The sequence below is a fragment of the Notamacropus eugenii genome, chromosome 1 (assembly GCF_028372415.1).
Source record: "Notamacropus eugenii isolate mMacEug1 chromosome 1, mMacEug1.pri_v2, whole genome shotgun sequence".
NCBI lineage: Eukaryota > Metazoa > Chordata > Mammalia > Diprotodontia > Macropodidae > Notamacropus > Notamacropus eugenii.
Genome location: NC_092872.1, coordinates 479,486,498 through 479,772,899, shown reverse-complemented (window position 1 = coordinate 479,772,899; position 286,402 = coordinate 479,486,498). Strand labels below are relative to the sequence as shown.

General features: G+C 44.0%; 7 protein-coding genes and 1 non-coding gene across 29 annotated transcripts; 3 read left to right on the top strand and 5 right to left on the bottom strand.

Annotated features, from left to right (window-relative positions):
- Positions 1–38,134: 38,134 nt before the first annotated feature.
- CERCAM (cerebral endothelial cell adhesion molecule) lies at positions 38,135–51,364 on the bottom strand. Of its 3 annotated transcripts, none has more exons than XM_072632580.1 (13): positions 50,862–51,364; positions 47,322–47,432; positions 46,432–46,549; positions 46,067–46,201; positions 45,616–45,820; positions 44,993–45,112; positions 43,982–44,058; positions 43,611–43,717; positions 43,298–43,430; positions 40,121–40,248; positions 39,674–39,877; positions 39,252–39,510; positions 38,135–38,996 (listed from the first exon to the last, which is right to left on the bottom strand). In XM_072632580.1, exons 1-12 carry the CDS (start codon positions 51,053–51,055, stop codon positions 39,261–39,263), a joined length of 1,782 nt encoding a protein of 593 aa, XP_072488681.1. In that variant the 5' UTR covers positions 51,056–51,364; the 3' UTR covers positions 38,135–38,996; positions 39,252–39,260. The 3 variants fall into 3 exon arrangements, with proteins under 3 accessions (XP_072488681.1, XP_072488683.1, XP_072488682.1); XM_072632582.1 differs by having other exon boundaries at positions 47,332–47,432; positions 50,862–51,126; XM_072632581.1 differs by lacking the exon at positions 39,674–39,877.
- A 30,683-nt stretch (positions 51,365–82,047) lies between these two features.
- URM1 (ubiquitin related modifier 1) lies at positions 82,048–103,634 on the bottom strand. 2 transcript variants are annotated; one of them, XM_072632551.1, is made up of 5 exons: positions 103,527–103,634; positions 95,212–95,282; positions 86,908–86,989; positions 84,853–84,901; positions 82,048–84,233 (listed from the first exon to the last, which is right to left on the bottom strand). In XM_072632551.1, the coding sequence occupies exons 1-5, from the start codon at positions 103,559–103,561 to the stop codon at positions 84,165–84,167; spliced, it is 306 nt and encodes a 101-aa protein (XP_072488652.1). In that variant the 5' UTR covers positions 103,562–103,634; the 3' UTR covers positions 82,048–84,164. The 2 variants fall into 2 exon arrangements, with proteins under 2 accessions (XP_072488652.1, XP_072488653.1); XM_072632552.1 differs by lacking the exons at positions 82,048–84,233; positions 84,853–84,901 and adding an exon at positions 84,911–85,208 and having other exon boundaries at positions 103,527–103,627.
- A 4,299-nt stretch (positions 103,635–107,933) lies between these two features.
- SLC27A4 (solute carrier family 27 member 4) lies at positions 107,934–124,597 on the bottom strand. 5 transcript variants are annotated; one of them, XM_072632578.1, is made up of 14 exons: positions 124,208–124,414; positions 123,248–123,469; positions 121,934–122,100; positions 119,680–120,074; positions 118,817–118,975; positions 117,423–117,492; positions 117,234–117,325; positions 116,885–116,994; positions 115,608–115,817; positions 115,176–115,302; positions 113,009–113,146; positions 111,704–111,868; positions 109,528–109,674; positions 107,934–109,100 (listed from the first exon to the last, which is right to left on the bottom strand). In XM_072632578.1, exons 3-14 carry the CDS (start codon positions 122,092–122,094, stop codon positions 108,943–108,945), a joined length of 1,932 nt encoding a protein of 643 aa, XP_072488679.1. In that variant the 5' UTR covers positions 122,095–122,100; positions 123,248–123,469; positions 124,208–124,414; the 3' UTR covers positions 107,934–108,942. The 5 variants fall into 5 exon arrangements, with proteins under 5 accessions (XP_072488679.1, XP_072488678.1, XP_072488676.1 ...); XM_072632577.1 differs by lacking the exons at positions 123,248–123,469; positions 124,208–124,414 and adding an exon at positions 124,574–124,597; XM_072632575.1 differs by lacking the exons at positions 123,248–123,469; positions 124,208–124,414 and adding an exon at positions 124,456–124,595.
- Positions 124,598–125,028: 431 nt separating this feature from the next.
- TRNAR-UCU (transfer RNA arginine (anticodon UCU)) lies at positions 125,029–125,121 on the top strand. The gene is made up of 2 exons: positions 125,029–125,065; positions 125,086–125,121. It is a non-coding gene; the product is annotated as a tRNA-Arg (tRNA).
- Positions 125,122–139,444: 14,323 nt separating this feature from the next.
- On the bottom strand, positions 139,445–149,424 carry COQ4 (coenzyme Q4). 2 transcript variants are annotated; one of them, XM_072632569.1, is made up of 6 exons: positions 148,924–149,424; positions 144,652–144,748; positions 142,408–142,510; positions 141,212–141,341; positions 140,368–140,461; positions 139,445–140,164 (listed from the first exon to the last, which is right to left on the bottom strand). In XM_072632569.1, exons 1-6 carry the CDS (start codon positions 149,123–149,125, stop codon positions 139,978–139,980), a joined length of 813 nt encoding a protein of 270 aa, XP_072488670.1. In that variant the 5' UTR covers positions 149,126–149,424; the 3' UTR covers positions 139,445–139,977. The 2 variants fall into 2 exon arrangements, with proteins under 2 accessions (XP_072488670.1, XP_072488669.1); XM_072632568.1 differs by lacking the exon at positions 144,652–144,748 and having other exon boundaries at positions 148,924–149,414.
- Positions 149,418–164,625, top strand: TRUB2 (TruB pseudouridine synthase family member 2). Of its 2 annotated transcripts, none has more exons than XM_072632567.1 (8): positions 149,418–149,600; positions 150,990–151,121; positions 155,067–155,141; positions 156,063–156,124; positions 157,427–157,508; positions 158,924–158,996; positions 162,135–162,271; positions 162,865–163,270. In XM_072632567.1, exons 1-8 carry the CDS (start codon positions 149,492–149,494, stop codon positions 163,098–163,100), a joined length of 906 nt encoding a protein of 301 aa, XP_072488668.1. In that variant the 5' UTR covers positions 149,418–149,491; the 3' UTR covers positions 163,101–163,270. The 2 variants fall into 2 exon arrangements, with proteins under 2 accessions (XP_072488668.1, XP_072488667.1); XM_072632566.1 differs by having other exon boundaries at positions 149,421–149,600; positions 162,773–164,625.
- A 22,001-nt stretch (positions 164,626–186,626) lies between these two features.
- Positions 186,627–205,302, top strand: GOLGA2 (golgin A2). Of its 10 annotated transcripts, none has more exons than XM_072632554.1 (27): positions 186,627–186,852; positions 188,502–188,624; positions 189,239–189,319; positions 192,782–192,898; positions 193,218–193,261; positions 193,384–193,447; positions 194,511–194,570; positions 194,758–194,838; positions 195,717–195,755; positions 195,897–195,959; positions 197,011–197,104; positions 197,291–197,397; positions 197,792–197,850; positions 198,204–198,345; positions 199,354–199,443; positions 199,541–199,648; positions 199,787–199,874; positions 200,722–201,056; positions 201,502–201,615; positions 202,231–202,455; positions 202,536–202,611; positions 202,888–202,970; positions 203,162–203,374; positions 203,468–203,570; positions 203,791–203,897; positions 203,990–204,158; positions 204,274–205,302. In XM_072632554.1, exons 1-27 carry the CDS (start codon positions 186,805–186,807, stop codon positions 204,498–204,500), a joined length of 3,060 nt encoding a protein of 1,019 aa, XP_072488655.1. In that variant the 5' UTR covers positions 186,627–186,804; the 3' UTR covers positions 204,501–205,302. The 10 variants fall into 10 exon arrangements, with proteins under 10 accessions (XP_072488655.1, XP_072488654.1, XP_072488658.1 ...); XM_072632553.1 differs by having other exon boundaries at positions 200,719–201,056; XM_072632557.1 differs by lacking the exon at positions 189,239–189,319.
- Positions 205,303–206,383: 1,081 nt separating this feature from the next.
- On the bottom strand, positions 206,384–269,962 carry DNM1 (dynamin 1). Of its 4 annotated transcripts, XM_072632572.1 has the most exons (23): positions 269,512–269,962; positions 251,807–251,880; positions 251,309–251,458; positions 250,824–251,027; positions 250,626–250,724; positions 250,379–250,539; positions 239,732–239,874; positions 239,379–239,514; positions 238,073–238,140; positions 235,027–235,165; positions 230,495–230,581; positions 230,054–230,124; positions 226,899–226,950; positions 226,444–226,455; positions 223,105–223,218; positions 217,587–217,696; positions 217,084–217,195; positions 216,046–216,057; positions 215,437–215,607; positions 212,910–213,151; positions 212,475–212,690; positions 209,154–209,189; positions 206,391–206,987 (listed from the first exon to the last, which is right to left on the bottom strand). In XM_072632572.1, the coding sequence occupies exons 1-22, from the start codon at positions 269,670–269,672 to the stop codon at positions 209,168–209,170; spliced, it is 2,556 nt and encodes an 851-aa protein (XP_072488673.1). In that variant the 5' UTR covers positions 269,673–269,962; the 3' UTR covers positions 206,391–206,987; positions 209,154–209,167. The 4 variants fall into 4 exon arrangements, with proteins under 4 accessions (XP_072488672.1, XP_072488675.1, XP_072488673.1 ...); XM_072632571.1 differs by lacking the exon at positions 209,154–209,189 and having other exon boundaries at positions 206,384–206,987; XM_072632574.1 differs by lacking the exons at positions 209,154–209,189; positions 235,027–235,165 and adding an exon at positions 233,403–233,541 and having other exon boundaries at positions 206,384–206,987; positions 269,512–269,774.
- Between the last annotated feature and the right edge of the window lie 16,440 nt (positions 269,963–286,402).

Sequence of the window (286,402 nt, the reverse complement as noted above, 5' to 3'; positions counted from 1 at the left end):
TTTTACAATTAGTATCTCATTTGATCCTCATAACAACCCAGCAAGGTAAGTGCTATTATCTACATTTTACAGTTGAGGAAATTGAGGCAAACAAGTGAATTGACTTGCCCAGGAACTCTCAGCTGGTAAGTATCTAAGGCTGGATTTGAACTCCCATCTTCTTGACTCCAGGCCCAGTTGTACCACCATTCAGTACATGTGTACTGAATTCTGGAATATATGCCCTTTCCCTAGTTGTGTATGGGAAGCATGCCCTGACCAGTCCCAGAGCCAGGCTACTTACATCATTTCCTTAGGGTTCTAGAGGTGCTGTGAGGGGTAGTGAAGAGGAATATCTTCTCTAATGCTCTCAAAATGAGCCATCACAGGTTGTGTTTCCTTCTACTGTCAGGTGCCAGTGACTCATGCCCCAATTCCATTCGACCAGTTAACATCGATTAGCCTTTTTTTAAAAAAAACAAATACAGTAATAACAGAACAAATTCTGCACCCACCTACCCAGCCAGTACCTGGGTGACACACTGTCCCCTATACCACCTCCCTCGCTGGGGAGAGTGGGCTCAGGTTTAGCAGTTTTTGCATGGCATTGGTCCTGCTATGTTGACATCTAAATTCAGTACTAAATACAGCTGAGTCCTCGAATCTCTACTATAAATAGGCTGAGTCCTGTATTCTTGCCACTCCATGCTCTTTGGACATAGATGCTGTGTTGGCTGCAAAACCAGATGTGGAATTTAAGTCCCAGATTCCAATTCCCGGAAGCTCTTCTGACCTTTCAAAACTCACAAGGTTGGAGCCTCCAGATTAATTGCCTTCACCTAAAATTGAAAAGCACAGATGACAAAGCAAAAGACCTGTACTTCTTTTTATAGGGCCCCATGCCAACTCCAGTAGGAGAAAATCCAAAGCCTCTCCTCATACAGTATATTCTCTCCTCAGATGCCATTAACAAAGGAGTTAAATGAAGAGCCCCTGAAGGAAATGAGTGTCCTTCCAAGGACTGCTCACTAGTGGCTTTTGAAGGCATCCCCATTTCTATTTTCACAACCACAGAACCTACTATTCACCACATAGTTTGCAGACTTTTGCATCTACAAATGCACCAAGGCATTTCCATTACACATCATGACTCTCCTTGGAGTAGGCTATCCAGTCTCTCTCCTTGGGGAGACACTATCAGAGGCCCTCTGTGCATGGGTCAGATTCTGTAATACATGGAACTGAGGAAGATAAAATTATCTGGCTGAAGGAATTTGTGCAATGATAAAGTAAGACAGATCCTACCATGGAAAAATTACCCAAAAGGAGGGTAGAAGAGTCAGGGAAGGTCTGTAAACAAAAGAATATGTCTCTCATTTGTCTCCACAAAAGGGCCCTCATTTCCCTTTCAAGGACTTGTGCTAACAAGAGTTAAAGATAGAAAGTCTTTTATTTAAACAATAAAAACAGAAAAGGAGACTCTCCCTAAGGTTATAGACTGTAAAGATAAACTTTCCCCATCCTTCCCACTTTTTTCTGACATATTACCCTTTTGCTTTCTCGTTTTTAAATTTTCCTTTCTTGTTAGAGCACTTTTTCTTGTTGTTCAGTTGGATTTGACTCTCCATGGACAAAGAAAAATCAGTCTTCCTAACTCCAGGGCCAGGACTCTATCCACTGAACCACCCAACTAGCCCCAAGAGGTCACTGCAGAGTCAATTTTCTGCACTCATCCCATCCCTTCCGCCCCAGCTCCCCTCCTTCAAAACCCCGGGACTACATAGTCCCAAATGACTCGCATTACTAGTAAAGGGCAGGGTCATGTTAACTCGTCTATGCCCCACCTCTGGGACTTTGGGCCCTTCCTCTGGTCCTCAGTTCCATGGTTCCTTGTCTGACTGATCTTTCTTTCCTATTTCAACATTCAAATGCCTCAAAGGAGGGAAATGATAGGGGAGAACCACCACATATATGCAGCAGCCTTCAGCATAGACCTTTCTCCAGATCTCCATGTGACAGTATCCCACTCTGGCATTAGCTCCTTCCCTCTAGGAATCTTACAAATGTGGTATTCTGTGTTTTCCTTTCTCTCTCTCTCTCTCTCTCTCTCTCTCTCTCTCTCTCTCTCTCTCTCTCTCACTGGAACCTCCAGATCTAAATGATGTAATGCACTTTAAATATCCCCTATGGCCTTGTGGAGTCTCTCATGTAGAAAAAGGTCCTCTCTTGTAATACAACCTGGGAGTCTTTTGTATATGGGGTAGGAGATGCTTACCTACTCTCTTGTTGTATACTTGCCAATTAAAAATTTGCAGTCCCTGGAAATTATGTGTGTATATATATATATGTATACATATATGCAATTCTGTATAATCTAAAAGTATATATTACACAGTATCTGTGTTGTAGGAAAGGTCTCAATAAACATTAAATTCCTGTTAATGTGCCAAGCACTGTGCTAAGAATACAATTACCAATAATGAAACAGTTCCTATCCTCAAAGAGCTTACATGTTTATCAGGGGAAACACTACTTGTATAAATAGTACAAAATATATACAAAGTAAATAAAAGGCAATTTCAGGATTAGAGGCAAGAGTGGCTATGGGATAGGGAAGACCTTATGATGGAGGGGCATTCGAACCTTGCTTTGAAGGAAACTTTGAAGGAGTTTTAAGAGGTGGCAGTGAGGAGGCATGGACCAGGGAAGACAACCTGCCCAAAGTCCCAGAGATTGGAGATGGAATGTTGTGTGTGAGCAACAAGGCAGCCAGTTTAGTTGGACCATGGTGTGGAGTAATATATACTAAGCTTATAAAGGTAAGTTGGAGCCCGATTGTGAGGGCTGTCCTACCACATTCCCCATTTCCCATTATAATATCCAAACTCAAGGTCTTGCTCATTCAGATTTTGAGCCAGATCCTTGCTTGTAGAGGTCATTTTATGATGCCAACTATCAAGTTGCAGCTATTGGGGTGGGACTTTCATGGTATCTAATGTCTTGACTCTCCCATGCTCCTGTCTCTTCTATTGCCAAGATATCCAACAAACTCCCTACCTGTCAAGTCACTGCAATACATCTTCTTTAGAAGATCAGCCATTCTATGGAGTTATTGGGCAGGCAGTTAGACTGCCTAATTTCTCAGCTATTGGTAATGGAGTGGCTTGCCACTATTTTAAAATCTTGCATTTTCCTAGGCTACCAAGCATCATGGCAGGACTTTTTGTTAAGGACGGAGTTCACTTATTCAACAAATACGTATAAGGGTCAGGGGGCATCATTATTGAGGGAGTGCATTCTCACCATGGTGGATAGTCTGTGTAAAGGGTCATAAGAAGGAGATGAAATGTTAAGTATAGAGAGTAGCCAGTAGACCAGTTTGGCTGGAACACAGAGTATACAAAAAGATATAATGTATAAGCCTGGAAAGGCAGGAAGTAGCTTTAAAGAGTATGAGAGGGCTTTAAGAGACAGAGAAAGTGGCATTTTATCCTAGAGTTAATAGGGAGCTATCAGCGTTTTGAGTAAGAATGACAGATTCAGACCTGTGTGCTTTTCAGAATATCATCTTGGTAGCTATATGAAGGATGAATTTATAAAGGCAAGACACTTGAAATCACTGAGGTGATGAGGTCCTGAAATTTAGTGGTGGCAGACTTGTGTAGAGAAAGGGGAAAAATAGGAGAGATGCTAGGAAGGTAGAATCAACAAGAGTTTATTGGATATGGTGGATAAAGGGGAGTGAGATATTATTATCTCTGACTTCAAAGTTGCAAACCCAGGTGACTGGAAAGAATATGGTACTCTGGACAAAAGTTAAGAAAATTTAGAAAGAAAGACAATGACATCTGTTCTAGACATGTTAAATATGAGATGCTATGGTATATCCTGTTGGAAATACCCTAGAGGACTGAAGTTCAGAATACAGAAAAAAGCTGGATATAAATATAGATGCATAAAAGAGAGAGAGAGAGAGAGAGACAGAGACAGAGAGACAGAGACAGAGAGACAGAGAGAGAGACAGAGACAGAGAGACAGAGACAGAGAGAGAGACAGAGAGAGAGACAGAGAGGTATGTGAGGTTCATTTGCAAGATGATAAGCAGACCCATGGCAACTGATGAAGTTATTTTCTTGAGCGAGGAGATGTGGAGAGAAGAGGGCCCAGGATAAAACTTTAGAAGATGCAAATGATGATCCATCAACACTAATGCATTGCTAGTGGAGTTGTGAACTGATCCAACCGTTCTGGAGAGTAATATGAAACTATGCCCAAATAGCAACCAAACTATGCATACCCTCTGATCCAACAATTCCATTACTAGGTACATATCCCAAAGGGATCATAAAAAGGGAAAGGGGACCACATGTACAAAAACACAGCAGCTTTTTTTGAGGTGGCAAAGGATTGGAAATTGAAGAGATGCCCGTCAGCTGGGGAATAGCTGAACAAGTTGTGGTACATCAATGTAATGGAATGCTATTGTGCTATAAGAAATGATAAGCAGGTAGACTTCAGAAAAACCTAGACTTACATGAACTGATGCTGAGTGAAGTGAGAACCAGGAGAACATTGTACACAGCAACAACATGGTGCAATGTTTAACTATGTGCGATGATTAACTATGATAAACTTAGCTCTCCTCAGCAATACAATGGACCAAGACAATTCCAAAAGACTTGTGATGGAAAATGCCAACCACATCCAGACAAAGAACTATAGAGTCTGAATGCAGATTAAAGCATGCTATTTTCATTTTTTTTCTTTCTCATGATTTTCCCCTTTTGTTCTGATTCTTCTTTCACAACATGACTAATGTGGGAATATGTTTAACATGATTGAATCAGGAGTTTAACCTCACCAAAACTTAGGGAGGAGAAACTAGCAGAAGAGGATGGTCAACAGAGGGTAGTCAACAAATGTCACAGAGAGATCAAGACAGATGAGGATTGAGAAAAGGTCATTGATTTTAGTAAAGAGATCATTGGTAACCTGGGAGAGAGTAGTTTCAGCTTATATAATGACAATTCATATAATGACAATAATATTATAAAGACAACTTTGAAAGACGTAGGAACTCTGATCAGCCACTGAACTAATGACCAACCACAATTCCAGAGGACTTGTACTGAAGCATGCTGCCCATCTCCTGATAGAAAAGTGATTAAATAGGAAGCCAGGTTAAAGAAACTGAGAAATGAGTGAGATGAGAGGAAGCAGAGGTGACAAATTGAGACAGATTTTTCTAGAAGATTGACTGTGAAAGGGAAGAAAGATATAGGATGACACTTTGAGAGGATGGTAGGATCAAAAATTCTTTTTTAGGAAAGAGAGATTTGGGCCTGTTTGTAGGCAACAGGGAAGGAGGTAGTAAATAGAAGTTAGATGGAGTGGGGGTAGGGAGGGAGGGAGATGGAACCAATACTAGGCAAAAAAAAGTGACTTCTTTATAAAAAACTGGAGAAAAAGAGGAGAAAATAGAGGATGAGGTCAAAGATCTTTGAATAGCAAAGGAATACCACACAGAATACCATAGCCTTAGAAATCTCAAAATCACGGGATCTCAGAATTTAGAGGTGCAAGGAATCTCAGCAGTCATCTATTCCAACATGTATCAAAAAAGGAATCTCCCCTATAACATATCCTACAGGTGGATGTTCACCTGAACACCTCCAATGGAAAGAAGCCCCTGTCTCCCAAGTCAGTCCATTCCACCTTTGTTAGGAGTCTTTTTCCCACCTTGAGGCTAAATTTGCTCCTTTTTAGTATATACTCTGTTGCTCCTGGTTCTCTTCTGTGGGACCAAACAGAGCAAGTCTTAAGCCTCTTTTTTAAAATTAAAATTTATTTCCTTTCCAGATGAAGATAAACCTTCTCTCTCCTTCACCTTCCATTTCCTTTCCCCACTCCTGTGAGAAAGCAAGAAAAACAAAACCAGTTGCAAACACATAGTTAAGCAAACAAATTCCGGCATTGGCTATGTAAAAAAAAATGTCTAAAACGCACCCTGAGTTCATCAGTTCTCTTTACGGATATGGGCAGCATGCTTCATCATGAGTCCTCTGGAGTTGTAATTAGTCTTTGCGTTGTCTTTCAAAATTGTTTGTCTTTACAATATTGTTGTTGTATGAGTTGTTCTGCTGGTTCTGCTCCCTTCACTCTGAATTAGTTCATACCATTCTTTGAAGATTTTTTCGGAAAGCATCATTATTTCTTACAATAGTATTCCATCACATTCACATACATTACTTATTCAGCCATTCTCCAGTTGATGGGAATCCCCTTGCTTTCCAATTCTTTGACACCACAAAAAGAGCTACAGTAAATATTTTGTACATGTGGTTCCTTCTCTTTCTTTTTCCTCTTTGAATTAGAACTACAATTCTTTCTCCATATGACAATCCTACAAACACTTAAAACAATTATAATGTGCCTGTAGTTTCTTTTCTTCCTTCAAACTCCACTCCAGTTCTTTCAACTATAACTTATATAACATGACCTCAAGGTCCCTAATCATCCTGGTTACTTTTCTCTGGATACTTTCCTGCTTATCAATGTTCTTATACTGTGGTACACAAGACTAAATATAGTACATGAGATGCAGTTTGACTAGAGTGGATTACAGAGAGACTGTCATTGCCTTATTCCTAGAAGCTGTGCCTCTCAATGTAGCCCAAGACAGACTTATTAAAACCACAAGATCACAAATTCACAAATAGTAATTATAACTTTGAATGTAAATGGGATGAACTCACCAATAAAATGGAAACAGATTGCAGAATGAATTAAAAATCACAGTCCAACAATACATTGTTTACAAGAAGCACGTTTAAGAATGAAAGATATACAGAAATAAAATGGAGGGTTGGAGTAGAATTTATTATGCTTCAACTGATACAATTATGATCTCAGACAAAGCTATGGATAAAATAGATTTAATTAAAAGAGATAAACAGTAATTACATTTTGATAAAAGGTACCATAGACAATGAAGCAATATTAATACTGAAACTATATGCACCAAAAACCATAACTTCTAAATTTTTAAAAGGAAAGTTAGCCAAGAGAAATATAAGGTACATACTAAAGATTGATTATAAGGGATTCATACAGATACACTATTTACTTTTTATATATGTAAAATGTAAAATCTACATCTAAGATTTTTATTAATAATTGGGTAGCTCATAAGAAAGATTGAGGTAAACCTGAGTACAATATGAATTTAAAAAGTAAAACCATTTAGGAATAGCTAGGAAGAGTATTTTATATAAATGAAGTGCAAGAGGAAAAATCTATACAGAAGAATTAGATGGTGGAGGAGGACTGGTAGTTCTGGTAATCTACTTTCATTGGGAATGGGTTTAAGAGAGAACAATACATATATATTTAGAAGAGTATAAAAGTCTTCTAAATTCAGAAGAAATAAAATGGTAGGGGCATAGTAATGAGGGAGAAGACAAGGCGGGGATTTTTGGAGGGGAGGGTGAGGGAATAGGTAAAAGGGGAGTATAGAAGGATGTTTAGATTTATGGGAATGGGAGGATAGGGGAGGGATCCTTGGAGGGGGTAGGCAAGTAATAGGAGGGCAAGGTAGTATGTAGAAGTAAAGTAGAGAAGACAGGAAGGACAGGAAACAAGAGATATGTATAAAAACAAAGATCAGGAGTAGAATATATTTGTTATATGTCTATTTATATATGTATATGTGTATGCATATATCTATAGCTATAGAGAAATATATCCAAACTTTATTGTAGCCTTCTGGGGAAGTGGGGGAGAGGAAAAAAGAACAAAGTAAAAAATGCACAGCAGAGAACAAAAAAAAACTCACAAAGAAGCAAAGAAAAGATGGACAATTCTCACGTGTATGATTTATCACACAGGTTTTCTTGAAATGAAAATTTATTGTTACATAATTTGAATCCTTTTATGCTTTGCTATGCACATGACATGTTTTTTTCTTTCTTACTTTGTATTTAAGTTTATGATACGTTTTTCTTTCTTTCTTCTATTCTGTATTTGTGTTCTGGCCTTTGAATCTCAAAATAGTAAAAAAAAAGGAAAGTTAAATGAATTACAGGTGGAGATAGATAGTAGTACTAAAATAGTGGGGGATGTTAATCTTCCCGTCTCAGAACTAGATAAATTTAGCCAAAAAATAAATAAGAAAGAAATGAAGGAAGTGAACAGAATTTTAGATAAGTTAGATATGCTAGATATCTGGAGAGAACTGAATGGAAATAGAAAGGAATACACCCTTTTCTCAGTAGTTTATGGTGCCTTTACAAAGACTGGCCACATATTAGGACGTAAAAATTTTATTATCAAAAACAGAAATATTAAAAGTATCCTTTTCAGATCATAATGCAATATATATTTAATAAGGGACCATGGAAACATAGTTTAAAAACCAATTGATGATTAAACAATCTAATCTTAATGAGTGGATTAAATAACAAATAATAGAAATAATAATTTCACTAAAGAGAATTACAATGAGACAACATATCAACACCAGCAAAAACTGCAATTAGAGAAAAATTTATATCTCTAAATGCTTACATCAATAAAATAGAGAAATTGGAAATCCTAAAAATTAAAGGTGAGATAAATAAAATTGAGTGCAAAAAATCATTGAATTAAATAAATAAAACTAAGAATTTTTTTTTGAGAGGAGAAGGCAAGGCAATGGGAGGTAAGTGACTTGCCCAAGGTCACACAGTAGCAAGTGTGTTAAGTGTCTGAGGCCAGATTTGAGCTTAGGTCCTCCTGATTCCACGGCCAGTACTCTCCTCACTGCACCACCTAGCTACCCCTTTCGAAATTGGTTTTGTGAAAAAAAATCAATAAAATCAATAAACCATTTGTTAATTTGATTTAAAAAGAGAGAAGAAAACCAAATCACTACTATTAAAAATGAAAAGGGAGAATACGCAACTAATGAATATGAAATTAAAGCAATTATAAGGAGTTATTTCACCTAATTATATGACAATAAATTTAGCAATTTAAGTGAAATGGAAAAATATTTACAAAAATACAAATTTCCTAGATCAGCAGAAGAGAAAAATGAATATCTAAATAGACTTATTTTAGAAAAAGAAATTTATCAGGCCATAAATGAACTTCCTAAGAAAAAATCACCAGGACCAGATGGGTTTACAAGTGAATTCTATTAAACATTTAAAGATCAACTAACTCCAATATTAATAAATTATTTGGAATAATATCCAAAGCAGAGATGCTACCAAACTCCTTTTATGAAACAAATATGATGCTGATACTTAAGCCAGTAAGAGTAAAAACAGAGAAAGAAAATTATAGACTAATTTCATTAATGAATATAGATGCAAAAATCCTAAAATACTAGATAAAAGATTACAATATATTACAAAGATTATATGTTATCACCAACTGAGAGTTATATATAATAATGCAAGGATGGTTTAACATAAAGAAAATATCAACAGTATTGATTATATCAATAAAAGTTTTAAAAAATCATATGATTATATCAATAGATGCAGAAAAAGCTTTAGATAAGATACAACACTCATTTCTACTAAAAACACTTGAAAGTATAGATATAAATGGATTTTTCTTTAAATTGATAAAAAGAATTCACCTGAAACCATCAGCAAATATTATTTGTAATGAAGATAAGCTAGAAGCCTTTCCAGGCCACTATCATCAATATTATTCAATTTTGTATTGGAAATTCCAGCAACAGCAATAAGAGAAGAAAAAGAAATAGAATCAGAATAGGGAATGAGGTAATCAAACTATTTCTTTTTGCAGGTGATAAAGATGATATTCTTGGAAAAATCTCAAACACTCAACTAAAAAGTTAGCTAAAACAATTAATAATTTTAGCAAAGTAACAGAAATATAAAGTAAATTCACCTAAATCATCAACATTCTTATATATCACAAACAAAACTTTGCAAGAAGTTAGTAAGAGATACCTCCTTTAAAATACCTCTAGACAGTACAAAATACCTGGGAGTACACTCACCAAAATTGAGGAACTCTATAAGCAAAATTAGCTTAAAAAAACTTTTTATGCAAATAAAATCAAATTTAGATAATAGGAGAAATATTAATTATTTATGGGAAGCCAGGGCCAACATAATAAAAATAGTAATTTTACCTAAAGTAATATATCTTCAATGCCATCCCAACTAAATTACCAAAAATTTATTTTACTGAGGTAGAAAAAAATAACAAAATTCATTTGGAAAAACAAAAGTCAAGAATATCAAAGGAACTAATGAAAAAAATGTAAAGGGAGTAGGTTTATCAGTCCCAGATCTTAAACTGTATAATAAGGCAGTAATCATCAAAACTATCTGATACTGGCTAAGAAATAAAGATGTATATCAATAGAACAGAGGAAACATACAATTTACAGATGCAAATAAATATAGTAACTTTGTATTTGACAAGTGTGAAGCCTTAAGATTTGAGGATAAAAATTTACTATTTGGTAAAAATTGTTGGGAAAACTGAAAAGCAGTATTGTAGAAATTGGGCATAGATCAATATCTTATACGATTTGCCAAGATAAGGTCAAAATGGTTACCTGACCTAGGTGCAAAGAGAGCCATTACAAGAAAAGTTGAAGAATATGGAACATATTGCTTGTCAGATTTATGGATAAGTGAACAATTTATGAATAAACTAGAGATACAGAGTAGTGTGAGGTATGAAATGGATGAGTTCAACTACACTAAATTTTAAAAGTTTCTGTAGAAATAAAACAAATGTAGCCAAGATCAGGAAGAAAGCAGAAAATTTGGGGGAAAACTTTATACAGTTTTTCAGATAAAGGTCTCATATCTCAAATATATAAAGAATTTTGTAAAATCTATTACAATATGAGTCATTCCCTAATTGATAAATGGTCAAAAGATATAAACAATTTTAAGATAAAGAAATCAAAACAATTTACATCATAAGAAAACATTCTCCAAATCATTATTGATTAGAGAAATGTAAATTAAAACAACCTTGAGACAGCATTTTACACCTATCAGATTGGCTAAAATGATTGAAGGGGAAAGTGACAAATGACAAGGAAAAATTGGGATACTAATTCATTGTTGGTGGAATTGTGAACTGATCCAATCATTTTGGAGAGCAATCTGGAATTATGCCCAAAGAGTTATTAAACTGCCTATGTCCTTTGATACAGCAATGCCACTACTAGGTCTATTTCCAAAAATGATTAGGGAAAAAGGGAAAGGACTAATATTTCCTAAAATGTTTATAGCAGCTCTCTTTGTGGTTGCAAAGAACTAGAAGTTATGAGGATGCCCGTCAATTGAGGAATAGCTAAACAAGTTGTAGTACATGATTATGATAGAATACTACTGTGCTATAAGAAATGATGAGCTCAATGATCTTAGAAAAACATGGATAGACTTGCATAAAATAATGAAGAGTGAAATGAGCATAACCAAGTGAGTCTTGTATGCAGTGACAACAATGTTGTTTTAAGAACCATTTTGAGTGAATAAAGTCATTTTGACTATTGTAAATATCCAAATTAACTACAAAAGACAATTGAAGGAAGATATTATCTGCATCCAGAGAAATATCTGATAAATAGAAGTATGAATAGAATGATTTTACACACAGAGAGACATACAGACATATACACACACATACATATACATATTTGTGTCTAATAGTAACCATCTCTAGGGTGGCGAGGGAAGGAAAAAAAGAAATTTATATGATATCTTTATTATATACTTAAGAGGAATAGCAAAAATAATAGATTTGCAATTTTTGTGATATCATCTTTCTAAAAAATCATATTATATTACAGAAATGCTTATTTTATTCCGTAAATTAAAAATAAAATAAATAAATATTTCTTTAAAAATCACCAAAAAAAACCCAAGATCTTTTTCAGACAAACTGCAATCTAACCATCCCTCCTCTATCTTGTATTGGTGTGGTTGGTTTACTTGAACCAGTGTAAGACTTTACATTTGCCCTCACTGAATTTCATCTTATTAGATTCAGCCCCTTTCTCTAGGCTGTCAACATCTTTTTAGGTCATGCCTTTGTCATCTAATATGTTAGAAATTCCTCCAAGTTTTATGTCATCTGCAAAGCTTGTTGAGCATATCATCTATACCTTAATCCAAGTCATTAATAAAAATGTTAAATAGCACAGGGTCAACCAAATCCCTGAGGCACTCCACTGGAGACATCTTGGCAAGGTAACATTGATCCATCAGTAAATGACTGCCTTAAGAATCCAGCTATTCAACCTGTCCTAAATTCAACTAATTATATTGTCATCTAGTTCACACTTGTCCAAAAGATGAACTCCCCTAGATAACTGGATAATTGAAATCCCATTTCATGCCTTATTCTCTTTCTTTTGAATACAGGATAAACTGGAGGTAGTCATGGAGAGAATGTACTAGGATTAAAGAAGAACAGGAAAGGCTTCTTACAGAAAGTAGAATTTCACCTTTCTGTGCCACTTCAGTTTACTCATCTGTAAAACAGAGATAATACTACCTCAATGCAAATGATGCCACTGATGGCAGAAAGTGAAAAAGGATAAAGAAGCCTCTTGATGAGGGTGAAAGAGGAGAGCATAAAACCTGGTTTGAAGCTGACCATTAAAAAAAAAAAAACAACTAAGATCTCAGCAAATGGTCCCTTTACTTCCCGGCACATAGAGGGAGAAGAAACAGAAGTAGTATCAGATTTTATATTCTTTGGGCTAAGTGATCACCACAGAGGGCTACTGCAACCAGGAGATAAAGAAATGCTGACTCCTTAGAAGGAAAGCTATGGAAAATCTGAACAGCTACTAAAAAGCAGGGACATCACCTTGCTGACAAAGCTCCATATAGTCAAAACTATGGTTTTTCCAATAGCAACGAATGCTGTGAGAGTTAGACTATGATGAAAGCTGAGTGCCATGGAATCAGTGCTTTCAAATTGTGGCTCTGGGAAAGACTTTTGAGAGTCCCTTGGATAGCAAGGAAGTCAAATCAGTCAATACTTAGAGAAATTAATTCGGGCTATTCACTGGACGGTCAAATAGTGCAGCTGAAGCTTAAATACTTTGACCACATAATGAGAAGACAAGACTCCTTGGAAAGGTCCTGGTGTTGGGAAGGATTGAAGGCAAAATGAAAAGGAGACAGCAGAAGATGAGATGGATTGATAGTGACATGGGAACAATGAATGTGAACTTGGAGAAATTTCTAGAGACAGTGGGGGATGGAAGGGCCTGGCATGCTGTGGTCCATGAGATCGTGAAGAGTCAACACAATTGAATCTGACACTGCTTCCATTTCTTTTCTCTGTTGGCTAGGAAGCAATGGGACCATTTGCCAAGATCTTAATTTTTTTGGTTAAGCTTCAAGCTCCTCTTTCACCTTCATCAATTCTTAATTTCTTTCCATTTTCAGCCATCAGAGTGGTATCATCTGCCTATGTGAGACTGCTGATATTTCTCCCTTCAACAACAAAACAAAAGTTATTGTGAGAATAAAATGATTTAGTGTTTGTAAAAGTGCTTTGTAAACTTTAAAGGGATACATATATGTGTGCGAACTATTGTTATTATTATATAGACAAATATTGATATTTACAATCATTGCTTTTCAGAGAGAGATCCAGATGGTAGCGTAATCTCTCTCCACCTAGGAAAGGTCTTTATACATTTTATGATACTTAGAAACTAAAATAAAGTTCAACAGTCAAGAGTAAGTATAACCCAGGGGTATCTAAGCATCCTCGATTCATTCAACAAGAGAGCATCCTTCAGGGCCCTTTGGAGCATGTTCAGATTGCCTAACATGGAGGTCTCTGCATCCCCTATCACATGAGTGGGGGTATTTATATTACAGATATTTTGTATGTGGTAAGTAGAAATAATTCTAGCCCAATAACCCTTTTGGAGACAGAAGATGGAAAGAAAAGATGACCCAAACACAAGTCCTAGATCCTCCCTGACTCTCCCCTATCTAAGAGCTGCTGGTGCAGTTAGAATGGCCCTCCCCCTTAATTTACAAAAAGGTAGATAGTGCATTCTCTCTTACAGACAGTGGGTCAGATTCCAGATCAAATGTCTATCTTTATCACAAGCAGGTCAGCTGCATGTTGTATTTGACAGCTACCAACAAAAATTAAAAGCCAAAATAAACTAGTTCAGAAAACCAACCAAGACATCACCAGCTTCAGAAATGACATGCAACATTCCATGCCCATAATTCACCACTTCTCTAGTAAAAGGAGGAAGGTATATATATACATACATACATACATACATATATATATATGCAACTACATAACAAAGTGGATGAAGCCCTGAACCTGGAGTCAGGGAGGCCTTGTGATCTTCATCTTTGGAGGGAGCATCCTCCTCAGGAATATCACAAATCTATTGAAGTGCTTAAGCTTTAAGGTGCTGAATTCATAGAATTTTGTTATTATGTCTGCAGAAGAAAAGCTTTAGTGGTTTGTCAAAGCCATTTTATACACACACACATACACATGTACGTATATATATATATATATATATGTGTGTATGTGTGCATAAATACACACACACAGACACACACAGGGGTGGTGCTGTGGACAGAATGTAGAGCTTGGAGTCAGGAAGACCTGAGTTCAAATCTGACCTCAGATACTTACTAATTATGTGATCCTGGGCAAGTCACTTGACTCTTGTTTGTCTCAGTTTCCTCATCTGTAAAAAGAGCTGGAAAAGGAAATGCAAACCACTCAGTATCTTTGCCTAGAAAACTCCAAATGGGGTCATGGAGAGCTGGACCTGACTGAAACAATAACAAACAACCATTCCTAGCTGGCTGAGTTATTGTGAGGATTAAATGACATAACTGATTAATAAATGCTAATTGACTGACTGACTGTTTACCTGAAACCATTCAGAGTTTTATTTTTGTTGTTTTTAAACTATGATGAGAATGTTCCTGTTGGGTCAGCATTGTACCCTGGAGAGAACACTAGCTCTGAAATCAGAAGACCTAGACTCCAATATCGTTTTTGTGTGATTCTGAGCAAGTGGTTTAAATTTTCTAGGCCTCAGTTTTTCCCATCTGCAAAATGAGGTTGGAGGTCCATGTCTCCCCATCTGTAAAATGAAGGTCTTGAACTCAATGGCTGCTGAGATCTCTCAGGCTTCAATCCCATGATCCCAAATGGGGAAAGCAACACTAATGTTATGAATATGAATATATTAAATGAGAAGAACTCAATCCAGAGGTTTTTCTGGTAATAATGGGGGTGAGGGGAAATGTAAAACTACAAGGCAGCTTGTGGTCCACTTTGAGTATGTTGCATGTAAATGATTTTTTTACATTTTTAAACCCTAGACCAAGGAAAGGGCTGGGGGGGAAATAGTTGCTCCCATATTTAGGAATGCTTTCTAAACTGTCTAGCTACAGCATCAGTCCCATATACATGGACAGTATCAATAAGTGACCAATAACCAATCCCCTAAAACCTTAACCTCCACATATGAAGATTGGGCTACCTTTTGGGGCACTCCGATTTTACATATAGTGTATATACTCTGCCCTACAATACCAGTATACCTAGAATTTCTTTATCTGGGTACATGTTATTTTCACGATTAAAACAGAAAGAGTTCCTGGAGAAAAGAGACTATTGTCTTTACATCACTAACATCTAGCACAGTGCTTCTACATCCTCTATAGGAAGCTTCTCCCCACCCTCCTTAATTATAGTGCCTTCCTTCTATTAACGGCTCCCTAGTTTTCCATTATATGGCTTCTCCACACATATTTCTTTACTTGTGAGCTCACTAGAGTGGGTAGGGATTGTGCTTTGCCTCTTTTTGGATTTCCAGGACTTAACACAGTGCCTGGGTTATAGCAATAAATGTCTACTGACTGCCTGACTGACATTGTCTGGATACTTAATAATGCTTTTGATGAACTGAACTGAATACTTTTAAGTGTGTTTCTGTGAAACAGAAGAGATCTGGGGCAAGCAGAGCAAAGAGCCAGGAGCCTAGAAACCGCATCAAGAGCTAGAAGGTTTGGAATTATCCATTCCCCCCCCCGCCCGTCCTTTCGGAGAAGACGGAGGAGGAGGGTAAAGGGACCTCCCTTTGTGCTGGGCCAAGGGACAGGATCTGGAGCCCAGCTGCCAGCTTTGCCCCTCCCCCTCCAGGGTTTCTAGGCCCTTCTCAAGGCTTATTTGTGCCTCTAAGTAATTTGCATTCAGGAGTATGGGAACTAAGAATGGGAGACCGGAGGCAGAGCACTAAGGCATAGATAGAACCAGTATGGATCGATCCCTGTTCTGTGAGTCATACAGAGCATGTAGGTTCCAAAGGGAGGTGTAACCTACCAGAAAGGAAGATTGATTGACTCCCTAGAAACCCCCAAGGGAAGCCTCAGCCCTTGGGGGCAAAATCAGTCTGGAGGGATTGAGAAGGTTAAGGTGGAGGTTGACGGTTGGGGATGGGGGCCTTGCCAGAAAGGAAAGTTCTTTTAACTGTGCAGGGTCTATGGACCTCATAAGGCACACAAGTCCCTTATGTATTAGTATAGCCTAGAATAAAGTGGTTCTGGGTCCCATGCCTTCTCTCTGTTCCTCCCTCATGATCTTCCTTCCCCCATCTCACTAACTTTGCACTGGCCTTCCCCCATGCCTGGAATGTATTTCCTACTTACCTCTGACTCAGTTTCCCTTTAAGATGCAGTTCAAGTGTAACCTTCTGTATGAAGTCTTTCTTGATCTCCCCCCTCCCTGAAATTTGCTAGTGTCCTTCTTTTCTAACTACTTGATATTTAACAACTTTGGAATATATCTTACTGTTGTTCAGTTGTTTTGCAGTTGTGTCTGTCTCTTCATGACCCCATTTGAGGTTTTCTTGACAAAAATACTGGAGTGGCTTGCCATTTCCTTCTCCAGTTCATTTGATAGATGAGGAAACTGAGGCAAACAGGATTAAGTGATTTGCCCCGGGTCACACAGCTAGTAAGTGTCTGAAGTCAAATTTGAACTCAGGTCTTCCTGACTCCAAGCTCAGCACTCTATCCAGTGCACCACCCAGCTGTCCTCTGAAATATACACTCTCTCTCTCTCTTTCTCTCTCTCTCTACATACATATATACATATATATAAACTGTACATTTATATTGTGTATTTACGTGTATTTATTTTTATGTATATTTTATGTGTATTTATATATTTTTATGTGTATTTATAAATGTATTTATATTTTATGTGTATATTTTATACGTATCATCTCCCTCTTTAGTATATAAACTCCTTAAAGAATGATGTTTATACTTCTTTTCCCAGTGTCTAGCACAGTAAGAGGCACTTAATAAATAATTATTGGTTAATGGATTGGTTGAAAGAAACCCAGCCTACATCAATAGGAGCTAGAAATAAATATATGTTCCCAAAAAAGCACGTTATTGATAAGTATCTTATATTAATCACAGGTTCCATGTATATAATGCTGGATTAAATTTAGGAGGTTGAGCAGGAAAGAGCCCTGAGGTTAGGCCAGGCAGGATCCCTATTCCTGCCCCCAGTAAGAAATGAGAAGAGTTGAAGAAGGGGCAGTTGAAGGGCAAGTTGAGAGAACAGGGGCCCAGGCCTTGTGGGAATGGGTAGTCATCTCCCACATTCTACTGGACTCTCCCTCTACTAAAATGTTCTATTGTTTCCCTTTGTTCTGGGGAAACATTGCTAAATAGCTATTGCTTTGGCTCCCATAAGGAGGTGATCAGCTAAAATTTGAATCCATGATCTGCTCCATGCAAAGTAGCTTTAGGTCTTGAGGCAACTGTGTGGCCTTCCCCCTACTCAGATACACAGTAAGAGAATCATTGCAAATATATAAAAGAGATCTATTCTCAATTTAGAAGTCATCAAAGGACATAGTTTTCAAAAGAGAAAAAAAGCATGATATTGACAACCATTTGAAGGACTGCTCCAAATAACAAGTAATAAGAGAAATATAGACAGCTCCACCCATCAGATTGGCAAATATGGAAGATGAATGTGGCTAATGTTAAAAGGACTGAGGAAAGACAAATGCATTGATATACTGTTGGTGGAGCTATGCATCAAACCTACTATTTTGGTAACCAAATTGGAAATACAGTTCAAAAGTCACTAAACTGTAATATATACCCTTTAATCTAGCAAAACCATTATTATTCACAAATCCTTAAAGAGGCTAAAGACAAAAGGAAAGTTTCAAGGATGTTGGAGACAGCTTGTAGAGGCTCTCAAAAGCTGACTGTTAAATTTTCATAGTGAATATATTCGCCTTAGAGGTTGGCAAACACTACAAATCAGGCTTTGGTTTATCTTTTTTATTGTTTTCTTGATTTCTAGGCGTAAGAAAGTGATACAGAAAATGTTAATAATTCATATTAAACTGAAAGTTGTGCTATGTATAGTTTTTTCCCAAAGAGCCAGTTGTTAAACATTTTCCACTGTGCTACTAGAAAGATTCCACCCATAAAAAAATATTAGCATTAACACTTTTTGTAGTAGCAAATAAGAGGAAACTGAACTGGTGAAAGATGAAATGACTGAATAAACAAAAGTTTGATCTTTCAAGCATATCAGTTTATTAAGCAATACATGCCAATTTCCCAACAAACCCGGACCAGATCTCTTTAGCTTAGGCTAGACCCTGAATACAAGAAAAGACAGACTTTTATACATTACAAATAATCAAATAAGGCCAATTAATTAAAAAGAAACAATACAACATTAAGTAATCTGATTTCTAATTGGAGGAAAGATTAGGGACTTTCCAAGTTGAGAGAGACAATGAACGGGTACAATTCTCTGAAATCAGGAGGTGCTCCCCTCCCCAAAGTGTCTGTTAACAGTCAAAGGAACATGGAAACACCAACTGACTGACCAGTATGGGGCCAGTTTTCAGATAAGACATATGGGTTGCTTGAGATATACAACTGTGAGAAAACTCCTTGCATCAGTCTTTGGATCTGAGTTTCTGGTCAGCACAACCTAGGTCTTTGGTTAAGAGGTGATTCAGCTTCCCAGCCACACAGGGCCAGGTTCAAACAATGCAACAAAGCTTATTCCCAATTCCCACAATTGAATAAACTTTCTCATAAGATAGAAATTTTATTAGGCCCATAATTGAATAGAAAGGGAACTGAACTAGCTTCAGAATTGAGTAACCCGAGGGAGTCAGTGTGGTTCACTCAGTTCCCACAATTAACCACTTGCTGATCTAATCCCCTCAATTCCCTCAATTTCCTCAGAACAAAGTAGGTGCCCATCAGTTGGGGAATAGGTAAACAAATTATGGTAGAGAAATGTAACTTAATACTACTATGACATAGAAATAATGATATAAAGAATTCAGATAACCTTGGGAGACTTGTATGAATGGAAGCCAGACAAAATAAGCAGAACCAGGAGAACAATTTACAAAGTAAACACCATAGGTAAAACACAAACAACAATGACAAAAAACATTTAAAGACTTCAGAATTCTGATCGATGCAGTGACTTCAGAGGGTAAAGCCTGCCTCTTGCCTCTTGGCAGAGGATTAGTAGATGACAGGAGAAATGACGCATCTATTTTTAGGCATTGCCAGTGCGTTGATTTGTTTTGCTAGACTATATTTATTTGTTGTAAGAGAAAGTAATATGGAGGTGGAGGAGTTAGTCATTGGGAAGGGACAATGATGTAAGAAAAAGCATTAGTAAACCTTTTTAAATGTTTTGAAGTACTGATCTGCTGGATATTGTGGACTTGGCTCCTTAACCACAGAGTTCCAAAGAAGAAAATCAATATATAGCCAACAAAGTTTCTTCTATATTCTCAATCTGCATAAGCAGAAAACCTACAAAGGAGAAAGGAAGAAGGAATAGTGAGGAGATAAGTTTCAGTCATGTCTCCCTGACCTGCAGCCTATACCTTGATCTTAACCAATTCAAGAACCCAAAGTCCCTTAATTTTTTTGTCATTTTTTTGCAGTCATGCAAAACATATTTTCATTTTAGCCATGTTCTAAAAGGAACATAGAAAATAAAGAAAGTGAAAAACAGTACTCTGTGATCTGCCTTCAGACTCCATCAGTTCTTTCTCTGGAGATGGATAGGACTTTTTATTATGAATCCTTTGGTATTGTCTTGTATTCTATTGCTGAGAGTAGCTAAGTCATTCACAGTTAATCGTCATACAGTATTGCTGTTATTATAGGCAATGATCTGGCTCTGCTCATTTCACTTGTTTTTTGGTTTTTTTTTTTTTAGGTGATCAGGGTTAAGTAACTTGCCTAGGGTCACACAGTTAGTAAGTGTCTGAGGCCAGATTTGAAGCCAGGTCCTCCTGACTTCAGGCCTTGTGCTCTATCTGATGGGGTGCTTGGGTGCTTGTGCTTGGACCCCATTTCCAAGATCATATTTCTCCCTAGCTTCAAAACACTATCCCTGACAGTTTTTTCCCCAGCCCAACTGCCTAGCAATAACTCATGAGTGGGTCCCAGTGAGGCAAACTATCTCTCCCTGTTACAAGAACAAGCTGACCTCTGTAGAATTTCCCTTGTGAAAACAAGACTATCTTGTACCACCAGAATTATCATGTAATGATTCTCTGTTACTATATACAGTCCAGAGGTCAAGTTATAGACATTGCCTCTCAAAGCTATCTTGCTACAGATATAACAGACCAAAAATACTTCCCTTAGGAACTCTCACCCCCACCCTGATACCCTACCCCCGTTTCTAGTAGTGGATGACTCCTGTGACCAAGGTTTTATGTTATCACTCAATTAGCATATCTACCAGATGATTACTTTTTCTACATAAGCATATAGAATTACTATATAATCTATATAAACACTACTTTTCCTATATAAGCTTTAGGGTCATTCCTGTTAAGTTGAAAAGTTCCTTAAGGAGCTCTGCCCACCATATTAACATTACAATAAACTTTTACCAACTTGACTTAAAGAATGCTTGAGTCTGTGAATTCATTCCCGACAATTCTCTTGTACGTCAGTCCTTGTGGGGTCCCTGAACCTCTCAAACTGCATCATGTCCACTTAGCTGCCCCATACTCACTTTACTTTGCATAAGTTCATATAAGTCTTCCTAGGTTTCCCTGAAACACTCTGCTTGTTATTTTATAAAATTAAATTGATTTTTTTTGTTTTCAACATTCACTTTTATAAGATTTTTAGATCTAAGTTCTCCCCCTCCTTCCTCACTAAGATAGCATGCATTCTGATATAGGGTATACATGTACAATCACATTAAACATATTTCCACATTAGTCATGTTGTGAAAGAAGAATCAGAACAAAAGGAGAAAAACAAGAAAGAAAAGAGAAAATAATATGCTTTGATCTGCATTCAGACTCCATAGTTCTTTCTCTGGATGTTTATAGCATTTTCCAGGAATTGAGCCCTTGAGGCCACATGTGGTCCTCTACATCTTCAAGTGCAGTCCTTTGACTGAATCCAAACTTCACAGAACAAACATAAAGGGATCTGTCCTGTGAAGTTTGGATTTAGTCAAAGGGCTGCACTTGAGGACCTAGCAGGCCACATGTGGCTTAAGGCTACAGGTTCCCAACCCCTGTCTTAGATCATTGCATTGTAAGTTAAATCTGCCAAAATTGGTTATGGTACAATGTTGCTGTTACTGTCTACAATGCTCTGGTTCTGCTCACTTCACTCAGCATCAGTTTATGTAAATCTCTCTGAAATCCACCTGCTCATCATTTCTTACGGACAATTGCATTCCATCACAGTCATAAACCACAACTTATTTAGTCATTCCCCAATTGATGGGCATCTCCTCAATTTCCAGTTCTTTGCCATCATAAAAAGAACTGCTATAACTAGCTTTCACGTATTAAATCTTTTCCTTTTTCTTTAATCTCTTTGGGATACAGACCTAGTAGTGGTATTGCTGGATCAAAGGGTATACACAGTTTTACAGCCCCCAAAATCCCTTAATTGAGATCTTAATAAAGGCCTGGTGAAGGCCAAGAGTTCCCCTTGCTAGATTATACCTATCATTCACCCTCCTCAAAACCCTGAAACAATTTGCCTATGGTATAATGCATTGGATCAAGGGAAATGACCAGGTATTTGGGGTCTTCTAGACACTGATTCAGAAATGACACTGACTTTTCAAAACATTTATTTATTTACATTTAATTTTTTTCCTAATTACATGTAAAAAACAATTATAACATTCTTATTTTTTTTATTTCAAGTTCCAAATTGTCTCCCTCTTTCCTTTACCTCTCCCCTCCCTGAGATAATAAACAATTTGATATGGGTTATACCTATGCAATCATGCAAAACATATTTCCTTATCAATCATGTTGCAAAAGAAAACACAGACCACACCAAAAAAATCCACCATGAAAAAATCAAGAAAGTGAAAAATCTTATGTTTGCATTCAGACTCCATCGGTTCTTTCTCTGGAGGCTGATAACATTTTTCATCATTAGTCCTTTGGAACTGTTTTGGATCATTGTATTCCTGAGAGTACTGAAGTCATTCCCAATTGTTCGTCCTACAATATTGCTGTTACTGTGTACAATGTTCTCTTGGATCTGTTCACTTCACTTTACATCAGTTCATGTATGTCTTTCTAGGTATTTTTCTGAAATCATCCTGCTCATCTTGTCTTAAAGCACAATAGTATTCCATTACAATCATATTCCACAACTTGTTTAGCCATTCCCCAAATGATGGGAATCCCCTCAATTTCCTATTCTTTGCCACCACAAAACATTTCTGTATAAATAAGTCCTTTTTTTTTAATCTCTGGGATATATAGATCTATCAATGGTATTGCTGGATCAAACAGTATGCACAGTTCTATAACCCTTTGGGCATAGTTCTAAGTTGCTTTCCAGAATGGTTGGATCAGAAGTGACCCTGATGGAACTCAGGAACCACATGGGTCCTGAGTTCTCTTGTTAGACTGGAAGTACATGGAAGACAGGAAACTGAAGGAGTAACGGTGAGGATTTACATCACCATAGGACCGATGGACTCCATATTGAATCCTATAGGGGTCTTGTACATCCCTGATTTATTACAAGAATAGATATTTTGAATCACAGGTAAAATACTTACATTGGTTCCCCAGTCTAGTGGTAGGGACTTCATCCTGATTGGTCGGGTGACATAAAAGCTGATGGAGGTCCCGCTGTCCTCTAAAATTGTCAAACCAACACAGTATTTCCTTACTGGAACAGTAAGAGAAATTGCAGTAATCAATAAAGACTGTCAAGGGGAAGAGGGGTTAACAACACCCATCACTTTGCTATTCGTATATTGTTTGGCTGATGTAGAAAGCAAGGAACACTTCATGGAAAACTGTTGACGACTGACACTTCAAACAAGTGGTATCCATGGTTACCACTAAGGTTCTTGAGATTAATAATTGTTTTAGACTGCTTGAGTACTTTCTCTGGGCGATGGGCAGAGTACGGCCGCATTTCAGAACTGTGTTAGACTTGGATTCAGAGATACCAGTAATTTTTCATGGAGTTGTCAGGCATGTCTGCAAAATACCTGCCTCCAACTCCACTCTGGTCAATTCAATTCAATAAGCATTTATGAAGTGTCTGCTATGTGCCAGGCACTGTTCTAGGTCCTGAAAACACAAATAAGAAAGACAGCACCTGCCCTCAAGGAACTTATGATCTAATGTGAGAAGACAACACACAGAAGGGAGGAGAAACAGCAAGGGGTACCTGGCAGGGGCATCTTGTTCCTTCAAGCTGAAACGAAGCAGAGGTTCAGATGGAAAATAAAGTGAACTGGAAAGTCTAAATGCTGCCTTCAACAAAAGAAAGTTTTGGGATTTTAGGCTTCCATCCTCTATCCCTTCAAACAGAGGAGAGAAGAGGCTGAAGTAGGTGGGGAGCCTGAGTTGGCAGGATGGTAATGAGATTTGAAGTGATAAGGTGGAGCAGTAATCATCTTTTGTGGAGTTGATACCAAGCAAAACTCCAGATAGAAAGCAGAATGGCCATTCACACATAGATCCTATAGGGTCATGAAGGAACCACCCTCCAGTCACATATAGTGAAATAAGATGAAGAGGAGATGTCATCCTAATGGTATGAGCTAAGAATGGTTTTAAAGTATAACAAAAGATATTAAAAATGAGACCCAAGGAAGAGTACACATTTATACCCCAATTCATGGATGATAGGATCATAGATTGAAAGGTAAGAAAGGTCCCTTAAGGCCAACTAGTCCAACATTTTACAGTTGAGGAAATTGAGGCTCAGAGACATTAAATGACTTGCCCAAGGTCACACATATGAGAAGTATCTTAGGTAAGCTTTGAACCTGGGTCTTCTGCCTTCTGAGTCACAGCCATAAGCAAAATAGATATGGAGTAAGAAATGGAGAATATCTCGTCATTCTGCTCAATTCACTCAGCATCAGTTTATGTGTCTTTCCAGATTTTTCTGAAATTTGCCTGTTCATCATTTCTTATAGCACAGTGGTATTCCATTCCATTCATGTACCACAATTTGTGTAGCTATTCCCCAATTGATGGGCATCCTCAAAAGCTGGTTGCTAAACATTTGCAGCGCACTTCTGCATCCAACATACAGGAGGGCTTCCTCATTTTCTCTTGACATCTTAGGGATTGTAGTGGGGCACTGTGGCTGTCCACTTGCCATCCCTCCCTCAGCATATAAGCAGCCCATTTTTTTCTTTCTGTCATCCAATTCATTAATGACTTTATTCCCGTTTTTCCAAGTTCCCTGTTAGATGTTGCAGCCTGTTTATATCTACCATGTACTTCTTTATCTATTGTCTTCTGTGTGACACTCATTTGTAACTCTTCAAGTACTATGTGTTCTGTGTCATCCTACCATACAAAAACATTGAGTGAATGTTGATATTAAAAATATAGATCATTAAAAGACCTTCACAATTTCGTGAAGGTAATCTAACCAGCTGTCCTCCTCCTCCTCCTGTTCAACTTTGGACCCAACGCATTCCTCTTCAACTTGGATTTTGTGCTGGTGTTCTCCATCTGGGTGGTGAACACCTTTGGAAAGCACAAATATTCTTTTTTCAAATGCCTTACCTGATGTTTATGAACAGAGGGTCATTGAACAAGGTTCTTTCTGTTATCATATCTTTCAAGGAATCTTGAATGATTTTGATGCATGAATGAGAGACTCGTTTTTGTAAAAGGACCATTGTGGTAGGTTTTGGTTTTTTTTTTAAACTAGGTCTATGGAGAGATTTAAGAGGGTCTATGAATTTGGACAGGGAAAAAGAAAACCAAACCACATCTCTATTTTCATTAGTTTTGTTTCGTTTGTAATTCTATATGTATTTTATTTTATTGATTTAAGAACATTATTCCGAGAAGGGATCATAGGCAGATTACCAAAGGGGTCCATGACCCAAAAAAGATTAAGAATTCTTATCTTTGGCATTTCTTTTAATTGAATCAAATGCTTTTTTAGAATCAACAAGTAATGAGTGAAATTTTAAATTCCCTACATATTTGAGTTAATTAATGGTAAAGATGTGGTCATTGTTGAGTACCGCTTATAAAAGCCTATACTTGTTCCTTACTAATACTCTTATAAAGAATCCATGATTCACATACATATGACAAGCATAAAGATTTTGTATAGAAAGGAGAGTGAATATACAAGTCAGAAGTTTTTGGTATTCTCTCAGTCCCCTTTTCTAAAAAATGATATTCTATTTTTTCCTCAATTACATGTAAAGGCAATTTTAAATATTCATATTTTAAAAATTGAGTTCCAAATTTTCCCGCTCACCTCCCCCTTCCCTGAGATGGTAAGCAATTTGATATAGGTTATACATGTGTAATTACACAAAACATATTTCCATGTTAGTCTTGTTGTAAAAGAAGTCAGCCCCCCTTTTTGTCAATAAGGCTTGAGATTCCCCCGCAATGTCTTTGATTTTTGCCCCTTCCTTCAGATACTTTGTATCTTTCAATACTGTCACAATTAAGTTGTATCAGCAGATTTCCTTTATATATACTCAATCTAATGTGGCTGTTTTTCCTATCTGTGATCTCTTCAGTACCCTTTTCTACCTCCCCTATAAACACATCTGGGACTGATATTAGGGTATAAGCATGGTGGTTCCACTGTCCTTGTTAGAGAAAATAGTTGGTTATAATAATTTTTTACAAATTTTTTGCATCTTTCGTTTGTTGACCTCTTTCCATTTTCATCCTTGGGATGACTTTGCTTAGTTGAATATCTTGCCAAGCTCCATTTAAACTAGTTTAAAGACCTTTGCTCTACTGTTGTTTCTTCCATAAGAAAAGGTCCTGCTTGAAATTGTCCATTATGTTGCATGACAACATTCCCTAAGAAGAGAAACCTACCATTCTGTGGCAGATTGCTGAGATGGGGAGAGGGAGAGATTGGCTCTGACACGTGTTGACATATGCTCTGCATTTGGATTTGCATTCCCAGGTTGCTGAGCAACAGCAGAAACAACCTTTAAGGGGCTGACGGCATTTGCTGTGCTGACATGGTCTTCTATTCTCTATAGCTTCTGATGAGAAATCCTGCTTGACCATTAAGGAAGTCCCAAGAGCAAATCCATTAACACAGATTAGCATCGCCTTTCCCTGTACCATATCACCCTTCGGTGGCTGGCATTATAGAATGCTAGAATGGGCTATTAAAGACCCAAATAAAAGGGCTTTTAGGAGGCCAACCCCTCCAAGCCTAGGGAAATGTATTATAGGCAGCAGGCAGAAAATTCCCTGAATCACCAGTCATCACATGACTTAGTCTCTCTTTTGGTTAAGACATGGGGTTGGACAATCAAGGAATGGAGAATAGAGGAAAAATAACTAGTTAGTTTGAATATTAAAGTTTCACAAACTTCAAATTTTTTCCATTCCCCCATCCATGCCCACTGGCTCACCCATTCTAGCCTATCTTGTACCTTGCAATGGCTTCATGGTTGTGGGACTCTCCTGTGCCATCCATCTGCCATAGGTGGTAGCCAGCTGGCAATATAAGGGAATTTATTACCTAAGGGATCCCCTTACCTGCTGTGACAGCTGCATGATTCTCATTCTACTTTGCATTACATATATTATACTGGGAGTACTCCAATGGCAGCTATAGCAGCTCACATAAGCTCATGCACTGACAAGCAGGTAAATGCTACAATGGGTAGAGCACTGGACTTGGAGTTGGAAAGACCTGAGTTTAGCCGCAGATGCCGTGTGGGATACTTGGGGAAATCACTTCACCTCTGTCTTCCTCAATTTTCACATCTGTAAAATGGAGATAATAATAGCACTTACCTCCTAGGGTTGTTGTGAGGATCAAAAGAGATAATATTTGTAAAGTACTTTGCCTTTACACAGCACTTTGTAAAGTGCTTTGCCTTAACATAGAACCTTAAAGTGCTACGTAAGTGCTGGCCATCACCACCACCACCACCACCACCACCACCATCATCATCATCATTCCTTATGTCTCCAGAGAGAGGGCATCTTAACACTGTACTATTTTACTACCCAAGATAGTCCAGTATTTGAATTGTCCACCAGGTGGTGCTATACTCAAACCACAAGTTACAGGGTCTCATCAGAGTCTGCTTGGAATCTGTGTTAAAGTCTTTCACATGGCCAAGTCACGTTGTTCTGGGCAAATAAAAAGACGCTAATTTTGTTTTGGATTTAGACCAGGGGATGATGAAATATTGCTCAGAATTATTTTTTAAAATATGAAATCAAATGAGGTAATTGTAAGGTGCTTAGCCCAGTGCGTGGCACACAATCAGTCCTACACAAATATTAGCTTTTATTTTATAATAGCTATTATTAGCTATTCTGTATTAGCTATCTAGCTACATAATTTTATATGACAATAACAGCTATTATTAACTCTTTTAAAATAACAAAATTTATGGCTCTGTTCCCATCCTGAAACTGTATTTTGTTCTTTCAGCAAAATAGCTCTTTACACTAGCAAAACAGTCAATCAACCAACTATGCTCACAAATTTTGTTAGGCAAAGTGAAAATAAAAAGAAAATGATTAAGAATGCCCCCACATGGAGCCCTTTGCCATTCTTTGGAGTGAATAGAAAAGGATTCAAAGTACCCACAGACCACAGAAAGGAAGTAAGGGGGATATTTGTCCAGGGCATTAGAGCTGGACCTCATAGCTTAAACCAGAAAGGCATAGGCAATGTGGGGAGAGAAGCCAACATCCCTGCCTCTGGGGAAGCACTGTCAGGTTTTAAGATAGCTAAGAGGCCAACACCTGAAGCCTCCTCTCCCTACAAGCCCTATATTTGTTCCCAGCCTGATTGTTTCCAGACTGAAAACAGCACTGTTTTCAGCTGTACAAGTCAAGACTTGGTCATTGCTGCCACCCACAGTCTCATCTCAGCCCTACCAGTGCTGGTCCCAGGCACTCCTAATGGAAGTGTGGGCCAAGGTAGTTGGCAGATTAAGAGTCTGACTTCCAAAATCAGCTCCTCTCTCTTATATGGTGGGCGGACAGCCTCAGTTTAACCATGGCAGATGTCTCCAGTCCCACAACTCAGAATGGCCCCTGGGAAGTCTCTCTCAAGAGCAAAGGATGAAGAAATAGGGAACTCTAGGCCTGTATGCCCTTGAACAAATCTTGCCAGTAACTCACAAATCAGTTTCCCCTGTCAGAACTTCTATAGGCCCCTCGGTTCTCAAAAGAGATAAGACTTGCTATCCTGGTAAAGGTAAGGGGGAGATATTAACAGCGTTGGCATTGTGTGTTGTATAATTGAAATGCTTTGTAGGCACTCTTGTAAAAGTTGCAGGCAAAGGAGAGGGAAGACTGTCCAAGAGTTATGACAGATACCTATGATGTCCAAGAACAATGATGTCAAAGAAAAAGAAGAAAATGAAGAATATCCATACTTACAGTATTTCAAACTGTTGTTTGAAAGTCAAATGTATGATGTGCACAATATCAAAGGTTGATTGGAATTGCTACATGATACCTGTAATTTCTCATTATTTTCTTTTAAGATGTATTGTGCTTGATGTGATAAGCAAGGAATGGATTGCATTGAGTAAAGGTGTTTGTAATATTCAATTTCTCATAAACACTCTACTTTGTTTGTAACTATAATACTACCTCTGAGACATTGCATCAACCTGTGCTCTAACTCATAGTTTGGTTTCCTAGAGAATGGTTGCTACCTTGGGTCCCAAGGGTAATTCTGTGGGTTACTCCTCCTACTCTAACTCATGAGCCCACACTCAATCACTTCCCATTAACAATCAACTAGTAGACTTAATTGGCTTTTAGCAAGGGCATTTAATAAGATAGTATAATATGAACATTCCCCTCAAAACCTGAATCCCAATCTTCTACAAATATATAGTGGCCCTGGAAAGAGTGAGTTGATATTTAAAGTATGATGATAATGAGACAGATAATGAGGAAACTTTTCTCTATAGTGATTACTTTCTAGGACTTCTGTAATTATATTAATAGCAAAGGTGGAACTGGAAATTAATTTTGGCTAATAAAGGAATTTCCCTCTCTCCCACCCCACCATGAATTTTATTTTCCCTCAATACTCTGGGGCATAGAACTAGGCACTGGTTCAGCTGATTGACCAGAATTGCCATAATAAAACCTTCTATAAGAAGTGTATAAACTTTGTCAATGAGTTGATAAAGTGCAACTTTGGAAAGTGTTAATTGGATGCTGCCATGGCCTAAAGGAGGAATATAAGAACTTAGCTCTATAATAATTCTGACAAAGCACTGAGCCAGATGTTGCTGGGAGGTGTTACCACAGGCTTTGAGAACCAACTAAAATTGCCCCTTACCTCTAGAGACAGGCAGACTGGACTCTGGACTTGCACAGGACTCCTAGTTAAGGAATCTGCGTAATCAGTTGGGACCTGAGATAACCAACCCTGGCCCAGGTGCAGAATTTGTGGCTTTGGTTATGTCAGTATGAGCTAGGGTCACAAAAAAGCAGCACTAGGTTAGACTGCTCAAGTGTTAGCTTCCCAGACAAGGAACAAGATGAGTTGTGGCCACCAAATTGTAGCATGAAGTCAATGCTTTCTTTCTGGTTCAAATCAACCTTCAACCAATGGAATACAATAACTGGAGTTGGCCACAAAGCCACGGCTAAGCACCAGCTTTTGCTCTGATGCATTCTGGGAACAGGAAGGCAGAAATCACAAAAGGACAATCTGTTATTTGTTTAGCTTTCTCTTGGTCCATTGAAAGGAAATATTATTGAGAGAATTTAGGGCAGAATTTCCTAGGAATTCAAATGATCCTTATGATGTTTACCCTAGTGCTCCAATTAAATTCAATTAACAATCTTGGAGGGAGACATCTCCAGTCATCCTGATTTGTATCTTTCTCCTGGACCCAGATGTTGCTGGAAGAGAAAGTGAGGCTAGTGGTTTTGCACAGCCTTTCCTCACTTAAATCCAATTTACTTTCAAGTCATGGCATCACCTACCTGATGTCATTCTCTTTGAGAACAACAGACAAAAAAAACAACAAACAACAATTTCACACTCCTAACAAATAATTTCTGTGTACATTTCCAAGAGAAAACACTATACTGTGAAAATGTCAGTTACAAATATCCCCAAGTTATCCTTTCATAATCCTTTCATAACTGATCATCTGTTGTCTTTGTCTATAACATGGGTATGCATATATGTCTTCATGCAATCTTATCTAGTTAAATATTGAATTAAAACAAAAAAAAAAAGAGAGAATATGTGACTTCTAGCTGGCCAACATGGCTGTGTGAATGAACTTAGACTACTTAGTTCCCATATATCTACTCCAGGAAAAACCTGAAATTCATTAATAGACTAAACAATTGTCCAGTAATCTAATGAGAAATTACATTAAATTTCTCCCATACCAGAACTGTCCAGAAAGTCAAGCAGAAGCCTACATGGAAAAGGAAAGCATGCCGTCAGCAAAGCGGGAGCTAACGTAGTCAAACAAGCCCAGCTTCTATTGTCAAGGGACAGAGAAAAGTGTGCTCAGACACCCTAGGAAACCAGAGGCTCTGAGGTCCCTAGCACCTTCCCTTGAAATGTCATGGAGGGCCCTAAAGATCTCGAGCAATGAATCTAAGATACGAGGAGGAGGTCAGTATAGTATCTCAGAGGACTCAAGACAGGACCAAACAGAGCAGATAACACTATTCAAAGGTGCAACAAAGAATAGAGTCTGGCCCCGGTGCAAAGCCTAAACTAAGAAATTATAACAGGAGAGAGAAGCAAATTGAAAAACACCAACTAGTATAAAGGATTATTGTAGATCTAGAGGGGGGAATCACTGCATAACAACTCCAAGAAGTTGCAAGGACTTTCCCTAAGAATTACATAAATACCTAAAAACAAATAAAGCAAGAGATTACAAATAAAATAAAAGCTCTGAAGGAAATAATTGGAAGGAGAATAAATAACTTAGAAAATGTTAGCTAAGGAATAAACTGTGAACATTTAAAAATACTCAACAAATCAATGACTCCTGAGAAAAGCAAAAAATATTAGAACAAATTCAAAAGACTGAAAAAATAGAAGAAAATTTCAGATATCTGATTTTTTTTAAAAACTAACTTGGAAAACGGGTCAAAGAAAGATAATTAAAGCTTCACTGGACTCCTTAAAATCAATGCCCACCCCCAAAAAAGCCTGAAAACTATGCTTCAAGAAATCACATATAAAAATTCCCTAGATCTTTTAGAACCAGAGGGAAAAGTGAAGATAGAAGTTCAGCAAAACTAAACAACACATTAACTGAATCCCATAGGATAAAGTGTACTAAAAGTCTTAGTGCTTAAGGTAGTGAAACTTTAAACTGCACTAAGATTTTTTGGGACACTTACATATTTCACATTCATAGTCCCCCTACTTCTGCAAAGAAGAGAAGAAGGTACATTCTAAAATTTCTTCCTCCAGGCCAAGATTAATAATTAATCTACAGATCACTCTTAAAAGAAACCACAAAAGGAAAAGTCCTAAGAATGTCAGAAACAAAATCCAGACCTCTGATATCAAAGAAAAAAAATATTGTTAAGTATCCAGAAAAAAAAAAAAAAAAGCTGTTCAAATACCAAGGGATCAACACACAAAATTACAGAAGATCCAACAGCTTCTACCATATGACCTTGGGTTATAATATTCTAAAAGGCAAAGAGATAAAGGCATCTCCACCTGCCTAGTGGACATCTTGAACTAAATGCCTTGTAAATGTCTTAATGTGTTTACAACCAAAATCATTATTCCCTCCCACTCCCAATCCTCCTCTCTGAGTATATCACCATCTACCCAACCTCAAAACACAATTGTCATCCTCAACTCCTCATTCTCCTGTCCTCCTACATCTAATCTGTTGTTGAGTCCTGTCAATTCCACCTTTGTAATATCTCACATCAAAAGCATCTCTTCTATCCTCTGACACTGCCACCATTGTATTGTAAGCCCTTATCACCTCATTCCTGATCTATTTCAATAACTTTCTGGTCGGTCTCCCTACCGAAAATCTCTACTACTCAGTTGTCAAATTGTTCTTCCTAAAGCACAGAGTTGACCATGTTCACAACCCTATTCAATAAATGCCATTCAGTTCAATAAAGTGGCTTCCTATTACCTCCAGGATCAAATTTTAAACTTTCTGTTTGACTTTTAAGGTCCTTCACAACCCAGCCCTTTCTTATCCTACTTTCTATATATCCTATAATCCAATGATACTGGATTCTGCTGCTGTTTGTCCATACCACTCCATTTCCCAACTCTGGGCATTTTCACTGGGTGTGTCCTATGCCTGAAATCCTCTCCCTCGTCATGTCTGGCTTCTGGCTTTTTTCAAGTCTCAAGTGAAAACCTGCCTTCTGTAAGAACCTTTCCTGATCCCCCTTAATACTATGCTTTCCCTTTGAAACTGTCTTCAATTTATCCTGTATATCTCTTTATACTTAATTGTTTAACTGTTGTCTCCCTATTGGGTTGTGAGCTCCTGTAGAGCAGGGACAATTTTTGCCTGTCTTTGTACCACTAGTGATTAATACTGTGCTTGGTACTTGGTATAGCCTTAATAAATTTGTTGGCTCGAATTGAATGTAGGACTTTCAAACATTTTTGATGGAAAAAAAAAAACAAGAGCTTGGGGTAGGAACTTTAAAATACAAACACAAGTGAAGAGAAACCTAAATAAACGAATTTATTTGAGCTATTGCATAGGTCTATGATGACATCATGCTAATATTCTAATGGAGGAAAAGGAACGAGTATCCCTTTAGAACTGTAATGTCTTTGAAAGATATTGAGGGAGTTAAAGGAGAAAAATTAACGACCTGGGGAGTATTGGTTTATTCCGAATTCTCAAGAGAAGGGAGGAGAAAAAGAATACACTAGTGTGAAAAGGAGAAAAAAAGGGGGTGGAACTTGCTATTTCTCATAATTGAGGTATGTGAGAAGACTATACAAACATGAAAGAAGGGGCAGGGCAGGGGAAGCAGGAATCGGATGGAGCTCACTCTTATGAGATGGACAAAAAAGTGTTGAACATACACACACATACAGCTTGGTATAGGGATACATCAAAATCAACAGGCAAACAAGGAGAAGTGGTTAAGCAAGAGAATAATAACCAAGAGGAAATAGCTTCAAGCAACACAGTAAGACTCCCTGGTCTTGAACAGGGATTCAAGGGCCAAAAAAGAAAAGCAAAGAACCAGAAGAGGGTGCCCATTAATTGGAGAATGGCTAAACAAACCGTAGTATGTGAATGGAATAGGATACCATCGCACCATAAGAAATGATGAAAGCCAATTTCAGACCTGGGCAATCTTATAAGAACTGATGCAAAATGAAGTTAGCAGAACCAAGAGAACATTACACATGATGAAAAATGCTATCCACCTCTAGAGACAGAGAACTGGTGAACTCTGAATGCAAATTGAAACATACTTTTAAAATTTTCTTTATTTTTCTTGTGTGTGTGTATGTGTTTCATTTTGCAACATGGCTAATATGGAAATTTTTTTGCTTGATTTCACATGTATAATCTATATCATATTTCTTGCCTTCTTAAGGGCTGGGGAAGAGGCAAAAGGGAAGAAGAAAATTTGGACTCAAAATTTTTTTTAAATGTTAAAAATTTTCTAAATGTAATTTATTTGTATTTTTGAAATGCAATATTTAATAAACATTTAACAAAATAAATAAAATACATTAAAAAATTTAAAGATAAAAAAGAAAGGCAATTTCAGATGATCCAGGGTTGTATGAATTGATGTAGTAAATTTATATATTGAGTAAAGTGAGTAGAACCAGAAAAACAATTTATATAACAATATTATTTGTAATAAATTTTATCGATTTTTTGTTATCACGTATCCCTGTATTCCTCTTTTCTCTTCCTTGACAGCCACTCCTTATAAAAAGATTTTTTCCTCTCTTTTAAATTCAATTTTATTTTCTGTTCCAAATTCTTTCCCTCCCCCCTCCCTTTCTACTACCCCTTGAGAGAATAAGAAAAACCCATTTCTAAATGTGTATAGTCATGCAAAACAAATTTCCACATTAGCCATATCCATAAAGGAAGAGAAAGAAAAGGAAATATCTTCTAATCTGCACTGGGGCCACCAGTTCCCTATCTGGAGGTAGACAGCATGTTTCATTATGAGTCCCTCGGAATCACATTTGGACAACGTGTTGATTAGAGTTCCTAAGTCTCTCAAAGTTGATTTATCTTTATAATTTTATTATTTGTATAAATTGTTCTCCTGGTTCTGTTTACTTTACTTTGCATCAGTTAATATGAATATTCCCATGTTTTTCTGAAACCATCCCCTTCATCATTTCTTACAGCACAATGGTATATTAACACATTCATATCCCACAACTTGTTCAGCCATTCCCCAAATGATGTGCTTCCTCTCGATTTTCAATTCTTTATTATCACAAAAAGAGCTGCTATATTTTTATACATATGAGTCCTTCTCTTCAGGTCTTTTTGGGGTGGGTAGGTGGGAGGAATTAACCTTAGGAGCAGTAATCCTGCCTCAAAAGGTATGCACAGTTTAAAAGCTTTTTGGGCATGGTTCCAAATTGTTTTCTAGAATGGTTAGACTAGTTCATAGCTCCATTAAAGTACAGGTTTTCCATATCTCCTCCAGGATGTATCATTTTCCTTTTTTGTCTCCTTAGCTAATATTAATGTGAAGTGATATCTCAGAATTTTTTTAATTTGTGCCCCTCTACTTATTAATGGTTTAGAGCATTTTTTCCACATGGCTGTTAATAGCCTTTATTTCTTCCTCGGAAAACTGCCTATTCACATCCCTTGACCATCAGTTGGGGGCTGGTTCTTATTCTTATAAATTTGACCATTCCCTATAAATCTTAGACTTTTATCAGAAAAATTTGCTGCAAATATTTTTCCCCCAGTTTCCGGTTCTCTTCTCATTTTAGCTGCATTGGTTTTGTTTGTTAAACAAAAATATTGTTAAATTACAATTGTTAAATTAACAATTGTTAAAGCTTTTTAATTTTTTGTAATCAAAATTGGTTTTTTTTACCTCTTGCAAAACTCTTTATCTCTTGCTTGATCTTGAATTCTTTCCCTACTTGTACTTCTCACAGGTAATTTCTCCTTTCCCCTCTGATTCACTTGAGAGAAATAACTTTGAAAGAGTACCAAAAAAAAAAAAAGAAGCCCAAACTCCAAGCAACGCAATTACCAACCATCATGATTGCCAAGAACCGACGACAGAGCATATTACCTGCTCGACAGAGAGGTAATGGACTCGTGACACAGAACGTGACATATATTTTTGGCCATTGTTAACATGGGCGTTTGTGTTGCTTAATTATGCTTGTTTGCTGCAAGTGCTTTTTTCCCTCTCTGTTTAATTTGAGGGGGGTGAGTTAATAATAATGATGTAAAAAAAAAAGAGAGTACCATTGAAACATTTTTTAAATGCATAGAAGGAAGTTCAAGAGGAAGTGCAGGACTGTTTTGAAAGTAACATGTGGAATTATATACTTTTTTTTAAAAAATAAAGTGGTACCAAGTAGAGATTTACAGTTTTATTACAATCTACTTTTTGCCTTCTGCCAGGCCTAGAGGCCTGAGGGCTACCCGAGTATTACCTTACCTCTATCGCAGGTCTTCGGCTGGCCAAACCGGATAAATGTATGAGAGAAGAGACTTTCCGGAGTCGAACAAGGGTTAGGCTTTATTCAGGGTCTCGGTTACATGTGCAGGGGAAGCTCTTCCTTAGGAGGGAGAGAGAAAATCTCCCAAGGAGGCAAAGATCTTATAATAAGAGATTAGAAGCAGAAGTGTAAGTGGGGAGAGAGGGGGAGGGGAGAGCGAAGAGAGGGAAAACGGAGCCTTCTGTCCTGTCAGGGCCCCTTCCGAGCTAAGAGAGCCTTCAGGCTTTCCTGATCCTAATTAAGCTCTCCGGCCGTGTAGTTTGCACCTGAATACCGTGCCTGTTAGATAACAATAGGTGTGCCCAGATCCGGGACAGTCTCGAGGGGGATGCTCCTCCCATCACGTTTCTCACGGGAAGAGGCGGAAATACACGAGATTGCTCAGTCTCGCTCCTCGATTCCCTGCTGTTTTCTGGGGGGCCTCATGAGAACTCTAAGATTTAGAAGTTCCCACCTTTACCCGCCCGAGACTGTCCACATGGAATTGAGCTTCCACCCCCAACAGCCTTCTTTTTTGGTATTTGCGTTTTTTGTATACATATATATATACATACCTATGCATGTATACATTTGTGTGTATATATGTATATGTGTGTATATATCTATATCTATATCTAGATATATAGATAGATATAAATTTTTAAAGGGAATATGACTCTGACCTAACTCCAGGCTGCAATATTGAACATTGTCGCAGGGTGGTAGCAGGTTTTGTTCCCTCTACTGTGGCAGTGTGACCTTAGCTGCCCATTCAGAAGGCAGAATTGCATCCCAGAGCTTTCGACCCTAGGAGTGATGCAATAGGTAGAGTAGAGAGCAAGGAGCTTGAGAGGTTGGTGATAGAGGCAGCTACTATGCAGAGTCCACTGAGTATCAGATACTGGTCCTGGGATAAGGGAGTATCTCTCACTCAGGCCCTGGACTGTCACTAACTCAGCCCGCCCTCTCCCAGGTCCCTCAATCGAAGAGAACACCTGACTACAGGACCAGAGGTCTCTTGCACCCCATGTGACTGAGTTTGAGTTTCAGTCTCTCAGGTGACAGGAAAAGTCACATACCACAGCCTTCCCTCTGTACTCAACTCTGAGGGAGCTCTTTTTGACAGATAACCATGGTCTCAATGCTGGATATCCTCTTTTTCTCCAGATGTTTGAGTCTCTTCTCCACACAGCTGGATGAATCAGTACAGGAGAGCCCTCCCCCCTTAATTAGTCACACAACCAATATTCAGAGAGGACCTAGATCTCAGGTCATGCTGCCTATTTCTAGATTAGCAAAAAAAAAAAAAAAAAAGTTACCATGTTCTACATCAGGCAAATGTTTTGCCTTCTCCGGACCTCAGTTTCCTTCCTCTGTAAAACAAGGTCTTTGGACTGGTGGCCTCCAAGTTGCCTTCATGTTTCAGCAGTGTCCCAAGATTCTCTCTTGCCTTTCAGAGGACAAAGGTGTTGTATATGTCCAACACCATCAGATGGTGCCAGAGACCAACCCTTGCCTGCTCTCCCTCTTTGGCCAAATGAGTAAATGATGGTTCCCCAACTTTTAAAAAGCAACTGTTTGCTGGAAGGGTTGCTGGCCAGAGAGTTTCTGGGCCAGTGCAATGAAACCCATACACAGCCTTTAGTTTATAACTTCCCCAAGGCCAAGGTCCACATCTTAGGCCATATGGAATCTAGGCTTGTCTGCACAAGTTGCTATAGCTTGATATATGGAAAGGGCAAAGGACAAAGGATTAGGATACCTGGGGTCTAATTCTAGCTTTGCTACTAACTCTCTGGGTACCATGACTTCACTGGTTCTCAATTTCCCCATCTATTAAATGGAGTTAATCACCATTTCTCTTCCTTTGGAATCAAAGATCAGACACACGTGATGAGGCAGGGACAAAGTTGAAGTGCAAACCAAACATTTATTTATTGCAAGACACCAGATCTGGGCTGGATCCTTCTCTGTCTTCCTGGGACTGGTCCTCTAAGCACCTAACTCATCCTATATCAGCAACAGCCTACAGAAGGTGCCAAAGAAAGGGGATGGAGAGGGTTTCCCAGGCTGCAGGTACAGTCAGGTAGCTGCAAAGAGGTCATTCAGCCTAGCTACTGCTTATAACCTCCTGATGGGGGCTGATGGCATCAGTGAGTGTTTCATCCTGCTTCCCAGTGGTAGTGGGGAGCTCAGGTGCCAACCTCGGATTTCTAGTTCTTGTTCTTTCTGTCTCCTCTTCCTCAGCCTGGGAGATTTCCAAATCCTATTCCTTTTTTTAGCCCTGACTTCAGAGGAAGAGGGATACAGGATGGAGATAGGGTGAGAGCAATAAAGGGGACAGCTTTAGGCAGATCAGCCAAGAAATCTAGGGTTTCCCCCCTCCTTCCATATACACTATTGAGAAGATCTTAATCATTGAGACCTTCGCAAGGTCTGTGACCTTGAGAGAGAGAGAGAGAGATTCTCAGGGCCTCAGTTCCCACCTACCCTTTGGGAAAAATGAGTCAGCAGCTGAGTAGTTGCCCCCTTGCCTTAGCACCTTTGTGGAGAAGGGGAGTGGTTTGCTGTTGTTTGGGGAAGAGGAGTGGGGAATCATAGTGGTAATGGCCCTGGTTTTGACTCAATAAGGAAACACCAAAAGGAACAGCAGTGATCTCTCCCTGGACCTAGGGAAGCTAGAAGGATTTCTTCCAGCTAGTCCTGCTCCTGGCTGGAGATCCTTGTGTCTCTTCTGCTTGTCGAGGCTCATTCATTGATCCACAGACAAACCTTAAGAAATTGGAAGGGGGGGAGGGAGGAAAAAACCAAAAGAAAAAAAAAGAGAAATACAGAACCAGAGAGAGACAGATATAGAAAAAGAGAGGCAGAGGAAGGTAAAACAAAGACAAGTAAAAAGTCACATATAAAACATTGATACCCTAGAAGGTAGGATAAACTTGGGTATATGAGCAGAGGATGAATGCCCCCGGGGCCTCCTCCATCCCTCCATACTTCCCTTTCTCCCTCTTCCCAGTGCTTGCTTACCCCTCAGCACTAGAGCTCATCATGAGAAGTGGAATGGAGGCTATGTCCACTGCTGCCCACCCTGTCCAGCCTCGGGTCCCTCATGGTCTTTTGAGAGCCACTCCAACCAGTGGCCTGAGTATCGTCATCCCAGATGGTGGATGTCTCTGTGTCGCTCAGCCACTGAGCGTCCCCTGCATAGTGGGTGGGGAAAGCGAGCAGGGGCCTCACAGCAAAGGCTCTCAGGTCCCGGGGGGAGAAGTGTCTCTTGTAGTCCTCACTGAAGGGAAGAGGGCAGGGAAGCCCAAGGTGAGGCATCCCCTCCTGTGTCAGGAGGCCCCTGGTCTGAACCCAGGAGGGAAAAGCCAACAGACTAGAGCTTGTAGAGCCTGAAGGCAAAGGATTGACTCCATCTCCACCCCAGCCCCTGATCCTGAGCTCACTTTGGATGCCGGTCATACATGATGGGTAGGAATTCATCCACAGGCAGCATCCTGCCCAGGGGTTGCGCTTCTAGTAGCTTTCGAGCCCCCCTCAGGGACAGGGTGTAGGCCAGAGTCCAGTAGGAGTAGTTGGCCACCACAAGGTGGCGCACCCCTTCTACAGCTGGCTCCTCCTCCCAGGTCACTTGCTTGCGCCCCAGGTAACTAGATGGGTGGGAGAGAGAAACCCAGAGCATCACAGAAAGCTCCCGGCCCTGGCATCAGCTCTCCACACTGGCTAGATCTTCCCAGTCTACCTAGTGCAACCTCAGAGGGCTGCCTGGGAAGGAAGGGGCCTGGATACTTAGAGAGACTTACTCCAACTCAGCCCCAGCAGTCTTCTGCCAGCAGAGGTCCTAAGGGTGCTGCCCCTGCCCACCTTACCTCGCCCCCAGCCCCATAATTTACATGAGGTCCCACTGCAGCTGCTCCTGAGACACCTCTTCCATCAACCGCTCCAGCCGCATCCTGAAGCTGGCCTCAAAGCGCACATCGTCCTCAAACACCAAGACCTGTTCCAGGCCCCGGGTAACCATCTGTGTGCACAGAGAAGGGAGGCTCCACCTTCAGAGCCTAAGGATCCCCCTCAGTTTATCCTGTAGACTCATCACCCCTAGCTTCACTTCCATAAAAGCAGTGCCTTTGTGGTATCACGGCTCCCCTACTCAAGGACTAATAACGGAATTCAAATGCCACCTCCTATAAGAAGAGTTCCCTCATTCTCCCAGATAGGACACAATCTCTTCCTTCCCTGAAATCTTAAAGACCTTTATTTCTACTTCTCATAAATTTAGCACGTTCTACCTAATTTATTCTATCTCCCCTAACTTGTTTTAATCTTTTTTTGTACCATCCTCCACCCCTGGCCAAGCAGTTTTCTATTAGTGTCGGTCCCAAGGGTGCTTCTCCCCACACTGTCAAGCATTTCTTAACCATCTATTGTATGCAGAGCACTGTGCCAGGAGAGCAAAGTTTAGGTAAGACAGCTTCCTACTCTCATGAAACTGTAGAGAAACTAAGTGTCCCAAAAACCTTAGTGTGCTTTTAAGACCTCTGGGACACCCAATATTCCTCCAATAAAATATTAGCTCATCAAGGGCAGGGATTGTTCTCTCTCTTTTTTTAAATCTTTGTACCCACAATGACCAGCACAGTGCCCAGCACACAGAAAACACCTAAGAAATGCTTGTTGATTGAAAACAGAGGACCATGAAATGTACACAGGTTCCGATAATACACATTTCAGAGAGGTCAGGGAAGGAAGTTCATTACTGATCTGCCCTGGAGGGTTCAGGGAAAACTTTGTGAAGGAGGCACCCTCTGAATTGAACTGTAAAGACTGACAAAGAAGGAAGGCGTCCATAGGCCCATACAATGATGCGCTTTAGAGCTAGAAGAGACTTTGTGCCTGAGCAAAGAAAATGGAAGGGAGCTGGTCTAGGATGTCTGGGAGGCTGAGATCGGTCCAGCTTGGCTGGAATGTCTCTGTGCTTAAAGAAGGTGGGGAGAAAAAGGAGGAAAAGTGGGGAAGGTAGGATGACTAGTGCTAGATTGTGGAGGGCTTGGAATGTCTGACAAGTGAACATTGCCTAGTGAGCAAAAGAGAAACACTGAAGATTCTTGAGCAGAAGGGGATACAACCAGAGCAGTTTATTAGGATGATTTATTTTGGAAGTGGTATGAAGGCTGGGTGGAAGGGTGGAAGTAGGGAGGGCCTGGGAGAGTGGAGGCAGGAAGAGCTGTTAGGACATTATTATAATAGCATGGTTAGGTGTACTATGATGGCATCAGCGGGAATAGAGAGGAAGGGACAGATTTAGCGATGTTATAGAGACAGTCTTTGGCACAAATGGAGGCATGTCATTAACCTGTCCTTTAGGTGGAATGACCTATTAATAAATATTATACTTAGAAAATGGCCGCATTTTATTTATTGGTTAAATAAGAAGTTGGTGGCAGTGGTGGGATAGGAAATAGGAGCTCCACACCCCAGACATTTATTAGAAACCTCACTCCTATTTTATGGAGCATAAGTGGAAAAATTTGTTCACAAGGAGTGAGCTTCCTGTTGGGTGAATCTGGGGTTGTGGATTGACTCTCTCCCTGTTCATGATAGTCAGATCTTCTCCAGAAAAGAAGGTGAGTGAATATCTTGTGTGTTTTGTTTTGTAAGTTGTTTTGTGTCCTTGTTTATGCTAGAAATTTTGTTATAAAATTTGGAAACATTTGGCAATATTTAAAACCTGGGTAAATTTCCTAGACCATCTGTTGCAGGGAATTAATTCATCCCTCAAAGAGGATCAGTGGTAGAGTGCCAGACCTGAAGTCAGTTCAAATCTAACCTTAGATACTTTCTAGCTATGTCCCTGGGCAAGTCACTTGACCCCGTTTGCCTCAACTCCCCATCTGCAAAATGAGCCAGAGAAGAAAATGGCAAACCACCCTAGTATCTTTGCAAAGAAAACCCCAAATGGGGTCACCAAGAGTTGGGCATGACGGAAATGACTGGACAAGAGAGATGAGGGAAAGGAGAACACCTAGGATAATTGTAAATGGGGCGTGGGGGGTCACAAGTCAGAAGGAGGAGCAGTTAGAGGGAAAGGCAGTGAGCAGGTTTCAGTCAGGTTGGCTTGGAGCTGCTTATAGGACATCCAAGTCGGAATATTCAGTGGGCGTGTGGAGATGTAGGGCTGAAACTCAGAAGGGAGGTCAGTCCTGGCAATGAAGGTCTGAAAGTCCTCTGTGCAGCTGAAACTAGGAACAAATTGGACTGGCAAAGGAGAAGCCTTCAGCAGAGCAAAGAGGAAGAAGGATAGAATGTTGAGTGGAGGAAACATGCTGAGGGGAGGCTTTCTAAAGGAGACAGAAAAACCAATTGGAGGATAACCAAGACCGTGTGGTGACTCTGAAGGTGGCTGAGGAGAAAGAATCCAAAGGGTGGAGTAAACTATATGAAATACTAAAAAGAGGCTAAGGAACTTGAGGCTGGAAAATAGGCTTTTCAGTTTGGGGATTGGTAGGTTGTTGGTGACCTCAGAGAGAGCAGTTTCAGTAAAGAAATGGGGACAGAAGCTAGACTGCAAGGGATGGGGCTAGATCAGTTAGGGAGGGCACAGAAACATTCAGTGTAGACTACTTCTCTGAAAAGTGGCAGAGCTGTCTGGGGAGGAGGGGAGGAGGCAAATTTTAGAATTCATAATCTTATAAAAGCGAGTGTTGAAAACTAAAACTAACTAAATAATTTTTTTTTTTTAAGAAAGGGGAGAAGGGGAGGAGGAAATGGAATGTAACTGGATAGGGAAGAAAAATCAAGGGCTAGCTTTGGGGAAATTGAAGAAACCTGGGCTTATCTGTAGACAGATAGGGAGACAGAAAGAATGAAGATGTAAGAGAGGAGAGCGTATGTGGCTGCTAGGACAAGGTCCTAGAGAAGGTCAGGGGTGGTAAAAGATCCAAGGCAGTGGTGGAGAAACAACCCTTAGGGATGTTCTCCCTATGACTAGAGAAAAAGACATTGCACGTTCAGTCAGCACCTGTAGAGCTGAAATGAACACTCCCCCCTGCCCTGGCTTCCTATATCCTCACCTCCTCCCAGATGGAGTAGTGGCTGAGGAAGCAGCCCACCTCTCCTTTGGTCAGCGTGCGGCCAGAGTAGGGGTCATAGTAGCCGGGGAGAAGATCCACACCCAGGCTTTTGATGGTGCTGCTGTTGAGTGCACTGTAGGGAGATATGGAGGGGACCGGCTTGGGTTTCAAGTCAATATCCTCCCCACACACCAATCTAGGTCCTCACATCTGAAACAGATTTTCTGCTTCCCCTTTCCTCAGTGATTCAGAGGTAAGCTATAGTCCTTTTTCTGGATACTGGTCAGGCCAGCTCAGGTCCCAGGGTCCTCACCTGCCATCCACAGCTTCCAGTATCCGTCCAGCAATCTCCATCTCCCACAGGGAGCTTAGCATCCGCTCTCTGCGTTCAGGCCGACGGGCTAGGCTGATGACAAAAACCTTAGGAAACAGAACTAGCGAGCATCATCTCTCCTGTATCTTCAATCCCTCTTTCTCCACATCAATCAATCAATAAACATTTATTAATTGCCTACTATGTGCTAAATTCAGGGATACAAAGAGGGGCAAAAGGTAGTCCCTTAAGAAGCTTACAATTTAATCTAATCTACTTCTGCCTATAAATGGACTCAGGAATACAGAGGATCAAGGGAGGAATTCATCAAAGCCATCCCCTCCCTGACCTGGAATCCCTAGGATACATACCTCATCAAACCCCATCTTATTGGGATTTTTGGGGGGCAGGAACACATGGGCTGAAGGCTGCATAGGTGGGCCATCCGCTGTGATGGAAAGATATACCCCCAGAATCTGGTCATGAATTTAGCTTAGTTTCTTTTGGCTCTCAGTCCCTTTAATCCCTTCTCTCCCAACCCCCATACCATATTATATTAAAATGAGAAGGGATCTTAAAGATCATCTAATCCAACTCTATTATTTCATAGCTGGGGAAGTGACTCGATTCATGTTACACAGCAAGTTAGCTGCAAAGTAAGGGTCTCAAACTGGGGGCCTCTTCAGGGACCCAGGAAAACTTAGGCACTGGGAGGAAAGAATTCAAGGGAAAGCTAGGGACCCATTATCTTATCTTCCATCGCAGAAAGAATTCAGGATTGGACAACAGTTAAGTCTGGGCTTTGGTTCTGGCTCTGCCATTAAGTTAACTATGTGGCCTTCAGAGCATCACTTCCTCTGTCTGGGTCTCACTTTACCCAACTATAAAATGAGGGGGTGGCATGGAGGACTTCTAAGGCTCTTCCAGTTCTGACAGCCTGAGGAGCTTGCTAAGCCACCGAGTAGCACTGGCTGCTTGGCTAAGGGCTTTGGAGCTACAGGAGTGAAAGGAGAGTAGTGTTTTGAAACACTGTATTACAAGGTGTGACGTAGTATGGTACAGCTACATGTGGAGGGCCAGCTACCACGGACAAGTAATTGAACCTCTCTGAGCCTCGGTTTCTTGATCTATAAAATGGGGGGCTTAGACAAGGCGACCCCTGGGATCCCTTCTATTTTTGGAACTACTACCCTATAGTCCTGGGTCCTATAACAAGGGCAAGAGTATATGGAGACTAAGGAAGGGCTAGAACTGAAATCCAGGGAAGGGGGAGGGGAAGCAGAGAGGAAAGACAAAGCGTAGCTATACATGGAGAAGAAAGGCATTGTCACTGAAGCTTCCTAAGGAAAAGAAGGTGCTGCCATAGCCCAACGCTTACTTACCCAGGGCCTCCAAGATCAGATGGACAAAGTTGACTTTCTCATCCTCTAGCCCCTGATGTGATTTGACCGGAACATTCATGTACCCAAAACGATGCTGGTTGCAGACATGGACCGAGACACCTGGAGGAATGAGGCAAAGTAGAGATGGAAGGATCTCAAAGCACCTGAGCCCTGTCCACCCTTTAGCTGAGTCTCTTCCCTAGTGGCACACTCTCTAGCAAAAATGAAGAAAGCTCCCCTCCCCATATTGAATTCTGGGCTGGTTTACCTGCCTTCCTCCTAGGGAAGAACTCTACCTCCTTTATGGCCCCACCATTCTATGAATCTATGTTCTAATATTTTATAATCTAAAGTCCCTTCCAGCTCTCACATTCTTACATACATGTTTTAAGGCCCCTTCCAAATCTAACATTCTGTGTTCTAAGATCCCTCCCAGATCTAATATTCTGTGTTTTAGGGTCTCTCCCTGTTCTAATACTTTGTGTTCTAACACTCTGGATTCTAAGGTTTCCCATTTATAATACTCTGTGTTCTAGGCTCCTTCCAGGTTTGACACTTTGTGTTCTAGGTTCTTTTCTAGATCTAACATTCCATGATTCCCAGCCCAACTTGAGACCACTCACCTGCAGCCTGGCAAGAATAGGCAAAGACGATAATGTCATCAAAGGGCCATGTATAGTTGAGATGGGGAGGATAGAAAGCCAGTTGGTCAACTCCCTTGCCTTGAAGAGCCAGCAGAAAGGTAGAATGTACCATGGGCACTTGGAAACAACCCTGACGCTGTCGATTCTTGGTAGGGAAGTAATCTGATGTACGCCGGTAATAGCCCTGACGTGGAGCAAAGGACCAGGACTGTTGGAGAGTCACTAAGCCCTTCTCTTCCTGCACCCTGTCCCCACACTCCCAATCAGGTACCATACCTTCACACCTTCCACCCTTGCCATTAGGGTTAGATACTTTCTAGGAAGAAGTTATTCTACTCTCAATACCCCAACTCCATTCAAATCAGGTTAGAAGGTTTGCTTGTTCCTGAGTTTCAAAAACATATTAGGTTCTACCCATCTAGGACCTCACCTGGGGTGTGATCCCACACCAGAAGTTGGAGTAATAAGTCTGGGAGTCCAACATAGGGGCCACCACTGGCAGACCCTCCCCAATCAGGAACTTCAAGGTTTGGTTGTTGGTTAGGATGTTGTCAGTGTCTGCAAACTGGGGGTGAACAAGACAGGTTAGTCTTAGGCAGTGGTCAAGCAAGGAGTATTCCTACAAGTTCCTCTGGAGTTCAGAGCAGATACAAGCTCTGTCTTGGGGTTTTTGATATGATCTGGGGAAGTGATATAGTGATTGGATCCAGGGATATGCCCGGTGGAACTGAGTAGCCTCCATGAGATTTTACAAGCCAAATGGTCAGGATAAATGATGGTGTGAAGTTCTCTTACTAGGATATAGTCAGCTCCCCAAGCTCGTGCAAAGTCCAAGGCTTCTTGTTTCAGCTCCATGAGGAACTGGTGGCGTTCCTTGGTCCACTGTTTGGGACTCTCTTCATCTGGGTACAACCTATACCAGAGATCAGATCAGGCAAAAGATCGGAAACCAGGACAGTGCCTTGAGGGATGAGGCCTTACCCAAGGCTTAGGGTGACTGGTCTGGAAGTCCAGGCACCCGGGTTCTAGTGTTCTAACCTTACCACTGATCAACTGTCTGACTTTGGGCAAGAGAGTTGTCTCCCATTCCTTTAGTCTAAGACTTGGGGTTCTGTTAAAATGCCAGTTCCCTTGTAAGATGCTACTTTACCCAACAGCAAACATTGGTAGTTTAATATAAATAAATTCAGTGGACCCAGTCATGTCCTTCCATATGCCGATTCAGGGTTTGGAGGAAAGATCATTCATTCATCAAACAGTGCCTGACATATGAAAAAGCCTTGTGCTAAAGGCCTGGTAAGATAAAAAGTTAGGTAAAACACATGGTCCCTAGATGCTTAAATCCAGTCCCCTACCACCCTAAACCATCTGCCTTCTGGGATAAATAGATTATACTCAACACTACCTCTCCTTAACAACTGGTGGTTGTTGTTAACACCATTTGGGGTTTTCTTAGCAGAAATACTAGAGTCATTTGCCATTTCTTTCTCCAGCTTATTTTACAGATGAGGAACTGAGGCCAACAGGGTAAAGTGTAAGCTACTTGAGGACAGGTACAGCAGTTTCAATTTTGTGTTTGTATTCCTGGCCTATCATAGTGCTTACATATACATAGTAGGCGCTTAATGAGTGTTTGTTGAATTCAATTCATTTGAACTGAATCCTCGATCCCCAACCCTGCGCACCTTGGCTCACCTTCTGGTCTCCATACCACTTCTGCATAGTCCTTGCCCACAGCAGCCAGCCACTCCTGAAGAATCTCAGTTGTATTGTCCACATTATGGTCTGTGGCACACCTGTGGTCAGAGCAACCATGAGGAAGGGGCAAGACTAAGTCATCTGTGACATGGGCACAGGTTTAGAGTTGGCTTAGTGGAAGAGTCTAGACAGCAACCCAAACTCCTCCATTGAGGACTGAATCCCCCAACCCATACCAGACCTGTCCAGTTACATCCCACCTGAGTGCTAACCATCCTTAAGGTGAGGGTAGCTCAGAAGAGCCCTAACAAAGGTGGGGCTAGATTCACTTTGTCCAAAGGCACTGACGAAACTTTCATTCCTTCAGCAGCATTGAAAAAATTTAGCTTATCACATAGTTAGTAAAATAATTGTTGTTTTTCAGTCAAGTCCAACTCTCTGTGACTCCACTTTGGGTTTTCTTAGCAAAGATACTGCAGTGGTTCATCATTTTCTTCTCCAGCTCATTTTACAGATGAGGAAACTGAGGTAAATTGAGGTAGTGATTTGCCCCAGAACACACAGTGAGGAAGTGTCTGAGGCTGGATTTGAACTCAGATCCTCCTGACTCCAGGCCTGGTCTTCTATCCATTGGGCCACCTAGCTGCAGTAAAATAATTAGTGAACATGAAAAGCTATGCATAAAGTAAAGTAAGCTGAAACAGGAAAACAATGTATGTAGAAAGAATAACACAGCGATCAGAACTGAAAGCTGTAAATTTATAACAACCAAGTTTTGTCATGAAGAGGAGCTAGAAACAGGTACATCCTCCCCTGGCTTGTAGAGGTGGGGGGTTACAGATGTGGAACACTGCATATAAGATCAAGCTTTTGTAAAATTTTGGTTCATTTTGGTAAACTTTTCTTTTTTATTATATGGTTTAGCTTTCTGGAAGGAAGTATGTAGAGGGTTTTCCAAAATTCTTAGTGCAGGTTTAAGCTTTCATAACTTAATCCCTAATAGCTTAAATCTGAACTAAGACTTTCAGGAAACCCTATATGGGGAAATGTGATATAAAATTAAAAATAAAATAGGAAGCCAGAAGATGAGGACTTGCCTCACTAGAGGTGCCCTTAAGCTAGCTGGCTTGGCCCTAACTCCATCCCCAGAGTGGCCTCCTCAGCAGCTGTTTCATGATGCCTTCAGAGCCTCTATGTCATTCCTCTCTTCAACTCTCCTCACTTGAAAGTCAGTTTCATGTTATCTGTCCTGGGCACAAAAATTACAAGTTATGGCTCTGAGGTTAGGCCTTCTGAGGAAACTAAATTGTGTATATAGAGGAAAGAGTAAACACATATATAGAATCCTTATTTTGCAGATGAGGAAACTGAGCTCAGAGAGGATTATTGACTTGCCCCAATTATACAGATGTTAAATGGCAAAGCCTAGATCTGACCCCACTCATCTAAGTCCAAATCCTTAACTCTCTCCCATGTAAAATACTGCCTCCATCCAGAGATATTGTGAAAAGAAACCAGAGTGTGGACCTGAGTGTCAGCTCCTTCACAAACTTAATAAGTAATCATGGTAGCTAAGTAGTGCAGTGGATAAAGCACCAGTGCAGGAGTCAGGAGGACCTGAGTTCAAATATCACCTCAGACACTTGACACTCACTAGCTGTGTGACCTTGGGCAAGTCATTTAACCTCAATTGCCTCATCCTGGGTCATCTCCAGTCATCCTGATGAATATCTAGTCACTGGATTCAGATGGCTCTGGAGGAGAAGTGAGGCTGGTGGCCTGCACAGCCCTCCCTCACTCAAAACAAAGTCAAGTGCAATAAATGTCATTATTTCTTGGATGGCATGGTCTTCTTTGGCAATGAAGGACAAAAATACATGCACACACACACAAGTAATCATGGGAAAATCACTTTCCCTTTCTGGGACTCAGTTTCCCTATCTACTACAAAAGGGACAGTATTGCTTTCCTTGGTTAATGAGAAAAGAATTTAAGTTGACCTCATGCTTAGTGAAAGATTTCCAAAAATTCAAGGAGTGGGAGTTGGGAGGAAAGTGAGAGATTCTTGGGCTGTGAAACAGAGGCTGGGCTCTGATCAGGACTCTATCCCTGTTTAGTGGTAACCTTCAACAAATGACTTCACTTGTCCAGGCCGTCTGGGCCGCAGTCTCCAGATCTATAATGTAGGGGAGAGTGACCACTTCCATTGACCTTGGGTCACAAACTCACTGTGATGAAGGACAAAGTAGTTTGGAGCAATGAACAAGAGAAGCCCTGTATGAAGTCAAAGGTACCATCAGAGTTAGGGGAGGCTTTAGCTTCCCTCAATTGGGGATGATGGGAGCAAATTTAAACAAAACTCCCAGTTTCAAATGTTCCTGTCCCTTTAAAGAGCTGAGAGATGAGAGCAAACGTGTCATTCCCAGCTAGGGGTGGGGACCAATCCTCTGCGCCCAAAATTGTGGGAATTGTGGGAGACCTCACTTGGTCACCAGCCCACACCACCCCTCACCAGCCAAGGGCTGAAGGGGGGAGTCAGTCATTCCACCCTGTCTAATCCAACCAACTCTCCCTACCAGGTCTGGTCCCTTCACCGGTTTCCATAGAAGGGGGTGGGGGACCTCTGGGCTCCGGGGTGTGTCCTCTGCTGCCCCCCCCCCAGCCTGCTTCAGGGTCCAGGACAGAAAATATCCTATAGGGGAGGCTGAGAAACTGACCAAACCCAACTGGGATACCATTAATCCTTTGATTCCCTTCCCTTTTACCCAGGTCTTTGAGAGGAGGGCTAGAATATCCTGCCATTCCCAAAAGGGAAAGGTGTATGAGAATTGAAGGTATAGTGGACTGGCATCTGACTTGATTAGATTCCAGATTCTAAGAGACCTTGTGAAAAAGGGGTGAAATTCTCCACCAAAGTTGTCTGGACCTCAGAGGGAAAGGGGATAGGATCTTTTTAGGGCTGAAGATGCCAGCAGCTTGAGCATATCCCCCTGCTTCTCCTCCACAAGTCTAACCGAGTTCAGCTGGGAAAGGACAGACACTGAGCAAGCAGTCAGCTATACACCCTCCATCTGCCAGATCAAACCACAGGTTCTGAGAGAACAAATAAGGTTGCAATGAGAAAGAGAATGGAGATGCTTGTTAGGGAAAAGAGAAGAAGGACTGGAGAAAGGAGTGGGTATGGGTGGGCATAAAAGAAAAGGGTAATGGAGAGGTAGGGAAAGCCAGGAAAGTGAGGGAGAAAGGAAAGGGATGAAGCTGAAGGAGAAAAATTCCCAGAAAGCGGGAGAGAGGCCAAGAAGAGGGTGGAGAGGCCAACCTTCAGCTGAGGTCCAGGGTTCAAGGGAACAATTCCAACTGGGGGGATGGCAGGGAGCCCTGAATCTGAGGAACGTCCGCGACTGGGGTTGGGGGGCAGAGAGATGGTCCCCCCACATGGGCAGTATCCTGGGAAAACAGGTTATGGGGGAGAGCGAAAGGAGGGCCACTGTGAGCTGGGGGCAGGGAGGCACCCTGGGGTCTCTCACCAGAGGGCAAGACGGGCCCGGGGATAGTCCAGCCGCTCCAGAGCCCCGAGATAGTGCGGCAGGGAGTATCCGGCGTTGCGGGCCAGCACAGCGATGACCACGGCGGGAAGCGGGGGCTCAGAGGACCCCCAGGAGGGCCTGCCCCCCAGCAGCAGGAGCAGCAGGAGTAGGAGAGCAGAGGGCGGCGGGCGCATGGCAAAACAGGCAGAGGAGCGGCGTCGGCCCCCAGGGCTCGCGGAGCCGAGCCAGGCAGGGGGCTGACCAGAGGGAGGAGAGAGGGGGGATCGCTGCTGGAAGCCAGGGGGAGGCCAGGGGCGGGACCAGGGGAGGAGCGTCTGGAGGGGAGGGGCTAGCCCTGGGGCTGAGGAGACTGGTCTAGAGGGAATGCATTTCCCAGCCACTCCCACCTCCAAATCTGTGGACCTCAAAGCATCACCTGCCTGTCTTGGGACCTAAACGTCCCAGAGAACCTGAACCTCCGAGGAGGCCGGGTTCCGGCCGGTAAAGGAGCTCAGGAGGCCCCGCCCCCCGGCCTTGACCTTGGGGCGTGGCAGAGCTGGTCTAGGGGATGTGGCTCCCGGGGCGGTCCCTCCAGACCCCCCCCCCCCCCCCCCCGCTCCCTCGGCTCCCCCAGCCTCCAGCCTGCAGACGCTGGCTCTGGCGGGGACCCAGGACATGATCTGATGGGGAGGTGCGGAGCGGGTGTGGAAGGGGGATTCTCAGGCATTGGTCCCAGAGCCGTTGGACCAGAGAACATCCGAACTGGGGACAGGGCGTGAGGGAGAACTTTAGAGCACAGCTAGCTCAACCCCTCTCGTTTTACGGAGGGAGACGCTGAGATCAACTTAATTCTGATCCCATGGAAAAGGAAAGTGTCAGCTGCTGGTTCTTCTGGGGCTCGGCGAGGCAGCGCGGGGATCCTCCAGCCAACTTTGCCAGGATTCCCCAGAACCCCTCTTACTCAGCCCTCCCTCCGCGCCATCTCCTGGTTACAGACTAAAAAGGCAGGAAATGAGAGAGTGGAATTTGGCAACTCCAGGGTTCCCACATTCTCCTTCCTCCCATAATGAGGTGGAAGGAGGCCAGGAAATGGGGCTTGCCCCTGGAGGAGACGGAGGAGCCCCCACCATTCTGAGGATTCACATTAGCAGGAGGGTCTGGGAAAGAGTGGGACATGGGGGAAGTGGCCGCGGAGGGAGGCTGGAGGAGTGGGGAAGGGGCTTGAGCGTTAGCAAGTGTTAATCTGACCTTTTATCGCTCCAGGGCTTCTTCACCAGAGTCGGTAGTGCTCAGACGGACAGCCACGTCCACGGGACTAGCTGCCCTCTGCCTGCCCTGGTGGCTCTTCTGAGCTGCAGGCCAGCATCTCCGCCGAGGAGAAGTACCAGTAGGCAAACTGCAAGAGTGCAAAACCAAACTTTGTCTTTCCCCCAAACCTACTCTTCCTTACTCCTGATCTTCCGTATTTATAACTTTGGAGTCACCTTCGGTTCTTCCTTCTTGCTTCCCTTTCACACATTCACCAGGTCCCCTGTTAATTCTTCTTCCTCCTCACTCCTGCCCCTCCTCGCTCCATGGGTCCTGGATGGATGGGCCCAGCCTGGGTTGTTGCATTAGTTTTGTGAGGCACCGTAGGGCAGGGGGCTGACTGCTGGAGGAGGGAATCCGGGGAGTTTTAGGTTTAAATCCCACCTCAGATACTTGCCAGTAGGTGTAAGTACACCTTTAGGCACCACCTGAGCTCTCTTGTCCTCAGCTGGAAAATGAGGAGCTTGGACTCAATGAGCTCTAAGTTCTCTTCCAAATCTATTGTTCTAACAGGTCATCCTGCTTCTATTTGTCAACCCCTCCCCTCTCCATGACAGAAGGATCTTTCTTATGCATGGATCTGGTTATGGCATTTTTCTACTAAATAGTCTTCAGTGTCTACCAAGGAAAATTCAAAGCCTGCGGGTCTTTTTGGTCTTATATTCCAAACCCTCCTGGTTACCTTTACAATAATAATAGTATTAACAATATTATAATATATTATTGATAATTATATGTTAAAGATATATTGTATGTTAGTGTATATAATTACATAATTATACTATACATAATATATAAATTATAATAATATTATTAATCATAATAGCTAAACTGTCCATCTATTCTCTTACTCCCCATAATAACTCTGCGAGGTAGGTATTACTATTCTGCCCAGTTTACAGATAAGGAAATTGAGGCTCAGAGAAATAAAGTAGATTTAAAGAATCCTACAGTTAGTAGGAGACCCAGGCAGTATTTGAATTCCAGGCCTTTCTACTCCAAATCCAGCACTCTGTTCACCATGCCTAACTGTATCGAGCAGCCTCTAGACAGATATGGCTCATGCAAGTCTTGTATACTCATTCTTCACTCCGATCAAACTGAACTGAATGGTGATCTATGTCTGCTTCTCATGCCTCCATGGAATAGCCTTCCATTCTTTAAATCTCGAACACCTCCTCCAGGAAGCCTTCTTTGATGGATAGACTCAGTTGGTAGCGACCTTCCTTCACAGACCTTTATTATTTAGCACTTTATTTTGTAACCCTACACCTATAAAATCACAAGTCTTGTCCCTATCACTATCTAATATATTGATCTTGTAGTATTGTGTGTTCTGGTTATCTGTGTTTTATCACCCTACTTGGATTAAACCTACTGGGGGCAAAGACTGAGTCTATTAAGCTGTGGATCTTCCCCCAAAACCTTACAAAGTGCTTTATATATTGTAGACATTTAGTGAACATTTGTTGATGGATTGATGTCACTCTTATCATCATCATCACCACAAGCTTCCTAGACAATGGGTCTGGTATCCAGGCTTCTGCTTCCTCTGGCTGGGCCTGAATATACTCCAAGCATATCTGTGGCCATCACTGCCGTCCTCATACCCATTCTCTTTATGAGGCCACCACTCTAGTTCAGGATATCCTAACTTCACCCTGAACTAGTGTAGCAACTTGCTGATTGAATTCCTGCCCTCCAGTCTCTCTTCTCTACAATACATCCTCTGTGTGGACAGAAAATAATCTTCCTAGGGCACAAGTTTAACAATATAATTCTCCTGTTCAATAACCTGCAATGGCTCCCTATTTACCTCTAGAAGCCCCTCAGTTAGCATTTAAAGTCCTTTATAGTCTGGCTCCAGCTTACACCTTTCTTGACTTATTTCACATTTACTCCCCTTTACACTCTGAATTGCAGCCAAACTGAGTAATTTGCTGATCCCCAGACTTGGCGTTCTCTTCTACCTTCTACTTTATTCCATTGCACAAAACTGTCCCTCATTCCTGGAATGCCCTCCTTCCTCACTGCCAACTATTATTAGAATTCCTGGCTTCCTTGAATGCATAGCTGTTGCCAACATCAACAGGTCCCTTAAGTTGTCAGTTTTTTTCTCTCCTTGAATAATAATTAAATATGCTTATTTTTATTTGTTGTATTTCCTTGTAGAATGTAAGCAACCTGAGGGCAAAGATTGTTCATCACTTTGTTTTGATATTTCCAGTGCCTAGCACATAGTAGGTGTTTAATGAATACTTTGGATTGAATTGGATTGGTGCCTTAGCAGTAGCTTTGGTGTGGCACATTGAAAAGTTAGAAAGTCTTGATTCTTCTAGCCCTGGCTCTGTCCTAGACTCACTGTATATGACTTTGGGCACTAACACTGACACCTCACACTGATATAGGATGCTTTTTAAATATGCAAATGGATTTTAATCACAAGCCTGTGAGCTAGGTAGTACAAGTCTTATCCTCATTTCTCAGATGGGGAAACTCACCCAAGTTGACATCAAGTGGAAGAGCTAGAATTTGAACTCAGATCTTCTGTACCCAAGACCAGGGCTCTTTGTACTACAACAGTCCAGCCCCCTTCTATCAGCCTCAGCTTTCTTATCTGGAAAAAAAAAAAGATTGGATTAAATTGTCTCCAAGTTTATCTTCCCCTTCAAACTTCTTAATTTCCCTACTTCTGTTTCAACCACAGCTGTCCTAATCAAACTATTTGGAAACCTTGGAGTCATCCTGGATCATTCCTTCTTCCCTCTCCCTCCCTAAACAATCCACTGTCAACTGTTGTCAATTCTATCTCCTCAATATGTCTTGAATATGTCTCCTTTTGACTCACCAGCCACCTCCCCACTTCAGCCCTCATTAACTCTCACCTAGTCTACTGTAATAGTTTCCTAATTAGCCTCTCTGCCTCCAGTCTCTCCCCATTTCAATGCATTATACACACAGTTGCCAAAAGGATAAAGTACATTTCTAACCATAGGAGAACAGTATACATAGCAACATGAATATTATATAATGACCAACTATGAATGACTTAGCTCTTCTCAGCAATACAATGATCCAAGACAATTCCAAAGGATTTATGATGAAAAATTCTATTCACCTTCAAAGAAAGAACTGATGGAGTCTGAAGGTAGATCAAAGCATACTTTTCTCCCAAATTTATTAATTTATTTGTTTTCAGTTTTCAACAATCACTTCAATAAGTTCCAAATTTTCTCCTCCTTCCTCCCTTCTCCCTCCCCAAGATGGCAAACAATCTTATATGGGTTCTACACATGCATTCCTATTAAACACATTTTCACATTAGTCATGTTGCATAGAAGGATTAAAATGAATGGGAGAAACCATGAGAAAAACAAAACATAACAAAGGAAAAAATAGTCTGCTTCATTTTGTGTTCTGATTCCATAGTTCTTTCTCTGGATGTGGATGGCATTTTGCCTTGACAGTCCTTTGTAAATGTTTTAGGTCCTTGTATTGCTGTGAAGGGCTAAGTCTATCAAAAACAGTCCTCTCACACTGTGGCTGTTACCATGTATAACGTTCTCCTGGCTCTGCTCACTTCAGTCAGCATCAGTTCATATAAGTCTTCCCAGGTTTTTCTGAAGTCCACCTGTTCATCATTTCTTATGGCACAATAGTATTCCATTACATTCATATACCACAACTTGTTCAGCCATTCCCCAGCTGATGGGCATCCCCTCAATTTCCAGTTCTTGGCCACCACAAAGACAGCTGCTATAAATATTTCTGTACATGCGGGTCCTTTTCCCATTGTTATGATCTCTTTGGGATAAAGCTGTAGCAGTGATATTTCTGGATCAAACGGTATGCACATTTTTATAGCCCTTTGGACATAGGTCCAAATTGTTCTCCAGAATGGTTGGATCAGAGAGCATACTTTTTTAAAGCTTTTACTTTTCTTTCTTTCTTTTTTTGGTTCGTTTTCTTTCACAACATGATTAATATAGAAATATGTTTTGAAAAAAAAGAAATATATTTTGCACAACCACACATGTATAATCTATATCAAATTGATTGATTGTTGTCATTTGTGTTTATCGGACCAAAATGACATCACTATGTTAGGGACAAGGTGCAGTGTCTCTGAATGTGGCTGATCAGACCAATATGAGTTGGGGAGGCTCTACCACAGATTGGGCACAAATAGTCCATATGAACATTTGAAGGGTAGATGTCTCTAAATTTGCACATCTCACCTTTTTTTTTCAGCTACTGTAATTCTGCTTTGCTCATAAAGCAAATCACCTTCTTTAATAGGGGCCATGCTGGGCAGTCCTTGTTACAGTGCCTCCCATACCTCACAGTGGATTCCAGAGTTCTTCAGAGAGACCTTGAGAGTTTCCTTATACTAATTCTTCTGACCTCCATGTGAGCACTTGCCTGGTGTGAGTTCTCTGTAAAAGTCTTTTACGCAAACAAAAATTTGGCATTCGAATGACATGGTCAGTCCTTCAGGGTTGCACTTTTTGTAGTAGAGTTTGAATGCTTGGCAGTTCAGCTTGACAAAGGACCTCAGGGTCTGGCACCTTATCCTACCGGATGATTTTCAGAATCTTCCTGAGGCAATTCCTATGGAAGTCATTCAGTTTCCTGACATGGCGCTGGCATACTGTCCAGGTTCACAGGCATACAACAATGAGGTCAGCACAATGGGTTCTGTAGACCTTCAGTTTGATAGGCAGTTTAATACTTTTTCTTTCCTACATTTTCCTGAAGAACCTCCCAAACACTAAGCTAGCTCTAGCAATGTGTGTGTCAGCCTCATCATCTATGTGTACATTCCTGGAAAGTATGCTGCCAAGGTGAGTGAATTTATCCATAGCATTCAGAACTTCTTCATTTGCTGTAACTGATGGTTCCACATATGGATAGTGCGGTGCTGGCTGGTAGAGAACCTGTTTTCTTCTTGTTAACTATCAGGTCAAGATTAGCACAAGCATCAGAGAATCTATCCATACTCTGTTGCATCTCAGTCTCAGAGGCTGCACTGAGCACACAATCACCTTTGAACAAAAAGTTGCATACCAACTCTCCCTCCACTTTAGTCATGGCTTGTAGCCTTTTCAAGTTAAATAATATACTGTTAGTGTGGTAGCTGACTTTGATGCTGTTTTTGTCCTTCTTGAAGGTATCTGACAACATTGCTGAAAACATCTACTAAAAAGCATTAGAGTAAGCACACAACTATGCTTCATTCCTGTGTTCAGAGTTGTGGATCTCTATCAACTGCTTCTTCACTTGCCCATCACCACAGAACTTTGAAGTAGGGAAAATGGTAAAAAATGTACAGGTGATGTCTTTTGACATGAACATAAATGGGATTTAAGTAAGGTAGAGTTGTACAAAGTGATAGGAGTCCAGTGGCAGGACCACTGGCAATGATTACAGATGTAGTGGATGACCTTGACATCTTGGATGGCTAACCAAGCTTTAAGAGCTTGGCCCATTGGAACAAATTGTTCACTTTTGCCCAGGGAAGTCTTCCCATGCTTGGGGTAGACACCACCCTAACTCACCAACAGGTTTGTAGCCTGTCTGTTAACCCTCAACCTGATCTAGCCTGGCTGCTGAAAAGGTTTACTAGGGTGTGGCCACTGAGTAAGTAACAGCTTCTTGGAGCCACAGGTGAGAATTGGGTGGCAAATAGACACCAAAGGTGGAAAGCAGCCCTGAACAATCCATATATAGCTATATCAGATTGCTAGCCTTCTCCATAAAGGAGGAGGGGAGGGAAGGAGAGAATTTTGAACTCAAAATTTTTTTTAAAATGTTTAAAATTGTTTTTACATGAAATTGGAAAAAATAAAATATTTAAAATTTTAAAAAGTACAGTTTTAATCATGTTGCTCCCCTGCTCAAGATGGTTCCATTAACCATGTTATTCCTTTATTTTGCATCTAAAGCCCCTCATAATAATCTTCTTTTTTTTTTTTTTTAACATTACTCCTCTTCCTACACACTTAGTTCCATCCAAACTGCCCTGCTTGTTGTCTGCTATGTGTAAGATTCCTATCTCCTACCACCAGGCCTTTGGATGTGCTGATTCACCTTCCTGGAAGGCTGACTCTCCTCATTTTCTGCCTCATGGCATCCTTAGCTTCCTTAAAGCCTCAGCTCAAGTACTTCCTTCTACTAAAGCCCTTTCTGCTTTTCCCAAATGTTGAATCCCTCCCTTCAAATCATTTTGTATTTACTCTGTATATGTTTTATATTTATCCATGTACCCATTTCCCCTACTAGAATATAAATTCCTTGAGGACAGGGTCTCTTTTCACTTTTTATGGATCCCCCAGCTCCCAGTGAAGTACCTGACACACACAGTAGTAAGGTCTTTATTAAGTGCTTGTTAGATTTAATTGAACTGAGTTTTCTTCTGTAATAGTCAATAATTTTTATAGATTTTATGATCAATACTATTGCCCTTTTAAAGAAAAACAGCAGCCCAGATGCTACTGCAGGCAAAAGATCACAGTATTTAGAGCTAGAAGGGAATATTAGGCATTATCTAGTCCAACTCCTTATTTTACAGATGAGGAAATTGAAGCCCAGTGAGGTCAGGTGACTTAATTAAGGTCACACTGGCAACAAATATCAGAGGTCCCATTTGAACTCAAATCACAGGCTCCAAATCCAGTGCTTTTTTTTCACTACCCTATGCTAAATTTAAAATTCAAGGAAGAATGTCTAACATCCTTATATTTTAAGGATACCTTGTTCTAAATTCTTCACATTAGGAGAGAGCCAGGATGTGGAAATATCTCCCACAGTTGAGGACCCATTCCCTAGAAGGCTTGGCTTCTGAGCAGTGTGGGAAGGTTCAGGCCACAGCTACTCTCTGCCCTCCAAAAAGAGTCTCCCCCTTGTTTTCTGCAAGTCTTTTTTCTACTTCAAGGAATACTATAACCAGATTCTCCTTCATGGGATTTGTGGGACATGGTGCAGGAAGTAGGGTTGGAGGGGAAGTTAAATCCAGGCCACTGGCTAGTAGAGAGTGGAGAGGAATGGGAACAGAGTAGGTTCGGTAGAAGCCCCATACTTCAAGTCACTCTTTCTCTGTAGCATCTGGCTCCAAGTACCGTTAAACTTTGACTTTCTTGCCCAGCTCTGGGAGGTGGGAAAGAAGAAAATTAGAGAGGCATGTGGATTTCTGGAAAGGGACTTACCCAGTCCCAAGGTCTGAGGCTTGGGGAGGTGGTGGCAGACCCAGAAATCTGTTTTTCAGTTGCTTCTTCCATTGATCCTGTTTCCATGGCCTCATGTTGATCCCTTGTTGACTTTTGATGGGTTGGCAGGGGCTACGTGAGGTGATTTTGTTTGACTGAAGCCCTGAAATGAAAAGAATTATGAAAAGGATGAGAGAGGGAAAATGAGAACAAGGAAGGGGTAGGGAAAAGAGTCAGGCCAGCAACACAAAGTTTATCTTGTAGGTCCCTTGTTATTTTCATGTTGTCACTCCCATTAGCATAGAAGTTCCTTAATGTCAAGGATAGTGTTTTTGTCTTTATTTGTATCCCTAGTCCTTAGCACAGTGACTGACATGTTGTTGTTGAGTCTTATGCTACTCTTTGTGACCCTGTTGGGGGTTTTCTTGGCAAAGATACTGCAGTGGTTTGTCATTTCCTTCTCCAGATTATTTTACAGATAAGGAAATAGGGTTAAGTGACCTGCCCGAGGTCACACCTTGTAAGTAAGTATCTGAGGCCAGATTTGAACTCAAGTCTTCCTGACCCTGGCACTGTATCCACGGTGCCACTTAATTACCTTAAGCACATAGTAAGTGTTTAATAAATGCTGCTAATAGCATACCAAAAGGGTATAAGACAGTTACATAGGTAGGCTGGAGCCAGATTATGGTTGACCTTGAAGGACCTGAATGAAATTCAGGCGCTTACACTTTCTTTGGTAGGTCAAAAGGTCCTTCATTTTTGAAGAGGGCCAATGACATCATGAAGAATGTCTTGACTTGCCCATGAATTGGATTTAAGTGAGGCAGAGTTGCACAAAGTTGTCAGCCTCATTCTTTTTTCTAGAGTCATTGAATTCCAGTGCAAAGTCAAGATGATGGAGGATGGCCCAGGATGTAGTAGATGACTTTGGCATCTTCTCTGTCTGACCAAGCTCTAAGAACTCCATAGCACCAACTTCAACTGCCTCCATGGCTGTTGGAACAAATTGTTCTTATCTGCCCTTTCCACTGAGGAAGTCTTCACATGCTCGGGATAGCCATCCCCCTAACTTACTGATGAGATTGAGGCCAGTGGGTTACCCCCTACCTTCTCTAGACTGTCTGCCAAGACAGTTTACTGAGGTGTGGCTGCTGCACATGCTAAAGCTTCTAGTAGCCATAGATGAAAATTGAATAACAGGGGGACCCTAAAGGTGGATGAGAAACCCTCACACCAGAGGTGCTAGTCCTCCCTGAACACCACATACACCCCAGAGGGAGCTGTTTGGGATAACATAATTGTAAGAGTGCATTAGGAAAATTACTTGGGCAGGCTAAAGGAAGAATTGGAGAAAAGACTGGAGGAAGGGAGACCAGTTGAGTGCCTATTACAACAAGTTGGGTAAGAAAAAATGATCCTAAGTAGAATGGCTTTAGTAGAAGTGGAGAAGAAGGGCTGGATGTAAGATATATTTTAGGGTAAAGGACTTGGCAAGTCTTTATATGTGTGAGATGATGGGGAGGGAAGACTGAAATATGGCTTCAAGGTTATGAGCCTGAGATGCTAAGAATATATAGTACTATTAACAGAAATAGAGAAGGTAGGGGGAGGGACAGGTTCGAGGAAATGAGGTAGGGTTGGGGCGGGGAGAAGATCATAAACTCAATTTTAGATGTGTTGAGGTAGAGGTTCCACATCAACATCCAAGTAAGGAGAGTTAGCAAACAATTGGAAATAGAAGACTGGAGTTCTTGAGAGGCCTTAGGATAGAGATATAGATTTGGGAGCCAGTTTCACAGAGGTAATAATAAAGCCATAAAATAGGAGAGATCACCATGGTAGAGTGAAGAGAAAGAAAAAAAAAAGGGTCCTAGGACAGGCTTGGGGAACACCTATGTTTAAGAGATGAGAGGAGCAAAAGAGACAGAAGGAGGGTCAGAGGAAAACTATGGAAAGGAGGGGAATAAGCATTTATACAGCACCTCCACTCTATGTAGGAAGAGCCATATAAATGATAGCTGCTATTATTATTATTATCATAGGCCAGGTGCTGTGCTACGTACTTCTTAGAAAGATTATCTAATTTGATCCTTACAGCAGCACTAACTCATAAGGCAACGCTCTCATTGTCACCATGTTGCAGCTGAGAAAATGAAGGCAAACAGATGAAGTGACTTGCTCAAGGTCACATGGCTACTAAGTATCTGAGGTTAGATTTAGACTCAGGTCTTTATGACTCCAGGCTCAGGGCTCTAGCTGTCTTTAGAACATAGTGACAGAGTCAAAGGGAAGAAAATGTATCCAGGATGGGGTGGTTCGCAGTGTCTGATGCTGCGGCAAGGTCAAGATGAATCAGAAAGAGGATGAGGGAATGTGGCAATGAGAAGATCATTAATGACCTTAGAGAAAACTGCTTCAGTAGAATGGTTGGGGCACAAGCTAGATTAGAAATCATAAAATAACTCACCCATAGTCTCAAAACTTTCTGATTAGGAGATCCAGCTGTCTGCTGATTTTCCATCCTAAATCTACTTCTCTGGTTTTCTCTTCTCTTCTCCCTCTAGTCTAATAAGGGACATCAAGTCACCTATGCTTTGTTTTATCACTCACTGGCAAAAGCTCTTTTTCTCCCCTTCTCTCAAAAAGTTACAATTAAGTCCATACACACACACATACACACACACACACACACACATATACATACATATACTTACAAGCATATACATTTACTTAGACATCTATTATCATACTGGCAAAAGGTCTTGATCACTCTTCTAAACTCATTTTATCAATCAAAGGTTGAGGCAGATATCCTGTTTTTCAATCAATCATTGTTGATTAAATACCTACTCTGTGCCAGGCTCGGTGTAAACATTGGTTTTCCAGGAAGAAATTTATCTGCATCTAATATTTAACAAACACAACAACCACCCATAACTGAACAGCCTCTTTTTTCACTTACCATTAGAGTCATTCATCCAGTGAGTCCATTCAAAATGCACAGACTGAAAAGCCATTTGGAACTATGCCCAGAAAATCACTAAAGTGGGCATACTCTTTGACCTAGCAGTACTATTACTAGCGCCTTATCCTCAAAGAAATCAAAGGAAAATATGTACAAAAATAATGACAGCAGCTCTTTGGTGGTCGTAAAGATTTGGAAATCAAAGGGGCATCCTCCTATTGGGGAATAAGAAAACCAATTGTGGTATACAGATGTAATGGGATATTATCATATCATAAGAAATTATGAAATGGACAATTTTAGAGAAAACTGGGACTTACTCTATGAACTGATGCAGCAGGAAGTGAGGAGAACTATGAAAGCAATTTATACGATTATAACAACACTATTTAAAAAAAACACTTTGAAAGATTTTATTACCTGATCAGCACAATGATAAACCAGGAAATCAAAAACATGAAGCATGCCACTCACCTCCTGATGATACACTTAAAATGCAGAAAGAGATGTACATTTTTGGATATGGCCAATATGGGAATTAGTTTTGCCAGACTATGCAGGTATGTATTGAGGACTTTATTTTTCAGAATTTTAAATGTTTATTTACTTATTTGGGATGGGGTAAAGGTGGATAGTGGGAGGAAGAGATTAATTTTTAAATGCTTCTTAATTAAAAAAATTTTTTAAAACTCTTTAAAATAAATAAGGCTATAGATGAGAGAAAAAATAATTTATCCAGGATGTAAAATTGTAGAACTGAAAAGAATCTTGGAGACCAACCAGAAAGTCTAGTCTCTTTTTTTTACAAATGGGGAAATTGAAGTCCAGAGAAGAAATGACTTGCTCAAGGTAACACACAACAGCCATTCACAATTAATGTCAAAGAGAAGACTAAAACTCGGATCTCCCAGCTCCTCCATCCAATAAACTATGATTATGTAGGAATTTATCCATACGTTAGCTGGAGAAACCCTGTGAATCTCTACCACCATGAACATCAGCAGAATTTAGTCTTATCTGATTATCAATTCATCACCTCTGACCTGGAGTGTGGAATAGAGAGAAGGTAGGTGTCGTCTTGGATAGGGTGGAGGAGAGATAACATGGGCCACCTGGGACTAGAAATGCAAGGAGAACAAAGGATCACAAAGGAACACAAAGGGGCTGGAGGCACCAAAGGTGAGAGAGCCTAGAACTAAAAGGGACAGTCATGCATTCTCTATCCTTATGTGTCTTGTGTACTGCGTAAGAGTTGAGCCACTGGTACCAGGATAAAGTACTAGAGGAGACTGAGTCTTCATTCCTTCTCTTCCAAGAACGCTACTCCTAAATGCAGCTCCCCAGCTGTCAAACACTCTTATTAAAGTTTTTCTCCTCCTCCTCCAAGGCATCATCCTCTACGTTTATCAAATATTTACTGAGCATCCACTATGTATATAACCCTGGACTATGTGCCATCTAGGGACACAATGATGAATCACTTAGTCCTCAAAACCTGGATTACATTCTTCAGATTACAAGCCCCTTGAGGACAGGGACTCTTGCATGTCATCTTTGTGTCCACAATGCATATATTTGTTGAACCAAAGTGAAAGCGACAAAAACACAAAGCACTATAATATGAGGCAATCTGTGATAAGTATGATCAACGGGACACACCAGGGCAAAGGGAACTCCAAGAATGAGGGAAGACTAGAAAGAGGTAAGAAGTAAATGGGCAGAGATGGGAAGAGGGCCTGCCAAGTAGAGGGAACATGAGCAAGGTGGGGAAAGAGAGGGGTATGATTGAGGAAACATGAGGAGACCAATCCACAGAATCACAGAATTGGAGAGTTGGAAGGGACCTCAGCCACCACATAATCCAACCCATACAACAAAGGAATTCCTGCTTATAAAATACCCAGCAAATATTCTCCCAGCTTCTGCCAGAACCCCTCCAAGGAGAGGAAAACCACTTCCTTGAGAGGCTGCCCATTTCCTTTTTGAATGACTGATTGTTACAGAGTTCATCCTGGCAGAGCCTGAAGTTACCTCTTTGAAGTTTCTACTTGCTGCTTCCTGTTCTACCTTTTGGGGACAATCAGAATGTTTGACAAGGTGCTAGGCTTATAGTGAGGAAGATCTGAGTTCACATCCTTCCTCAGATACATACTAGCTATATGACCCTGGATGAATCACTTTAATCTCTGTCTGCCTCAGTTTCCTCACTTGTAAAATGAAGAGATTGGTCTCAATGGTTCCTTTCTACTTCTAAATCTATGATTCTATGAGGTCTAATTCATTCTTCACATAACTGCCCCTCAAATACTTAAAGGCAACTATTATGTACCCTCTGAATTTTCTCCAAGTTAAACATGTCCAGTCCCTGCAAATGATGTGGACTCAAGAACCCTCACAGTCCCAGTTACCCTTCTTAAACCCCAGGATTTAACACAATGCTTCAGATGAGATCTGAAGAGGGCAGAGTACAGTGAGACTATCACTCTCTAATCCTGGAAGGCATACATCTCAACGCAGCCCAAGATCTCTTTAACTCTTTTGAAACATACATCACCCTGATGATTCATATAGGGTCCACTAAAACCTCAAGATCTTTTTTTTCCAAAACAACTGCTATCTATCCATGCCTCCCCCCATTGCTCTATATTTGTGCTGTTGCTTCTTGGACCCATGTACAAGACTTTTACATTGATCTTTATTGGATTTCATGTTACTAGATTCAGAGAATCATTTATTTAAAATAGGAAGGAACCTTAGATATCATTCAATTCAACCCTTTTATTTTATAAATGAAGAAAGTGAGATCAGAAAGCTAAGTTTTCTTGCCTAAGATCACACAGGTAATGAACAATTCACACTTTGATCGTCTTATGATAATTCAGTTTAGTTTTCACTGGACCATGATTTTTAATTCAGTAAACATTTGTTAAGTATTGACTATGTGTAAGGGATTGTATTGGTACTAGGAATACAAAGACAAACAAAATAGATAGTCTCTTTCCCTAAGAAGCTTATATTTTTCCAATTTGGCTTCTTTCTTTGGTTCAACAAACATGAACCCCAAACCTATTGATCTGTGGAGCAATGTACTAATTACTTACAAGCAAGATTTTGATATGATTTCATTTTGTATCATGTGTAAGTGCTTTCACTGACCCCGTGCCTGATATCAACCCAGATTAAACTAGTTTGAACTGGTTTCACCACTTTTATTTAATTGTACATCAGTTAAGTGTTGTATTTCATGTCATGCACTGGTGTTTCATTGCTCTCTTTACATATTACTTAACAGAAACATCCAAAAGCTGTTGTTCTTAAAGAGAACACTTTAGTGGCCGTTAGAGCTATTAAATAATAGCTCCCTTTTTATATAGCACCTACTATATGCCAGGCACTGCACTACACTTTACATATATTATTATCTTATTTGGTCTTCGAAACAACCACTGGAAAATAGTGCTATTTTTATCCCTATTTTACAGTTGTGGAGACTGAGGCAAATAGAAGGTAAGTAACTTGTCCAGAATCACTCAGCCTATAAATGTCTGAGTCAAGATTTGAATTCAGGTCTTCCTGAATCCAGATCTAGCACATTATTCACTGCAGCATCTTGTTACCTCTAGCCTAAAGAAGTCATTTCCAGGATCTTTCCAACACATCAGGAAACAGGTTCAGTCACACCAAAGTGCATAAGAGAGGGCTGCTGAAAATGAAAAACAATGCCAAGAACAAACTATAGCTACAAAACAGCCTAATTAATCTCTAGACAATAACCAGACTTTCAGAAGGAGCTGGCAGCTTGAGGGGTTGTTATTGATATTTCTACAGAGATAATAGTTTTCCTGTAGTTTCCGACACAGCAGCTAATTGTTGCTGTAAAGCAAAACATACTAGTTGTGGGCAACACAATATGAAGACTGGAGCACTGAAGATTAGAAAAAGACAATTTTTAGTGCTGAAACTGTTTTATTCAAGACTGTACCAGAACTCTTGTCAGAAGAAGTCCAGATGAGACATTGAGACCAGGACATTTTCATTACACTGTGAGTCAACTACCCCTCAAAAATGTTTGGAGGATTTTTTTTTTTTACTTTCAGTCAGCCTATAAATCTTGTCCCTTGGGGGAATGATGAACTCTGATGAATGTATGTTTTGTGTTCCAGTATCTCGTTTCCATTTGAGAATTTTTGTAATTTTGGAACATTTTTGGTTTTGCATATATATATATATATATATATATATATATATATATATATATATATATATACACACACACACACACACACATATACATATATATTTGTGTATGTGTATATGTGTACATATCTGTGTATATATGTATATGTATTTATATGTATCTATGTATATCTCTGTATATATGTGTGTGTGTGTGTGTGTGTGTGTGTGTGTGTGTGTGTGTGTATATATATATATATATATATATATACTGGAACACAGTATACCATGCAACCCCAAGATTTAACACAATGCTTCAGATGAGATCTGAAGAGGGCAGAGTACAGTGAGACTAACACTCTCTAATCCTGGAATTTATGGTTGTAAGGGAAGTCTAGCTGAATGAGGAGGAAGGGGGAATATATTCATAAATATAAAAAGAAGTAAAACCAAAATATATCAATAAAATTATTTTACATATAAGAAGAAAGAAATGTTCGTTGGCATCATTAGCAACAAAAAAAGTGTTGGGATTTAATCCTCCTACTCTTGATGGTGAGATCAATTTTCTTTTTTCAATATCCAAGCCACTTCTCTTAAAAAAAAAAAATGCTCCTTGCCTTCAGGAAGCTCACTGTTTAGTTTAGAGAAATAATCCCTCAACAATTAGGGAATCGTTTGGTGTTAATCCTATAAGATGCAGTCTGAAGGTTCAAAGAATCCTCATCCCTTGTCAACATTAGCCTCTATCATTTTCCACTCTACTTCAAGAGCTGGATGAGATCTTAAGAATCATTACCATCCAATCCACTTATGGCATCAATTTTTAGGTGTACTGTAATAGGGCATCATGGGTCAGTAGAAAAAGTATAGGATTGGAAGTTAGAGGAATTAGGTTAAAATCCCAACTCAGCCACTTACTTCCTGTGTGATCTTCCTGAACCGAAAAATGGTAGTAAACTAGTTGAGTCTAAAGTCTCACTATCTCTAAATCTGCCACCCTATGATTTCTTTGAGAGACATAACCTCATTGCCTTAATAGTTAGTTGATTCCTTGAGGCAGTAACATAGACCTGGAGTCACCCCATCTTTCTCATTCCTTACCTCTTCATTCTTAGCCTCAAAAACAACTGGTTAGCCTCCTGGAGATGTATCCAACTTCCCCCATCTGCCCAGTCCTTTCAAGGGTGTTGACCAGGGCTATAGGGTGACCCTTGGGCAAAATAGTTAGACTAGTGGCTTACACAGCTAGAACCTTAGAACCCCAAAGGAAAGGCAGAACTAAGTTGAAATTGGAGAACATTTTCTAGAAACACATCAGTATTCACACAAATCCAGGAAACTATTTAGTAAGATGTTTCTAGTCTCAGAGATTTAAGGAAGAAAGCAGACTCATCTGTGATCAGTGGCACAGTTTGTACAGAAGTCATTTTAAAACCAATGCATTTTCTTAAGTAGGTGAAAGAAGCCCAGGTAATACTGCTTAGAATCTGAGCTGACTCGGCAAACCAAACCTTCAGCCCAAGGTTGCAAAGATAAACATAGTTCTATTGAGATCCAATTCAGATACGTTTCAAAGCAGTGGAATTTTAAGTCAGTCAGGTTTTACCCAGATGACAAAAGGCTTATGTTGTGTCAAAGGATCACAGATTTAGGACTGGAAAGGACCACAGAAGCTATTTAGTTTGACCTCCTTAATTTACACACAAGGAAACTGAAGTCCAGAGAGGCTGACATATATAGATCTGACCAAATCACTCCCCTGCTCAAGAAACAAAACTGCTGCGTCTCCCTATTACCTCCAGGATAAATTTCAAACTCCTGTTTGGCATTTAAAGCTCTTCACCATCTGGTTCCAACCTACATTTCTAGGCTTATTACCCATTGCTACCCATCACTAGGTATACCACGCCACCAAATCAGCCTACTCGTTGAACCATATACACTAATTCAATTTCCAGTCTCTGTACATTTGCACTAACTGGATCCCATCCCTGGAATGCTCTCTCTCCTCACTTCCATAATATATATAATCATCCTATAATCCTAGTACTCTTATAATCCCTATGTTTTTCCAGGCTCACCCCAAGCCCCATCCTCATCAGACCTTCCCTGATCCCCTCAGCTTAGAGTGCTTCCTCTTTCCACAATTATATTGTACATGTTTTGTCTCATCCGCTTCTATACATTGTTTCCTCAGATATGTCATGAACTCCTTAATGTCAAGAACTGTTTCATTTTTGTCCGTCTCTGGAGTTTAGCACATTGTCTAGCACATAGTAGGTACTTCATAAAAACATGTTAGTGGGTTAATTGCCCAATATCATACAGGTAATTAATAACCAATATTTCCCAGTCCAGACATATTTCCCTTAGGAATCTCCCAAGCTCAATCGGGCCATATTGGACAGATCCAGCCTTGGAAATTAGCTCCCCCAACCCGATTTGGGTTTATCTCCACCATCCCTAGAAAACAAGTCCAATCCAGGCGGTGCTATTTCCACAGAGACCAGGAGGTGGCGGTAGTGTCCACAATTTGGCCAGGACACTGCTCCTTCCATTTCTCCCATTCCCACTGCCACCCCAGGAGCCCAGAAGCAGAAGCCACTGGGAAAAATAAAGTCGTTAATCTAGACTTCAGATCTCAGGTCCAGGGCCCTGCCCCAAGCCCTGGGCTCACTTTCCACAGCTACCAGTCAGGGATATGGGTCAGCTCTTCTATGTGACCCAGGCTGATGCTGCCTTTTTTCAGGATGTAGAGGTGGGGAAGAGGGTTTGGGTATGGGATGCTAGCCTAAGCGTTGTTTGTTTCATTTTGTTCTCTTGGTGTTCGCTTTTTGTGGAAACCTAGAAGGAAGAGGTAGAGCACGAGGCAGATGGGAGGGGGGCGGTCAGAGAGGCCAGAAGTGGGGTGATCAAGTTGTGGAGGTATGGGGGCACCTGATGAAAAGATCATTTTAAAAAGAGCCACCAACAAGCACATGCAAAGGACCTTGAATTTAGGATCCCTGGTTTAGGAAGCTGGGGTGGCTGGTTCTTGCCCCAGGTCTGGAGTACTTGCTACCTCCAGTCAAATATAGCCTCATTTTACCCTGGAACTGAATCTCTGGATGGGGGGAGGGTTGGTACCACTCTTATCTCCCCTTCGCCATGTATTGAACACTGGTATTTTGCCAAGGGATAAGAACGCTACCATCTAGGGGTGCCAGGTGGGCCGGGGGGGTGCTCCTGCCTCCTTAGTGATTCCAGAAAAGAGGAAGTCCAGGCTAAGGGTCTCTCTGGAGAGAGGGACAGAGATGAAGAAAATCCATTCTTACCAGGCAGTGGTCTCTTTCTCCCTCCTTCTGTTATCCTCTTCTTCCCTCCCCAGGGCCTTTCTGATCTCCTCAATCTCCTCCAATTTCCTCTCAGACAAGGGGACCCAGGATCTGCCCAAGGATCAATAGTAGATTCCCTCTCATCCCCAGGAGCTTCAGCCCATGTATCCCAGCCAGTTCTGAGTGAGTTGGATTTGATCAAAGGATGGCAGCTAGAATTCTGTTCTGTTCTGCCCTGGGAGGACCCAAGGCAGGGTGGAGGCAAAACCCACCAACTCCCATCTCCTCCCTTGCCTGAAGGGAGACCAACACCCTGGAATCCCAGCCAGCTTTATTCTACCATCAGGGCCTGGAACCTCTGGGCACCTGTTCCAGAAATCTCCCCCTGTCCCTGCACCCATATCTCCTGGGTTTCCCCACTTTTCTCCTACTCCCGTACCTCATTTCCCTTCATCTTTTAGGGACCCTAGCAACAGAGAACTCTGAGGAGAAGAAGGCTATGCCTCTGTCCTCTGGAGGCTGGGACTCAGCCAGTTGTTTTCCCTGAGAAGCCAGCTGTTTTGCCCATTAGGAAGGGGCTCTAGCCAGCCCTGCTGTGTCCAACTCTGCTAAAGTCATTTTCTCGCTACTGCAGCGTGGCAGCCCCATTCAGTGCCCGGCCCAGTAGCAGCATTAACTCCTCCAACTCCAGGGTTCCCCTATACACTCTTCCTCTGTCCTCAAGGTCTGTACACACACCCCTAGGGTCTGTCCTAGCCCCTCTAAGGAGAGATGCTCCTTGCCTCTACCCACCCAAATGGTAAGAGCACCAAGAATCATGGGGGCACCATCCCAGGTTGCCACCCAAGTGTTCTCTCCTCCATCAGAGGGATTGTCCTCAGGTGACCCTAGACACCACCACAGCTCAAGCAGTGGGCAGTGCTGAGAGTGAGCGCGTAGGGGCAAAATACATTTCTTCTCAGCAAAAGCGCCTGGCAAAGCAAAAAGACTATCTCAGGTGGTATGACTGGGTTCTTTTTTTGGGGGGGGGTGAGGCGGGAAGGAGAGGTGGAGAAACTACTCAGTGTACTTAAAGAGACAGAAGATGTTGGATTACCAAACACCACACCACCCTGAGCTAGAATTGGAGAAATGCCCAGGCTGCCGATAGGGGCTTAGAAGATCATTCAGGTCCAGGGAGCAGAGCCAACAGTTGGAAGGGATCCAGAGTTAGAGAGGACAGCCCTCTCCTCTGGGTCAAGCCAGGCCAGCCCCAAGAGAAGAGGCTGTTAGGCAGTGTCCTGGGGCAAAGTGACTCTCTTCCCCAATAAAGGGAAGGTCCCCCAGGCCACAGTCTTCCACCTAACTTCCAGGGGACATGCCCCACAGTGGCTGGGGAAAAGGCAGGTCAGGACCTGGGGAAACTCCAAGGGAAGTAGATAGGACTAAAGCCTGAAGGCCCCCAAGAACTAGGACACTGGAGTGGAGCAAATGGTCCCCCAAGGAAAGAAAGAGACAAGGAAGTCTAAGCTCTGGGCCCCTATTCACCACCACCACATGACTAGAGCACCTTGTTTGTTTCAGAGCTATACTCAGAACTACCCCCCAGACCTGTGGCACCCCCACCACCCACAGGGCCAGGCCTGTGATCCCAGTGCTGGGTGGGATCACAGGGCCTAGGAACGACCCCACAGGATGCAGTGATCCATGTTCTTCCCCCAGTTAGTTGCCCTCCCCTCCCCCTCCCATGGGTCAGTCTCCCAGTCCCAACCTAGACAGCTGGAACTGGGCAACACAAAGGGCCCGAGGGCAGGACAATAACCTTCTGTCCATTCCCAGATGCTGGCCTGCAGGCCTGGTCCAAGCTGGGGGCCGGAGCCCCGGAGGGGCCGTGCCAGGCCCCCCGCGGGCAGCAGACAATGTTGGCAGTGATGGAGGGGAGGCATTTCAAAGGGTTTTGTTTCCCAGCTGACCCCCGCCCCCCACCTCAGCCAGGGGTGAGGCCCTAGCCCCACCTCCAGCCACCCAGAGCCTCTCAGGAACGGCCGGGAACCGGGAACTGGCCACATTCTTGACCCCGGGGGAAAAGTTTAGAAACTCAGTGCCTAGCGGAACAATAACTGTGTCATGGAGCAGATTTAGGAGTAACTCTTACCATCACAAAGCAGGAGACAAAGGGGAAGGGGGTGGGGTGGGGAGAGGGAGGGAGGGACAAGGGGAGGCCAGGAGGACTCTGGAGCTGCCGGGGGCCCTGCTCGCCACTCCAGGCCAGCTCCCAGGGCCCTGTTGCAATGCCCCAGACCACTGGTTAAGTAGGAGATGAAGGCAAAGACTAAACTGAGACTGGGGCGGGGGGGACCTCTACAGCAAAAAGGATTCAGATACTCAGATGACAAGATATGAGGCTTTATGCCTTAGTGACATGAAAGGCAGATTAGACACCTGGGAAGGAAATCTGGGACAGGAGCTCCCTACCCCAACTAGTCCCTAGGGGGTCTGGCCATGAGAAGGGACCTCAGGGCTCGAGCCAGGGCTACTTCCTCCCTGACTCTGAAAAGAGCAGGTTCTCTCAGGTCCTGAAACAAATGCTTTATTGCCCTATGAGAATAGGCTCATTCCCTTGCACTTAAAAAAAAAAATTAATTCTTATTCATCTGAGAGTAGAGGCAGAGAGATGGACAGGATGACCTCTCAAAGCCCTTTCTATCCAGAGACTTCTCTGATCCTACAAATGAACCCAGTTTTCCCAGCATTTGCTTCTACCCCAACACTATTGGATGGGGACTGTTCCCTAAAGCTGGCAGATGAGGTTGGCACTTGGATAGGGAGACCCTGAGCACAGCAAGGATCTAGACCCAAGACTCTGATGCCCTAGAAAAATTCATCCAAGACTGAAGAACTAAATTCCCAAAGCTACCTACCTAGATAGTCCTATTCAGGGCTAAATTGGGGATATTGTGTAGGGTGAGGAGAAATGGGCTCAGTTACCATGAAGGGACTGAGCTTTAACTACAGCAAGAATTAAGGTTGGAAGTTACTGGGAGGTACCCAGTTGGGATGTTTGGAAAATTCCCTTTTCTAGAGATTTGTAAGGAAAGAGAATAATGGAAAGTCTAATTTAAGAAAAGAGGTATGGAATCTGGTACTATGCCCCAAAGGTTACTAAAGTGACCCAGTGATACCATCACTAGACCTATACCCCCAAAGAGATAGAAGAAAGAAGAAAAAAGATCCATATGTAAGAAAACATTTATAATAACTCTATGGTGGCAAAGAACTGGAAACCCAGGGGGCGTTCACCTACTGGGGAAAGGCTGAATGATATATTCAACCTTTATGGCATTAAGATAAAATGGAATACTATTTTAAGAAATGATGAAAGAGATGGTGTCAAAGAAACCTGGGAAGATTTGTATGAATTGATGCGGAGTGAAGGAGAACCAGAACAATTTATCGAAAAACATAAAGACAAAAAGACTTTGAAAGACTTAAGAACTCAGATAGGCACAATGACCAGTCACAGTTCCATGATGAAACTCATGCTCCCCATGTCCTGACAGAGAAGTGATGGACTGGGGTGCAGATTAAGACATTTTTGGTACATAGCCAATGTGGGAATTTGTTTTGCTTGATTATGCATGTTTGTTACAAAGGTTTTCTGTTTCTTTTTTCTTTTTCTCAATAAGAAGAGAAGGGGGTGAGAGGGAGAGATTTTTATTCACTGAATAAAATTGATTTTTAAACATAGCAATGCCATATTAAGAGCAAATTCAATGAAAATAATATGACTACATTGACATATGCAGAATAAGCTTTTGACAAATACAACACATTTCTGCTTGAAAAAAAAAACAAAACAACAGAAAACAGAAATAAGTAGACTTTTCCTTGGGGAAAAAAGGCACAAGTGCGAAATGACTTCTCATTGTCCCTTCTACCCAGGCGTATTTGATTCCATAGATTTCACCTCTGTGCTCTACCTCATACGCAGTCTTCCCTCCCTCCCCACTACCTACATGGTTGTGGCCTTGACTAAAGCCTCTTCCTTCCTGCTGACATAGGCCATGCAGACAGAGAGATAAAGGGATGCAAAGACCCCGACTTATTGGAAGAAGGAGGGATGAATGACAAATGACATAAGACGCTGAGAAATGGAAAGATGGGAGACTAAGAAACAGGAGAGGGAAAGAGCAGTCCTTCCAAAATCAGGGAACTCCAACATCTCCGATACCTGGGATAATAATTCCTTTAGATGCAATGGAGATCATTGTCAAGTCCAGAGCCATCTTCCCAAGGACAATAATGCCTTTATTTTTCCCTCCTTAACTTTCCTGGGGACAAAAGGACCTAGGAGCCCTTTTACCTGCCCCTTGAATTCAGAAGTCACCCACACAAACACATTTCCTTTCCACCACTGAACCTTGACCATGGCGTTCTCCAACCCTGCCCTCCCACTTCCCCTGGGAGAACAGCCACTCACCCCAGGACCGAAATGCTCTGGGGGCTGGCTCCAGGGCCTCTTCAGTTAGGGGTTGGTAGGGGAAGAAGGGGATCTTCACTGCCACAGACTGATTTCCCTGTCTGATTCCTGTCAGCTTGGGCTGCCACCTGGCCCCAGACGATATTTGTTCTTCCTGAGGTTTTTTTCCTGGCAGCTGCTGGACAGGAAAGAGGCTAGAAGGGGGGAGAAGGGGGCAGATCTAGGGGGAGCTGGTTTCTGGAGAGGAAAACCTGGCTCCAGCCCTCCCCTGAGGAGGGGATGAGATTGGAGGGGTACCCACCTGGTCACCCTCCACTCCAGCTGTCTCTCGAGAGGGGAAGGAGGGAGACCGGAAAGAAGGGAGAGAGAAAGAGAAAGGGAGAAAGGGAGGAAGGGAGGGAACACCAGAGCTGAATCCAGTCCTCTTCCCCAGACCAAGGTGTTTGCCTTTCCTTGCTACACACTGACTCCATTCAAAGCCTTCGGATCCCTGGTGAGGTTGAGTGCCAAGGCACCAGGGAGAGGGATCACTGCCCTTCTTTCTCCCTTGTCTCTTACCACTCCCCTTCAACATTCTGAGGTGTTGGGACTTCTTATAGAGGGGAGAGAGACAGAGAGAGATGGAGGGAGGGAGACAGAGAGAGATAGGGGAGGGAGAGAGAAATGAGAGAGAGAGATGGAGGGAGAGAGAACAGGGACAGAAAAAGGGAAAGGAGAAAGAGAAGGAAGGAAAGAGACAGGATAGTAGGAAAGAGGTTGGGGGAGAGGGGGAGACAAAGTAGTTTTAGCATAAAGAGAACAGAAAAAGCAAAAGAGGAATATGGCTGCAGACAGAATCAGTAGAAGGCAACAGAGATACGGAAATTGAAAAACAGGGAACTAGACAAATGTGTAGAGGCTAAGAACCGAAGAAATCTAAGTTGAGGATTGAGAGTTGACAAAGAGATCAAGGCCAAGAACCTAAACTGAGAGTGTAAGAGGATCAGGGAGATGGGAAACTGGAGTCTGAAAGGGGAACCTTAGCAGCTGCAGTGAGCCAGAGAACACCCCCAGTCCCTGACTTCCTGAAACCCAGCCTTAGGGTCTGACCTGTCCCTCATACCCAGACACCAAGACTGGGGACCTGGACCAGCCATCGAGAGGAGGAGGTCAGGGGAAGAAAAAAGGGCAGTGGGACTGGGTTAGGTGAAAAGTTCCCTGAAGCCAAAGAGGCACCGATTGGGGCCAGGGGTTCCCATCTCTGGGGGTCCTGCCCTCTCCTCGGCCTGGCTGTCAGGTTGGTGTATAAAGGGGGTGGAAAGGTCAGCCACGGCCTTTCAGGCCTGTGGGAAAAACCCGGCCAATCTCCCTAATCCATATTTATTGGTGTGAGACACGAGGGGGATGCCCCCCCTTCAGGCTGGTTCAGGTTAGCCCTAAGACAGGCCCCATGTCACCCAAATCCTCTTGTTTGCTTCTGGATTGGCTACTTGGGGTCCTCCCCCTTCCCTCCTCCCTACTCCCTCTTCCCCCCATACCCACCCCCCCCTCCAATTGGGGTTGCCAGGCAACCATGGAAGGGTAGCTGAGAGATTTTCTTTATTACAAGCGGCAGCAAGAAAGCAGCATGGCCCCGGGGAACTGGGATGGGGATGGGGGGAAGGGCTAGGGGGGCAAGTATTCCCTTCTCTGGGGGGAGACCCAGTGGCTTCATCAGCTCTGGTTCCTGCAGACGGAGAAGTAGGGGGTGGGTATGGACTGAGCAAGGAGAAGAGATGTGAAATCAAGTATAATATCTGGGGTGACTCTATGTTCACTAGTCAGATCTGGCCAGGAAGCCTGTCACTTCAAAATGAATTTGGATGGCAAAACACCTAGACACTCCATCATATCACCAGGCAATTTCTAAGCCCAAAATACTGAAATGGACTCGTAGACTGGACTTTAGGGGTTATTTAACCCATTGCATTCACTTTATTGTTGAGGACCCTGAGAGCTAGATAAGGAAAGTGACTTGTCCAGATTTACCTACTAGTTAATGGAAGACCTAAGGATCAGAGCAAAAGTGTGTTTTAATTCCTCTTAACCCAGGGCTCCTTCCCTCATGCCAGGTTCCTTGGTCAATAGGCTCCTACATACATGCCCATTAATACCAGGTCCATCTGAATATTGATATTCAAAGGATAAAAAAAGGGTTTGTATTTGTATTTATATTTGTATTATCCAAGAAATGTAAAGAATTTTATGAGCAGGATTAAGTCCAAAGTTCTTTTGGCTTCCTTCCAAAACGCCAGAGCCTTCTTCCCTTCCTTAGTAAGCACAGTTAAGTGATATGATTAGATCTTGGTCTTCAGAGTAAGAAATTTTAGGTTATCTTCCTAATATCAGTTTACACTGTGGAAAATTGGAGGCCATATTTATTTGGTGCCAAAGGGAGCAGGTTATGTATATGATTTCAGAGGCCATTGGAAGATTCTCCTAGCCCCCAAATTATCCCTCCTAGTTCTCTTATTCCTCAGATTCCTCACCTCTTTGGTTTAAAGCTTCTATCCCTTAAAAATGCAAATTTCTTTTGGGAAAGATAACTTAAGTGGGAAAGGAACATGCATTTATTAAGCTCCTACTGTATGTTTTACAAATATTCCCTTATTGGAGCCTCACAATATGATGTAGGTAACATTGTGATCCCCATTTTAAGTACTTACCAGTCATTTATTCTCCAGTTTAGAAGAATTTATTTAAGACTTTTTAGAGATCAGCTTTTGGGAGGGAGAGAACAGAGAAGGCTCTGGATGGATGTGTGAGTGGGGTATGAGTTTCAGAAGGGAGAAAAGGACACCAAAGGGGAGGGGGTAGGACATCTGAAATGAACTTCAAAAACTTTTCTGTCCTTAAATATAGACAGTACAGGCCCCAGGGCATCTCCTAAGTGTTGTTTTTTTGAGAAAATTGCAGACTTCAGCTCATTTCCTTATCATTTACCTTTTCTACACCTCCCCAGCCCAGCTCCCCTTCAAGGGGAAGCTGGGGAAAGAATTCTTCCTCTGACTTAGTGTCAGGAGTCAGTCAGTATTTTTAATCCTGAGCCTGCTATTGTTAAGTCATAAGTGTAATATTTTACTTCTCTAGGGGAAACAAGCTTTAATTAAGTGTGCCAGGCATTGTGCGCCATGCTTTTTTGAATATGATCTCATTTGATGAGGCTAATAAAGGTTAAGTGACTTGCTCAGGGTCACACAGCTAGTAACTAGTCTGATTTGAATTCAGGTCTTCCTGACAACAGGCTTGGTGATCAAACCACAGTGTCACTTAGCTGCCTTAATTTTCCTTATCTGCAAAACTAGGGAGATGACCCTTTAAGCTCTATACTTGAATTCTGGAATCCTATGTTCTAAGGTAGTTTTGGCATTCTCCATTTCCATGAACATTCTAGGCAGCGGAGATTTGCTTAAGAGAGGTTTTCTTGTAATTACTATCAGGCTAGAACCTTGAGTCTCCTCACCAATAATTTCACTTATCTCTGGGATAGGAACTACAGTCCAGAGAGCTGTGCCTTCCTTCACATAGCAACACAGCCTTGGAACTGCTTTGAGGAAGATTCAGAAATTTAGACTTCTCCAGTTAGGGCTCTAAGAGTCAGATTCTAGATTCTTAGTAGGACTTGAGGAAATTATCTCCCCAAATTATCCCCTTAAGACAGTGAATCTGAGGAAACTGCCCATAGAGGAAGGCAGTGGCAAGGGGAATCAGAAATGAGAAAGGACAGGCAGTGTGTAAGCTAATAGCAGGCAGGGATCCTAGCTCTCCAGGCAGTACAGGTACACTACTAGCAGAAGGACAATGCCTACAGATTCCATTAACTTAGGCTCCCTCTCTTTGCATCCCCACTTCCACCCCTTTCACACCCTCCTCTCTGTTGGGAAAGGGAATGCTAAGAGTTGGACTCAGAGAGTTTACTGACTCCATATTCAAGGCCCTGGTGGTCTCATCTCTGTGGTTCCCTTACCACCCAGCTCATATTCCACACTATCTGCCCAGGCCCCCTCAGATATTCTTGGAGCCCACCTAGATCTCTGCCTGTTTTTCTAGCAGGACACAGGCAGACCCCCCAAGACAGATAGCAGTGGAAGAGAAAGGGCTTTAGCCCTTTCTCTGCCTGGCCCTTTCTCTGCCTGGGCCCCATGTAATTTCTGTCAGGAGCCGCTAGCTGAGGGCCATCAGTCTGGAGTACTCTGTGACTGGCCCTGGGATTGCTAGTAGTCTGGTTGTAGGGGGTAGGTGGGTGTACAGCTCTACATCCCCCCCACCCCAAAAACCCCTTTTATCTCTTCTGCTCAGCTAGGGGAACACTAGCATTACCTAGGCTCTACATAAAACCGAGGGAATTTCTCTTTTTAAGAGATTTTTCCCTGTATGAGACCTCTCTCCAACAATCCGAGGTAGCATCTAAAGAGGCTTGTCGTGGGGGACCACGGGACCCCAAAGTAGGGCGGAAAAAATGGGAAGGGTGCTTAAAAGCTACATAGAGTTAGACTAGGGCTGAGGGAATCTGTGCTCTCAGATTGCTGGGGGTAGAGGTGGGGGAGAAGAGACAAGAACCTTATGAGAAGATTCACGGGGCTGGGGGTGGACAAAACTTCCTAGTTGCCTCCTTTGGGCTCCTAGGGTGGCTAAGGGGGACATTAGGGAGATTGCTCTGGGAAGAAATGGGGGGGGTTTCCCAGGGCCCCTCGGTGGCACCCTTAGGGAGGGGGCAGGGCAGTTCTAGCAATGGTAGGAGCCAAAGGGAGGGAGCCATGAGGCTGGGGGTGGGTGGGATGATGGGGTCCAGGCTCAAGGGACTGGGGTGCGAGCTATTGGGGGGGAGACCCGCGGGGAGGGGCGCGCTATGTCTTTAAGAGCTGCCTGACTGCAGGTTGCAGCTGTCGTGGTGGGGCTCTGGAGACAGCGGAGATTCATTACTCCACCGACACAATGACCATTGATCTCCCCGTGGTGTTATTCAAATCCAGTACCAATTGCAGCCCATCCCCATTCTTCGGCGGCCGCCGCAGCAAGGCCCGTATTGTTGGAGGGGACGACTAAAAGCCCGCCCCGAGGCCCCCGAGCCGCCAGAGGCGCCTGCTCCGGCTCAGCCCTGCGCCTCGCCCTGCGCGTCCGGGGGGACGATAGGCGCCCCCCCTCCCAGCCTGGCCCGGCCCGGCCCGGCCCGGCCCAGCCCCGGCCACCCACCTACCCACCCAACACCCCCCGCACCCCCCCGCTCCCAGCCTGGATTTCCAGGGGAAGGAGTGACTCCTGCTGCAGGTGGCCCGGGGGGCCCCCAGTTCTGCTCTCCGGGTTCCCTTGCATTCCTCCACTCCAGGTCTCTCTGGGGGCAGGGAGAGAGGGAGAGGGACCCCTATCCCCAGCGAGGCCGGAGGCAGATAGTACCCGGGAAGCGGAAAGCTCAGGAGTCGGTGCGTGCCGGGGGCCGCGGGGCCGGAGGAGGGGGGAGCTGCGGGCCGGGGAACCTAGTAGTCGGGCAACACACCCCCCTCCCCGCCAGCGGGCAGACTAGAAGGTCCCGGCCGGCTGTCGGGGGGCCCCGATGCTGGGGAAGGGGCAGCCAGAGATGCGCCTTCGATTCTTTCTGTTTGATGCTTTCCAATGACTCGGACGCGGGCGCCTGGCCCCTGAGCCCAGAGTGCGGGGCCGGGCCGGTCTGGAGCTCCGACATCTCTAGCCGAGGGCAACCCGAGTCCCCGCTCCAACCCCGCCCAGTCCCGCGTACTGGGGGCGCTCGGAGAACCAAAGCCGAGGTTTCCCAGCAAACTGGACCTTCCATCTGGATCCGGGTTGGAGCTCGGCCGCAATCGATTTGGATCTGTCCGGGAGGACTAGGGAAATCCACCGCGATTGATCGAGATCCCGTCCCGGGAATAGGGGGCGGTGGGCAGCTGCATCTGCTGACCACCTACGGAGGTCTGCGAAGGAAAGCCGCCGTGGGGAGATCGGTCAGGCGCGGAGCTCCGAGACCCAGGTGTCCGAGGTGGCGCTTTCCAGGAGCTGGGCGGCGACTGGAGGTGGGGAGGGTGAGGGGGGTTCGGGGAGGACGGGGAGCAGGGGTTCCGCCGCTGATTGTCCAAACGCAATTCTTGTGCGAGTCTGCAGCCAACCGAGAATTGTGGCTGGACATCTGTGGCTGAGCTCCCGGCGCAACCGGGGAGATCAAGAGGTTGGTGGGGGGCGGGTATCCAGCAGTGAGTAGGGGGGATCAAGGCGGGACGAGCCCCCCTCTGAGGGCAGAGTCCCTACCCCGGGTTCCCGGCTCGCTCGCTAGGGCTCGGGAGTGATATGCGCCAGACGGATCCCTCATCCCCTCGAGGAGGGGGAATCGCTGGAATTCCCTGCTCCGATGGGGCGCGCGAAAGACAATCATTTATCCTCACCACCTTCATCAGCACCATCATCCTCGACACCGCTCGCGTTCTCACGGTCACCACCACTGTGATCACTATCGCGATCGTTACAGTTGCTTTTGTTATGATCTTCCACCCCTAAATCCCGGGTCCGGAGAGGAAGGCACGGCTTGGCTGGGAGCGGAGTCAGGATGCCGAGGATGGGTCCGGGGACTAGTCTAAGGCCAGGAAGGAGGGAGGAGGGAGGGGACGACGGAATCAGGGAAGCCGGCTCGCAAACTCGTTTAGAATTTGGTGCGCATTAGAAAGCGAACATACAACCCAAACGAAATTGGAGTCTCCCCTGGTACTTTCCGAAACAGACCGATCCTAAAAGCTTAGGCTACCACTCCCGGGGCTGGAAGCCAAGCCCAGTCGGGCAGAGCCTAGCCCTAGACCAAGCCGGAGCCGGAGCCGGAGGAGCGAACGTAGTAAATTGCCTGCACTTTCGTAGCAGATCTTGGGAAAGAAATTTTATCAATTAAAAAACAAACAAACAAGCTGGAGAGATTGACATTCATTATTCATATATTTAAAGAAAATAAGCGCGTCCTCCCCAACACCACCCCCGGAGTTTTGGTTTTCACCTTTGGAGCCGAGCTTGGGGTCCTCGTAGGCGGGGAACCAGTTCGAATGGGCCTGTAGTTGGCCGGGGCACTGGGGACTACACTCAGCAGGACTGTCTTCAGCTCAAGGAGTTTCGGCCAGGGTGACCGGGGCGCGGGGAAACTCGTCTTTCTAAGCGCCTGCTTCTCGCCTAGACTCGTGGGCGTTTGTTTGGATTCGGGTAGGGGTTCTTTCGCTAGGAGAGAGCGTGGGGGACCCAGGTGCCTCCCGCCTCCGCTGCCAAGTCTACTCCAAGAGAGATGAGAAACGCCAGGTCTTTCCCTCCCTGGGAACAGACAGGCAGCAGGGGCGGGGGAATCCCGCGTGGGGCGACCGGCCAAGGGGAGCTCCCTGCCGCAGCCGCGTGGGTGGCTGGGGGAGGTGGAGGGAGTCGGGCTGCCCAGCTAGGACAAGGTGATGGCAGGTCTTATTACTTAGAAACGGGGGTACTGTTCAAAGTGGGGCTAAATTGAAAGGGAATTTAATTAACTTGAAAGCATCAATAACACGCAGTTCTATATACGCAGGCAGAAGCACATAGTTGCGACTGTACCCAAAAAGATAAATACACCTCAATAGTTTCACAGACACTGTTTCCTCATATAGACCCAGAAGGGCACTTGCTTAAAGAAATATAGACTCCCACCAAAAGATCCCTAAGTTTTGTATGAACTATTCAAAGGCCCAAACCACACACCACTTAAATCAGAAAGCAGTAGACAAATGCATCCAAACATATTGCCAATTTTAATTGATTCTAAGATAAGGCTAGCACTACCCACTCCAGGGATTTTTACAACGAACACACCCATCTTCGACTCTTGATATCCCCAGGCCAAAAAGATCTACGTCCATTAGATGGACCAGTGAGGGAGATGAACTTGGCATTAGTCTCATTTAGAGGATGGAGGTAGGTGGGAGGAATTCTTATCCTTTCCCCCTTTCAACTTTTCTGGAAAAACTAAGTATCTGGGGAAAATATTTTCTCTTTCCAAGGCACCCCCCACCCCTTCCCCTTATGCCTCCTCTCTAGTTTTAGGACTGAAACGATCACATTCTCCTTGGGGATATACAAAGGATCTTTGGGGCCTAGCTATGCCGCTAGTCGTAGACTATCAGTTTGAGGAATGAATGAGCAAAATAACCCTCCTTTCTACATTTATGAAGAGAAAAGGTAAACAAAAACCCAGGATTGGATACAGGGGTACCTAGAATATACTGAAAATTCTCAGTCTCTTCTGATGGATAGGGGGCTTCTCTGGAGATTGAGTGAATTGGAGATAGGAGGTTCGGGTTCCTGAAAATTCAATTTGACAGGCTAAGTGATAGACTAAAAATGGCTCCTACGGTAGATGGTATAATACTCAGCATTATGTATACAAGAGAGAGGGAGATGAGTAGACATCCAGTTCCCAGCTTTATTTAGAATTTGGCTCTGCTGAGAGGTCCAGCTCAAACTGGACTCAACCTGTCCTCGTCCCCACAAATTTCCCCAGCATCATCCTCCTCCCAGATCTTGTTCATACAATTTTGGTTGGGCCCTTAAACCTGCTCCAAGGAGGTAAGAGAATGATTCTCAGAATCCCTGGGACATTTGCATCATGCCAGGAGCTGTGCCATGAGGTCACTGGGATACCAACAACTGACCTAGCCCAGCTGTATCTAGGATGAGGCTCCAGGCAATAAAGAAAAAAAAGACAAGCATGAAGGCCTTTATTTGCCCAATGCCGGCTGTTACAGGCACCGCCATGTTGACTTCCAGATGAGTCTGCATGCTTTGTGGAGAGGAGCTGGAAGGTCCCAAATATATCACAAAGCAGTTTCTTGTGCTCTGGTTTTCTGGCAACCCTTAAGTTCACAATGGTAAAATCCTTGGCATTAGAGAGGAAACTGAGGCACAAGGAAGAGACTGTAGCCCTCCCCAGCGAGGCACAGAGCCCAGGTGTCTTCAGACAGTCTATGACGGACGAGTTTTTTGTCTCTGGGGGAGGGGGCCTGGGAGCCCATCTGGTGGCCTGTATACTGTGGGGCAGGCCTAGGTCAAGGGCTAGGGAAGTCAGAGGAGCAAGGCTGGAGCAGCTGGGGGCATCCAGGCAGAAGAAGGAGGAAGAGGCAGCACTGAATAGGGGCCCCCGGCTGAGGCTCAGTAATGACATTGGAAGAAGCATGTGGAGCCCTTGATTTCTAAGATGAGGAAACTGAGGCAAGAAATCTCAGTCACAGAATCCTAGAGCTTGAAAGGGTCTTTAAATTGTCAAAAGACAATTTCACAGATAAGGAAACTGAAACCAAGGGTGATGAATGACTTGCCCAAGGTGACACAGTTTAGAGTACTGGAACAGCTCCACAAGAAGCAGGCTGATAGGGATTCAGAGCTCACAAAGATGCCTGCAGAGTAGTGGGGGCAGAAAGACCACTATCTCCTTTCGAGGCACTGATTATGGATGGAGGCAGTCTGTGGCAGGTTTCTTGGCAAAGCTGCCCCCCCCTGCCCCGTTATGAGGAAAGAGGTGGTAGTAGCTTCTTCCACTATCACATAAGCTGTAAGCAGCACATTTTTAGTAGCTGGCCTCATTTCCCTTCCCAGAGGGAAAGCTGCTAAGGCTGGAGAGGGAGTGGGGAGGATGAAGCACAGGGAAGAGGCGAGAGCAGGACTGCCTGGTTCTTTTGCTCCTGGTCCTTCCCCATGAAGACAGTCAGGGGAGGCTTGGTGTCCCACATGCTCCGGCTGTGGGGGAAGGGGGAGGGGGAGGATTTCTCTCTTTTGTTCCCCCATTTTGGATGTTTTCTGCCCTGAAGGTCCCTGGGAGCTAGAGGAACTGAAGGACAGAGGAGGACAGATGCTCTAACCACCATGTAGTGTGGAGATGAAGAGGATGTTGTCCTGGTCCTGTAATTGGTAGTCCAATTCACCCTGAGAGAAAAAAAAAGATGAGAGAGAAAAAGGAAGGAGACAGAGAGAGAGAAAGGGAGGGGAGAGGAGAGAAAGAGAAGAGAAAAGGAGGGAAGAGAAAGAAACAGAAAAATGGGAGGGGAAAGAGACACACACAGAGAAAGGAAGAGGAAAGAGGGACAGAGAAAGGTAGGGAAGAAAAAGAGACAGAAAGAAAGGAGAGAAAGGGAGAGAGACACAGAGAACGAGAGGGGAGAGAGAGAGAAAGGGAGGAAGGAGAGGCGAGGGGGGCGGAGGGGAGGAGGGAAGGGAAGGCGAGAGAAAATATATCAGCAACATATTGACACTCAGTCTGAGCATGCACAGAGCTATGAACCCTGAAGGTAACATGAGGTAGGGAAAGATGTGATTGCTTCTGAGAGAGATGAAATGGGTTTCCTTCACTGGCTCTAACACTATCTCTGTTTGGGCTCAGCTTTTTGTAGTTTTCACCTATTTCAGTACAGGTTCTTGTACAGACTCCTTCCAAGGGCAAAGAAGAGGATAGAGGAAGAGGGGTGCTCATAGTTCTAACAATGAGAAGCAAGAGGAAACTGGGGTAGGGCCAGGTAAGGGAAAAGCTGCCCACTCCTACACTGACCTGCAGCTCCCAGTCAGCATCATTGATTAGGACCAGAATCCCTGGCCGTCTGTAGGAAAAAGAAAAATAGAATTTGAAAGCTGGAAGGGACTTTAAAGATCATCAATGCAATCCTTTCATTTTATAAAGAAGGAAACCGAAACCTAAAGAAATATACAACTTATCAAATGAGATCTTGTTTATACAGCACTTAGCACAGTGCTGAGTACATGAGAAGGTGCTTGTCATCAGTCGTCCCCAGCCCCACCCCTTTCATTACTTAAGCTGTGTTTAGAACACATCTCTAAGGATGCTCGTTTCACCAGACCATCCTTGCCGAAGAACACCATGGGCTGGCACATGGACTCGAGAAGCTTCTGGAGAGGAGAGAAACTGTGAAAATCTAGAACCCTTCCTGAGGCACTAGTTGGAAGTGAGGTTCTGGGGGACCTCTCTAACATCAGCTCAGGAATTTATATCTTAAAAGACCTCCCAGGAAGAGGAGTCTACAATCTTCCAGGGCAACAACCTGGATCCGAAAGGAAATTCTTCGTGATATCTACTGACTAATCTTGACTCATTTTGTTATGTCCTTGTAGGAGGAGATGAGAGTCCCTGGTCCCACCCTCCTTGTAAAAATCCAGTGCAGAAGTGAAGATATCAATGGCTGAGTCCCTAGAAGTTTGAGTCAGATAGGATTTCAATTCTCTGAAACCTGTCTGGAACAAGTCTGAAAGGTGTAAATCGGCTTCCAGGGAAGCCCAGTGGGGATCACTCTCACTTCGTTAATGGCTGGAATCTATAGTCTTATAGTTCAGGGAGTCCTCAATCTCTACAATTCCTTTGATAGATAAATTAGCCCCAGAATTAACCCCTGAAGCATCCCATTTCTATGGCCAGGTTAGGTTAGTGAAACTCAAAGGTCCTAATTCAGATTTCAATCTCAGTCTGGCTCTTGGCTGAAAAGCACTGGGGACATGTAAGAGATATATTCTTATCTGTCAGAAACCAAGGATGGCTTTGGGATTTCCTGGCCCACTCCCCAGGGTGACCTGTGCCACAGGGATGCTGTAGATAGGTATGCCCCACACTTCACCATGACCCCAGGCAGAATGCAATCACTGTCCCTTTTTTCACCAGGTTGGCCTCATTTTAAAAATAAAGTGATTTCCCAGTGGAATGATTTTGGCTGCTTCTCAGAGAGGATGGACCCAGGCCTGTGATGGGTTCAGAAGAGGCAGATGCTGAGGCAAAGGACAGGGGTAGTATGGATCTGATTGCTTCAATCTCACTTCCCACTGATAGGACAGGGGAAGGTCATAACCACAGGGCAGAGCCCTATGTTAGCTGGTGGATGAGGGAAAAAACCTGGCTTATGATATAAAAAGAGCATCAACTTTGTCTATACCCAGTTCAGTAGAGGGTGGCTATGTTCATACTCAGGTCCAACAATGCATTCATACATGGAGCAAAATAATTCATTAGAAGCACAGAAAACCAGAGCTGGAACCCCTACCCTCTCCTTTTATAGACGGAGAAACTGAGGCAAGGAGACAGAAGCAGCCTGCCCAAGGTCACACAGAGCTGATCACCCGAATTATACCTACCACGCCCCCTCCTATCTGGGAATAAAAATTTAAGATCTCAAATTCAGTCCCAAGGACAGATCCTTTGGGGGAACAATGAGACACAGCAAGTATCGGTTTCTGTTGGAACTCTGAAAGGGTTCCATCACTCAAGATTTCTATACCTTCTTTTGGTTTCACTTACTTCCTCTATCTATGGGAAAAACAAGCACTTCAGGAAAAGGCTGAAGATTAGAACCCTGGCTTATCCTCAACCAGGATGGCACCAAAGCTCATATACTCAAATGTCTTGTTCCCCAAACCACTGAGGCATCCATCAATTAATCAATCAACAAGCATTAAGTAGGTAATGATTTATCAGGGGGCTGTGCTAAGAACTGGGGGCACAAGTACAAAGAACAGAGCCATCTTCTTCTGTGTGACACATCCCTTGTAGGGCATCCCTCCCTCAACTCTACACTGGTAGAGGGGAAAGGAAAGAGAGCCTTACACGCTATCTCCCTGGATGAATAATTCTGGTCGCTCCTTCAGTAGGTTCTTCCTTATCCAGATGAGAAGGTTTCGGATATCCCCTAAAAAAAAAGGAGGGAGACCCATCAGTTATGATCCCAGAGAACCCAGCCCAGCTGCTCGGTAATATGACCAGAAGTTCTTTGATCTAAAAGACAGTACCAAGAAAGTCTTTGCAGAGACCTCATTCCCTGAGCCATGGAAGGTGCTAGATGGTTATGCTAAAATGGGGAGGAAGGAAATATACATTTATTAATCACCTACTAAGTGTCAGGCACTTGGCCTGAACCTTAGGAGCTTTTCAAGCTTTAAGACATCTGCTTATCACAGTCCGTGAGGTGAGTGCTGTTATGATTCCCTTTTTGCAAGTGAGGAAACTGAATGAAACTGAGTCAGGACACTTTAGAAAGGGTCAATTAATTAGGAAAAGGGGACTTGGGTTGAATAAGAGAGAATAAATTTAACCTGAAGATAAAATAAACAAGAGAAAATGTCTTGACTAAAAAAGTGTGAAGACTCCAGAACAGGTCACCAAAATAAGCCCTAGAAAAGGGTTTGCTATGGGTTATCATGGCTGGAAGAAAAGTCTCAGCCAATCCTTGGTATAACCAGGCTTTAAATGGGCCTGTCGGGATGGGTAATCTCTTGTTCTCAGTACCCTTCCCACCCAGAATATCTCTCTTCCACCTTTATCTCTCCTTCTCAGCCCCAGACTGGGAGGATCCATCTTTGCTCCTGGCTGGCATACATTTCTCTTTGCAAGGGAAGAAAAACAATTGTAGGAGAGATAGTATCAGTTAATTTCCTCTGGAGGAGGGAGGCTGAGGGGAGAGAAGAATCCATCAGTAGGCTGGGAGACACTGACAAATAGCTCTCTGGTTCCCTCCCTCTGGCCTTGCACACCTCAAACTGCCATGCCCCAGATGGGTTACTCTTGTTGTGCAGAGAGGAAAAAGATTGGTAAGAAAGCTGGGGGGAGGTGAGTGGCACTGAGCAGAAATAAGTCTCTATGACTTAAGGATCTCAGTCTCTATGTTCCTTCTCCACAGGCTCTGAAACACAGTGTAATGGTAAGAATGCTGGGCTTGAAGTGAGAAGGCTTGGGTTCCCATCTCAGCTCCAGTATTTATTAGATGGTTGATCTCGGGCAAATTTATGTCTTCATTTGTAAAATCATGGTGTCAGCACTCGCACAACTTACCTCACAGGGCTATCATGAGAAAAACGCTATATAAGCCATAAAACAACCATGCCAATTATCACTACCCTTCCCTACACCACACTCAGGCGTGCAGGAAAACATCCCCAAAGTTCGGCTGTGCTGGGTCTTCAAGTCCCCCCCTTGGGAGCAACAAGGTCACTTAGTGGGAATGGAATTGATGGGCGTGCTGACCCAGATGCCATGACATGGACCAAGGGAAACTCATTACCTCTATCCTTTAAACGCATTATAATTTTATCGGCTAAACTATGGTGTGGGGCTACTCCTCTTAGCCTGGGGCTCAGTTTCCCTACCTGTGATCATGAGCTCTGAAGGTTGGGAGTAAAAGGAATGCTTGGAAGAGATAAAAAAGTTAAAAAATATCTGGACAGTACAGCTGGACACTCAAACCAAACATGTCTTTCATGAAAGTAGTTTCTCTGAATGGCTGAGAGAGGGAATTGCTATATCCAAACACTCAGTTCTGCACTAACCAGCCCATTCCTCTGTCTGCAGACTTTGGTATGTCCTTGGAGCACCAGACCACTGATAGGGTATTCATAGCATGGGGTTGCTCTTTTAAAAACAGAAACTGTATCTAGGATATATGGAAGTGATTGTAGAAAACTGAAAACAAATTAACAAAAAAATAAAAATAAAAACAGAAACTATTAAGAACTTTGCATTAGTGTAGCAAAGAAAGAAGAAAAAGAGATACAGGGTTGAAGGAGGAGGGAGAAGTAGGACAGAGAGATAGAAGCGCAGGCGCATTGTGCCTAATGATCTGTGATGATTTTGTCGCCTGATGGGGCTCCTCCCTAGGGTTTTCTGAGCTGGGAAAGGATGGGCTTGGGTTTCCCCTTGGCTCCGACTCCTCTTGGCCTCCATCTTGGCACAGTCTGGTGTGCAGTAGGCCCATAGATCTTCCTACTGCTCGATAAAACTGCCCAGGCCTGACAGATCCATCAGTGAGGCCTTGGTGAAGGGAGAGGATGTGCGTCTGTGTACAGAGAGGAATTACCACTACAGGGCAAGTGCCTGGAATGAGAAATGTGGAGACTAGGTTAGTGTATGTAAAACTCTGCAGCCTGGTGAACTGTAAAGCCTTATAGGAATTCACCCTTCCCCTCCTCTGAATTCTCACTCCCATATCCCTTCTGGTACCCAGAGAAATGAGATTCAGCCATGTTTGGGCTCTCTCTGTTCCCCAATTCCTCTAGAGACTGAGTTTTCCTTGGATTTGAGCTGTGTCCTCCCAACAGAGAAGGAGACATTGTCATCTGTCTGGGTTAGGACCATGGATAAGGATTCAGGGTTCTGTGGTCACCATGGGGTCATCCAAATGACAGCACCATTGGCTGCCCTGCCTACAAAGTCTGGGAAATGTGGGGGATGAGAACTATTCCTTTGACCCAGTCCTGGCTTGTTCATCATGGTGCCCTAAGCCCAGCTCTCATTTGCTGAGGTCACTAACTTCAGCCTAGCCCACCCCTAACCCCGCCCACATTCTTGCCAGACTGTTACCATGGTTTGGGCCCTGCCCCACCACCCTTATTGTTTGGGTGTGGGTTTGATGGCTGATGGCTCCCTTCTCAAAACTACTAACAAGAAACACCTAAACCTTCTATTTCTGGATAGAATCTCCCCCTTTTCTCAACTTTCCTGCCCTTCCCACCCCATCCCCAGGGGTAGGAAAAACCCAGGGTGCCCAGAAAAGGAATACAATGGCTCATATCTCATCTCAGCCTTGCTTTGGGAAAGGCAATATGCAAACAGACTTCCTAGCCAGATGGTGGGTTTCCAAAGGCAGCTAGGGAGGCAGAAGGGTTAAGCAGTCAGGTGCTAATAAACAGAGGCCAGACTTGGAAACTAATCTCTGAGACATGAACATCTTAGGCTCACTCTCCTCATCTGCCATCCTCCTTTATTCATTTTCTCACAGTCAGTTGTACCATCTGAGTTCCAGTTCTAGAAATCACCTCTCGCTGCCTGTATTCTTCACCTGGGTCTTAGTACATTCACCTTATATTCCAGTCATTTGTGTCCACGTCTTAGCACTTCTATTAGACTGTGAGCATTATGTGGCCAGGCTGGAGTCCTCATCATCTCTGTATCCCCCAAAGCACAGGGAGAAAACAGCAAATGTTTCATGAGTGAGTGAACTACTGCCTAGCGGTTGGCTGAAGAGAGCTGAGAATGGGGTGACTCACATGGGATAATGGAGCATATGGCTGGTGGCTTAGAAGACAACGAGAACCATGTGCACTTTTTTAGTGACTCAATCAATTATCGAGCATTTATTAAGCACCCAATTCAGGCACTATACTAGGCTCTGGGGATATGAAAACAAGGCAAACCTAGTACTGGCCCTCAAGGAGGAGTTGGGCATCTATGCAAGAGGACAGATTACTCTTAGAAAATAGCACTTGATCTCATCTTGCATTATCTTCAGAATCAAATGAATTAAAGTGTGTGTGCACACGCACACATACACCCAGGAGACCATGGTTAGCAAGACAACAGTGGCACAGAAACTAGTAGCTGCCTCCTCTTTTATTCCAGGGAGTTGTCCAGTGCCTACTAGGGAAGGAACTGAAGGCAGGTAAGTAAGGCAGTCACTGGCACCAAGAGCACCTCCCAAGACTCCTAACTCCAAGTAATGACAAGCTTAAAAATTTCTGGATCTGGATTTCAGTCCCTTATGCATTCTCATTCAGACTGAGCCATGATCACCCAGGATCTTGGGAACCCTTAGATAATGTGTGCAAAGCACTTGGCTAACTTTAAGGCTGATTATTAGCATCATTATGAGAGTCCTCCTGGTCTTTCCACAAGAAGCACCTGTGAGGGAGGAGAGTGGTCACTTGCTCACCATCACATGTAGGGAATCTTATACTTTGGGAGCACAGTCAGGGAAGTTTACCCCAGGGTAGATCCTTTCTACTGCTAGTGGGTAGGCCTGCTCCCATCTTTTCTTGGCTTAGACTCCAAGATAGCATGCCTTTCTATGAACCAACCTAGAGAGCCATGGAGCCTGCTGGCAAGGGCCCCTCTCACTGCCCCAAGCCCACCAGCCATCAAGGAAAGGCTCTTCTCTCCAGCACGCCCAGAGCCTTACTTACTTGAAAGGAGAGAAGAAAGGTCCAAAGGGTGGGAGTGGATGAGGGGAATGGGGTGAGGGGAGGGGGAGCTGGGTGTAGGGCCCATTTACAAATGAATGGAGGTAAGAATGGAGCAGTTTGTGGGATAAAGGGCCTGCAGAAGGAGGTTTACAGATGTGCAGAGAGGACTGCTCCTCATTGTTTAATTAAGCAGAAAGTGGCTCTTTTCAAAAGCAATTTTGCACAGGAGCTGGGGGGGCTCAGCAAACAGGCCCCAAGAGCGAGGGTGAGCAGGAGAAAGGAACAGCTGGTGCTGGGAGCCGCTGTGAAGCGCATGCTAAGCAGTTTAAAGAGCTGGAGAGCTCCCTCCCTCCTGCTCCGGTCACCCTTTAAACTGCGGAGTCATGACAGGCACAAAGGGAGAAGACAGAGAGAGGCGGAAACGGGGTGGGATGGGGGGAGAGTTTGGGACAGGAGGAAAGGTTGTCCTACTCCATGTCTGTGTAGGAATGTGTGGATGGCTGAAAAAAAAAGGAAATTCTGGGCTTTGTCCTAGAGACTGGAAAAACGAAACCGCAAGGTGAACTGACCCAGCTTCAGCTCACTGAGTGATCCATGCCACGAAGAAACCCCACAGGCCACGTGCAGGTGCCCATTACCTTCTCAAGCAGAGCCTCACACTTTTGGTTACCATTCTCCCTTCTCTAGGTCTATACTTCATGGGGAATAGCTCCTCATAGACATGAATACAGTACCACTGATCCCCAGCCCCCCTCTTAGGTGAAAACCTTCCCTTCTGCAGCAGGGAAAACCTCAATTCATAGTTAGGATGTGAGGGATCTAGAAATGATCTCTCGGGGGTGTGGCTGAAAGTCAACCACCCTGCCAGAAGAGCTGACTCTGCCAACTGTCTATTGGGACTCCTTGGTTCTAACCTTCCCTGGAGCCTCAGGCTCTTTCTTCATCTGTAACATAAGGACACTAGACTAAATGGTCTCTAAGGTCTTTCCCCTTGTGTTCAAACCCTGTATAATTATGCCTTCTCACATTATAGATGAAGAAGGGAGAGAGCCAAGTATAGAGCTCAGTGTAGAATGCAGACAGACTCGCTTCATTTCACGTTAATGTACTGGCAAGTTCCCCTATACTTTCTTTCATTTCTCTCAGTGGGTTCTCTTTGGAAATATACTCATTTTGGGTGCTTTTCCCTGACCCTACTCCCCAGAGTCTTGAGTGTTCAGGTTGTCATAGGGCTCTGTGACCCTCTACCTCTCCAATCTGAATTACAGTCTACTCCAGCCAGAAGAGACTTTGAAGATTTCTGGTCTAATCCCTTTCATTTTACAGGTGAAGAAACTGAGAGCCAGAGAAGTGATTGGTCCAAGGTCACACAGCTGATTGGAGACAGGGAAGTGTGGCAGACAGAGAACTGGCCTTGGAGCCAGGAAGACCTAGTCAAGTCCTGCCTGCAACACATACTAGCTATGTGATGTCAGGACTCCAGGGCAGAGGTGTCAACAGGAGGTCATACCACTGTGCAGTGTGGTTCAAATCTGATTAAAATATAAATGTAAAATATTTAACAAAACAAATAAAAATACAATAAAACATTGATAGAGGAAGTTTCTGATCCTAGGAAATTCACAGGTCCAGGCCCTATCCCTATTTATACAGTTGATTAGTCACAGAAGAAGGATCAGGTTTTGACTCCTAAATTCTATACTCACTCCAATCTTGTGGCTGCTGTTTTCCCCACTGGGACTGCTGGGATCCTCTTAGCCAAGCACCAGCAGGTGGGCCAGGCTGGCTGCCAGGGAACAGATCTGGGTACCAGCTCAGTGGCACCATGAGGCTGTCCCAGTGGTACAAGCCCCTTGCCTACCCACTGGGCACAGCGGTGTCAACTCAATGCCTGGCAGTCGCTGCCTAGTGTTAGAGCCAGAATATCACTTTTAACCTACACTGGGTCCCAGTTCTTCTTCCATGACAAATTGTTGCTACTTAGGCTATATACATCCTGCTCAAATTTAAAGCATGTTGGGCAGCAGAAGTACACCACTGGGCACAACCTGGCATATGTATCTTGTATTAAAGCTTCCTTCCTCTCCAGTTCCTTCTCTCCTCCCTCCCCGCCCAGCAACTAGGAAGAATATAACAGAAAATTTAGAAGACCAGGGTATGGGGGTGGGGGGATGGGGAAGGGGACTTGATAATGAGGAGGGATCTGGGTTCTATACCCAGCTCTACCCTTGACTTCTTATGTTGTCTTAAACAAGTCATTTGCCCTCTTTTTGCCTAGCTAGGGAATCATGTTTCCAGGGAATATTGTAGTGCTGATATTGATACCCTTTGAATTCTTCAGAAAAGAAGTTAAATGCGTAGAGTTCTAGATCATAGCTAATAAGATTTTTCAGTTTGCCGATGAGACCTCAAAGGTTTTATTTCAAAGTCCCATCATTCAGAAGACTGCTAGGATTGCTTGGATGGTAATCAAACCCATGATCTGGTAACTTTCAATATCACCCTACCCTACAACAGAATCATGATACATACCTGCGGCAGCTTACCCAACCTCATAGTAACATTTTAGTTCCTCCCATTAACATCCTGTCCCCAGTTCAGTGGGGCATTTTTGCTCGTCTGAGAATTTCAGGCAGCATTGAGGCAGACAGAACCATCTCTGTCCTAGCCCCCCAATGGGAGCCAACAGACCTGGACAATGATCCATTTGATTGCAAATAGGTCTGTCAGCACAGCATCCTCCCCACAGTGCCAGAAGGAAGCTGCCAAATCCAGGATCTCATAAGAATCTAGGAATTCAGTCTCCACCTTACAGTATATACCTTTTCTCCTGGGACAGATCACGGTTGTGGACTGAGAATGAAGAATTATTTAGAAGGGAACTGTCACTTAAACAATCAGTATGACCACAAATCTGGGCTTGGAGAGTTAAAATGAATCCAGTCTCCTGCCTTCAATCTGCACAAGCCAGGACCACTGATAATTTACCTGACTCTCAATCACACTGTCTAATCTTTGAAACTCTAAATGTTGACACGTTATTTTCCCTAGGTCTAACCTAAATCTTTCCTCTCATAATTTCAGTCCAATGAATCTTTGATGTCATTGGTGACCACCAGGACTGAAGGTTACCATCTTCATGGAAACAGCTGAATTATCCAGTGCCAGTCTTTCCTTTTTCAGATCAAATCATCACAATTCTTTTGTCTTTTGTTCCCTATCCTCTTTTACCACTCAAGCTGCCTTTGCCAGGATCCTCTCTTTTCTACCTTCCTCTTAAAACGTAGTGATCCTAGACTAGATTTGGGATGTTAGAAACATGCGCACCTAAGGAACAAGGCAAATGATGGAAAGAAATAAAATTATGGCTTGACAGTTAAAGCAAACTTTTATCAATATCAGGAAAGGTAAGTAATTAAGGAATCACAAACACTGTCAGATAATTATTGTCAGATGATTTTTGATGCCTGTTTTCTAGAAGGATATTCAAGTCTCTCATTATTCCTCTGCTAATCTGGTTTTGGGAAAACTTGGGTGGCCCATGAGGTCCTCGATCATAGATAATGGTCTCTAATTGGGTCAATCCAGACGTAAGACATTGAAGATATATGTAAAGAAAAGGTCAGAGAATGCAAGAGTAGAAACTTGAGCAAAGAGTCAAACAGGATCTTTGTGGTCACTGGGAACCACTGTGCACACATAGGATGCCTAACCAATGACAGCAGAACTAGTGAGGGGAGAGGATGGGAGCGGGGGGAAGAGAAGGAATCCTCTGTTTTACATGTGGTAAGATTTTCTTCCCTTCAGTTGAAACTTCACCTGTGAGGATAGTTGGGAACCTCTGTCTAATACCTCCTATAATGGCTGTTCAGAAATCCTTGGACACCCCACTGCTCCCAAGGTTGGCCATACCTGTGTTCCCCTGGCATAACAGGGGTGAGAAGAAAAGATGGATACTCACAGGGCTCCTCTTGACTGGGTAAGGTGACCTGGTGCTTCTTTACACCATCAAATAAGAGCTCTGCCCCACCTCTGCAAGGAAGATGATAAAGAGAGGACCCAGTAAATTACAGGGAGCAAGAAGGGGCTGTGCCCTGAAACAATACTGAATAGGTGGAAGTAACAATGAGTTGATATACAAGACTTCAGCTAAACCAGTTAAGAACTCAACCATATGCTACATCTGACATATGAATATTTCCTTACATACTAAAATGCTGTTTTAAAATTAACTATCACTTCTCCATCTTAAATGATCTCAGTTCCTGTACTCTGTCTACATGAGGCTCATTGTCCTTGTCCAATATTTTAATCACAATACATTCTATGTGGGACACTAAGTTTCAGGAAGGAAGGGACTGTGCTTTACTTCATGCCTGTATCCCCATTTTATGGCACTGTATTTTGCACACATTAGGTCTGAATAAATGCTTGGTGAATTGAACTAATACAAATATCGAAAATGGGACACCAAGCTTCAACCAAGAACACAGGGACAGAATAGACAGTGCTTCATCTATGATGGTGGTTAGGGTAAGCCAGAATTTTGGCACACACCAAATTTTATAATCTTTGCCGTGCTTTTCACCTTGTAAACTGGGAAGAAGAAATGGAAGGAAAGGAATGTTTTCCAATATTTACCTTTCAAACCAAACTGTAGTATGGTTCCACTGAAAATATACTGGACTGGAAATCTGTTATTTCTAGGCCCCATTCTGGTGACACCCAGTTGTGTGACCTTGGGCAAATCACTCTGTTCCCAAATATAAAAATAGGGGGTTGGCCTAAATAAAGTCTAATATTTTTTTCCAACACCAACATTGTGCAAATCTATCCAATCTAGAATCCATCCAAGGTAGCACCATGGGACCTTTTCTTGACTATCCAAGAATCAATAAACCCCACCCTTGAAGCAGGAGAATCTGGATTAATGAATATCTACAATTCCTCACCACCACCCCTTTACCCTCCAATCCCATTCACCCAGGGTTGTCTACCCTTCCTTTTCAGTCAACTCTACACTTTTGGAAAACAGATTCCAAAAGGTTTGGAGGAAGGATAGGTAGGATCTCATAGACCAAAATTCTACAAGAGAAATCAGTCTAAGAGTGATGGAAAACTCTCAAGAGTGAAATTTGGAAGATACAAAAGGAAACAATTTTTTAAAAAAATGTTTGTATTTTCTTCTCAGTTGCATGTAAAAACAATTTTTAACATTTGGGTTTTTTTAATTCTGAGTTCCAAATCCCCTTCTTTCCTTCCCCCTCCTTGAGAAGGCAAGTACTTTGATATAGGTTATAAATGTGCAGTCATGCAAAACATTTCCACATTGGGAAACAATTTCAATAAGGAGAGTCTGAAGAGAATGATGTCTCAGGGTAACCCATCAACCAACTTAAGTTTTACAAAGGAACAGACAGAAGATAGAAGCAAGAGTAGATAATAAAAATCCAACAGAAGAGCACGGAAAGGTTCTGTAAATATAGTGCAAAGCTATAGACAGTGTGTATTTCTTTTAGCCATATGAGGGGAAAGAAGAGAATTAAAAAAGGAATAGGACTGCTTAGGGTGGACAAGACTATAACATCTGGAAAAAGAAAGGAGAACCTTTAAATTAGCATATGGCTCATTTTCTCTGTACCTCTGTACTGGAAATGAGAGATCTAACAGTAAGAACTAAGAGGCACTAGCAGAGATTGATACCTAAGATAGTAAGAACACTAGTCACCCTTAAGGAATTCATGCCATCAGGCCCAGAAGGGCTATAGTCTCAAGTACTGAAAAAACTGATTGCTAAGCCATCATCTGTAACAGCTGAAAGATGGTGGAGAAAGGGAGAGCTACTGCAAGACTGAAGAAGTAATGTCCTGATTTTCAAGAAATCGAAGGTAAAGGTGTCTGCAAACTACAGGCCAGTGATCTTGAACCTCAATTATCAGGCAAATGCTAGAAGGAATCATTTAAGAGATGTTTAATCATTACAAAGAGCCTGAATAAGTATCATGAAGAACAAGTCAGGCCAGACTAACCCTTCTCCCCTATTTGATAGGGTTACTGAGTTGTTAGACCAGAGAATGCTGTAGATATAGTTTACACAGATTTTAGGAAAGCGTTTGATAAAGTGTCTCATACTGTTCTTATGGAAAGATAGAGAGCTGTAGGTTCCACAGTACTATTAGAGAGATCCAGGCTAGGCATTAATGAGGTGATATTAACTCAGCAGGAGGTCCCCAGGTGAGTGCCCCAGGGATCTGTGCTGGACTCTAGCTTTTGAACATTTTTATCAATGATCTGGATAAAAGCATAGATGGAATGTTAATCAGATTTGCAGATAACACAAAACAGGAAGGAAAAGCTAATACTCTGGATAAGAATCGGAATGAAAAAAGAACTTTATAGGATAAAGCAATCTCATAAGATGAAATTCAATGGGGATTGTTTGTTCAATCAGTTTCAGTTGTGTCTGACTCTCTGTCACCCAGTTTGACATTTTCTTGGCAGAGATATGGAGTGGTTTACTATTTCTTTCTCCAGCTCATTTCATAGGTGAGGAAACTGAGGCAAACAGGGCTAAGTGGCTTGCCCAGAGTCACACAGCTGGTAAGTGTCTGAGGCCAGATTTGAATTCAGGAAGATGAAGTCTTCCTGATTTCAAGCCCAGTGCTCTATCCACTGTGTCTTGTTTTGGTCCAAAGAGGACCAATGACATCACAAGGTGATGTCTTGACTGGCCCATGAATTGGATTTTGGTGATGCAAAGTTATATTTGACATTTACATGGATTAGAAAAAAAACAACTTCACAAGTGGGAGGGAGGTAGGGGAAAGGACAGTTTATCTGGAAAAGATCTGAGAGCCTTAGTAGAATTTTAAATTCAATATGAACTTACCAGATGTAAAAACAACAACAAAAAAAGGTAAGGCCACCTTGGGCTGCATTAGGACTGGAAACTCATTCAGAAGTAGGAAGGTAACAGTCTGTTTGTGTTCTGCCGTGGTCAGACCACATCTGAGCAGTGTTCAGTTTTTGGCACCACAGTTAAGAAAGGACACTGATAAACTGGAATATGTTGAGAGGAAGGCAACCAGAACAATGAAGCATCTTAACTCTGTCATTTGATGGGGATGTCTAACAGGGTAGAAAGAAGCCTCAGGGAGACATGATATCTCTGTTCAAATATCTAAAGACCTGTCACATCTAAGAAGGATTAGACTTATTCTGGTTGGTTGCAAAGGGCAGAACCAGAAGCAATGCTCAGAAGTTGCAAACAAGCAAATTGAAGCTTGATGTCCTAACAATTGAAGCTGTCCAAAAGTGTAATGGTCTGCCTGGGAAGGAGTGAGTTCCCCTTCACTGGAGGCCCTTAAACACAAGAGGAATGACTACTTGTCAGGTATGCTACAGTGAGACGAGATGACCATTGAAATCCTTTCCAATCCTAAATTTTGATTCTGCAACAACTGACATTGTTAACAAGGCACAGAACCAGATGACTGGAGTTTGACTTCTTCCTTTCTCTGCTAATTCCTTGGTGGACTGCCAGTGGGTATCCAAAAGACTGGCGATGAGAGGGAAGGAAGGCTTCCAGAGACCAAGGTCCTGCATAATGAGTCCTTGAAAGCTGAGTTAGAAAAAAATCAAAACATAAAATGTGCTTCAATTTTCAATGAATCACTACATTTAACTTTTGTCAATTTATTTCCCTACAGATTGTTTTTAAACTTTCCTTTTACCAATGATACTTCCAACCCCCTGCCTCCACCTCTATAACTGACCAGAAACAACTTCCCAGATAAAAGGAAAACAGAGGCTGAACAAATTATTTTCTTTTAGGCTCAGGGCTTGAATTTTCTAAAGCTCAAGGCCTTTGATAATTCATGTAACTACTTTAACAAGGGGTCTCAAGGGACATCGTACTCTGGCTCGTCAATCTTATATAGGATGACCTGTTTAAAGATGGCCCCATTAAAAGGACTATGTATTTCCATGGAAGTAGAGCACAGGAGTTCCCTGTGATAACTTCTCCCAACCAGGGCAAGACCAAGAGGCCCCACTTCTTAGCAGCTAGCACATGGCAAGACCATTTCCATAAGGAAATGGATGTCTGCGCATATCTGACTTTAGGTGAACATGTCAGTTCCCCCTAGGTCTGTTGGTCCATACTTGAGTTTGAAGCATGTGCTTCAAAAACAGCTGGCTAAGAGTGCTGATCACAGCATCCGAGGCAGAAAAGTCAGTATCTAACATCTAAGTCTATCAAAGAGGGTATGATCCTTTATATTTATACACAACAGATTCATAATTTAGAAAGCCCTTTTATAAACATATTTGTGCATGTATGTGTTTACATGTATACATATATAAATATATGCATATAAATTTATATTATATATTATATATGTGTGTGAAAGATTTCCTTTCATCCTACTTGTGAAATAGAGGTAGAGCAGAAATTAAAACCCTCATTTTACAAGACAGGAATCTGAGGCCAAGGGAGGGGATATGAGATGTCCAAGGTCATAAAACTAATAAGTTCTTAGTGGTCAGGGCCAGAATACAGCTTTCTTGACTACTAGTCTAGGACTCTCACCACTACACTATGCTACTGCTTTATAACTCTCAATTAGCTTGCCTGAAATTCTATTTCCAGGGACTTCTAAACGGAAGAAGTAGTCCTTTTAAATCTACAAACACTGTCCTCCCAATTGGGGAGAGGAAGACACTGCTGAGCTTTAAGAAGAGATGGGGAGCTCATGCAGCTGACAAAAGTCACACACAACCACCGTTGAGGGACTGGGATGGACAGAAACCACTGGAAGGCCAAGGCAGGCATTGTGATGGGGGAAACATGGGGTGTCTGTAATCACAACAAGGTCACACTTTGTTGCTGCAGAAGTGTGAAGGAGGAGATAAGGCCCATCTGTGACCCACTTGCTGGGACCATTTCAGCTGTGGGCCATGCACAGAGCTTCCATTTATATGCCTCCAAGAGCTTAGCTCTCTTCTCTTCTGGGGTGGGGGTCGGGACATGCAGCAGCTGGAGAGAGTGGGGGTTGGGGGAAACAAGCAGACTTGCAGGGGTTCCATAGTTGAGGGGAGGTCAGGGAAATGTAGAAAGGAAAAGAACTGGGGCTGATGGGTCCCAAGCAAACAACAGGCAGTGACCAAACCTGGCAGTGCCAGCCACAGACACTGGGTTTCTGGTGGGGTTTGTTTGTCTTTTAAAATGAATGACTAGAGAATGAATCTGGATCAATGGGTAACTTGCCAGCAGCTTTGTTTACTGGTCCACAAATAAGGGATGGAGGGGCTCTGGCTTCTCCAATGATACAGTTCTTCAGGTAATGAAAAGTATATTCCCATCCCCACCCCTTGGGCCAGCTGGAAGAAAGTAAGGTGAAGGGCCTTTTGTGAGTGGAAAGATGTCAAGGAAAGCCTCAGACTGAACACATTTTTGGTTTAAATTTCATAGAGGGATTGGTCCGTTTAGTAAAATTTCCTTCCAAGTGATGCAGTCTTAGATTGTCTTGTTTTCCACCCACAATTCTCAGTGAGATTTAATAGGATGCAGATGCAAGGCTTCAGAGAACCAGTTTTCATTCTCCACATCAAACTGGGAGACAAGTTTCAGAATGACCTTCTCTGTCCTTCCCATCACTCCTATTTGGTAAAACTTCCCCATTTTAAAAAGGAGGAATCTTGAAGGGAAGAGGGGGAACTGGGACTAATTTCTTCAGTTCTCACTACCCTTGGGATCCAAGTTTTCAACAACATCCAGACTGTTGTGGTACAAAACAATCTAGTCTACTCTAGAGACTTTGTATACCATGTTACCCGACATCTTTTACTGAACATATCATAAAATATGTTTAGTGATGGCAGTGTGTCTCTGAATAGAAGGTGGAAATAGATCAAAAAATTGTGCAATGTTATGTTTGTTTTTGTTTATGAAAACATCCAAGTTTGTTGATGCATGTCAAGTAAATAAGAAAGGAAATAACTTTTTCTAAAAAGCTTGTGAAATAGAAAGGTGTGGGAAGACAGCTCTATCTAGCTCTCACACCACAAGAGCTAGAATGACTAAGTGTTACATTTACAAAAGATAATGGAAAAAGGCAAGTCCATTTCTTTGGTTTAAACCAGATCTTGAAAGAGTTACGGAGAATCATTCAAGAACAGAGAAGGAGAGCCAATGGGTGAGTGCAGTGATACTTCTTGTAATCTTTACTCGGGTACAGAAAGACCAGGAAGGAGATCCTTAAACTAAACTGAGGCATCATCATATAGCAGAGAGCCCTTCTGAGAAGCAACTTGATCACAGACACAAAAGACAAAGAAGAGCAGAAGTTCAAAATGAGTCAACAGTAGTGGCCCAGAAAACTAATGTAAGAAGAGGGACATGGCGTTCACACTGGGAGATAACTGTCCCACTGTACCCTGCCTTGGTTGGACCACACTCAGAATACTGTGTTCAAATCTGCTACCACATTTTAAGAAGGACATCTATGTGCAGAAGAGTGTTCAGAGTGGGGCAATCGTATAGAGATTGGCTGACGGAATTCTTTAACCCAAAGAAGAATAAAAACTTTAAGGCCTTCAAATAATTGAAAGGCTATCATATGGAAGAGGGGATTAGACTTATTCTACTTGGCCCTAGAAGAAAGAACTAAGAATAATGAGTAGAAGTTGCAAAGATGCATATTTAGGCTTGAGGTAATGCAAAACTTGGTAACCACTTTAGAAGCTATGTTATAAAGAAGACTCTTGTTCAGCTACATTATGAACCGGATGGTCTCTGAGATCCCTTCCAACTTTGAGACTCTGATTATGTAAATTTTAGAGGAAGAGACTGAGGACAAAGATAGCATAGCACACTTTTCCTTCTTTCTGAGAAATTCCATTTTTCCAGTTTCTCAGTTTTCTAAATTAGGTAGAAAAACCATAGTTTTCTTAGTAGTCAGTGTCTTTGGTAGCATGGAAAACTGATCCACAAGTTTTAGCAAGAGAATCCAAACATTAGGAAGTGGCCTAATTCAATGAGAATTGACAGAAAAGTTGTGGGATGTAGAAAAGACTGATTTCCTAATGAGCTGAAGCCTAACGAGCCTAAACTCGAGCCTAAACTGATGAAGTGGACAATGATTTGGGGAATCCACAAGCCTTAAGAGAGTTAAATGGTTCAAAAGGCTCCCCTCTCACTTCCCCTGCCTCCCCCCCCATTTGTCCAATGACGAGGTGACAAGGCCAATAACTCATCAAAAGGATGCATGACTTTATGGAGCAAGGAACAGTAAAAACATCAACTAAAATTTCCTTAAATTTCTAAATGGCGCTCACAGTACTTATCATCCAGACGCATCCAGAGGGCCTACTGCTGACAGAGAACGTTCTGCGTGCCCACAGCCAAGGCGGAGTGCCCGGTTGGTTAGAGTGGGACAAGTCCCAGAGGTTGCCTCCTGTTTATCAAGCTTTGGGTTCTGTTCCTTCCCCTTTCAGGGAGAAAAAGAAAACCAGACTCCACGGATCGTGGGCTCTGACACTAATGAGCTCTGAGTCTCTGGTCAAATCTGCCCCTCCCTTGGCCTCAGTTTCTCCATGTGTAAAATACTGAACTCCATTCCAAGTTCTAAGGATCCCTGATAATAAAAACCAATCTACCAACAAGCATCTATTTATTAGTGCTTACTAGTCAGTCAATATGCATTTATTAAACTCCGTTTATGTGCGGCACTGTGCTAAGTCTAGGGGTACAAAAGAGTAAAAAAAAAGAACCGATCCCTGTCCTCAAGGAACTTCTCTCCCTCTGCATGCCATCGGGGGCACCGGTCCTCCCCGCAGGATGCAGCCAGTTTCCAGCGATGCCTACACATCCATTCACCGGTCGGCCTGGGGGACGTAAGTGGGGTGAGTTCCGGATCCTGGGACTTCATAGACCAGACTCCGCGCTCCAGGTTTCCAGACCCGGGCAAGGAGGGCAGGAGGGGCCATCCTTAAAGGGCCCGAAAATCTAAACCGTGGCTCAGAGATCAGAGGAGGCGGGCACGTACGCATGGGCGTACGCGCGCGTCTATTGGGGAAAATACGGTCACGTCGTTCTCATAGCAACCCTGCCCTGGCTGGGCAGCGCACTACAGCAGGTCGGAAGGCGATGCGAGAAGTCTGTTCTGCTGCGACAGAGTCTGAAGGAAGGAGAAGGAGCTGCCAGCCCGACACACTTCCCTTCTGCAAAGGGCCACCGCATCCTCCCCTCCCCTGGGCTCGGGGCCCCCGACTCACCCGAACTCCACCTGCACTGACACGGGGGCCGCCATCTTGAGGAAGACGCAGGTAGCGGAAGTACACGCCCACCTGACGTCTCCTGCTTCCGCCCTACCCGGACGGGGAACTAGGCCTAGTCCTTAGGAAGCTTCCTTCTTCTCCCCTATTGGTCAGGGCCCTCCTCGGAGCCCCGCCTACTCGGGAGGGAGCGGGTGGGGAGAACTCCGAGGACTGAGGATCTCCGAGTCCTGGAAAACGTGAGCCGGAAGTAACTGCACAACTCGTTAAGCCCTGTTTTACGGACGGGGAAAACTGAGGTCCAGAGAGGGAACTGAATCCACGAAGGAAGCAAAGATCACAGGCTTTGGAGCCGAAAGTTCCCGCTAACTTAGAGAAACAGTCGTTTTCCCAGGTGGGAAGGCCACCTCCACGCTCCAGATCCAGTGCTCTTTCGGTTACAGATGTGGAGGCAGAAGCGTCCTTTTCTGACTCAGGCCGGGGTTCTCCTTCCTCAGGTTGAAGTCCTCACATCCCTGGGGGTCTGTCAGTGCACTGGAAGTTCCCTCTCCATTGACTGAACTGAGCCTGGGCTCCGACCTGGGCTCTTTGGACTGACACCTTGATTATCCCCATCCTAATTCTGTTTCCATTTTATACCTTTCATCCCCTTTCCCTTGGTGTAAGTTTCCCTCCTCCTTTTCTTTACAGGGCTCTGTCTTCTCCCCATATTCCCCAGTCAGGATCGCCACTTGGCCTGCCAAGACAAACTGTCCCTACCACCCACCCTCCCGAACTTCGGGGGAACAAAGCGTCCACCCATAGCCTAGCCCACGCCCTCTCATCCCTGTAGTGATCATCCAGAAAATACAGCGTCCTCGGCACGCTGAGGGAAAGACAAATCAGATATTCCAAAAACCAGAACCTTCCAACTTCTCATTTTCTGTGGCTGGCACCACAGTTCTGCCAGGTTTAAAGTCCTTTGTCTGTTTCCTTACCTTCAAAGTCTCCTTGCCACTCTTACGTAATATTCTCTACGTAAAATGAGGTATTTGTGAAGCACTTAGCACAATGCGTGGTGCATTTTAGGCGATGCTTAATAAATGCTTGTTCCCTCCCTATACTGGAAGGTTCCTTCTAACGCTAATAATTATTCTGTGTTCATTGTTCTAAGATCTCTTCCAGTTGTGACTTTCCGTGATCCCTATGACGGTCCTCTTTTTTCTAATCTTTTTATCTCCCTGTGTCTAGCATGGTGATCTGTATTCATTCATATATATATTTGATAAACATCTTAATTAAATTGGATCCAATCAATAAACATGTTCTATCAAATTTTCCTTCATAATGCCTTTCACAAGCACTACCCTAGTCCTGTTTCTCATCACTTCTTCCAGTATTTCAATAACTTTCCCACTGGTCTCTTTGCTTCCTTTACTCTCCCTTCTATCCACCCTTCACAGGTGTTCAGGTAAATTGTTAAACCTGGCTTTTATCATGTGTCTTCTTTGCTCAGAAACCTTCAGCAACTCTCTAGGGCAAATAGAATAAAGTCAAAATCCCTTAGTCTGGCACTGAAAGCCCTGCTGGATCTAACCCCCATCGTACAGCTCCACCTTATTTCAGTCTCATCATATCGCCTCCATGGGACCTGGCGCATCCTTTTCTCTGCAAAACCCAGGCTGATGAGAGTGCGTTCCTGGGTTGGATCCGTGTATGTGTGATTTTAAAGATTATAATTATTATTTTTTGGCGGGGGTGGGATGGGGTGGGAGTGTAGGGTGGGGGTGGTGCAGAGGGGGAAGGACCCCAGAGATTCCCGCAGGAACCGCCTTCAGTTCTTTCTGAAGCCTCGAGGAAAACAATAGGAGGGTCGGGAGGGGGCTAGAGGGCTCTGGTGGGGACCACAGTCCGCTGGCCTTTGTCTGAATCCCCCCGGGCTCAGTCCTGAACCCTCGGTGGCTCAGAGAAAAGGCGATGGGGGTGGGGGGAGAGGGGCGGGGAGGGTCAGGGGGAGCTGGAGTCTTTTGCAGGCTTCCTATCCCATTCTTGTGCTAATTGGATGTCAAGCTGAGATCAGTGAGAGGGAAATCAGTCCCAGCGCTCGGGTTAAACTGCAGCCAAAGAACGCTCGGATGGAGAGTGGAATATCATTAGTGCCCGGAGGAGCTTGGCTGGGATGGGGGGTGGGGGGAGGTGAGGGGGCGGGGAACAGAGGGGGATGAACGTGGGGCCCCATTCAAAGCAGCTCCCTCCCCTCCGGCTGCCTTCAATAGACCCCTCCGAGGTATTTAACCTTCCCAAGAGTTGAAAGCGATACAGCAAGCGGTGGCTCTGAAGGCCACTTGCCTGGCAGCCTGGGACATCCCGGGGCAGGACCGCAAAAGAACACTTTTTTTTTTTTTTGAAGGAAGAGAGGCTGTGGTCTGAGCCCCAGGAAGAATCTGCCTGGGGGGAGGGTGATGGAGTGGCCCTACCTGTCTTTGAGCTGGAAGATGGGTGGAGGAGGGATCTCAGATCTGCCTAGCTTCTTAACCCTTTGATCTGGATTTCTTAAGAAAAGTTAATAGGGTGACTGACCGCCTGTAGTCTGTCCCCTCCTTCCATAGATAGATCATCTGTATCTTTGCCTCTAAAATTAATCTCTGACCGAGGACCTAAAAGCATCACAAAATCAGACAATCTCACAGAAGCTACTTTAGAATTCATCTAGTCTCATTTTACAGATACGGAAACTGGGGTTCGAAGAGAAAGGTCCTACCCAGTCACTCAACCAGTTGGTGGCAGAGCTGGGACAAAAGCTAAGGACTCCTGGCAGTCCTACTCCCATTACACTACACTGCCTTTCTGCCACCCCACCAAGCTGACCCAGGTCTCTTCAGAGAAGAGAGGACCTGTGCATGGGTACTTTAGATGGAGACAGGGCTGTTGTATCCCCAAGAAAATGAGGTCTATTTTCTTGTTCTTTACTCACCACAAGGGAAAGAAGGGAGCAAAGGGAGTTTTCCATTTTAGAATAGGGAAAATCAAGTCCTTCGCAGCAGTGACTGTAGAGTTCTTTAAGGAACAGATCCGGTTGCTGTGCTTTCTCCATTTGCAGGAGGCTAATAAGCTCTCTCATTCTACTTTTTAAGGGATTAACACAGCCAGTTTCATAGAACCCTGAGGGTAGGAACATCTAGGAACCACATTACCCCAGAATAGAAGTTACTCCATATTTAAAAACAGGTCCAGTCCCGGGGTTCTTTCCCCCTCCTCCAGTCCCTTCTACTACTAGTACATCTCCCCTGTACATCCTGCACCAAAAGAATAAGCCAACCTGCCCCTGGCACAGGAGCAGCTAGATGGCACAGCGGATAGTACACCCTGCCTGGAATCAGGAACTTGTAGCTGTTAAGAGTCCATTTTCAGTTGTGTCTGACTCTCCATGACCCCACTTGAGGTTTTCTTGGCAAAGACACTGGAGGGGTTTTACCATTTCCTTATCCAGCTCATTTATCAGATGTGAAGAAACTGAGGTCAACAGGGTTAAGTGACTTACCCTGCAACACACAGTTAGGAAGATGAGTCTTCCTGACTGAAGGTCCAGCACTCTATCCACTATGACACCTAGTTGTCCCATCAGTAAGGCCCAAGTTCAAATCCAGCCTGAGACACTAGCTGTGCGACCCTGGGCAAGTCACTTAACCCTGTTGGCCTCAGTTTCTTCATCTGTCAAATGAGCTGAAGTGACAAACCACTCCAGTATCTTTGCCATGAAAATAGGTCATGAGAATTCATCGCGTCTGAAAAGACTGAACAGCAAAATCCGTGGGACAACAAGGTCAGGCTCTAAGGGATTAACCAGGGCCAGCTTGCCCTCTCCTGGCCATATGGGTTAAGAGCAATCAACCCAGACACTTCTGACTTCTGACCTAGGACCCCTGGCTCTTTACTCCACTCTCTCATTTTACAAATAAGGAAACCGAATCCTGGACAGAAGTACAGTGTAGTCAAATGTAGTGCTCAGATTGGAATCCAATTTAGGGTTCTTTCCACTTACATCAGGCAGATCTATAAGGCCAGGGCCACAGGGCCTCCAGTACCCAGCACAGGGTGGGCTGTGCCCAGCACAGGGCAGTGATGTGAGTCTAATCTCACTAGATGGGTGGGAACAGAGAGACACCCACATTACCCAGAAGGATGTGCCAAATACTAAGTGGGGGGTACTAACAGTACTAGCAGTGTTCCCAGGAGAGAGAATGCACTGTGATCTGTAGGGGCAGGGAGAGGATCAGCAAGGTCTGCCCAGATATGGTGGAGAAGGGGGTGGAGCTGAGGCTTAAAGAATGAAGAACTAGAGAGGTCTGGAGCATGACAGGAGCCAAGGTGTAAACAAGGGGAGACGGCCACCCTCTCACACATTCACATAAATTAAGAGGCAGCAAGGAAGTCAAGTCTGAATTTATTTGCCATAGACACCCCATCCCCACGCTCTCCCACAGCAAGAGGTATGAGCCAGGCCAAGGGGTGTGAGGAAGAAACGAGACAGAGACACAAACTAATCCTGAGGGGAGGGAGAAGCTGCAGGGCAGAAGAGAGGAAGGAAGCTCCTGCAACGGAGCCAGCCTCTCTCTCTGTAGTGATCCTGAGAAGCTTTGGAATTCTCTACAAGGCCAAACAGAAGACCTCACTGAAGAAGGTGGACAACTGATGTGTGCACAGGGGAAGGAGATGTCTCTTCGGCACCACCTAGCTCAGGGTCTCAGGCAGCTGCAGGGGCTTTAGTTCCTGCAACTCTTTATTCTGGAGAGTGACCCCTTTTAGCTACCACCCTCCTTTGTCTACACCACTGAAGTCCTATGGTAGCTTAGATAGCAGCCATAGCCCAAGAGAAATAGAACCTTCATCCTAGTCCTCTTGGCCCAAAATAAAAGGGGGGGGGGAGGGAGTGATTCCTCTGTCCTCTGGTTGGCTTCCTGAATCCAGGGTCCTCACCTTTTGGTAAGGTACAGGGAGTGTGAGACAGCAAGAATCCCAATTAGTGTACTCCCCTCTCAACCTTCTCCCCCTCTATCCTCTCCCCTTCCTGCCCCCCCATCTCCCAAGACATCACCCTGAGTATGCTCAGTCAGTCTCTGCTGTCTGGGGTATGGAGACAAAATGAAGGATTGAACTTATCCTACCCTAAGCCTTCCAGCTCCCCAGACACAAGGCTTTCATGGAAAACCTCTAATGTGGGGGTAGAGGAAGATGGCAGTAAAGTCACTTGGCAATTTCAGAGCAGAGGTGTCCACTGCCTTCCCTCCCTTCACCCCAGGCAGCACTCTGGAGGAGGGGAATGGCCCTTACCACTGCTCGCTTTGGTCTGACATCATTCCCTGTTCCCCAAGAGCCCTCCAGAGGCTCAGCCCCTGATTCAGTCCAGCCCCTAGAGTGGGAGCAGGGATGGAGATGATCACAGCTTCTCTTCCCCAGCCTGGATACGGACATAAGCCTTGGAGTCCAGGGGAAGATAGCGGCACAGTCGGGTATCCAGGTAGAAAAGGGGGTCCTTCACCAAAGCTGGGTTGAAGCCCTCTTTCCGTAATTCTGTCTTCTGGAATTTGTGGGTCCCTGAAGGGGCGGGGAAAAGGGGTTAGATAATAAGAGGAAGGGGGACCTCATTGTTGGGGACAGGAGAGGCCAGAATGGCCTCAGTATTAAAACACTGAAGGAGTAAGATTAGAGAAATATTTGCCCAAGAAGAAGAGGAAAGAAGTAAGCATCACGGATTTGGAACTAAAAGGGACCATCTCCTCCTCATCTTACAGATAAGGAAACTGAGGCCTTGGTTTAAATGACCTGTCCAAGGCCACATGGGTAGTGAGTAGCAGAGCTGGGATTTCATCTCAGTTCCTCTAACTATAACTGATTGACTCAGTATTTGAATGCTGTGAGACCTGGGAGAAAGAGGAGATGGTAAGGGAGGCAGTTAAGGTTGGGGAGGTCTGAGGTAGGAAGACCTAGGAAAGGAGGGGAAGAGGGGGACCTTTAGCTGTACCTGTTTTATGGAGCTCAGGCAGAAAACGCAGGAAGATTGGACGGGCATAGAGCGGAAGTTCCTTCTCCAGTGCTTTGGCAAATTCTGTCAGGTCACAGCCACCTTTGGGGTCAGCGACTGCAGCCATGCCTGCCCGACCCTCAACACCTGCAGTGCAGAGGAAAGGTATCATAGGGCTGCGGGGCACCTGGGAGGTCTGCCCACAGAGCTCATGTCATTCGCCGAAGCGGCCAACCGACAAACATCCTATAAATGACCAATTCAGATGGGATGTATGCAAAACACTTTGCCAGTCTCAAAGGGCTACATAAAGGTTAGCTGTTAGACGGATGCGGCTCACTTGTGGCAGAGGCCTGACACCTAGTGGTCACTCTAGGTGATACAGGTGCTGAACAGGCCCCCTCACTCAATTTAACAAATATTACCACAGAAACTTAAGAGCTGGTTGGGACCTGAGGGGTCAACTGGGCCAACCAGAATCACATAAACAGGCACATGCTATTATTATTTTTTAATCAAATATTTTGAGTCTCATTCTTAAGAAGTATGTATTTTAAAGAATTTATAGTTCATTTGACTCAAGTTCAAATCTGGCCTCAGGCACTTACCAGCCAAGTGACCTGAGACAAGTCACCTAACCTCTCAGACTCAGCCATTTGTAAAATGGGGACAATATGAGGACCTACTGAGGCAGGGAAGGTCATTATGAGGGAAAATGAGATAATACATGTAAAAGGCTTTGCAAAATAAAGCTTACCTAAACACTGTTGTTATTACCTCTAGGGACTTCTAGTCCTGGAGTCTGGAAGACCCACCTTTCTGAATTCAAATCTAGTCTCAGACAACTACTATCTGTGTGACGCTGGGGAAATCACTTAACTCTGTTTGCCTCAGTTTCCTCATCTATAAGATGAGCTAGCGAAGGAAATGGCAAACTGCTCCAGTATCTTTGCAAAAAAAAAACCCAAACAGGGTCATGAAGAGTTAGACACAACTGAGCAACAATTATCGCCTAGGGCCAAAATGTGCCCTTGTATCGCTCAGCCCTTTATCTTAGTTCTGCCATTCAGAGAGCTAAACCATCTAGCTGAGTTATTGACATTTTGCTAAGAGTCTGCTATATGCAGATCCCTACTAGGCAATGAGAAAAATACAAAGTTTAAGAGTCACTGATCTAACCAGAATACTTGGGCTGAAAAAGTGACATCAAAACATATCCTGGGTATGCCTAGAAAAAAAGAACCAGGCTGGCCATCCAAGAAGGATGGGTATTGCCTGGGTGTCCATCCAGTTCATGTGCCACCTCCTATGCAAAAGCCTTCCTCAGTCCCTACATATACTGACCAGATTACACAGGCTGACAGAGGATCATAGAGTTAGAGCTAGGAGAGATCTTAGAGGCCTTGGAGCCCAAATGTCTAATGTTACTGATGAGGAAACTGAGGCCCAGAGGTGTGAGGGACTTAGTGAGGCCACATATGGAGCAAACTGATTAGACCCCATGTCCTCAGACCTCTGGAGTCCTTAGACTCCCCAGACAGGTCCTCATTTTGTATCACTAGGCCTCTAAGTATTGTATGCCCTCAGAAGAATGGAAATTCCTTCAGGGCAGCGATTATTTTTTCATTTTGTCTTTGCCTCCCCAGCAATTGAGGGACCTAGCGGTGGTGGGGAGGTGTGGGTAGAGGACAGCTCTACAGCCAAAAGACCTGCATTCAAGTCCCTCTTCTGACACCTAGTGACTGTGAGACCCTGGGCAAGTCACTTGATTGCTCAGTGCTTTAGGCACTTCTTAAGAGATGGTGCTGACCTGCACTGACAGAAGGAGTTTTATCGCCTGAGAGTTCCCTATGTCAGAGAAAGCACAGGGTGAGACCCTACCCCTAGCTCTATCTTCAGACACCTAGCATCGTGCTACACTGTATATAAACAGTATACATATAGTATATGCTTACCTAGTATACAGTAGATGCTTAATTAATGCTTGTTGGATTTGATTTCCCCAAAATATGAAAAAATCTGGAGAGGAAGGAGAATTCATGGAAAGATAGGAATAAGAATTGCTCAGGATGACAAGGTGTACAGGTAGTACCCACAGTATTGAGATTTTGGCCCCAGTGAAGTACTGTGGTATGTATGTGGTGCTTTACCCAAAGAACCATGGCTCCCCACTTACCTGGCACCTCCACACCATACACAGCCACATCAGCCATGCCTAAGAGTCGGCTCAGGGTCCCCTCCACTTCTGTAGTGGATACATTCTCCCCTTTCCACCGGAATGTGTCACCTGTTCGGTCCCGGAAATACAGGTAGCCCAATTCATCCATAACCAGCACATCACCTGATGGAGGGAGAAAAAGGATGCAGGTGAGGCCTGGAGGGTGGGACTTTAGGTATCCTGCTATGATACTAAGAAGCTAGAGAGAAGACTGGGAGGGGAGGGAGGGGCTGTGCTCATGGAAGCTATGAATTATGGGATTCAGAACTAGAAGGGTCTTCAGAGACCACCTGAGTCCAACCTCCTCATTTTCAGATAAGGGAAGCTGGGGACACTCACTAGTTTGGGGACTATAATTATTATCAATTAGTGATAATAATAATAAATAACAATAACATTGATCTCTAGAGGCAGCCATGGTATAGTGGACAAAGACCTGGTCTCCAAATCAGGAAGACCTGGGTTCAAGTCTGACCTCTGACACATGTACTTCTTGTTTACCCAGGGCAAGTCATTTAATCCGTCGGTGGCTCAGACAGCTCACCAATAAGGCTACACCTTTCAGAACAGGTGCAGAGTACCACTGGGAGAGGGAATTCTCTTACTGAGAGTCCCCTAGACTAATAAAATTATAGGTTTGAGAAAAAACAAAAACTAACCTGACATTTATTCAGCCAGTGCCTTAAGGTCTATTGAGGGCCTGGCTAGCCACAGCTTTATGAGACAGACAATAACTTTCCATAGGGAACACTAATATTCTCATTTCATAGATCTTCAGTTGTGCAGGGTAATGGGCCGAGGTCTGGCCTGTCCTCTCTCCAATACCCCCAGGAGGCAGAGAATTAGGAATCAGGAAGCCCTGGGTCTAAGAACTACCTCTGACTAATATTAGCTTTGGGATCCCTGGCAATTCCCTCCACTTCTCAGTGCCTGAGGCAACCCTCAGAACTGTAAATTACAGAGAGCCGCTGATCTCTCTGACTTTACCAATGAAGAAGCAGAAACACAGGTACAGGACACCCAACTCTCCTGCTCACCCCCATCATACAATATAACACCTGGTTCTAAAACCCAGGTCCTCAACATGACTTTGGAAAGGAGGAAATTCATAAAAGGAAGGGATGCTCCTGGCAATGTGGAGGAAGGGCAGGCATGGTGTCAATCCCTTCATTTCCTCTCCCACCCGAATGATTCAAAAAGAAACTGAAGAAGAAGGGAAGAGGGAAACAGCAAGGCCCCAGGATAATGGAAAGGGGTCCTGACCACTGAGGTAGGCCATATCTCCCTTCTTGAAGACATCATAGGCAATCTTCTTATCATTGGCACCCGGATTGATGTACCCATCGAAGCGCCGAAGCGGGTCGTGCTGCACAATTCGACCAACAAGCTGGCCTGGCTCCCCTGGGGAAATCAAAACTCAGCTGGGATGCTTTCTCCTATCTGGTGAACCCTCTTCATGTTCTGATTCTGCTTAAAAACCTTACCTGGTCCCACAAGGCCACCCCAGACCACATCCAAATCCCTGTTCGATACAGTGTTTGAGGCTCCTGTCTCCTCAGCCTCAGCTCCAGCCAGGCTATCTCCTTAGCATTGCTGTTTCCTCACCCTACCTAGAAGGCCCTCCTGCTCCCTTCATCTGTAGGGGTTGTTGTCCATCGGCTCCAGTCCTCCATAGGGATCCCCTGACCATGCCGTGCCTTGGTAACTTCCCACCTCTGATCTCTTACAGCACTTTCTGTGTGTCCCACACATCTGGCACTTAGGCCAGGATATACTGTCTTTTAACTTGTGTGTACATATATACATCTATACATACAGACACATTAACAATTGGAAAGGAGGTTATAAAGGAAAAGGGGTGGTCCTGGGAATGTGGAGGAAGGGACTGGGAAGGCAGAGCTAGCATTTATATGGTGTTTCAAGGTGTGCAAAGCACTTTAAAAAGATCTCATTTCATCCTCTACAACAACCCTGGGAGGCAGGTGCTATTGTAATACCCATTTTACAGATGAAGAAAATAGAAACAGAATTTGCCCAGTCATACAGCTAGAAACTTACTGAGGCCAACTCTGAAGGCCCAGCACTATCCACTGTACCACCTAGCAGCCTCACTCTATATTTCTCTCTCTTATTTCTTGTTCAGTCACTTTTTCAGTGGTGTCAGATTCTTCTTGACCCCATTTTTTGTTGTTGTTGTTTTTTTTCCAAAGATACTGGAGTTGTTTGCATTTCCTTCTTAGTTCATTTTACAGAAGAGGAAACTGAAGCAAACAAGGTAAGTAACTTGCCCAGGGTCTCACAGCTAGGCCAGATTTGAACTCAGGAAGATGAGTCAGGTCCAGCACTCTATCTAGCTGCTCATCTCTATCTATACTATATAAATATATTGATATCTATCTCTAGCTATACTATATCTATCTATTTAGATAGAAACATAGAGAGTGGTGGATGGATGGATAGAGAAATAGATATAGATGAATGGTTAAATAGAGATGGATGGCTGGACTGATGGGTAGATTGAGAGAGAAGTATAGATATATGGTTGGATAGATAGAGGGATCGATAGATATGAATGGAGAGAGAAGGATGGGTGGATGGTTGGATAGAGAGTGACAGATAGATTAGATATGGATGGAGACAGAAAAAGAAATAGAGAGGAAGAGAGTGGACAGTGTGGTATAAAAGATAGTCAGCCAGCCTTGCAAGTCAGAAAGATATGGGTCCATGATCTGCCTCCGCACATACTAGCTGGTATAACTGATAAATCACTTGACCTCTTAGTGACTTAGAAAACTTTCTAAGACTATAAGTTACAAAGCAGTTGCCAAGATGCATTGGAAGGGGTCATTTCCACACTCAGACTTCCCTATGCTAATGAAATCACACGTCTGGACAAAATGTGTGTGTCTGTAGGTGTCTTCTATCTGTCCCTTCCTCCATGAGTGCTGTCCCTTTTATACCCCCTAGAGCAGAAGTGTCAAACTCAAGGCAAATCAAATTAAAATGGAATTGGGAAATGTTGAATAAAATAAATAAAAATGCAATAAAGCATGAATAATACTAATTTGTAGTTTTCTAAGTCAATATGCACCTGTAAGAATTCGATTCTATTAGACTCTGACGCCACAAGCCTAGAGTATTTAGAATAGGCAAGAATTTGTGATAGTGGTCAGTCTAACATCATTTAGACCTGGAAGGTATCTCAGAGACCATCCAATTCAACCCCAATGGGAGGAAACTGAGGCCCAGGAAAAAGGTGGGAAAGCTAACTCTAGATCTAGCACAGCACACTTGGTAAGGCCTAACTGGGATGGTTTCCTGCCTCCAACCCTCACTAGGCAATCCCCCTGTCTAAAGGCTAATTTCCTTCAAGTTTTCCCACCTCCACCCCTACCTCCACTCCCGGTACCATTCATCTTTGAAGACAGACCTGGATTACAGGGAAGGCAGATGCCATTGTTATCCCTGATCAATTCCATGGTATCCTCGTTCACCCTCACAAGCCGGACGGGGTAGACGAAGGATATGATGCGGCTATTGAAGCCACAGGCCCCCACCTGTGAAGTCCAGGACATAAGAACCCTGATTTCGAGATGCCAACCATCCCCTAGTGACTTCCTCCCTAATCCTGTCACCCAGGTCCCAGGATTCTCTGCTGGACTTCTCTATTTGGGGAGACATGGATGTTTCTCTTTGGGGCTGGTACTTTACTCTGCCCCATCCCATTCCATCTAATGAGGCTAATCAGATGGGCCCCCAGCTATGCAATGACCAAGCCCTTCCAGGCCCTTTGCCTGATCTTCTATCTTTCCCAGTATCTGACCAAGTATGTATCCAGATCCTCTCCCTAAGAGCCCCTGACCTGGCTATCGAAGTTCCCCACGCTGCAATTGCATTCAGTGGCCCCGTAGAACTCGGCCACCTGGGGGACATGGAAACGATTGATGAATTCAGTCCAGATAGACTGCCGAAGCCCATTGCCTAGGGCCATGCGCACCGAGTGCTGGGTCTCCACTTCTCTTGGAGGTTGGTTCAGAAGGTAGCGACAGAGCTCTCCAATATACTGGACAATCTGGGGGCAGGGGTAGGGAGGAGGGGAGACAGGTTGAGGCATCGATCCTGGGACTGATGAGAGACCCTCCCTCTTTTTTATCCTACAGTCACTGACTCAAAGACTGTCAGAGCTGGAAGAGACCTTCAAGCTCATTTCATTCAAATTCCTCATTTTTCACAGTAGGAAACTGAGACCCAGAGAGGGAAAGCCATCCTTGTCAGATTGCACAAATAAGCTGGTGGCAGAGCTGGGACTAGATTCCAATGCTCCTAAACACTGTGTGTTTCTTTCTTTTTTAGTTACATATAGCTTTTTTAAAATGCATATAAAACTTAACAGTAATACCAAAATTTCCTTTTGTGTCCCCTTTGGAACTTTTCCTCTCGTGTCTATTTTTATTGATGTTCTTTTCATCCTCTTTTTAATCTCTATCACTGCCCACTAACTCACCTTTCCCCCCACCCCTGCTCCCAGATAAATCCTCCCTGAACACAAATAAGGATGGCGGTACAAAACTAACAAGCAGTGTTCCTTCCAAACTGTCATGCTACCTCCCCACACCACAATTACTGAATCCTTTTCTCAGAGGTGCTCCAGAAACTTCCATCCTCTTATCAAAGTCTTGTCTCTGCCACTGACTGTTTAGTTTCTTGAGGGGTGAATTCTCTAACTCCCAGATACTATCTAGTATGGATCCTGGCTCAGGAAAGGTCCTCAATACATATATGAAGATGGATTGATTTCCTCATCTAAAAAATGAGTAGGCTGAGTCCTACCTACTCTACCGTCACAAAACATTATAGGGATCAAATGGGGCAATTAGATGAAAAATACTTTGAAAGGAACTGTCACCAGAGGAACACAAAGGGCCTTTCTGGACTAGTGGTTATTTTTGGGTCCAGCTCTTAACACCCACGGATGACAATTCCTCTCTCTCTCTCTCTCTCTCTCATTCTGTCTCTCTATCCCTTTCTCTCTGATTCTGTCTCTCTCCACCTTCCCCTTTTCTCTCCCTAACCCCCTCAAGTCCTATCCTCCCACAACCTTACCATCTCTCCACCAAGGTCTCCAGCTACTGTGCTTACCGTACAGTTATACTTGATGCAGTCATCCCAGAATCGAGAGGCAGAGAATTTCTTTCGGATCACCACAGTCATCCCATGTAGCAGACATTGTCCAACCCCCACAATGTTCCCTGGTAGGTACAGGGGGAGCCCAGGGTGAGTGAGGGAGGAGCGGGGAGTAAAAGAAACCTACCCCAAAGCTTCAGAGAAGTCCCCTTCTCTCCCAGGCTCAGAAGACAGAGGACCAGCCCCAGGAAAGGTAAGGGAGATTCCATTCACCCACCCCTACCCACCAGTCCTTTCAGGAGAGCCAAAAGGTGAGAGGGAATAAGGACCTGTCTGAAGTGGGTCCCTAAGAGTCTAAGGTTACCTGCTGAGTGGTAGAGGGGGAGGCAGTCATATACAATGTCACTAGAACGCATTCGGAAGCCATAGTAGACCAGAGCAGCCATCCGGTAGTACCTGGGACAAGCCAGTGTCAGTAGAGGGAGAGATTGGACACCTGGTAGAACCTGGGTTCCCTTTCTGCCTTCCCTGGGTACCGCCCTCACTTCCTCACCTGCTGTGCACCACGATGGCAGCTTTGGGCATTCCTGTGGTGCCGGAGGTGTAGATGTAGAAAAGCTTGTCTGGGAGAGGTGAAACACAAATGGTTGGCCAGAGTAAGGTAAACAGGAGAGAACTGGGTTGGGGAGGGGAGGTGGAGCTGGTAGGTAAAAGGGATGAGAGCCAAGCCAGGAAGGCATAGGAGAGAAGTGAAATGGACTCTCTCTCTATACCTGTTCAAATCCTACTGGTTCTTGAAGACGCAGCTACACAGAGTCCAACCAACTCCACGGAGTCTTTGTCCTAACCACCAGAACTTAAAGCAACCTCTCCTCTGAACTGCAGTTCCACCGAGCATCTATTCACCTCACTCTGCAATAATTATATGTGGGCTTTTGCTGCCAGACATATCTATGTCTTATCTCCTCAGGTGATTCCCCAAAAGAGCAGGGGACATTTCTTAAACTTTTTCCCTAAAACTTTGTGCATACTTAGCACCTTTATAGACACTGTAAAGGGAATTGCGGGAACCCTGCTTTCAAGGAGTTTATACTCTGGTTGAGGAGACAAGACAGAAGCATGTGAAAAGTGATATGATACAAGAGATTTCACAAAGCAGAATGGGGTAAGTGCCCAGTGAAGGTTAAGCCAGTATGTGAATGATTTGAGAGAGAGGAATGATCAGGGCAGGTTTCACAGAGCAAAGGGCCAGGGAGGAACATTAGAAAGAGCCTGGACCAATTCCAGAGGACTTATGATAAAACATGCTATATCCCCAGAGAGAGAGAGACGTGAAAGACTCAGAGTACAGATCAGGGTCTATTCTTTTTCTTTTGGACATAATCAATGTGGTTATGTTCAATTATGTTCAAATCTCAATGTGGAAATTTGTTTTGCTTGACTATACATATTTGTAATGGGTTCTGTTTTTCTTGTTTTCTCAATGGGGATGAGGGGAGGGAAGGAAGGTGATGGAAAAAGAAATCAGAGATGAAAATAAAGTAAAATTAGAAAGGGAGGAAATAATGAGAAAGAAAAGAGAGAAGGAAAGCAAAAAAGAGAGAGAGAAGAATAGAAGGAAGAGAAAGGAAGGAAAGGAAAAGAGAAAGGTAAAAGAAAGGAGAAAGAAAGAAGGGAAGGAAGGAAGGAGGGAAGGAAGGAAGGAGGGAAGAAAGGAAGGAAAAAAGAAAGAGAAGAGAGGGAGAAAGGAAGGAAACAGAAAGAGGAAAGAAAAAGAAGGAATGAAGAAAGAAAGGAAAGAAGGAAAGAGAAAGCAAGCTTGGACTCAAGAATAAGCCAGGTATACATTAAGTGATCAATAAGGACCTGTTCAATAAATTAGCAAATGGTGAGCTAAGAGAAAGCTTGACCCAAGCTTTCTCCCTTGCCCAACAGTGGGGATCATACCAGTGAAGCCTTTGTCTGGTAGACTGGGCAGGTTCTTGGGGGATTCCTCCAGGAGGGGTTCCAGGTGTTCAGTTCCTGCTGGCACAGAGCTGGGGTCCCAGTCTCCTGAGCAGAGGAGACTCAAGGAGGGGTCCAGAGTGCTGTGGATTTCACAGACAGCTAGGAGGAGAGAAGTGATAGGAGGGCAGTCAGCACTTCAGGAAACTCCCCTGCCCCAGGCCCAGGGATGGGCATGGCTCAGGTGACTCCCTCAAGAGCCAGTCTGTTGCTCTCAGAACCTACAATTCCCAGCTCAGCATGCTGGGCATAGTACCAGAAGGAATGGTAAGTGGCCAGGGCTTCTGGCACTTAAAGGTATGGGTGAGCTTCTCTAGGACATTTCAAGGGTGGGGTAGAAATTTTTTTTGTAGGGAAATGATAGAGGTAGGGGGGAAACAGATATATGGAAACCAGGGAGCAGCAAAGAACAGCTGCTTTCCACATGTGGAAAAACAGAAGCAATTCCTCCAGGTCAATGCTTAAATGCAATCGGTATAAGCTAATTGTGGCTTTCTCAGTTCTATTCCCACCCTCCTTGTTCCCTCAAACTCTCTCCTCCTCACTCAAAGAGTGTTCAACTGAGAAACCAATGCCCTGGGTTCTAATTCACGTTCCACATAAAAATAGATGTGTGACTTTGGGCAAATGAAAGGCTGGTGATTTCTTAGCCTCAATTTTCTTCTCTATAAAATTAAGGGTTTGCTTTAGGGATCTCCAAGTCCCTTCTAACTCTACCCTTCTCTGTTCTAACATCTCCTCTCCTTCCTATACTCTCATCCTCCTATCTCTATGCTTGGGCCCCAGGTATGGTTCCTAATACTCACCAGAAGATAGCTCACTGCCAAAGATGAGGATGCGAGCCTGAGAGGTAGTCAGGCAGTGGCGCAGGGCATCCCGCCGCAAATTAGTGTTGATGAGGGCAGCCTCCACCCCCAGCTTGGCCATGCCCAGCCAGAGCCCCACAAACTCATTTCGGTTTTCCATGAACAGGGCCACCACATCACCAGAAGCCAGACCCCGTGCTTGCAACAGATTGCCAACTGCATTGGAGTAGGTATCCAGCTGGTGGAATGTCCAGTGGGTATCTGTGCCCTCGAATATCAGGGCTGTCTTGTCCGGGTGGCGCTTCAGGACGGAAGCAAAGATTGTAGGCACCGTCTGGCGCTCCCTGAGGTATTTCCTCACTTTGCGCTTTACCTTCAACAGGACAGTCCCAGCACTGCCAAGGGAAAGGAGGAGATCCCTTCAGGAATGTGTCCTACACCCATATCAACTTCATGCCCCTTGCTTTAAGTATATAATTCTACACTTTCATTTTTAAAATAGTTCTGCTTGTCATGGTTACCAGGTGAACTTCCCTTGAGCAAATTTAAAATATTATAATGGCCCTTAAAGACATCATTATTACCTACTATTATTATTAACTCCAGCTTCCATTAACTTCCCTTTCTTCCTCCCAATTAAAAACACAAGAAGGGGTTGGGGGTGAAGAGTTGGAACACAATCAAAATTAATCCACACGGTGGCCACCTTGTGCTCATCCCTTCTATCTGAAGAAGAGTAACCTCTAGACTATTTCCAGAACTTCTGGAGACTTCTGGAGACTAGTTGTTCAATTGTATTCATTAGTTTCAAAGTTGTTTCTCTTTACATTGCTGTTTTATCACTTTAAATTCTTCTGATTCTGCTTATTTCACTTTGCATCAGTTCGTACTACCCAGGATTCCATGAAATCATCTCTCATCATTTCCTTTCGAGATTTCTCTGAACTTGTGAGTTTGTAGTCCAAACTTCCTACAGTGCTCTGGTCTTTCCATCAAAAATTCTCCAAAATCTTCTATTGCGTTAAATATTCATTTTTTCCCCACATAGGATTATGCCAAGATTTGCAGGGTAGCTTATTCTTGGTTGTAAGCCCATCTCCTTTGCCTTTCTAATACCCTCTAGGTATCAGCATCCTGGCCTCAGGACTCACTAGCCTGAGCTCATACCAAAGCAACTACATGCCTGCTTGAGGACAGTATTAATAGGTGCTCTATTTAGGGGCAATGCTTTCATGCTCCTCCATAAAAGAGAGGACCTCTTGAGTTGGATTTCTTAGTATCTACCTCAAATAGAACCCATTCTGGCTCCTCTTTGCATCTGGCATTATGTGCTTAGAAAATAAATTCCTTGAGGACAGGGCTTGCCTCATTTTTGTACCCATAGTCCCAGGACCTAGCAAAATCCCAGGGCACAAAGTAGGTGCATAATAAGTGCTTGTTCATTGATAGTATGTGCATAATAAATGTTTATTGATTTCTTTTTTTGGGAGGCAATCAGGGTTAAGTGATTTGTCCAGGGTCATACAGCTAGAAAGTGTCTGAGGCCAAATTTCAACTCAGGTCCTTTTGACTTCAGGGTCAGTGCTCTATCCACTGTGCCACCTAGCTGCCCTTATTGAGTGGTTTCTTTCCCCAACTTTCTCATAGCCATTTTCTGATTGGGCCAGCCATACCTGATATTACTCTGACAATCTTACAGTAAGCCACACATTCCCACAATATTACTCTTGGCATCAGCCAGCCCTGCTGTGCCATGATCCAGCCTGGCCTCCATGCCACCCTTTACTCTTTTAGGCTATGTCTGCCTAACACCAGCCCATACTCTTAGCATTGGTCTCAAGCTAGTACCAGCTGCCTCCAGCCTACACAAAGCCTCCCACAGGCAGATATATAGGCATGTTATCCTCCTGGAGTCAGACTGCAGAAAGGAAGGATATGCTGGCTTCAAGGTCATCATTGTCCTGTAACCCCTGGGGCCAACCCCAGCAACCACCCATCCCCTGATCCCTGGAACAACCAGGACTAAGGGCTCAGCAACCTCAAGTCAGGAAGATTCCCTGGGCAGGTACTTTTAATCTTTGGACTTCAGATACTGAAAGGGACATGGGAAAGCGGGGAGGAGTGGAGAATAACTCTTTCATGCTGTGTGGAAAGGTAAGCCCTATTGCTCTGGGAGGCAAGGGGGTTCTGTAGAGGAGATTGTTACCATAGGAACCCAGAGGTAGAATCTTAGGTCAAAATAACAGATACTCACAAGATATCACGCCCAAGGGTCTTCCAGATGATCCTGATGAACCTCCAGCCCCCAAAGGCAAGGTAGAAACAGAGCACAGAGAGGCCCACCTGTGTCCATGGCAGCCTCAACACCAGCTTGGAGAGCATAGCTACCCCCACCAGGGATACCTTGGACAACATCTTGGCCTGTGGGGCATCAGAGCTGGTCACTGCCTGAAGGTTTGGGAGCCCTGGCTTCCTCTCCACCCCCCGCCCAATTTGGTTAGCTGCCTGGTCTCCTCATAGTAAGACAGTTCCATCTGCTCCAAGAATCTTTCCCAGGGGGGCAGACCACTGGTCCAGTGACCCAGACTACTTCTCTTCCCTCTTTCCCTCTCCTCCACTTCAAGTAAATGCCCTTTGGGCAAGCCCCAACATTCCCTGATGTAATTTAGGGGTAGGGGTTGAGGAACAAGAGTCACTTCAGGCATGGGACACAGGAAAAGGCAGGGCTAGGAGGGAAGATTCTAAGGTCGAGCTCTATTTTGTTATGGGGTGGAAGTAGCGGGGGAAGATAGCACAGAAAAAAGAGCAAGGTTATGAATCAGGAACTGGGGTTCTAACGCCCAACCTGCCATGAATGAGTTGGGAGACCTTGACAAACTTAATTAGAGTTCTGGGGCCTCTATTCATTCTTCTGTAAAGTGGAGGGGGCAGGGTGGGACTAGATAATCTCTAAATTCACTGCTAGCATTTTACTGGTATGAGGAGAGGTAGCTCAAATGGGGAGCTTTTTTGGGCTTTTTCATCCATTTCAGGTCATAGCCTTAATGAGAGGAAGGTCCAGATGGAACCAGGATTGCAACAAAGAAAAGTTCGTAAAGGAATCTGAGTCGCAGACTTCACCTTCTGCCCATTAAAGGCAGCATTGGTTGCCTAGTTCCACTGTCCCATACCCAGCAAAGTCACAAGAGCATGTTTCTCCTACCAGCTTCTGGCCCTCCCAGGGACATGGGGATTTATTCAAAAGCTCAGTCGTGGAGTCCTGTGGCTTGGGTAGCTTCCTGGAAACGGGGAGCCCAGGCTAAGAAGCAAGTGGAGGGGGATGGGAGGTGTCCCTAACCGGCACAGTGCCCCAGATCAACCACTAGAGGGCAGAGAGAAGCTGTTAGGACTAGACTCCTGGGGGGGGGGGGGGGGCATTGGGGAAGTCACATAGAGATCCAGGCCTGTCAGAGCAGCTCCTAATAGTAGATCTGAAGCCTGAAGGGGTGAGCCAGGCAGTGAGGAGAACCCACCCAATTCGATATTAGCTCAATAAGTCCTCATGGCCAGAACTATTCAGCAAAGAGACCTTTGGGATTGGGTGTTCCTAGAATGTTGACCTCAGATGCGGGATCATATTCTCTGGCTGACCATCCACGGTTAGGACTCCTGGTTTCCAATCTTGCCCTGTCATAGATTTGCTGGGAAGGGTTGCGGTGGCAAAAGGGGCACTGCATCCCTCTGTCTCCTCCCCTAGGAAACGCTGATGGGCAGGTAGGCATGGCAGGTGAGGCCCTCAAAACCAGGGCACCTGTTATGGGTATCAAACCACTCCAGGTCTTTATGGACAAAGAAATGAGACCCTTAAAGACCCTCCTCCAAATACCACCACCTGTGCCCAAAGTGTTGCTTCTCGTTCAGAGAAGTTGTCCTTGGCCCAGTGGCGGATGAGGAGGGGGGTGAAAGCTTCCTGGGTCTGCTGGTCATCTGCTCCCTGCCCCATCACGAGGCAAGAATCAGCCCTGGGGTAGGGGAACAGGGGTTCTAGGAAAGGGCTGGACATCCCTGTCCCAGGTCCTGGCAGGGCCTGTGGTGGGGTGGGGCCCGCAGCCTTTACTCCCAGGTCTGGGGGCCTGAGAGGAGGGAGCCAGAAACCTGGGCTACACAATTGAGCAGAGCGAGGAGGCTGAAAGGCAGTCAGGTGGACAGGTGGACAGGCAGACAGACATTCAGACAGACTGACAGACAGAGAGGCTTGAGGATTCCCCCGGCTCTGCAAACGGCCCCGCCCGACACCCACCCCTCCTTACTGGCTCAGTCCGACGGCCAACACCCATCCTGGGGCCCTGGGAGGTTCGCCCCCCCACCCCCTAGCATCCAGGGCGCCCATCCCGGGAGAGCCGAGGGGGCCTAGGGGCCGTCCAAGGTGCGCCGCTGCCCCGCGGCTCCAGGAGAGGAGCCGAGATTGGCTGCGCGCAGGTGGAGCCGGACGCCACCCAACACCTCCTGTCCTCCCCTCCAGGTCACCCGCAGCGGGCACCGAACTCACCCCCGGCTTCATCCTCGCCCAGCCGCGCCCCGGTGCCCGGGTGCGACCTCCCGCGCGCTCCAGAGGTGGCCCAGCTGCAGGCGGGGAGCCGGCGCGGATCTCGGCAGCGGTGTCAGGGCTGAGCCCGGAGCTTGAGCTCGGATTTGGGCTGCGGCTCGCGGACTTTGCCGGGCTCCTCCCGCTGGCCCTCCTCCTTTTCTTCCCCCTCCTCCGCCACCACCTGTACCGCCCACCTCCGACATACGAACCGGCTCCGCCGGGCTCGGCCGCACCTCCAGCTCCTCCTCCTCCCCCCGCTCGGCGCGGCCGTAGCCGCCGCAGCAACGCGGCGAGCCCTGCAAAGCTGACGGGGAAACTGACTCGCACCTCGCCATGCGCACGGGCGCGAGCTGCTCCGGAGCTCGCGCGCTCCTGGCCAGACGCTGCAGTGCACGCTGGGAGTTGTAGTCCTCTCCCCACAGTCCTCTCCTTCCCCTTCGTTCCCTGCTTTGGGCTCAGCCAGGACGAATTCTTTTGAGGAACCCAGGATCCAATTCCCTGGGGTCTCGCGGTGGCCACTTTGCTGCCTCGCACCGCCTGGTGCCTGGCAGCACACTTCTTCCCATCTTCTCGGTTTTGCTCCGCATGCTTAACTCCCCCGGGAGTTCAGCCTGGGATATGGGGAAAAGTTTTGTAAACTTCGGCAGCGGGTGCTGGGGGCACCCCCGGAGGGACCCCGCGCCCCGGACACCGAGAGAAACGGAAAAGGAGCTTGAAGAGAAGGGGACTGAAGGAATTAGCTCGAATGTAGGGTGGGAAAGTGAGCCTCCTGTCCAGAGGCAGGCTCTGTGGCGCAATGGATAGCGCATTGGACTTCTAGCTGCGTGACTCCCGAGGTCATTCAAAGGTTGTGGGTTCGAGTCCCACCAGAGTCGCATTTTGAAAAGGGCCTTCCACTGCCAGGAACGTTTTATAAAAGTCTTTGGGAGTTCTGTTGTGAGTGCAGCAGAACCCTTGAAGAGCCCATTTTGAAAGACAGTTCCCTAGCTCCGGTGGAGCCAATAGAAAACGGACCAAGGTGAGCGCTGTCCTGGGGGCTCCGAGAGCTCCCCTTTCTGCCAACTTTGTGCTTGGACTGAGCAGCGTGCGGCGGCACGAGGCGGGAGCGATGCCCTCCCCAGCCCTGTGCCTCCGTGCCCTCACCTGTCAAAGCGCAGTCAGCTGGGCTGAGGTGACTGCGCAGCTCTCGAGTCTCTTTACTAACTCGCGTGCCTTCTTGGTTTCCATCCTCCCTGGAAAGCTAGAAACAATAAGAACAATTCCCATGTGCATAGAGCCTTGAGGAAGAGATAACCTGTGAGAAGTTACGGGAAGATGACCCTCACAATTAGTAAGCCTGATGTGAACCCAGGTGTCTGGTTCCAGTTCAGCCCTCTATCCACTACTCCATCTCCTATAAGCAGCGTTGTGCTATGCAAAGAAAATAACTAGCATTTATACTAGCTCCTATTATGTGGTAGGCACTGGAACTAAGCACTTCACAAATATATGATCTCAGTTGATCCTATGACCATTCTAGGAAGCAGGTCCTTTTAGTATGTCCATTTTACAGTTGAGGAAATGGAGACAGAGGTTAACTGACTTGCCCAAAGTCACAGAGTTAGTAAGTGTCTGAATCTGGATTTCAGCTAAGGTCGTCCTGATTCCTAGTCCTTGAACCACCCAGCTTCCCTATAGTGTATTTAACTTTGGAATTGGAGCTTGTGGATTTGAGCCTTCACCCTGATGTTTACTATGAAACTTTTGGCAAGTCATTTAATTTCTTTTGACCTCTTCTAGTTTCCTCATCTATAACGTGGATCCTGACCCTGATGCTCACTATCATTGTGACTTTAGACCGATCATTCTTTAGGTCCTGGTTTCCTCCTCTGTAAAATAAGGGAGCTGAACTACATGATATGTAAGGTTGCCCCCTGCAGTTCTAAATCTATGGTCCTCCTAGAAGATGGAAACATTTAACAAATCTTATCTTATTTTTCCACCTGCTAAGTGGAAAGTGAGTAAGAAAAAAAGACCTTCACTTAATTCAGGTTAGAAGACCTAGGCAACCTTGTGCTTCCCGGCACAGAATCAGCAAATCTTATCTTTAGAAGAAACTGGAAGATTCAGTTTATGTAGCCTTTGTGCAAACATTTCCAATATCCCAAAGACAACAACAATGCAACTTGGTCCATTGTTGGACAGTACTGATTACATTTTAGCATGAGATTTCCCTCCCTTGTAACTTCTACACCCATTGGGGCCAATTCTCCTCTCTGGAGCTACATAGGATAAGCCCCAAACTCTCTTTTACTTGACTTCTCTTCATCTCTTTAAAGATAACAATTCCCCCCACCCCTACCTTGCCCAAGTGTAAGCATCCTCCCAGCTTTAAAGAATCCTCAGATCATTTGATTTCTAGACCCTTCATGTAGATCATTCTCATCTGAATATGCTCCAGTTTTCTAATCTCCCTCTTAAAAGACAGGACACAATACTCCAGAAGTGGTCTGATCAGGGCAGACTGAAGCGAACTGACTTTGATCATCTTCTAGGAATTTTACTTAGGATCGTACATTAACTTTGTTTGCTTACAAAAGTCTTCCATTGGTTCCACCAGACCAATGGTTGAATGACTTGGTTGTTTTAAGGGGGATATCTGGCTAACTGTACTCTGAGTTGTAATGAGCTAGTGCAAGCAATAAAAGGCATAGAAAATGCTGTGAGAGTTTGGAAGCAAAGATCACTTCTAGCTGGAGTGATCAGATGGTTCTTGAAGAACAGGCAGGAATCTGACAGGTGGAACTGGATGAGGAAAGCCATTCCAAGAACTGTGTGTATTAACAAAGACCTAATGGTGAGACATCAGAGGGCTGTTCAGGGAACAGTGAGTGGTTCAATAGGGCTGCCAGACAGATACTAACTAGTACTAACTAGTGGGATATTAGGCTATTAAGGTAGGCTGAAGTCAAATCTTGGAGGACCTGAAATGCCAGGCTGAGAGATTCTTAGGAGGGGGACATTGCAAATTTCTGAGCCAAGGGGTATTATGGTAAAACTATGCATTAGGCAAGATTCATCCTCCAAAATGCTGACACATTCTTATCTTCAGCTCTTTGTAAATACACTCCTCAACCACCAACACTTACTTCCTCAGTACTTCCTCAGGACAGATCTTTTGCAACTTCCATGATGACACTTTCTTTCCTATAAGCTCTGTTTTACCTTGATGTCTTTCTGTTTAAGAGACCCCCTAATCTTAGCAGCCTATTTTCAGCACATTTCTTAGGTTGGGTTCTTTCTGCAGATGACTGATCTTATTCACTTATTATTATTTTGTTTCATGTTCAGAGGGTGAGCAATTTTATATCTGCCTCAAATTCTGGGAAGGGCCCTTGTTTGGACCCTCCAGATCCCCTATGCACTGAACACCAATATGTTTTCCAAACATGCTTTTATTTTCTTAATATAATTTATTTATTTTTCAGTTCTCAACATCCAGTATACAAAAAGCAATAAATGGATTCAATCTTGTAACTAAAAAAAAAAAAAGACTGGAAGCAAAACAAAGGCAGGCTAAAGTGTTTTATCCAAATATTATATGTCCCCCAATCCTAAAGCACAGTCATTTGCATTCAAGAATTTGAATTCAAAATTTTCTCCCCACTCTCCACCGCAGGACACCACATCCACCCCTTCTTCCAGTCTGTCCTCCCTTCTATTCCCCCTGCATTCTACTTTCCTGTAGGGCAAAATAGATTTCTATGCCTCATTGCCTGTATATCTTATTTTCCAGCTGCATGTTAAAATAATTTTTAACACTCATTATTAAAGTTTTGAGCTCCATATTCTCTCCCTTCCTTCCTCCCCACCCACTCTCATTGAGAAAACAAGTAATTCAATATAGGTCATACATGTGTATGCAAAACACTTCCTTAATAGTTATGTTGCGAAAGACTAATCACATTTCCCTCCGTTCTATACTGTCCTCCATTTATTCCATTCTCTCCCTTGACAATATCCTCCCACAATAATGTTTGCTTTTGATTATCTCTTTCCCCAATTTCCTGTCCCTTCTATTATCTTCCCTCTCCTATGCCCTTCCCCCTTGCCTTCCCACAGGATAAAATAGATTTCCACATCCAACTGAGTGTTATTCCCTTTATAAGCCAAATCCCATGAGAGTAAGGCTTACCTATTTCCTTTAATCTTCCCTCTCTTACCCTCCATTGTAAAAGCTCTTTCTTGCCTCTTTTCTGTGAGATGATTTGCTACATTATAACTCTCCCTTTCTTTTACTCCTAGTACATTCCACTCAACAGTAAATTTTATTTTTTAGGTATTCTCTCTTCATATTTGGCTCACCCTGTGCCCTTTCTCAATGTGTATACACACATACACACACACACACACACACACACAAATATATAGATTTGAACGGAATGAAGTTAGTGAAGACTTCTCAGTGCTTAACAAAAGGCTTTAGTAGATGATCAGGCCTAAATTTCAGTTTCCCAGAAATCATGTGACTTCTGGGAATACGAAACTTAAATCTCCCCCTTGGGTTGTCATATCAGCATAACACAACCCCCCCTTGGGTTGTCCCATCAACATTTACATCAACATAACGCCTATTAGTTATTCCACTGCTACCTTGTTTCCTATTCACCGTGTAGACTGTCACATTTAAGTTGTGAGCGTGCTTCCCAGCCAATGGGAGCAAAAGGCCAGCAGAGGGGTGGGATCTGTAATATAATCTCTATTTTTGCCTTCTGTAATTGCCTCACTTTCCTGATTACTTATCAGACAGGAGCTGCCCTTTCTTGTGAGATGATAATAAAATCTTACTGCTTTGCTTCTACCTTGAGAAGTCTCTGATTTTTATTTGTCAGTGGTCTTTGACCCACACAGATTTGACAACAATATGGCCCTGCCCAAACTCCACTTAATGACTATTTTCTGGACCCCCTTGGCTTAGAGTGATTATCAATGGTAACTCTCTCTTTCCCTCCCAGCTTGATTTAGTTATTTTTTTCTTTTGCTCATTAAAGGGGCCATTCCCTATTTCTTAAAGAAGCCTATTCACTGAATGAGTGTGACCTCCCTCTAAGTGAGTACCTGAAAAGGCCTTAGCCTAAAAAGGCTAAGTCTTCCATGGCATCCTGGGTCATCTCTAGTCATTCTGATGAATATCTGGTCACTGGATCCAGATGGCTCAGGAGGAGAAAATGAGGCTGGTGACCTGCACAGTCCTCCCTCAAAACAAAGTCAAGTACAAGTCATGTCATCATTTCTCTGATGTCACAATATATACATACACATATACACCCAATATACACATACATACATAACCATATACACCTACACACACACATACATACACACACATATATATACATATATCTGTATTTACATATATGTGTGTGTGTGTGTATGTATGTATATATTCCCTCTAACTACCCTAATACTGATAAAGGTCTCATGAGTTATAAAAAGCATCTTTTCATGTAGGAACGTAAACAGTTCAACTTTAACGAGTTCTTTAAGGTTTCTCTTTCCTGTTTACCTTTTCATGTTTCTCTTAATTCTTGTATTGGAAAGTCAAATTTGCTATTCAGCTCTAGTCTTTTCAACAAGAATGCTTGGAAGTCCTCTATTTCATTGAAATTCCATTTTTTCTCCTAAAGCATTATACTCAGTTTTGCTGGGTAGGTGATTCTTGATTGTAATTCTAGTTCCTTTGCTCTCTCTGATCCCTTAGTGTAGGAGCTGCTAAATCCTGTGTTATCCTGATTGTATTTCCACAATACTTGAATTGTTTCTTTCTGGCTGTAATATTTTTTCCTTGACCTGGGAACTCTGTAATTTGGCTACAATATTCCTAGGAGTTTTCCTTTTGGGATCTCTTTCAGGAGGTGATCAGTGAGTCTTTCCATTTCTATTTTGCCCTTTGGTCCTAGAATATCAGGGCAGTTTTCCTTGATAATTTATTGGAAGATGATGTCTAGGCTCTTTTTTGAGCATGAATTTTGGATAGACCAATAATTTCTAAATTATCTCTCCTGGATCTATTTTCCAGGTCAGTTGTTTTTCCAATGAGATATTTCACATCATCTTCTATTTTTTCATTCTTTTCATTTTGTTTTATAATTTCTTGGTTTCTCATAAAGTAATTAGCTTCCATCTGCTCCATTCTAATTTTTTTTTTATTATTTTTCATTTTTAACACAGTTCATATCACATAAAACAATTCCAACTTTTGGTCAGGTGATATTTCTCTTAAAGCATTTACAATATAGACCACAAATGAATTTTTTTTTAACATTAACCAACTGAGACACAAATAATAATTATGTATGCTAACTTCACAAGCCCTTCACCTAATTGTCTCCACACTATTATTAAGAATTAGAGTACCCTAATTTATTGTTGTTGGTCTAAAGTCCTAAGCCTAATAGCTTAATTTTAGACTTAACCTCAGATGTTCTCCTACCAACAACCTATAGTTTAATGGATCTGGTATAAAACATACAAACTTTTTCACTGTAGGAAATTGCCACTAAGAGTAGGGACATTGCAAGGAAGTAGTATCTCCCCAACTTCATATCAGTTCCAGGCAGGAGTAGATTGTCAACTTGCATTCAGTCAGGCTTAAAGTCTGCCAGGTGTCAATGGGGAAATTGAGTCAGGAGAATCCTAACTCAGCCCAGGCTGAACAGCCACTCTCCCACCCTTCCATTGAGATCACCTTTTGCAGTTCATACCAGCATCTCACAGGCTTACTGGCATCATGAATTGGAGGCTCACACTGCCTTTCTTGCTATCCATACCTGGAGTTAGACTCAGAAGAACAGTCAGTTAATAGTCCCATAGAATCTTAAAATAGCAAGTTGCAATAACCAGGTTTCAGATATGACTATAACTTCACATTGGCTAAGGAACATCTTTTGAGGCAAGTCTTAAGTGACTTGCTTGCTTTTCTATACATGTTCTAGTTCCTGATTAAATAACAATCATAAAATCAAATTTACCATTAAAACCTTAACTTTTCCATCAATGCCAAATTTTACCTGAGGTTACCTGCCTCTACTAAACTTAGACTAAAATTCTTTTCCCCAAACTAAAGATGTCTCTGATTTAGTCTCAGTAATTAATTGAGTTAATTGTTTTAATACTAATTGCTTTTCCATCTCTTTGTAGCATGTCCAATTTTTCTCCCCATCTCATTTTTCTCTCCTCCCTCTACCCCCTAATACCTTGCATTCTGATTACCCCTTCCCTCAATGTACCTTCCCTTCTATCACACTCTACCCTTCCCTTATCCCCATCTTCTCTCTTTTCTTGTAGGGCAAGATAAATTTCTATACCCCATTACCTGTGTTTCTTATTTCCCAGTTATATGCAAAAATAATTCTCAACATTCATTTCTAATACTTTGAATTCCAACTTCTCTCCTTCCTTCCCTACCCATACCCACTGAGAAGGCAAGCAATTCGATATAGACTAAATATGTGTCATTTTGCAATACTAACTATATTGCCCTCTATCCTACTCTATTTCCCCTTGTTTTTTTTTCCTCATTTGACCTTGTCCCTTCCCAAAAGTGTTTATTTCTAGTTACTCCCTTCTCCTATTTGCTCTCCCTTCTATCATTCCCCTCACCCCACTTGTCACCTCTTCCCCTACTTTCCTGTAGTATAAGATAGATTTTCATACCAAATTTAATGAACATTATTCCCTCCTTAAGCCACATGTGCGGAGCGTAGCTCCACTTTTCCCTTCTCCCTTTCTCCTTTTTCTCCTCCATTGAACAAGATTTTTCTTATCTCTTTTATGAGTTATAGCCTGCTCCATTCCATTTCTCCCTTTCTCCTCTCAGTATTTTCCTGCCTCACTCCTTAATTTTTATTTTATTTTATATTTTTGTGGATATCATCTCTTCTGATTCAACACAACCTGTATTCTCTGTCTGTGTGTGCATGTGCATGTGTGTGTGTGTGCATGTGTGTGTGTATGTACAATCCCTCCACCTACCCAAATACTGAGAAAAGTCTCAAGAGTTACAAATATTTTCTTTCCATGTAGGAATATAAACAGTTCAGCTTTATAAAGTCTTTTATGATTTCTCTTTCCTGTTTACCTTTTCATACTTCTCTTCATCCTTGTGTTTGAAAATCAAATTTTCTCTTCAGTTCTGGTCTTTTCATCATGAATGCTTGAAAGTCCTCTATATCATTGAATGAATATTTATTCCCTTGAAGTATTATACTCAGTTTTGCTGGGTAGGTGATTCTTGATTTTAATCCCAGTTCCTTTGACTTCTGGAATATCCTATTCCAAGCCCTTTGATCCCTTAATGTTGAAGCTGCCAGATCCTGTATTATCCTGATTGTATTTCCACAATACTCGAATTGTTTCTTTCTAGCTGCTTGCAGTATTTTCTCCTTGACCTGGGAACTCTGAAATTTGGCCACAATATTCCTAGGAGTTTCTCTTTTTGGGTCTCTTTCAGGAGGTGATCAGTGGATTCTTTCAATATTCATTTTGCCCTCTGGCTCTAGAATATCAGGACAGTTTTCCTTGACAATTACGTGGAAGATAATGTCTAGGCTCTTTTTTGATCATGGCTTTCAGGTAGTCCCATAATTTTTAAATTGTCTGTCCTGAATCTATTTTCCAGGTCAGTTGTTTTTCCAATGAGATGTTTCACATTGTCTTCTATTTTTTCAAACTTTTGGTTTTGTTTTTTGACTGCATGGTTTGTCTCATAGTCATTAGCTTCCCTGAACTCAATTCTCTCTTTCAAAGAACTATTTCATTAAGTGAGCTTTTGAACCTTCTCCTCCATTTGGCTAATTCTCCTTTTTAAAGCCTCCTTCTCCTCATTGGCTTTTTGAACCTCTTTTTCCAATTGAGTTACCCTCTTTTTAAAGGTATTATTTTCCTCAACATTTTTTGGTTCTCCTTTAGCAAGCTACTAACTCACTTTTCAAGTTCTTCTATTGCCTGAGTCCAGTTTAAATTCACTTTGGAGGCCCTGGAGGCAGGGGCCTTGACTTCCTGTGACAGTATGCCTTGTTCTTCCTCATCCAAAAGGATGGAAGGAGATACCTGTTCACCAGGAAAGTAACCTTCTATGGTCTTATTTTTCCCCCCTTTTTTGGGCATTTTCCCAGCCAGTTACTTGACTTCTGAATCCTTTGTCAAGAGGGTGGTCCTATTGTGCCTCCTCTACCCAGTTAATATGTTCAAGGCTGAGATTTGACTCAGCTGCTGGATTTCCCCAGGGCTTTGGATGGGGGAGGAGCCATCACTCAGGGCTGAGATTTAGATCAGCTGCTCAGTTCTGCCAGAGGCTTTAAGTTGAGCTGCCTGGAAAATGGATCCAGGCTGCTTCCTGACCACTGTAGCTGCCTGCATTCTGCTGCTGCTGTTGCTGCCATCGCCTGGGGCTATTGCTGGATGAACCCCATTCCCCTCTCACCCAGCTGGGAAAGCCCTCCCACACTGACTTTTGGAGCTTTCTTTGTCGCTTGTGGGTTGAGGTATCTAGGACCCTCCCTGCTGAGAACTCTGCCCTAGAGGTCTGTTCAGGTCCTGTTCCTTCCAGGCCAGGGCTGGGCTATGCTCCACTCAGCGTCCCAAGAGATAGACCTTTTCTGTTGGCCTTCCAGGTTACCTTTGGCTGGAAACCTCTTTCGCCCTGTTGCTCTGTGACTTCTGCTGCTCTAGAATTTGTTGAGAGTCATTTTTTACAGGTATTTTGTGGGCTGTGGGGAAAGCACTAGAGTATATGCATCTTTCTACTCCACCATCTTGGCTCTGCCCCCCCATTCTAATTTTTAAAGAACTATTTTCTTCAGTGAACTTTTGAACTTCCTTTTCCATTTGGCCAATTCTGCTTTTTAAAGCATTCTTCTCCTCATTTACTTTTTGGACCTCTGTTGCCATTTGGGTTAGTCTATCTTTAAAGGTACTATTTTCTTCAGCATTTTTTGGGATCTCCTTTAGCAAGCTGTTGACTTGCTTTTTATGATTTTCTTGCATCACTCTCATTTTTCTTTCCAATTTTTCCTCCACCTCTCTTACTGGATTTTCAAAATCCTTTTTGACCTCTTCCCTGGTCTGGATTATTTCATATTTTTGGGGGGGAAGTTTTGGATGTAGAAGCCTTGACTTTGCTGTCTTCCTCTGTTGGTATGCTTTGCTCTTCCTCATCCAAAAGGATGGAAGAAAATACCTTTTCACCAAGAAAGTAACCTTCTATAGTCTTATTTTTCCCCCTTTTTGGGCATTTTTCCAGCCAGTTACTTGACTTTTGTGTCCTTTGTCAAATGGAGGGTATACTACCCTAGTCTTCAGAGGTTTTGTGTAGCTGTTCTCTAGGGACCTGTAAGTTCTCAGTTCCTCCAAGGTGGCACAATGAAGGGAGAGGAGTTTACTCCTCTCTTGGCCTGCACTCTGGTCTGTGAACAACCACAAGCACTCTTTTCTGCCCTGGAACTGTGAGTAGGATTCCCTCTCCATAGCCACCACCAGCTCTGCCATGTCAATGTTCCTCCTCACCAGGGGACTGCCACTCAGGGCTGAGACCCAGTTCAGCTGCTCCATTCCCCTAGGGTCTTTAGGCTGAGGACTCCAAAACTGGATGCTGCTGCTGCAGTGGCTGGACCTCACTCCCCTCTCACCCAAGTGAAAGAGCTTCCTTACTGACCTTTGAAACTGTCTTTGGCATTTGTGCGTTGAAAAATCTGTGAACTGCAGCAGCTGCCTGTGATTCCATGCCCTGAAACCTGCTACAGTTCTGTCTGTGCAGCTCGGCCAATGCTGGCTTGTGCTCCACTCCAAGCCTGGTGTGATAGACCTTTCCTGTAGGCCTTCCAGGCTGTCTTGGGCTGGAAATCTGTTTCACTCTGTCATTTTGTGACTTCTTCTGCTCTAGAATTTGTTGAGAGTCACTTTTTACAGGTATTTTATGGGCTATAGGGGGAGGAGCTAGAGCAGGTTCATTCTACTCTGCCATCTTGGCTGTGCCCCTTCCCCCCAATCATATCCTTTTTAAAAGCTTATAGGGGTGTTAGGTAGCACAGTGGCTAGAGTACCAGCTTTGGAGTCAGGAGGTCTGAGTTCAAATGTGTCCTTACCTAAGCAAGTCATTTAACCCCTATTGCCCCCCAAAAAATGCATATAAAAATTGTAGCTCACATGTGTATAGCACTTTGTTCATAAAGTATTTTCCTCTCAACTTGATATTCCCATTTTACAAATGAGAAAACTAAGACTCAGAAAAAAATGGAAAGAAGCAACTTGCCCCAGGTAATGCAAGTTACTCTGTGCCAGAGCCAGATCCAATTCTTTGACTATATTGAGATGTCTCTAAAAAGTACCCTTCAGGATTCTAGCATTTGTCACTAAGCCTGGTCATATATATTGATGTAATAATAATTCATAATCCTCTCATTTGGCAGTATACAAAGGAAATAACATTCAGTCAAATTGCTTACAAATGAATTAAAACCCTGTGAGATCTGAATTGATGTAGGGCCTTGTACATGGCAGGGCTTTGTACATGCTTAGTGGAAATTTATTTAGATTTGCCTAATTTCTGTTTGCCCTGACTCTGGAAGTGTGTATGTATATATGTATGTATGTTTGTATGTATGTATGTATACACACATACACATACACACACACACACAGAATAATGTCCTGGGTGGATTCTAATTGGCCTCTTGGTCAGCTAAATATTGGTCCATTTCAGAAACCTGGTACTGAGTTACTAACCTACCACAGACCAATTTCAGGAATGTCCACACACATCTAATAATGGGAAAAAAGAAACTAAAGCAGTGAATCCCAATGTCCATTTTCCCTCATTTGCAAGCAGAACATTAGCAACCTGGGAATTAGACCAAGTGACAAAGTTATGTCAGATCATGCTGATGCAGCCCAGCATTCTATCACTAGCAGAGACCCCAAAGGACTAGGGGTCCTGATTATCCTCCCTGACATCAACCTCAAAAGTTAGGTCCTTTCCAGATTCCCTTAGGAATTGGTCACCCATACTCTTCATAACTTTAAAAAAAATTATATTTCCTACCTGTACCAACTCATTTCCCCCCCAGGTCAAATATTAATTTTAAAATATTTTTTCAAGAAACAAGTTTTTTAAAAAAATTAATCTGTCTCTCTTACTACAACCCCACCAACTGAACAATTTTTTCAAAAAAATGAATTACAAATGCTTTAATATATATTTACACAGTTCATCAAAACAAACTCTCACATTCACCATAACTGAAAAGGCAGGTCTATTTCTGCATTTTAAGTTTACCGTTGGGAGTTGAGTGGCATATCTAATTTTCATTCTTTCAGATTCATGGTTAATTATTGCATAGGTCAGAGTTCTATAGTTTCAGAGTTTCAATAGTGTTATCATTGTATCAGTTTACAACAGTCTTCCTAGTGTTCACTGAAATTGTCCACTTCATCATTTCTTATGATGACAGCATCCTTCCAATCACCCAGCCTTGAAATTTAGGTGTCATCCTCAATTCCTCACTCTTACCACCCTATATCCAGTTTGTTATCAAGTCTTAATAGATTTTACCTTAATAACACACCCCATTCTGTCCTCTGATACTGCCACCACCCTAATTACTTCATGCCTGGATCATTGCAATAGCCTTCTATCTCTCCCTAATCCAATCTTATCATCTACTCAGTTGTTATCATTCTCTTTTGTTCTCTGTATCAGTCTGATAGTTGAGGTAGAATCTCAAAATTGCCTTAATTTGCATTTTCCTAATTGTTAGTGATAGACATTTTTAAATGATTGTTGATACCTTTGATTCTTTCCTTTGAAATTGCCTGTTCATATCCTTTTACCATTTATCTACTAGGAAATAGCTCTTATTTTATTCACTTAATTCTTGAAAATGAGACCTCTGTCAGAGAAACTTCTTGTGAAGACTTTTTTCCCCTTTCACCTGTTGACACCAACAAAAAGCCTGAGAGCAAAGAGTTTTGGGGTATTTAATAATAAATATAGTAATTATGGCTAGCAAATAATCAATAAATGGAGGTCAGTGATAAATCATTGAGATTATCCAATATTTAAATACGCTTGGAAGAGTGGGTGCTCCTCCTTTGATTGGTTAACAACCAATGACAGCATTGAATATTACAATGAGAGATGAGTGTATTCTAATCAGGGGCTGAGGGATATTACTCTGATCATGTCACTCTTGGACAAAGAGATTCTTCTCAAGACAGATCACTTCCCCACCCATAACCCCCCACTGGGGCAATCTAGACAGAAGGATCTATCTCCACCCAAAACAATGAAGTTGAACACAATGGGCCAGAATTCTCTTTACCTTTTAATCAGAAATAAATTCTCCCAGTTGGATGGGGTATCCAGGATTGAGGAAAATGTCTCATTATGAGCCCAGTCCTTCTCAAGGAGATAGGGAAAAAAAAACCCTGGATTCCCACACACTCCCATTAATAATTAGTTATTAATAAACATTTCTGTTTCCATTCTAATTTTTTTCTACACTAGATGTTTGTACAAAATCTTTAAAATTTTATATGCTATTATCAAAATTGTTCATTTTATTTTCTGTGACCTATCACAAGTTAGTAATGAACTCTTCCCCTATTCATTGATCTGAGAAGTAATGTTTTCATTTTCCTTTAATTTGTTGACCTTTTATGTCTAGGTCATGGATCTATTTTGGACTTTATCTTGGAGTATAGTGTGAGATGTTGATCTAAACCTAATTTCTGCCAGACTCTCTGTTCAAATTTCGCAGAAGTTTTTACTAAACAGTGAGTCCTTTCCCTAGTAACTGGGATCTTTGGGAAAAGAAGAGGAAGGGAAGGGAAGGAAAGAGAATAAGCATTTATATAGCACTGACTATGTCCTGAGAGCTATTGCAAAGCATTATTTTTTTTACAAATATTTTATTTAATCATCACAACCCTGTAAAAACCTAAGGTAGGCTTTTACAGCTAAAAAAACTGAGGTAAACAGAGGCAGGATTTATCGAACACTATATTGTGTACTTCACCATGCTATGTACCTACTCTGTTCCACCGATCAACCATTTTTAAAAAATAACTAGCACAACATCATTTTAATTATTACTGTTTTGTAGCATCGCTTGAGGTCTGTAGATAGACCCTTCCCTTTTTTTCATTGTTATCCTTGAGATTCATGGCCTTTTAGTTCTTTATATGGATTTAGTTCTGGTTTTCCCTAGCTCTACAAAATATTTTGGAAGTTTGATCACTGAATGTGTAAATTAATTTAGGTAGTACTGTCATTTTTATTATATTGACTTTACCTACTCATGAGCAATTAATGTTTCTCCAGTTATTTCAGTGTGTTTTTATTTCTATTTTATGGTTAGATTTATATAGTCCTTGCATGACCTGCCTGTACCAACTCTTAGGAGTAATGAATTCTCTAATTTTACGTCTCACAGCCTCTGTATGAAGTAGCGTAGTGTGTTAAGATGTTAAGAACCTTAGTCTTAGAACCAGGAGAATCTTGGGTTTGAATTCTGCCTCAGACATCAGTTATTCACCAGTGGCAAGTCAGTTAATCTTTCTAAGCCTCAGGGTCTTTATCTGTAAAATGGGAATAATACCTATAATGTCAATGAGGCTATGGTGCAGCTTAAATGAGATTCAGTATTTAAGAAGGCATTTTGCAAATCTTAAAGACCTCTTTAAAGTGCTAATTAAGAAGGAGTGGTTTTTAAAGAACTACTGAGAGGACTTCAAACAGTTGAGCTAGAGGCCTGTCAGGAAGGAACCAGACCACAAACCTTATGGCACACAATGAGGATAGGCAGCTAGAGTGTGACTTTGTGTAGATACTTGTCCTCCTAATCACGATTCCAAAAGGGACCCAGGGCAAAGTGTGCCCCACATTCTCAGTCATATTCTTCACATACCCCCCACCTCCCCATCTCTTTCACTTCCTGGCTCTCATGTGAGGAAAATGCTAGCTTAGCATCCTTTAGACAGACCAGGAAACCTTCATCCAAATCCTCCAGCATGGTCAGAGCAGGGGTGGAGGGGGAGGGACAGAACCTAGAAAACAGGGAGAAGCAAAACTTGGTCTTTTTCCTTAGGATCAAAATGTTGGAGTGAGTTCTCAGGACTGCCAGCAAGCCATCTGGCAAAAAAGAAGAGGAGAAACAAATATCTGGGTCCAAAAGAGGGCTTTATTCAGCCTGTGGAACCAACATCCTTCCTTACACCACTTCTGGATCCAAAAAGTTGACATCCTGGTATTCTGTCCAAACTACCCAAAAAGATTCTTGACCTTGGAGGGAGGGGAGAGAAAAGGGTGAAACAGTGGGAGAAGTAAGATGAAGTAGAAGGAATTCTTCAAGTGGAAGACAGAATGACTGGAGAGTAAATTAAATAAAATCACGGAGTCATGGATTCCTGATAAATCAACAGAAGTCTCTGTTCTGAGTTTACTCAATTCCACTTACGTGGCAGTGATGTATTGCTTCTCGTCTACTGAAGAGATTTCTTCTGAACAATAAATATTTTTTCTCATATCTCTTTTGGGAGATAAGGGGATATACACATATCCCTTGAAGGCCACTTTCTGAACTCTCTTCATCCCCTTATCTGGGGCTAGATGTCCCTGGGTACCTCTGAGTGCAAAGGTCCTGGGCAGGGCAGCCCATTACCCAGTGGCACAGAGTTGGCATGAACCTGTTGATTCAGAGCTTTGGGGATGGGGTACGGCCTGGCCACACAGCAGGGGGTGGAGTGATGCCTAGCTCCTCCCGAAGGGCTTTTATGGGCTGCTCCCACCGTTGTTCATAGTAAAGGTTGAGGACACATCGGGAGTTTTGGCCATTCTGAACTGCCCAGGGAATCAGCTCTGATATCAACACCTTCAGCTTCCTGTGGGGACAGGAAAGAATCCATTATGTCAACCCCACCCCATATATCACTTATATGACTTCTGTCTAGCTGAAAAGAGATTGCTTAGGTCTGAATGCAGGCATTGACAAGGCTCTGGCTTTTGCTCCTCTTTCCTGCCCCCTCAATCCCCCAGCTCTTCTTCCTGTTTGGACACCTATATAAGAGGCCACAAAGAAACTTACTTGGCACTGAGTCGAATGGGTCCAAAGGCAGCTCCTAAGACACACATGGGCAGGCCTGTTTGGATGGCTTCGAACCACTTAACCACAACTTCTCCTGGCCAAAAGGAAAAAAAATGGGTAGTGATAGAGACAGGCCCTTGTGGGTGGTCCTGTCACACATCACTATATAGTGGAAACAGTAAGGTATCCTAAGAGCCAGGAGGTAGCATGTACCAGCAAAGGCAAACCGCCACCTTCCCCCTTCAGCTCCTTATGGAAAGAGCCCAGAAACTGAACCCCTCACACTACTGGGCCTGCTTCCAGCTCTAGCCTTACCACCATCATTAAGCAGAGCACCCACCATGAATAAGGGGCCCACATTCCTTTTCATTACCACTGTTGACCTATTGCCACCAATGTGAAGGTAGGTCCAAGAACCTGAGGAATGGCAGCACTCTCCCCTGCTTCTGCTTCTGGCCCAATTCCCAAAGTCATCAATCCGCATTTGAATATGAACTCCTTCAGGTCAGAGACAAACTCTTCTTTTCTCTCTGTATCCCTAGTGCTTAGCACAGTGCTTTGTACATAATGAACACTTAATAAATGTTCATTAATTCATTCATTTATGTGATGCTCAAATTGGGCTGCACAGCCTGGAGGAAGAGGGATCAGGAGTTGGCCGATCCTGCCTGGGTCCTATAATAGAACCCAGTTCTTGTGTCTAGTTTGGCCAAGGCAAGCTACTGACTCCCTTCCTAATCTGATGGTTTCACAGTTCTTGTCACTTTGGATTTATGATGCTCAGATAATCCAACCCACCCCAACCTCCCAGGCTTTGTGCCCACCAGAATGAGTACTCACGCACCAAGCATGTTGGTGGGCATTCCCAAAAGGGTGTGGAGTAGGTCATGAACCTCACGGTAACGCTGGATCACATAAGCAAGTTCCTCATCATCCACAAAGCGGGTGGGTGCTCGTGTATCTGGGGATACCCTCTGAAAGCCCCACCACCCGAGCATTGAGTCACATCAACTCCCCTAATTCTCTGCCACCAATTCCACACAGACCAGCTATTCCTCACCAGTCCTTGGTCCTAATGCTCTCTACATACATATACTAATTCAGATTAACATTTGAAGAACTGAGCAATGTCTGTTATGACTATCTCAAAGGCTGCCGTAGAGCCATAGGACTCGAGGGGCATTTTTAGGGCTATTTATGTGGGAGGGGCAGGATCTGTACATAAGAATGGGGAGGAGAGACAATCACACCATATAGTTCCCATCTTTGTGGGTGATCCTTAACGTCAGGCTCCATGAAGCGGAAGTTGAACCTTGAGCTTAATTACCTTTAGGGCAATTCTGTTGCTCCATCCTCTGTGGGTTAACAGAGCCTGAAGGCCTAGTTGTGTCACAGCTAGTTGCTACAATATGGACTAGGGACTGGGTCAGAAGCTATGCCCTCTCCAGGTCCTTGACTCCAGATAGCAACCTGATACTTTGCCTCCATCAGAGAGATAGTCTGGAAAAACATAATGTTGGGGAACTGGAGAAATTTTCTAGTTTTCAAAAAATACAGATGATATCTAGTTAAAGGGCATGTCAAAGGCATGAAGGGCAGTCATAGGATGTAGGGTTAAGAAGGTTTCAGGAGATGAAGGCCGTTAGGTCAGGGGGCTCTGCAGCCTCAATGAAAAGAGTGGGGGACTAATATGTTCAGACTGACTCTCCCTGTATTCTCTTCTACTGGACAGATGGTCTCTGGAGTCATTGAGAGCCATGGCTGTTGGGCAATGCAGGAATAGGACACAGAGAAGAGCCAAAGTCCATGTTATTACCAATCTTCTCATAGCTTTGATAGAGGCTTTTATATTCTGCTGATCAGTTTGCCCACCACCAGATGACAAAACCTAGGTCTTCAGGGTCAAAAGGTCAGGGGTGATAGAATTAATCCCAGGATATTTCTATGGTGGCTTGTGGCTATTACCATGTTCTGCCTCTATCTACTCCCATTATCCCCCAGGATTCAACCATGTTGAACCATGATTCAACAAACACTTACATTAACATCAAGAAAGTGGGCATACTCCCAACCAAAGGAGCCCTCTGGTAGGGTTCGGAGTTTGTTCAAGTCCAGGGTAGAGAGCTGGATCCGAGGCCTTTCCCTGTAGGAACAGAGGGGAAGATTCAGGAGCCAGAATGGGTGAATAAGATTACCAGACATGAGTGACACACAGAAAGTTTATATGAAATTGACATCTAGGTTTGGCCTTAGGAGAGGGTGAATCTGATAGAACAGTAAGAAAGTCACAGTCCATATACATTTATTGAGATACTCTGTGCAAGGCATTTTATTAAGAAATGTTGAGGGACGAAAAAGTAGTTTGGGATACTGTCCCTACGCTCAAGAAACTTTTGGGGAAAGAAGGGTATTAACATGAAAAGAGAATTGACAACAGAATGAAAGGCAGTATGCAGTAGTGGAGTCAAATTTCACTTCCTACACTTAGAAGCAGCATGATTATGAGCTCCCTTTTCCTCATCTGCAAGAGGGGAATCATGGCACTGGTAGCAGCTACTTTAAAGGATGACTCCAAGGATCCAATAAGACTATATATGCAAACCTTGAATTGCTCTACAAAGGTCAGCCATCACAATTATTTCAAGGCAGTCTATTTGAAACACAAAATTAGTGGTACTAACAGTAAGTACTTCAGAAGTTCAGAGAAACATTCCCCAGCTGATAAATGGTCAAAGGATATAAACAGGCAATTTTCAGAGAAATAAAATAAAGATATCTATAGTCATATGAAAAAATGCTCTAAATCACTTTTGATTAGAGAAATGCAAATCAAAACAACTCTGAGGTACCACATCATACCTATCAGACTGGGAAACATGACAGAACAGGAAGATGATAAATGTTGAAGAGGATGTGGGAGAGTTGGAACACTAATACATTGTTGGTGGAGCTGTGAGCTGATTCAATCATTCTGGAGAAGAATTTGGAACTATGCCCAAAGGGCTACAAAAATATGCATACCTTTTGACCCAGAAATATAGCTTCTAGGACTGTATCCCCAAAAAATCATAAAAATGGGAAAGGGTCCCACATGTACAAAAATATTTATAGCAGCATTCTTTGTGGCGGACAAAAACTGGAAATCAAGGGGATGCCCATCAAATGGGGAATGGCTGAATAAATTATGGTATATGAATATAATGGAATACTCTTGTGCTATAAGAAACGATGAACAGGAAGACTTCAGAGAGGCCTGGCAACACTTATATGATCTGATGCTGACTGAAAGGAGCAGAACCAGGAGAACTTTGTGCACAGCAATGACCACAGTGTGACAGAGTTTTTTCTGGTAGACTTGGAACTTCATTGCAATGCAAGGACTTAAAAAAAATTCCCAATGGTCTTCTAAGGCAAAATGCCTTCCACATACAAAGAAAGAACTATAGAATTCAATCGCAGAATGTAGCAGATCATTTTTGTGTGTGTGTATTACGTTTTGGTTTGTTATATGATTTCTCCCATTCAATTTAATTTTTTTACATAGCATGACTATAGTGAAAATGTATTTGATGGGAATGTTTGTGTAGAACCTACATAAAATTGTATGCGATATCAGGGAGGGAAGGGGTAGGTAGGCGGGAAGGAAGGAAAAATAATAATCTAAGTTATATAATAGTGATTGTAGAACACTGAAAATAAATAAAATTAATTTTAAAAAAAAGAAGTTCAGAGAAAGGAAGAGAGCTCACTGTGGGCTGCAGTAGTCAAGCGAAAACTTCAGGGAGAAGGCATGACTTTAGCTGGGTTTTAAGGGATATAAGAATAAGTGGAAAGGATATGAAGAGTATTCCAAGAAATGGGAATAGTATAGCTAAAGAAAGGTTCTATAAGAAGTAACATCTGGAGAAGTAGGGAGTAGAGGGTTTTTCACGATAAGGAATTAAGATTTTATTCTGTAGGCAGTATTTCTATTCAGAGAAATGCTCATACGGCAACACATTACATAAGGTTTAGGATAGGGCCAGGCTGGAAGGGACCAGGGAAGTTATCTCCTTCAATCCCCTTCATTTTATAGAAAAGGAACTGAGGCCAATAAAGGCTAAGTGACTTGCCCAGGATCACATGTCTAGTAAGTGACTACGGCAGAATTTGAACTGAGGTCTGCCTGACTTCGAGTCCAATACTCAATTTACTACAACATTTTGCTTTGGTTTGAGGGGATGTCAGAATCCTCATTCTATTCCCACTCCCAACCCCTCCAATTAAGCCCAAGAAGAGACCTACTGCAGGATCTGGGTACCCTCGGGGTCCCTCCTCATCCGGTCCCTGAGTGCCCGTAGAGCTTGGTGTCCTGTGGTCTCACCCAGAACAGCAACCATGTCTGAAAGGACAGAAATGAGCACATGTGGAAAGAATGGAGTCTCTGGGCCAACTCAAAATGCTGAGTTGTGTGTAGAATCCTGTGGTAAGTGTAAGGGAATGAAGCCAAGGTACTCCCAAACATTCATGTACAAGGTACTGGGGATGTAAAGATGAAACATGATACTAATTATGACTTCAAGAAACTTAACAGAAGCATTAAGACAAGAATACAAAAAAGTATAAGGCAAAATAGGATTAAGTGAAAAGGAGAAAAATACAAAGTGATTTGAGAATTTTGAGGATAGAAATACCACTTTCAGATGGGAACAGGTGGGATGGCATTCAAGGAAGGAATACCATTCATTCATAGAGAGATATTCCCTGAGATGAGCCTTAAAAGGTGCAAAGAATTTTCACAGGTAGAGACAGGTTCATGGATAGACTGTATATATGGAGGTGAAGCTTTCCCTAACATGTAAAATACAGTGTGGTAGAAAGAGTACTAAACTAACCATCAAGAGACCTGGATCTGTCACTAGTTCCTGGTATGGCTTTGGGCCTCAAATTTCCTCATTTTTAAAATAAGGAGATTGAATGAGATGACCTCTAAGGAGCCATCCTGTTCTTGAATTGTATAATTCAATCTATATTAAGTGTTGGAAGGAACTTATGGACTGTGGGTCAATGGTTGGGAGTCAGCAGAATAGGGCAGTTAAAGAAGATTAGAACTGTAAGGGACTAAGTCATCTTATGCAACTCCCTCATTTTACAGATAAGGGCTGGCAAGCAGGATACTAAAAACAGACAAGGTAGGTGTGACCTGCCCGGACCTTAGTGATCCTCTAATAGCAGGGTGTGGTGCAAGAAGCAGTTAACCTGCCAGCACACATTTAGGACTTATAAAATTTCAACTACAAAACAAGATTTACAAAAAGAAAAGACTTAAATAATTAAAAATTGAATAATAAATAATAATTATCATTATTTAAATAATATTAATATTTAATTTAATGTTTATGACTGAGATAAGCCAACATAATAAAAACAATACTACTCAAATTACTCTCCAAATTTAGTACTCTATCAAATTACTACAAGGCTACTTTACAGAATTAGACACAATGATAACAAAATTCATGGAGTAATACCTGGAAAAGAATAGTAAAACTGTTGAAATAATGAAAATAGTAGGAAGGAGGCGCAGTTTGGTGTTATCAAATCTTAAACTAGAGTATAAAGCAGTAATTATCAAAATTACCTGGTACATGATAGAAAACAGAAGAGTAAGATCACTGATTTAGATCAGATAAGTACGACTAAAGATACAAATGTGTAGAGAGAAGTCTAGTGCTCAACAAATCCAGAAACAGAAACTGGTGAAAAAGGAATTTACATCAACATCTTATGCTTTATACAACAATAAATTCCAAATGAATAAACTATATAGTCATACCTTTAAAAAAATAAGAGAACAGAAGGTTATATCTTACACAACTATGAATAGGAGAAAAACTACAATCAGACACAGCATAAAAAGACAAAATGGACAATCTTGAGTAGAGAAAATGTAAAAGATTTTGCACAAATGAAATCAATGCAGCCCAAATTGGAAAAAAATGATACTACTTGCGGGAAATCTTTATATTAAGTAAAATAAAAATGACATCCAAAATTCAAATTGAAACAAACATGTATTTCTCAAGTAGCTAAAGGATATGAACTAATAATTCTCAAAATTCGGACTGCAAACTATTATCTTAAAAAGTCCTCAGAATAAATAAAGAAATGCAAATTAAAGCCCCAAAGCATCAGTTCACTCCCATCAAAGTCAAGATACTAAGAGATTGAAAGGGAATATTTATTGATAGGGGTGTAGGAAAAACATTAATTCACTGGTTGTGAAACTGTGAATTGGTTTAGCCATTCAGGAAAACAATTTGGAACTATGCAAGAAAAGTTACTAAGTTATTTATATACCTTTTGCCCTGGAGATCCCATTACTGGGTTTTTACCTCAAAGAGGATACTGACAGTAAGAAAAGACCCAGATATAAAAAAATGTTCATAGCAGTATTATTCAGTGTAACAAAAATATGGAAACGTAACCAATGATTGGAAAATGGCTGAACGAATTGTAACATATGAATGTATGATGCCATAAAGAATTACAAATTTGAAGAATTCAGAGAAAAATGTAAAGACTTATGAAATTATAGAGTAAAGAAAGCATAGTCAAAAGGCAATAAATTCAGTAATTACAACAATGCAAATAAAGTCATCGCAGAGAGATAACAACACTATGGTGAATCATACCAATCAGTACCATAGTATTAAAATTTAAGGACTCATTCTTATACACATCCACTAAATGGTTTCACGGGGATTGTTCACTGAGCATTTTGAGGTCCCTCATAACTCCAAATATACGATCCTATGATAAAGTGTCTTGTGTCAAAACAAAATGTACCAGTACATTTTAAAAATTCATTAGACTGCAATTCAACGGTTCTGAATCTGGTACCCCTTTGCCTCAAATTGCTTTTTCTTGTCTCATTCTCTATAAAATGAGGTTGTTATAGGGAACTGTTCTGGGAGTTGGGTGACCTGGGTACTACCAACCCCTGGGAATCCCTGAGCCACCCTAAATCACCTCGTTGTTTTTGTTTGAGTTTTTGTACAGACTGACAACACTAACTAATCCAAGCTGTGAGACTACCTGCCTCATTTTGAGTAAAGTCACTTTCTCTTTCTTCTGGACTTCAGTATGAACTTTTAGAAAATGACAAGACTGGGTTAGATAGCCAGCTCTAAACTATAATTTTGGCTTAAAGTTCACTTCTTCAACATAATATATGTATAATCTCAACTGTCTTCTTTTTCCTTCTTCCCAACTAAAAATAAACATTTTTAACTATTGAGATTATATGGGTTTAATGATCAAAGTTGGCAAATGGAATTTCGTGGTTAGGCAAGCCTGAGTAGAGGAAACTAAAATGCTGGTCCCACAAAATAGGATTTCTATGAGTACTGGATGGTGAATCACAGGAGTGGGTTCTGGCACCAGCTCTTCTACTTACTGCACCACTTTGAGCAAATCACTTCCCCTTATCTCTAGGTCTGTTTTTTCATCTGTAAAATGGGGACATAAAAGGTTCTCATCCTGTTATAAAGGTATTAGGGGTCTATCCAGTTCCTGGCACTGGATAGGGTCAACTAGGGGTTTGGGGATGAGTGTTAGCAGGACTGAAGGCTGGCTAGCAGGATATTAAATAAGGCAAGAGTTATCTGACAGTATCCTAGACCAGCAGTTGGGAAACCTGAAATTTGATCCTGATTCTGCCATGAACTAAAAACGTGACTTGAGGCCAATTACTTCTCAAATCTGGGTCTTTTTCCTCTTTTATAAAATGAGATATCTAAGGTCTCCCCAAGCTCTTAAGTGGGGAGGAACCTCCCAAAGAGGGCACAGAACTGGGTTAGGAAGGTACTTAGACCTGGGGGGGACATGATGGACAAGTAAGCAAAGCAGGAGGGGCCTTTCTGGTCACTTGAAAACAACCTCTTAATTTTACAGACTTTATTCTGGCGAACAAGACACTAAGCAGACCACGGTGGCCAGACCAGGGCTTCATCCACTCAGCCACGGATTCTCGGCTTCACCTTGGGCAGTCTGCAATCATGGTAGCCGAAAAGCTCCTAAGGTCCACAAAGCTTAACTTGGAGCCGGTCCACCCTGCTTCTCTGGGTCCGACTTCTTTTTGTAACCTGAAATCAGACTATCCCCTTCCAGGTCTGCAGGTGGGACCTGCTGGAGGAGAAAGGGCACTGGGACAGATCAAACCCGGGCTCGGGCTGCGGGAGAGGGTGGAGAAAGGAAGCCCGGGCACTCGCGATCACCTGCAAGGCCACCTGGCTACCCACTAGATTCCCACTCTCTGGGACTTGACCTCCCCACTGACGGGACTGGATGAACTGATCTTTAAACAAGAATCTGCCCGACCCCTCCCTGGGTCAAGGTATGGTGAAAAAGTGGGGAAGACGTCCCCCGTTTTGGAGTCGGAGGAGCTGGGTTTGAACGGCAGGTGTGCCACCTCGGGTAAGTCGCTTAGCCTGCGGTCCTCCGCTTCCTCATCTGTACCAGGAGAGGGGTGGACGCGCCGACCTCCGCGCCCCGCTTCACGCCGGGCAGGCTCACCGTGGCGGTAGGGGTCGTAGAGCGCCATGCAGGCGGCGCCGGCCGCCAGCAGCGCCTTCTGTAGCGGGCTGGTGGGTATGTGGCCGGGGTAGAGCAGGCCCAGGTCCGTGCTGCGGCCGCCGGGGACGGCCGTGCTGCTTCCGCGGGGACTGAGCTGGAGCCGAGGCAGTAGGGGCCGCGACAGGCGCAGCGCCGTCGCCATGGCACCGGCCCCTAAAGGAAGAAGAGCGAAGTGAATCTACCGCCCAAGCCGCTGCGACGGAGCCTCGCAGAGGCCAAAAGGAATTGGACCGCGCTCGCCGGCTCGCAGCTGTCTGGTCTCCCGAGCCTTCAGAGAGCCGCATTCATTCTTCTCTCCTACTCTGCGGAGGAGGTGCAATCTTTGCCGCAGCTGGCTCCTGTTTTCTCCAGATTGAACCAGTCCTACTCTCGGCCCGAGTCTTGTTTCTCTCCGGGACCATAAGAAAGTGCCACTTCCGGCCTAGGAATATGGCGGCGCCCAGTGAGGGACCCCATTTCCTGGACGCTGGTGACGTCACTTCCGGTGGTCTCTTCACGCTGCGCGAGCATGGGGTCTACGCGTTCCGCTGCCTTGCACGGGCTCTTCGCAGTCTACAAGCCGCCAGGGTTGAACTGGAAACATGTGCGGGACACTGTGGAGCTTCAGCTCCTGAAGGGTGAATGGCTGCGTTCCCTGGCTCCTGGCCCCTGGCCCCCCATCCCCTTATCCCCCTTCCTGTCCTCCACCACACGCTCTATGCACCCACTTCGCTTAATAAAGAGCCGGCTGCGGGTCAGGCTTGTGTGGTCTGGGTCAGTCGCTCCCCGCCGTGTTTCAGTGTCTTCATGTCCCCAGCCCACCGTCCGCAGGTGACCTCTCCTCCTTACTCTGATAGAGACTGATTTACAGTGACGAGGCTTGGGCTTGGCAGAGCCGGCTCAGGGGTGAAGGGAGGCGCAGAGGACTTCCTCCTGACCGAGGGGAGCTTCACTGACGCAGAAGCAGTGCGGGGTCCTAGCGAGAAAGTGAAGGGATCCTCCGACCTTTGGGGGTGGGGGGCAGTGATTACGTGGAGACTTCAGAATGGTGATGTCGCTTTAGAGGCTTTTATGGGGGCTCAAGATCAGGGGCAGGATGAGGAGGATGGATGACAGGATAGGAGGCACAAGGTGAGGGAGACGCGAAGTTTTATAGGTGAGACTTAACCCTCAGGTTAGAGAATAAACTAGGGGCTTCACAAAGTACTGGAAAGGCAACTCTCTTAACCTTTAGAGCACTGTTCGTATCCTCATCGGTAGCAGTGCACTCCTTCACATTGCAGTAAGCATACTCTGGAGTCGCACATAGTAAACACATCGACTCCAGTCTCTATATTTTCCTGGTTTTCTTCCCTCCTTGCCTCTACCAGCACTCTCTCTTCCCCTCCTCCAAGATTCCCCTTACAGCTTCCTTCCCAGAGCCCTAGATTTTAAGATCATGTTTAGAACTGGTAGGAACTTTAGATAACAGACATCTGGTAAACCAGTCTCCCCATCCACTATTTTAGAGATGAGGAAACATTTCCACAGGGGTTCTTTCGTGCTACTTCCCTTAGAGTCAACATTTATTTAAGTTGTTTTAAAGTTTGCACATCATTTCACATAGGATATCTCATTTAGTTCTCACAATAACCCTGTGAGGTGGGTGCTGTTATCCCCATATTACAGTTGAGGAAACTGTGGAAGGCAGAGGTAAGTGTTCGATGGAGGATTCAAGCTTAAGGCTTCTGACTCCATGTCCCTCAGTCTGCCCTCTAGAGCACTTAAGTTGTTTAATGATCTTACCTCTAGGTCCCCTACTGAAAACTGTTTTTGGCCTCTGAATTAGACTGATAGGCTCTCAAAGGTCATCTCTATTCCCATTCCCTTTCCCTTATTTTACCAGGAAACCAGGGACCTGATAATTAGAAGGGGTTTGGCCAAGGTTAGAGGAATAGCCTTAGATCCAGAACTAGTTCCTGAAGTCCAGACTTTGTCATCTTTTTTATTTTCCTCTTCTGTCTCATCCTAGTCTACTCATCTTCCAGGTCTTAACTCACAGAGGCAACATACCCCTCGAGAGCACATCCGATTCCTGCTTGGGCCTGCAGAAGGAAGTGAAGGGAAAGAACTGACCCTCACAGCCACTAGCGTTCCAGTCCTTTCTGAGCACCCATTAGGTAAGGTGATTCTGGGGCATGTCCATGGGGTCATCTCTATAAAGTCGACAAGGAATGCAATTAAATTCAATGCAACAAGTATGCAAGTACCTACCAGAAAAGCATAACAGGTTGTTGTTGTTTTTTTTGTTTGTTTTTAACATTTAAAAAAAACTTTGGAGTTCCAAATTCCCTCCCTCCTGCCTCTCCCCCACCTATTAAGAAAGCAAGCAGTATATCAGTTATATGTATGAAGACCATAGCAGTCATTGTTGATAAGAATTTTTGAAAATGAAAGTTTCTGCATTCAAGGAGCTTACATCCTAGGGAAGAAGTTCTTAACCTTTTTGTCATAGACTTCTTTGGCAATCTGTTGAAACCAATAGATCACATCTTGTTGGGGTGTAAGCTCAGTTCTCACATGAACGGTTTCGGACAGGTAAAAATGAGGGCTTCTTAATTGCAAGCTCTCATGAGGCCCCCCAGGAACAGCTGGGAATTGAGGAGTGAGACTCGAGCTTTCTTGTTTCTCCACCTCTTCTTAGTGGAAACTTCCTGGGGAGAGCATCCCACCCCTGAGATTGGTCCATGGTCTGAGCACACCTTTTTGTTGATTAGCTAGAGGCTGAGAGCATGCACAGTATCCACGTGTGGACTATGCAGCTGGGAGAGCTTAAGTGGGGACAGGAAAGCCTGAGGAGGGTCCCCTCTGGAGGTCCCTCCCCTCTTCCACCCTGTCCTCTTGCTGTGTGATCCTTGCTCCTTGGGTGGGGGCGGGGGGGGGGTTCCTTTCTCCTGGGGAAGAACTCGCCCTGCATATGGACACGTAACTAAGATCCTGACTGAAGCCTAACCCTTGTTTGACTCTGGAAAGTCTCTTCTCTTGTTATCCGGCTAGCCACTGAAGACCTGGACTAAGGTAAGAAGACTCGGGCAGCCCAAGGCAATTAGGCCAGGACAACATCTCAGAATGATCTTTTAAATGCATAAGATAAAAAGATAGAATTACAAAGGAAAACAATTATATTTTAAAAAGGATGTGCTTTTTTCCATTAAAGTTCATGAAATCCCTGAAATCTTTCCACAGAGCTCTTGAGCATCCATGGACCTCAGGTTAAGAACCCTTGCTCTAATGGGAGAGACAACATATGTGCATGTAGTAGTATGTGGAAGGAGGGTATTCTGGAAGGACAATGTGGAAGGTGGCTCTTGAGTTGAGTCTTCAAAGCATCTAAAGGGCTGAGGCTGAGATGATGGAGTGAATTCCAGAGAGTACACTGGGCAGGGGCAGAGCTGGGGGTTTGAGGATAGGGAATAGCCAACAAAAATTACAAAGATGGGAAATAAGAGTACCATGTGTATGGAACAATAATTTGTCAGGTATAGCAGCACCATAGTGTATGTGTACACATGTAATGTATAAGAGAGCCAAGTTGTGAAGAGCTTCAGGAGCTAAATAAAAGAGCTTATTTTGAATTCTACAGGTAATAAAGAATCATGGGAACTTGTTGAGTGTAGGGGTGGGGTCAGAACTGCACTTTAGGAAGGTCCATTTAGTGGCTGTGTGGAGGATCAGTTGGAATAAGGAGAGAGGTATGAGGTCTGGAGACCAACATTATTTTAGTAGTGCAGGTGAGATGTGATGAAATCCTGAGCTAAGCTGGTGGTCTTGTTAGTGGAGAGAAGGGCACTATAAAAGAGATATGGAGACAGAAATGACAAAATTGGGCTACTGATTGGACATATGAGATGAATGAAAGTAAGGAGTCCATGATGATCCTGAGATTATATATAACCCGAATGACAGGGATATATCTGCATCAGTAATAGGGATATTGTGAAAAGGGTTGAAACTAGAATTCAGGAAAGAAACTAGGATTCAGGAAAGAAACTGGGACTAGATATATAGATTTGGGTATGATCTGCATCTAGAGTAATCATTTAACTTATGGGAGCTGATGAGTTCACCAGGAGAGAGTGTAGAAAGAAGAGAGAAAAGGGCACAGGACTGAACCTTGGTTTACCCACAGTTGGAGATGGGGTGGGGGCAAAGATCAAGATCTAGCAAAGGATACTGAGAAGGATTGGCTAGATGGGTAGAAGAACCAGGAGAGAGCATTGTCATGAAATCTAGACAGGACAAAGTGTTCATTCAGATGTTAGAAGAAGGTAAAGAGAGTGAAGGTTGAGAAAAGGTCATTAGATTGGGCAGTTAAGAGACCACTTGTAACTTTGGAGAGAACTGTTTCAGTTGAACGTTAAGGTAAAAAACCAGATTGCAGAAGGTTTAGATAGAATGAGAAGAGAGGAGTTGGAAGCACTAAGTATAGGAGGGCTTTTTCAAGGAGTTTGGCTGAGAAAAGAACTGGGGATTGTAGGATCTGGTGAAGATTTTTTAATGATTTGGATAATTTGGCATGTTAATAGCCAACAGAATAGGAACAAATAGATAGGGAGAAATGAAAAAATAAAGGGAGTTAAGAGATGAGAGTGGGAATAATCGTCTTGAGAAGATGAGAGGGGATGGAATCAGGTGTGCTTGTAGAGGTGTTGGCAAAAAGGGGATGATTAAAAGCACTGTGCAATTTCCTAAATGTAATGTTTCATATAATTATAGGCCCAGCATGTATATTATGTATGATTATATATAGTGCAAGAGGCTAGGCTAGTAACTTTGGGAGCCAGTGAGGGATGAATGAAAGGATTGCCTTGTAGCAATAATTGCCCCATTGAAGTTGGATAGTATAAATTTATAGTGGATACTTAGTTTCAGGAACACCATCATTATCCAAGACTGGAGTGATGAAGTAAATTGTTGGAGGATAATTTCCAATGGCTGTGGGTTAAGGAGGATCCAAAGTCTCAGATTTATAGCTACAAGGGACTTTAGATATACCTAAATTTGTTTGTAGATTAAGAAATGGAAACCCAAAGAGATAAAAGTGACTTACTGTCAGGTTACACAAAAAATAAGTGAGAGAATTTAGTATGTGAACTGAGGTCCTCTGACTTTAAATCTGTTTATTTGTTCCTTTGCTGCCCCAAGATAAATAAATAGAAAATAAGCAAAATAAATACACAGGGAAATGCTGATGATGCCAGGACATTTATTCTGGGCCTGCTATATCTACACTGTTCCCCTAATCCTCGAGAACAACAATTGGCAAACTATAGTCCGAGGGCCAGATGTAGCCCACTACCTGTTTTTATGGTTTTGACATTTTTAACTAACAAGTGTTGAATTGTCAGAACCATTCTTAACCATACAAAAACAGGCACGGCTGTAGTTTGCCAGTCCCTGCTCCAGAAGTACAAGCCTTGCATGCTGCTTTATCACTTCTCTGATGAAATACTTAGTTGTCCTGCAGGTAGGTCCTGGTACAAGGATTAAGGTGAGTCTGGACATGGAACATAGGTGTCCTTGCTTGAGTCATATTTTCAGTCTTCTCAGAGTCTTTCATTCCAATCATTGCAATCATGTGGGCAGACAACAGGGTTTATGCCATCCCTTAATAGGAGAATTTATTCTTTGAAGCCAGAGTTAGTTTGGGAACCATTTGTGTACAAGCAAAATCCTCTTGACTATATTCTTTCCTTCCTATTTGTGATATGCGTAGAAGCAGTCACAGCTCAGATCCATCCCTAGGCTCAAGGAAATGACTATGTCTTTAGGGAGGGGAAAAGAGTTTTCATGTCCAGCACTAAAAGGATGTGTAAGCCAAAACTGTTCCTGGTTTGGATTTCTTTGGAGCAAAATATTTCAAGCAAATAAGTCTTGAAAACCAGAGTCACTGACTTAAATTGATTGAAAAAATGGAGGAAAATGATGTGATCCTGCCCCTATCCCAAACCAGGCTTATTTCCAGAATCCTCAGTGGTCTCTGAAGAGTTCTTCTTTCTTCTTGGGCACCAGAGATGCTATCGTCCCATTGCTCCAGGGACCTTACATATCTCTTCTCTTTCCAGTGAGAGGGCCAAAATACAGGAGTGTGAAAGTGGGCGTCGGGCACCGGCTGGATTTCAAGTCATCTGGAGTGTTTGGTAGGCAGAGTTGGCATGGCTTGGATTGTGTGACTTCTGCATGGGAGGAGCATAATGGCTTCTTGGGAGGGTGAGATTAACAAGTGATAAATGCCCTGTGGAGGAGGGGCAGCATAAGAGAGAATAGTAACTATCCTTCCCAAACCCACCATAGAAGTGTGAAATTTTGTGTCAGGGCCAAAACAAGTTCCTCTGAGAATCTTTCCTACAGTTGTTCCTTGTTCATTTGCTCTGATATTCTAATTCCCCTCCCTGACCCTCTCTTGGCCCAGGTCTTTGATATATTAGGGTAGAGGTTATAGACCAGTGAGGGTAGTGACTTGTCCAAGAGCCAGGAGTCAGGAAATACAAGATCACATTTAGGATGTGTGAACATGTGATTCTGGTCCTGTTGGTAGGCACTTGGACATATCTGACATCAGAAACCACAATGCCCAGTTCAGTAGAACAAGAGCCAGCTAGCAGCTGCTTCTGTGCTATCTGTGACCATGGAGTCAGTGACCACATCCTCCGGATAGGTCCAGTCACAGTCAATCTTTTGTTTTTTTTCTGCATTTCTCCCAGGCCCCCAGCCCCCAGTAAGGACTCAGCTGGACAGACATTATTTCATTTTGCTGTCCTCTTTCTTCTCTCTACAAGATGAATTAGGAGAAATTTTCTTCTTCAATCAGAACAAGAAACTGAGGCCAGAACTTTCCCAGAGAAGTCCTATGCCAGAATCTTATATGCTTATTGCCCTTTTGTGATAGAGAGGACAACAGTGTTAAGAGAACAGGGAGGGAAATCAAGGCTGGATCGGAGCAAGAACCCTTGATTCAGTAACTTTGGCTTCTGTTGGACAATTAGCCCAGTGGTGGAAACCCCCAGGCACAAAGAACCTGGGAAGCTCTAGAGATGAACTGTCGAATTGGTATCTTGCAGTGCTCGGAGTGGGACATGGAAACAAGCTGCTCACAGACATCTACAATGCCCATCTTACCAAGGTACTTTCTGGGGGTGCTTAGCTTTAGTGATTAACTACATGGCCTCTGGCCTGGAATGCATCATTTAACTTCTGAGTCTCAGTTTCTTCATTTGTAAAGTGGGCAGGAATCATAATTCCTGTTCTGCCAAACTTCATGTGGTTGCTGTGGATTGTGAAATTCCTTGTAAAGTCCAAGGGGTGGCCCAGAGGTGAGGGCTTATTATTTTTCTTCCCCCAAGGCCTGAACCTCAGTGCCTCAGGCTCCAGCAACTCAATGGGTCTCATGGCCTCTCATCTACACCTGGCCTCTGGAAGAAAGGATTTCATCCGACCTCTGGAGAATAAATTAATTAACCAACATTTATGAAGTGCCTGTAGTGTGAAAGGCCATGTGGTTAGTATTGTAAGGACTATAAAATAGCGCAAAACATAGTCTCTACCCTTAAGAACTTGGAAGTAATTCATTTATTCATTCAAAGATTACTTACTCAGTACCTGCTGTAGATGAGGCATATATACATGAAAAGTTAAGTAACACTGAAAAAGATACTGCAAGGCAGCACAGGGTATGTGGGGTCCATCATGGTTCATCAATGGAACAGAGAGGCCCTGCTGTAGTTCAGAGCAGGGAGGGAGAGGTCACTGTATGTTAGGAAGGGCTCATGGAAAGAAGTGGGTTGAGCCGGACCTTAAAAGATGGAGGGGGAGAAATTTGGAATGAAGGTTAATGAAGGCTAAAGAAGGACCCTGAGAGTCACGGAGCACTATGCAATATGTTGGAGAATAGTGGGCCACTTTGGTGAGAGGAGAAAATTGATGAAGGTGAACATCAAGAGATAAGACTGTTTTGAACCAAATTGTGGAAGGTTTTGAATGCCACATGTAACAGTGGAGAAGGGCCACCTATTACACTTTGTAGGGCTCAAATCTCTTCCTCAGCCTGATGTTATTCCCCACACAAGAGTGGTGCTCCTTAGAAACTAAACCCCAACAGGGAGCTGAGGAGCCCCAAAAGAAAACTGGTCAGGAGCAAAGAGTACACACTTCTGAGGGAAGGGACTGCCCTTTATATTGCTCTGTATTTAGACAACTGTGGGTGCACAGTAGCTATTTATTGGATGGTCTGCTTCACTGTCCTATCCTGTGGATGCATAGTCAATACTGGGTGACTTGCTTTGCTCGCCCTTGACTTTGTGGGGTTTAGTCAGCATAGCAGTAGATGTCTAGATTATCCCAGAGTTCCAGGGTCCAGGTAAACTGCTTCCATGGGGTCCCATTGAAAGAGTGAGAAAATTGATGCTCCCCATCTCTCTTCTCAAAGGATTACACAGTTCGTGGGCTCCTGGGCAAAGCCACAGATGACTTCTCTGATGAAGGCAGGCTCATTGAAAAGACAACTTATGGTAAGATCATGTGAGAGCCCAGGGATCAGGGAATATACTTGGGGCTGTTGTTTGTATGATGTCTCCTGTCCTTCTCCAAGGACTCCAAAATCTCTCTGAGGTTAATTCCTGAGCTGGTGCTCATTAGAAGAAGTCAAGCATACCTTGAGGCTTCAGTAAGCAGATTCCTGTGATAGTAGAAGTAACACTTAATTTAGAATCTGAGGACCCACATTCCAGTTCTGATTGACTCTAGTATTACTATCTGTGTGACCTTGAATAAGTCACCTAAAACCTCTCTGGGCCTTGGTTTTCTTATCTTTAAACTTAGGGAGCTAGACTAGATCCTCCACTTGTTCTAAAGGCCCAATGTCCCTGTAGAGTCTTCAGGGCATGGCTCGTATGCATGGTAAAAGTCAAGGAGACAGATTTTGGTTCAATGTAAGAGAACTTTGTAACAAGCAAGAATTCCCTGAGAGTGAAACAGTATGCTTTCTTAAACCTGAACTGTTGGAGTAGAAGCTGGTAACCCACTTAGCACAGAGGTGTGATGCTGTGGAAGGGATTCTTGCCCTGACCTCATAGCTGTCTGCACCCCTGAGGTCCTCTGTCACTTTAAGGTTCTAGGAGTCTGAAATGTTCTTGTTCAGCCCCGTGACAGGACTGCTTCTCAACCAAGTAGCGGTCTGAATTCTTGTATCCTAAGTATACCTCTCTTGACTTCCCCAGTAATTTAACCCTTGGGCAGTGGCTGCAGATATATTTGCTCCCAATTAGTTCCCCAGTGGTCTGAGGCTCATCTATTGCCAGAACCTTTGATGTGAAGGTATAGGACAAGGGCAAATCAAACCATGGCCTCTCCTACAGTGTGTTTATCCAGATGAAATTAGGTTAAAATGAAGTTTAAAAGGAGAGAAAAATCACATTAGGGCAACCTAGAGCCCAAGGAAGCATGTGGGTGGAATTTAGGTAGCCTTATTCATTCACCTTGGTGATTGTCATAATTTAATGGCAGGCCTTTATGCTAGGCCTTTTTTAGCATCAGCTGGAGAGCCCCTCCTCTCTGCTAGCCAATGCTCTGCTTCACAAAGCTATCACCCCACTTACCCTGAGAGAGGGGGACGGAATCACTGTTAATCTCCAAGTCGACATTAAGTACTAGGGTCCCAGCTCCCAATGGGTGAGCTGTGTGGGAAGGTGTGAGCATCCTAAGAATGTACCAGAGGGCTGATGTGGGTACATTAGAGTCTATTTGCTCCTAAGGGCATTCTCTTCCCTTTGCCCTTGGTGCATGCCCACTCCAGAGGCTGGAGAGAGAAATAGAAAGGGGAGATTTGAGAACATATAAAGAAACTGTGGGCTGAGTGGGGTGAGGGTAGCTTCGCCTTGCCTCACCCCATGCAGGTGATTCTGCTCTAATCCATTGACTTTCCCAGATCATGTGACCCCAGAGAAGCTCAGCAGAATCCTGGCAGTCATCCAAGGCTCCCATCAGAAGGCTCTGGTAATGTAAGTATCAAGACTGGACTGCCTGTCCTCACCCTTTGCCACTGGAGGCAATAAAAGAGGCTGGAATCTAGTCTGTAACTAGCACCCATGTTGTGTTGACTGCAGTTCTTGTCTTGAGCCAGCTATCCTGTTTGTTCTCTGGGGGAAGCCCCTGAGGGAAGTCACCCAGATCTTCTCTCAGATTTCTCACATTGCCATTCCCAGAATTTTCCCACTCTTCTCCAGGTCTGGCACCCTGGTCCTCTCACTCAACAGATGATCCTGCTTCTTTCTTTGCTGAAAAGTTTTAGGCATTGATATTCTGTAGGACCCTCCCTCACTTCCTTGAAAGAGGTCTTCTTCCTTTTAAAAAATTAAATATCTTTAATTCTGAACTTAAATACAGAAAAGGTATGAAAATACATACAACAAAACATGCCAAAAGGATCGTGTATGAAACTATGAATATCCATTTCAAACTCCAGTTGTCCTGCTTGTCTGTGCTTCCTTCTCCTGTGCATTTTTTTCTTTTACAAAATTACAATGTCCCCTACCTTTTTCTTGCCTCTCTGTAGTTAAGCCCTTCTCTCTCCAGACCCACCTTCCAAATAAAAACCAAGAGAAAGAAAAAAAAAACCATTTTGTAGCAAGTAAGTATAGTCAGGCAAAAGGAATATACGGTGGTGATGTCCTGTACTTCATCTCACAGCTCTCATTTCTCTCTCCGAAGGTACATAACATACCTTACTGTAGGTCCTCTGGAGACGTTGTTGATCCTTGATTGGTCAGAGTTCTTAAGTCTTTCAAAGTTCAGGGGTTTTTTGTTGTTTTTTGTTGTTCTTTTTTCTATTCCTGAATAAACTGTTTTCCAGACCTTCTTTCTTAGTTTGTCCCCTGTACTTGCATAGTTAATCCTATCTTCTCATGACTCCTGTGAAACCTTCCTTTTTGAGTTACTATCTTGTATCTTTCATCATTTCCTTTCCATTAACAGTTTCTTTTCTGTCTACATACATGTTTAGATGACCCTGGTCCTCAGTAAGAACAACAAATCTTCTCAACCTCATTACTTCCTTAAATGCTCATGATTACTACTTCTCCTTCACTTGTTCCCTTATTGAACATTTGTAAACAGTCCCCCCACTACTGTTCTTTGCAAAGTTACCAGTGAGTCAGGTGCACAACTGTTATGTCTGCTACCGGGGAGGATGAGGGCGGTGGATCTCTTGAGTTTGGGAACTCTGAATTGCCCTTAGTTGTGAGCTAAGCTGATCACGTGTTGGCAGGAAGTCCAGCATTACTGTAGTGAGATCCCTGGAGCAGGGGGACACTTATTAAAAACAGCTGGTCAAAGCTGTTCCTATTACAGTGGGATCTATGAATAGTTCCTACACTTCCACCATGGGCAAAATGGGGAGACCCACTCTTAAAAAAAAAAGTGACTAGTTACCTCCTCATCACCAAATTTTTCAGCCCTCGTTTTCCTTCACCTCTTTGTAGCTCTCTTACTCCCCTCTTCTTTCTGTTAATTCTATATTGTTCCTTGGATTCTACAGATCTCAATTTTCTACCTTTCTGACTTCTATAATGGTCCTTTTATTGACCCCTAACCAAAGACATTATACCAAGGTTCTCTTGTTGCTCCCTCTTTATCCACTTCTCTCCCTTAGTCATCTCATCTATTCCTATGGCTTTAATTATCACTTCTACACAGTTGACTCCCAAATTATATGTCCACTATTAGATGTCCTGCCAACACCTTAGACTTACATAAGCCCAAAACCAAACTACTCATCTCCCCTGACCCCAAATCAGCACTACTCTCTGACTTTTCCTATTTTGACTAATGACACCACCACTGTCTGTGTGTCTTGGGAGTCACAGATGACTTCTCCCTCAACTCCAACATCAAATTAGTTGCCAAGTCCTATAGTCTGGCTCTTGCAAGTCTGTTTTCCTTCTAGTTGTTAACCCTTTCTTGAAATTTCTTTGTATATATTTATCTGCATACAGGTGTAGCCCTTCTAGTAGAATTTAAGCTCCCTGAGGGTGGAGATTGTTTCTCTTCTTTTTTTTTGGCCTTTGTAGTCACACAGAGCCCTGTACATAGTATCCGCTTAATAAATGTTCATTGAATTTCGTATCTGTTGTCTCATCTCCTTTCCCTCTATGACAACCAGAATTCGGCAATAGGATCATAATTGATCCTCCAGCTTCTCCTGGATCTGATTCATGTTGCATAAAATACCACATTAATCATCCCCAAAGACAGTTCTGATCATGTCACTCCACTGCTCAAAAATGTTCCCTGGCTCCCCACTGCCTGTAGCAATGGTATCAAACTCAAATAGAAACAGATTCTTGTGCTGCATATTGACTTGAAGAACCACAAATTAACACTATCTACATTATATTTTTATTGTGAAATATTTTCCAGACACAGTTAATCTAGTTTGAGCTGCTCAGGCATTCACCAGGAATTTGACACCTCTGACCTATAGGAAAAGCCAAGATTTCTCAGTATTCTGAGAATGAAGGCAATCCTAAGTGTGAATTCTCAGGAAGTATTTATATTCCCACATAGTATGCCCTTAAACTACCTTTTCAACCATGCCTCCCATTACTTCTTTTGCCAAGCTGAAAGACTTTCTGTTCCCTAAATGTGCCATGTCTTTGTCTCTGCTCATCATTCTCTGCCTGGATGCCCTTCTGTCTAGTTGACCCTGTAAAGCCCAAATCAGTCTTTTTTGAAGGCTTTCCTGATTTCCCTCCAGCCACATGTGATCTTTCCCCCCATAGAATGAATTGTATTTCACAAGAGGTATCTGCCTTCTTTGACATGTCGCATATCATATTCTACCTTGTATTATGCTTAGTGGCCTTGTCCCCCCTACTAGATTATTAGCACTCCAAGGACAGAGATTTTGTCCTTTCATTTTGTGTATATTTCAAATGCCTTGTTGCTCAGTAAACATTTGTTAAATTGAATTGAATCTGCCTGGCCCTTCATGACATTGCATTCTTTTTGGTTAGGCAGAAGGGCAAGGGACAGTTTTCAAGAGAACCCCATTTGGAGTTAGGAATGGGAAGATAACTTACCTTAATTCCAAACTCTTACCATTACAGGTGGTCATTAAAAATTGTCATCCTCTTCCCTAGGTATTCCAATCTCGACTTGAAGACTCAAGAGGCCTATGAAATGGCTGTGAAAGGGTTAATCCGACCCATGGACAAGAGTCCAATGCTGATTACAGGAATCCGATGTCTCCAGTTTGCTCCTCCTGAATTCATCTTAGGTAGGATTTAGGGGCGTAGAAAATCAGGACGGCATGAGAGTAGGAGCATGATAGAGCTCTACTTCCATGAGGGTAACCCTGGAAGACAGTTCTCACTCCTTAGTGACAGTAACTCCCTCTCCAGCAAGCCCAGCTGGGAGGCCTCATGACATCATCCTCTGCCATGGCAGCTCACTCAAGCTCTTAGGGTCTCTGACTTCTTCCCACAGCCAGTGCTAGGACTGTGCCAGAACAAACACTCTCATATCTCATGCCAGAGCACTCTTTGATGCACATTCTTAGCAAGCAGAGGTTATATTTAGAGGCATATTCCCAGGGTTGGATGGTGTTTCACGTTGTTGTCAAAGCTTCCCCAGTGAATTTCTGTTGCTTTGGCCTCATTCAGTTCCCTTCTTTCTTCCTGATATCTCCTCTGGATTGCTTTTCCTCTTCCCTGTTTCCCACACTTATATCCTTGCTCACACTCCTTTCTTTTTAACTCTGTCTACTGCCCTGGTACAGAGATTCAGTGCATGCATGAGACCCAGCAGCTGCTCCGTCGAGTGGTGCATGAGATTGGACTGGAACTGAAATCAGCTGCCGTCTGCACCCAGGTGCGCCGGACCAGAGATGGGATCTTCACCCTGGAGGATGCCCTCCTGCGGACACAATGGGACATGTACAGCATTCAGAAATCAATTCAGAAAGCAGCACCCCGAGTAGAGGCAGAGCTACAGAAGTACCAAACAGTGGCACTGTGCCCTGGAGACCCTGCTGGAGAACAACCTGCTTCCTAACAAATCTAGGTCGTGGGCAAACTCAAGTAAATATTCTCCATGGTCTGGGCTAAGCAGAATGAGGCACATAGCCTTAGGTAAGAACAGCAGGAGAGGGTGCAGAAATGGTGTGGCAGATCCATGACCCAACTGAGGTTAGAGTTCATATACTGCCAGGAGGAAGACTTGGGAAACTTTAAAAATGATCCTTGTCTATTCAGTAAGTAAAAGGCCCTGCCCCTTGGCTTTTGTGTAAGGAAGTGACTTGTGTTCTGATGTTCTTGGGCTAGTGAACATAGTTGAGAAGGAAGCAGCATCCTTGGCTGCCTCATTGAATCTGGCAGAATCTTGCTGATGTCAGTGGGAAAGTGGTAGTAGAGAGGTGGAGACTCCAGGAAAAAGTAGTGGAAAAACAGAGATATCAAAGGAGGAGGAACTAATATTCTTTACTGCTTACACAGTTTTGAGAGGACCCCTTCTAACCTGTCTTGAGGGGAATCAAGAAGAACTGAGATTTCTCTGAAAAACTCAGAACACTTAATAGGGTGGGATTGTCCTGATATTTATTTTTATTACAGAGAGGGGAAACTGAGATATAGTTTTGTGCAAATCAAATGGAAACCCATTCTTTATCTCTTGGCTTCTTCCTTGACCCCTAAATCTCTAGGCAGGGTAGTTGTGAGAGAAAGATCACTGGACTTTGTGTCAGAAAACCTAAGTCTGAATCCCAGTTTGGCCATTTTCAAGCTAGATGGCCATGGGCAAATCATCTCACCTTTCAGAACCTTAGTTTCTTCAACTAAAAGAATAAGGATTACGATACACATTTCCTACTAATCATTTGATCCTACCAAAGGATCAAATGAGGTTGTGTAAAGAATTTTGTAAACTTTTCAAGCTCCCTATGAGAGTTAGGCACTACTATTCAACAGTAACCCAAGACCACTTTCTAACAGCTCCTAGCTTTGAGTGGTGGGTATCTGGATGAAAGGCCAGGCAACACAGGTGACCTTTTTTAAACCCGTTCTAGAGATCTGGGCATTGCATTTTGACTTGTCACTTTTCCTGAATTCAGTAAGGGCTGGGCCTCATGTATCCCTACGGATGGGGCTAGTTTAGAAGTGAAAAGGAAGGTGATGCAGAGCTTGTTTTATGTTGTCTAACAACCAAGAGATTTCGGATTTGAAAATCCTGCTAAGGAAGAGACTTTGAAATTCTAAATAGACACTTTTTCTCCTGCCTTCTCCCTTTATTCTTCCTCTCCCCAACTTCAGCTCCTCCACACTGCTGTATATGTAGGTGTCCTCAGCTAGAGTCTGGGTTAGTAAGGAGCTTCTAGCACCCTAGCCTACATACATACATACATAGCCTAGGCAGGTATGTGCTCTGCCTAGTAACAGTCAGGTCACAATGAATGGTAATAACCTTGCTGATAAATTCTCAGCATCAGCTCCACCCATTATTACTCATACCACCCTCATCCCCTTCAGAATGTATCCACCCCTTTTATTAAGCAAAACAAAGCTTTTGTTCTCTGGAAATATGTTCTACTTACGACAAATGCAAACTCCCATGAAATACAAATGAATGATCATATCAGATGCTGCTTTCCTGCCTTGATTCTCCCTGCCCAACTTGGGCTCAGGGATGGGTTAGGAGTGTTCATTTGTTCTCTCTTTTCTTCTTCATTTCTACTGTGCCAGGATGGCTAATTTTTAGAAAACTCCATTACAGATAATGGGTATTTAAAAATTTCTGCTGAATAGAATGGTTTCTACCCTTTCCCACAGCCTAGATTTTTTTTTTCAGTCAACACATTTTTTTTTTAGTACCTGCCATTCATTCACCCCCTACATGTTTGTAGAGTGCTTTTTGTATGCGTAGCACTTGACTAGGCTGTCAGCAATATTCAGATAAGGGCATTCCCCAGAGCTTACCGCCTAGTGAGGGGGGTAAGAGATAAATACAGTTAATTTATACAATATATGAAGGTACTGTAAGAGAAGTACCAAGTACTGGGATTTCGTTGGAGGGAAGTACTGCTTTCAGGGCACTTTTGTGCTCAGCACTGTGCTATCTGCTATGATTACTTAAGAAATTGGAGCCCCAGCCCTGACCTTTGACCTACGGTTCTTTCCTGTCATGTACCTCTGCTTGTTCATTTGTCTCACAACCTCAGGTCCTTTTTCCCTCTGACTAGGCTTTGAGCCTTCCACTCCTGTTTCCCTTCACTTTCTACCCTCATCTTGGCTCTTAAGGTAGTATTTTTTATGGGTGTTCTATAAATGCTTATTAAAGCCCCACGTAAAGAAAACAGGAGCCCCCCAGGGCCCACAATCGTCATAACATTCACACAAAATAGCATGCGTGGCCTTGATGGATTATACTCCTTTGTCCTATCAAAATCTTCCTTCCTAGCCCCTCAGCTAGACAATTATTCTGCACATTTCACCGAAGGAAAGAAATGGACAGCGGGGAGCTCTTCCCTGTCTCTAGGAACAGCTAGGTCCAATGAAGTGGTTTCAGTATTAGCGGGTAGGATTGATGTTAGTCATCATTAAGAATTTTCCGTTTGTGTTGTGAGACAATTTTGTACATTCTATTAAGGGAGACTATGGGATCATCCTTGCAGGAGATCTCCCTGTCCTCTCCAAAGGAAGGTAAATTTTGATGGCCAGAAGCTGCCCAGTTAACTTGGGGTTTACTGGCTAGATTTCCTTCCTTCCTTCCTTCCTTCCTTCCTTCCTTCCTTCCTTCCTTCCTTCCTTCCTTCCTTCCTTCCTTCCTTCCTTCCTTCCTTCCTCCCTTCCTTCCTCCCTCCCTCGAAACCTTAAACTCAGTTTGCTGTGAAGCTCATAGATTGGACCATAATAGGTCCCTGCCCAAGCTTCACTTAATGGCTGTATTTTGGGCCATTCTGGCTTAGAGTGAATGTCAATGGTAACTGGTTCTCTTTGGAAGAGTGACCCTGAGGGTCTTCCCCTCCCAGCTTGATTTTTTTTTTCTTTTTTTTACTCACTTCTTAAAGAATTCACTGAATGGGTGTTAACTCACTCCAAGTGAGAACCTGAAAAGGCCTTAGCCTAAAAAGGCCAAGGTCTCCCAGCACATCCTGGGCCATCTGCAGTCATCCTGATGAATATCTGGTCATTGGATCCAGATGGCCCTGGAGGAGAAAATGAGGCTGGTGACGTGGCACAGCCCTCCCTCACTCAAATCAAAGTCAACTGCAAGTCATGTCATTTCCCTGATGTCATGGTCCTCTTTGAAAACAAAGGACAAACACAACTTGACCAAGAGTAACACCTATAGGATGGTTAAGGGGAAGTAAGGTGTTAGATGGATCTTTAGTTCCTTTCTGCCTAAGGGTTTGGCATCTAGTAATACATGTTGGTGTCAAAGTTACCTTTGCTAGAACACTGAAAAAAACCCCAACTTAGTCAGAAAACCTGTGCTCTAGTCACTTGTTAGTCATATAACCATGGACAAATTGCCAAATATGAATGAGTATTCATTTCCTCATTTATGAAATGGAGGTAATTAATCCCTGTTCTGTGTACTTCATAGTGTTGTGTGGATCAAAGGATATGTATGTGAATATATGTGATTACAAATATAATAGCGTAAGGTTGATATTAACATTTGAATGAATTAGCATACTTTGAGGAGTCCCAGGGGCTAAACCTAGACCCTTTGTGAAGTTAGAAACTTCTAAAATGAGTGCCAATGGAAGCAAAACAATCTTGTTCCTTATCCTAACAAACCAGCTGGACAGGTTTGCTTCTTTTGGAAAGGTGGATAAAGAAGCAAGAGAAACAGCAAAAGTCACCCCTAACAATGAGCAGTTTTCCTCCTGCACAGTTTAAGGTTGAGGGAAAGACTGAAGTGACTATTTACCAAGAGAAAGTTATCCATCGATAGTTGATCCAAGTTGGCTAATGTTGGGTTTAGGGTTAGCAAAAGTTTGCTGTTTAAGAATAAAATTTTGTTTAGATTTAATTTGTGATAGTTTGAGGGGATTTAACATGTATGGAAAGCACTCTGTAACCTTAAAGTACTATATAATTGCAAATTTAAAATAAACATGCCCTGTGCTCAAGCTCATCCATAGGGAACTTGGAGGAGTGAACACAAGAAACTTCTCCCCCTGTTAGAATGCAAGCACTTCATTCATTTCTAGTCTCTTAAAATTTCTAAAATGTATTTATTTTGATCTCCTGTGTTTAGATTTTAAAGTTTCTCCTAAGTTCTGGTCTTTTCATCATAAATACGCAGAGGTCCGGTTTCATTAAAGGTCCATTTTCTCTCTGTAGGATTAGACTCATTTTTCTCTGGGTAATTTATTCTTGGTTATAAGTTTAGTTTTGCCTTTTGAATTATGGTATTCCAAACTCTCTTCTCATTTGTAGTGGTAGCTGCTAAATCTTGTGTGATCCTGTGATTTTTAGGTACTTGAACTTTCCTTTTGGATGCTTGCGGTATTTTTTTTTCTTCTTTTTAACCTGGAAATGGAATTTTGGCTTATATTTCTGAGAATTTTCATTTTGGGATGCCTTTCAGGTGGCCAGTGGATTCTTTCTATTTTTACTTTGCTTTCCAGTTCTGACATAAGAATCTTAATAAGAATGGCCCAGAAAAGATCTACTACTTGATCCACTTTTACAGATTGGAAAGAAAAGCTGACTACCATGTCAGAAGTTTTTGAGAATGCTAAACATAAGGTTTTGAGGTCTGGGAGAAATGGGGCAAATGATTAAGTTGAAGAATGAACCTGCTCATCTCCTCACCTGGATGCCTAGCATTTGGCATGGAAGTATAAATTTTTCATTATTGACAATGATAACTAGAGACAAATCTCTTCCCTGGAGGAACCTGTGCTCCCTGAAATCATCCTGCTCATCATTTAACCTTTAGCCTGGTTCACTGCTGCCACCCACCCACCCTCAAGTTTTTTACACCCTTGTTAAACTTTCACACAGACTCTGGCCAACAGAAAACATTTGAGTCAGGCAGCTTCCTCACAATACTTTTGAAGGTTCTAGATGTGAGACTTTACCCTGAACTTCTTCCAGACCTGGACATTAAGGAAAGTTTAAGTAGGACTTTGCTTTATGAGAGTCTTCACTCACTGTGTTTAAAGAGGCAGCTCGTCAAATCCAAAAAATGTTTAAATGTTACGTGCAAGAAGTGTGCCGTAGTGGATAGAGTTGGCCTCAAATGCAAGACCCAGATATAAGTCTTATCTCTGGCACATTGGCAGTGGTTACACTCAGCAAGTACAATCTCTGTACTCTAGGCAATTTTCTAAAACTATAAGTTGCAAAGGGAAAACAAAACATAGTCCCTGCCCTTTTGCTTCTTTAGGAACATATTCTGATGAACAGACCTCTCTGTCAAAGGGCTGTAAAGAAGGACAAGTGGAATTGGTATCTGAGCAGCATGCTGATATTTATTTCCTTTGCCAAAATGCTGTAGGATGGGATAGCATTCATTTCATTGTTAAAGATTATCTCCCCCAACTCTTGAGAATCTGGAATTCCGAAGACCTTTTATACTGCTAGAGGGCAGAGACTTTGCCTTTAGAATATTTTATCCAGAATACCTAGCATACTAAAATATTAAAGCGATTGAATCCATGGCTCAGACCATAATCCAAATCTGATTGCTGCCTAGAATTCCTGCTCCCTTCAGATGGCATGGGGAAGTTGCTGGAGAAAACAGCTTTCTTTGCAAAAGTGAAAACAAAGCCTGCAACCATGTTACCAGCTCCTTGCCTGGACCTTCCTGTGCAAGGCTGTTCAGCTGACCCTTTGTAGACTATGATCAAAGCATCAGAGAACTCTTTTTTGCTCCAGTGGTCACTGAAGGACTTTGGTTCATCTCTGAGGTGATACTGCCTCCTAGAGGCCCATGCTTGTTGCAGCACCTGTAATAGGCAACATATTCTAGAAATTCAGGTAAATGGATTGGCTATTGGGAATAAGGGAAGATGTTGTCCTACAGTCACTGATGATCTCCATGTGTCTCCCAACGGTATGTTTGGCTAATCCAAAGCATGAAAGTAGAATATATCAGTGTGGGACTGGGACTCCCAGCCAGAGAGAAGGGATAAGGGGAAGGAGGCTATTTACATGGCTGACTTGTGTGCTGAATACTAACTCTGACTTGGATATGGTGTTACTACAATGCTCCCACTAACCTGGAGAAGATGCTTTAAAGTGGGATTTGAACATTTTTATCTAATGAGGTAAGGGAAACTACCTGCAGACAGAGGAATTGAGGTAAAATGTTTAAAGCTTTAATTATTCTGCCTTTTTAAGTTTTTCACTATTTCTCTTATTTTGTCATCTCCTTTACCTGATCTCTTATAAAATAATATGGTTTAGATAGATGAGTGTATATCAAATGTGTAGATCAAAAGGCATTTTATTGTTTTTTTTGTTTGTTTTTCACGAGGAGGGGAGAGAGGTGGGAAGCACAAAGATTAGGTGAGCTGCTGCTTAAAACGTCAGAATTGTTATTTTAGCTTTATTTCAAGTAATTTCTTGGGAGTCTAACCAACATCGAATTTCTGGTTTCAGTCTCCCTTTCCAATCAGGTTTCCATCTCCTCAGCTCTTAGAATGAATGAAAATGGGATAGGGCCACTGCCACAAGTTTTCAAATACTTCATACACTGTAGGTGCTCATTAAAATGCTCCCTGAAAATATTTACTACTTGGCATAATCAGGGATTGTGAAACCTTCCATTTGGATATGCCCTGCCCCCACCTGCTTTCTGAGAAACTAAGGCAAGGACACATCAAGGAGGAGGCTGGAATGGGGGGAAGGGGCACCAAAGTTGGAAGGCACACTTGGCCAAATGGGGGCTGCACCCAGGGACTACTTTAATTTCACTATTATAATGAATAAAGGATAAGTGACACACAGTGTGGGAAACCAATAAAACGTTTGCCTTTTATGATTGGAAAATTCATGCAATTAATTGGTAACCAGAACTTTCTGTCTCCCTAGAAGGGAGAAACCCTCTGTCCTTCCCCATCACCCACTTTAAAGTCCTATTCACCATCACCTAAGACAAATTGTCCTTATGAGTTTGAAGATACAAGCAGCATCACAAAAATTAAAAACAATTCCAAAGCTGTAGATGAGGGAAATTAATTTTTTAATATAATATAGATACACACAAGGATACAGTCAAGATGATGAGTTACCTGAAATACTCAGAATTCAGAGGATTGTAGAGCTGAGAAATCACCCCCTCAACAACCCCTTATGCAGGCACGCATACATACACTCACCACCACCACCCTTCTTCACCCATATTCCCTTCCAATTCCCTTCTAGCCTTTCTAGAAAGGCACATGTAAATACTTTCTCTGCCATGGTGGCCTCTCTTAGAAATCTTGTAGGTTTCATCTTCATGCTCTCTTTGGGTCTTTTCGCCTACCCCTGGCACTCCATCTTTCTGCTTAGTCATCCATGTCCAGGTCAAATTCAGGATACAGCTCCTTGGTAGTGACACCTCTGATGCTGGCTGGAATAGCAGAACGATGTTGTAAAAGAAATCAGAGTTGGAAAATCTTGAGATGCTATCAAAATCCTGGCACAGAAATGACCTGACATTTTTACTACAAACTCCTCAAACCTCTCTGTCCCATTCAGACTTTTCACCTAAAGCTTTCACATTCTTCACTTTTTTCATCTTTCCCTGCAACTCTTTCCTACAGGGTCAAACCAATTTCTATGCTCTTTTAATTTATTTTTCCTGTACACTCAGATCATCTTATCCATGCACAGATACTGAGAGATTATACCTCAGCATTCTCCTCTTATTCTGGGAAGTCTTTTCTGATGACGCCCAACTTTTATCTTTCAATTTCACATTCTCTCCCTCCCTATCAAGAAAGTATAAAAAACAAAACCTATTACAAATATGTACAGTCATGAAAAATACATTTTCACATTAGCCATGCTTTAAAAAAGGCAAGAAAGAAAATCTATTTTTTATATTATCTTAATATCCTTCTCTTCCTTTATCAGAGATCTCTCCCTTACAACAAAGAATCAAAAAGGGAAACAAACCCAACATATCCAGTCAGATGTTATGCAGTATTGTCTCTCCCACCAAGAAGGTCAGGAAGTGCATTCTCAGTCTCCCTTTGGGGTCAAGCTTGTTCATTAAAATAATTTTTTTGGACTTCAGTAGCAAACACTAAATTGGAAGTTGGAAAATGCACATTTCCATATATAGTGTAGACCAGGAAAGGACTGTACATGAAGCTACAAATCTGTCATGTTCATTATAATTTCATAATGTACCACTTCATTTCTCACTGTTCTTTGTGTTGTCATTGCACAGTGTTTCCCTGGTTCTGCTTGCTTCCCTTTGTGTTCAGAAGTCTTCTGCTTCTCTGTGTTCTTCAGAGTCATTGTTTCTTACAGTGTCACATTATTCCATCACATTAACATACAAACAGTTATTCAGTCATTCCTCAATGGAGGGGCAGGCACCTTGTTTCCAGGTCTTTCATACTACAAAAAATGCTGCTGCTCAAGAAGAAAATAGCAAAGAAAGGGGAAAAGGGGAGAGGAAGAATTAGAGGGAAGAAAGCTTAAAGGAAGAATTAACCCTAGGTAAAACAAATTCTAACATACAAAAATATTATAGCTTTTTTTGAAGTGGCAAAGAATGCTTACAAATGGATAAGCCAATTATGGTATGTAAATGTGATGAAATACTACTGTGCTGTAAGAAATAATGAAGGAGGGCAAATAGATGGCACAGTGGATAGAGCACTGGCCCTGGGAACAGGAGGACCTGAGTTCAAATGTGCCCTCAAACCAGACACTTGACACTTACTAGCTGTGTGACCTTGAGCACTTAACCTCAATTGCCTAAAAAAATAAAATAAAATTTAAAAAAGAAATAATGAAGGAGATGGTTTTAGAAAAAATAGAAAAATTCTATGTGCTGGCACAAAATTAATTGAAGAGAACCAGAAGAACAATTTATATGACAACAATATGGTAAAGCTAAATAACTTTGAAAGAATTAGGAATTCTTAGCAGAGTAAATAACCAGTCATGATTCCAGCAGACTAATGATGAAACATGGTGCCTACCTCCTCACTGGGAGGTAGATTCAATAGTGCAGAATAAGACAAATTTTTTTGGACATGGTCAATATAAAAATTTGTTTTTCCTCTAATTTTCAATTAGGGGTGGAGGTGGGAGTGGAGCATGGGAGCTAGATAAAGGAGGATGAGAAGGTGGATTTTTGCTGATTGAAAAAAAGTTTTTAAAAAATGTTACTATAAATATTTTGATGTATATAACCTTTCTTTTTTATCACTGACATATGCTAGATCAAAAGGTATAAATATTTCAGTCACTTTCTTAGTGTAATTCAAACTGTTTACCAAAATGGGTTCAAAACTGCAGGTTCCCCATTTCTGGATTAGACCAATTCACTCTATATTAACTGTTTTTGTTGTATGCCTTTCTTTCCAAAAGCCCTCCAGCACTGACCATTTCCATCTTTTTATCATCTTTGACCTAAGAGTTGTTTCGATTTTCATTTCTTCTTATTAGCTATTTGGAACATCTTTTCATATGATTGTTTGCACTTCTTCTTTTGAGAACTATTCATATCCTTTGGGGAATGGCTTAAGTCTTATATACTGTATTTATGTTAGTTCCTTATATATCTTAGTTATCAGACATATTTGATTAAATTTTTTTCTCTCACTGACTACTTCCTTTCTGAAAATAACAAAGTAGGTCAACAAAACGGACTATATACAAATGTATTTCATAATGCAGTTTTAATAAACCATAGAATATAAATTACTTAGGATATCCCTATTTGTCAAGAACTGCTAGGAAAAATGGAAGGCAGTTTGGCAGAAAGTAGGTTTAGATTAACATCTTATACAATATACCACAATAAGCCCAAAATGGATAGGGGACCTTCCTATTAACTATTAAAAAAAATAAGAAAATAGAAAAGAACCAGTTTAGGTACCTTTTCACAGCTATAATAGAACGAAAATTCTGTGGAAAATTCCCCAACTTTCATGTCCTTGGGGACCTACAGGCTTCTGCTACCACTCAAGAAACAAGTGGGGAGGTCTTCTGACAACGATCTAAAATGATTATTAGTTGCTAGATAACTCTCTGAGTGTGTACAATATGTTAGATAAGGTTGGAAAGGAGCCTAAAAGATCTTGAAATAAACTGGATTCTCTTCATTTGAGGGAATGACTGAACAAAGATGGTCCACAAATGTAATAATGTATTATTGTATCATAAGAAATTGTGAATGTGGAGAGTTAAGAGAAAGCTGTGAAAACTTGTATAAACTTATGTACAGTGAGATGAGTAGGGTCAGAACAATGAACATAATGGTTACAGTAGTAGAAAGAAAAAGAGGAAAGACCTCATGAAACACACCTCTTCACCCTCGGCAAAGAAGTAATGGACAAAATGGCAAATCCATTTCCAGACTCCACCAGTATGTTGATTTATTTTGCTTGTCTATACTTATTTACAACAATAAAGAGCTTCTGTTTTTGGAGGGTGTGTGTAGGTAGTGATGGACATGCTAGAAAAAGCATGAATAAAACACTGAATAAATACTACCTTGTTAAATTTAATACATGCTTTAAAAAACATGTGAAGGTTCACACACGAACCTCTTTTTCTTTGCATATTGAAATTTCTGCTGATGTTCATAATAAAAAAGAGAATTTAAGAGGAAGAACTTAAAAGCACATCTATATCTTCCCTCTGCATCTAGTCATCCCAGACCAGGCACCTGAATGATGACTAAAAGCTTCTAGAAAAGGAGCTGCTTAGTTGGATCTTTAAACAACAAAGGGCTGATCTTCTACTTCTTTTGCTGTTGCTGCATTAACAAGTTAGCAACTTGAGGGCAAATAGACTCAAATGATCCGTATAGTCTGACACATCAAAACACTCCAATTATCTACCAGAGGTGGGTGGGAGGGATGTTATCAGAAAAACTGTCTCCATTTGGGTCCTAGGGAAATTACAGGCACCTGTCACAGCCTATTGGCAACTCCCAAAACAAGCATGTCAATCACATGGATAAAGGAGTTTAGAAACCAAAATAAAAATTGCCTAGCCATTCTCAGGAATTGATTAGTGAGTTTGAGACAAGGAGTTATAACAATGCACACAAAGCAGCAGGCATAGTTAAAAGTACTGGGATACTCTAAGAGCATGAAAGTGAAAGCAGGGGGTGTGGAGGGGGCCAGGGAACTTCCAGCCACTCACCTAATTTTCCCATTAACATCTGGCCCACATCTTTAATATCATTGTACTCATGGAGCAGGGAAATGTGGTCTTCCAACTCAGACACAACATAGCCTCTGAGAAACACAGAAAGAGATGTAGACAATGAAAAACCATGTGAGGATTAGAGGCTGCAGTAGCAATCAGGAATAACAAATGTCTGCTAAACTAAAGTGAACTGACATGTGGACAGGGGCTGGGTGGTCATGAATAAAGCAATGAACTTAGGCAGTCACAACTCTGATGCTTACTGGCTGTGTGACCACTGATGAGTCATTTCTCTGTATAAGTTTTCTAATCTATAAGATAGAGATAATGTTTACCCTGGTTACTTTACAGCGAGGTTGTGAGGCAAGTCCTTAAAATGCTACAGAAATGTGAGTTATAGTTATTCAACAAAGAAACCAGGTTGGGGTATGCAAGAACCAAAAAGGGAAAGGGGGGAGGAACAGTGTGCTTTTTCAGTTAACTACTTGTAAAGAAAGCTCAAAAGCTCTGTGAACTGAAAGGTCATTTAGTTCAACCTCTTCCTTTTATAACTGAGGAAAATGAAGCAGAGTGAAGTAACTGGGCCACAGTTGCACAGAGCAGAAGGGGCAGATCACATTCAAACTCCAGTCTTCTGATGTCCAATCCCACATTCGTTCCACCACATGGTATTGTTTTGAAAAACAGTGTAGAACTATGCAAGAAGAGTGATGAAATTGTTAATTGTCTGCCATAGGGAGCACACCAGAGGAATTATACTGCAAGTGAGTGAGTGGCAATGAGAAAAGAAAATATATGCAACAAATACAAAGCTGCAAGTAAAATCTGTGCCCAGCAACTGGACAACAGCTAAACAAAGCAACTATACTAATGTCGTGGAATGTTAGTGAGCCATAAGGAATGATGAATATCATTCATAGGATCCACAGAAGTGTGAGAAGGTCCAGGGGGCATTACGCCAAGTCAAAGAAGCATAGCCAAAACTGCATGTACAAAGGGACTAAAATCATGTCAACAAAAATGACACCAAAAGGCAACAAAATGTGACTCAAATTCAGTGAGCAATGTTGGTATACCGATAGTAATTCTTCCTTTCTATTATCAACTGGTAAATGACAAAAGAGGAAAGTGACAAGATCAGCCTCAATCGTGGGGGGGGGGGGGGGAGAAGAAATGTGTCCAAATAAAACATTAAAAAAAATAGGATATGTGCTTGAAAGAACACAACATGAACAAGGATATTTACATACAATGCAAATGTCAATTCCTACTAAAACAGTAAAATCTAGCCAGCTGGTCATGTTCAATGTTAATCAAACAAGAAGCTAGGAAAGAGTTCCAAGAAGGTCATGTGCACTAAAATAACAGGAACTTCAAATAGGAACTTGGGGGTGTCTTTTTAATTGGGGATAAATTGAGCCTTTTCTCTCACTCAGGTCCTCTTCTTTTTCTTCTCCCCCACCCCACCCCACCCCACCCATCCCCTCTAACTTCTACTGTTGTAACAAGAGGGAAATAAACTACAGGCTTTTTCCTTTTGGCGGAGGGAATAATATGGGCACTAAGACACTGCTAAGGTACAGGTTAAGGCACTAATTTGATTTTCAAAATCTGTGATCTCCCTCTCAAAGACCGTCAGGAGTCTTAGTAGTTCTATGAAGTCTACAGAGGAAAGAAATTCTAGAAATGCAAAGTCCTCAATCCACCAATTCAAAGACAATGAAACTCATGCCAATCTAACTCCTCGCTTAGTAACCATATGTCTGATGATGCTGTTTTGTAAGCATTCTTAAGCTCTTTTTCAGGTGTGTATGTCCCAGCTCAATCACTAAATTTTAGAGCTACCTCAGCCTTTGCAATTATCCCGTCCAAGCCCCTCCTCCTCAGATAAGGAAAATAAAGGTGTGACCGAGTTAGTTCTAGAGCCAAGTGCTTGGTCTAGCCCTTTCCTTACTGCACCATGCTATTCTCCTATGGGCAGGGGCTGGGCCTTCCTCCATAAACTGGAAACTCCCCAAGGGATGAGATCATGCGGTATAACGTGGCAAGGGAGCTAGGGGGGCTGAATGTGGAGTGAGAAGAAGGAACTTCTCGTCCTGGTTCTGCAATCTATTAGCTATGAAACATGGGGAAAAATCTGTCTGACTCCCATAAAAGGGGGATAATAAGGCTTGCACTATCCAGATTTGCTGGGGTTCTGTGAGCCTTAGATGTGAGGTTTATAAACTGGAAAATGATGTACATATGTGCTACTATTGTTCTTCCTTCTTTCAATACCCCTTGAATACTTAACATATTGCTTTGTATATAGTGGGTCCTCAAACCATGGTATTATTAAACAAATCCCAGACACAGCTAAAGGGTCTCACAACAAATTTAGTAATAAATGTACTCAGCCATCAACTGGGAGATCTCCTGATCCAAAGTGTCTCTCTTTTGCTTTAGCGCTTGGATTTCTAGCCGTAGGGAATCCTCGCTGGTCTCATCAGCGTGGCCAGATTTGGGAGTAAGCACCTAAATGGCATAAGGAGAAAAGATGTGAGTACTAACCTATCAGGCAATATAATCAGCCCCCTGGTAGTCATAGCAACTGAACTCCTGGGTTCTCTTTATAATTCTATCCTGCCAAAAGCACTGTAGTAGAATGGAAAGGCCCTTGGCCTGGGGCTTATACTTTCTGGTTGTGTGGTCCTGGCTGAGTCATTTGACATCACTGAACCTCAAGTTTCTCTATCTCAACTTATACTACCTACCTCCCAGGGTTGTTGGAAAGAAAGGACTTGTAAAACTTAAACTGTTATGAAGATTTTACCTTTCTATTTACCAAGTGACAAGGGTAGGGATTAGCATTTTCCCAATACCTCACTTTCTCTTTAACCCTTCTTGGGTTGACTTGGAGACACTGGGGGGATGCAGGATGTAGGTCTCTAAGCTTTGAGGAAAAATAAGAAAGTGGGATAATTCAAGGTTTAAAGAGCAAGCCTCTGGAACCTGTACCTAGAATGATTCAGAAGGAATTGAGGAAGATAGACCAAGGTAAAGAATAGGGAAAACTACTTCTTGACAAAGAATACTGGAATTATTCCTTCAATGGGCTTCAATGAATTGCCATAGATTGTCTAGCATATCTCTTTGATCTCTAGATCTCAGTTACCTCACCTATAAAATGATGAGACTAGACTAGATGATCTATATCAAGCACTGTGGGAAATGCTAATAGGGGTAAAAAGATAAATAACAGTCATGAATCTAAAGGAGTTTATAATGGGCCAAAAGACAGACACAAAACTATACCACAAAATAGAATATGACATTGAACATTGATTCAATTATCATCTCTAACCTCTCTACTAACCTCTAGATACATCTCAACGGCCTACTGAACTCGAAGTCCCATAAACATATACATATATATATTTATATACACATATATACATATATAATATTTTATTTTTTCCCTAGTTATATATAAACAATTTCAAACATTCATTTTTTTTAAATTTTGAGCTCCAAATTCTCTCCCTTCCCTATACCAGAGACAGTAAGCAATCTCATATGTGATACATATGCAATCATGTAAAACTATTTCCATATCAGTCATTTTGTGGGAGAAAACTTCACTTTGTATCAGTTCATATAAGTTCATTTCCTGAAATCATCCTACTCGTCATTTCTTATAGCACAATGGTATTCCATTATAATCATATATCACAACTTGTTCAGCCATTCCCCAGTTGATGGGCATCCCCTTAATTTCCAATTCTTTACCACCACAAAAAGAGCTACTATATTTGTACAAATAGATCTTCCCCCCCCCTTTTTTTTTTATCTCTTTGGGACACAGACCTAGCAGCTGTCCCATAAATATCTTAAAACTCAACATGTCCCAAAGTGAACAAATCATCTTTCCCCTAAAACGCTCCCCACTTCCAAACTACTCTACTGTTATTGAGTTCACCATAATCTTCCCAGTCACTAGGCTTGAGAAGCGTCATTCTCAATGACTCACTCTTGCTCACCCCATCCCCATAAAAAAGGATGAGTTAAAGGATAAGTTTCTAAAAGCAGAGATAGCAAGGTATGAAGTAGTACATCCTTCAGGCATTAGGAACAGAGTGAACAAAGGCACAGTCAGAAAAGAATAGCATGTTTGTAAAATGGTAGGTAATTCAGTATGACTGAAGTAGAATGGATGAAAGCAAGTTTTATGAAATAAGGCTGCAAAGGTATGTTGGTGCTAGACCACAGAAGGCCTCGAAGGTAAGACTAAGGAGTGTGGACTTTCCAGATCTAAGGATCAGCCAATCAGCCAGTCAACAAACATTTATTAAGTGCTTACCAAGGCAAGGCATTGTGCTTATCACTGAGGATACAAAGAAAGGCAAAACATGGTCTTTATCCTCAAAGGTATTCACATTCTAGTGAGAGAGACTTCATCTAAAAATGGCCCAGACAAGACCTCTCCAGTTCAAGTGTTGTGTTTGTCTTTCTTTTTCGAAGAAGAAAATATCAGGGAAATGATGATAAAACTTGCACTTGACTTTGTTTTGAGTCAGGTCACCAGCTTCATTTTCTCCTCCAGAGCCATCCGGGTCCAGTGGCCAGATATTCATCAGGACAACTAGAGACGGCCCAGGAGGAGGAGACCCTGAGGACCCTGGCCCTTTAAGGCTAAGGGTTTTTCAGGTTCTCACTTTGAGTGACGTAATGCCCATTAAGTGAATAAGCCTCTTTAAGAAGTGTGTTAAGGGATGGCCTCTTTAATTTAAAAAAAAAAAATCAAAAATCAAACTGGGAGCAGAAGACCCTCAGGGTTGGTGGTCAAAAGAGAAACAGTTACTACTGACACTCACTGAGCCTGAAGGACTCAAAATAGTCATAAAGTGGTGCTTGGGCAGGGACCTATCGTGGTGAAATATATGAGCTCCAGAGTGAAATGGATTTAAAGTTTGGTCTGTGAGAAAAAAAGAAGGAAGGAAGGAAGGAAGGAGGGAAGGAGGGAAGGAGGGAAGGAAGGAAGGAAGGAAGGAAAGAAGGGAATCTAGCCAGTAAACACAAGTTAACTGGGCAGCTTCCAGCCATGAAAAGTCATCTCAAAGGGAAAACACCAGAAATAGAAGTCACTTAAGCTCTTTAAGCCTAGGTTTTTCTCAACTATAAAATAGGGAGTTTGACTAGGTGACATCTGAGGTCTCTTCCTAGCCAGGAACTCATAGCTCTTTTACTAATATGTGTGCATGCATACACACACTCACAAACATATGTTACAGAGTATGAGATCACCATAGGCTACAGTAGTTAAGTGACCACTGAATGGGACTTCAGTTCAGCTGTGAAGAATGGGCAGGAATGGCCAGGGCCATGGTATTGAAATGCAATGGATAGGTATTACACCAGAGGAAAAAAACAAATATAGGAATGGGGAGGCTTGTAGGGACAATAGAGAACCACTGGAGTTTACTCAGCAGACGAGTGCCATGGCCAGAGAATCTTTGCTTTAGAGCTGGAAAGGACAGAAGGAGCCATCTAGCCTAAGGACCACATTTTACAGACAATACACATAGCTAATATCTTTGGTAGAATCTGAACCTAGGTCTTCCTGACTGCAGATCTAGTGACCAATTAGTTGGGATTACACTAGTCCAGGTGATGGCCTAGCTTAAGGTAGTAGCTGTGTGAATTGTGAGGAAGCAAGTGTAACAGATGTTGTGGAGGAGGAAATGACAAGATTTGGCAAATGACTAGATAAGTGAGGTGAAAAATAGTGAGAAGGCAAGAATAATGCCAAGATTGCAAACCCTGAAGACTGGAAAGGACAATGGTTCCCTCAACTGAAACAGGAAAGTTCGGAGGAGGGGTGATTTTGGGGGAAAGATAATGAGCTTGTTTTGGACACACTGGGGTTTGAAATAGATGCGCATAGGATATCCAATTGGAAATGAACAATAAGAAAGTGGTGGTGTAGGCCTGGAAGTTAGCTGAGAGACTGGAATTGAAGATAGATAGATAGATAGATAGATAGATAGATAGATAGATAGATAGATAGATAGACGACAGACAGATCCCAGATATAGAAATATCTGGAAGGGGATAATTAAACTCATGGAAGCTAATTAGATCACTCAGACGGCCCAGGACAGTCTTGGAATAAGGCCAAAGTTTAGGGGCATGATGTTGATGATGAGCCAGCAAAAGAAACTGAAGAGATATGACAGGTAGGAGGATAACTATGAGAAAATAGTGTCACAAAAATCCAGAGAAAGGGTCAGGAAAAGAAGGTGGCCAACACTGCCAAATGCTGAAGAGTACAAGAAGGACGAAATCTACAAAAAGACTTACAGATTTGGCAATTAAAATATCACTACTAACTGAAGACAGAGCACTTTCAGTTGAGTGATGAGGTTAGAAGCCAGACTGCAAAAGGCTAAAAAATTCAAAATCAAAGTATAAGAAATAAAGATTAATTTTGAAGAATTTAGCTTTGAAAGGAAGAAGAAATTTAGCTTGAGGGGAAAGCAAGATCTACTAAGGGTGTTAAGAACAGAGAAGACTTGGGCATATTTGTAGGCAGCAGAAAAGGAGCCAGTAGATGACAGGGAGAGACTAAAGTTTTAAAAAGAAGATGGCTGAGGGAACAGTCTACGGTTAGCCATTGCAAAGTAACTGTTATGGAAGATGGAGTACTGTGCATGAGAGACAGCAAGTAGTCCAGTTTGACTAAACAGGGGTGTGGAACCTGTGGCCTTAAGGCCACTTGTGATCTTCTAGGTCCTTGGGTGTGGCCTTTTGACTGAGTTTTACGGAACTTTACATGAGTCCTTGAGGCCAAAGGTTCCCCACCCCTGGACTAGCCTGTGGAGGGGAGTAATGTGTTAGAAAACTGGAGTGATAGGAAGGGGCCAGATTGTAAAGAACTTTAAGTGACAGACAGAAGGATTTAAAGTTAATCCTAAAGCAATATGAAATCACTAGGATTTATTGAGAGGGGAAAGGATGATACACTCAGACTTGTGATTTCAAAAAAAATTACTTGGGCAGCTGTGAGGGCAAGTGGATTGGAGTGAGGAGAGACTTGAGGCAGGAAGACCAATTAGGAGGATATTTTAATAGTCAAAAGGTGATGAGGGTCTAAACTAGAGTGATGGGCTGTGTAAGTGGAGAGAAGGGAAGATATGCAAGAGAAGATGCAGTGAAAGAAATGACAAGATTGTGAAGTAAAAGTGAAGAGTTAAGGAAGACACTGAGGCTATGAGCACAGGGTATGACCGGGTAAATGGTAGTGCCCTCTAGGGTAGTTCAGAACGGGGTGAGTTTGGGGTGAAAAAAATCATGAGTTCTGTTTTGGACATGCTGAGTTTTGAGATACTTGTGGAAAATACAGTTCGAAATGTACAGCAGAGGTTAGTGATACAAAACTTCAGCTCAGGAGAGAGACTAGAGCTGAATATATAGATCTGGAGATCACCTGCATAGACTTCTCAATTTAACCCATGGGAGAATAGACTTGTCAATTTAGCCAGGTGAGAGAATGTAGAAAAGAAAGAAAATAGCACAAGACAAAGCCCTGGTGTATACTCAGTTGATGGAGGGAAACCAGGATGAAGATCCAGCAAAGAAAAAAATTTGGAACTACGTCTTAGAGTCCTATAAAACTGCGTATACCCTTTGACCCAGCAAAACTACTACTAGGTCTATATCCCAAAGAGATCAAAGGAAAAGGAAAAGCACTTACATGTATGAAGCTATTTACAGAAGCTTATTTTGTGGTGGCAAAGAATTGGAAATCGATGGGATGCCTATCAGTTAGGGAATGGCTAAACAAGCTGTGACATATGATTATGATGGAATACCATTGTGCTACAAGAAATTATGAAGGTGATGGTTTCAGAAAAACCTGAGAAGACTCATGTGAGCTGATGCAAAGTGAAGTGAGCAGAACTAGGAGAACATGGTACATAGTAACAGCAATATTATAATGACATTCAACTGTGAAAGACTTAGCTACCCTAAAATACAATGATCCAAGACAATTCCAAAAAACTCTCAAAGAAAAATGCTATCCACCTCCAGAGAGAACTGATGAACTCTGAATGCAAACTGAAGCATACTTTTTTCATTTTTTGGGTTTTTTTTTGCAACAAGGCTATGTTTTACATGAATTCACATGTATAATTAATACAATATTGCTTGCCTTCTCAATGGATAAGGGGGGGAGGGAGAGAACTAGGAACTCAAAATTTTAAAAAATGAATGTTTTTCTAATTTTTTAACATTTTATTTAAAGTTCTGAGTTCCAAATTCTGTCCGTCCTTCCCCTTCCTGAGGTGGTAAGCAATCAGATTTAGGCTATACATGTACAATTATGTAAAACATTTCCATATTAGTCATTTTGGACAAGCAGACTCAAATAAAATAAAATGAAAGAAAGTGAAAAATAGCATGCTTCAGTCTGCATTCAATCAATATCAGTTCCTTTCTCTGGAGGTGGATAGTATGCTTATCATTAGTCCTTTGAAATTGTCTTAGATCATTGTACTGAGGAGAATAGCTAACTCATTCACAGTTCTTCATTGAACAATATTGCTGTTACTGTGCACAGTGTGCTCCTGCTTCTGCTCACTTCATTCTGCATGAGTTCATATAGATCCTTCCAGGATTTTCTGAAATCTTCCTTTTCTTATAGCACAATAATATTCCACTACAATCACATACCACAACTTGTTTAGCCACTCCCCAATTGATGGGCATCCATCCCTTGGATTTCCAGTTCTTAGCCACCACAAAAAGAGCTGCTATAAATATTTTATACCAATAGTTCCTTTTCCCTTTTGTTGGATGTCTTTAGGATATAGACCTAGGAGTGGTACTGCTATATCAAAGGGTATGCATAGTTTTATAGCCCTTTGGGCATAGTTCCAAATTGCTCTCCAGAATGGTTGGATAAGTTCTCAACTCCACCAACGGTGTATTAGATTCCCAGTTTTCCCACATCCCCTCCAACATTCAATATAAAATATTTTTTTAAAATATATAAATATAATTATATATATAATTTTATTGTATAAATAAAATTTTTAAAAATAAAAATATTAAAACTATATGAAAAAATAGTTGAACTCCTTGGCTGAGAGGGTGGGAAAGATGGGGAGGTATGGGAGGTTTGAGGAAAGAAAATGAAACAGCCTCTGTGCAAAGAGGGACAGAGAGCATCAATTAGGGAGGAATAAAAGGATTGCTTTGCTACAGGGAGGGCCCTATTAAGATTAGATAATATAAAGTGGTAATGCATCCAGTCACCGTGGTTGCACGATATTCTCTAGTTTTGTTCAGCAGCACAAGCAGGAGTAAAAGGGGAAGGTGGTGGAAGAATACATGGTTAATTTTGGGCAAGGCATGATTGTCAACAGGACAAGGGAGCAAGGAAATCAAAATCAGAGGGCCAAAAGTAGTCAAACTGTTTAACTGTAAGATCAAAGTTGAGAAAGTACTGACCAGTGGATGGTCTAGAGGTCATTATCAGATGAAGAAGAGATTTAGGAGGAGTAAGCCATAGGGAGAGATGGAATGATAGGTTATGATAAAAGGATTATAAGGGTTTTTCATCGAGAAGGTATACATGGAGAGTATCCCTGGAGATAAATCATGGGATATAAGGATATATCAGATACTGAATAACTTGAGAATGAGCTGGGGCCAGTAAATGTTAGCCACCATGATTTTGGTTTTTAAAAATGTATCAATAAAAATAACAATCTAATCTAGCTTGTATTGAAATTACATCAAAATCAAGGTGTTATGTAATTTTTTTTAAATAGAAAAATGAGTAGGATTCAGATAGAAAGAAAGGGCAGGGCAGAGTGGAGTGAATATAGCTACAGAGGTGGGAATAAACTTAGCATTTTGCAAGGACAATAAGACCAGTATGACCAGAGCAAAAGAAGTATTTAGAAATGAGGTTAGAAAGGTAGAACAAGGTCAGATTGTAGAAAGTCTTATATACCTGGTTCAGAAGTATCAAACTGATCTTTTAGTTATTTAGGCATTACTACAGGTTTTTGAGCTAGAGGGTAATATGATGTGTTTTGGCAGAATTAACCTAGAAATGGCAGTGTGAATGATGGTTGGAGGCAAGGCTGGTAATGGTAAGAGCGAGGAGGCCAAGAGTTCATGAATGAAGTGGTCATAGGTAAGATTCAGGTAAAGGCCTGAACTGGGGTTGTATCCATGGAGATGAAAAGCTACAGGTGGGAAAAACACTACAAAGAATATACAAGATCTGATAAACATGGAGGTGATGGAGAGCGAAGGATCACAGATGCTTCTGTGTTTTCTCAAACATGGAAAATGGTAAAAGAAACAGTGAAGTCAAGAGGAAGGGGCAATTTTGACAAGGAGACACAGATCATTTTAGATGCACTGAGTGCATCTAGTGAGATGAAAGTAAGACATCCAAACGGAAAAATATCCAGGAGGCAGTTGGAAATGTAAAACTCATCTGAAAGCTCAGAATGACAGATACGGATCTGAAAGTCATCAACAGAAGTACTGATCAAACAGCAAAATAAATGACAATTGAAAACCACAAAGTAAGTTATCAACTACAGAAAGACAAAGAGAAGAACAGGGAAATGCGGAAAAGGCGCCAGAGGAACGAATACTCAAGTGGCTGAAAAAGCAGAATAGTAGTGACTTGAAGAGGCAAGAGAGAGTTCCAAGGAGTCAGGAGAGAACAGTATCAATTTTTTGCAAGTAGGTAAAGGAGAATGAAGGATAAAAAAAGGCCACTGGGTTTGCCAATTAAAAGTCACTGGACATCTAAGAAATAAGACTGCCAAGGGTTAAAGAGCAAGTGGGTAACGAAGGCAGAAGGTAGGCTTGGCAAAGAAGTGGAGGGATGTAACTAGTGGGGGCAGTAGATCAAATAAAGTTTTTTGTTTGTTTTTCCCCTCTCTCCCAAGATTGGGGAGATCCGTGTACTTAAAGGTAGAGGGGAAGCAACCAGTTGGGAGGAAAAGATTGTAGAAATTATGGAGGAAAGGCCTAAAGAAAGCAGAAGACACAAGGGGAGGTTAGCTTTGGGTGGGACTTCATCTGAGGGGTGAGGGTGAGAAAACATAGCTAGAGGCAGAAATATTTCGAGGTAGAGAATACTGGATGAAATAACATCAGATATCCTTCCTGGATCACCTTAGTCAAGTAGGAGGCAGATAAGTCATTCAATTCATCAGGTATTTATTAAACACCTACGACGACGGCATGAATCTGATACAAGCGGAAGGAGACACTGGAGGTATGAGGTAGGATAGGAAAGGCAAGGTTTGGGTAAAGTGCTAGGAAAACGTCTGCTCTGGAATCAGAGATCAAGGAATGGAGTGCTGCGCTGTAACTGAGGAGGTCCAGCAGGCTGGGGAAAGACACTGCCTGTGTGGCACAGGGCAGGGACAGGCAGCAGAGCTTGTGGCATACTCACGGGGGATCGAAAAGCTGCCGAATGCCGTTTGGAGAGTCCCAGGCGTGCCCTAGAAAGCAACCAAGGAAGAGGAGTGGTTAGGGACCCAGGGGGGTGGGAAGAGCGGAGAACCTACAAGGTTACTTGAGAGCTTGGGGACCCCCTGGGGTGAGGACGGCTGGGCAAAGGGAAACTGAATCAGGCTGTTCAGGACACGGCATTGCGGAAGGGATGGAGACCAAGCACAGGTGGAGCAGACCCTAAAGGGCAGAGGTCCCAACGGAGCTGAGGGTCTCTGGGAAGGTGCCAATGGCAGGGCTGGATCTGTGCGTTGGTTTCTTCAGAGGGGAGGCGTCTGATGGTGTTCACTGAAGGCGTCTCTTAAAGGAGGGGCCGTCATCTTAAGACGGGTTTCTGAAGCGGGTGGGATCTTTGGGGAGGGTGGGGTCTTTAGAAGGAATGACGGTGCTCATGATGGGGGGAGGGGGAAGAACAAGCATCTATTAAGCGCCCGCTAAGAGCCAGGCACCGTGCTAGGCACACTGGAAGGGGCTGAGGTCTCCAGAGCAGGGGGTTTCCGAAGAGGGTGTAGGATCTTGGGGGGGGAGAGGTCTACGATGAGTGTCGTCCCCTCCGCACCTCCGGAGGCTCGGGGTCCCGGGCTCCCCTCCCGAGGGTCTCTGCAGCGCGCGGGGCTCCAGGGCTGCCGAGGAGAAGAGCGGCGGCGGGCCTGAGGCTCGCACCCGAACCAGGACGAGCGGGCTCCCCAGGAGCCCGGAGCGTCGGCGCCAGTCGTGAGCAGACCGCGAGACGAGAGGACAGACTGTAGCCAAGTACAGAGGGGCGGGGCGGGTGACGCGGCGCAGGCGCAGACGCTGGGAAGCGCGGCGCTGTCCGACCCCGCCCTTCGCCCTCCCTATGGGAGGAGCGGGTGCGGCGCGGTGGCTGCTGGATGGAATGCCGCGGTGGTTGCCGGGATCACGGTGATGTGGCCCCCCCCGCCTTCCCCCTCCCCGGCCCGGGATGGCGGACGAGACCCGGCAGAGCAAATTGGCGGCGGCCAAAAAGAAGGTAAATGCTCTTGAGACGGCCCCTGCGCTCGGGGGCTCGGCTCCGCCCCCTCCTTTCCCGCCGCCAGGACCCTGACAGACCCCCTCCCGGATCCAGGCTCTCCTCGTTTCTCTCAGACCCCCTTCCGGATCCCTTAGATCGTCCTCCTGATTCTTCTCGGGTCTCCCCCGCCGGTGTCTGAGGGCCACCTTCTCGTGTTCCTCCTCGATCTCCTCAGGGTCCTCGTCCCCAGTCCCGCAGGTCCCCGTTCCTGAACCCCACAGGTCCCGAGCCCCGCGCCCTCCAAGACTTCCCTAAATCCCTGGCGCCCCACGCCCCTCCCCCGCAGCCCCCTTGGTGACTTTGGGCCCGTGACACTCTTTCCCTGGGCCCGACCCGTGACGTCAGGCCCAGCTGTTGGCCTCCCGGAAAGGCCTCCCCCCTTCTCACAGCTGGTGCCTGGAGGGAGATGCCCTCTGCTCGTCTCGGGGCCCCTGGAGCCTCTCGTCCCCTCTCCCACCGAAACCCAGATACCCCAGGAGGGGCCCCAAGGTGAAGGCTTGGGCACGCCAGCAGCCAGGCCTGCCCCGCCCGCTCTGTGGGAATCCGACGCCGTCCTGGACTTCCTCCCTCGGAGCCCTTCCCAAACCTCTTCCAGCCTGTTCTGCACCCTGCCCAACCCCCAGCATCGGACTCCCTTTGCCTCAGACCCAGAGTTAGGGACGGAGGGGGGGGGGTGCGCAGGTGGGGTAGGGAAAGGTGTGTGTGGAAGGACCACATATAGGGTAATATTATAGGGGAGTGGATAATTGTTTCTCTCGGAGTAACTCGTGGGGAGGACTTGGAATGAGGTTGGGCCACCATCCCCCTTCCCAAGTTGTCATTAGAACCTTCTGGCCTGGGAAATGGACGGGATTTTTTAAATGACTAACTGAGGAGGTTCTTGAGCCCCTTGAGAACACTTTCAAAAGAGTTCCAAAGACGTGGAGTGACTGCATCACTGTGTACATTCAGAGACTTAACATTGATGATAACGATGGCTAGTAAGATCCTAAATTTATCTAGTTCCTTGATTCTTATGTTCTCAAAGATTCAAAACATGCTGGAAAAGTGAATGAGAGGATTGTTTCTGCCCAGATTCTAACTCTTTTGAAAGGTCCATGGTTTTTTCTTTCAACTTTCCACCACACCCTCTTATTACCTAAATTTCTGGAACCACAATCCTTTTCATTCATTGCCCTCTGGGATAATATATGCTCACCTATTGGAGGAATGGAGAGGACTTAAAATGAGAGGAATTCTGTTAGGGTTGGGAGAGAAGTTAGTTTTGAGAGGTTAGCAAAGGACTTAAAGTTGGGACACCTGAGGCTGAGTCCGGGTTCTCACACTTAATTATCTGGGCAAGTCATTTCCCCTTTTACCAACTAGTTCTGAGGAACATGCCTTGTAAACTTTAAAGCACTTTGGAAGTATGACTTATTAAGGAAACTGAGCATCTGAGCTGTGAATCATTTCTCAGCACCTAGAGAGCCTTTGGGCAAAGTTGGAATCCAAACCTAGCTGTTTGACATGCTTTCTTCTTGAGCCCACCTCATTGTATAATTTGCACTGTCCTGGACCCTGGATCATGACCCTTGCCATTTCCAACCCTAACCTTTTCCTCTCCAAAGTTGAAGGAGTATCAACAGAAGACCAGCCCTGGTACCCCAGCAGGAGCCAAGAAAAAAAGGAAAACGAAAGATGGGAATAACCCCGAGACTCCTCCATCTGGCGACCGACACTCTCCTGAGGATGTGAGTCTTAATTAGAAACACTCCCTTGGAAAGATGGAGAAAAAGGGGTGACCTGACTCAGCTGACAGTTTTCCCCTATCCCCAGAAGAAGCGTTACAAATGAAAACGGCACCAAGCCACCTGCCCTTCCCTTTAAGACATACTAGCAAAGTCATGGTGGGAGTGAAGTCATATAATAGAAAAAGACCTGGAAATTGGAAATCAAGAAATCTAGATTCTTGTCTCATTTCTGCTACTCACTGCATGACTTGTGCAAGTCACTTCACTCCTCTGAACCTGTTTAAAAGAAGTAAAAGAGATAAACTAAGTATTCTTAGATGGCACTTCTAGCTTTATTGTTTTAGGATTTTATGATTCTGTGAACTTCTCTCCAGCTTTTCTGGATTATGTTAACATGGCCTTGCCCAAACAAGGCCAAAAGTAGATGTTAGGAAGGCTATCCCCAACCGCTGTCTATGGATTGGGTCCTTACCTTAGCCACCTTCAGTTCCCATCCTTACCCCCATTTCCTTAAGCCTGTCCCTTCCACTCTTCCCAACTCTTATCTCCTCCCTCTAAGCCACCTCTCTTTCTCTCTTCTTCCCTTTTTGTTTCTCCCTTTTCGCCTCTTGTAGATTCAGGACATTCTGAAGGTGCTGGTGTCCGACCTTAACCGTTCCAATGGGGTAGCGCTACCCACATTGGACAAGCGGAAGGTGAGACAGTGCCGAGGTCCCCTCTCACTGGCTTGCTTTCCCAGCTCTGCATGCCCCCAAGACTTCTCTGGGTTTGGGGATGACCTCCTGCTTTATTTTTCTGTTGCTGTCATTAACCCATGGTGGCCTGATTACTCCCTCATGTTCTCCTACTTTGTTAGTTTTGTTTTTCCCCTCTCCCACCCCTTTGTTATCTAGGAGGAAGTAAAATGCATTTTGTAGCTAAAGGTAGAGTCAGGAGAGTCTTCAGAAAATTTTTGGTCTGTTGGTCACTATAAAAAAAATGTAAGAAACACCCTGGGTCCCTCCTCAAACCATCTGTCCAGCTTGAGTGGGATGAAGAAGTGTTGGGATTTTGAGAATTAACAGATGTAGTTTTGTTTGGTATAAAGAAAGACAAGATGGATTTTTATTGAAACAGGCTAGTGGATAGAAGTGCTGCTCTAGAGCTCTTACAGGTATAGACTAGATAAAGGGAAAAAAAGAATAAGTTAAATGGTCTATCTGAGATGGTTTTAGTGCTTCTAGGTAGAGAAATGCTTTAAATAAAGCTTAAGAAAATGAGGAGTCCCTTCTCCTTTTTGAGGTGCCTTAAAAAGAATTCCCTTAAAGAAATGGTGGAGAAACATAGGAGAAGGAGCCATGTTGGGTGGGCAGGGTGAGATGCTGTGATACAAAAATGTAGGAGTGGGCAGAGGGCTGGAGAGCCTTGGAAATGAGGCAGTGTGCTTCTTGCTGCTTGTAGAAGAAGAGGGATATTAAAGAACAGAAGAAAATGATCAGAAGAATGGAGGAAGATTGGGCAAATGGCTGCTGTAGTCTAGAGTGTCAGGGGATTCCAGAGAACAGCCCCCTTTGGATCGCAGCCCAAATAGTAGTAGAGTGGATGCCCCAGTGGGATTGAGGAAACTGCCTGCTTGGCCTTGATGAGCACTAGCAGCTGTACTTGGGATACCAGTTGGCAGAATTCCTCAGGGATTGGGCAGGAAATCAGATCAAGTTGTTGATGGGGGGGTATTGCCAACTCTGGTTTCAGCCTATTCCCTGGAAGTGAAGTTGGATGAGTGGTGGGTCTTACCTCCTGGACACTGGATTTCTTCTGCCAAGCCAACTGGCAGGTGATCCACACCAGGAAGTGATGTTGGCACTTCTTTCTGCAGCAGCATGCCCAAGACAAGATTGCCAGACCTGAGAAGTGAGGTAGAATTGGGGCCAGATCTTATTTCTGATGGTCATGGGGAAGGTCAGCTATTGGCTTTGATGAGGAAGAGAGAAGTACTTGGTATTTTAATTTTTCAGAACTTCTCACACTTAATTGTTCAGGCAGGGAGAGGTAATATGGTTTATCTACTACTTAGGGAAGAGACAGTGTGATGTTAGAAGACAGACCACTAATATATAGGAGTAAGGAAACTTGTGTTCAAACTCAGCTCTGCCACTAAGGAGTTGTGTGATCTCAAATAAGGCATTTTACTCTCTGGGCCTAAGTTTATTCATGGGAATCATGAAGGAGGTTGGACTAGTTGATTACTAAGATTTATTCTGTGACTGGGTACTTGGCCTCCTTTCCTAGCCACCTCCACTTCCTTTTGGGAATTCATTCATCCAAAATGTATTAAATACCACTCCTCCACAAGGCATGGTTAAAGGCACTGAGGAAGATAAAAATCAAATAAAACATAACCCCTCTCAGGGAACTGATGGACTTGGAGGAGAGATTGGAGTTGTTCACAAGTGACTAACACAAAGTAGGATATGACATGTTTAAAACAGGTACAGAGTGCTTTGATAGTTGAGAGGTTTTGTGAAATCACTGGAAATACCAGATCACCCATTTCCTTTACACAAACTCTCTCTCCTGGAGTAGTTTCCTTCTCATTTCCTATACCCTCTACTTCCAAGAGCATCAAGTCAGGGTGATCCTAGATAAAGTTATAAAATTTCTGGAAACTTTGGTAGGGGAAAATGTTTTGGGTGGGGTAAAGAAAAAGTAGCAACTTGAAATATATTTTTAACTATCCTTTACAGAAATACAGTGAATAGAGCACCCAATTTGGAGTTAGAAGATCTGGGTTTGAATCCCAGTGTTGCCAGTTCCTATCTGTGCCTGTACTTTACCTCAGGTCCTTAGCCTTACTGGAAGTCATTTTTCTTATCTGTGAAATGCATAGCATTCCATAGCATTCCATGCTAATTGATAACCAGAATCATAGAAAATGGCAGGGCAAAACAGGGCCCGAGGGGCAGGGATCATAGCATAGAGAAATAAGTGGGCAGAAGGTACCGTTTGCCCATTACCAAGTCTTCCCTTTGCTCTTCTGTATCAGGAGAGTGAAATGGGTTGAGAAATTCAAAGGAGCACCTCTGTTTTTTTACACAGAGAAATGCTTTTCTTTTCCTTTCCCCAGACAGATGCATTTTCCCACTTCTGTCCAAAACTGGACTTGCTTGGTTAGGATAAAGGCAATCTCACTGTCTTCTCCCAGTGAGCTTCTAAGAAGATAAGGACCCCTCGGAGCCCAACCAGATTCCTAACATAAAATATGAGTAGTTGTTTGAGCTTTGACCTAGAGTTGAATCTCTTTCAGAGTTGAAGCTTGGTTAGGCGGAGTCAGTGAGGGAAAGCAAGTGGATTGTTCATTATTCCACAGGACACCAGGTCTCCATCTATAATAGTGCTGTGGATCTGCTGCCTCAGAGAAGGAAAATCTGAAATCTCCAAGATGCTAGGAGTCCCGGTGGGAGGGGGTGTGAACTTGGGCAGTGATTGTTCTCTTGTACCTGGACTTGCTGTTTGAAAGGATCTTTCTGAAGAGGAGAGGTTTGGGTGATGGTGGTGAGATAATTGCAGTTTGTTCTCCATACTCTAGTTAGATAATTTCTTTCTGAGAAGACCTGGGTCCAGAAAAATAGCTTGGGAGTGAGGGGATATAGGGAGTAGGTCTGCCAAACATGGTTGCACGTGTTTAATTGTCCTTGAGATTCACTACCAGGCAGGAAGCAGAGGGAGGGTTCCAAAAGGAGCCAGGGTTGCTCCTGAAAGCAAACTAGATTTTTGGGAAAGTAGTCTCTTCCTTTGGCTACATTCTGCCCTTCCTTTCTAGCACTTGTGCTGGAGAGCTTAGAGCCTTTTGCTGCCATTTTTTTAGGGTTCTAGGGAGAAGAAGGTGTGTATGTATGCAAAGGTGATTGTGCTGTCCCTACTCTGAACTCCGGCACTCTCGCACTTGCCTTTCTGGAGGGATCTGAGGACAAAATGGAGAGGGACTCAGCACAAATCCTGGATTGGAGTGTGCAGCCATTACTTTGACCACTGCAAGGGGCATTCCCTGATTGAAAAGCATCTGTTCATTTTCTCCCTTCACCACCTCCCTTACCACACGTCTCATCTCTACCTAGAGATCTGCCAGTGTCCTTCTTTCCTGCATGTCACTATAATGCCCTTGCTCTGTTCTGTAACAGGCATCCAGAGACAGTGCTGCTCCTGCCCTGCTGCCTGCAGATGTCACCGTTCCCTTTGGCAGTGCCCACGCCCCCCGTACCAGTACCCCCTGCCCCACTAGCATGGCCTCGCCTCAGGTTTGTGCCCTTTACCATCCCACTTGTTCCTCATCTCAACTTTGTCCCTGACAGCATCATACCTATCTGACACGTATACTCCTTTGGGAGTCTCCCCTCTTCCCTTTCCCTGGGTAGCTTGGTTCCCAGAGTCGAGGGACCTACTCCTCTGGTTTAAGTGAGCCCAAGTCTGGGGTGAGTCCAAATCTGTGGCTTTCTGTCCCATTTGGCTGCCCTTGGGATAGGAAGGAGGGGATACTGGAATTAGCAAGGCCCATTCTGTCCCTAAGTGGTAATTACACGTTATGTGACCCCACATTTTTTCTTTCCCTCCCAATAGAACTGTGACATTGAGAATGGTCCAAGTCCTATGGATGAAAGCAAGTGAGTGTCTGTCAAGGGTAGTTGTCTCCCAGAGACAGGCCTGAAGGTCCAAGTCATTTTATTCTCTTGCCCTTCCTTTTTCCATTCAGTTGTATTGAATTTTCTCCATGCATGTCTTCCAGATCTCTGTCTTCTACTGAGAGTCTGCGGCAGATCTCAGAACAACTCAATGGTCTTGTTTCCCAGGTAGCGTAGGGATTGAGGTAGGGTGGCATATGGGGACAGGCAGGGAAGGATAATGTGGTTTGGGAAGTTTGGGGCAGGAATAGAGAGGACACAGTATAGGTGATCAGTATTTATGATATAGAGTACTCTATTGTGTAGGGAGTCAGGGAAATTGGATTATATTTTTATTCTGTTTCTCACTGGCAGCTAAGTTGTCCAGTAAGGAGTCAGGAAGACATGAATTCAAATCCTGCCTCAAACACTTACTAGATGTGTGACACTGGTTAAGTCACTTAATTTGTCTCAATCTCAGTTTCCTCATCTGTAAAATGAAAATAATAATAGCACCTACCTTTCAGGTGCTGTGAGGTTCAAATAAATTATGTAAACATTTGTAAAGTGCTTTGCAAACCTTAAAACACTTTGTAAATGCTAGCTATTATTACCACTTGTGTGACCTTGGTCAATTAATGTCACCTTCCTGGACTTCACTTTTCTCCTTTATATAAGGAAGAAGTTAGACTAGAGCAGGGACCCTTAACGTTTTTCTGTGTCATGGAAGCCTTTGGCAGTCTGGTAAAGCCTGTGAATCCCTCCTTGGAATAATATTTTTAAGTGAACAAAATAAAATTCATGAGATTTCAAAGAAAACTGATTATATTGAAATATAGCTATCAAAATCCTTTTTAAAAAAGAAGTTTATGGACCCCAGGCTAAGAACCCTTGAACCAGAGGATCTCTAAGTCAGTTCACTTTTAGTTTTAACATTAGAATTATGAATGTGTTAGGGTGGGGAGAGTGGATTAGAACGATTAGATGGGGAAGGAATATATAGGCTAAAAGAAATAGACTGATGGATTGCAGAGAGAAAGGATCAAGGCAATTAATGAAAGAGGTGGGGAGGTGTAGGGGGTGTGTGTGTGTGTGTGTGTGTGTGTGTGTGTGTGTGTGTGTGTGTGTGTGTGTGTGTGTGTGTGTGTGTGTGTGTGTGTGTGTGTGTGTGTGTGTACTAGAAGAAAAGAAAATGGAGAATGTGGGGAATATTGAGGTCAAGGAAAATCTCAATTGAAATTTTTTTTTCCAGTCCACATCCTATGTCAATGGGGAGGGCCCAGTGTCTTCTACCAACATGAGGGACCTGGAGGTAAGGGGCCCAGGGCCTTTGTTGGGCTAGGCTAAAGACTACACTGTCATCTTTAGCCATAGTGGGGAATAGAGTGTCTTGTATGTACCCGGTAAAACTGACTTCACTGTTCCCCCATCCTAATGATTATTCTCTCCACTTCTACCCCAATCCTCTCTTTGTTTCTTCCTCTCTGCATGCGCCTCAGAGTCGGTATCAAGAGCTAGCAGTAGCCCTGGATTCCAGCAATCTAACAAACAAACAACTCGGTAGCAAGATAGAGGAATTGGTAAGATCCCAGCATGGTCCTCCTGGTTCCAACTTCTCTTACCTTGGTCTAAGTCTTCAGTCTTCCATAGGGACCTAGAGCAAGCCATTATTGGAACTAAGGAGAGAGTGCTGAATTTGGGGGTGGCCTCAGCTAAGGTACCAAAAGGAATGGGGATTATTTCTCCACTAAGGTTTCCAAGACATTAAGCATGTAGCATGGCTGTTTCTGTTTGCCACTCTGTTAACATTTCCCTCCTACTTCCCCCAATTGCTCCCTAGATTCTCCTACTGCCTTCCCTTTCTCTCAGTTTCTCTGGGAGATGTTAGGGTGTAGTGAAAAGAGCACTTGATTGAAAGTTGGTCTCTGCATGGCAGCAGTATGACACTTCACCCTGCTGGGTTACAGTTTTTTTTGTCTATAAAATGAGCAGTATACAGCCCTCTTTTGTTCTTTTTTATGTATTTTTGTTTGTTGACAGTTAAGTTCCTAATAAAAAATAAAATGGGAGGGGTTCAGACTAGATTATCTAAAGCCCCTTTCAACTTTAAAATTTTATGATTCTGTGATTCTCAGTTCCTCTTTCAGTAGGCAATAGGTTTATCTGGGCTTCCCTTTCTAGAAGTGCCTATGATTATCCTCTAGAATGGACAGTCAGTTATCCACATGCTGGCCTCCTGAGTGTAATAGTATATTCAGTAAGCACTACTCCCTTGGGAAAACCCAGAGGAGATGACTCTTAAGAAAAATGAATAGTTCAGTCTAGGTCTGTCTAGGCCCTGGGAATTTTTTCTTCCATCACCATCTTCCCCAGTACCTCTCTTTCTCCAGTGACTTGGAGAGTATGAATACACTATTCACTTCTGGAGAACACCACCTTGTTTTTGCTCTTTCCACAGAAACAACAGAATCAGGAAGCCCTGGATCAGTTGGAGAAGGTGAGATGACTGTGCATTTTGGACAGGTGTCTTAGATTAGAGCCTGTTGCAGTTGGGCACACCTGCCATCTGCCCCTCTGATAAGGGCTTCCATTGACAATACATTTCTATTCCTGGTAACTAAGCTCCTTTCTTGCGCAGGAGAAGAAAGAATTTGAGCAGAAATTTGCCAAGGAACAAGGAGCCCTAAGGGAACAGCTACAGGTAAGTGGGTGTGATAGGACAAAGTTCCTGTTATCCCATAGAAATTCTCTTATTCTTCTCTTTATTATTATTATTATTATTAATTTGTTTTCAGTTTTCTATAATCACTTTTATAAGTATTAGATTTTCTCCCCCTTCCTCCCCTTTGGCATGCAATCTTATATGGGTTCTACATATTCATTCTTATTAAACACATTTTCACATTGGTCATAGAAGAATTAAAATGAATGGGAGAAACCATGAGAAAAACCAAAACAAAACGTAACACGAGAAAATATTCTGCTTCATTCTGGAATCCAATTCCACCGTTTTTTCTCTGGATGTGGAAGGTATTTTGCCTCAAGAGTCCATTGGGAATGTTTTAGGTCCTTGCTGTGAAGGGCTAAGTCTACCAGAACAATTCCTTGCACACTGTGGTTGTTACTGTGTACAATGTTCTCCTGGTTCTGCTCCTTTCACTCAGCATCAGTTCATATAAGTTCTTCCAGGACTCTCTGAAGTCTTCCTGTCCATCATTTCTTATAGCACGAGAGTATTCCATTACATTCATATACCACAACTTGTTCAGCTATTCCCCACTTGATGGGCATCCCCTTGATTTCCAGTTCTTGGCCACCACAAAGAGAACTGCTATAAATATTTCTGTACATGTGGGACCCTTTCCCATTTTTATGATCTCTTTGGGATATAGTCCTAGAAGCGATATTGCTGGGTCAAGGGGTATGCACATTTTTGTAGCCCTTTGGGCATAGTTCCAAATTGCTCTCCAGAATGATTGGATCAGCTCACAGCTCCACAAACAATGAATTAGTGTTCCAACTCTCTCTCATCTTCTCCAACATTTATCATCTTCCTGTTTTGTCATGTTAACCAGTCTGATAGGTATGATGTGGTACCTCAGAGTTGTTTTGATTTGCATCTCTCTAATCAATAGTGATTTAGAGCATTTTTTCATATGACTATAGATAGCTTTAGTTTCTTCCTCTGAAAACTGCCTGTTCATATCCTTTGACCACTTATCAGATGGGGAACTCTTCTCTTCTTCTTAAAGGTCCATATTCAGACTATTGGGATTCTTGTTTCAGAGAAGACAGAGCTACAAACAGCTCTGGCCCACACGCAGCAGGCTGCCCGCCAGAAATCAGGTAGAAGAGAGTTATTGTCCCCACTGACTGCTCTCCTAAAGGGTCCCTTCCTTGGTGATGCAATTCCTTGATTCTGCCATCTTTTTCCATTCTATAGTTGGGGCCCCCCTTCATGTATTTTTCTCACCTTACCCTTTTGGAGTTGGAAGAAAACCCTGCTCTTATTCCTACCCCATCTCATTCTAGGAGAGTCAGAAGATTTGGCGAGCCGCCTGCAGTCCTCCCGGCAGCGTGTTGGGGAGTTGGAGCGGACGCTTTCTTCTGTGTCTACACAGCAGAAGCAGGCTGACAGGGTAATTCCAATTCTTGCTCCTCAGTAGGTATTGTGAGTCTCTTGTTCATGCTGTGTAGCTTATTAGAAGAAGGTCCTTGGATGAGTAGGCAATGTGTGGTGTATTAGAAAAAGCACTAGGTTTAGAAATCAGCCAGCCTGTATTCAAGTCTCATCTAGGGCACTCTATATCTGTGTGACCATGGAAAATTCCCTTAATTTCTGGGTCTATGTCTTTATCTAGAAAATGGATATAACATCTGACCCTCTCTGCATTATTGGGTTTACAAGGTTCCAACGAGTTCCTGAATATGAAGTAGTTTATAACGTGAAGTTTCATTATTAGCATGAATACAAAGCAGTTGCCTGAGTTTTTGCCCTCTCCTGCTGTCTGACCACCTTCACTCCTCTTGCAGTATAACAAGGAGTTAACTAAAGAGCGGGATGCTCTCAAACTGGAACTGTACAAGCACAGGTTAGTAGGGTAGCAGCCAGAAAAGACTAGGGGATCTCAGTGCAGAAGTGGGCAGGGGCTGTGGCCTGAGTTTAGTTCTCCTGGGGAAGACTGACTAAAACTTTATGTTCCAAGAACTCTGGGCTTAGGAGTCCTACTCTAGTTCTGGCACAAACTTGATAAATGACTTGGGTCCCTGCCCCCGTCTGGGCCTAAGTTTCCTTATTGTGAAATAAAGGAATGAATTATATTAATAGTGTCCTCAAGTTTCCAGATTTTGTGAGTCTTTGGAGAGTCTGTGGAGGGTGGTGATGTGTGTTTCCCATGGGTCCCCTGACACCCTTTCTCCTGCCCTGCCCTGGTGCCTGTCCCAGCAAAAGCAATGAGGAGCTGAAGCAGCAGCACTCAGAGCTAGAAGAGAAGCTCCGGGTGCTGGTGGCAGAGAAGGCAGCCACACAGGTGGAGGTGGAGGAGCTGCACAAGAAACTGGAGATGACAGAGCTAATGTTGCAACAGGTAACAGCAGGGAGGGCATTCCAGGGAAGCCAAGCCCCCAGAATTCTGAGGTGGGCCTAGGGCTTCTACTGAGCAACAGATAGGACGGAAGTCGGAGGTCGTGGAAGCCAAAGGTTTGGTGGACCTCGAGGGTCATTTAGACACATCAGTGACATTTAAAAAGCCTCCAGTTGGAGGATGGAGAACTCACCTGCTCTGTGGCAACCCATTACAATTTTTTATTGCTTTTATTGTCAAGTCTTTTGCTTATATTAAGCCATAATCCTCTGCCCATTAGTTTTTGACTCACTTCTCCTTGTCCTGCCCTCTGAGACCAAGCTATCATGACCCCTTTCAGTTTCTTTTTTTCCAGACTAAATATCCCCAAGTCTTAAAATCTGTCTATGGCCTGTTTTCAAGTCCCCTCACCCTGTAGCCCTTCTTTTGATATGCTATAGTTTGGAAGTTCTTAATCTCAAATTAATAACTTTCTATATAATTGATTTCATTTGTAATCCTATGTATTTCCTTTTATGAATTTAAAAGCCTTATTCTGAAGAGTCTAGAGACATCAACAGACTGCCCAAAAGTTCTGTGATATAAAGAGAAGAACCCCTGATCTAGTTAGTCAGTGCCCTTCCTAGAATGTGGAGCCCGGAACAGACATAATACACCATATGTTGACCAAGTACAATGGGCCCTACACTCTCTCTTTGTGGACACCACTTCTGTTAATGCAACCCAAGATCATATGAGCGTTTTTGTGGTTGCCCTGTCACACAGCTGACTCATCAAGCTTTCAGTCAGTGAAAACTCCTGTCTCTCTGACATGGGTTGCTGTCTAGATGCAGTTCCTAGTCTGCCACTGACTAGCTGTGTAGCTTGAGCGGGTTACTTCCCTGCTGTTTCATCAGCTCTAAATTGGATGTCTCTTACACCTGACTTAGAGGTTATAAGGGGGAGTTTACTACTGACCCTTCATCTCAGAGTGGCCCTGGATCTGACCTTCTCTGATTCCTCTCCATCCAGTTTTCCAGTCAATCAGGTACCCCTGATAGTAACCAACAGCTGCAGCAGGCCCTAGAGGAGCGAATGCAACTGGAGACCCATGTGGGCCAGGTGAGCAGGACAGACATGAAGAAGGAGGTTAATTCCCAGGTGATTAGCATTGCCCATGACCATTCCCTTCCGACTTATTTTCCTTCCCTTCTTCCAGCTGTTGGAATCATTGCAGCAGCTCCAGGCAGAGAGAGACCAGTATGCAGAGAAGTTGAAGGAGGAAGGCACTATCTGGCAGCAGCGGGTGCAGCAGCTTTCAGAACAGGTTGGGACTTAAGAAGAATCCAAGGACTTTGCGAGAAGGGGATGGCTTGGGAGTGAAGGGAAAGTGAGGGTTAAGGGAAGTAAAACTTCATATTCTCATTCCTCCCTTCATCATCTCTCCTTACTATGCTGTGGGCAGGTGCGGATTCTGGGGGAGGAGAAGGAACACAGTGTGAACCAGGTGCAGGAACTAGAGAGCAGCTTGGCGGAACTGAAGAGCCAGTCTGGTAGGCTGGGGCTAGGAAAGCCAGGGGAGGGTATCAGGGGCTGGGGACACATGACAATGGTTGAGTGAGATATTTTGTTAGGAGGAAGCAAGGAAAGCACTGGTAGTCAGGGTGCTGTGTCCTCCTTGGGCTTTCTCTGTCCCTCTTTATAACCAGCAGATGGCGATGCCCTTAGATTTCTAGATGAGAGAGTGGGGTTGGGAGCCTTCTCATCTCAGAGACTGGAAATTTGGGGTCTGGCTGGAATCAGCCAGTTAGGAATCCTATGGACTTTTCCATTCAGAACGTAGTTTTCCTCTTTAAGGTTGAGGACAGGAAAACCGTGTCTCTGTTACTATCGCTTCATCGCAGGCTGTTGGTGATTTGAACTTTAAGAATATCTCTTAAATAACTTTGCCAGGTGGAAAGATTCTAACTTGGCAGAATCTCTGTCTTCAACTGGCTAGGGAACACAGACAAGAGTCAGAAGACCTGAGTTCTAGTTCTTCCACCAATGGACTGTATAATGTTGGGCAAGCCCTTTCTCTGAAAGCCTTAGTTTCTTTGTTTATAAAATGGGTTTGATAACACTCTACCTACTTCACATAGTTGTAAGAATAAAAATGAAATAAGAAATGAAAAACTTATTTGAAAACCGTGAGAGTTTTAGAGTACTTTTAAGAGGGTTCTTTGAAGTACTTTTAAGAGTTACTGCTTATCTCAGATTTTGCTCTAAGCCCTTATCCCTTCTGACATGTCTCAGAGGGGCAGTCAGACCCCAAGCAGCAGGACTTGAGGGCCAAGGGACTGATGGAAGGTCGGAGGATGGGGAGCAATCTGAAGTCATTGTGCTTCTCTTTGCTAGTAGTGCCCCCAGCCCCAGAGCCCCCAGCTGGTCCCTCAGAGGCAGAGCAGAGACTGCAAGAAGAGGCAGAGCGACTTCGGAAGGAGCTTGAGGGCCTGGCAGGGCAGCTCCGAGCCCAGGTACAGGACAATGAGGGCCTCAGCCGCCTAAACCGAGAGCAGGAGGAGAGACTGCTGGAGCTGGAACGGGCAGCTGAGCGCTGGGGGGAGCAAGCGGCCGAACGGGAACAGATCCTGGAGAGCATGCAGAGTGACCGAACCACCATCAGTCGGGCCCTCACGCAGAACCGGGAGCTGAAGGAGCAGCTGGCAGAGCTACAGAATGGCTTTGTCAAACTGGTATGTGGGCCCTACTCCCTTTCTCTTTTGCCCATCCCTCCTTCCACATTAAAACCCTAGAGTTAAAGGCACTAGTTCTGGAAGGGATCTTAAAAGACTACCTTATAGAGGAAGCTAAGGCTGGAAGGGAAAAGTAACTTCCTTGAGAGCACACAGCTAGTTAAGTGGCAATGCCAAGACTAAAGCTCAGGTCTTTTTGCTCCTAATCTGTTCTCCTATCCACACATGAACTCCTCTTACCTCTCAGATCCTCTGGGAACTTTTCCTTGTTGAACCTTATTTGTTTTCAAACCTTGTCTGTTGCCAAATCTAACAACAGACTCTCAGACCAACCTCAGTGAGTCTGTGTGGCACCAATCTCAGTTACATGTATGTGGCCCCTTCCTCTGTGGGCTCAGTTGTCACTTGATTACTAATGACTGCTTTCTCTCTCTCATGTCTCCAGACCAATGAGAATATGGAGGTAACAAGTGCACTGCAGTCAGAGCAACACGTCAAGAAGGAACTTGCCAAGAAGCTGGGGCAGCTACAGGAAAAGCTGGGGGAGCTGAAGGAGTCGGTAATGCCTTGTGTCATCCAGTGTTGGATAAGCATCCTTTGGGAAGGGTTGGGGAAAACAGGGGTCTTTGGACTTGTGGAGCATTATAGGTAGCCATTAGGATGGGACTAGCTGGGCAGAGAGAAGTAAACACGCACACAGGTACTATTCACAGTTATATAGGCATTCAGAGGTGTTGATTGTAATCAAAATGTGGTCAGAGATATCTGAATCCATCTCATTCCATCTTGGGGCAGGGACAGAATGATGGGGGGAAATGAGGCCCTTATTTGGGGTGGGGAAATATAAGGTATAGGGTTGGGTGAAGAGGCACAGCCTTGGAAGACAGATGGGGAGGAGCTAGAAGGTATTTGAGTTCCTGGAGGGCTGTTAAACCATGGGGGAAGTAAGCAGTGAAGCACAATTTCTAGAAAGCTGGCTCAGCCATTGTTGTTCCCTGGCTTTAAAAGAGAGAAAGAGCTGGGCATTTGTCTGACTGCCCCCTAGGAGGGCTCCACTCAAGACAAGGCCAGAGACTGGAGGTCAGGCTGGACAGGGCTGTGGACAGGGCCGTGGACAGGGCCTCCCACCCCCACTGCTCAGTGGGTGCTGGACCTCAGTAGTACCCCCTCATAGATGGAGTTGAAGAGCCAAGAAGCCCAGGGGCTACAAGAGCAGCGGGATCAGTACCTGGGCCACCTGCAGCAATATGTGGCAGCCTACCAGCAACTGGCCACTGAGAAGGACGAACTTCAGAAGCAGTTCCTACTGCAGACCCAGCTCATGGACCGGCTGCAGCATGAGGAAGTGCAGGGGAAGGTAGCAGCTGACTTGGTCCGCCAGGAACTGCTGCAGACTCAGGTGAGAGGACTTTTGGTTCCCTTCACGAGGGGAAGGGGATGGGAGGCCCAAAGGCTGACATCATCCCTTCCCCCAAACAGGCGCGCCTGGAGGCTGCTACCCAAGAAAACCAGCAGCTGCAGGCCCAGCTCAGCCTTACACCAGAACCCAGGGAAGGTGAGGGGTAGCTACACTCCTTCTAAAAGATGGCAGAAGGGGGACATTTCCTAGAACCACAGATTGACCAGTAGAGCTAGAAGAAACCTTGGAGATCATCTTGCTCTCGTCCCCTCAAACAAATAAATAACTTGGAACCCCAGGAGATGAAGCACTCTGCCCAAGGGTGCACAGCTACTCTGTAGCAAGTCTAGGATTAGAAACCTGTTTGGCACTAATTGCCAGTCCAGTACTCTTCCTACTATATCATGTTGCCTCTCTGGCTATCCCCAACAGATGAGTTGGCTGAAGAAGAAATAGAGGATGCTCCTAGACCAGCATTAAGCATCCCTGAGGACTTTGAAAGTCAGGAGGCCATGGTGAGCATGATTTTCTCTGTCCACCAACTCTGATATGTTCTCCCACTCCCTGCTTCAGGCTAAAATTCCCAAGCCCATCAGAATGCCTACCTTTTCATAGGTACCTGCTTCCCTAGCCTTTCTCCCCCAGTCCTTTCTACCCTTGCTGGTATTTCTCACCAGCTCTCCTACACCTGCCTCTCTCACCCCAGGTGACATTCCTGAACTCAGCTTTGTCAAGTATGGAAGAAGAGAGGAGTCAGTTGTGGCAACAGCTAAAGGAACAGCGACTACGGTGCCGGCATCTGGCCAAGGAGGTGGCCCGGCCCCAGCAAGAGCCCAGCCCTTCCTCCCAGGTGCTGAGTGGGGACAGTGTGCCCAAGGAAGTGCACCAGGCACTTCAGGCTGCCATGGAGAAGTTGCAGGTGAGATCCCAAGGTGTGCAGAGAGGAGAGTTATGGAGGAACCCAAGCTTGCAGTTCCTTCCATGGAGGAGCTGACCCTTTTTGGGGCCCTAGGCCCGATTCACAGAACTGATGCAGGAGAAAGTGGATCTTCAAGAACGAGTGGAAGAACTGGAACATAGGTGTATCCAGCTCTCTGGAGAAACGGACACTATTGGTGAGGAGAGGCATTGGAAACAGAAGAGGAAAAAGGATGGGGGGAGGAATAAGCTAGGTAGTAATGGGGGAGGGGACAAGTATGACTGATGGGGAAGATAGGTATGGAGGGAAGCCAGGTAGGCATGAGTGATATAAGCAAGCTGAATGGTCAGTTGTTAGGGAGTCCAGGGTGTTGAAGAATCTCACCTGAATCAAACATCTTCCTGTCCCCAACCCAGGTGAATACATTGCACTATACCAGAGCCAGAGGGCTGTGCTAAAGGAGAGACATCGGGAGAAAGAGGAATATATCAGCCGGCTGGCCCAGGACAAAGAGGAGATGAAGGTTGGCAGGCTCTTTCTTCTTCCTACCTAGATTAGGGAGTGAAGTTAGGCCAGCATGAGCCCAATAGCTAAGTCTCTCCTCTTCCATGCCAGATGAAGCTTCTGGAACTGCAGGAGTTGGTGTTACGGCTAGTGGGTGAGCGAAATGAGTGGTTCAACAAGTTCCTGGCTGTCACCCAGGCACCTTCAGGGCCTTCTGGGGAGAGTAACCCCAACCCTGTCCCTCAAGGCCACCTGGATCTCAGTCCTCCTGACAAAGAGGGTGAGTAAAACATAGGAAAACAGATACAGGAGCATACTCTTGGGCTCAAGAATAGAATAGCCATGGGGGTGAGTTATAGACTGCCAAATTAGCTTAAAACCCTGTCTCTTCCCAGGCTACCGGGAAGTGAGCCTGGCAGATGAGACGGAGCTTGTGTCCGCTGTGAGTGAGCCCCCCTTGAGCCAGCCTCGTCCAGATGATCCTACAGCCCAACAGATCATGCAATTGTTGCGAGAGATCCAGAACCCCAAGGATCGGGCAGGGGGCTTGGGAGAAAATCCTTGTATCCCCTTTTTCTACCGAGCTGATGAGAATGATGAGGTCAAAATCATGGTGATTTAACAGTGTGGTGATAGGAGGAAGTAGACTGGGCCCTCAGTAAAGGGCAGCAGGATCTTTTGTCGTCCCCCCACCCCCCACCTCCAACTCTAGAATAGCTAGGTGGGCTCAAGAGAATGATGGTCCCCTTCTCCACCCCTGGCATCTGGAGTGGGGAGGGTGCACAGGTTAGTGTGGGGCCCCTCAATGCCCACCCCACAGGGCTGTTTTTCCCTCCCTAGGCCTGAGTCTTATTTCATTCCAGCCAAAACGGAGTGTGTGGCTGAATAAAGGCAGTTTATTTGGGAGGCCTGGGGCTTGGCTCACCTCTCTGGGAGATAGGGAGTGGCTGGGGGTGCTTAGTGAGTGTGGGACAAGAAGGTACCACCTCATTCAAGTTGGCATCTCATCTTGGTCCTTGGGGGTGGGGGGGTGGCAGTAGACAGCACTTTTGGTGGGCATCAGGGTGAGAAAGGCTTGCAACGGGTAATGGGATGGGGCAGCAGAAGGGGCAGGGGCTCCATTGGGCAAGGGAGCAAGCTTTGTGGCCCGTGAGTGTACATACTGTATGTAACTTTTTGTATATTCTGGGGGGTGGGCCAACCGAGGGCAGACACCCCTGAGCAGGCCACCACCCTGTATGATAGAGCTGAAGCAGGACAGGTTTAATATGGAGCAGTGTTCTAATAATTATTTGGGGAAATGGGGAAACTATTTATTGGTGGCACAACGCAGGGGAAGGAGGAGGGGACGGGGTTTTAGTTCCTGGGTGATTCGACTCCTGTTTCTTTTGCTTTTCTCTTTCGGAATAAATGAATTCAGCCAATGCTGTTGGTCCTGTGTCTTCCTGCCCCTAGGCTAATTGTCATTAGGACTTGTAGCTGATTCAGCTCCCCATTTCTCTGACCATGTTGGCCCTAGATTGTGCTCACTCTGGGCCTAGCTGTTCCATCCATTCCATTCACCTCAAGGAACCTGGGGCACCCTGCTGCCTTCCTCTTTGCCCTATTGCCACCTAGGCTTTACCCACTCCTTTGTCATAGGTTTCTTTTCTGGGACCTGGCTAGCAAAGGGAGAAGTTATTCTGGTGTGGTAGGTCTCGTGTAGTGTAGTACACTACATTGTGTATCTCATATGAGATAGAGACAGGCATGGATACAGCATGTGCCTGAGGCATACCTTTATGTCTCCAAAAAAAAGTGGTGTTGTGTCATTCTTTAAATTTGTATGTTTAAGTAACATTTAGTTAATATTTATAATTAAGTTTGTATCCTTAGTTGGACTAATTAAATTGTCCTTTGTGATTGGATTCATTCCATTCTGTAAACCTTAAAGAAAATTTCCCTGGGTGTACATTCTCATGAAATGTACTGCAATGTGCCTTTCCTGTAGAATGAGTCCATCCTTGCCAGAGGCCCAGCTTGAAACATCTGGACCAGAAAAGACCTTTAGTCAGGAAATGTTAGAGTTGGAAGGGACTTTAGAAATCCTCTAGTCCAATCCCCATCATTTTATAGAAGAGGAAAGTGACTTATTCTGGGTCCCGTAATAAATCCATGACAGAGCTAGATCCCAAGTCTTCTTACTCCAAGCCAAAGACTTTTTCTACTCATTGTTTTATGGTGCTACAGCTGTATCATGCTTCTCCAAAAAAGCCCAGAGCCAAAGGTTCCTCTTTCAGGTCTAGGTTAGAAGAATTTCTCATTCATTCCTTGGCAGATGAACCTGCTATTGTGGAGCACAAAACTTACAAGGGTTCGCAGGTGCTGGATGAGATGACAAGAGCCCAGTCCCTTTCCCAAGTCAGCACAAGGTGCTGCCTTCTTCCTTTTCACCCTGGGAACTGGTGCCTAGACCTCACTTCCCCAAACTCCCTAGAAGACAGATAGCCCAACCAAGGCAAGTTTGGTGTCATACAGAAATGAGTTTTATTCTCAGCCAAGAGACAGCGCAACAGATAGAAGTGACAGAACAGTAGCAGTCACTGGTATAGCACCCACACATCCACAGGAAGGGGGAGAGTCCTGCTGACCCAGGCACAGGGGAGACAGTGAGGCTCAAGGAACATCCAGGCAGATGGAACACTTTTGGGAGTGGGGAATCCAGAGCAACAACATCCCCTTCTACTTGGGCAACAAAACCACAAGGACAACCGATGGTTTGACTTCCAACCTGAGCAAGGTTGTGTTCCTATATATATATATATACGTATATATATTATATATATATGTATGTGTGTATTTCTAGATATTTATAGAAGTTTTGGGTGGGAGAGATACCACACAGGGGGCATTTTCTGAGCACAATTTTCATTAATGTCACACCTGGATATATGTCAGCTCACAATTATGACAGACCAAACCATGAAGTTTGGGAGGGTAGCCACCATCAGTCACAGAACAGCAGTAAGAGGATTAGGGACAGAGTGTCATCGAGGAGTAGGGAGCTGGTTAGAGATCGAAGGGGGGTCTAGGACTCTCAGGACGGGATGGACTTGCCTGACCCGCTCGGCTGGCCATTGAAGAGAGAAAAGGAGGGGAAGAAAACTGATAAGGCAGGAAAACCAGAGATGTGACCAAACCTCTTCCCACCCCACCATCTGTAGCAGTTGACTAGGACAGAAAGGGAACTGGATTGCAAGAAAGGAGAGGAAGCAATAGAATGGAAAGGGAAAGTAGGGGCACCTAGAATTAGCAGAAAGAATCTGGGCTTTGGCAGGGAAAGGGGAGAAGAAGTTATTTGGGTTCCACCCTCCCCACCAAAGAGCCACCATTTCCCCACACACATACACACTCCACACACTCACTGCACCCAAGGTACCACTTCAGAAGCTGCTAATCACATGCTCTGCCTCCTACATCCCAAAGACCCAGATCTAACCCTGCTTGACCCCAAGGAGCCCAGAGGGTCCCTGCTCTCCATCCCCGTTTTAAAAGAGCTCCATGGTTTCTACCCCATCCAGCAAACATCCAGCTGGAAATGTGGATTTAAAGCTTGGAAAACACTGGGTGAAGAGGGTTAAGTGTAAAGGTGAAGCTCCAGGGGCGGGTGGCTGAGGATGTGTCTGTCCCCTCAGGCAACGACAGCCTCCTTGGTAGGGTCAAAGGACCTAAAGGTTCCTCCCTTAGTGTGATCATGCAATGGATGCCAGTGGCCTACAGGCCTCAAGGTTATAAGTCTAAGAGGGGAGGCTCAGCCGGTCAGGGGACCGCAGGTCGCGTAGGTGAGGCCGGGCCCTTCCTGCTGGGGAGAAGCAGAATTAAGAGTCAGTGGGGCACGAATAGATAGGAGAGGTTACTGGTGCTCTGAGCTGCTCCGTTTTAGGCTGGGCAAGAAGCCCAGAATGGGACATCCCACTGGAGGCAGCCAGGAAAATCCCAGGCCAGGTTATTAAGCAGAGCCCACCAGCTTAGCTGCGCTCTTTTTCCAACTGCTGGTTATCCCACAGGGTACCCAGACAAAGGATCTGATTGCTCTCTGGCAAGCCCAGAAGATGTGTCTGTCCCTGGGTTATCAACAGCACCACACTAGGGCTGAGAAAGCTGCCCTTGGTTTGATGGCATATGCCCACCCAGTAACTGGCAGAAGAGATACCAGTAGGTAAGTGGAGACTCCATTGGAGCAGCAGACACACAACAAAAAGCCCAAATGAACTGGAGCAAGGGCAAGAGGGATTCTACAAGTCTTTAGCAATGAATGGCTAATGAGACTATAAGGATCTCTAATCAACTTTGTTCGGGGTCAACTTTGGAGTAGTACAGCTGGTTCAACGAAGCCCAGCATGGTGTCCACAAAAGAGGGTAAAGGAGCAAGGGAGTGCAGAGCCTACAGTGACTCACATCAGGGGCATGACCCCTAGCACGTTTGCCTAAGTGATCTTAAAGTGAACCCCAGTGTCAGCCTCCAAGGGACCAGGAGCTTTCCAAAATAGGACTGGGACATCTGGGCGGCTAGTAGTGCTTCTATATCAACTCATGACCTTTTAATCACCACCTGGAGTTGCTGCTGCCTTTCTGATCCACTGCTTAGATGCTTAACATGAGTGGGAACCCAAAGTATCATACCCTAGAAATGCTCTAAAGCCCATATCACAGGCTCTCAGGTACTTTGCCATTCTAGATTCCAGGGTACCAAAAGCGGGGTGGGGAGGTATGTCTCTATCTCAGAGCCAAGCCAAAAAAAATCAAGCTTTCCCCAAAAACCCAAGCTCAAATGACCTCTCAGCCCCTGGGATTACATCTCCACCACAATCTTCCAACACTGTCCTGACACTAGAAAGACCCTACAGGAGGAATCTCTTAGCATAGAACTTATGCTGGCCCTGACAGCTTCCCAGAAGCCCCTGTCTGCCTCAGCTAAAGGGATGCCTACCTGCCTGCCCTGCCTTCCCTGGGCATGGCACCAAAGCTTTGAGATCCAGAAAGTGGGAGAACAGCTGAGAAAGGTAAGAATAAGTCAGAGATGCCCATAGAGGGCCAAGAGGGTAGGAAGAAGAGATCTGGAGCTTGAGGAGGGACTGGGTAGGACATCTGTTTGGAGCTGGGAGCCTGGCTTCCATGCCCTCTGCCTGGCCCTCTGTGGCTGCCCCCTCCCAAGGCAGGGAGCTGGCAAGAGTCAGGGGGCAGAGGATGGAACACACGGATTCATGCAGCACAGGCTGGGGAGACCAGCACCTACCGTGGCGGGAGTCCTCAGGGGTCACTGATAGTGATTCTGAAAGACAACACGAAATCAACAGGGCAGTTCACATTGATCAATGCAAAGGGCCAGGCTGGGCTGTTGGCAGGGGGAGACACGCGCGCGCAACACACGTGCACACACATGCTCTGAGGCCCACAGCTTCCGCATGCACACACTGACACAAATGCTCACAGGAATGCCAGGAACTCTTCCTTTCCCCCCACCCAGTCCCTTACTTTGCTCTCACTAGCCTGCACGTGCAGCAGGGGATTCAGACATGCATCCACTCAGCAGCTACACAGGAGCACACGCATGGGCCTACTCATAACAAAGAAGCTTGCTCTTTTAGGAGCAGCAGGCACACAGAGGCATGTGCAAATGCTCCACAGGTGTGCTCACAGAGGGACACGCACCCTAACCCCCCCTCCCCCAGGCCTTGATCTGTCACAGGACTCCCAATAACCACTCCCTTTGCTCCCCAGTGCCTACTCGATCTAGGAAGCCCTGTTGCGGCGATTCAGAAAATGGGGCAGGGTACTCTCCCATCAGAAACAATGTCCAGCTCCAGGCTCACCAGCCAGAGGCTGCCAAGCTATAGATTCAGACCTCTGAAAGGGGCCTTTTCCTGGGGTGCTACATCTGGCTAGACAACTGCATGGCCCTATGCTTTCTGCATGAAGATGTACCCTCCCAGAAGACAATGGAAAATATGCCTGCTCCAGATCCTAAAATAGTGGCCTTTTGTCAATTCATTCTTCTCAGATTGGTACCCAGCTTCCCCTCCACCTACATGCACCTTCTGCTCTGGAGAGGCTAGTTTTCTCACCATCCCCCATGCATACCCTTCTCATTTCTGCCCCTGTACCTTTGTCCAAGTAGGCCTTCCCCAGCCTCACTCTTAGAGCCCTGACTTTTTTTCACATGGCATGCTACTCTAGAGAGGAAGCTTGTCCCTAAAACAGCTTGAGTTTCTATAATAGTGAAAGTCTGGCTTCTGATAGAGTGGGAATTGGGGGGGGGCAGGTGAGGCACCAAGGTGCAGCTTCCAAGGAGGAGAAGGTAGGCTCAAGGACACTAAGGAATTTCTATATTACTGAAAGACTGGCCACTGCAGGCAGACAGGAGAAGAAATACATCTCCAGGATGTGGTGGTCAGTGCCCTCTAAGTTACTTTAAAAATTTTCATTTTTTTACATTAAATTTTACTCTTTAATTAATGAGGACAAAGCTCCAATGGCCTTGCCCTAGTTACTGTTCTGCTACTCTCTATTCCATTCCCCCCTCCTCCTTCTCCCCTCATTATCCTTCAAGTTCAAATCCTATCTCTTTGAAGACTTTTCTCCATCCTCCTCAAATCTCTCTCTGAATAAGTACTTCTGGTCTGGAACACACTATTTAGCTCTTAATTCACTTCTGGTTGTTAGACATGTCTTAGCCATATTGTAAATTATTTGAGAACAGGGACTCTGTAAATATGGGGCTGTGGTCAGAGTATGAACTGTATATTCACTATAGCACCTAAGGGAGCAACAACCAACTGGCTCACAACACTGCCCCGAGGCCTTATCTGCAGCCCTTTCTGACCTCCTGCAGTCTCAGCCAACCTATCCTTTGTTCTTCATGGACCAAAGAGACAAGTTAATCTTTCTCTTTTTTTTACCCCACAGAAAAATTTGATTTCTACTGGGCAGCATGGAATAGGAGGAAACGTACTTAGATTTGGGGTCGGGGACCTGGATTTGAATTCTCTCTCCATCACTTCCTAGCTGTGTGATTGTGGGCCAGTACTTTCACCTCTCTTGATCTCAATTTCCTCATCTATAAAGTAAGGGGGTTGGGCTAAATAGTGATTAAAGTTGCCTAACAGTTATTGTTAGCTACGGTGAGCTACTAATTATTATTTCTGCATAATGATTAGCTCCTAAGCTCCTGGTGGGGCACAGAAAGGCTACTGTTCTCCATCCAGCCTTCCAAATTATGACTTGGTGATGCTTATCTTATTTTGGTTCCTTACAATGAACAAAACCAAAAGAAATCAGACTAAAGTTAGATTTCAAAAGGGCCTGCCTTAGGAAAAAGAGGTCTGAGGTAGGGCGATGTGCTAGAGGATTTGGAACCTCTTTCTCTGGATGTAGGCCATGCAGGGTTAGGGGTAAGGAAAAAGTGTTGTCAGGATGCTCAAAGGCCTGTCAGCAGAAGGACAACCCAGGCATCCTGTTTCCCAGTCCTCCATATGAAAACACTCTTGACATTCTCTCGTACACTCATACGTGTGCACGCCCACACAGGCACCACATACCTTCCCCACTGCACACAGCCATGGCCTTTGCTCTAAGGGACCAAAAGGCAGGCCAGATATTTGAACAGAGGTGGCCATGGGAGCAGCTGATAAGACTCAAGGACACTAGGGAAATGGGGGGGGTGGGTGTTGCAGGAAGGGAAACATCAATAGTGATGCTGCTTCCTTCCTGGTAGGGGATGCTGAAGCATTCCCTCACCAGGCCTGACCAGACTGAATTCACTCATTCTATACATAGAGAGGAGGCAGAAGCTTTTCAGGGTGCCCTAGGACCCCTGATCCAAGGCAGGAAGCACAAGGCAGTCCTAAGGGGTGTGCAACTCCCAATGTCCCCCCTCATCCACTGAGGGATGGGGATGGGCACCGATGCCCTGTGACCAGGGTATAAAGAATAGTGGAGGAGGGGAGGAGAGAAAGGAATGAGAAGATCAGCTTGCAGAGAAAAGACAGAGGAATTGGGCAAGGGGAGGAGGGCAGACATGAGCAAAGGTAGGTGAGGAAGTGCCATGCACCCAAGACCCTAGATCCACAGCTCACTGAGTTATTCCAAGGCTTGTTGGACCTCGGGCTGCTTCCACTGGATGAAGGTGTAGAACAGCCCTGACTGAACCCTTGCCAGACAGGCAACACCCCTCCCCCACCTTCCAGGCCCTTCTATTAGGGGTGACAAATGATTATAGTAGATTGGAAGCTGTGTCCTAGTCTGCAGGCTGGCAGCTTTTCTCCTCTAGCTACATTCCTGTCCCACAAAGTGGACCCGGGATTCCTGGGCAGTTCCTTCCTGCTCACTGGAGAACTCTACTGCCTTCCTCAGACCCTGCAGTGCTGCTTACCTTCCCTGTCTTCTGGGGGTGAAGCTGCTGCCCGGGGTGCAACGGGTTTCCCGTGCATCAGCAACACTGCCCAGCAGACCTCTGCAAAGGCCCAGAGATGGTACTGTGCCCTCACTGTCCTGAATCCAGAAAGGTGGGGACCCCAAGACACTCTCCCTCCCCTTGACCGCCCTCCCCTCCGCTCACCTGGGAACCCCCGGGGGGGCGCGGTTGGGCCTTGACGGCACCTGAGGGGGTGGTCCGAAGGGGTCAGGGGAAGCCCCCGGCCGGGAGGGCACGGGGGGCGCCCCCCCCAGGGCGGACCCAGCAGGCGGAGGCCCAGGAGCAGGGCCCCGGGAGCCGGGCCGGGCTGGGGGCACGGCGGGGGCTCTCCTTTGTGGGGTGGGGCTGGACGTGGGCGACCTGCGGGGGACGCATAGAGAGGGAACGGGAAGGTGAACGACCGCACCCCTGAACACCCGCACCCCGCGCTGGCCGGGGCACGCCCCGCCTAGGATGCCCTCCCCATCCCGCCTTCTCTGCCCCCCGGGTCCGGGTGAGCCTGTGCCCCTAGCTCCAGCGGGGAGCCCCCAAAGCCCGCCTCCCTCCAGCCCCGGGGGCGGCCGGACCCGCCCCTGGTACCTGCGTCCGGCCGGTACGCTCTGCACCTGCAGCCAGGAGTCGTCCACAGGCGGCGGCATGGGCGTGCTGATGGTGGTGGTGTTGATGTCCCCGATGATGCCCAGCGCCTCCTTCAGGGCGTGGTACATGCGCAGCATCTCGTCCCTCCGCTGGGCTTGCTCGGCAGACTCCTCCATCAGCGTGTTCTGGTCCCCGCACGAGTACAGGTTGGCCAGCAGCTCCGAGTGGATGAAGTCCTTGGTCTGAAAGCGGAGGGGCGCACAAAGACCTAGCAAGGGGCAGGGCTGTGGGGCTGGCCAAAAGCCAGTCCAGCCTGTCCCGGAGGTACCGCCTGGCATGCTACCAGGGCTGAGTGACCCTTGCTCACTTCACCTTCTGATTCTGCTTTTCCATCTGGAAAAGGAAATGTTTGTGCTAGAGGGTCAGTAAGCCTTCTCCTCCAAACCCCCCTCCCGCCCAAGGCAAAGAGGTGGATAGAATATGGGAGACTTGAATTCAAGTCCTGCTTCAGATACTTATTAGCAGTGTGACCCTGGGAAAACCACTTAACTCATCTCAGTTTCATCTCTAAAACGGGGATACTAATAGCATATGCCTCACAGGGTTTTTGTGAGAATCAAATAACACGTAAAGCACCTTGCAAACTATTATTCTAGCAATAATACTCTATGAACTTGGCAAAATATTTTCAGAGGCTTAAAGAACACAGTGTTAGAACTGGAAGGAACTTGGGAATATAAATAAACAAATGAATATATTGGGGTGTATATACATATATACATACATATATATAAGAGAATGTCAGAGCCAAGAGATGTTAGAATATGAAAGTCAGAACTGGAAGGGATAGTAATCCCTGGTACAATCCTCTCCTTTTATGGATGGGAAAAATTACATCCAGAATGGGTTAGAGACCTCATCTCTCTCATCAAAAAGACCGAGTCTTTCCAAAGAGGGGGTGTGGGGGGGAAAGCAAAAGGGAAAAGAGGGTTGGGAGAGGTAGGATGAATGGATGTGTGTGTGTGTATGTTCTTGTCATGATGTGAATGTTAAAGGCAACTATGGGAAGACATAACTAGCTGAAGCATAGATATGTTGAAGGCTCTTATGAAAAAATAGAGTTAGGGTTCCTGGATGTACCCACATCCCCAGATAAGTGGGGATGTCCTAAAGCAAGAAAGAGGGTAAGAACCATTCTTGGTTCACAGGCCATACAAAAACAGGGGATGAGCAGCATTTGGCCACAGACCACAGTTTGCTAACTCTTGTCCTAAAGCAAAGCTGAAAAACACTGAAAGTTAAGCCCAGCTCTACATGTACAGAAAGTATTTTTGAGAGAGGGATTTGTGTGAAGCTAGAGGTCTGAGAAACCATTCCACAGAAACATCGATCTACACGTCTATGGGAACATCGCTAAGGGACAAGGAGTCACAGAGGGGGTGACACAAATGGTTGAGTGCTTGCAAATAATTTAGCAATCTAGCTCATGCTATCATCAGAGCCTTCTCTTATGGGTACCAGGAGAAGAATACTTCCTTGACCAGAAAGAAAATCTGGAGTCCTGGCCATAAGCTCAGCATATACATGTACTGTTGTTTTTCAGTCACTTCAGGCATGTCCAACTCTCTATGACCTTGGCAAAGATACTGAAGTGGTTTGCCATTTCCTTCTCTGACTCATTTTACAGATGAGGAAACTGAAGCAAACAGGATTAAGTGACTTGTCTAGGGTCATGAAACTAGGAAGTGTCTGAAGCTGGATTTGAACTAAGGTTTTCCTGACTCCAGGCTTGGTGCTCTATGCACTGCACCACCTAGTTGCCCATATACATGATGAGAAGCTGTGCATAAATGAACAGACACCCATCTTTGCTAGGTGTTGCTTCCCTTCATCTGTTAGCAATAAATGGATCCTATTTTTGAAATGCATCTTGAACAGATAAGCTGTGGTGTAGTTGAAGGGCCCTGGATTTGAAGCCAAAACATTTAGTTTGAATCCTGACTTTACTAATAGTGTAGATATGGGCCAGTCACACTCCCCTTTCTGGATCTCAGTTTATTCATTTGTAACATGGGATGGGGGTGGACAAGATGGTCTCCATAAGTTCTCATCAGCTCTAAACCCTATTCCTGTCTTTCTCTCTTTCTCATCCTTCTCCCTGCAGATTAGCTTTCCAAAGGTATAGGAATGTACCAATGAAACCTAGAGTTTTTCTAAAGTCAGGATTCCCTTTCCCCAGCCCTCTGTAGGCAACTAGGTGGTATAGTAATAGAGCATTGGCGTTGAAATCAGAAGACTCATCTTCCTGAGTTCAAACCTGAGACCCTTACTATCTGTGTGACCCTGGACAAACCCTGTTTGTCTCAGTTTTCCCATCTGTAAAATGGTCTGGAGAAGGAACTAGCAAACCACCCCAATATCCTTGCCAAGAAAGCCCCAAATGGGGTCACAGAATCAGACATGACTGAAATGACTCAACAGCAAAACCCTCCTTAAACTGAAGCCCTAATACTTATAACTGACTTACATTGTTTATCATGAGGTGCATAATAGTTTTGGGCATGAGGTCACGGATAGTCTTATTCACGATGGCCATGTAGGAATCCACCAGGTTGCGGATGGTCTCCACCTGCCTTTCCAACTGGGGGTCCATGGAGTGCATGAAGTTGTCTGAGCCATTCTCTTCCGTCTCGCTGGCCTGGGGAAGGACAGGAGAAGTCCATCATACCAGAACTACTTGTGTCCCTCATCCTGGTACTGCCCCCGGGGCTCACTTCAGAGAAATGGTGGTTGCACCGATCTTTCAGCCCCATCTCATTCCCTCAGCAAGGGGGAAGATAGAATCTGGGCCAACTTCAAGGCTCAGCTGAAATTCTAACTCTTCCAGGAAGTGCTGCCTTACATCTGATGTCTTAGCCCTTTGTAATTCTTTAATGAATTCATATTCTAATTTTTAATCACACTTATCCTAATACATTTCTCAGCACTCTTACCAGATCATTAACCCCTTGGGGGTAAGGACCCTGTCTTGTAAGACTCTGTATCCTACCCATACCCAGCCCCTAGCAGTCTAACAGAGTTTTGTACCTATTGACATTTCATAATAAATAGCTATCTGTTGAATGGAGGTACTTACTTTCTCCTTGTCCTGTGGAACCATCAGGAAATTCCAGGTGACCACAATGTCATCACACAGAATGAGAAGGAACAAAGAAACACAGCAAAGGGAGAGAGATTCAGTGGCCCAGGCAAGGTGATAACCTGAGGCTCAAGGTCTAACAAGGTTCTTAACTTGGGCTCCACCACCCTTCCAAGGAGTCTGTGGAGAGAGCTCAGGAAAGTCTAGGAACTTGGATTGGGAAAAAAAAACGCACACAAACACATCTTTATTTTTACTACCTCAAATTAAATTTAGCATTTTCCTCAATGATTTAAAAACATTATTCTGAGACGTCTGGGTTTCACCACACTGCCAATGGGGTCCATGAGAAAAAACAAAATGGCTAAGAAAGCTTGGTCTAAAGGAAAGCATGGGAGGCCCCTTGAGGGGAAAGGATAGTGGTCCTGGGACAGAGACACTTAAGAAAATGCTAGAAATAATAATAGATGACTGAAAAAATTCTAGAAATAATACTTCATAAGAGAAAATATCAAAATAATCAAATAATCAAAAACCAGTGGGACATATGTTGCTGTGAGAGAAGTAGGAATCACGTGAAACTACTTCCAGAGTAGAGGAAACACAGGGAACTGCCCTATCTATGACAGAAAAGGTGGTGTAACAAAAAACAAGAGTCAAGTAAGGGGAAAGGTTATGGAGAGATCTGAATTCTTTTTTTCCCCAGAGAAGGATAGGCTGCTTAACTCCGCCCTTTGCCCTGGCTCCCACCACAACTACCCTGGGATTTCTGGGGCCACCAGGACCCAATAAGCAAACAAGGGACAGGAGGTTAAAAAGCAGGGGAGTGTCTCTTGATATCTGATTTTTTTGGCCAGTGGGGACTCTCAAGACACTGAAGACAGTTCTGGCCCAAAGGAGAAAGGCCTAAGAGACACCTCCCAGATAGGTTCTCATGTCTACTATGACAGGATAGCACACTTGGCGTCCCTCGTATGCTACAATCAGGGAGGCAGGGTCCTAACTGTCTCGGCTCCCCATGAAGCCTGGACTCACCCCAACTCGCTCTGGGTATACCCCAGCCCTCAGGAAAGATGCTTTCCAACTGTCCACCTCCTCCTGAGTTTCACAGGCCAGCTCCAGTTGTCGGTAATCCTTGTAGACATTCCTGTGGAACGATACCACACCCTCACCCAGGGCAGATAGTGGGCAGAAGAGACCTAGGCATCCTGGCTCCCAGCTTCAGTTATCTCTTCAGGAGCCCTTTGCTTAGATCTAAGATGCCACCACTCTTATCCTCTGTCCTATCCAAGAGAGAAGAGCCAGTTTCTGGGCATCCTTCAAGGCCCAAGGTACAGGCTGCTCTGTGATGATATATGCAATCCTGCCTACTCTACAAACCTGGGAATGATGCCTCCTTCAAAGTGCTTCATAGTATTTCGCATCTCCCATGCATTTATCATGTACTGTGCACATGCTTTACAGGGATGACAAGCTTCCTAAAGGCAAGACTTGGAGGGATACTCTCTAGGTGCCCGGGGACACACAACATTCGATACCTCTGCTCAGTGTTGAAGAGGGCAAAGATATGCTTGCTGGACATAAAGCCCTTTTCCACATCTCGGAGTTTCAAGTTGTCCACAGGGAGCATATACTTTTTCTCCTTCTCCTAAAAACAGAGAAGATAGTAGAGGGTTAAGTCCAGGGTCATGCTGAATGATCCCCTGGGAGGGACCCTTTTCCTGACCCAGACAGTTCCCGGCTCTGCAGCTGAAGATTTCACTTTGGCAGCTTTTGTATATCCCAAAGTGGGCACCAGAGGGCACCATCTGCTCAGTTTCTCCAAGATAATGCCAACCTGAGGTGAGATGAGGGGGAGTTAGTGGGGCACAAGAGTGAAGCTGGGAGAGGGAAAAGGGAGGGTGCATGAAAGGTGGGAGGTGGTCCCCAGGCCACTTCCTGGACTGTGTTCTCACATCCTATTTTGTATAAGCCCCTCTGCCCCTTGGCAGTGCCCTTCTCTGAGCAGAGAAGTCCAGGGGAGAAAAAAGAGATTTGGGGCTACATGGCTTCCTCTAGTCAGTCACCACAACAGCCCCAGCGGTGTTCAGTGCTTCTTTGTTCGCAGGAAGAAGTCAAAGGCCACAGCCCCAAAGCTCCAGAAGCCAAGCTATGTCTGCAACCCCCTGCTACAGCAGGGCCAGGAGATGAGGAGCTGCCAGTGTTGGCATCCATAGCTCAGCTAGGCACATAAGCAGCCCAGAGAGAGGTCACTCTTACTGCTCTCCCTAGGGGTTGCCAGAAGCCACTTACTGGCTTTCCAGGATCTACTGCAACTCCAAATGAGGAAGGGATACTTGAGGGGTCAGGGCCCTCCTGAGGCTCTCCTCTCCTACCCTGTCCCTTCCTCCAGTCCTCTGGCCATCCCTCTAGCTCACCCTTTTCTAGCCCTGGCTCTGGGCTATAGGACCTGGTTTAGATCAGCCCTCTGACTTCATTTCCTGAGTGCTAAGACAGGAAGGTGGGGGGGAGAAGAGCAGCCTGCCCGGGGGCCCCTAGCTTCAAAGGGCTGGCTCAACCCCCAGCCCATGTGTTAGCAATCAAGAGGCTCTATGTCAGTGTGGATGTGTGTGTGTGCTGTGTATGAGGGTGCAAGAATGTGTGTATGTGGAAGGGAGAGAGGTATGTAAACAAGTGGGTGCGCAAATCTGTAGTGGTGGGTTAAGATTAGAGTATAACTGTGGGTTTGTGTGTCTTGTGTCTGCGAGTCCTATATATATGTGTGTGTGTGTATGGTGAAATCTGGACAGAGACTTGGTTGATTGGATGATAGGGTCAGAGACCACCTCCCTGTCATGACACTTGGCAAATGTATTGAGTTTGGCTTAGATCAATGGGGCAGGTTTGTGTGTTTATGGATTGACATGTATTGGCATTTGGTGGAGGAAGCATATGTGGGTCCCTGTGTGCTGGCATGTTTCTGCTGGGTGGGCTGGTGTATGTTACAAGTTTAGATGGTGAGGGAGGTCCTTTTAGAATACCAAGGCCAATTCCCCAGGAGGTGATGAAAACATTTTCAAAGCTTGTTTGCCTCAGCAGGGAGGGTGGGTGGAAGGGGGAGGAAGAGATCACCGTCCCCTTTGCCTCCATCCTTCTGCAGTGATAGGGTGGCTGGTAAATGGGAGTTCTCCCTGTCTGGCCGGTTCCAATTCTCCCCTTCACTCCTGGGCCCCAGTGACCAGTTCCTCCTCAATTTCACATAAAGCACTCTTTATCCTGGGCAGGGCAGCCCCAAAGAGGAGAGAGTTGTGGGGCTGCAAGGGGGGAGAGGAGAAGGAGAAAGAAAGAGGAGGAGGAGGAGGAGAAGGAGGAGGTGTGGGGAGGGAGAGAGGGAGGGAGAGGAAGTGGGACACATGGCCCAGAGAACATCTGGAATCACTAGAGGGGGGAGGCCAGGGCTGCCGCCAGTCGGGATCCCCTCTATTTCTGGGCTTGGACACCAAGGTACAGAAACTGCCTCTTCTCCCCCCCAGCAACCTTATCCCTTCTTACTTCCTGTTCTCCCCAGCCCCTGGGCTCCCCTCCCGAAGGCCCCTCCTTCCCAGGCTCGAAGCTCGCCCCTGCCACGTCAAATGAGACAGAAGGGGAGCTGGGAGTGGAGGGGGGACGACGGAGCGGGAGGCCCCTGCGGCTGGGGCGGGGAGAGAAGGGGCTCGCATCACAGAGACCTGGTTTCAGGGGGCGTCCGCACTCCCGAGGAGGACTGGCCAGACTCGGCAGCAGCCCCAGCCCCAGAGTGTGCCCGCCGCAGTGGTAGCGGGAGCTAGGGAGGAGAGGGGAGAAGGGACGCAGGGGCACTCCGGCCGCCTGCCCGCCGCCAGCCTGGCCGGACGCTACAGCGGGACAGAAGGACACAGACTCCACTCCGTCTACCCAGTGTTTAGACTATCTGTTCAGGACTCCAATATTGTACAGTAGTCTGCACATTGGTTAGGCTGGGCTGGGCTACACACGGTGTCGTGCCCGCGGGCATGGAGGTGGCATGGTGCGGCACAGCACGGGAGAGGATCGGAGCCAGAATCAAGCTCCCACCTCTGCTCCAGAGGCTTCAAACTCCCTACCTCTTCTCCCTTCATTCCTGGATCAGGGAGGAGGTGGGGGGGGAGAAAGGGGAGGCATCCTGGGGGTAGGGGGTAGGGGGGTCAGGGAGGGCAAGGTTCTGCTTTGCATGGAGCTGAGTCCATGGAAGAAGAAGCCACTGGAGGAGGGAAGGGGGCATGCATGGGAAAGAGCCAGAAGGCAAGTGATGGAGCCCAGTGGACATGCCCTGGAGCTTGGGGTGGTTGGTGGGGGTGGGGAGTTTGAGAGGCTTCTAGCTCCCAAAAGGTCTTTGGGAAAGGGCTAGGTTTGTGGTGGATTACTGCTGCTTACAAGGCTGCCTCATTCTGAGACAGTTTCTCTCCCTTTTACTCCCTTCCCACCCGCTGCCCACCCCACCAAAAAAAACTTTCTCAGGGCAGAGGAGAAGGCGCCAGTGGAACTCAGGGGTGGAGGGTAGGGGTAATGAAGAATGAACCCCTGACTGGACCCAAGTGGTCTCCCAGTCACTTACAAATGCATACTCACACCCTCCCCCAATCATACACTTATATCATCAAATATTCCCAATCATTCGTCCCAAACACACACAAATACTCCAACACAACACATTCTGGCCCCTAAACACATTCACATCCCACATACTCATGCCCCCCCAAAACATACATATTCCCCCAAACATATTCATACTCTCAAACATATTAGCACATTCACCTCCCCAAAACATACACATCCCTTAGAGACTTAAAACACTTATGACTCCAAATACACACATACACATACATACACACACATTCCCTGAACACAGAAATACACTCATCACACACCCAATACACACAGAATTCCCCAAAATGCACTCACACCCCAAACACCCACTGAAGCATTCCCCAAACACACAATCCCATTTTCTATTCCTCTCAAGCATGCACACATGTGGATGCACACACATACACACACAGAGCTGTCCAATAGAGTGCCATATAGTCACACCCAAGCTTTCATCATACCCTTCCCAGTCCAACAAAATCCTGAGGCGGGGGTTGAGGGGGAGGTGGGCAGGGAGTCGGATTTGGAGTGTTTGACTATCCCACAGGTTCACCTACACACTCACATACACATGCTTGTGAGCGCCGTGCGTGGCCCAGAGCCACGAGGTGCTATTGTTACAATGAAGGCTAACTCCTTCCCGTTCATAGCACCCCCTCCCCCGTACTCTGAGACAACAGGGGTCTAAAGTGATCCAGGGGTGTTTTCTCTGATGGTAGGACTTGAGGGAACACACACACACACACACACACACACACACACACACACACACATATACACACTCACCCTCCCCCACACCCACCCCCCCCTCCACAGACCTCTGCCTCCCCATCCCCAGCTCAGTCTATCTATATTGCCTCTGTCTCCATCCCTTTTTTAAAGGGGACTCTGGAGTACAGGGAGAGGCCCTGGCTGGGGAAAAAGGCCCAGACACCCCTAATAGTCATCCCCCACAAGGAGGGGAGTTGGGAGGCCTCCCTGGGGTGACTGCCCCACCCCAGAGGAAGAAATAGGGAAATAACACATCCAAACTGTGAAGACTCAGGGTAGGGGGTCAAAGAAGACAGCCAAGGACAAGAATTTAAGGAAATCGGGAATATAAAACCTGTCTTTTTCTGCCATTCTTGTTAAGATTCCTCCTCAAACACCCCATCTTCCCCCTGGTTCCCCACATGATGAAAAAGACCCATTCCTTTCCCCCCATCCAAACTCCTCCCCACTTCTTTGCCAGCTGAAGTTCATTACCATGAGTTTTCCCCCTTCCCCCATTCTCAGGACTCCTCCCGGTCACCTCTGGAATCCAGATGTTAGAGCCAAGCAGCCAAGCTCTTAAAGGAGCCCAAAGGCAAAAGACAGTGATGTGGGAGATATAGGGGAGAGGTCTAGTCCTTCAAGGGGGAGGGGGTCTTGCATAGGAGCCACTGAGGCAGTCTTGACAACTCCCACCTTCCAAAGTGGAGGAGGTGGAGCCTTGAGATCTTTGACCACTGGGTGTGGGAGGGGGTTGGGGGGAAGGGGTTAACAAGGGTTCTGGGCTCATATGTGTCATGGGCCTATGGGGCCACAAAAGAGGAACGCCCTGAAGCTGGGAAAACAGGAAGGCAGCTGGGCTCGGGGCGAAAGAGTGGCATAGCAATCCCTCTCCACCAACTAACTCCAGTGGCCCCTTCAGCCCCCTGAAACAGAGAACGCCTCCTCCTGTCCCTTCCTTCTCTGTTAACTTGAAAGCTTTAAAGCCCAGCTCTCCTCCAAGAAGCCTTCCCTGATTAGTCCAATGAACAGTCTTCATTCTCCCCCCACTTGGCACACACAACCTCAGGCCTCACACAAGTTTCCAAGTGTTTTGTCAGTGTTTTCATGTTTCCAAGGTTTGATGGAGTTCTCTATGTTCTCTTTCTAGGCCCTGCCCCTCAATCCTTCCCCTAAGGGTTTTGGGGATATATAGAAGGGAGGTTTGACCTGGAGAGAAACCAGTTTCTTCTTGTCACCTTGCTCTTCCCCACAGCCCAAGTTAATATTGTATGGTCTGAAACCTGGGCCTTGGCTAACCACCTAGACCTTCAAGGGTGGGTTCCTCTATTGGCACCCCGAGAGTTATATCCATTCAAGATTCATCAGATGGGAAGCCCACTGGGCACTGCCAAGGCATCACAGGTGATTTAGACCAGTGCTTCTTAAACTGTGGGTTGCGACCCCATATACTGCAACCCCACAGTTCAAGAAGTGCTGAAGGGGTCATAAGTAGAAGAAGTTTAAGAAGCCCTGGTTTAGAGCAGACAGTCTCTATTCCGGCTCTAAGATTCCATGATTCTAAGATGCCTTGCTACAGCCCTTCTTAAAGGGTAAAGTGAGGCTGTGGGCATATAGGGAATATATCCTGTGTCCTGCCCCTTTAGGTGAACAGTTTCCAGGCACCAACTGGTGGGTACTCACCTCATCATCCTTATACCAGGACAGGTTTTCAGCTGTCAACACAAACCAATACTCCTTGGAACCTCCTTTCATGATACCAATGTTGTTGATGGTCAGCCAGCCCTTTCGGATCACCTGTGGGTACCCCAGAGAGTAGAATTGGATCAATGGAGAAGGGAAGAAAGAGGGGAAACTCATTTTCTCTCTATCAAGATTCTCAGAGAGGAAGAGCAGAAGGAGCTGGGGCCATAAACACAAGGGAGGATGAACTAATATAACTCAAATGCATACCCTGCAATCTTACTCCTTGTGCGATTAACTTACTACAAGTCATTTAATGTCTTTGGGACACAGTTTGCTCATCTGCAGAATGATGCATGGACTATATGGCCTTTGAGGTGTCTTCCTGCTGAACTTAGTTTTCCAAGATCCAGCTCCAAGGCCACAACTGTCATGGAACTTTCCATGATGTCCACAGTTGGGAATTCTCTCTTCCTTCCACCAGTTCTCAAGAGCGGGGGGTCTCTGTCCCTCTCTGGTACTAGATCTCAGTTGTAGAAGGGGCCTCCTCCATCATCTAGACTAATCCATCCATCCACTGTCCCTCAAAAAACTATCATTAGCAACCTCCAGGGGAGAGGGAACCCACAATCTTTACCATACACTTGCCAAACATTGTACTATTAGTGACTCAGGTAATTAATGTCTTCTCCCCTTTTCTAAGCTACAAGTTCCCGAAGAGATTCATCATATTTACTTTTGGAAAGCTCACAATGCTTTGCCTATAGTAGGTGGTGTTCATTCAGTCAAAGCTGAATCATAAACTTCAAAATATGCCCCTGAGTTATCCCATCCTCCCTTCTGGAGGACTGGCTAGTCCAGGGGGAGGGGATGCTGTTTAAATCATGCTATCCAAGATTTTCATAGATTGGTGACCATTAAAGTAGAAATCACAGGCAGCATATCTGAACTTGTAATAAAGGGCTTTTTAACCATGAGGTTGAATGGCAACCTGTCAGGGATTCTGTAGAGGTCATTCCTGAGTAGATGATATCATGGGTACCTACAGGCCCTAAGATTCTGTGATCCTAAGACAGAAGCAGGATCTGCTCAAAGACTGGGAAGAGGAGAAGGGGGAGATAGAGGCCAAGGGTTTGGTCACAGATTGTCCCCAAGGCACTTCAGAATTTCTTACAGCAGAACTCACTGGGGTGGTAATGGGGGGAGGCAGTCAAGTAGTGGATGGGAAAGGGAGAAGGAACCAAACCCTGGGACCCTAAGAGACCTGAATCCTTTCTCATATGTTCCCCTTCCCCCAACCCCAATCCCGATCTACAGTCAACTCTTGGACACTGAGGACTGAATGCTGAGGATATATTGTGATAAATATTCACTTAGGTATAGAAGTCTTTTTATCTCAAGACAGGTCACCAATGCCCACTGGTGTCTCACCATGCATGCACGTGCATGCACCTGAACCCACACACACACACCCCTCCCAGAATGCCCTACTCCTCCCTCCCCATTTGACCCCATCTCCCTTCCCCTTTCCATCCAATATGAAAACCTAGCCATCCTTTCAAATCCTACTCAAATACCACCATATCCATGAAGCTTTCCCCAATTTCCTGCTCCCCCTCCCCATTGGCAAAAACCTCCTTTCTGAAAGCTCACAGCAGTCTATTTTGAACTTTTCTTATATATGCAACGTGTATTATTTTGTCCAATCTGCTTATGTGTCACCTCTCCTTACTAGACTCTGAGTGCCAGTCTTTACACAAAAAAATGCTTGATGTTTATTGCATTGAGTTAAACTGCCTTATACCTAGAAGTAGGTTATATATACTGGCTCAAGGAGTTAGAACCTATAATCTGTTCTTTTTTTGGGGGGGGCTTGAAGGATAGATTTCTCACTTTAGGTTGGGGGATGGTATCTAAGGATAAGCTCAGCTAGTCCTCAATCTCTCTCGAGTCAGTTGAAGGTAATTAATAGTTGCCCTTGGAAAGTGAGACCCTGTAGTGCACAAGACCCCTCTCTGTCGCTTGCCCTGGAGAAGCCCCTGCTTCCCACCTCATCTTCTCACTACTATATTCAAGACAGTCTGTACTTTCCCATAGACAGGAAAGTCCCCAGGAGTCCCAGGGCTGGTAGGAAAGCCCCCAGGGATCCTTGGGGAAGGACCCTCTCTTCTAATGATGAAAGGAGGGCATTCAGTAAATGAAAAGTTGGCCTCAGGTTCCTGAAGCCTCTTCTTAGGACTCAAAGTGCTTCTCTCATGTCCTATTCTTCTCACTGGCACCCCTAAAGGAAGGGGAAAGAATGATCCCCAAAAGAAACCAACTCCCAGACCCAGACCATCACATCTCAGAGGGATGAGAGTTCTTGTCATTATATGTTAGTTAGGAAGAGTTCAATCATGGAAGGAGTTCTAACATCATGGCAGGACACTAAGGGTTGGTGTCTGTAGCCCTGCCACTCACTGGTAAGGTAGCCTAGGACAAACCTGAGTCTCAATTTCCTCACATGTATTTGACCATTAGTCCTTGCCCTGTGCACTTCCCAGAGCTTGAACCCTCTAATCTGAGGCTCAGGTGAGTTTGAAAGGTGCTCTGTTTTGCTAGCATGAGGGAGAAGGCACTGGTTCCCATCTAAGACCCTCCATAACACAGTAGTCCCAAGCACCCTTTCCAGCCACATCTTCTCCAGCTTCCCCTACAGGAAGCCAGCCAGATTCCCTCCTAAATACACCTCATCTTGTCCTGTCTTGCCTTTTTGGCTCATCGGTTTTCCCCTAGCTGAAATCAAGCCATATTTTGAGGTCTAGCTCCAACTTCACCACCTTGACAAAGCCTGGTGACCTGATGACCTCTCCCTTCTCCTAACGTGGCATTACCTCCTCCTGTCTCTCTCAGTTGGTCACTGCCCAACACAACATCTGGGGGGAACCTCTTGCATTAACCTGGTATCTATCTTTTCAAAGATTTATGTCTTGACCCCCCCATCCTGCAACAGAATGTAAATTCCAAATGCATTAATGTATGCAAAATGGTTTGAAAACCTTAAAGCACTATATAGCCATGACTCATTATTACTATTAAAGGCAGGGACCCTTTGTATACATCTTTATCAAGGCACTCAGTGCCTAGCACAGACCTAGAAACACACGAGGTATTCAGCAAAGGTGCCTGCTCTCTATCCTTCTCCAGCACAACTAGCACAGGATGGAAACATAGGCTAACACCCTGGTGGGGCAAAGGCCTGTGCCACACAGTAACCACACTATCTTCCACCTCCTCCTCCCCCAAACAAAGCCCCCACATCCCTCCCCAACCCCAAACAGTGACAGTCCTGATACTCACCAAAATCTCGTCCTGAAAAGAAGTAACCATAGCAACCGCCATGGAGCATCGGGGAGAGAGGAAAGACCATTACTTGAGAGCTGCCCAGTCAGACAACACATTGCTGGCTGCCACCAGGCATGCTCCCAGACCCTAGAGTTCTCCCCGGGGTTGACTGGCCATGGCAAGGGACCTCATTGGTCAAAGGAGGCCCTGGACCCTCTGGGCCACAGTCTAGGGCTATGATTGCCCAGTCTGACTGTACTTGGCAATTGGCCCATTAAAAAGTAGGGAGTCCCTGTAGCAAAGCCTGAGAGGACAGGGCCCAACTATGGGGCAGGGCACCCACCAGTCTGGAAACTTCTGATCCCAAATTTCTAATGCCCTTTGAGTATCTGAGGATTCCAGGCTCTAGGGATGGAGCCACCCAAACTAGACCCCGTCCCCTGGCAGAACAAGAAATAGGTGCTATTTACCTGGTTCCCTGATGTCTTTTTCTTATTCATCTGGCTGCTCCTCTGCTGGGCACTGGCAGGGAAGAAAGAGGAGTTCCCTTACACCCAAGGAGTGGAAAACTCTTGCCTTCTCTTCAGTTAGATGTCATCATCTGCCCTCAGATGCCCTCACTGACCTCTTCACTTATGCCATGTTATGTACAAGAGATTCCAAGGAATTAAGTTGAGTGCGTCTTGGATTACTGATGAGGCTCCCCAACCTTGCCCACCCCTCCTGTAACCCAACAGCATTCCCTGGTATGTCAGTAGAAAATAATCTCTCTGAGGTCAGGGAATGTTCCTTTTTGTATTTGTATCCACAGCACCTAGCCCAGTGTCTGACACATAGAAGGCACTTATAAATGCTTGATGATTGACTGGAGGTAGTCAGAGACCCAGAGAAAAGAAGGGCAGCGGGGCACAGAGCCAAGATGGAGGAGTAGGAGAACAGATCTGTAAAAGCTGTCCCCTGCAGCCCATAAAATACCTGTAAAAAATGACTCTAAACAAATTCTAGAGCAGCAGAAACCACAAAACAACAGAGTGAGAGATTTATAGCCCAACACAGTCTGGAAGGCCAACAGGAAAGGTCTGTTGCACTGGGCTCATAGCGGAGCATAGTGCAGCCTGGCTCAGACAGGACCGGAGCAGGCCTCAAGGTGCGCAGAATCCCTGGCAGCAAATATGGTTCCCAGGTTGCTCAACCCACAAACACCAAAGATAGCGTTCAAAGGTCAGTGAGAAAGTTCTTTCACCTGGGTGAGAAGGGAATGCAGTCCAGCCCTGCTGGCAGCTGTGGGGTGAGGAGGAGCACTGGCGTGGAGGAGCAACTAGAGGCAGTTGTGGAGAGGAAATTCTACTCACAGATCTGGGCAGAAAAATTTTTTGTTGCTCCCAGAGCAGTGTGCAGACCAGGAGAGGAGTCAACTCCTCTCTCTTGATTGTGCCACCTTGGAGGAACTGAGATCTTATAGGCGCCAGAGTACACTCTTCTCTTGACAAAGGACTCAAAAGTCAAGTAACTGGCTGGGAAAATGTCCAAAAAAGGGAAAAAAGTAAGACTATAGAAGGCTACTTTCTTGGTGAACAGGTATTTTCTTCCATTCTTTCAGATGAGGAAGAACAATGCTTACTGTCAGAGGAAATCAAGGCTTCAGCATCCAAAACTTCCAAAATAAATAAGCAGTGGTCTCAGGCCATGGAAGAGCTCAGAAAGGATATTGAAAATCATGTAAGAGAGGTGGAAGAAAACTGGGAAGAGAAACGAAACCAATGCAAGAAAATCATGAAAAGTGAGTGAACAGCTTGCTAAAGGAGACCCAAAAAATGCTGAAGAAAATAACATCCTTAAAAATAGACTAACTCAAATGGCAAAAGAAGTCCAAAAAGCCAATGAGGAGAAGAAGGCTTTAAAAAGCAGAATTAGCCAAATGGAAAAGGAGGTTCAAAAGATCACTGAAGAAAAGAGTTCTTTAAAAATTAGAATGGAGCAGATGGAAGCTCATGACTTTATGAAAAACCAAGAAATTACAAAACAAAACCAAAAGAATGAAAAAATTGAAGCCAATGAAATACCTCATTGGAAAAACAATTGACCTAGAAAATAGATCCGGGAGAGAAAATTTAAAAATTATGGGACTACCTGAAAGCCATGATCTAAAAAACAGCCTACACATCATCTTTCATGAAATTATCAAGCAAAATTACCCTGATATTCTAGAACCAGAGGGTAAAATAAATATTGAAAGAATCCACTGATCACCTCCTGAAAGAGATCCAAAAAGAAAAACTCCTAGGAATAATGTAGCCAAATACTGCAAGCAAACAGAAAAACAATTCGAGTACTGTGGAAATACAATCAGGATAACACAAGATCTAGCAGCTTCCACATTAAGGGATCAAAGGGCTTGGAATATGATATTCCAGAAGTCAAAGGAACTAGGATTAAAACCAAGAGTCACCTACCCAGAAAAACTGAGTATAATACTTCAGAGCAAAAAATGGTCATTCAATGAAACAGAGGACTTTCAAGCATTCTTGATGAAAAGATCAGAGATGAATAGGAAATTTGACTTTCAAACACAAGAAGCAAGACAAGCATGAAAAGGTAAACAGGAAAGAGAAATTCTAAGGGACTTACTAAAGTTGAACTGTTTACATTCCTATGTGGAAAGATCATATCTGTAACTCTTGAAACTTTTCTCTGTACTTGGCTAGTTGGAGAGATTATACAAACACACACACACATATGTAGACAGAGGGCACAGTGTGTGTTGAATAGGAAGAGATGATATCTAAAAAAATAAAATTAAGGGATGAGAGAGGAATATACTGGGAGGATAAGGGGAGAAACAGAATGGGGCAAACTATCTCTCATAAAAGAAGCAAGAAAAAGCTTTTTCAATGGAGGGGGAAAAGGGGGGGAGGTGAGATGGAAAAAGTGAAGTTTACTTTCATCACATTTGGCTTAAGGAGGGAATAACACGCACACTCAATTTGGTATGAAAATCTATCTTACACTACAGGAAAGTGAGATAAGAAGAGGTGGGGGGATGATAGAAGGGACAGCTAATGGGAGGAGGGAGTAATTAGAAGTAAACGCTTTTGGGGAGATTCAAAGTCAAAAGAGAGGCTAGAATAAATGGGGGGCAGGATAGGATGAAGAAAATATAGTGAGTCTTATACAACATGACTATTATGGAAGTCCTTTGCAAAGCTACACATATATAACCTATATTGGATTGCTTGCCTTCTCAGTGGGGATGGGTGGGTAGGGAGCAAGGGAGAGAAGTTGGAGCTCAAAGTTTTAGGAACGAATATTGAGAATTGTTTTTGCATACAACAGAGAAATAAAAAATACAGATAATGGGGTATAGAAATCTATCTTGCCCTACAAGAAAAGAGAGAAGATGGAGATAAGGGAAAGGAAGAATGTGATAGAAGGAAGGGCAGATTGGGGGAAAGGGTAATAAGAATGCACGGTGTTTTGGGGTGGGGCAGGGGAGAGATGGGGAGAAAATTTGGAATTCAAAATTTTGTGGAAATAAATGTTGAAAACTAAAAATAAATAAATAAACATTAAAAAAAAAGAAAAGAAAAAGGGCAAGTGCCTCCTACCAAGGGTGGGGAGTACTCACTTAGCAAAGCCGATGAAGTCTTCATGGTTGGTGTTCATGTAGGCCAATTCAATGTCAATGAGAAGCATGACCTGAGAGAAAGCATGGAAGTCAGAGGGTGAGTGATAGAGGTAGAGACGGATGGATGGATGAGAGGAAAGAGAAAGAGACGGATGAAAAGGTGGAGGAATAGATCAACGGGAAGGGGAGAAATGGTAAGAAATAGAAGAAAGACTGTGGAAGGATGAATTGGAGTGGAAAAGTAGGAAGGGAATGGAAGGACAGATGGGAGCATGGACAAAGAAAGACAAGAGAGAGATAGAAAGGCACTGAAATGGGTGAGACATAGAAGAAATAGACAAGGGAGCAGGAATAGAAAGGGAAGGCTTCATGCAAAAGAGAATAAAACAGAGTGGAAAGAATGGCCAGCAGTAGAAGCCATGGAAGGAGGAGAGGCCTCACCTGGTCCTTGGTCTTCCCCTCTCGTTCACGGATATGGGTAGTGACAATGCGTTCCATTTCTTCTCGCAAGTGGGGGTACTGCTGGAGCTGGGGACAGGGGAGAAAGCCACGTACACAAGGGGAACATGGACATGGATGTCCCTGTGCCCCTGGGAGGCCTGGTGGGCATTGGGGACAGGCCTAGGCAGAATGTCTGTCTTAGGAAACACCTTGCCTGTGAGTGAGGCCCCAAGTATACTCTGGCAGAGGGGGTATAACTAGATGGCTCTGAACTAGAGGAATAAATTGGAATAAGGCATATGTTTCCTTCAAAAGGCCACATCCCAAAGTGAAGCAAAGTGCCAGGTTCAGCTCCTGTCCCCTCATCATACAGTCACCCCAAGACGTTTTAGAAGAGGGGAATGGAAGGGTCGTTTACAGAATCCAAGGGGAAAAACACCTCAGAAACCAGCATCCTCCTTGGAGGCCACTTGGATGTGGCCATCTTAGACTGAGAAAGTCTATGAGGGAGAGTGGAAACTGATAGTACCATCTACGTCCTGGGGGTCCTTGAGGGAGAACATACAGACCAGAAACTGAAGCCAAGGGTGGGTCAGGGGTTGAGGAAGCGCTGGGAAAAAGAATCAGATTGGGAACCACTCCCTCATTCCAGTCAATGACAGCCTAGGCCAGGAGGTATGAGAAGCCAGGGCTATGGGCACAAGACAGGGGCAACTGTCACTCACGGGCACAAGACGACATGCAAGAGCTTGGAGCCTAGGACATGCAAAGGTGTAGCGGAAGACCCAAAGCCTGGGGAGTGGGAGGAAGAGGACATGCACAAGGGGGTGCCAGCAGCATGGGCAGTACCCCCATGGGGACATGGCTTAAGCGTCAGCCCTCTCCATGAACGCTATCACACACTGCCTGCCACTGCCTCTCCTTCCTTTGAGTGCCCCTATTCTAAATGCCCTGAGTCCCTGAACACTTTCTGCAGGGTAGTCAGATGGCACCTAGAGGCAGGGCCCAGGTATGTCTTATAGGATCCCCTATAAGACTTACCTATACTCTGCTCTAGACCCATGAGCCCTCACATTTTGTCCTCTCCTTGGGATCAGCCTTTTCTTCTCCACTAAGGAAATGGGGCATGCAGCTACCCTAGAGAGAAATCCAGTTTTTAGAGATACCTGGGGCCCAGCAAGGGCAAGGGTGCCCAGGTCAAATGCTAATAGGACTATGTGGGATGGCAGTGGGGCAAGGGAGGAGTGGGGAAACCTCTAGGCCTCCATTATTACTAGCAGACCCCTTTTCCCCTCCTCCTCTGGGCACATTCGCCCAAAGCCTAGGCAATCTCCCAAATGAGAATGAAATCATTACTTTGTCCCTCTGGGTGAGCAGACCACTTTTCAAAGGCCACTAGCATGTTGTGCCATCCTTGAAGGGGCAGAAGGTCCTGTAGGGTTCTCAAAGCTAATCTACTTAGATTGACCATCACATCTCCTCTGGAATTGTGGTTGTCACTGAGCCAATGCAATACTGTGAGTGGATGAAAAGCTGAGGATAACAGGGCTGGTTCACTCTTCTTACCAAGTAAATCCTCCATGTATCTCTGGGTCCTGCCTATACCTCAGCAGTAACCATGCCTGCTTCTTCTGCTGTGTCACAGCCCTAGCCTGTCACACCTCCCCTCCCTGTCCAAGATTCCTTCATCTTTGCCACCCAAACCTTCTTTCCATGTCAGAAATTAGGAGGATCAGGGCTGCCCTGCCCAGGCAGAGGCCAAAGAAGGAGGGCCAAGCAGAGGGCAGAGGTTGAGGAGAAGCAGGCAGGGGTCAGAGAAGGAACAGGCAGAGAATGAAAAAAAGACAGAAAGGACAGAAAGAGAGAGAGAGAAAGAGAGCATACCAGAGGCAGGCTACGCAAACCAACTCCTCTCCCACCTGCTTCCCCAGGACTAGGGTAGGCTGGGGTTTTCTTGGTGGGACACCTATCTAGGGCTGTGCCACGGGCTTGGAGGATGGCGGAAGCTGCAAAATCAGGCTAAGTCTGGGACTTCAAATATAGGCACATTAACCTAAGGCTATGATGACTCAAAGGACATTTCCTCCCACCAAGATCCTCAGCCTCTGGGATAGAAGTATGGAAGCCTATTTAATCAAAGCAAGGGACACTGAATACAGCTCTGCCCTTGACTCAGGAATCCGTAGGCAGTCTTGGATTTCTTTTTGAAACCTGGGCCAGCTGTCCTGGCCAGTCCCTTTGGAGTGGTGTGTGGCTCCCTCTCCTGGTCCCTTGTGGCCCAGGTCCCATTTGGGGGCTGGCAGGGTAGGGGTGGGTGACTTGGGAGGAGAGGAGAGTCTTCAAGGATAAAGAGTTTAGGGCTTAAAAACCAGGGACCAGAGAGTCTCTGTACCTCTTACCACCAAGTGTCCTACCCAGTTCAAAGCTCCCCTTAATGTGGTTTCCACCCCCAATCCCACCCCCTGCACTGAAAGGCCAGAGAGATGAGGGGCAAAAAGCAGATGAGGAAGACAGAAAGAAATGATTCACCTGAGGGTAGCCCCACTCCGGCCCCTGCTCTCTCTGTTTCTGTGCCAGGACCTGCTGGGCAGGAGTCACTAGGAGCCATGGGAAATGCATGGAGGTGGGGGGAGGCAGGCGAGAAGACAGATGCCAGTAGGCACAGGCCCCAGGGTATCACTGGGCTTGAGTGTAGGTAAGGGTGTTCTTCAGCCAGGCCAAGTGGGAAGTGTGTGCAGAGAGAGGCTGTGTGGGTGTGCAAGGTAACAAATTCAGGGACATTTGGGCATGACGGTAGTGTCAGCACAAGAGGGCACAGGAGCCCCTCATGTGGGAGTGGTGGCAGTAGGAGACTGCCCGGGGTGGGGGCATAAGCACATGAGGCCTGGCCTCGGGCCGCCATCTTTACCTTCGCGCTACACTTTCTGATGGTGGCTGTGAGCTCACTGACTACCATGTCCACACACTTGAGAGTGGGTTCCTTCAACTTCTGCACCTGTTTTTTCACTATGGCTTCAAAAGCCAGATCAGGTGTGAAGAGCCCAGTCCTGCACCCGGGGAGGAGCCCAGCCAGCAGGCCCAGGAGGAAGAAAAGGAGAGACAGAACCAAGCAGGGAGGCCGGGAGGTTAGGGGACAGGGAGAGCCACAGGGGATGAGAGAGAGACACAGACACAGAGAGGGGGAGAGAGAGACACAAGGCAAAGGTAAGAAATGAGACTCATCCTTCCCGCCCCACCCCCCAGGGGCTACCAAGTACCAGGGGGCTTGGTGGGCTTTGTGGTGGGCAGCGGAAGGAGCTGAAGGAGCAAAGTCCCTTCAGGAGTGTGCCCACCTGGCCTGGGCACTCACCGGCACATGCCACTCAAACCTCTCAAGTCTGGCATCGCAAGACCAAAAAGGGGTCTCCATGGAGCTAGGACCGTACCTTCTACAAACTCTTAGCCTTTCATCCCATATTCCTACTCAGCCACCAGCCTTCTCAGTGTTGCCCCCGTGGGACGCCTGGGCTCCAGCTGGCCCTGCCCAGGTTTCACAGGTACTACCAACCTGCCAAACCCTACATCCTACCTCCCACGTCCTCCTTTCCTGTCAGAACCTGCTATAGTGCCTTTCATCCCCATTCTCCCATGAGATATTCTTAACCTCTCCCTGGGCCTTGGGGGTCCTCAGCTCAGAAAAAAATAGAAAGAGATGGAGGAGAAACAGAGAGAGGAGGGGAAGGAAAGAGGGCAGGGATAGAAAGGAAAGAGTGAAGCAAAGGACCACAAGGCGGGGGGTCTAAATGGTGGTCAGAGGTAAGAAGGAAGGACACTGGGGGATTTGGGGCACTTGGCAGTCCCCAGATCTCTGCTCCCTCTTTTGGGAGAGTATCCTGAAACCTCCAGCCTCTCCTATCTGTGCATATCCACTAGAATTGTTTCTCTATAGAAAATCTTCCATAGCTGAGTCTGCTTCACATCTAGCTAGAGCTCAGGCCCCCTTCAGACCCTCACCTCCAGTCTAGTGTCTGTGCTGTCTCCTTCCCTCTTTCACACACGCTCCCACCTGCTGTGCACTTAGAGGAGGTTCAGCTGCCCAGTTGCTAGTGCCCACTGACACCCCATGGATCTTCTCTGAATCCCAGATACTAGCCTTACCCCCCTAGAGGTAGCTACCAGAAAAGCTGTTCATTCCCTGCCAAACAGATTAATGATCTCAAGTCCTCCATGCTCTTTAGCTCTATGGGCCCCAAGGAATTCCTGGGCACAGGAAGTACCCAGAAAGTGCTGCTCTCATTCTTCTGTGAGTGGCATCTGTCTCTATCCCTATCTGGTGCCAAATCAAGTTTTATCTGGGCAGTTTATGGCTGTCTGTCTCTGCTCCCCAACCAACCCTGCTGCCCCCCACACACATACTCCAGAAGGGCCTGAACATGCTACCGAAAAGGGTGAGGGTGGTGTGGGAGTGAAGGTGAGCATCTGGCTGCAGTGCAGGATGAAAGGGGATTCAGGCGGGTAAGAGGGAGGCTGGCACCATGCTGCGGCCTGGTTACCTTCTTGGTGCACTGTCTAACGGTATTGATTAACTCCGAAATGACCATGTCCACACATTTCAGACAGGGCTCTCGGATCTTCTTCACCTGCTTTTTCACGATGGTTTCAAAAGCCATATCAGGGGTGAACAGCCCCGTTCTAAAAGCCCAGGGGGCAGATAGGGCAGGGAGAAGGGGACAGCATTACAAACAGGTACCCACTTAGAGGAGAAAGGGCTGACTCCCCCCTCTGCACTATGTACATTCCCTCAGCAGAAACTTTCCACCCTCCTGGCCAACAAGGAAACTTTTAAGTTCCTTTTCAGCTTTGTCATTCCCTGTCACAAGATCCTTCCAGCTCTGTCATTCTCTGTCCCAACATCCCTCTAGCCAGATCTGTCATTCTCTGTCCCAAGGTCCCTTCCAGCTCTGACATTTGCTGTCTCAAGGTTCAATCCAGCTCTGTCATTCTCTGTCCCAAGGTCCCTCCAGTTCTATCATTCTCTATCCTGAGACCCCCATTTCATCTCTGTCATTCTCTGTCCCAATGTCTCAGCTCTGACATTCTGATTCTGTAACTACTACTTCCTTATGCATTGCTATCAAGGTCACATTTGTCCATACTGACTAGCCCAACTTGACTTAAAAGGAGTTGGGTACTTTAGGAGAGGAGGAGACTGAGGAGAAAAATTGGGAATTTTGAAAAGATTAAAAATAAAGAGTTGAGTTCTTGGAGCAGCTAGATGGTGAAGTGAATAGAGTATCAGCCCTAGAGTCAGGAGGACCTGAGATCAAATCCGAGCTCAGATACTTACTAGCTGTATGACCCTGGGCAAGTCACTTAACTCTGATTGCCTCTCCCCTCCTCAAAAAAAGAGTTGAGTTTCTGCTTTGCTGCTAACTCACTGGTTGATATTGAGAAGAAACTCTAGTGGAAAACAATGTGAGACTTGGGAGTCAAAAGACTTAGTTGTGAATTTTGCCTCACCCTAGGCAAAAGTTGCTTGGCTGTTTCCATATCTAGAAAGCATGGGAATCTCCCTTAAAGAGACTGCTTGGCAAACCTTAAGTTGTAGATGAACATCAACTAGTTAAGACCTCTCTTGAGGCCTCACTTCCTCATCTGTTGAATGAGGGGCTTGAGTTTGGACCAGGATTCATTCTAATATCATTCTATGAGGGCATTTCCTAGTCTTATGAGGAAGACTGGACATTATGCAGATTATATATAAACACTGGCTCCTAAAGGAACCTAATCCTTAAGAAAAACAAGAATGCCCTCCTTTCTCTGACTCCTAGTTGGATGAAGAGATATAGAGTGTAGTTAAATGTTTAACATCTAGCTTGGGGGGGAGGGTGCTGCAAGATGTAAACATGACACACTTTGAAGTTTAAAGTGCATTATTAACGTCTCCATCACTTTCTTAAGACTAAACAATCAACAAAATAATAAAACAAGTCCTGATTTATAGCCTCTGATGATCTGAGGTATAAACACTCATGCTGAAAATTTAGCACTCAGCTCTTGGGAGCAGATATTCAGCACACCCCAGGGCCAGAGCCTGAAGAGGGGAAAGTATGGGCCCTGACTCCAGAAGCGAAAATGAGCAAATTAGACTAAAGGACAGAATTTGGGTTCTACGGAGGTGACGGTGGGGGAATCAGAACTTTCCCCAGGAGAGAAAATGAGGGAGATTGGCAACAGTGATAACTTCTCTGCCTTACCCTGCTCACTAACGGCCTCAAGAATGACATAACCAATTCCTAAGATCCGTGCCCCGCCCCAAGTGGCTTGGGTGTCCTGGAACTCCACTTTCAGGCCTGAGCAGGGCTTCTCCAACACTATCAGGTGGGAGGGCTCTAGGAGAATGAATAAATAGACCTTCTATCTCCCCATGGTTCACAGTGAACCTTCAAACAGTCCCTTTCTCCAGCAGGCTTTGGACTCATGTTCTAGGGGCAGATGCTTGATTTGGTATAACTATGGTCTGAGTAAAATTCCTTCAAAGAGCTATCCCACTGATCTAAGGAAGCCAGCATGACTCACAAAGAGCTGAAAGCAACCTGAGCTTCTAGGTACAGGGGTGGGGAACCTGCAGCCTTGAGCCCACATGCAGCCTTCATTTCACATTTGAGGAAGTGTGGCCTTTTGACTGAGTCCAAGTTTTACAGAACAAATCCTTTTATTAAGGGGATTTGTTCTGTGAAGTTTGGATTCAGTCAAAGGGCCATACTTGAGGATCTAGAAGGTCGCATGTAGGCTTGAGGCTGTAGGCTCCCCACCCCTGTACCTAGTAGCCCTGCATCCTGAAGGTGGGGGGGGTCCTACCCAGCCCATCTGACTACCCATGAGTGCCCCCCCCCCACACACAGAGACTGCACAGCCCACTCTCACTCCTCTATAGGCCCTTTCCTTTCTCTTACCATTTGAGAGGAAGGTGCTGGGAAGGGAACAGGATGGGACAGGGAGGGAAGAAGAAAAATTAAATAGAGGAGTGAAAGATGAATTCATATTCTTCTTCCACCCAGACATCTCATTTCCTTAGGATTGGGTCTAGGGAGAACTGGGAAAGAAGGAACATAATATAGTAGAAAACACTGGGCTAGAGGATGTGATATCTGGCTATGTGAACTTGAGGGATTCACTTCCTATTTTGGGCCTCAGTTTCCCCATCTGTGAAATGAGGCACTTATCCTAGATGGTCTATAAGTTCCTTCTGGCTCAGGTGTTCTGTGTTCTAGGAGCTACTGAAAAATCCAGAAGGCTCTAGAATTCTGATTCTATTAAGTCAGTGTTCTTGGCATGACTAGGGTCCCAACGCAAGAACTAAGTCACTGCAAGAGATTCTAACTCCCAATGTAGAAGGAAGAAAAAGGGCTATTTGTTTGGGATGTATCTTCCTTCCCAGTTCCCTACATGCCCACATGAACTCCCCAGGCCCAATATGATCCAGAGTACCTGGAACCTCCTCCCCCCGCCCAGCATCCTCCCAGCAGCCAGCCAAAGGAAACAGTATCCTCTCGGCTCCCAAGACTCTCAGGTGCCCACCCCCTTCCCTCTACGTGCCTGATGCCATGAATGTTCTTGATAGCATAGCTGATCTCCCGCCTCAGCTCCTTTTCATCAAACTCCATCTGTACAAAGGGGAGGAAGGCACAGCCTATCAGAGGGCTTCTCAGAACCCCCAAATATCAGGTAAGAGAAATAAAGAGCCCCTTTACCTGACCACAGGACATAGTCAAGGCCACCAGGAGGACCATCCCATTGGCATTCTGGGCACCCAGGACCTTAGGACCTAAATTCAAACCACAACTAGTTGTCCTGGAGAGATATGTCCCAGAGACTTCTTACCAGTGAGAATCAAAAACTGAGAGACTTAGAGCCAAAAGAATATTAGAGGTCATGTTAGCTTAACCTATCATTTTTAAAGGTGAAAAAACTAAAGTGAAGAGAATGTATACATCTTACCCAAGGTCACACGGAGAGTAATTAGCAGTAGTAGGGTGAGTCTCCCAGGCCCTCTGACTCCAGCTACACAAGATACTGTCCCTGGGTCAGGAAGGCACTCTTCTTCCTCTCCACTTAGCAAAGTCCTATTGGTCTCTTAAGGACAGGTAAGTGGCCCAATGGATAGACTGCCCAAGCCTGGAATCAGGGAGACTTATCTTCCTGAGTTTAAATCTAGCCTCGGACACTAGCTGTGTGACCCTAGGCAAGTCACTTAACCCTATTTGTCTCAGTTTCCCCATCTGTAAAATTAGCTAGAGAAGGAAATGGCAAATCACTCATATCTTTGCCAAGAAAACCCTAAAAGGGTCACGAAGTGTCGTGACTAAAAAACACCTGAACAACAACATTGGTCCATTAAGACCCAGCTCAAATCCCTCTTACTCAGTGAACTATGATCTACCATGTTCTCTCATTCCTTTGAACTCTTAATATCATCCTATGGCACTTATTACATACTGCCTTATGGACTTATTTACCATTTTATGTATGTGAGGTTTTTTTCCCCTTTAACTACACTATTAAAATCACTCGTGTCCAAGTAGATCAACTAACATTGGGGGACCGAGCACTAGACAGTTGGTGTGCTTGAATGAAAGAAGCACTAGATTAAAATTTAGGAGTCTTAGTCCAAATTCCGGCTCTGCCATCTGTGAAAACTTTGGCTTGTCTCTTTTTCTCTTCAGGCCTAAGTCATTTCAGGAAGAAACTGAGAGAGTTAGACTAGATGACCTCCCAAGTCACTTCCGGTTCTAACAATTGATGGGCTATTTCCTAAGGTTTCTTCCCAGCTCTGAAATGCCAGTCTGGGTGAAGCTGGATCAAGGTCAAAGAGGGAAAGTGTCATCACTGTGGACGAACTTACTTTGACCAGCTCAAAGGGGAAACGCTCATGGAAGATGCGATTGATTCGGGCCCCTCCAGACAGTTCATAGGTATCAATCTGGTCCCCCGAACCTTCAATCCTTTTCTCAAAGTCCACAGCAAACTGCTGGACCATCCTGGAAAGAGGAAATGGGAAAAGGATGAAAGGGGTAGTATCTAGAGCCACAGAAAAAACTGAACCGAGCTTCAGACCAGACACCTACAGCAATGGAAAATGGAAGGATGGGGACATTCAATGAGGCTGGCAGTCAGTCAGGAAGACAGAAAGGGGAGACTGAGCCTGGGACAGGAGAGAAGAAGCTGGCGATACAGAAGCAGATCTGGGCTACTTACTGTAACAGAGCCTTGGTCTTGCGGGAGGGGTCATCGGGACGGAAGTTCTTATACTCCTCCACCTCCTTTTCGATAGACAACAACTGACTCTGCAGCTTGTTCCGAAGTCCAGGTAGTGTGTCCCGGATATGGTTAGTCAGTTGCTATTCAGAGAGAAGGGGGAGAAAGGGTTAAAGTCAGCAAGTCAATAAACATTTATTAAGTACTTTCTATGTGCCAGGCACCACCCCACGAACTGCAGATACAAAGAAAGCCAAAAACAAAATCCCTGTCCTCAGGGAGCTCACATTTGAAAGGAGGAGAAAATAACTAGGTACATACAAGAGAGATAGATAAAGATATAATCTTGGGGCGATGGAAAGTGGTAAGGAACTGAGAAAAGCCTACAGAATCCTGAAGGAAGTCAGGGAAGCCAAGAGAGGGGACAGAGGAGGAAAGCATTCCAGGCATGGAGGACAGTCCTGCCTTTGTAAAGACGTGCCATGGGAGATGAAGTACCCTATGTGAGAAACAATTAAACAGACCAATGTAATTGGATTATGGAGCACATGGATGGGAGAGGCAGGAAGACTAGAAAAATAGGTACCACCACCAGGTGGCACAATGGATTAAGCACTGGCCCTAGAATCAGGAGAACCTGAGTTCAAATGTAACCTCAGATACTTACTAGCTATGTGACACTGGGCAAGTCACTTAGCCCTAATTGAGAAGGAAAGGAAGAAAGAAAGAAAAGAAAAGAAAGTAGGAAGGAGCCAAGTTGTGAAAAGTTTGTGTATCAAACCTGGCTCCTTCCAATCTGAGGTAAAAGGGAACCACTGGAGTTTACTGAGTAGGGGGTAGGAATTGTCAGACCTATGCTTTAAGAAGATGACTTTGGTAGATGAATGGGAAATGGGGGATAGATTGCAGTGGAGAGATCTGAGGTAAAGAGAATATTCAGAAAATTATTATAAAGAAAAGTGACGAGGAGGGGGGAGGGAATACATGCAGGATATGCTGTGAAGATAAAAATGATGAGATTTAACAACAGACTACATGGAGCGGGCGAGTGCAAGTGAGGAAGAATTGAGGATGAAACCAATATTTCAAGCCAGGGTAACTGGGAGGATGGCGTTACCCTTGGAAATAATGGGAATGTTGGGACCAGGAGAGGGCTTGGGGAGAAAGATGACTTTTGTTCCAGATGTGCTGAGTTCAAGATGTCCAAAGGCAGCTGGTGATGGAGGACTGGAGTTCAGCAGAAAGATGAGACTTAAATACACAGACCTGGAAATATCTGCATGGAGATGATATTTGAATCCATAGGAGTTGAGGACATTACCACACAACGCAGTATAGAGGAAAAAGGGCAGCCAGCTACAGTTAGTGGGTGTGAACTAGATGAAGATCCACCAAAACAGATTGAGAAAAAAGTCAGCAGACAGGTAGGAGGAAAGACAGGAGAGAGCACTGTCACAAAAACCTAGAGTGGCCCATCCATTGGGGAATGGCTGAATAAACTGTGGTATATGAATGTAATGGAATACTATTGCGGTATCAGAAATGATGAACAGAAGGACTTCAGAGAGGCCTGGAAGGACTTATATGAACTGATGCTGAGCGAAAGGAGCAGAACCAGGAGAACTTTGTGCACAGCAACGACCACAATGTGTGAGGAATTTTTCTGGCAGACTCAGTACTTCATTGAAATTCAAGGACTTAAATAATTCCCAATGGTCTCTTAAGGCAAAATGTCTTCCACATCCAGGGAAAGAACTATGGAATTCAATCGCAGAATGAAGCAGATCACATTCTTTTGTATTATGTTTTGGTTTGTTTTATGGTTTCTCCCATTCATTTTAATTCTTCTAAGCAACATGACTATAGTGAAAATGTATTTAATATGAATGTATGTGTAGAACCTATATAAAACTGTATGCCATCTCAGGGAGGGAACGGGGAGGTAGGGGAGAAGGGGGAGAGAGAGAGGGGAAAAATCTAAGATATATGGAAGTGATTGTAGAACACTGAAAACAAATAAAATAAATAAATAAATAAATAAATAAATAAATTCTGAAGGAATCTACAAATAAATATGGTAGGTCAGGTGAAAAGTGATAGCCAACTCAAACAAGGGTTGTTCAGGTAATAGAACTTAACAGTATCACTGACAAAAGACTCCAATATTTTTTTCAAGATGTATGCTGTTACTTCACTTATTATACTAAATAGAATTGACATGTACACATTTAAAAAAAAAACCTAGAGTGGACAACCAGGAGGAGACAGTCAGCAACAAAAACTGCAGAGAGCTCAAGAACGCTGCAGAATGAGAAAAGGCCATTAGATTGGGCAACTCATGAGACTGGACAATTAAAAGTACTTTGGTCACTGAAAAGGGTGGGTTCTGCTGAAGGATAAGGTTGAAAGACAGACTACAGAAGTTTAGAAGAAAATTAGGGGAAAAGTTAAGTACCTGGAGAAATATTAAGTGCATATGGGTAATGTGAGCTAATATAATAAAAATGACAATATGACCTAAATCCATTCATTTATTCATTGCCATGAGGATTACTGCATAGAACTATAAAAGTTGTAACAAAATTCATCTAGAAGAACAAAAAGTCAAGAATCTCAAGGAAAACAATGAGAAATAATGGGAAGGAAGGAGACCCAACAGCATGAGATATCAAACTATATGACAAAGTAGTAATCATTAAAATTATTTTGTTCTAGTTAAAAAATTGAGAAGTCATTCAGTGGAACAGATTGAGTATGCCACATACAGAAGCAAAAGAATCCAGTGACCAATTTGATAAACTCAGAGACCCCAGTGACAGAGGTAAAGACTCACTATTTAATGAAAAACCGTGGAGAAAGCTGGACAGAAGTCTGGCAGAAATTAGGTTTAGACCAATACTTCCATCATATACCCAGATAAGCTCCATATGACTTATATGACCTAGATATAAAAAGTCACATTTTGGATCCATGGATAGAAGAAATGTTCCTAACCAAATAAGGGATAAAGAAGGTCACAGAAGATAAAAATGGATAGCTTTAATAATTTTTTTTTTTTTACAAAAGAATCAAATGCTGCTAAGATTAGAAGGGAAATAGTTAACTGGGGGAAAAAATCCCTACAGTAAGTTTCTCTGATAAAGGTATCTTTTGAAGATGTATATATATATATATATATATGGAACTGATTCAGATTTATAGGATTTATATATATATTTATAAATGCCATTCCCCAACTGATAGTTAAAGGATATGAACAGGTAGTTTTCAAAGGAATACATCCAAGATATAATCCTATACAAAACTACTCCAAATTACTAATAATTAAAGAAATTGGAATTAAAGCAACACTGAGGTTCTACCTCATACCCATCAGATTAGGAAAACTGTAAAAAAGGAAAATGACAAATGTGAAAGACAAAACTAGCATGTATATGCATTGCCACAATGGGCTAGCACCTCTGAGCCCCAGGCAGGTGGACAGGCGCCAGGCCCATCCACCCTGTCTCTCCTCCAAGGGCATCAAGCACATGGGACCTCTAGAATCCCACATTCAACTCCTTGGCTCTCATAGAGCTGGAATTGATTCCCTTGCTTCTGAGAACTTTTCTGATAGCTGCTTTTAGTGGGGGGCTGGGGAGGGGGAGTCCTGAGCTGTTGAACCTGTGAACTGGTCCAACTATTCTGGAGAACAATTTGGAAGTATACCTCAAAAGTCACTAAACTATGTGTACTTTTTGACCTGGAAATATTGCTACTAGGCATATATCCCAAAGAGAACAAGAAAAAAGGAAAAGGACCTATATGTCCTTTTCAATACAAACGTATTTATAGCAGCTCTTTTTGTGGTGGCAAAGAACTGGAACCTAAGGGAATGGCGATCAGTTTGGGAATAGCTACACAAATTACAGTTTCTGTAATGAAACTCTATTGTGCTGTAAACAACAACTAAGGCGACAGTTTCAGAGAAACCTGGAAAAACTTGTACAAAGTGATGCAGAACGAAATGAGCAGAACCAGGAGAACTATTTATACGCAACTACAACATTATAAAAATGAACTTTAAAAGACATAAGATCTCTGATCAATATAATGATCAACCCTGATTCCAAAGGATTTAAATTAAGAATCCTACTCACTTCCAGACAGAGAAATGAGGGAGTAAGTAATGCAGAATGAGGCATGTTTTTTTGATGTAGCCAATATGGGAACTTGTTCTGTTTGATTGTGTATATTAGTTTAAAAATAATAATAGTTAACATTTATATAGCATCTACTATGTGGCGGGCCCGTGCTAAGTGCTTTACAAACATTCTGTCATTTGGTACTAGGGTGTTTTTCCTTCTCCCCCAGAGGGAGAAGGAAGAGGCAGGAAAAAGAGAAAAAAATTGCTTGATAATTGGGGAGAAATTAACTTTTAAAAAATTATTATTTACTTATTTTAAACATTATTTTTAAATTTTTGAGTTTCAAATGTTTTAAATTAATTAAAAATAAAAGTTTTTAAAAATAAAATGACAGGAGAAGAACTAGAGGTACTGAGTGTAAATAGCTTTTTCAAGGAGTTTGGCTAAGAAAGGGAAGAAAGATAGGGTAACAGAGAGAGTGGGATCTAATGAGATTTTTTTAAGGATTGGGAGATATGGGCATCTTTGTAGGCAGCAAAAAAGGAGCCAATAGATAAGAAGAAACTGAATATTAAAGAAAGAGAGAGGATGACAATAAATTAGAGCCTCCTAGTCCTTGGTATAGAGTCCTTAGGATCCAAGAGAGTGGGATCCCAGAGGTCACCCCTTCCCAGGGCCCTTGTTCTTGGGGCTCCCCAACGTGATTGTGTTACAGCCCACCTCCATGAGATCCAATAGGAAAGGAATCTCTTGTTGGTCTTGAGAAATTAGGGTGCCCTGGCAGGTCATTTTGTCCATCCTCAACTACAAACTTACCCCAGCTCTACTCAAGACAGAAGATGGACTTTTGGGTGAGCCACTGTTCTCTCACTCCCTGTCGGTGAACAATCATAACTTTTCATGTTAAGAAATATCTAAATGGACAAGACCTATCTGTAGTTTTCCTTAACATAATGAATCTCACTTGAGTCTTTTGTAGACCTGGGTACCTGTCCGTTAGTGTTTGTGTACACCTTGGTCTCATGATCTTCAGAGGAATGAGAGGGAAAGTGAGAGGAAGAATGAAAAAGGAAATCTTCATTAGTAAAAGGAGGAGGGTAAAGGAAAAAGGAAAGAAATCTTACTTTCTCCAAGGAAAAAGGAAAGAAATCTTATTTCTGACTAAGATGGCTTCCTGAACAGAGGCAAAAAGGCCACCTTCCACACACCCACTCCAGTAGAAACAGAAAAATAGCACCAGACTGAAGGACGTTCGAGGAATCTTCAATAAATTATATATAGTAATTATATCTACCAAGAACAGCCCAAAAAGTCATCCAGAGGCCCACAGGCAATAGATACAGGCCAATGAGCAAAGCCAAGGGCAGTACAGACAAACAAGGTAGAAGCCTCTCAGCCTTACCAGATACAGGACCAAACGGGAGATACCGCTGGAGAGCCAGTAAAGCTCTATGGCCAATGCAGCAAGAAAGCAGAGGCCTCCTACAAAAAAGCCTCAGGGGAACCCAGAAGCAAGTCTGAATCATGGAAATGACTGGAAGCAGCATCAACTAGTCCCAGATGCAGCAGGGCTCAAATCAGGTCATCCCAGGCCCAGGGATTCTGTCCTGAGATGCTATAGAGCAGGAATTCTTAACCCAAGGTTTGTGGACTTTAAAAACTATTTCAATAAACATATCTTGATGTAATGGGTTTGCTTTGTAATTCTATATATTATTTTATGCATTTAAAACCATTATTCTGAAAAGGAATACATAGGCTTCATTAAAGTGCCAAACATGATGTGACACCAAAAAGGGATAAAAATCTCACTGTAGAGGGTCCTGGAGGTCCAGTGCTCTGAACCTCAAAGATACAGGAGAGACAAAAACCTACCCTGGGAGATACTCTGACATCAGTCAGCATGGGAACCCAGAGGACCAAGGACAAAACTATAAGCAGGGCCAATCATCCCACCCAAAAGCCCAGCAGAAGGCAGAGCCTGGTGCTGCCACAAAGCTCCCATTCAGGAACCAAGTTATGAGAGATGAGTAAACTAAAGAAGACAGAAACCACCCTAAATAATTATTATCGATTGAGAGGTAATCAAAGATCCAACCTAGAAGAAAATAACTTCACAACAACTGAAATGGAGACTCAAAGCAGAAAAAAAATATTTTCTACAAGGACTACATAGATATATAGAAGATATCTAGCAAGAGATTTTAAAAAATGAAATTAAAATTTTGGAATAATGAAGGGGAAAGGAGAATAAACTTCATAGAGAACAAAGTGATAAGCTTTACCTAAGTAAATATTGTACTCTGATATAGCCTAATATAGTCCAAACAGAAATTATGTCTATGGACTACAAAAAACATTAGAACCAAATCAAAAGATTAGAAAATGTCAGAAAATGTAACATATCTGCTGAAATAAATGTGTGTATGTATGTGTAGTGTGTATACACACATACAGACAGACACATATACAAACATATGGTATATATGCCCAGATCTATTAGAACTAAAAGTTAAAATGAAAATAGAAAGAACGTACCAATCACCTCGTGAAAGAAATCCTAAAAGGAAAAGGCCCATCACGAAAATCCAAAGCTCCCAACATGAAAAAAAAATTACTGTAGGCAGTTAGAAGGAAAGAATTCAAGTACCTGGGAACCACAGTCAGGATCACACAAGACATAGCAGTTTTTACTTTTAAAGAGAGATCTAGGAGTACAATTTTCTAAAAAACAAAAGATATAGACTTGCAATCAAAACTAATTTACTCAGAGTATAATCCTTTAGGTAGAAAATGGACATTAACAGAATAAGGACCAGAGTCGAATAGTTGAAAGGCAAGCACAAGAGTCAGGAGAAACCCAGAAAGGTACATTTATGTAAGTGATTGGAAGAGGCTCTGAGACGATGAGGAGCTAATGTTTTAATAGAAGGAGAAGAAACAAGTACTCTTTCAGAAAGGACACAGAACAAGTTAAATAAGACAAACAGAGGGCCTGGGTGTGTACTGGCTGCCTTCGGATAGTTTTAGGAGGGAAAAGAAAAGGATACAGCAGGGTAGAAAGGGGAAAGGCATAAATGAAACTTACTATTTATCATAACTGAGTTATTTTAGGAGAAGATACAAAAACTCCTGCAAAGTGAAGTGAGCAGAAGCATACGAAGATGTACAGAATGACAACTATATTGTAAAGACAAACAACTCCGGCAGGGCATTAATCAACACGATGACTGACCACAGCTCCGGAGAACTCACCCTGAAGCATGCTGCCCACCTCCAGCTGGAGATGATGGGCTCAGAGTACAGACTGAGATACGTACTTCTTTGGACATAGCTAATATGAGAAGTTGTCTTGCTTGACTATTGTCTATCAATCGTTTCACTCATGTCCGATCTTTCGTGACCCCATTTGGGTTTTCTTGGCAAAGATACTGGAGTGGTTTGCCATATCCTTCTCCAGCTCATTTTACAGATGAAGAAACTGAGGCAACCAGGGTTAAGTGACTGGCCCAGGGTCACATAACTAGTAAATGTCTAAGGTCAGATTTGAACTCACGAAGATGAGTCTTCTTGACTCCAGACCGGACACTCTATATACTGTGCTACCTAGCTGCTTAACTATAGATGTTTGTAATGGGTTTCATTTTTCCTGCTTTCTCAATAAGAGGTGGAGGGGGAGAGGAGGAAATAGGAAGGAAAGAGTATAAATTTATGAAAAGCAATCTGGAATTATGCTCAAAGAGTTAGAAAACTGTGTAAATACCTTTTGACACAGCAATACCACTATTAGGTCTGTTTCCCGAGGTGATTGGGGAAAAAGAAGAAAAACCTATATATTCTAAAATATTTGTAGCAGCTCTTTTTTGTGGTGGCAAAGAACTGGAAATTGAGGGGATGTCCATCTGGGGAAGGGCTAAAAATGTTGTGGTATATGACTGTGATGGAATACTACTGCACTGTAAGAAATGACGTATGGGTTGATTTTAGAAAAATATGGAAAGATTCGTATGAAATAATGAAAAGTGAAGTGAGTAGAGCCAAGAGAACACTTTATACAGTAAAAGCAATACTGTTCAAAGAATAATTGCAAACAACCAAGTTATTCTGTGTACTTCAAATACTCAGATCAACTATAAAGGGCCCATGAAGGAAGACACTATTCACCTCCAGAGAAAAGAAGTGATGAATAGAAAATGACCTTCTCTAGAGCAGGAAGGAGAGAGGAAGACAATGAGGAGCTTAAAATGTAATGAAGAAAGAATATAAATCTAAAAATAAAATAAAAATTAATTTTTCAAAAGAGTGTACAAACATGGATGAAAGAGCAGGGAGAGCAGGCAGGCATTGGATGAACCTCACCCTTATCTGTCCAAGAAAAAGGAGGATTGAATACACACACACACATACACATACACACACACATACACATACAAACATGCATACACATACATATACACACATGCACACATACACACACACACAGAGTTTGGTATAGAAATATATCATATTCAACAGAGAACTAGGCGAGAATAAAGGGAGTGTTAAGAAAGCAGACGATCCTGGGGAGATGTTAGGAGGGCTGACAATAATCATTTCTGAGCCCATCACCTCTGTAGCTGGAGATGGGTAGCATGCTTTATAAGAAAATAATTAAAAGCAAAACAAACTTCAGATTCAGAGAGTTGTAAAGGAAGGGATTAAAAGAAAAAGAAAAGAATTGGAAACTAAGGGGGTCCCCATCAATAAGGGAATGGTTGAACAAATTATGGTATATGAATGTAACAATATTATCGAGCCATGAGAAACGATGAAAGAGATGTTTTCAGAGATTCCAGGAAAGTGATGCATATACATATGTCCATATATATGAACGTATATACACATATGTGTGTATACACACATATACACATATATTCATCTAAGTACAGATGTATTTCTATATATGTACATATATATACACATACACACTGTATAAACTGATGCAGAAATAAGAAGAAACAACAAATTACAAAATGACAACAATCTTATAAAGAAAAGGAACTATAATAAAAATCTTAAGAACTCTGAAATGACCATCCAGACGACCTTTGATGGAAGCAAAGAAGGAAGGAAACAAGTGTTTATCTAGGTGGCAAGCACCGTGCTAAGTATTTTACAAATATTATTTCATTTGATCCATAACAACTCTGGGAGATAGATAATAATTATCTATTTTATGCTATTATTATCCCCATTTTCAGTTGAGGAAACTTGCCTGGGGGTGTCACACAGGTAGCGTCTGAGGCTAAATTTGAACTCAGGTCTTCCTGACTCCAGGGTCCAGCATTCTATCCGCTGAGCAACCCCTAGCTTTCTCATAATGAAGTATGTTACCCACCTCCTGACAGAGAGGTGATAAACACAAGGTGAAGAAAGAGGCATTTATTTTTAGACATAGACATGGTAGGGATTTGTTTTAAATGATTGTGTTCATGTATTAAAAAGAGATTTTTCTTCTTTTTTTTTTTAATTGGGGGGATTTAGAAGAATGTAGTGATGCCAAAAGAAAGAAAAAAATAGGCAAGTGGAAACATTTTTTTAAGTGTACAGATAAGGAGTTCAGAAGGAAGAAAAGATAAGCAGAATAGCTCTGAAAATAACATTGAATTTAACTGAATACTTTAAAAAATGAGTTGAATGAAATAGAGATTCACAATTTCATATGCATTCCTCTTTTTATGTTCTTTGTATCTGGAAAAGTTTGTGGGATTTTGGTGTTTATTATCAGAATTTTTAAAAATACATTTAAAAATGACACAAAAAAATACATTGTTTTAAAAGGAGAAAAATCAAGGATCTGGGAAGATTAGAGAGAAAATAAGAGTCAAGGAAGAAAATGACAGAGGACATCTAGCTCCATTTGATTTTCCAGTGAGAATTATGTAGAATTTCAAGAGATTATTTTCCTATTTTTAGTTGCTTCAAAGCCTTCCCCTGTTATGTTCATGCTCTGTTTTCCTGTAGTCGCTAATAATAAAAACACTTTTTTTAGACCTCAGTGCAACTATCTATTCCCTTTAGGGACAGCGGAACCTTACAGACCTACAAACTATTCAGGAGTGACTGGAACAGGAAGGAGAGAACCTTGGATAGAAGAATGGCAGGTGGTAGCTGGGAAGGGAAACTGGCAAGCCAAGCCCCAGAGTTTCCAACAGAAAGGAGGAGAAAGGTGACTTGGGAAATGCTACAGGATCTACGGGAGTCACAGAGTCTCAGAATGTTAGTGCTAGAAGAGACTTTCAAAGACCAGCCCAACTCTTCATTTGATGGATAGGAAAGCTAGGCCTCAGAGAATGCAAGAGACCTACCAAAAGTCACCCGGTTTGCTAGTTTAAATACATTCTATCTTTTCACATAAACTAACTATGTTGTTCTTAGAACCCTTGACTTCCACCTCCCAAATGCCCTGGGTCACTTTCCCGCACCACCAGATTCCTCTTTTCCTCACCCACCCAGCACCCCTAAGAATCTGCCTAAATACCTGGTTCAGGACTTTCTGTAGGTAGGGTGTGCCCATGCGTTCAGCCAGATGGCGGTAAGATGGGTGGGAGAGGAAAAACTTTCGCTCAGCTGCCAGGGCCGCTGTAATATCCTTTTTGCCATCAATATCTTTCTGGCTCCGATTCACCACTCCAATGTAGCCTGTGGGACCAGGTTCAGAGATGAAAGGTCATGTAATTTTTCCAAGTTAGGGATCATTCCATAGAGCACAAAGGGAGGGCCCCTACCTCTGCGCAGGGGCAGCAGCTTATTCTCAAGGACATCTCGGGCATCGGTCCCTTCATCCATCAAATCTAGTTTAGTGATGACCCCTATAGTACGCTGTCCTGAGGAGGGAAGATGAAAATGTCAGTTTTTCTCAGCTCCCACCCTGGCACCACCAGAGTATACCAATCCTCCCCTCTAGTGATTGAACCAGGTCTTACCTTGAGGATCAACCTCCTTGGCAATCTTGAGGGCATCAGAATTGGCAAGGTCAGAGTTGGCAGGGGATACAGCCAAGATGAGACAGTTTTCCTTGGTGACGAACTGCATGAGCATGTCACGGATCTGGAACTCAATGTCTGGAGGCTGGTCCCCCACTGGAACCTTGGTCATTCCTGGCAGGTCTACCAGGGTCAGGTTCAGCACTGGACAGGGGCAGTCAAGAGGATGGAATCAATGGGGGAACTGAGGAATAGAGCAGTGACCAAAGGGAGAAGTCATTAAAAGGGCAGAGTCCAGGGAAATTTCAAAAGGTGGACTAGCTAGACATGGGAAGAGTGAGAAAAGATATACCTCTCAGGGAAGGTTCTAGATCAGATGTGGTCAAAGGTAGAAGTCAGAAAATGGAAGGAGAAGAAGGGGGAAGATTCTCAAGGGGGTGGGTGCAGAGACCAAAGGCTGCAGCCCTCCTAAACCACTTTCTCACCATGTGGAGAATAGACCCGCAAGTTGATGGGCACTGCTGAAATGCCCTTGTTGGAGCCAGTGACACGGTCAGTCTCTGCCTCAATCTCCAGCCGGACCTCCTCAAAGTCTGTAAACTTCTTTCCTTTGCAGTGGAGAAACTCGGCATATTCTGTCCCAAGGCACAGAGTAGATATCACCTTTGGCTCCTAGAATCGTCCCCCATCCCTGTCTTCAGTCCCTTCCCCCCATACACATGCATTTTTATCCTCTCCCTAGGGAAGTACCACCCTCTGTCTCCCTCGAGAGGGTCACATTTGTTTCCCAGTTTCTTCTATCCCCAGCAAGATATATTCCATGCTAAGGTATGCCCCCTTCCCCACCTCCACCCCAAATCTTCCAAGTAACACCCAGGCAGCTGAGTTCCAAGAGGAAGCCAGTATGAGCTATTTCAGTGTGTGGCCTAGGAGAGTGGTGGGGCACTAGGTCTATAAAAGGGTACACCCCTTATAGCCTATACCTGTGGTGGCATTCACCAGCTGCAGGACCAGTGGCCGGCGGGTCACAATACCAGATCCACGGGGCAGGAAATCCCTATATCAGAAAAGGGTGTCTGAGAAGGGCAAAAGTTTTTTCCCCTCATCTCTTCCAAGGGATATATTCCATCCTGAGGATTACTGCTCCAAGAAATCCTGGGTATCCAACCAGCTTCCAGAAATGACCCTTCCCTCCTCCACCCTGGCCCAGAGTATAACCATAAAGATAGAGTTGGGTATATGGCAGCAGAAAGGGTAGGGAAAAGAGAAGAAATAATGAGGAAATGCCAACCATAAATAGTACAGAAGGGTACAGATTTCTCTAACATACTACTCTTTCAGAACTTAATGATCCAGCTAAATATGGGCCTGCCTGCTCCTCCCCAAACCCAATATTCCATCTCTAGGCTTCATCCCTTTACATAAGCTATCCCCATCTCCTTCCTTACCTCCATCTCTTAGAATTCTTAGCTTCCTTCAGTGATCCCTTCAAGGGCAACCAGAAAAGAGAAACCTTTCCCTTTTTCCCACCTGACATTATTTTTAATTTACCTTATATGTTTTTAATTTCTTTGTGTATATATCCTGGTAGGATGGATGCTCTGTAAGAGCAAGGAACATTTCATGTCTTGTCTTTGTTTTCCCAGTGTCTAGAACAGTGCCTGACACATAGTAGGTGCTTTTTGAATGACTGATTGATTGTTTCAAGAAGATACGGGTCACAGTCAATGATAGGGCTTCCCAGGCAACTCTTATGTGTGTCTACTGCTTATCACTAGACTCACAGAATCCTGACCTGACCCCTGACAGCTTCCAGTCAACACTGAGTCTGAAATGGTTCTCTGGGAGGGGAAGGGTATACATGGAAAAACTATGGTGATGTAAGAAACAGAAAATACCAATAAAAACTTATTAAGAAAAATAATATGAAAAGAGGGAAAACTGAGTCACAGATCATACACCGGAAGTATTCTGCTCTCCAAGGCACATGGACTTCCACTAGTCACAGTTTGTAAGCCAAAAATCTGATGAAGCCTACTAAGCACAAACCACCCCAGGGGAAGAGGAAGAGTCTCCTCATTTCCCCTCCCCTGCCAGGTCTCAGTCCTGGATATTTTCTGCAGCTCCAGAGTCACAATCTGGACACTAAGGACAAGGGAAAGGTACCCCAGACTTATACCACTTCCTCTTCCTCCCATTTTTCTTTGGTCTTTCCTGCCTTTTCTGCTGACTTTCAATCCTTCACCACACCCCTCTGACTTGGACTTCCTGCCTTCAGCCCTCCCCTCCTCCTGCCACTGAGCCTGGCCCATGAGACCATCCCGAGGCAGCAGCAAGGCAGCTGAGTTTGGGTAGAAATGGAGTAGCTATCACGGCTGATGGAATGAAGAAGTCACAACATGACAGAGACATGACATGTTAGAGCCAAATGTGACCTTACAGATCACCTATTCCAAGCCCCCTGTGTTACAGACAGAACAAGATACAGAGGTGAAGTAAATTGTCTGGGCCACAGAGACTTAAATGGCAGAGGGGGAACAGAATCCAGGCTTCCCAAGCATCTCAACTCTCTCCTGTAAAACATGTTGCTGTAGGCCACAGGCCTGTTTCTCTGCCTGCCTCAGTAGTGTGGCTCCCTCTCCACCCTCACTTCCGACCCACACACTTGAGCATGTATTTCAAGGCAGGGCTCAGAGAAGGTACTGTGATTTCTCTGGATGAATCAGCAAGGACTGGAAAGGAAGACTGTCTCAAGGGAAGCTGATGGATAGGAGCTGTGTCCTAAAAAGCAGGCCCTGCTCTATTCAGAGTCTACAGGGTGGAACCTGAATTCCTCAGCTGGTACACAACACCAGTTGTGCACAAAGGCTGTGGAGATGGGGTGGGAGGTGGTAAGGACAGGGAAAGGCCTGGTGTCAGGTCAGGAACTGACAACTTTCACCTGGGGTTCCACTTCCAAACGTCCTAAGAATGCCAGGACAGGGAGGGCACATCCCAGGCATAGAGGCTTTCTTCCTCTAGTTTATGTCACAAGGGATAGGGGCTACAAAAATGGACTGTCCTTCCTTGGTCAGGGAATGGAAGGGAAGGCAGTAGGGGATAGGGACGAGGCCTAGCCTCCACTTAAAGAGAGGTAGCAGCATGGAACTGTGGGAAGAGCAGAGGACTTGGAGTTGGGAAACATTGGTTTTAGTTCTAAGTTTACACATGTACTAGTTTTCATGACCATGGACTAATCACTGCATGCTCTGAACTATTGTTTCTAAATGGGTCCAGACCTGTGATTTCATTCCTCAGGATAAGAAAACTCCCTTCACCAACCTAGATCTTCAACTGTTCAGGCAATTTCTAGTCTGAAGAGAGTTGCCTGGGTGCCCAGAAAGGATAAAGGACTTGCCCAAAGCAGGAAACCTGAGCTTTAGTTTCCTGACATAATGTGGGTACAATGGAGCACCGAGGTTATCCATCTCTCTGCTATTTCTGTTCAGTTCAGTCGTGTCTGACTCTTCATGACCGCATTTGGGTTTTTCTTGGCAGAGATACTGGAATGGTTTGCCATTTCCCTCTCCAGCTCATTTTGCAGATGAGGAAACTGAGGCAGACAGAGTTAAGTGACTTCCCCAAGGTCACACATCTAGTACATATCTGAGGCATTTCATCTGAGGCATCACTCTAGCAAGAAAGTGACTGTACAATGGGGCTGGTAAAACTTATCTCACCTGTTCACAAAGTTGGGAAGACAACACTGTAAACTTCAAAGTATCAGAGAAATGTGAGTTATTACATTGAGGCCTCAGATCCTCCCAACCCCTTGAAGTCAGGGACTGTTTAACTTCTCTTTGTATCCCCAGAACTTAGCATCGTGCCTGGCATATAATCGATGATTAATAAATTCTTTTTAATGGATGGGTTGCCCCTTCCCCTAGCCTAGGTGTGCACTGCTATATCCATTTCCCAAATCTCAGCAGAGATGCTATATCTACTTTGAGGATTGGGGTAAGAAGCTAGGAAGGATTTCTTCCCAGCTCCATCTCAGTCCTGTTCTGAGCACGGTTTTCCTACCTACAAAAGGTGAGGAAGGGGGAGGGGAATTCAAGACTTCATCAAATCCTGGGAGGAAGCATCAGGAGAAAACTGAGGCTGATGGGCTTGTCTACCTCTATCAGTGAAAGGATTAGGAAAAAACAAAAAACAAAAGGCATCCGGCCTAGGAATATTTAAGCAGACTTGTTAAGGTAGTATCATAGAGTCATATATCTGAAAGCTGTAGGGGACAGTGAAAAACAATGCTTCTTCCTATCAGGCAGGGGATAGAGAATAGAGAAGAGAGTGTCCAGTCCAATAAAGGCAGAGGGACCAAATGCCATGGCCTAAGCAGGAGCAGGAAGATGAGCTGAGGGAGATATGGAGTCCCCAGATGGAGGTGCACTCATCATCAGTTCCCTCCCCCAAACCCTCTACCAACATAGAGGCGGAACCCCCACCTGGCCAGCTCCTCGCCCAGCAACACCATGGCAACAGCCAGTTCCCATGGAAACATGCCCAGAGAGGAAGAAAACCACAAAGCACTCCCCCCTTCACAGAAATGGAACTGATCTCCACCACCTCCCCCACCTCTATTCTGAACCAATAGATCAGCCTGATGACAGCAGACTTCACTGGTCCTAGGAACTGGGGGAGGAAAAGCCTAGATGGTTCAGCAGGGATGGATAGACAGATAGATTGGGGATGGGGAGAAATAGTCCCATCTTCTATCCCAAGATCTCAATTCTGCTATCTTTTAATAACTCAGCCCCCAACACTCAGACATCTAGGTCCTCACCCTGACAACAGGGCTCTGAGATGCCCTGGGTCTGACTGCCTCCTCAAACCGACCAAAAAAAAGAGAGGGGGCATATACAGGGGGGTTCAGAAAGAGGGTGCTCAGTCTAGCTGGACGTTCAGAGCTTTTGGCCCCAGGAAGCTGAGGCTTCCCCAGGCCCTGGATCTCTTTAGTAATGCCTACCACCTGAGCTATTAAAAGGACAATCAGCTTAAAGGGAAGCAGAGATTACAGGCAGGGAGACAGCCTGGACCAGGAATTCCCCAGTGAGAATCACTGTTCTCTGTAAAGGAGCACAGAAAGCAATATATGCGTAGTCAGGAACGTCTGGGCCTCTCCATCCTTTGGGGTAACCTCTAGAGGAACCTTCAAGGGACTGGTCCAAACAGAGCTCTATCTGTCCTCCACGTTCTTGGGAAGAGTCACCGAATCACGGAATTCGATGATGTGAGTCAAAGTCACGTATTTTAGAATGAGAATCACAGTTGAGAAAATGCACCTCCCTCTCTTCACCGGAGAGGTGGGGGACTATGGATGTACAATACTGCACATACTGTCAAACCCAGTCATTGCGTTGGTTGACTTTGCTGACCTGTTGTTTTATTTCCTCTTTTAATCTTTGTTACAAGGGAAGACCATATGGATAGCTGAAGGGAAAGGTATATATTTGGACATGAGTGTGATAATAAAAACAAAAGTCATCAAGAGAGGAAGGTAGAGAAAGAGGGAGGGGGAGAAAGAAAGAAACAGAGGGGGGAGAGAGAGAAAGAACTTAAAAGAAAGCCCCATGTGACTTTGATCAAGTCATTTTGCGTGCCTGGGAATTAGGCTTCTTATCTGTGAAATAAGATGGATGGATCAAATGATTTCCAAAGTCCTTTCCAGCACTAATATTCTATAGTTCTATCATTTGGGGAGTTTAGTTAAACCTTCCCATTTTATAGATGAGAAAACTGAGACCCAGAAAGCAGACACAAGATCAGGGGAAGAGTCCAGAGTTTCTCTAAGTCAGGGTCCTAGATGCCGTTCTGCTTGGCAGATTCTTTACCTCAGAGTCACTCTCCTTCAGAAAGAAGCTCTGATTTCTCTTTATACCCCAGACAAAGAAAAGAATAAGCATTTATTAAGCACCTACGATTTGCCAGGCACTGTGCTAAGCACTTTACAAATACTGTCTCATCTGATCCCCACAACAACCCTGGAAGGAGGTGTTATTATTATCCCCATTTTACAGATGAGGAAACTGAGGCAGACAGAAGTTGAGTGACTTGCCTAGGGTCACACAAGTAGTTAAGCTTCTGAGGCCGAATTTGATTTCTAGCCTTCCTGACTCTGTGCCCATTGTGCCACCGAGCAGCCTCCAAGAGGTCAAAGTGAGTTGCCAAGGACAGCAGCAGAACCTAACAGCTGATTTCTACATTTCTGGGTGTGCCTCTCTGAGGACCAGCTCTTCCTAGAGAAAGTCAGAGGGCAGACCCAACTCCATGGGGCATCCCAGAGGCCAGGGGTCTTATTTCTCAGCCAGCTCCTTCAATCTCTGTTCTGGGTGGTTAGAGAAAGGGAACTCCTGTTTCCTATTTCCATTCCATCTCTGTAGTTCCTTCCCCTTCAAAGAGATACAATCTGACCATACACTTCAATAAAGCTAGTTCCCCATTCCTCCTTTCCTCGACTCCTCCCGCAGGCTTCCTATCATGCATCCAGGGAGCTTGCCAAGTTTACCCGCCTCTGTCAGTATACCAGAGGGGTGCCCTTTCCTCCCCAATGGCATGAGAGGCTGGATGTGGGGGACATCCAATAATAAGGCACCCAGAGAGAGTGGTGGCCGGCCCCACCAGACACCTCCTCACTGCCCCTGCCAGCAGTATGGGAGAGTGTGGATGGGGCAATGCTAGCTCTCACTATTAAGTTCTGGTGAGGTTGGGGGATGGTAAAAAGTGAAGCTGGGAGACTGCGAAAGCAATTTCCTTGCCATCTGCTGACTCATCCTCAAACACACACCAGGCATAAAGAGAGAAAAATGATACCTCCAAGGAGTTCAAAGCACTTTATAGGGAACATCTCCATCATCCCCAGACTATAGAAGCTCAGTGACCCTAACAGCTGTTATTCTGTTCTGTCCTATGGTCTCTGCTCAAAACAGACAGGCCACCAAAAGGGGCACTGCCATGTGAATAGGTAGCACCTAATGACTCTTTCCAGGGGCTCCAGGACTTGTGGAACAATGTTAACCATGTCTGAGAGCTTGGGGTTACAGGAAAAAGAGAGGAAGGTATTGACTCCTTTGGGTGCTTTGAGATCACTTAATGTAGTCTACTTATTGCCCCATTACACTGAGGCTGGATGCACTGGGAAGGCCAGAAGAGGAGGATTTGATATAAACAAAGTGGACCTTTGTAGCTTGAAGGAATTTTGACTGCTGAGGATGGGATAGTCTTGTGTCTAGAAAGAATACTAGCCTGGCAGTTAAAAGACCCCAGTTCTGACCTTGGTCCTACCACAGACTTTCTGGGTGACCTTGGACAAGTTACTTTCCCTTTCTGGGTCCCAGTTTCCACAACTGGAAAAAAAACAGGTTAGATCAAATGATCACAAAGGTGCCCTCCAGCTCTACAGGAATGGGGTGGGGTATCATCTCCCCAGAGGAAAGACAGGATGGGAGGAGTGTGGGGTTGGCTGGACTCAACAAATCCCTCTGTGTTCTTTTTCCCCCGTCTTCCCCAAGAGGGATGGTTGTGGGTATGTCTGACTCACTGGTCTAATGGATTTCAAGAACAGTTTCTAACCTTAAGAGCGGGGCTGCCTCACTTTTGCAGCCATACCCTATCAAAGGAGCAGGGGACCCAGTCAGGGACGGGAACATCAAGGTCTCTTCTCTCCAAAGTGGAGCTCCTCTGCTGGAAATCCACCTCCCTTGGGGGAGACAGAAAAGGAAGGAAGAAACAACTTTAGAGCATCAGGCAGAAGAACCTGGCTGAGAAGCCCCATTTCTCATCTCCACTCTAAGTCACACTTGCCTGATAGCTGATTTCTTTCCAACCTCCAGTTCGAGCTCACAGAAGCCTGGTAGAAATGGTATAGCTCCTGTGCCAAATTCGATACTAACACATATTGGCATTCAACTTCCTTCTTAGAACCACTGCCTGACTTTTTTTTGGACAGGAATTCAAGGAAAATGAGGCAGTAGCTACTGCTCAAAAGAAAGCTGCCTCTCCCTTTGACTCCTTTGGTGTTGGATTTGAAAAGAGATATGAATAATGTTGTGGTGAGGGGCTGTTAGTGGGGGAGGGGAGGTGGTTGATGGCAGTCCTGAGTTGGGGTGAGCAGGGAAGAGAAAACAGAATGGATGGTGCTGTAAAGGCAGGTCAAAGGGTCACTAAACCTTAGAGATGGAAGGGACTTCAGAGGTCTGCCCTAACAAGTGGTCATCCATCTGTCCTAAGACCTCCAGGGATACAGAGCTCACTCCTTTTTCAAGCAGCCCATTCCACTTTGAGGCACCTATGGTGTTTAAGAAACAGTTCTTCATCTGATGAAATCTGTCGTTTTGCAACTTTTATCCACTGTTTCTTGTTCTGCCCTCAGACGCCAAGCAGAGCAAGGCCAGTGTCTGCCTGACAGTCCCTCAAATACTGAGGAAAACTATCAGTCTCCTCTTCTCCAGGCCCACCCTGCAGCACCCCTGCAGACCCTGTGGTCAGTGGGATGACCAGTACAAGCCCTTCACCATTCTGGGTGCCATCCTCTGGATAAAGTCCAATTTGTCAATGTTTTTCCTGAACTGGAGTGCCAGGGACTAAACACAATATTTTAGAAGCAGTCCGTCCAAGGAGGAGGACAGGGAAAATAATGACTTTCCCCATTCTCCTCTCAACACAAACAAAGGTAATATTAGCTTTTTCGGCTGTCATGCCATACGTACTGCTGATTCACACTGAGCTTACACAATGCAATGTGTAACACAACCTCTCCTCCAGCTAACCTCTACCTCAGGCTTCTGTTTTCTCAGCCTAGTGTAACAGGGAAAATGTTGGGGAGCAGGGAAAGTGATGGAGAAGGAAGAGATTGGTTTCTGAGTATGTGCAGGACCTAGGCGACTCATTTGGGCCTGCAGATTCTGAAACATGTCTGTAAGACTGACTTACGGGAGAAGTGACCACTGGGGCAAAAGATTTTTTTTTTAATGGATAGCTTAAGAAGCGATGAGCAGGATGGTTCCAAAAAAACATGGGATGACGTATACGAACTGATGCAGAGTAAAGTGAGCAGAACCAGAAGAACACCGTAACAAGAATATTATAATGATGATCAACAGTATAAGACAATTCCAAAAGATTCGTGTTAAAAAAGCTGTCCATCTTCAGAGAGAGAACTGATGAGCTTTGAGGGTAGAATGCAGCATCTTGTTTTTCACTTTATTTGTCTTGCTTTTTTTTCAACAAGGCTCATATGGAAATATGTTTTGTATGACTTCACATGTATGATTAATAGATGTCGTACTGCTTGCCTTCTCAAGGTACAGGGGAGGGAGAGAATTTGGAATTCAAATTTTAAAAAATTGAATGTTCAAATTTTTTTACATAATTGGGAAATATTTAATGAAATAAAAATATATTTAAAAAATAAAATGGTTGGCTTTTATTTTTAGATCACCACTTCCAAATATATATCTCCCCTGACTCAATATTTAGTGAGCCATCCCTTGTAACAAAGTGACTCAGAAAAACTAAATCCTGTATCAATTGAGTTTGGTGGGCCAGCTTATTAAGCTTAAAACTGTCCTAAGACCTGGAAGATACTCTAGAGGCGCAATGTTCCACATCTCTGCCCACTTCTGCAAATAAGGGACAGAGGGGCATTTTCCTATCTCTTCTCCAGGATCAAGCTTAGTCATGAAAATTACACAGTACCAGGTTTCAGCATTTTGTTCTAGGAAAAGGATTTCTCTACACATCATGCCCTGAGAGGTCCATTAGACGGAAGATGAAACCACCATCCTTAGCTGAGAATCTAGTGATCTGCTATTAAGGTCACTGTTATAATTATATCTATTATACCAGTAGTCAGTAAAAGCATGTTATGTCTCTTCAGTAAAAGAGCCTATGTATGGGGAGTTAGCATGATTTAGGAGACAGTGTCTTATATTTAAAGTCTACAGAGAAGTGGGTTCAAATCCTGCCTCAGACACTTAAAAAATATGTGATCTTAGACAAGTCACTTCATCTCTTACAGCCTCAGTTTCCTAGTCTGTAAATTGGGGATTACAATCCTTGCATTACCAACCTTAGAGGGCTGTTGTAAGGAAAGCATAGCAAATCTCATATAAATAAATAGATGATGTAATTCTCATTTCTAGGTCCCATCTTGACAATTAAGCTGGCATATGCCAGGGTAAAACAGAACAATCACAGCCTTGACTCAGGAGATAATGGGTATTTCCCAATCAACCCTGCCTCTGACTTTTACCAGGTGTGGGCCTCTCTCCTCATGCTCTTCTAGCCTCAGAGTGGGGTTAATAACACCTCCCAGGGTTGTTGAGGATCAAATGAGGTTATATCAATCCTTTTATATCCTTAAAGGGCTATGTAAATATCAGCTATTATTATTTGGTCCCAGATCTTAAGGACACTAGTCATCCACCAAATTCTGGCAAAGATTCAGGAGGTGGACTTTCCAGGTCCCTGGAAAAGCAGGGGCTTTTCTTCCTCCCACAGTAATGGTCTATTGTAATGTACTGTACTTGGCTAATAATGCCTTTCCTCTCTCAATGCATTAAGATCAGATGCATCTGAGTAATAAGAAATAAAACAATCCCATGGTAATAAATAGGGATGTCAAAGATGGATGAAGCAGCTAATTGTTCCTGCTAGACTCGAGCTCCCCCTACCTCTGCTTCCATTCTCCCTCCTGAAGATTCTTCAAAGAAACTTACCAAGGGAGAGTTGTCAGAAGGGAACCCAGGGATTTTGGTTCCCAGTCCCTCTCCTTCACTTCAGCACCAAGATTACATTCTTTCCTGCTTTATACCACTGGAGGGATCCTGGGTGCCGTACCCTCAGTCCCAGGAGGAAGATGGAAACAATGTCCCTTCCCTGAGGCCTGATCTACTTTGCCCTTCCAGCCTTGGCCATCAATAATGATAATAACCCATGTTTCTATAGCCCTTTAATACTGATCATCTTATTTCTTCCTCCCAACAACCCTGTGAGGTGTATATGTAGTATTTATTCCCACTTTGCAGATTAAGAAACTGAGGCTCAGCCAGAGGAAGTAACTTGCCCAAGGTCATTCACAGGTAATTAGTGTCAGAGTTAAAATTTGATTCCAAGTGAGGAAGTCTTGCTTCAGGACAACTAGGTGGACAGAGAGCCAAGCCTGGAGTCAAGAAGATCTGAGTTCAAATGTGACCTTGGACACTTACTAGCAGTGTGAGCCTGGCCAAGTCATTTAACCCTGTTTGCCTCCGTTTCTCATCTGTAAAAGGAGCTAGAGAAGGAAATGGCAAACCACTGCTGTATCTTTGCCAACAAAACCCCAAATCGGGTTACCAAGAGTCTGACATAATTGAAAAACAACTGAATAACAACAGGAGATCTTTCTATTATATTTTGTTGCCTCCGATAGATTACTCAAATATTGAAACTGGGAAGGGCCCCACCCTCCCTCCCCCACATCCATATACACTCTAACAGAAGAAAACTGAGTCATGGAATCATACGTAGATTATAGCTCTAAGGGAACTCAGGGGCCAATCAGTCCAACCTCCTTATTTTACAGATGAGAAGCTGAGACCCAAAAAGTTGGATGACTTAACCCAATTCACACAGGAATTAAATGACAAATCTGGGATTCAGATCTTAGTTCTCTGACTCTAAATGCTGTGTTTTCCTATGATACCTCTCAAAATGATACCTCCTCCTCCAAGAATTTCCCTAGACTGACTGAATAACGGTCAGTTTTTCCCAATCCTTTCCTTACCCAGTTTTAAACTAGTCAGTCCATAAGCATTTATTAAGCACCTACTATGTGTCAGGCATTCCCTCTCCCTCAACCCCTCCACAAATGCCCCTTTTACATCCAACTCCCAACAGTCCCCAGTAGTAGACAATAGTAGAGGGGTAATGATCATGGAGGTGATGTAAAAATAGCCCATAAAATAGATTCCCCCCCCCCAAAAAACCCTCAAACAAACCATTCATTTGGAATATGGTTTCTCAGGGTAGTTGCATACAATTTTCCTTCTTAATTATGTTTCACAGGCTCAGATGCCTTAAAGTTGCAAGGAACCTTAAATGCCTAATCTAACCCCCTCATTTTATAGTTGAGGATGAAAGAGGTTACCCTGTGACCTATCCAAGGTGTAACAAAAACGCCATTTGAACCCAGGTTCTCTAACTACAAATCCAGTGCTCCTTCCACAACATTCATTTGCTTTTGGCTTTGTTGTGATTAATATTCAAACAAGCTTCCATTTGCTGAGTGCTTCATTGATGGGGGGACGCGAGGGGGAAGGAGATGGAGGCCTATTTGGGATGCAGTGAGAGCATACAGCAGGAGGGCGGAGCGGGGGGGAGGGGAATCTATGAAGCCAAAGACAGGAACCAAAATGTCTTTTTCTAAAAAGAGCATCCTTACCCTTCTTCACCTACATAGGCCATAGGCCTGGGCACCTAGAAGGTACTCAGGATAGGGAATCATAGAGCCAAAAGTCCAGCCCTTTCACTTGCTAGATGGGAAATCTGAGACCAAGGGAAAGGGAAGCGACTGGCCCAAGGTCACACAGCAACTCTCTATGGATCATATTCATGGCTGTTTCCCACTTGGGGGTGCTGGTTTATTGTGGAGCAAGTTCTCAGCGTCCCCTTCTGTCAAACAGGATGCTCTGTGGCTAACTGCAACATAAACATCCAGTCATTAAGAGGGAAGCAATCATTTCCCCATAGTGATGGCTGAAAACTATCCGTGCACCTGATGATCGCTACGTACTCTTCTGGTGAACAAAGGCTTAACTAGAATTGTTTTTAATTTCTCTAGGATGAAATAATAAACACAAAGTCATCATCTAAAAAACGGAGCAGGCTAGACTTGACAATAGTAATTAGAATTTATACAGTGTTTTAAGGTTTGTAAAATACTTTACAAGTGTTCTCATTTGATCCTCACAAAAACTCACAAAGACAGATGGTATTGTTATGCCCATTTTGCAGATAGGCAGCTTAAATAACTTACCAGGGTCACACTGCTATTAAGTGTCTGAGGCAAGATTTGAATTCAAACCCTTACTGAGTTCAGGCCCAGGCCTCTGTTGACTGCACCTTCCAGCTCCTATGATTCTGGGTATCAAAATGACCTGAGCTCCCTTGGTTCCCCTTTGCCAGTGGGACCAAGAGAGTAGAAGGGAAAGGTGGTTGTGATCAAGGGGGGGGAGAAGCAGATCCTTTGAAGAGTATATGTGCATGTGTATGTGAGCATGGATGTGGATAAAGATGAACAGTTTATTAACTCTGACCATGACTGTAAGTGGTTGTGTGTTAACATATACACCAGTGGCCTGGCATGTATTATATGTGACCATGCAATAAAAATAGCTAATATCTACACAGCACTTGGAGGTTTAAAAATCATTTAACGTATATTATCTCATTTGGTCTTCATATTGATGCTGGGAGGAAGATACTATTATTATCCCCATTTTACAGATGAAGAAACTGAGACTAAGAGAGGTGAATTGAGTGCTCATAGTCACACAGCTAATAAGTCTTGAAGTGGGATCTGAACTCAGGTCTTCTTGACTCCAAATCTAGCACCTTATCTATTATGCATTATTATAAGCTTAAGTATCTTAAGTTCAAGGGTACCCGGTGGAGATCAAGAGATACCTGAATATGCAAAGGAAAGTCTTCCATTTTGTGTCTCAGGCCTGATTGAAGGTGAAAAAACATTGCCTCCCATGCCCAGCCCCAGTAGACACATCCCGGTGCTATTTGTAGCAACTGAGGATGCTGATGGGAGGGGTGGGGGACGGGTCATGGAGGGCATCACAGAGCTCCTGTCTCCAGGATGGCAGAGGGCACAAGGGGGCCTCCTAAGACCTCTGGGTAGTTGCCCTTCCTGCCCATTGGATGGTATAGCCCTAGGCCCTCCCTTCCCCCAGCTCCTTTCATTCCTGGCCCCAATAACCCCAGCCAAGCCTAAAGAAACTTGAGCCTCTCGATGGCTCTCCTATCAGCCCCTGATCAACTCCATTTTCCTCTGGGTTCTTATCCTCCATGGGTCATTTTTCATCTCTGCTTTCCTTGACCCAGACATCTGAGGGATAGGTCTCCTGTGTACTCATGTGTGTTTTTCTCTCTCCTAGTGGCAGGGAAGGGATTTGGTCATGTGTACTTAGTGTTTAAAAGTGTGTTAAGCATGTGAATGCCCAATAGGCATATGGAACCCCTAGCATGTTCCAAATGCATATGCCAAGCATGTTTTATGCATAGTAGCAAAGCATATGCAGAGTACATTTCTCATAGCTGCAACATGGACTGGAAAGTAGGGGGAGTCAAGATGTGTTCTCTGATTGGACCATCTGGTTGCTGGGGTTGACAGGGAAGGAAAGTGTCACCTAGTCCTGAAGGATACAGCTAAATCTGAGGGGACCTATTTCTCAGCCAAGAAATTCTCCCAAATCAGGCTATACTGGAGGGCTCAGAGATAATGCCCAAAGGGAACTCAAATCCATGAAGTCCCTCCCAGATCAGTCTAGCTATCCATGACCTCTCTCCTCTGAACCTTGACGATGCTTTTCACCTGGACAGGTCAGAAGGTGCTTAGCACAGTTCAAATCTCTCTCTCTGTCTCTCTCTCTTTCTCTCTGCTATCCTTTTGCTGTGGCTTCCAGGGGGCCTTTGCGCCATTTAATTCTCTGTTCCAGTACTACTCTGGGAAGACCCATCCCAGGCAGGCTGTTCTTAAGCCCATACCATCCCACTCTGAGCTGTTCCAAGACTAAGGGAAAATCTGCTTCACAGAATCACAGGGAAGACACAGCATGTGGCCAAAGGGACATACCCTATGGATGCTTGGGCTAGCTTTCAGTTATATGAGTGAAACTGGAGGAAGAAGATCACTGACTGTCTGTTCAGTACTAGGACGAAGGGATGAACTGCTAGATCCATTCTCAGACAACCCAGACCCAGGTCAAAGAAAAGCAAAACAGATGTGTGCAGGGTGGAGTCCTTACCTGGGGGGAAGGAGGGGGACCAGGGAGGAAAGGGAAGAATGGCAGATCTCTGGGTAATAGCTACAGTATGCCTCATGTCTTAAGCAGCCCATGAGAAGATGGGTCCCAATCCCTATCACCAGCAGGAAGAAGGCATAAGGCTAGAAGATGGAGTAGACAAAAAAAAATAACATGTATGACAGGCTAGAAGATCATAATTTCCAGTTCAACCACTGACAGGCTAGATAAAAGTTTTCCCTCTTCCATGCCTCAGTTTGCCCACTTATATTTAATTATGATCTCATTAAGGGTATGAAGATTGGCAGCTGTTGACTCATATTCCCAACTCTACCGGGTATCGTACAGTGAAGAGAATGCTGACCTTGAGGGCAAAAAACCAGAGTGCAAATCCTGCTGCCGCCCTTTCCTGTGTGGCCTTGAACAAGCTGGGCTTTGGTTTCCTTAGCTATAAAATGAGAGGGTTGGAGGAGACAACCCTTTGAACTCTAAAAGGGTGATCCTATGTCTTTGATCGCAGACTCCTGAATCTCAATCAGACCCAGAATTCCTTGTTTCCTCTGCTACATCACTCGTTTCCTCCCTAGAGGAGAGAGGGAGACCGGGTCCTAAGGGAGTCTCATAGCCTGCCTTCATCACCATGCACACAACCCCAGGGACAGGCCCATGCCCACTGACATCAAGCGGAAATGCAGGCACTACCTGGGAGCTAGAGAGGAAAGAAGAGAAGCCACAACCCAGTGTCTTAATCAGCTGCCAGTCCTACAGAGAAATAAGAAGTATGGGCTACGGTCAGGTCCTAACCCCAACTCTGGTTATGTAACCTTGGACAAGTCACCACCCTCTAGGGGTTGAGAATTTACTTGGGGGCAGCTAGGGGGTGCAGTGGACAGAGCATTGGTCCTGTAGTCATGAAGACTGGAGTTCAAATTCTGTCTCTGAGCTGGCTGGGCAATTTACTTAACCTCAGTTTCCTCATCTGTAAAATGGGAATAATAAAAGCAACTATCCCCCCCATTGTCATGAGGATTAAATGAGATTAATTATAAAGTCTAAGTACAGTGCCCAGCAGATAGTAGATGCCATACCAATATTTGCTATTATGGTTGTTATTATTATCCAAAAGACTCAAGATCTGTTAATGGTTTTGAAATCAACAAGAAACCTGGATTTCTTATGTTTCTTTCCTCTTCCTCCCCATCTTCTCTTCACTTAACCCAGGTCTCAGTTTCCTCATCTGTAAAATAGGGATAATAATAACTGTACTTACCTCACAGAGGTAGGTAGTGCAATATACCTCTGCAATAGAGCAGCAGTTCTCAAACTTTTTGGTCTCAGGACCCTTTACATTCTTAAAAATGATTAAGGACCCCTCCCCAAAAGCTTCTGTTTATTTGAGTTATAGCGATCCATATTTACCATCTTAGAAATTAAAATATCTTATTATTATTATGAAGACAGTTTTGACCTTGAGGAGTCCCTTAAGGGGTTCTCAGGAACCCCTTTGGGGTCCCCAGAAGACACTTGAGAGCCACTACCTTAGAACACAATTTAAATGTGAGTTTTTGTTATTTCCTCTGGCTTCTACCCAGAGTGGGCAGCCCCAACATTTACTGTATGTACTGTGTGCCTCCCTGTGCTGACCTTACAGTATTACCTCACTGTACCTTGTACACCATTGGTGCCACCTGCTTCTCTGGAAACCTTTGACCATAAGGTGATAATAATATACTTTCGGGGTGGAGGGGCAGGGCAGTGATGGAGAGGGGAAGGACAAAGGGAGATTTAAGATATTTCCTTCAATCTCTTCAAGCCCTCAACCCAGGATATGGGAGCAACCCAGATCATCTGTGTATCCTTCTCTCCAGCCCATATCTCTGCAGTTCTTGAGTCACATGAGCCCAGGGGAAATCTGCAGAAACCAATTTCCTTGGGGGCCAAGGAAAGAGCTGTCAATCTCTACTAACCCAGCCTGGCCTGGGCCCTTTTGGGGGAGAAAAGGGCTTTCCCAGAATCAGGGCTTTCTTAACTGGGGTACAAACGTTCCTTTGCAGGACCCCCTCCCTCCTTCATAGACTCTCCCTCCCCCTCCTCTCTTCCCCAAGAGTCACTGTAAAGGAAATGGGATTTATTTAAGCTCAGACGGAGGCTAGGAGGAAGCTTTAACCCTTCTGGGTTTAATCAACATTGGGGAGGGAGGACAGATGCTCCCCAGACAGTCCCTGAAGGACAAAGATGCAGACAACGTAGGAGTGTGTATCCTTTCCCCTACCTACAAGCCCCTGCTACAATCCCCTGTGTCCAGGCCACATCATTGCTAGCTATGAAGGTCATATGAAGGGAATTGTGGTTGCAAGTCCAGAGTCACAGAATGAGAGCCCAGTTGGGCTGCTAATGAAAAGAAAGGAGAAGGAAGTGATGCTGAAGGTGCTGATGGAAGGGAGCCATTAAAAGGGGGAGGGGAACAGGTAGCAGCCAAGTCCACCTGTACAGAGAACCAGACAGCAGCTTTCTCCTTTGGAATTCATCTCTACAACCCACACAATCTGCATCTTAGAGAAGAGAGAACATAGAGAGAGAATCCCCCTCCCCCCATCTCTTCCTTTAAAAGGAAGATCCTGAGACTACTGACCCGGGCCCAATCACCAATCAATTTTATACCAGTGCTGTCATCCCATTAGCTTCCTCCACGCCATAAGGCATACAGGTTAATATACTGGGTATGGAGGAGGCTCCAGCCTGGGTCTGACCTTCTGCCTCCCCAATAGTTACATAAGCCCAGGCCCTTTGTCTCCAAGGCAGCCTGGTGTATAGGTGGGGGGTGGGGGAGGTCACTGCTTCCCTCCTCCATTCCATAATCGGCGAGAGAGTGTCATCGGGCTCCCCTTCCAGTCTTAGGGTCTGTCCAGACCTTCCGGGATAAAGCCACTCGGATGAGTGATTAGATGCTTCCAATGGCTCCAGAAGACTCCCAGGTCTCTCCTTCCTCCCACCCCTCCCCAAAAGGCTGCCTGCCTCCCAGTCTTAGTCATGTCTCCACCTCGGCTCGCGGTCGTGTCCACTCCTCCTCCTTCATTCCCCCCACCCCCACCCCTTTCACCCCTCTCCGGCTCCGGAGAGGAGCCCGGGAGGGCAAAGCTGCTCTGGCTACCAGAGATGGATGGATTTCATTCTTCCCTTCCCAACCTGACAGCGACCCGCCCGCAGCCCTGCGGCTCAGTGAAAGATAAGCAGCTGCTCTCGCCTCCCCAGAAACCCCACTTAATACCAGGCCCCCAAAGTCCAAGTCTTCCCCCTCCCCCTCCGCTGCGCTGCGCACAGAAAGCGCAGGGAGGGGGGAAGGGGCATTGCCCACTGCAGGGGGAGGGGGAGGGAGAAGACGTCTGGTGCCCACCTTGGGAGGCACTACCCACTCCTGGGGTACCCTGAGCCCACGCTAGGGGCACTGCCTAGTGCAAAGGAGCGGGTGGCCCTCTCTGGGATGCAGGGGACTGGGGTGGGGGACTAGCTGCAGTGGCCCCTGGCTAAGCGCAGAGTGCCCGGCGGGTGCAGACGGGACGGGCTGCGGGAAGGGCATGGCTGGGGCGGGGAGGGGAGGACTCCAGGGCTGCGCGGGCTGGGTGCCGCGACGGGTTTATTACCTGCCCACGAAATTCTCCAGCACCGAGCTCTTGCCCGCGCTCTGGCCGCCCACCACAGCGATCTGTGGCAGGTCCAGGTTGGCATTCTGGCCGATGGCGGAAAAGGCATCCTGCAGCCTGTTGACAAGAGGGATCAGATCTTCCATGCCACGGTTCCCCATTGCTGCGGCAGCCGCTGCCTGAGCCCCCCCTCCGGGGGCTCCCCGCTCCGGTACCGGCTTCCTTCGAGTCCGCTGTGCTCACTGCAGGCTGCTGGCCGCTAGATCCGCGGCAGGAACAGCCGCTGGTCCTCTCCCGCCCCCACCAAGGTCTGGGCTCTTGCGTCTTCTGCCTCCCGCTGCAGCAGAGACGCTTAACCGTACCGCCTGCTTCGACAGCAGCCCGGCTCTCCAACAGCCCAGCCACCCCACGGGGATAGGAGTCCCGCACTGACCTAAGGCTGTCGCCAGAGGGAGCCAGACTGCCCGAGAGAGGCTACTTGGCCCTGCGCAGGCGCTGGTGCCGAGGCATCACGGGAATTGTAGTTTTCTCTAGATTGTGGGCGATGAAAGGGCCCTCTATTTAAAAGTATTGGTTACCTGACTGGGGTCTGGGCGGACACACTCCATCAAAGGCAAAGTCAAAGGGAAAGGAATTCACTTTACTTCTAAGACCTGGGTTCTAGTCTGTGTGATCTGAGGCAAGACACATCACCTCTGTCCTACCCTACACCCTTTCCACCTCCACCGACCTTAAATATCTTCTTCTTCTCCCTCTTCCTCATCTCCATCTGTTAAACTTTCACCATTTAAATAAGTTCAAGTCCCACCCATTCAGTGAAGATTTCCCCGTCTACTCCAGTCCCCAGGGAGCTCTCATCCCTCCAGGGCATCTGTAATACTCATTTGACGTGTATATTCTTCCCTAAGCTGTCAGTTATCTTTTTATAAGTGTCTTATCTCCCTTCCTAGACAGTGAGTTCCTTGATAGCAGGAACCAAATTTTATTCATCTTTGCCTCCCTCACAGCAACCAAGTATTGGAGATGAATGAATTGATTGAAGACAGTGATGCAAAATGGCAGGAGAGGACTGGTAAGCCCCACAGAGGATAAAGTGCTAATTTTTCCACATTCTGTAGACCCTCTTCTAATTAAAAAATTTAGAAAACATTTGCTATATATGCTGCTTTCTGATTCATATTCACTCCATGTTATCATCTCATATAGACCTAGAGCTGGAATGGTCCTGAGCCCATCTGTTCCAATTCCCTTATTTTTAAAAATTTAATATTTTATTTTCCCCCAATTCCATATAAATGATCTTTAATATTCATTTTAAAAAGTTTTTGAGTTCCAGATTCCCTCCCTCTCCCCATCCCCCCACCTTAAGAAAGTAAGCAATTTCATATGGGTTATGAACGTGCAGTCATGCAAAACATGTTTCCAAGTTAGTCATGTTGTGAAAAAGAAGAGGACAAAAAATCTTAGGAATATTAAGTAAAGAAAAAACACACTTAGATCTGCATTCAGACCCTATCAGGTCTTTCTCTGGAAATGGATAGCAGTTTTCATCATGTGTCCTTCAGATATTGTCTTGTATCATTGTATTGCTGAGAATCGCCAAGTCATTTGAAATTGATCACCATTACAATATCGCTGTTACAATGTTCTCTTTGCTCTACTCACTTCACTTTGTATCAGTTCATGTAAGTCTTCCCAGGTTTTTCTGAAAGTATCCTGTTCATCATTTCTTATAGCGCAATAGTATTCTATCATAACCATATACCACTATTTGTTCAGCCATTCCCCAGTTGATCAAAATCCCCTCATTTTTCAAATTTTTGCCACCACTAAAAGAGCTGCTACAAATATTTTTGTACATATACATGCTTTTGCTTTTTGTTTTATCTCTTTGGGATACAGGCCTAATAGTGGTTTTGCTTGGTGAAAGGGTATGAGTGCATGGTTTTATAGCCCTTTGGGCACACCAACTCCCTTACATTAAAGATAAGAACACTGAGGCCCTGGGAAGATGAGTGACTTTTGCAAGGTCCAACAGATAAGTAAAGTGTCAGTAGTGATCTTTAGATCCACAATTCTTTCACAGTTCTTTCCCTTTTCCTTTTGAAAAGTAGATTGGCATGATTACCTTATAATAACATATGGTGATTCTAATATCCAGAGAAGTACTGTGTGTCTGAACAATTGTTCAAACACACACCTCATGAATCAGAGATGGAACCAGGGTTTGAAGACCAGGTTCTTCTCATGAAAATCTGCCTCGGGCTTGACTGTTTTGTTTAACTTGTTAGTTGCTCCACCTTGGTCTATCAAATAAGGGTGCTGGACCAGATGGCTATCTACCATTCCTTCCAACTCTGATATTCAGAGATGCAAGCCCTCGGGACCCATTGTGCTTCTTCTGAAGGCTTCCTGTGGGAAAGATGGAGTTCTGAGTTGGCTGGTGGTGTTCTGAGACTCCCCCTCCCCCTAGCCAAGGCAGTCACAACATCCTGAGACAAGGCTAGGGCTAAGGAGTGGAGATCCTGTGTGATGGAGAGATCAGGGCCTTATTCTTTGGATGACTTCCAACTTGCTGTGTGGGAAGCCATTTATCTACCCTGTGACTCCATTTCCCTGGGAGGTACGTATGAAATCCCAGTCAGACTGGAAAGGCAAGGCACTTGAGATAGTCTTGGGTATAATTTTAATATTGGTTAAGCTGCCAATTACCTTTAAAACTGGCTCTAACCTTTGACTTTGTTCTGACATAAGAATGGAGAAAATTCTCTGGGAGATGTCAGAGATTAAATTCACAAGTATTGTACTATGCCTTTATAGAACATAATAAATTCTGCTACGCTCCTTTTCTGTAACAATTTCAATGGCGGCCTTTTTTTGAAACTCCTAGACAGCTAAGCCCAAGTGTTGTTAGTTGGCTGTCAGTCTTGTATGTAGCCCATCAGATTAAGCATTCATTCAGTCAGTGTTTATAAAATGCATAATGGGTGCAAAACATTGTACTAGGTAGTTTAGAGGAGGGGATAAGAGATTTAGAAACTCTGTAGTAGATAAATAAATGGCAAAGCCATTTGATCTACCAAATCTTCCCTTCTAGCTCTTTACATTCAATTTCATTTAAATTTGTTGCTCAGTTGTGTCCTGTTCTTCATGACTCTCTTTGGGGTTTTCTTGACAAAGATACTGGAGTGGTTTGCCATTTCCTTCACCAGGTCATTTCACAGATGAGGAAACTGAGGCAAAAAGGGTTAAATGATTTGCCCAGGGTCACACAGTTAGTGACTGAGGCCGAATTTGAAGTTGGATGAGTCTTCCTGACTCCAGACCCATTACTGTATTTACTGTGCCACCTAGCAGCCAATCCATTCAGAGTACGAGCTAGCAGAGGCTAGGTGGTACAGTGAATAGAATGCTGGGCCTGAATTCAAATGCAGCCTCACATCCTTCTATCCTTATGATATTAGGCAAGTCACCTAATCTCCATTCACCTGCATTTCCTCACTTGTCAAATGGCTATGATGATAGCACTTGCTTTCTAGGTTTGATGTGGGGATACAATGAGATAATATTTAAAAAGTGCTTAGCACAATGCCTGACACATAGTAGGCACTATATAAATGCTAGCTATTATCGTTATCATGATTATTGTCATTACTAACCCCTGGGGCACTGCCCTCTAGAACATGATGCTACCAGACAATCAGCCTCCAGCTGGTATGGATCCACATCCACTCAACATTATAGCTCAGAAGTATCCACCAATTTATTTACTAGCCAGAAAACACAAGTAGTTCAATGCAAAAATATTTCATGAAATGGCATAATAGTAAGGAAAATAGCAGTATAAATACTTAGTGGGAAGAGTGGACAAGTATAAGGACAACACACTGGGAATACTTGTGACCAGGTGTAATGCTAAGGAGATTAAAGATTTTCCCCACCCATTAATGGGCCTGCCCATTAAGGGGAGTTTGATTAGGGGAGATTTGTAGCAAGGCCCAAACCTTTTGTTAGTAAGGCAATAATTCTCAAGGGTTGTGATGCCCTCTGGCTCTGAGAAGTGCATGTATACTCTGAGATGAAGTGTTGTTTTGGGGCTTACTCACTGGAAATGTTTGTTTGGCCAGATAAGACTCTGCACAGTCCATAAGGAGCCCCCCAGCTTTGAAAACCCAGATGTTGGTGCTTTTCTCTCTGGTAACTATGTATGTATGGTCAGACAGTTATCTGTCTGTTGATCTATGATGTACGTATTGCTTATGGTCAGACAGTTGGAAGTCCTGTCTGTTGGTCTTTCTCTTTGTATTTTCTCTGAAGTTCAGGGTGCTGACTTGTTCCCCTGAACTAAGTGAATGATACATGTGCTTGATTAAAGTGACTGTTGACCCCTCAAAAGTTGCTTTCCTTTTGGAAAAGCAGATCTAAGAATCTGCAATAGCAGGCCCTCCTGGATGTGTCAACATGCTTGCTTCTACACTAGGCCAAGAGAATGCAGGGGCAATCCAGCTGCAGATGGATACTGCAGAGTTGCCAATGTCTTCTGCTGACATAACCACAGTGCTCTCTCTAGACCTGACTGGGGGCATCAAATCTTTGATGCTGTCCATCTCTCCCTCTCCCTTCCTTTCTCCTTTCCTTTCTCCCAAGCTTCAGTTAAAATTCTCATCTGAAATACTATCTCTCTTCCATAAGAAAAATAGGTCTGGCCGACTCTTTTAGCTGTACCCTCAGAGCCTAAGTCACACCTCTTTTAGAAAGGTAGTGCCTTCACACACAGTCATCAGACTAGGAAAGAAAACCTCAGCTGCTTTCTCTGCATACAGAGTGGGAATCTGTCAGCTTCCAAAGTCTTCATTTCTAGATTCCAAGGTCTCTGGAACCTAGAAGAGTCAGTCAGCTGATTAGAGCCTATAACTAGCATCTCTTCTCTGGGGCCATACCATGGAATATGCTTAGTTGCCCTTCCTGGCTCTGGTTGATCATGTTGGTGCTCTGGAGCCTATTTCCATTAATGTGCTAGTCCAATACTGGAAACACTTGGTATTTTGGCATGAAGTAGCAAGCCCTAAATAGTCCCTTGGTCCCATGCCAATTACAGGAGAGATAAAGGAACTATATCAGCTAAAAGAAGGGAGAGTTTCTAGCTCAACAGTTTCCTTCTCTTCTCCAGGTAGCATATTATAACTTTGAGTCTTCCAGGGAGGGTACAAAAGGGCTGGGGCTTTATTCATCCCAGCAACATGGCAATCATGCACACATAACTTTTATGGGGTGAAGAGGGTATAAGGGGAAAAGGACCACTCACCTAGCCAAGCTTTTGCCTGGGACCTTAGCTGCTTTTCCACTTCTGTGTTTTTTATTTCTTGTTCTTAGGTGAATGAGTACCTATCCAGAGACAGATGTGTTCAGGCTTGGAGGTGACTTTGCAGAGTTCAGGACTTCTAAAGGTACCATTAGGCTGGAACTGAATGTCAGAAGAGGTGGTATCCCAAGCAATTACTGCAACACTCTTGGAGAGTACCACCACTAATGAGTGTTGGTCCAAGCTTGTCTGCTTTTACAAGCAGATTATCCTGGCAGTTATCTAGACAGTGTAGAACTAAAGTGAAATATAAAATACCTTGTTAGCAGTCCTATAAACTGCTTTATGTTCTAATGAGACTTAAGTATCAGCCTCCCAGAAAATTTATGTCAGTAATTAAAAGTTACTGAATTCTATTTTTTAAGTCATTCAGTCAATGTGCACTATGAGTCTTTTATGCTTAGCATTCCTCTTTTGTTTATAGGAATAAAGTACCTGTCCCATATGGAACTCACCTTGTACGTTGAGTACCTTTCTATTTTCCTGTTTTGGAGAAAACTCAGGATACAAGCCCCAACTTAAACTTTAAGTCAAATTATCCCCAGGATTCCAGGGCAGCCCTCCTACACAAGTATGAAGCTAAGTTTAAAGGGCAAAGGTTTTCTTCCTGCTGGTTCTATTTCTTTTTTTTGTTTGTTTTGTTTCTTTTTTTTTTTTATTATTTTTTAATGTTTAACAATCACTGCCATACAATTGAGATTTTATCCCCCCCACACCTACCCCCCACTACCCCCCTCCCTCCCCACGACTGCATACAATTCTGTATAGGTTCTACATATACTTTCCTATTGAGTACATTTTCACTATAGTCATGCTATATAGTCGGACTAAAATAAATGGAAGAAATCATATAACAAATCAAAACATGATACACAAAAACATACACATACACAAACATGATCTGCTACATTCTGCGAATGACTTCCATATTTCTTTCTCTGAGTGTGGAAGGCATTTTGCCTTAGAGCTGCTGGTTCTATTTCTGTTTTATAATGTGGCAACAAGCTTTTCCAGGCCTTGAACAACTATCTATCTTCCTATCTACCTATCTATCTATCTCATAATAGCTAGTATCTATATAGCACTTTAAGGTTTACAAAGCATTTTACAAATATTGTCTCACTTTACCCTCAAATCCCAGGAAGAGGTAGGTGCTAAGATGAAATTGAAGCAGACAATGGTTAAATGACTTGCATAGGGTGACACATCTAATAACTGTTTGAGGCTGGATTTGTACTCAGATCTTTGTGATTCCTGATCCAGCCTTATATCTAAAATTTCATCTAGTTACACACACGTACACACATATATATGTGGGTGCGTGTATGTGTGTGTATAACGTATAGATATATACATGCATATATATACATTTATAATAAAATAAAGAACAAGCATTTATTAAATGTCTATTACATGTAAGGCATTGTGCTAAAGACTAAGTACTCTCTATCACCAAGGAGCTTATGATCTACTGGATTCTATGTTCTAATGTTTTTTGATTCTGAGCCATTATCCAGTCTCCTCCTTCCATACCCCCATGAAGGAATTTACTGGGAAAGAAATGAAAGATCACTCACAGGATATGAATGTTATACAAGTGGTACCAATATTTCAGGTGATATAGGCACTCAGTTGAACAAAAAATAATTTTTGGCTAAGGTTATCATGGAAAGCTTCCAGAAAGAGGTAACATTTAGGGGAAGGATGTGTGTGTTCATCCTTCGTTGCTGAAGAAGACCATGCCATCAGAGAAATGATGACATGACTTGCACTTGACTTTGTTTTGAGTGAGGGAGGGCTGTGCAGGTCACCAGCCTTACTTCTCCTCCAGAGCCATCTGAATCCAGTGACCAGATATTCATGAGGATGACTGGACATGACCCAGGATGAGGCAATTGAGGTTAAGTGACTTGCCCAAGGTCACACAGCTAGTGCATGTCAAGTGTCTGATGTGAGATTTGAACTCAGGTCCTCTTAGCTCCTGCACTGGTGCTCTATCCACTGCACCACGTACCTGGCCAAGGGGAAGGATGTGTAGGATTTGGCTAGATGGAGAACAGAGGTAGGACAGTGTAAGCAGAGGGCACAACTTGAGCAAAGGCAAGCAGGCAGAAAAGAATAAGGCATATTAAAGGGAAGGGAAAGTGACCCCTAGCTGGAGTAGAGAGAGGGCCATGAAAGGGAGTAGAGAGATTGGAAATCAGGCTGGGGCTGGACTATGGAGGGCTTTGACTGGCAGGTTACTGATTTGAATCAGTGGTTTGCTAGGCAAACGCATCATACCAGGACTTGATTTATTATTTTGTTGATTATCTACACTTAAGAAACTGATGGAGAAAATGTGAATAATGGAGAAGAAACTTAAAAGTGTGTCTTGTGTACAGAGAACTGGCTGTTAAACATTTACCCCTGGTTAAGATTCCATCCATCTAAACTGCACTGAAATGTCTAAACTGAAAAATGACTGCAAAGAGCAACCATGAGTTAAGCAGCAGAAGGAGAAGAATCTGGGATGTAGGAGGAGGGGAGTTCCTTTCTGCCTGGTATCTGGATCAAATTCTGAAAGCCAGAAATATGCCTGTTCCAAAAGACCACTAATAATACCTGCCTCTAACAACTGTAGCAGAATTATTGTGGCACTAAGGGCTAACTGAGACATGGAAGTTCCAACACTGCTTAAAGGGAAAAGTTTCTATGAAGGGAAAGGTCAAGATTGATTTGGTAAATGTTTAATAAACAGTTCACTGGGGAAAAAGATATAACACTGACACACTTTTAAGATGAATCAGCATTCTTAACATCTTCTCCATCATTTTCATAAGTCTAAACAATCAAAAAAAAATCAAGCCCTGATTTGTAGAGTTTGCCAATTTTCAAGGTGTAAATGTTCACACTGAACAGTTAACATTGGCTCTTATCAACAGGTACTAACTGGTTCCAGTATACCCTTAGTAAGGTACCATATTATTATTCCATATAATAAGAGTAATATAATCATAAATGGAAAATGGAAAGTAGAACTGAAAGAACCTGTTTAGATTTTTGAGCCTGGTTGTAATGTCCATCCTTAGACTGGGAAGTCTAAAGAGATCTTTTCTTCAAAGATCAGGGTCAAGGTCTCAGCCCTGGTAAAAAGTAGGGATCATTATGGGAAATAGTGGCCAAAGCACCCAATCAGAAGTCAAACATGCTGGGTCCTAGCTATAGCTGTACCATCAACTCAGCAGCTGAGTGATCCTTGCAATTTGTGTGACCTTCAGCATTTTCTTCCAAACCCACTGTAATGGGAATTAAAAGTCTTCCCGTCCATTAGGAGGCCTAGGTGGAGCTACTGAGGGAGGTTTGATTAGGGGAGGCTTGTTTCCTATAAAGACTCACACCTTTTGTTGATTGCTAATGAGGAATTGAGTCAGGAGGGGTCATGCCTTCTGGCTCTGAAAAAAGTATATCTACTCTGAGGGGAGGTTTTGCTTTGGGGCTTAGTTTCAGAAGAAGGTTTCTGTGCCAAATGAGACACTGGGAAGTTGCTAAGCAGCCCTCTGGCTTTGAGAACCCAGATGATGTAGATGCTTCCCTCTCTGGTAACTGTGTATGTATGTAATAGTCAGACAATTGGAAGCCTATCTGTTAGTTTTCATTTTTCTGTTTTCTCTATTAATAGAGAGGAGGCTTGGTAGTTTGGAAAACGTAAAAGATAAAAGGGCATCTGGAAGCATTTGCTGAACTAATTAATTAAAGTGATTGTTGACCCCTCAAAAATTGTCTTTCCTTTTATAAATGCAGATCTAAGTCCCTGTGATAGCAGACCCCCTTGTGTATGTCAGAGTGTTTACGGATATATCCACCTGTCTTCCTACACTCAGTTCCTCATCTACATGTAGGTCATTCACTCAGGTTTAAAAATCTCAGAAGAATTTTTCCCTACCTTTCCACACCAACCCCCATATCCAATCAGTTGCCAAGTATTTTCGATTCTACCTTTACATCTTCCTCCCATTGGTCCCTTTTCCTCCACTCACGTAGCCATCACTGGTTCAAATTTTCACCTCTTCTGTCTTGCAATAAGCTTGTTAAGTGGTGTCCCTGCTTCCACATTCTCCCCTCCCCAATCCATTCTCCACACAGCTACCAAGGTGATGTTCCTAAAGCAAATCTAGCAGGTGTTCCTGCTTTGCCTTTGTTTCACGTAGGGAAACGTGAGGTCCCCAGGAGTTTCCAAAGAGATCAGAATTTATGAGATACAGGAAGCTGGAAGGTACCAAGTTTGTTCTATCCCAGTGGGCAACATACAAAATACAAATTCCACTGTTTGGCACTTAACTAAGTCCTTAACAATCAGTTTCCAGGTTACCTGGCCAGTTTTATTGCTTGTTATTTCACTTAACTCACATTCCAGACAAATTTGTTATTGCTTCATGCAACATTTCATCTCCAATCTCCATGCCTTTGCATAGAACCTGGAATACATTCCCTCCTCGTCTCTGCCTCTTAAAACCCCTCTCTGACAAGAGGTATTTTCCAGTAGATAAGTGGCTAAGTTGTAACAGTGCCACCCCTACAACTCCCTCCATTTCAACTTGACACTCAGTCTGAAGGGGTGGAACCCCAAAGGGTGACTACTATCTTTGGTTCCAGGGCTAACCCTGTGGGTGGCTACACCTACTCCTTTAGCTTCTGAGCTCTGACTACTGTGTTTCTGACTCAGTTAGTTCTTGGCATTTACTCAAATTGCACAGTTAGAAAAACTGTTCAGTTTTAAGTTTGTTATCTTCCAAGCAGGAGGTAAGAGCAAGAGTTTTTAACAATTTTTCCATGTACAGGGCTGGGTTCCTTCAGCTAGAGACCTCACCCTAATTGATGATAACTATTCTGTATATCTGCCGAATCTTCATCTCTGCAGGATATATAACCTGTGGGTGTATGAAAATAACTAGATTACTAAAGTAGTCTATGCCTTGGGTACATACAATCTCTCTCAGGGGAGTCTCTCAGGGAGTGTCAAGCCTATTCATATGCAACTGAGGCTAAGAAGGGTTCTATCACAACTTAAAGGATTTCACCCTTATAATCTCACTGGGACAATTAGCCTTTTTATCTTATATAGTTTCCATTCATGATTTCTTGAAATATAGCTGGGGGGCTGAGAGGGATGGAGCCAAGATGGCAGAATAGAAAGATGAACCTGTAGAAACTTCCTCTCATTGCCCATAAAATACCTGTAAAAAAATGGCTAAACAAATTCTAGAGCAGCAGAAGCCACAAAAAGACAGAGTGAAAGAGATTTCCAGCCTAAGACAGCCTGGAAGGCCAACAGGAAAGGTCTATCACATCGTGGCAGGTACAGGACCTGGAACAGGCTTCAGGGTGTCACCTGCAGCAGCAGTTCCCAAATTGTTCAACCTACAAATACCAAAGACAGCTTCAAAGGTCAGTGAGAAAGTGCTTTCACTTAGGTGAGAAGGGAACGTGGTCTGGATCTGCCAGCAGCAGCCACTGCAGTGGCAGCTTCCATTTTTGGAGCCCTCCACCCAAAGACTCTGGGGGAATTGAACTGCTGATCTGGATCTCAGCCCTGAGTGGCTCTCCTGGGTTGAGAAAGAGTGCTGGCAGTGGAGCTGGTGTGTGTGTTCATCTTTCGTTGCCAAAGAAGACCATGACATCAGAGAAATAATGACACGACTTGTACTTGACTTTGTTTTGAGTGAGGAAAGGCTATGCTGGTCACCAGCCTTACTTCTCCTCCAGAGCCATCTGAATCCAGTGACCTAATATTTATTCATCAGGATGACTGGAGATGACCAAGGATGAGGCAACTGGGATTAAGTAACTTGCCCAAGAGCACGCACCTAGTGAGTATCAAGTGTCTGAGGTGAAATTTGAACTCAGGTCCTCCTGACTCCTGCACTGGTGCTCTATCCACTGTACCACCTAGCTGCCCCAAGGAGGCTCTGGAGAGGGAACCCTGCAGGCAGATCCAGGGGCAGAACAGAGTGCCTGTGGTTGCTCCCAGATCAGAGTGTAGGCCAGGAGAGGAGTAAATTCCTCTCCCTTAATTGTGCCACCTTGGAGGAACTGAGATCTTATAGGCGCCAGAGTACACTATTCTCTTGACAAAGGACTCAAAAGTCAAGTAACTGGTTGAGAAAATGCCAAAAAAAGAGGAAAAAATAAGACTATAGAAGGCTATTTTCTTGGTAAACAGGTATTTTCTTCCATCTAAAAGTCAAGGCTTCTGCATCCAAAACCTCCAAAAAAAATATGCAATGGTCTCAGGCCATGGAAGAGCTCAAAAAGAATTTTGAAAATCAAGTAAGAGAGGTAGAGGAAAAACTGGGAAGAGAAATGAGAGCGATGCAAGGAAATCATGAAAAGCAAGTCAACAGCTTGCTAAAGGAGATCCAAAAAATGCTGAAGAAAATAACATCCTTAAAAATAGACTAACTCAAATGGCAAAATAGATCCAAAAAGCCAATGAGGAGAAGAATGCTTTAAAAAGCAGAATTAGCCAAATGAAAAAGGAGGTTTAAAAGCTCACTGAAGAAAAGAGTTCTTTAAAAATTAGAATGGAGCAGATGGAAGCTAATGACTTTATGAGAAACCAAGAAATTACAAAACAAAACCAAAAAAATGAAAAAATTGAAGCCAATGAAATATCTCATTGGAAAAACAACTGACCTGGAAAATAGATCCAGCAGAGACAATTTAAAAATTATGGGACTACCTGAAAGCCATGATCAAAAAAAGGGCCTAGACATCATCTTTCATGAAAGTATCAAGGAAAACTGCCCTGATAGTCTAGAACAAGAGGGCAAAATAAATATTGAAAGAATCCACTGATCATCTCCTGAAAGAGACCCAAAAAGAGAAATTCCTAGGAATATTGTGGCCAAATTTCAGGTTTCCCAGGTCAAGGGGAAAATATTGCAAACAGTTAGAAAGAAACAATTTCAGTATTGTGGAAAAACAATCAGGATAACTCAGGATCTGGCAGCTTCTACATTAGCCACCTTCCCTAGCATTTCTTTTCATTAGTACCCTTGATATTCTGGACCTTTTGTTCTTCCAGATGAATTTTGATATTATTTTTTCCAGCTCTGGAAAAAAAATTATCTGATAGTAAAGGTGTTATTTTCTTCAGCATTTTTTTGGGTCCCTTTAGCAAGCTGTTGACTTGCTTTTCAAGCTCTTCCATGGCCTGAGCCTATTGCATATTCATTTTGGGAGTACTGGATGCAGAAGCCTTGACTTCCTTTAACAGTATGCATTGTTCTTCCTCATCCTAAAGGATGGAAGGAAATACCTGTCCATCAAGAAAGTAACCTTCTATGGTCTTATTTTTTTCCCCTTTTTTGGACATTTTCCCAGCCAGTTACTTGACTTCTGAATCCTTTGTTAAGAGGAGAGTCCTAGTGCTCCTCCTCACCTCAGGACTGTGCTCAGGACTGAGGTTCAGGTCAGCTGCTCAATTCCCCCAAGTGCTTTAGGCAGAGTGCTTCATAGATGGACGCTGCAGCTATCTCCACCACTGCTGTCTCTGCTGCAATTGCTACCTCCACCACCTAGGGCAAGTGCTGGGGGGGACCCTGCTCCCCTCTTGCCCAGTTGGGAAAGCCCTCCCACTGACCTTTGAAGCTTTCTTTGGTGCTTGTGGGTTGAGGGATCTGAGACCCTCCCTGTTGGGGATTCTGCCCTGGAGGCCTGTTCCAGTACTGTTCCTCCTGGTGCCGTGTGGCCTGGGCTGGGCTCTGCTCTGTTCAGCGTCCCATGGGATAGACCTTTTCTGTCGGCCTTCCAGGTTACCTTTGACTGGAAGTCTCTTTCACTCTGTCATTCTGTGGCTTCTGCTGCTCTAGAATTTGTTGAGAGTCATTTTTTACAGGTATTTTACGGGCTGCGGGGGAAGTACATGCGTCTTTCTACTCCACCATCTTGGCTCCACCCTTTTGCTGAAGTCTTAAAGAAAAGAAGGAAACAAGTATTTATTAAGTGCCTACTATGTGTCAGACAGGTATAAATATTATCTCATCTGATCCCCACAACAATCCTCAGAGGCAGGTGCTCTTATTATCCCCATTTTATAACTGAGGAAACTAGAGCATATAGAGGTTAAGTGACTTGCCAGTGGTTGAAGAGTTAGGAAGTGTCTTAGGCTGGTTTTTAACTCAGGTCTTTCTGACTCCAGTCCCAAAGCTCTAGTCATCACCACTGAGCTACCAAAAGGCATACACCCTTGCAAAAAGACATGAATAGGCCATTTTAAAATGAAGAAATGCCAACTATCAATAAGCTTAATATAGAATGATCCAAGTCATGGTTAGTGAGAAAAATTCAAATGAAAACAACTGAAGTTTCACCTCACAACCAACAGATTGGCAAAGATGACAAAATGACAATTACTCAAAAGACTGTAGGAGGAAAAGCAAACATATACTATTGAGGGAGCTGTGAATTGGTCAGACTAGTCTGGAAAATAATTTGGAACTTTATCCACAAATTCACTAACCTATTAAACATACTCTTTGACCCAGAGATATCGGAAAGGCTCCAAAGTCAAAGATAGAAGGATAAGACCTTTGTCTACAGAAACATTTATAGCAGAACAGATTTGCAATTGACTCTAAGGATAATGCTTTCTCATGAAATCAATCAACAAACATTCATTAAGTGCCTACTTTGTGCAAGGCACTGTGCTAAATGCTGGGGATACAAAAAGTGACAAAAGACAGTCCCTGCCCTCAAGGAGCTTAAAATGTAACAGTGGAAACAACATGCAAACAAATACATATCCTGATAAATAGAAGATAATTAACAGAAGGGAGGCATTAGAATTAAGAAATGTTGGGGGAAACTTCCTGCAGAAAATGAGGTTTTAGTTTGGACTTAAAGAAAGGCAGGGAGGTCAGTGGTCAGAGTGGAGAAGGGAAGAGAGAGTGTTGCAAGCTTGGGGGACAGTCTGAGAAAATACCCAGAGGGTCAGTGTCACTGGATCAAAGAGAGTGTGTTAGGGGACAAGGTGTAAGGAACCTGAAAAGGTAGGAGGGGGCTAGGTTATGAGGACCTTTGAATGCCAAACAGAACATTTTGTATTTTATCCTAGAGGTAATAAGGAGCCACTAAAGTTTTCTCTCTCTCTGTTAGAGTGTGTGTGTGTGTGTGTATGTGACAGACATGATCAAACCTGTGCTTTAGGAATCTCTTTAGTGGCTGAATGAAGGATGGATTGGAGTGGAGAGAGACTTGAGACAAGCCAACCCATCAACAAGCTAGTTCAATAATCCAGGTGTGAGGTGATGAGATGCCTGCACTAGAGTGGTGGCAGTGTCAGAGCAGAGAAGGGGGCTTGTTTGAGAGACATTGCCAAGATGAAACTGACAAGCCTTAGGGAGAGCTTGGATATGGGGGAAGGAGGTGAGAGATAGTAAGGAATACAGGATGATTCCTAGGTTATGACCCTGAGGGAATGGGAAGATGTTTTTTTTCTCTCTACTGTAATAGGGAAGGTAGAAGGAGTGGAGGGTTTACAGAGAAAAATCATAAGTTTTGTTTTGGACATGCTGAGTTTAAGACATCTACTGGACATCCAGTTCAAGATGTCAGAAACACAGTTGGGATATTGGACCTCAGCAGAGAGTTTGGGGCAGGATAAGTAGATTTTAGAATCAGTAGCTTGAGTAATCATTACTCAAAATTAATAAATAATCATCATTGCCAATCATAAAAATGAGAATTAAATTAATGGAAGCTGATTAGATCATCAAAAGAAATGGTATAAAGGAGAAGAGAAGAGGACCCAAGACAGAGCACTATAAGACATCTACAGTTAGAAGGTATGATCTGGAGGAGGGTGCAGGAAAGGAAAACGAGGAGTGGTCAGATAGGTAGGAGAAGGGCTGTTTGACTTTACTTATTGGGTAGTACAAAAAATAGAGACACAAAAAAAAAGGGAGGGAGAAGGAGAAGAAAAAAAGAATCAATAAGGCATAAAACATACATAGAAGAGAACCAAAGAAACAAATATAAACATGGTGATTTTGTTTTAACCTTGTTACATTTACAAGTAACATAAAGGGAAGCACCCTCCTCTGAGTTCTTGCCTAGGCCATCCATGCTCGCTTCTTTCTCAGCTTCCCTCCTGACTCGCTGGATTTTTATTCCTCCTTTCCCAGCTCTTTTTTATGTGTTGTCTATCTCCATTAGAATGTAGACCTTGTATTCCCAGTGCTTAACATAGTACCTAGCTGATAGGGAATACTTAATAAATGTTTTATCTACCTATCTGTCCAACTCCCAGTGTGTCTTTCTAGCACAGTGCCTGATACATGGCAGGTGATTAATGAAAGGTTCATTGATTAATTGGCTGATAAACTCTTACATAAGGGCAGGTTTTGTCTGTCTCTGATGCCTCTGATGTCTTTTGATTAGGTACAAGCACTTTTTTGGATTAAATCAAACACAGCTGAGTGTAAACAACTTCTATGTATCTCCTTGAATCAATCCAAGTCATTGTATGAGAGCCTGGGCCTAGTACACTGCCCTACACATAATTTGGGTTTAATAAATATCTATTGTTAGTGATAATGCTAATTCAACCCAAGAAATCTTTATTAAGTGGCTACTATGTGTAGAAGACCTTGATAGGCACTAAGGGAAATACAAAGGTAAAATAACACATGGTTTCTGCCTTCAAAGAACTCATAATCTAGTAAAGGGAGTAACATTAGCATGGCTTACCCTCTATACACAGGTATATGGGTGGGTCCTCATATGTGGTCATCAAAACCATAAATCACAATATAATAGCTAACATTTTATATAGCACTTACTATGTGCCAGGGACTGTGCTAACTGCTTTACAATTAGTATTTCATTTGTTCCTCATAACAACTCTGGGAGATAGAAGCTATTGTTTTTCCCATTTTAAGGACAAGGAAACTGAAACAGAGGTTAAGAGACTTGTCCAAGTTCACACAGCTAGTAAGTATTTTTGAAGCTGGATTTCAATTCAGGTCTTCCTAATTCCATGCCAGATAGGTCTGGTGTTCTTGCTGCCCCATATATGTATCACTTTAAGGTTTATAAAGCATTTTATATATGTTAACTCATTAACAAGCACTCACATATAGGTTTACTTTTATCAGGCCAACAAGAGGACATATTGATGAAATGTCTAGCTTTGAAATGAACAGGAAAACAAAATAAACAAGAAAAAAAATTCTCCCATACGAGCATGGCAGACCAGCATGAGAAATATCAGAGGTCACAGACCACATAGATGACTGAGGCAAACTAAGCTTCCTTCCTATGCCATGTAGGTCTCAGCTAGTCAGAGAAGCCCTCAGGTATTTTAAAAACCTATATCTTCGCCACCCCTTTGTGGCAGTGGTAGGTCCACAGGTATTACACATTACAGATGTTTTAAGACTTTTTCAACATATTCATCAGTTGTGCTAATTATTTTTCCTCTTTTGTCTTTAAAAATACTATTTCTTATATGGGATGACTCTCTGGAAAGGGAGAGGAGAGATACTG

Excerpts from the sequence above, each read along its gene's own strand:
- URM1 (XM_072632551.1), bottom strand. The coding sequence starts at position 103,561 with ATGGCGGCCCCCGTGTCAGTGCAGGTGGAGTTCGG. Across the intron at positions 95,283-103,526 it reads TCAGTGCAGGTGGAGTTCGG|AGGTGGGGCAGAGCTCTTAT; the intron begins GTGAGTCGGGGG and ends TCTTCCTTGCAG. Across the intron at positions 84,234-84,852 it reads ATGCTGACTGGGAGCTGCAG|GGTGAATTGGACTACCAATT; the intron begins GTCAGTGTAGGA and ends TTTTTCTCTCAG.
- SLC27A4 (XM_072632575.1), bottom strand. The coding sequence starts at position 124,581 with ATGGCGAGGTGCGAGTCAGTTTCCCCGTCAGCTTTGCAGGGCTCGCCG. Across the intron at positions 111,869-113,008 it reads AGATATGGCCTACCTCAGTG|GTGATGTGCTGGTTATGGAT; the intron begins GTCAGGACCCCT and ends TCCCTCCATCAG. Across the intron at positions 109,675-111,703 it reads GTATGGTGTGGAGGTGCCAG|GTGTTGAGGGTCGGGCAGGC; the intron begins GTAAGTGGGGAG and ends TCTGCACTGCAG.
- TRUB2 (XM_072632566.1), top strand. The coding sequence starts at position 149,492 with ATGGGGTCTACGCGTTCCGCTGCCTTGCACGGGCTCTTCGCAGTCTAC. Across the intron at positions 155,142-156,062 it reads CAAGTCATCTGGAGTGTTTG|TGCTCGGAGTGGGACATGGA; the intron begins GTAGGCAGAGTT and ends GGTATCTTGCAG. Across the intron at positions 162,272-162,772 it reads TCCTCCTGAATTCATCTTAG|AGATTCAGTGCATGCATGAG; the intron begins GTAGGATTTAGG and ends GCCCTGGTACAG.
- COQ4 (XM_072632568.1), bottom strand. The coding sequence starts at position 149,267 with ATGCGGCTCTCTGAAGGCTCGGGAGACCAGACAGCTGCGAGCCGGCGA. Across the intron at positions 141,342-142,407 it reads CCCACTTTCTTGATGTTAAT|AGGGTATCCCCAGATACACG; the intron begins GTAAGTGTTTGT and ends TGGGGCTTTCAG. Across the intron at positions 140,462-141,211 it reads AATGCCCACCAACATGCTTG|GAGAAGTTGTGGTTAAGTGG; the intron begins GTGCGTGAGTAC and ends CCTTTTGGCCAG.
- GOLGA2 (XM_072632553.1), top strand. The coding sequence starts at position 186,805 with ATGGCGGACGAGACCCGGCAGAGCAAATTGGCGGCGGCCAAAAAGAAG. Across the intron at positions 194,571-194,757 it reads CCAACATGAGGGACCTGGAG|AGTCGGTATCAAGAGCTAGC; the intron begins GTAAGGGGCCCA and ends CATGCGCCTCAG. Across the intron at positions 202,971-203,161 it reads TTGAAAGTCAGGAGGCCATG|GTGACATTCCTGAACTCAGC; the intron begins GTGAGCATGATT and ends CTCTCACCCCAG.
- CERCAM (XM_072632580.1), bottom strand. The coding sequence starts at position 51,055 with ATGCGCCCGCCGCCCTCTGCTCTCCTACTCCTGCTGCTCCTGCTGCTG. Across the intron at positions 47,433-50,861 it reads CGGGCCCGTCTTGCCCTCTG|GTGTGCCACAGACCATAATG; the intron begins GTGAGAGACCCC and ends CTCTGACCACAG. Across the intron at positions 40,249-43,297 it reads ACTACTCCATCTGGGAGGAG|ATGGTTACCCGGGGCCTGGA; the intron begins GTGAGGATATAG and ends CTGTGCACACAG.
- DNM1 (XM_072632571.1), bottom strand. The coding sequence starts at position 269,672 with ATGGGGAACCGTGGCATGGAAGATCTGATCCCTCTTGTCAACAGGCTG. Across the intron at positions 239,515-239,731 it reads AAGACCAAGGCTCTGTTACA|GATGGTCCAGCAGTTTGCTG; the intron begins GTAAGTAGCCCA and ends TCCTCTTTCCAG. Across the intron at positions 230,582-235,026 it reads TTAGACAGTGCACCAAGAAG|CTCCAGCAGTACCCCCACTT; the intron begins GTAACCAGGCCG and ends CCCTGTCCCCAG.